Genomic DNA, 249,514 nt, shown 5'->3' with positions numbered 1-249,514 from the left:
CATCTGCTCCATAACCTTGCCCAGCATCCAGGTTAGACTAATAGGTCTGGAGTTCCCTGGATCATCCTTCCAGCCCTTCTTGTAGATGGGCATCACATTAGCCAACTTCCAGTCAACTGGGACCTCCCCAGTTAGCCAAGATTGCTGGTAGATAATGGACAGTGGCTCAGTGATCACCTCTGCCAGCTCCCTCAGCACCCTTGGGTGTATCCCATCTGGCCCCATAGACTTGTGGGTGTCCAAGTGGTGTATCAGGTCACTAACCATTTCCCCTTGGATCATTGGGGCTTCATACTGCTCCTCATCCCTGCCTTCTGGTTCAGGGGGCTGGGTACCTGGAGCACAACTGGTCTGACTATTAAAGACTGAGGTGAAGAAGGTATTTAGTACCTCAGCCTTTCCCTCATCTTCTGTTGCTATATTTCCCCCTGTGTCCATCAGGGGATGGAGACGCTCCTTAGCCCTCCTCTTGTTGCTAATATATTTATAGAAACATTTCTTGTTGCCTTTCACAGCGGTGGCGAGGCGAGGCTCTAGTTGGGCTTTGACCCTTCTGATTTTCTCCCTGCATAACCTCACAGAGTTCTTGTATTCCTCTTGAGTGGCCTGCCCCTCCTTCCAAAGCTTATAAATTCTCCTTTTATTCCTAAGTTCCAGGCGCAGCTCTCTATTCAGCCAGGCCGGCCTACTTCCCCGCTGGCTCGCCTTTCGTCACACGGGGACAGCCTGCTCCTGTGCCTCTAAGATTACCTTCATGAAGAGAGACCAGCCTTCCTGGACTCCTTTGTCCTTCAGGACTGCTTCCCAAAGGACCCTGCCAACCAGCCTTCTGAACAGGTCAAAGTCTGCCCTTCCAAAGTCCAAAGTACCAGTTCTGCTGACCACCCTTCTAACTTCTCCAAGGATAGTAAACTCAATAATTTCATGATCACTGTACCCAAGGTGACCTCCAACTGCCATGTCACCCATGAGCCCTTCTCTATTTACAAACAACAGATCCAGTGGGGCTCCTTCCCTGGTAGGCTCATTAACCAGCTGTGTTAGGAAGTTGTTTTCCATGCACTGCAGAAGCCTCCTGGGCTGCTTCCTCTCTGCTGTGTTGTTCTTCCAGCAGACATCTGGTAAGCTGAAGTCCCGCGTAAGAACAAGGGCTAGCGATCGGGAGACTTCTCCCAGCTGCCTGCAAAATATGTCATCTGCCTCTTCATCCTGATTGGGTGGTCTGTAACAGACCCCCACCAGGCTGTCCACCTTGTTGCCCTTCCCCTTGATTCTCACCCATAGACACTCAAGCCTATCATCACCCTCCTCAAGTTCCAGACAATCAAAACCCTTCCTGACATACCTGGCTACCCCACCTCCTCTCCTTCCTTGTCTATCCCTTCTGAAGAGTTGATAGCCATTCATTGCAGCACTCCAGTTATGATAGTCATCCCACCATGTTTCTGTGATGGAAACGTAGGTTAAGGAAGCATGGTTTGGTTGATACTTCTATGTGACTATTGACATTATGTTCGGAGAATGCAGCTGGTTTTGCTATTCACGATTCACTGTCAAAGCAGAAGGCTGGTGCAGGATTCTACCTCAGGTCTAACTCTAGTCAAGCCTTCTATTAATATTTTGGATAATGCAGTAGAGAGGATTATTAAATACCATTCAGCCACCAGCTGCAGAGGATCCCTTAACTGCCTGTGAAAGGGCAGGATGCAAACTGAGAATCATCATGACAAGTTAAGAAATCAGGGTGAAAACTACACGCAAATCAACAAAGAAAAATGAGAAGCACTACGTTTAGGTAGGTATAATTAAATATACAATATTAAGAGTGGGAAAAATCAGACTCACATACTGAATGTGAGTCAAGAGTATCAGTCTGGAATGAAAACAAAAAACATTATACTGGGACATATAAGCAAAAATGGAGCACTGAGAATGTGAAGTAATTAAATTTTGGGACATTGCACTCGCAAAAACTATGTACACTGGTTGGGCATAATTCAGGAGATATTAGAGATGTAAAACACACAGCCTCTGAGATAAAGCAGAAAGAATTTATCTAATTTCACCTAAAGAAAACTCTGAAGACCTGCAAGAAAACAGGCTTCAAATATATAAAGCAGTAGCGAGTGTAGAAATAGAATACAATATTCTTTGCCCACTACAGACAGAATAACACGTGATGGTCTTAAATTACAAAAAGTTATTTATATTATAAATTAGAAAGACTTTTCTATTGGTAAAGACAATAAAGTAATGGAACAGATTTGCCCACAGAGACCAATTCCATGAACTGGAGTATTTTAAGAACAGTTTACACTGACCCATGTCAAGAAAAATTTGATCTGGCTTTTTGCCAGGTAGTTAACTAAAATGCATGTGCCTTCCTACCCTATTATCTATGATTTAAAAATATTTTAAATCAGAGAGACAGTGCTCTGTTTTGTTTTAATTAAGTTAAATGAGCAAGGGAAAAACCTATTGGCTTATTCTAGAGAGGTGGTCAATGTCCCAAACCTGTCAGTGTTTAAGACGCATTTGGACAATGCCCTTAACAACATGCCTTAACTTTTGGTCAGCCCTGAAGTGGCTAGATGATCTTTCCAAGTGAACTTCTCTTCCACACAAACTCCACTGCAACAATCTCCAACAAAAGAAGCCACAGTACCATTAACCAATGAAATATGCAGCAACCACATTACAGTAGGAATCATTCCCAGACTGAACAGCAGCCAGGAGACTTCTGTGAAGCAATTTTCAAAAAGCTATTTTCAAAATGGCTTTATGGATGGTTAGAAGTATTTTTCACTTCTCAGTGAATACAGATTTCTCATACTCAGACAGGAGAACATTTTTTTTCCCCAGATTAAAGAAGTAACTTTTAAAAGAGATGGACCTACGAACATAATATTAGAAGAGATTCAGACTATTGTGTAGGTTTCAAACCAGAATTGCTTAGAAAAATCAAAACTCTTTGTCTGCATCTGCAAAATAAAAGCAGGAATAGGAGAACACATTCTAACGTTTCTGTTTAAGAACCCTGCAGCCACCAAAATTACATCAGTATTATCTCTTTAATGCCCAGTTGTGACAGCAAATGCAACAAAGATAGATATTCAGGGTCTATATGTGATATAGTCTATTTAACCCAGTAAGCTCCAAGTAATGCAATTACTTTGTCCTATTCCCTCCATTCGCTTTTGATTTGAAAAATAACAGTTTACACAGAAGATACATCCCTACAGACTTTGATGCATAATTCTTCTAAGGTCCAAGACGGGATGGTTAACTAGACTTTGGTCACAAATTATAAGTCAGAGGCTCATTACTCTGCCTAACACATGTTGTAAGTCACAGAATCACAGAATGCTTTGGGTTGTGAGGGACCTTTAAAGATCACGAAGTGCAACTCTCCTGCCATGGGCCGGGACATCTTTCACTATGTCAGGCTGCTCAAAGCTCCATCCAACCTGACCTTGAGAACTTCCAATGATGGGGCATCCACAACTTTTCTGGACAACCTGTTCCAGTGTGTCACCATCCTCAACATTAAAAAATTTCTTCCATATGTCAAATCTAAATGTACACTCTTTCAGTTCAAAGCCATTTCCCCTTGTTCTGTCACTACAGGTCTTGGTAAAAAGTCTTTCTTCATCTTTCTCGTATTTTGAAAGGCCACAATAAGGTTTCCCTGGAGCCTTCTCTTCTCAAGGCTGAACAAACCCAATTGTCTCAGCTTTTCTCATAGGAGAGGTATTTCGTCTCTCTGATGACTTGATCATTTTCGTGGTCAAATGATCTCTTACGTTTTATTCAAGCCTTTTCAAAAGGCTTACTGAGATTTAGGGAAGCACAGTATCTGCAATCTATTTTAAAAATGTCTACCTACTTCCTCAAAAAAAAAAAAAACTGGGTTTTTTTAAGCCCAAATATTTAGACTGCTTCTTCTGGTATTATATCTGATGGACTGGGTAGCTAAATTTCAGAGGGAATGCTAAACCCCACTACCAGCCAGGTGAGTTTGTGTGGAGGATCATACTTTATTGGCACAAGCAGAAGGAGAAATGCTATTTTCTCTGCAATTGGTAAATACTGTGCAGGAGCAGAGAAAGGCAGTGGAGTAAACAAACAGCAGGGGAAAGGACAGCCTTAGAATTTAACATTATAGCAGGCAGCTGAACTGCACAAGCACATTTAGACATAATTGAGCTGCTCTATTTGGTACTTCAGAGCTCACAAGCCATGTTGGTTCTTCAGTTACTGAGAATATCAGCTCAATTGAGTGACTTCTCTTATCTTTAGGTTTAATTCTAGATATAGGAGACTTTCATGGCAAAGAATAATTGAGAATGGATTGGATAGAACTGTAAATCTTTGAGGACTTACTCAATGTATGTGATATCTGAAACAAAAGCCTGGATACGGCCATCTTGTTCAGAGCAGTCTGGCTCCAACTTTGCTCTGTTTACAGTAATTTTTTAGTCTGTTATTGTATGACTTCTAGGTATTATAGTACAAATGGACTAGAGAGGGGGAAGTGGGAGAGATGTGGGAATGACAGAAGAAGATGAAATATGACTGGGACAGGAGAAGATTAGGACAGGGATTGACCCTCCAGCACTGTAAGTAGTGCAAGGTACTGACCTGTCTGGCGAAGAAGTGCCTAAGGAAATCCTGAGATTACTTGTCCATGTCTGCTTGAAGTTTTGACACATCTACACCCACGAACCACCAGTTTTTCTACCAGAGGAAAACCCCAGCAAAGAATGACCTGATTGTGAAAATTAAGCTTCGTGGCGATGTAGCACAAGTGACTTAGCCCCTAGAAGGCAGGCTGCAATGGAAATGTGGGGAAGAAAAAAATGCCTCAAATTATTAAAAAAGTAAAGGTCCAGTTGTCTTATGAGTCGTTTTGTGTCAAGTTCTGGGCTCCTCAGTACAAGAGAGACATGGGCATACTGGAGAGAGTCCAGCAAAGGGCCACAAAGATGATGAAGAGACTGGAGCATCTCTGTATGAGGAAAGCCTGAGAGAGCTGGAACTATTGAGCCTAGAGAAGAGCAGGCTTAGGGCCATAATATCAATATATATAAATACCTGAAGGGAGGGTGCAAATAAGATGGAACCAAGCTCTTTTCTGAGGTGTCTGAACACAGGACAAGAGGTGATGGGCACAAACTGAAACAGAGGGGGTTCAGAAAACACCTTTTTACTGTGAGGGTGAAGAGCGCTGGCACAGGTTGTCCAAGGAGGATGTGGAGTTTCCATCCTTGGAGATATTCAAGGACATGGTCCTGGGCAACCTGCTTGAGATGACCCAGCTTGAGCAGAGGTTTGGACCGGATGACCTCCAAATGCCCCATCCAACCTCAACCATTCCTCGACTGTGATTCTGTCATCCATCACTACTCAGCATGAGTAGCAGTCAGTTTGTTTTGCAGGTTTATTACCTTTATTTAGGAGTCATGCTGCAGAAAATAACAAAGTAGATCACAGGTGAGAAAGGCTTCAGTTTCTTGAACTTCAAGCTGACAGGGTTGAAGGTCCCAGGCTAAGAGGCAGAAGAAACACAGCAACCCTCCAGCTGATTAAGGAACAACACAGATCTGTATCAAGAGTCTCACATGGTTCTTGCCAGGTGACTGTAAAATATGGTTATGAAACCATTATTTTAGCCTGCAATTGCAAGTAGGACAAATGAAGTTGAAAGTTCCAGGCTGTAAACTTTCTCTAAATAAATCAATGGGAATGGAGAGTCTATTTACACTAGATATTTATGCAATCCCCATTACAGTAATGTCAGTACTCTTCCCAATATTTAATGTATTTCTCTTCACAATATTGCTGTAAGGTCAGTGAATCTGTGAAACTGCACAGTCAAAAATACAAGATTCATGAACCCCAAGAGAAAATGCTGTGATAAGACTCAGTAAACCTATCATGAAGAGTAACCCAGTGATGGGATATCTCCTCAAAGAAAAGCATATGTGAACTTTAGGTCCTGTTTTTAACATTTCAGATCTGCCAGTGTCATTGAATCCAAATATGTTGGATTGACTGTACATGCACAGACCAGCTGAGCATGTGCCATCAGTTCAACACAGAGCATGACAGGTGTTGTTAGTTACTGAGTGTTCATATGCACATGTGCAGCTGCTGTCATCCAAGTTTTGGTCATCTGACAACAAGACGTTATTTTCCTGCTGTCTGAAACAATAGCAATTACCTGTAAGGATATGCTGTTCTGGAAAGCTTAGCAGGTATGTTGTTTACCCGTTTTATCCAATGAGTGATTACATTTAAAGTAAATAAATAAGCCTGGAAGCACTACTTAGGTGTACATCTAAGCAGCGGAATTTACAATTCATATAACTAAATGATGTCATGAATCTGACCTGAAAATGAGCTAACAAAAGCCACACAATGAGCACTCATGTCTCAGTCCTTGGCTCTCATATTAGTCGCATGACTGCCTTTTCTGCCTCATTATCTCTCCCTCTGGCCTGATTTTTCAAAGAAAGTGACTGTAAATTTATAAGAACACAAATCCAAGACTGGGCATGCAGGGCAGAAAAAAAATCATGTGGTGAACATCTCAGCAAAGTTTGAATGTGTTTTTTCATCTTCCCGATCCCTGGCTGTACCACTACTAGTAGTTCTCAATAAATAGATTTCTCAAAGTGTCTGCCAAACTGCCACGTTACTTGTCTTTATGTGTTATCAAATGAGGATCCAATCCTGAAACACTTCCAAAATACAAATAATACATATGCATTATATATACAAATAACAGATTTTACTTTTCTGAGCATACCCACAGATGTTCCGTGAGTGTGAAACACTCATATGAAGAAAGCTTTCAAATCAGATCCATACCTCACACATTTAAACCAATAGTCAAAGAACCATGAGAGAATATATTTTACATTACTTTTTTATTTTTCAGAGGATTATTTAATTAAAAAGTAAGTTGTTAGAAAGCTGAGTTCCAGCTTCTGCAAAACAGAGGCAGATTATTCTTATTATTCTAGGCTCGAAAACATTTTGCATGGCCATTTAGAGGTTAAATTCTTTAGAAAGTCCAACACCAATTTCAGCATGATGTCTTTTCACAATGCTAATACCAGCACACTTTGGAACTGAAAGGCAAAGCCTTCAACTAATCCAGTTCTGCCAAGACAAATACCTTTCCGAATTTAGCATTAGAGAGGGCATCATCCTGGGCATCAGCTCTGGAGCCTACAGCACCAAGTAGGGACAGAAGCAGGATGACAACTGGCAGGAGAAACGTCTGCTCCTGGCCCAGATTTCTATATTTGTGGAAATCCGACCCTCATTTTCACCATTGTAGCTCCTGAGAAGCAAAGAGGTATCTTAAAAAAATCAGTGCTGGAAAGAAATTCTAGGTGTTAAAGCGAGAGTATGCATAATTTAAATTTTACCAGCACGGTCTAGAAGCTGCCATTCTAACAGAATTATGCAGATTTGGTGCCCCCTGCTGTCTTTGCTTTTACCGCCAGAGTGACCGATGAAAAATGTGTGAAAAAAAGTGGTAAATGCACCGAACTGCACAAAACATCCCCAAAGGGCAAAATAAAGACTCTGCTCAAAAAGATATATTTCAATTAGAGTGTGAGGCCACGGCCTGTTTCGGTGAAGCACCCAGGAGCTGAGAATAGCAGAGATGTGTGTTGGTAGAATAATGATTACAAACAAGGGAAAAACATCGAGTGCAGCATCACCGAAGGGAGCTGCACAGAGACCTGAGCTGCAGCCTTGGCTCACCTCTCTTGCTTGAGAGCAGGAGCACAGAAAGGATTCAGTCTTTTGTGGGGATAAAACCATGTGAAATCTTTGTGGTCCCTCTTTTCTCTCTCACAGCTGGGTCTGCTACATTCCTGCCTCTCAACTCGAAACAGAGTGTTTAAATAGTCTCAAACCTTTTGTATTATGGTAGCACCTAGAGGTGTCAATAAATATTAGTACCAGTGGTACCCTCAGGTATATACTAGGTGCATCTATATAAGCTTTTGTATCAACTAAACTGGAAGACGTGCTCCAGGAGCATACCCAATACACCGAGCTCCTGCAAAGGGACAAGCCTAGAGCTAAGCCAAAGCAAAACCCCTCCGACGCCCACAGCATGGCTGTTGGGATGGCAGCACAACCTGTTTCTCTTTACAGAGCAAATCTTCCCATGCCACACTGCATGCCAAAGCAGATGTACCCACTTAAAATGAGACTCACCCACTGAATCTCACTGCCACCAAGGACAGCTGTCTAACCTCTCCTGCCTTGTAGCTGCTTCTTCCCAGTGCATCCATTTTGTTAGCATCAGCAACCATTCAGCACCCCTCTGGCAGCACACAGGGCTTGCTTAACTTCCAGACTCAACTTAAAACTAATCCCTCTTTTTTGTTTGTTTGTTGGTTTGGTTTTTTTTTTTTTCCCCCAGGGTCAGTTTTCGGTTGGATCAATTTACTGTATGGTCATGTGCGTGACTGGTCTGATGTAAGAAGGGGCGAGGAATGTCCCTTTTGGCATCAGCACAGTTGTAGATCAGCTTAAGCTAATCATGAAAATTCTGGCCTAAAACAAATAAGGGTGTGAGGTGCCATCAGGTGCAACAGCTTGTCCAAAATAATGCAGCACATTTCTAGCACAGCTGGGTTGAAATTCTGCTACAAGAAATGGCTGAGGTTTTATATCCCTGAAGTTCTTAATTTCTCCACTGGTTTCTTGCACCTTCCTGCACTTCTCCTGGAATACTACACAATATAAGTGATGATGAAGCAAAGCTACAGTGCCCACTCTGAGCCTCTACAGAGACAGGACTTTCCAAGGAAGAATGTCTATTTAAGTGATTTTCTACTGTCAATCAACAGTAGGCTAACCACTGGTAATTTTGTCTGTTTATTCTCAAAGACACTTCTTTAAATGGGCCTTTGTTCAGTAGTCACAGCAACGAATCAGTCAGTCAATTACTTCCTCCCTTCAGTATCCGTGCTAGAAGATGAAGAAAAAAAAGAAAAAAAAAAACCATAAAAACTTCACAGAGAAAGAACAGTCTTGTCTTGCTGCAACAGGGGTGTTTAGTGACTGAGATCGCTGCCTGTATTCCTGCAGACACTGGTGCTAAGACAGCGTTGTGCTGTACTTCAAACAGATGGGAGGCAGAGGATGCTTCATCATTTCATATTCTCCTAATGTTGGAAGGGGTTTTAGGACTGATATTGAAATTACAAGCCACCAACTGTTCTGGAAAGGCTTTCTGGTGAACAAGATGAAATTTCTGTCATTTCTATGGTCTGAGAAGGTTTTTCAACTTCAAGAGAAAACAATTTATCCAGCTTCTCTGACACTTATTTGTACACACAAGTCCTGAACAGCCATTTTCAACTCTTGAACTCCTGTGACACGGCGAGATGGCATGACGGGTACTACATCTCCTGCAGCAGTATTTAAACAAACGTCCTTTAAAATGTCTTGCTCATTCCCACCATCCAGAAATCCTATTTCGTATTTCGCACATTTTATTTTTATACTCAGCATTCAAAACACCGGAAGGCAGGAGTTTGGCCTGGTAATTATTGCACCCTCATACAAAATCAACTTGCTTGCTACATACTTTATACTTATTATTTTACTCCATAAATCAGCTGCAGGGGCTGAGTATAAAAATTCACTTTATCTCCTCTGACCATTGTGTAAGTCAGCGGTCTGTCCTCTTTTTACCTCTTTTCAGGCTAAAACACATCCACACACAGCCATGTCGGGGGTCATGCAAGAAGAAGATTACGAGGGTGGATCCACTTGTTTTGATCTCCCGAGAGAGCACTGCAGCTCACCCTGCTGCCAGGCTCCTGCAGTTGCCTTCTTGCTCTTTTTTCCAGTCCTAAGCTCTCTTCTTTCACCTATTTTTTTTCTTTGCCCCTGAAGTAAATTAACAAATTAACGTGCATATCTAGCCACAATCAGTTGCAAAAAACCATCCCTTGATGCTCTTGAGAGTGAGGAGGTAACTTTTAGCTATTGAAATGCACTTGAGTGGTGGAAGAGCTGGTTTGTCACAGACGAGTTGTGAATAGGGATGAGCGTGGAGGTTTAAGTCAGAAGGTCTTGTTATCGCTAGACCTCAGGGCACCAGCTAATCAGTTGGGGTGTAGCGTTATTGCAAAAAGTGCATTTGATCATATTTATGTCTGTATCTTAAACACTTGGTTTTGGTGAGACATCAGAGAGGCTTCAGGAGCCTCTGGCATGCTGCACCATAGCAATTAAAAACAATTACCAGGAGATTCCCTTCCAGTGCATGCCAGGCCCCAATGTGCAGGAAGGGATGAAATACAGTGCTCGTCACACTCTTCCAAACACATAAATTGAGGTAAACATCAACACACATGTCAGATTTTTTTCTTCTATCAGCATATTTTTTTCCCCATAATTCAAGTATTGGAATACATTTCTTCCAGGTAGTACATATCTGGATCTTCTTTCATCTAAAAATGGAGATTTGCCCATTGTGAGTTGTAGTTTTCTCCTCACAAGACAAGAAAACAGTGTTAGAATAAAGAACACAGAACTGGGCAGCAAAAACTCCAAACTCAGTTCACAATGTAAACAAAAGATCTTGCACTTAGTAGTACACTTGTTAGACATCCTGTCTTGAATAGGATGGCAAATTGCCCGAGGTTTTGTTTAGACTGGCTAGCAAAAAACCCCTATAAACAAAGTAGAAGACAAACTGGTTTCTAACATGATTTGTCCAGTAAATGAGGACTAAAAGAAAACTTTTTAAGGCCAAAAAGCAACAATGACAATAACAAAAACCAAGTGGGAGGATTGAAATGAGCTGCATGATATATATATATAAAGCAAAAACAAAAACAAAGACAAAACCAAAACCAAACCAAACAAAACAAATGCCCCAAACAAACAAATAAACCCACAACAACCAAGAGCATGCATCTATGATCCAGAGCCAGAATTCAAGTCATTCAAATATAGAATAAACAGTGGAGGGACACTAAGAAAAAAAAAAAAAAAAAAACTGTAGCAAATATCCATATTTCAGGGTTAGTTTAGAGAGTGAAAGATTCGTTCATGGTCTCCTTCAAGAGAATAAACTAGAATTTTCTTTGGGTGCCCTCTTCTATCTGTTTCCATCTATCATTACTTGTGGCATTTTTAGACTGTAAGCTTTTGAGAGTAGGAGCTAACTTTTTCTTTGTGTCCTTGTAAAGATCAGGACAGCAAGGTCTGAATCCAGAACTATTAAATGTTACAGGAATCCAAGTAATGACATGTACAAACCCTGTATTTTTCATTATAAACCAATATATCTCCAATATGTGGAGTCATTGTAGGGTATTTTTATCTTGAGTTCAGTATTTAAGCATTTTGGTTATGACAATTAAAGATTTCCTTTCACGTGACCCTATGAAATGTGAAACACTGCTGGTCTTAAAATAAAGTGTGAAAAATGTAACATTGATGTTCTTGGAAAGCAATGCTATAGCACATTCTTACAGTGTGTATGTGTGTGTGCACACACGCGCACATGTGTTGAAAGTCTCATTGATCCCTTTCTGGCCACAGTTTCCTTGCATGGAAACTGAGTAGGGTAGAGATGAATAAATAGTGGGAAAGCCGATGTCATCCCAATTCTGATGTAGACAGGGCAGTCCAGAGGCACACAGCGTAGCCATAGCTAACGCAGTCAAGAAGAGGGCCTTAGGCAATAACTGACTTTGCAGCTCTGTCTAATCTCCAGGTTTATAAGTGGATGCTTCTGATGTTGCTCCTTTTGCTGTATAACTCTTCCTACTTGTAAGAAAAAGCTTCAGTAGTTCCATGAGACATTCCCAAACAACAGATATAACGATATATATAACAAGCATGTGCTACTTGGTCCACTGCAATTAGATATTATGAATTTTGATGGTATTCCTTTATTTAAAACATGCCACCAAGAGTAAATATTTTATGGTCAGTGATCCATAAAGAACAGAATTGAATTTCTCATTTACAAGGCATATGGGACTAAATCTGTATCCGGTGCTCTGTAATAAAACACAGCTCATAAAGTAATCTTATTCTTTGGAATATAAATATGACACATTATACACAACACATAATTTAATCCATCTTGACTATGGCATAAATGGTTGGAGGTGAATGCTGCCTAGACTAATATTAATTACACCTTGCACCTTTATGAACGTACTGACTTAAGTACTTATCAGCCGGGCACACAGGCAATTTGCTCTAAGCCACACAATGAGTCAGCAGCAAACAAAGGAGGGGAAACAAGGTCCCTTTGTCTCCCAGACTTCTTGTGAGCCAGCTTCTCGCCAACAAGAATTAAAAACTATTTCATACTTCATAGCGATAAAGTCACTTTCAGCCAGACATTCAGTGTGTTTTATCAGAGTTGTAACCTCAGCTTCATAAGATATTAAAAAGCTTTGTACGAGTAAATACAAATATATATATATTTGTTAAATATGGTAAAACAGAAACTAAATGGATGAAAGTCTTACAGCTCCTAAAATAGCTTCTTCTTACTGTCTGTACACATTACCGAGGAAAACAGTGCTACTCTTAAAAGCACACATGTATCGTGTAAACCCCAGGATTTTGTGTAGCCTTTAGGTTCACTGCAGTCATTCTGCACCACATTTTTATGGTTCTTTAAGTGACCACTGGGTGTCACAGTTACCAACAGTAAACTCTGTGCTTGGAGGACTTTACCAGCTTATTTCAAACCAGATTCATATAATCAGAGATAATGGGTATATTCTTATACCCATAATATTAATAAGTAGCCCCATTCCAAGACAAGGAAATAGTTTCCTGAATAAAAATAAAAATCAGTCAGAGTTAATACATATTGTGTTCTTCTAGAAACTATAGCAAAATGGATATTTGTCTTTCAAATTTAGTCTACAGGTAAGATTCTGTCATACTGCACATCTGTGAAGTATTTTCACTGCTGTGGTGTAATGAGGCAATTCTAGACTTCATGGACTTGAGGAATAACTTCCACAGGCTTTCTCTTTCAAAAATTAAGTGGCAAGAGCATAAATTCTTTCCTCTCGATTTTTAATAAATGCATTCAGTCAAAGAAAGTCTAAACGTTTTGGCAGTACACATAACACTACAGCCTTACACTTCAGGTCCCAGCTCTTGGAATCATGCAACCAGCAAAAGAATGTGACTTTTTATGCTTTTTAATTTACAAGAAAGTTTGTGGTCTTCATCACAGAAAAGAAAATGTGACCCCAGTACAATTGGTGCCTATTCAAGTTTACAGACAACAGCTTTAAATCATGTGAACTGCTTTGTGTCTTTGCTCAGTCGTCAGCTCCAAAAGGACAGAATCACAGAATTACAGAATAGTTGGGGTTGGAAGGGACCTCTGGAGATCATCCAGTCCAACCCACCTGCTAAAGCAGGTTCACCCAGAGCAGATCACACAGGAATGTGTCCAGGAGGGTTTTGAATGTCTCCAGAGAAGGAGACTCCACAGCCTCTCTGGGCAGCCTGTTCCAGGGCTCTGGCACCCTCAAGGTAAAGAAGTTTCTCCTCATTCAGATGGAACCTCCTGTGCCTCAGTGTGTGCCTGTTGCCCTTCTTCCTGTTGCTGTGCACCACTGAAGAGTCTGGTCCCGTCCTCTTGACATCCATGAGTGTGAAGCCAGTGTTAACCCTACAGAGGACCTCACAAGATGAGCAGTGTATCTGGTCAGCTGGTTTCACTCACCCACCTGTGTACCTTACACCTGGAGAACTCGAGAGCTGTTCCATGCATCCAAAGTGTAGGCAGCACCAAGCAAATTATTTGCAATTATACAGGCTAACATGCTACATAATTTAAACCACGTAACCATTAAGCTTCTGGTTAGAGTCCACACACTGTGAGCAAATATTGTCAGGAAGAGCTGACACGGCTGTGGACATTTGGGAGAGGACGCAGTGGACAGCCAACGTGTGTCAGGACGAGCAGGCTGGTGCTCCTAAGTGCCTGGGGCCACCACGCTGTCTGCAGGATGCTCAGGAAGCCTCTGTGGTTTATGTGAGTTAGGATACCGGTCTGGAACAGATGCTGAGATCAGTCAAGGACTCACGTTTGTGACCATCCTGGACAACAGAGTTTTTGGGATCTTTGCCAGGACCTGTACGATGTGAAGAAGGAAGGAGGATGGTATTTCCTGGTGTATACTGGAGTTTGACATTTGAGGGCTGAATGAAGGAGTGTGGGTCTAATTCTAACTCTGTCCCCACCAGCCGGGCAACTTTTAGCTGCTGCCACATTTCAAGTTTTCTCATTCCCTACTTTCTCTTACCCCTCTCTGACTTTAGAAATAGAGAGAACTAAAAATGGAAGCACAGAACTAACCTAATCCCGGAAAATCAGGCTCGACAGAAGCACCTATGGTTCCTGGCCAGAGTTCAGGTGACGGGTGAGCGATACAGGCTGAGACATGGGCAGGTGAGACAGAAATGCCAAACAGGCACTGTCATAAGAGATGTGTAACACATGGCAGGCACCAGCATCTCTCTTCTGCGTTATGTTAAGGCCCCAGATCGCCTTAAGCAAATCTCTCTGCCCTGCCCAGAGTTTTCCAACTCCTCCATCTCAGACACTTGCTGCCTGATTGGCTAAAATTACTTTCTCAGCCACAATTCTATTATTTTTTCCTTTAACCTATGTTCATCCAAGTCGAGATACACACAAAAAGGCACACTCAGAAGAATGTAAGCATTACCTAATACATAAAAGATTGATGCAGAGACGAAGAGAATTAAGCTGTTCTTCATGCCCAGCATGGCACGATAAGAAGTAATGGGTGTAAACTGCAGGTGGGAGGTTTAGATTAGACATTAGAAAAGGCTTTTTAACAGGAGGGATAGTTAAGGACTTGAATAGATTGCTTGAGGAGGCTGTGAAGGATTTCAAAACCAGGTTAGACAAACATTTATCAGGAATCATATTAGTATATATGTTTGCAGACCGGAGCAAAGAATGGATTGTTCAAAGTCCCTTCCAGTCCTATATTCCTGTGATTTTTATGATTCAAGGGTATCTATTGCCCTATCTTCTGCCAGGGATCATCTTAAATCTCACAATCTTAAAACACTGCTGGCAAAAAAAAAATAGGAAGGATTTTTTGTTTAAATTAACATTATTCTGATTCTCTCTCTCCTTGCTCAAAAAGCCCTCCCACTCTTCAACACATTCAACTGCAAAGCTGAATACAGCCGGTAAAATACTAAAAGCTTTGTACCAGTAGGACTGATAACACTGCAGCAATAATACAGCAAGTGGTTTGAAATCTATATTTCTTTTGGCCAATTTCTCACCCCTTATGCCCCTCTCTCCTCCTCCACACCCCAACACAATACCTAATTTTCTAAATTACTGGCGCTATTATGCACACTTTCATTAACATAGCAGGTGCAGTTATTTAGACCATTAATGCCCTAGCAGTAGCATAAGTTGGGAGTGACCCTACTACAAATTAACAGTTCAGACACAAGAGGTGAATGGTGCTTTAAAATACAGCTGGAAATCTTCCACTGTACCCAAACAGGACTTGGTCCAGGGTCCTTGTCTGAAAGCTGCTCCCTTAACACAAGTCACTTGAGTTGGAGGACAAAAGCATTACAGATTAATTCTGGTTTGTGAAGAAAAGAGGCTCTTTTCTTCCAGCTGAAGTTAAAAGCTGCCAGCAAGCATCAGCAACCTATTTGAAAATTTTGGACTGACTCCTCATGTGATTTGACCATGGACTTTTTCTCCCCTTGCTATTGTATTATTTCTATGAAGTCAGTTACCAAAAGGTTCTCTGATTCAAATTTATCCTTTCTGCCCTTTCCCTTCACACTACTGAGTCACTATTTGTCTCCCCTTTCCCCTTCTCATTGCTTCTCAATAATAACTGCCTTTCCAATAGTTTGAAAGACTGATGACAACATTAAGGAAAAAACCTACAGTGGAAGCCTCCATATTCAAACTGTTCTGTTCATGTTACCTTCTCATTTTGTCTCCTCTTTCTAAACTGTAAGCTTACTGGGACATGGACGGATATTCATTTTATGCTTGTACCAAATACCTACAAAAATAGGGTTCGCTGTGCCTGGGCCTATAGGAATTCCTGGTACACGGACGTTCAAAATACTGTGCTTATGTACTGTATGTAATGCAATGTTGGGTTGTGGTTACTACCACATACCTTACTAAGAAAACAAAAAAATAAACTCCAGGAATTCTTCCTGGAATATTACAAAAAAATTATGAAAAAGAGGAGATGCAAAAAGAACAGTATGATACATCATATCGAGAATGCTCCTGTGCTGCTCACAATCCCACCAATACACAGTACTGACCATGGAGCGGGGACCCACACTCTTTGTTTGGTATTTGCATCACCTGTGCTACATATTCTGAATAACTTTGGTTTAGCTACCTGGCTTATTACTCATATAAACCTATAGTTAAATGTAGGATGTGCTGCACAGCTCAGCGCAGCACTCCTACCAAACTAACTCCAAAACAAGATGCTGTATAGATGTGTCATCAAGGTGTTCCACCCCGGCTAATTAGTGCAGCAAGCCATTAGGAAGGCAAGCAAGGGCAGGAGACCTGGGGCTTCCACAGCCCAGCGTCCCTGCAAGAACTGGAATGAGGAGTAGGCCAAATGTTAGGCCCATCTCACTTCAAAGACTTCAAGAAGTAGCCTTTTGATGACATACGGATGTAAAGATAAGATCTGCTCCTCTTTTAACTGAGGGACCTCTTCAAGTGAGATTCCAGTCCAGCTAGACACAGCGGTCCTTCTTGTTCACAAGTGCCTAAATTGCTCTTCTTCTGCAGAGCTACAAAGGAGGGCAATGTGATTAGAATTTACAAGTTGGGTCTTATGTTGTTGTTGATTAATTACCTCATTCAATAAATGATAATTTGCTTCAATGGACCCTACTGTGAGCTCACACCAATAAGAATTACAAAAAAACTCCAAAAAGCATTACAAAAAACAATGAAGCCAGTAGAATTACGCAAGTGTAAGCCAGTTTTACACAAGAACTCAGAGTTAAACCTATGTAAATCTCATTTAAGTAAATAAATAGCAGGCCAAATATACCATCTATCCGAACTTACTAAACCAGAAATCTATACCAAATATTATTGGGGGTAATCACCACAGGTCATACCCAGTGAACCTCATTCTGATTTTATTTATTCTTCCTCACAGAAAACTTCTGTAGTGTAAAGAAAGCAGGATTAAGCCAAACAATTCCATGAAATCATTAGCTTCCCGCCACAAACACAAATCAGACACACGTAAGAATAAAAAGCCAGTTTGGCAAGATACCATAATGCCAAGTCAGGTCAGTCAGGTTATAATAATATCTAATTAACACTCTTCCAAGCTTCAGTGTTATTTATTTGCATGTCAGTGTCACTCAGAACAATACAATATTATTTCCTGCCTGTGAATACCTCTAAAAAAAAAAAGAAAAAAGAAAAAAAAGAAAAACTTGCAGCCTGATCTGTACAAACCGAAATCCAATGTAATGACAAATAAAAAGGATGGTTGAACTTGAAAATCCTTGATGAAAACAACTTTAGAAATGAGAAGATTGATATTTGTCCACTGATCAAGAAAAGAAAAGCATAAATCAGCAGAGGCTGAATACCACTGAAGACATGATTTCTACATCTTATTTTGATTATGTTTATCCAAGCAGCAGAACTTCCTCCATCTCGGAGGATTCACATTGGCCTGCCTGTGAAACTGGTCCCTTTTGAAACATGGAGTAGCACTGTTCCCTAAGGATTACAAAGGCCCAATGTAAAATTTGGCAGATTGAGCCTGCTAGAAGGCTTCATTAAAAAATTAAGTATTTTAATTATGTTTGGAAATTGCCTGATAGTGCAATAAATATGCAATATTATTCAGTAAGTCTTGTTTCAAAAGAAACATCATGGAAACAGTTCTGTTGATAATCTGAATCTGCCTCAACTTACTGTATTTACAATATCTGTAGCTGAAAACATTCAGAACAAATATCCATAGGGTTTGTTACAGACATTAAATTATTTACAATTTAAATTCATGTTTATAGGTATACATGTTATGTAGGTAAAATGATAAAACCCATTAAAAATTCTCATTCATATGACAAACTTTAGAACATAGCATAGTCTTATTTTTCACATAATAGTGGTCATTTCTTTTGTTAACATTATTAATTAATATTTTAAAACAATACTGAGAAAAAATAATAAATTGTAAAAGTAAGTAGTAAAGTAATATATTGGTTCTGTGTAGAAGACAGATTAAAGATGTTTTCACATCAAATATCTCATCAGACTTCAGTGAAGTCATAATGTGTTGATACAAGACATTTGAAGCTACCTGCATGGTCAAGCTTTTTTAAAAATGAAGTAGATGATCCTAAGTCTCTTCTGAATTTTGAAGTAATGTCATCAAAATATCAGTGAAGAAGGCATTGCAAGTATCCATCATGGGGCAACCTGAAAAAAATTTAAAATTAATATGAAAAATGAATGGGTTTAGAGAACAAAGGGGCACATTTTAGAGTTTTGTTGGAAAAGTTTTATTTCCAAGATGGGATAGCTGATACTTGTAATTTTTCTTGTTTCTACCAAGGAAAAGAGAGTGTGGGAATAATGAGAAACTGCTGGCTGTTTTGTATATTCAGAATGCTTACTGCATTTAATCAGTAGAGGTTATTCAGCTGTCATCTTGAGTTTTGCTCCTGTGCAGGTATCACAATATTTCTGTAAGAAGTTTAATAATTTGCATATTTTTAAAGCAATAAAACCAATCGAGCAGCCGTGACCACCCTTTACTATCCAATGAACTGCATAAATGAGATCCCAGCTAGGCTCAAGAGCCACAAGACACATACCCTGATGAACTAAGAGGATGGCAAGCTCTGGGAGCAGCTTCCAGGTAGAAGGTACTAGGTCTAGATTGTCAGAGATCCCTGAAAGTCATCCTAGGATCTTCCCTGAGGACTTCCTTAGAGATCTGCTGCTTCTTCAGGTGATCTGTCGATATTGGCCTCAGCATCCCTTCCTGGCTAGTATTCTCCCACAGCTGAGTATTAGGAACCATTACAACCTTGAAGACAGATGACATCACGAAGAAGTGATGTGACAGTATAGCTCCCACTTGGCTTCTGAGCTTCACGCAGTTCATGGGGTTGGTCTTCCAGTAACATGGGAGTAGGTGTGCAACTGTCATAACAAACTGTGACGATGGCATATTGGCATATTTCACCCACAATGACACTCTTCACATTTTCCAATCTATCACTACAGTGGTAGAATTTAGGCCAGAATTTACCTCTTTTAACTATACTCATCTAGAAGTTAGTGAGGTAGTCTAATGGAGTTGGGCTAGGCTCACCCTAATGACAATGGAGAAAGACACCAGAAAGTGATTCATTCCATTCTAAAATAAGTATCTGGAATGAATCACCTTTGTAGGTGCCTCCATCTCTCCAGAAGAAGCCTAGAAAAAATAGCTTGGGTTAGGTGCTTAACTTATAGAGGTATAAAGTCAGCCTAGTTGACTATCATGAGCAATCTTCTTAAAAACAGAGTTCTGTCAAGGTTTTCCTGCTAATGCCATTGTTAGAACAATAACAGCAAAGCAGATTTATCAAGCTACCTACTTTGCATTTGTGTCAGCACTCCTGGCAAAATGGAATTTGTTCTGCTCTGCTGTGTTTTTGGCAGTACGAATCTTTGGCAGTGGAATTCTAACAACACACGGAGATCCTTTTACCTTCAGGGACAGGAGCCTTTGTGTTTAGGAGAGAAATCCTGAGCTCATTTCAGAATGCACTGTGAGGTTTTGAGTGGCCACGGTGTGTGATAGAGTTAGCTACTTCAAGGTGACAGATTTTGTTATAATTCATAATATCACGTTGCAACTGCGAAAATGTGGCAAATAGTACTACCCATGGAAGTATGTCTACATGTGCACTGAAATATTTAAAAGACCTAGCCTTTGATTCTAATTTTTAAAAACTTGCCTCTCCTTATTCCAGCTGGAACTGCTTCCCACCGTGCCTCCCAGCTCTATGTGTATCCAGCAGGACACGCTCTTCTCTCAAATGTGGTGTTCTGAAGAAGGGCTACTATATAGGAGATGCTTACAAAGAAGATGTTACTATTTATAGAAATCTATGAATTAATTCAAAAATTCTACAGATGTAGTTGAGTATATTGTTTCATCTTGTGCTGATGGATAAAAATAAGAATGACGATATCTAGGGTGTCCCTCCCATTAGTGAAACTCATAATGAGTAATACTGCCAAATGAATGGCAGTAAAGCCTACCTACCATGCCATGCTTCAGAAACCCTCTCAGCACGCTTTTTTAAGAGAGAAGCCACAAAAGCACAAAGTTTTAATCTGCACGTATTTGAAATTACTATATTATTTGTGAGGCAAAGATTGAAATAAGGTATATTAGCTACCTCAAACAAGTGTCGGTAAAAACTATCTCCATCTATATTCCACAGATTGTACCCCCTTCAAAAAATAAGTATTTTAGAAAATTTGGGGAACATTAAGTTTTCTACTTGAGAAATCACATTGGTTTAGCACCAAAGACCCAAATATATTGGTTAAAAATTTAAAAAATAACCTGTAAGATACTAAGAGCCTTTAGAAAAGGATCTGAATAAACTCCTCTAGAAATAATAATGTAACATTTAAAGCCCATCAGATCACATGGGTTTAACACCTTACTGCTTGCTGTTAGCTATAGAAGGAACTTCTGTCTTGCGTGAGTGTCTCTCTGAGCGCTCGAGTGCACAGAGTTCGATGCTGTGCAACACCGTTGTTTTCCCCCTCCTGCATCTCAGGCCAGTATGGTTCCGGAACAACACTCTTTTTCAAGCATGCAGAAGAAGTATTTTTGCGCAGAGTTATTGGTGGTGTTTGGTTGTGTCTTGTATTCTTCATTACAGTAGCTATTTGAAACTTTACGAGGTCTTAACTATGAGTAATGACAGAGCTGAAGTACTGGAAACCAGTTGCAAATTAGATGAAGCGGTGAAGATTTTTTACTATGTAAATGTAAAGAGCCATATGAAGGAATATTTTCTCTAATTTTGTGGCTCTTTATTTCTGATGTAAATACTACGCACCAACAAGGATGGAGGAGATTGTGCAAAGTTGTATTTTAAGCAAAGATACAGTTGCAACAAAAACTAGTGACTTCCCTTAAAATAAGGGGCACTTAAATAGTAGTGCAGTGACATTCTTGTGACACTAACCTTTCACCTCTTCTCCAAAGCAAGTAAGGAGGATCTGGTGGTTTGCTTGCTTTTTTAAACATGGATTCAGGAAAAGCATATATTCCTGATTAAGAAGGAAAAAACCTACTAGGCAATGCCAGGGGTCCAAGGAGCTACTCACAAGTTTAACGTGAAGATATAATCCACTGGTGATTACATAGTAATTTCCCCTTTCTCTCCCTTCCAGAGTGGATACGAGATACTACAGTTTACATGTCTGCTCTTGAACTTCTAGTTCCAGGTGTAAGAGTTCATCACAATATAACCCTCTAGAGAAAACAGAAAAAGCAGAGAGAAAGGACCAGTGTACATGTAATTCTGGGAGAAGCAGGGCCTAATTCAATGGCTAGGCAATAGAAAGTGGGGTGTTACCCCCTCGGGGTTAGGCTCTGGGAGCAGTGTGGGAGCTGGCAGACACAATTAACAAGCCCAAAACAACAATCGCCTTGAAGACAGCAAGAAGTAAAAGGGAGGGGAGCAGCCTTCCAGTAGGAAAAATAAAGTAACTGCAACAATAGAGGGATAAATCTAATCTCGCACAAAACCACCGATAACCCATCTGAGCCCTGGATGTGAACTCGACACGCTAATATTAAGGAACACAGACCAAAGGAGACACTCTAAGCAACAGGCTTGGAAAGCCCCATGGGACAAAATCAGTGCTAGGCTTTTCCATGGAATACCTGCCAGGTCCTGCTGCACACTATGGTCAGAAAGGGATTTAGTAAGTGTTAGAGTGAATATTTATGCCTATCAAGATGTGGAGGGGAAAAAAACCCCACAAACTCCAAGCATGCTGTTATTCTGTCAGTTCAAGTGTGAAAACAGCTCTTTGAAGCACCAACATGATGGCCGACCATCTTTCTGAATCCTGGCTACACGTAACTTCCTAATATATCTCAAAATGACTGATATACCATGGCATACACAGGCAGATTTTGCAGGCTGATGTCTAGGATAGTCCCAGACAGCTAAATTATGCATGCAAAGCAAGTCCGACATATCAGATTCATAGCATATACAATATTGTCTTGCTGCACACGCTCAGAGAAGTTGCACAGTACAAGTCTGACATCAGACTTCTTGCACATGTATGTTTTTTCTGCCCATACAGAGAAGCCTGACTTCTCCCCACACACGGCATCCTGCATATCCAGAAAGACACCTATGGCAACAGAAACACAGGGAATGCCATGCCATGTATGCTCTTCCTATGACTACATGGGACCCTCAGCACTTTTTGACACTTATTTTTGTTACCATGCCATGCTGTGATTACCCACGAGAGTGCAGAGGTCAGCATCAGTGTATGTATATGACTTTGGTGGAAAAAAGACACAGTGTGATTTCCTAATATTTAATTAGGTTACAACAATAGTGCTAATGCCCTTAACCTTGCCATATGAGCTCATCTACAAGGTAACATGATGTCCCTGCTGAAGCTTTGGACCTGAAAATTATTGAGTCACCAATATTGTTACCCCCATATCAAAGGGATTCTTCTAGGAAGTGTGCTTATAATCACAGTAAAATTAAAGTCAGGCGAGATCCTTTACAGGATCAAAAGAAGCATGGCCAGCAGGTCAATGGAGGTGATTCTGTCCTTCTACTCTGCTCTGGTGAGAAACCTACCCGGAGTCCTGTGTCCAGCTCTGGAGCCCTCAGTACAGGAAAGACATGGACCTGTTGGAAAGGGGCCAGAGGAGGCCACGGAAATGATCAGAGGGCTGGAACAGCTCTGCTGTGAGGACAGGCTGAGAGAGTTGGGTTGTTCAGTCTGGAGAAGAGAAGGCTCCGGAGAGACCTTACTGCAGCCTTTCAGCACTTAAAAGGAGCCTATAAGAAAGATGGGGACAGACTTTTTAGAAGGGCGTGTTACGACAGGGCAAGGGGTGATGGTTTTAAACTAAAGGAGGGGAGATTCAGGCTAGACATGAGGAAGAATTTTTTACAATGAGGATGGTGAAATACTGGCCCAGGTTGCCCAAAGAGGTGATAGATGCCCCATCCTTGGAGACATTCCAGGCCAGGCTGGACAGGGCTCTGAGCAACCTGATCTCATTGTAGGGGGGTTGGACTAGATGACTTTTAAAGGACCCTGCCAACCCAAACTATTCTACGATTCTATAATGCATCCCTGGAGGTGTTGAACTCTCATGATGAACTTCTGTCTGTCAGGATGGCCAGGTCCTTTTCTGCTGGGCTACTCCTAAGCCAGTTGGCTCTCAACCAGTAACAATGTATGAGGATGGCCTGTCCCACATGCAGGACTTTGCACTTATCTCTGTTGACCACCACAAGGTTCTCACTGACTCATTCCTGCAACTTACCAAGGCTACTCTGAATGTTAGCTGTGGCCTCCAGTATGTCAGCTGATCTTCCCAGTCTGGCATGGAGATCAGCTGAAAACTTGCTGAAGGTGCATTTTGTCCCACTCCCTGAGTCACTGACGAACATATCAAACAGGACTTGCTCCGGTATCCATCCCTGATCCCACCTAACTGGGCATCAGTCAGACTTCCAACCAATGAGGCTCTACCCTTCAAGCCTAGTGGTACAGCTGGTTTTTCACACAAATAGTCTGCTCACCCCATCCACATCTCCCCAGTTATAAGGTTACTGAGGGAAATCCTATCAAACCCTAATAAAGTCAAGCTTAAGAAGTCAGTGAGGTTGGGTCAGACATAACTGAACTTAAAGGCATAACATTTACCTTTTTTTCAGTCATCGGCAGTCTTCTCCTAAACACCACAGCCTTTCAAATGTCACAGGGAGTGAGCACGCAGCAACACTGGCCAGCTCCCTCCATGTTCAAATGCACACCAGCTGGTCCAGTGGACTTGAATATGCCCAGTCTGATTCAGTGGACTAACTTGATCTGCTGTGGGTAGTCTTCCTCTCCTCCCAAAGTCTGCTACTAGCCATGGAAGCTTGGGAGGTGTGGGTTTTTTCCCAGGAAAGGCCAAGGTGAAGGAGGCCTTGAGTATTTCAGACTTTTTCTTGACCTTTATCACAAGGTCAATTACCCAATTCTTCAGCAGGCCCACATTTTCCCTTGTCTTCCTTTTGCTGCTGATGTGCCCATAGAAGCCCTTTTTGTTGCCCTTCACATTCTCTTTTCAGTTGCAACTCCAGCCAAACTTTGGCTTTCCGGATTCCACTCCTTTACTAAAATATCAACCATCCTCTGCAAGAAGTGATGGAACTGCAGCCCAGTGTAGTTTGCTTACAAATTCTTTCTCTCTTGAATGCTTTCTAGAAATGCTATTTAAGGAAAGTGGTTGTTTTTCATCCATATCTCATCTTTTGAAAGTTGCAAACATATGCAGGTGCCTGTTCAAGCATTTATTTAGCTGGTACTGCAGAAAATGCCATTGTTCTAAATTATTCTTTCTTCCTTTGTTGTTAGTTCGTTTGTTTCCAGTAACCTCAAATTCAGTGCAGAAGAAAAGGAAAAATATGCACATATATATCTGATAGGAGGGAATCAAATTATTCATTACCTTCATCATGCAAATTTGACTGCTAATCCATCTCTCTAGGATTTTCTCTAATATTTTGTAATATTTCAGTTCTGCCTAAGCAACTTCACATGATTATGACAGAAAAAAACCAGCCCCTTAATGAGCTACTTCCTATTATTCAGACCTGGACTTCCTGCCCCACCCTCCTCTAAAGCAAAATTAATTGGAAAAAAAAAAAAAGAGACAAATTAGCCAAAGTTTTATTAGTTGTAGTCAGCCCATAAATGATAAATTCAAGGGTGTTTACTTTTTTCTTTTTCAACATTCCAAATCTAGAAAAGAGAGGTGGTTCTTGATTTTCAAACATTTGTATTTAGTCTAGAGTGTCTCAAGACAGTTTTCTTACATGTCAAGATACCACTTCTTCAACATATTCTACACTTGGTCATTTCATTGGTTGTTTTCAATATGGAGAGATTGGTCTCTTCAGTCTTCCAAACTTTCACAATAACTAATGAGTGTTTCTGAACCATTTTCTATTAAAGATATGGGTCTATACAATAGGAAGTTGTTTGAATAACACTATAGTCAGAATTGTACAAATTCTGCAAAGTCATGTATTACCTCTGTACTTCAGTAACATGGTTGATATGACAGCTGTACTTAAAGTTGCCAAAATTTGTCTTTAAAATTCCTCATCTGGGTGTTTATAAGTTTGCCATTTTTTATTGCTGAACTGTTGCACTTATTCTTTACTTTTGGGAAACTTTGAAGATGTCCAAATATGATTAATACATACTTCTGTAATTATAATAAAGTCCTCTGTTAAAAGTGAGACATGTTGTGTGTTTAACAGTTGATTCGTCCAGTTGCTCAAAAAGCTGCACACTTATTTGGATAATTAAATCTGCTCTCTCTCATGAGGGTGTGGAACAGAATTAGGATCCAAATCAGGGCTGAGGTGATGAAAGACTGCCTAAGCACAGTGCCCCTGCACCTTTCCTGATTCTCTTTTTCCTTGCTGCAGCATAGGGAGGAAGGTCTGCTGGCCACAGGCCTGGCTCTCAAGACCCCCTCCTAATGACTAAGAAAAGCCCAGGTGAAGGAAAAGGCTTTCCTATGACTGAGAAAACCATAGGTGACAAAGGGGGAAAGGAGCAGGAACTGCTCCAGGAACTTTCCATGTCTGGGCTAGGATGTGGCTGAAGCATGCTCTTCACACCTGGGACTCTGAATCATTCCCCCTCTACACCTTCATGTCAGCTGGGATCCTGAGAAGTTTTCAGGTGTCGTGTCCCAGCTCTCCCTGGCACAGCAGCTGGCGTGTGTACCATCCCAGCAATATCGACCTTCTTCCTCCAGCTCTTCATGTTTCTGCCGGGATATTTCTTCCCCCAAGTAGGGAAATGAGGTAGGGGTGGGAAGGACTTTCACTGTGATTAATGCAGCAAGATGTACCTCTTAGAGGTGATCTTTTAGGTTCTTTTCAGCTCCAAACGCTACTCTTACTCCAAAAATAGTTAATTGAAATGAAGGGGGCATGCCGTGACTCTGTGAGACCGTTTTCTGTCACAGATGGATATATAGAGCCACTTACCCACATGATATTGTCCAGATACGGGAAATTCTGCATTTGTTTCATTACAGATATACTCTCCACAGAGCTACCAAGACAGGAGCTGGTGTGTGGGAGCAGCAGGCCACATGCAGGTGCTTAAAGCAGTGGCTGACCAGGGAATGCCAGGCTCTCCAGGCAGCGGGAAGGCAGTACGGGAGGGCAAGCAGCTGGAGGGACAGTGGCACAAATGGGTATGGCGGGAAGGGGTTTTTACCCCCACTCCCAGACAGTGAGGCACAGGGCAGGAAAGAATGATGGACAACTTTGCCTTCTTGAAAACCCAGCGTTGCTCTTTAGAGCTTGCTTTTGTAAAGTGCCTCCACAGGCTTTGTGCCGCTCTCTGTACTGTTCCTGCCATCTTTACCCAAATCTTTGAATTATAGATTCATGATGGCACCTTGGGAGGGGGAGGACTGAGGAAGAACTCAAGAATGATGAAAAGACAGAGTGATGGAAACGGCAGAAGATACAGCAGCGGTGAAGTGGCTAAAACACAAGCAATGCATTCTCCAGCAATGGCTGGTGAGCTAAGGAACACAAACTCAGCATGTTCCTCTCTCCAGAAGACCCACGATGAATTTAACCCTACAGTCCCACCTGGGCAATGCTCAGTGACAACGTTCTTTCCAACTTCTCCCTTTGTTCTACGAGTACTTCAGCTGGTACCAGTCAAATACCTTCTGAGGCCTCTAAAGAGGGCCAAGGTACGGTATCTCCTTCAATTGGCCAGGCCTCCATGCGGTCTCATCTACTTCTCTGGTTTCATTCCTTTCATGGATTTTGTCTCTTCATAGACTTCCCCACTGCTCTTGGGCCCATGGTTTCCCTCAGTCAGTCTTTTTAAAGCTGCACTTGAAAGAATGCAAACTTATAATTTTCATGTAAATCGGTAACATTCAGTGCTCCTAAAACCTCAGCTTCTGAAGGTGAAGATGATGAGATGTTAATCTCAGCTTTCATTAAGAACAAAAAAGTTTTGTTATTTCCCTTAGGGTTTTGGAGAAAACCTTGAGAATATTTTAAAAAACGAAAACTCCAGGCTCTAAACCAAGCAACACACAACATATTATTTCAAGACGCTATTTTTAAAGACTAAGATTTCACTTGTCTCATGACTTTTGACCAGAGACTTGGCTGAGGATTTGAGTTTCCCCTCCATCGCACAGGAGGAAACAAGAGGGTGACAGCTCAGAGCAGACACCGGGACCCCAAAACGCCCAGTGTCTCCTGACAGCCTGTCATGACAAATGTCCCCCAACATTCCCAGAAGACCTATGGCAAAAACGCCACTTTCCCCCCAACTTCCGTGCCAACGCATGCAGCGACTACAAAAGCCGAGCCCAGCAGCAAGGTGTGAACCCTTCCAGTAACCAACCTGGGCAACAACGGGTGTGACTTCATTGAGCATTTATGCTTTTTTTAAACAAACAAACAAACAAACAGCTCCAGGAAATGACCATAACCCTCCAGTGCCCAGTAACCTCTGCCATCTCATGGGGATGGCCAGTCCCACCGAGACACGTCTGAGCGGTGGGCGCTCGCCACACGCGCCATCGCACGTGTCCGACACCAAGCTCTGGCCCCGGGACCGACAGGTGCGGTACGCGCCCCGCATCCCCGGGACCCCCCGGGCGGGACGCCTATGGCCCCCATAGGCGTCGGCCGACCCCTGCCCCGAGGGCGAGAGGGCGCGGTGCGGGACGACCGCCGGCAGCTGGGCAGGCCCCGGCGGGGTGTCAGCGGCGACCCCAGCGCCGGCCCCGCCGCGCCCCTCCCCGGCACCTATAGGGCCCATACCCCACCCCCAGCCCCGGGCGGCGGAAGTGTGTGTAGGGGGCAGTATAGGAATTTCCTGTGACGTCCCGGCCCGGACTCCATTAGGCTGCAGCTGGGCTGAGAGGAGACAAACCCAGCGGGCAGCGAGCGGAGCGGGCCGGGCGCCTGGGGCTGCCGGGCGGGGGCTCAGGGCAGCGGCGGCCGCCATCGCCAGAGGGAGCCCCGAGCGGGCGGCGGCGCTGCCTCCGGGACCCCCGGGGGGCACAGGGCCCCGCTCCGCCTCCCTTCACCCCCGCCGCCCCCCGCCTCCCCCTTCCTCGCCCCTCCGGCTTCCCACCACGGCCGCTCTCGGCGAGGAAACTCTGGCCTCCGCTTCCTCCTCCTCCGACTCGGACACCGGCGGAGCCTCCCCGCCCCCGCGGAAGAAAGCCCGGGCCTCCCCGGCGGCGGCGGTGGAGGGAGCAGGAGAGCCCGGGGCTTCCGCGGGCAGAGCAGGCCTCACCTCGTCCCAGTCCCCCTCGCTCCCCGCCGGGCTCGGCCCCGCCGCCGCCCCGCTCAGAGGCAGTAGCAGCAGCGGCGTCGGCAGCGCCATGCAGGCCAACGGGGCAGGAGGGGGCCAGCAGCAGCAGCAGCCGTCGCAGGGGCCGACGGGCCCGGAGCTGGGCTGCCTGAGCGCCCAGAACGGCGAGGCCTCGGCGAGCACGGCCGCCGGCGACCAGCTGGCCCACGCCAACGGGCTGCTGCCCTCGGCCAACAGCGGCGGCGGCAGCCCCGGCGGCCTCAGCGTCAACAACGGGGTGCCCGCCGCCGGGGGTCCCGGCCCGGCCGCGGCGGAGCTGGGGGGCGGCGGCGGTGGCAGCGCCCTGAAGAAGAAGAAGCGGCTCTCGCAGTCCGACGAGGACGTGATCCGGCTGATCGGGCAGCACCTCCACGGCCTGGGCCTCAAGTAAGTGGCCGCGGCCGTGGAGGCGGGGGAGGCCGCGGTGGGCGAGGGGGAGAGCGGCCGGGGGGGGCTCCCTCCCGGTGCCGTCCGGGGCGCCCTGGCCCTCGGCCCTCGGTGGGGGCACCGCACCTCGGTTGGCGGGGAGGGGGCGGCAGGGTCCAGCGCGGGGTGGCAGGAGGCCGGTGGTCGACGGGGAGGATGAGGAGCTGGGGTGGGGGGAGAGGAAGGGACCTGCGGAGCGGAGAGGGGGGTTGGTGGCAAAACCTGCCCTGTCGCGGCCTGGTAGTCCCCAGCGAGGAGGGGCCGGTGCCTGGGTGCAAACAGAGCAGTGAGGCAGGCCCGCTCCCAAAAAAAAATGGAGCCGGGGATGTGTTTTCTAAGCCTGTGCTCAGTGTCTCCGGACGGACAGGCCGGGAGCTTGCTCTGCCAGGGGTGGCAATATGGAAGTCGAGTTGCACACCGATAAGGGCAGATCAATACAAATGTGTTAGTGGGGGAGAAGTTATCTGGTAAACATAATGGAGCCCGCAGCTGGGCGTGGGGGGGCGGCTCTTTGCAGATGAGCTCCAAGATTTGGCTTGTCAGCTCGGAGGAAGCGAGCACGAACTAAACTGCCACTTAAATGAGGCTGTTTGGTTTCACTCGGAAAAACCTTCATCTCTGTAAATGGTGAGGGTCTCTGCAGATTTGTGCTGGACACGTTTTTGGTAATAACCTTATCTGTCGACTAGAATCAAATATGTTGGTGCTTTCTTAGAACTGGAACAGGAAAAATAATTTCCCAGTGGAGTAGGGGAAGTCTAAGAATTTAATCACAACACTCAGTTTGTGAGTAAAGCTAAAGCCAACATGTCATGATTTTGGAAGGAGGTTAGAGAAATCCTGCAAAGTCTTCATGTAGCTACCACAAAAGAAGTCTTCAAAACACCATGGAATGGGTCAGTTAGGAATAACTTAGTACATAAAATGCCTCTGACAAGAGGCAAGTTTACAGCAGCAGACAACTCGTGACTGTTCATAGATGACACCACAGTAAATAAGCTATTTTTAGTGTAAAGGGGGGAGGGCCACAGGTTCATGAGTTTGTTTATTTTATTTTAAGGAGCCAGTCTTTTAATATGTGATGAAGAAGAAAAAGTTAGGCCTGTTCAAGATGTAGTAGCTCTCCATGTTGTTTTGCGGGGGAAGGGAGGGGACAGAGGATTGTAGCCAGTACCTAACAGCTTTCTAGTCTGTATCTTACTTCATGAAGTCTATCTTCTGTGCAGGGATGGCTGTTTGTGGTGGCTGGTAAGTCACATACTTTATGGTACTTCAGCGAAGCTTTCAGGCTCATTCACAACTTGCTTTAGCTGCAGGTAGCTGTTTATATATCTCAGGCAACTGAGACAGTATTTTTGGACAGGCATCTGAATATCGTCATAGTATTCTTACTTTATTAAAGTTACTTTTAAATATGGTTAACTGTTATCATAGCAGGCGGTATATTTATGAGGGTAAAACTGGTCGGGTTTTTTTACACTGTATCTCTCCTGCAGCCAGACTGTTGATCTTCTCATGCAAGAGTCAGGATGTCGTTTAGAACATCCTTCTGCTACCAAATTCCGCAATCATGTCATGGAAGGAGAATGGGATAAGGTAACGTAGGGCTTATAGGACTGTATTAACCACTGTTTAAATTTATAGTATCTGTGAGAGAATTCAAAATCCACTCTCCTTATATACTTTTTTGTTTGTTTGTTTTTTTCTTATGCTGATTTCTGCAGGCTGAGAACGACCTGAATGAACTTAAGGCCTTAGTGCATTCTCCGCATGCAATTGTGGTAAGAGGCACACTTGAACTCTTTCAGAGCTGTATAGTTGGACTAATTGTAGTGGTGTAATCTTTCTCTATGGAGTTGGTTGTTCATAGTTCTTGTTTTCTTTTTTGTTTACTTTGAGCTGCTTGCATGTTATCTCAAACGTCATACTAATCTGAACTTTTTTATTCTTTTTTAGAATGTGAGATAGGAGGTCCCAAAGTATGGAGATTAGTATTTGGTGTACTGAATGTTTAAACTTTGTTAAATATACTTAACTGATAAAATATAAATCCTGTAACGGTCCTAAAATAGGTCAGTTTCTGTAGAAACTGCATATATTTAATACTAATTTCAAACTTGAAATACTTCTCACAATCCCTGTGTTTGTGGGAGTTAGGTCTTCTTGAGGGAAGAGTTTAGAAACAAAATGCAGTAATACCGATGCGGAGTTGGCGTTGTAATAGCGCATTACAAGAATATAGAGGCTGCTGTAGACCATGAACAATACTGTTGCTTTTCCAGATGGCTTCTAAAGAGCAAATGTATTTGTATTGCTGTTTGGGATTTTATTTAGAGCTTTTTCTGTTTGGCTGGCGCTTTTTTAAAGATGAACCTAGAAATAGAGGTTTGTAGGTCCTGTGACTTGGCAATTACAATATGTATTGTTATAATTTCAGTAACTTTGAGGAAAGTGTTTCTTGGTTTGATTTTTCTATCTGGAGATAGAAAAACATTAATTAGCTCTTCAGATGGCTTCTTCTGTTTTGTTTAAATGTTGATTTTAATGAAATGAAGTTAGTGCAACTGTGGTCACTTAAGAAGAAAACAGTAGCAAGGCTTTTTGAAGTCTGTGACTGTAAACAATGAAGAATCAGCTGATGGCTGCTTAGCTCCACTTCTAGCTGATTCATTTGTTGTCAAGACAATTTCCTGTCTGGTGGGGGAGGGAGAGAAAGAGAGAACAGGAAGTGAAGTAGGAAAAACAGATGTTTAACAAAACGTCAGAGGGTACTTGAGGGAAGTTTATGTTCTGTTCTATTAATTTGGTCGAAGCTCAGCACCTCTTAATTAGACTAGTAGTTCACTTTCTCTTTTCTCAAAGACTTGATGTACATAAGATTTACTGTTCAAATAGTTTAGAATATTGCATGCAGCTTCCAGTAGTTTATGGAGACTGAAAATATGAAACCACTGTATGTGAATATGAATGGTTGTTTGAATCAGATTTTCTCATGTTTTGAACTTCTGGAGTTGTCATGTTTCTCTGTAGTATTAATGTTTTACATGTCTGAGAGTCAAGAGGTTTAACTGAGTATCAGCAGTGTACTTTGTGGAGAACTTAATTTGAGGAAAAAGAGGACATTTTCCTTCTGTTGTTTTGGAGGGCTCTGAAAGCATGCTTTTCTTTAATGTTGATCTCTAACCCCTTTAATAAAACCTGGTGTGATAAAAATACTTGATTAAGACTAAACTTTACCTGAACCAAATATTAACGATTTTCTTTTTAAAGTTGTTCTCCTTTATGTAAACTTCATGTAATTGAAAACAGAAAGCAGTATTAAATGTCTTGCATGTGTGCGTTAGTAAGAAAATACTGATTTGCAAGGATAAGTTGAACTTGTGCGTGCTCCATCGCGTGCACGCGGTCTTCACCTCCCTCCCCACCGGGCTTTTTTGTACACAGTTGAGATTATGGGTGGTTATTAGTGTAGTCGGCACCCGGAAAACTAGTGATAGATCATTACAGATAATGAGGGATGCTTTGTGCTCTGTAGGTGATCCTGACTGCAACAAAGCCAGAGCTAATGAAAATTATAAATGTCTTGATTAGGGAAAGTCCAAACAAGATGCTGCTACAGGTAACTCTTTAAAAACAGAAAATTAGATTTTGGGTTTCCTGGCTTGTGACTCATACCATATGACTAGATGTTTCAAAATGTATGCGTACAAGAAGAATGGGTACCTAAAAGTTTGGATGACACAGAGTATTTAACAAAATAGGGTGTGTGTGTGTTTGGTTTGGTTTTGGTTTGTGTGTTGTTGTGTTGTTTTGTGTTTTTTTTCTTATAGTTAATATGACCTGGACAAAATAACCAGGAGATATAGCTGCTTTTGAAATGTGTGGTCAGTGAACAGGATAGGTATTTTGAAAATTGTACTCCTGTTTTATTTCCCTTATTTCTGCAAAGTGCTGCAAGTTCTACAGGTGGAAATACTAAGCATGAAATGGCTGATCTCAATTTGTAAACCTTTGATATGTTGGTGGGGGGACATGACAGTCTGCTATTTCTATTTGTGTCAACACAACTGAGTGCTGTATAGTGTGTGATTAGTCATGTTTACTTTTCCAGCATATAAGATACAGCTGTCTTGAGACAAACTGTAGGAAACTTTATGGTTGATTCAAGCATGTTATTTTTCTTTGAGTAACACTTGGAAAAATATCAGCTTCAAGCCAGCCCAAGGTTTTGCTTACTTTAGGGCTACTCAAGCACATTATGGCATCTATCTTGGGTAACTAATTGAACCTAGGAAGAAATCTGAAGATTATTTCTCTATAGTCCTCTAGAATATACTTTCAAATTGTCTTTACTTTTTATTTCCATTTGCTTAAATAGGGCTTTCCACCAGTTCTTGAGGTATGCAGCCGGCAGCAGTACAACAAAGAAGAGATTTGTCTTGTACTTTGAGCAAAGTGCTCCACCTGCCTGTGTGGTGTCCCTCTTGCTACCAGCATTAAGAGCAGTTCCCTGTTGGAATAAATTACTATTTTAAGTGACAGGATTTGGTGTGGTTGAAGCCTTATTAAATTCTGTAGGCCAGAATATTTTCTGCCTCTTACGTACCAAATCTTGCATTTAAGTTTTGGATGGTTTTTAAGTGCTTTTGTCAGTGTTTTACAAGATTATGGAAGTAATAAAGACTACAGAGAATGAAAATTGGAGTCTTAGTTCTGCAGGCTATAAGCAGGTAGCTACTGTGTTGAGTTTGTCCTGAAACATCAGCTGATAATTTCAGCATGTCTTTTAGTTACCTGCTTCATTTCAAAGAGTTGTTTCAGTAGTGTTTACTTATTTATTTTGTACTCTTAGCACAGTAATAAAACTGTTGTGGAGCTTTTTAAGACATGCGGGTCGAAAGTAGCACCAAAATCTAATCCTAAAATTAGGTGGTTATGCATTTTAGTCTTTAAACTTCTGAAGATTTGCTACTGTAACCGGTTAGCGATCAAAATGGCCCAATTTCTTGACTCTTGTCTTATTATTTTCACAGTTGTGTTGCTGAGGCTTTCACTTTGGGTTACTTAGTGCTGGTGGAGTATGGTGCATGCAAAAATTCCTACAATTTAGGATTCTACATGGAGCTTTCCTACTAACAATTAGGACAATGGAGTGAAGTACTAAACATTAATGCTAGTAATCAAAGGCTGTAGTTTGAGGAAAGCAAAATGCTAATAGTACATTAAAACAAAAAACCCCTTTAAATGTAGTAACTCTTAGTTTTGCCCCAGGGTGATCAGAGGTTCAACTTACACTTCGATAATAGCTTCTAGAAACAACAAAGTAATGCACTTTATCCTCATCCTCTCTACAGAGTTGAAAGACAGGCTGAGGTAGTAATAACTGAACAAAACCAGCCAGACTGCAGTGCTGAAGCTGTTGTGTGGGGCTCTTCCATGTGTCCTACAGGGTGAAGAATCTTTGCTGTAAGCTGAGTGATGGTGGTGTCTGGATTTAAATTGTTCAACGGTAAAGAGCGTAATGATGTTTAATTTCCATTGCAAACACTGAGATGATAACAACAAATCCCAGGCACTTGTTTTATGTTGTACATGTTATAATTTGGATTATGATAATTTTTATTTCCCTTCTTTGGAAGGCAGCTAAAGAATATGGAGAATGAGTAAGCAGTTCTTGTGCATTGCATCAGATTAGTTCTATACTCGTTCTATTCTACTTAAATGGTGGGGTTTGTGCTTTTACTTTACAGTTGCCAGTATTATAAACAGTTCTCTTTCCTTCTAGAAGAGGTCGCTTAGGCTGTAGAGGAGATGATGTACTCAAAATGGTCTTGTCTACCGTAAGAAGGTTGTATTGAAGGTAGTTAGCAGTACTATTAGTAGGGCATATAAGCAGTTGAGAGAAAAGGAAGACAAAATTCAGTTGTTCAGTGAAATCTGTTTGTCAGCAAAGTCAATAGTTGCACAAAAATAAGTGACAGAAGGCTGTGAGTGTCCTTTTTATAAAAAATGTCTTGAAATATGTCACTGGAGTGTGACTTTTGCCTCAAGGAGGCTGTATTCATGCCATTGTGTGAGTATGCTGTAGGGCAAGTTTTCTTAGCTATTTTGATAACTGCTCAAAAATCAATTTAATTTCCCTATCAACACTTTGCTGTAGTTCCTGCCTTCTGCTATAGATAAGTTACAATTTAAAACTATTTATTTTATTCTAGTTCTCCATTATGTTAACAGTAGACTCCTGCATGAAGTGTGCAGTGCTGTGTTGTTCTGGAGGCTTTTATATTCCTGATATGCCAAAGTCGCACATGGCACGGATGCCTTTTTTAGGAAATTATGCTTTCTAGCCCAAAACTGAAATTATACGTCTTTGGATGAATTGGCAAGTTATCCACTTGGTAGTTTTCCTTTAATGCTTCTATGGAATTGTTAGAACTGGTGTTAGAAAAACTGCTTTTTAGGGTTTTCTGCTCTCTTTACTTCTTCCCCTAAAGAAATGGAATGAACATGCCAAGTCCTAAAAGCAGGGAGAGAGAGAGGCTGACTAGATAGAGATATGGTTATCACGTTTAAGGGAAATATGATATAAATGGAATAAATATTATAGGCAGTGATTGGAGAAGGAAGAGTTGGAGGGATTAGAGTTTTTATTACAGACTGGAAATATCAACTATTTTTTCATCTGATGGTGATCATCAGTGTGAGGTTACCAAGAGGCGTGAAATACGGTATGTGACTGCTACCTGAGCACCTCCGTGCATCCTTGCGAGCACGGGCTGGGAGAGGGAGCTGTTATCCCTCCTGCTGCTGGCGAATAAGCAAACAGTATGAGGTCTGCTGGCCTGCTGTGCAGAAACAACCGTGGAGGCTGTAAATCCTTGGCATGTCTTTCTTTTGGTTGTCTGCGTGTCAGAACACCAACAAATGTTGTCTCACCTGGAAGAACTGTACAATGATACTCTAACAATTCCAAATCCAAATAAACTAAACAACTGGATAGGGCATGTGCTATGGGTTTGCCTGTCACCTGCAGAACAATAGAGCACTACAGACATGTTTGAACGTAAACCACTTTTACTATGTAATGTTTTGCGTTTCGTAAAGCTGTGCGGTAAGTTAATAGCATTGTATGCGGAAACTTGATTCTTTTGAAGAACTGAACATCTTTGGAATATAAAATTGCTTTATGGTGTAACTTCGGATTTTACATACAGTAAGCCTTAAACTTTCATGTAAACTTTAATAGGACAGGAGCATCTTAAAACTTTCCAATTATCCCTCTACTTATGGAGGCTAGCAGTGTGTTTGAAACTAAGTAAACATTGACCAAATATGAGCATGAAAATAGTGAGGTGCCTGAGGTCTGACAAAGCAAAGGAAGCCAGTGATTAAACTGGTGGTGTGTGTGTTAGAAAAGCAAATGTAATTTGCTGCACTTAATCTTCATTCTGTTTCTCAGTGATATGTCTAAGAATGTACATTTTCCTCTTTAACCTGGTGAGTCTTGTGGACCAGAAACGTCTTTTCTGCCTGGTAACTGCTAGCAGTCAAGATGATGTGCAAACACACAATAGCTGTTTTTATCCAGAAACAACAAAACTGTGTTTCTGATAAATTGGTATTAGAAATTTCTAGGGCTTCAGATTTTTGAGAATAGTAAACGAATACCTGATCTTTTTCTTTTTTTTTAATCCACAGACATTTGTTGTTAGAATAGTAGGCTTGATTTTCTTTTTTTTAAAGAAAACAGCCAAAACCTGTACAAGATGAAAGGAACACTATGAAATAGTAGTGATTACTTCTGAGAAGTAAAGTGATTCCTAAATATAGGAAACTATTTTTTCCTGTAATCCTGAAAAATGATGCAACACCCAAGGAAAACAACTTAACATGGAACTACAAAACAAAACCTCAGTTTCAATTTGTTATTGCTATATGTTACGCAGCTATGCAAACAATCCATGTCGGCTCCTATGTAAGCAGTATGAGAACTTGTTGAATTGGCCTGTTGTGTTCTGTGCTGTCTTGCAGTCCTAAATCTGTGATTAGCTGCTTTGGGGTGCTTTTCTTGATTGAATGTAAGATTGGGAAGAGAGGTGAGACAAGCTGAAGTGGGGGTCTGAGAAATGAGGTAGGAAGGTACCCAGAGCCCCATAAGGTGGAAAAGAAATTCATGGATAACTTAATTGCTGCAATGTTGTTGAAAACCCAGCAAAAAGAAATTGAGTAATGAAACATTACATATAGCTGTATTTCTGAAGGGCATAGTAGAATGGTTTCTACTGTTCTGTTTAGGCTCAAACGTTTTCTGAAACTTCAGTCAACCTTTTTCCCCTGACTGCTGCTTTCTGTCATGTCAGAGGATGAAGTTTTTGCTGCTGCAGCAGAAGTACCTGGAATACCTGGAGGATGGCAAGGTCCTGGAGGCGCTTCAAGTTCTACGCTGTGAACTGACACCTCTGAAATATAATACAGAACGCATTCATATCCTCAGTGGGTAAGTGTTTGGACTTTGAAAGTTCTTTCGGTGGAATTTTGGAAGGAATTCCATAGCTTTTGATTGCTGACATTGTGAAAACTCAAACTGTGTTAAAGCCATTATCCTGTTGATTAATAAACTGCAGTAAGATATGCTAAAATGGTGACTAAAGAAGACCGTTCCGTAGAAAATGCCCAGTTTCAGATGCTTGAAGATAACTTCATTATGATTTATAGTGCTAGAATCCAAATTAATACATACACTTCTATGGTCGTCTGATCTTGAGAATTATTAGCCTGTTATCTTATAGTTGAATAAGTAGATGAATATAGTCTTGTTTGTGCTTGGATGAAAATAAGACATTTCTACTTTCTCAAAATCTGTGTTTTGTTTACTTTTTCTGTTGCAAATTCATAGACATTTTTTCTGAAGGAGATGTGTTTGTGTGGAATAGTTCACTGCCTTTTTTCCTATCAGTCTCAAGCTTAAGTTGCCTATTTCCGGTTCATTGAGAATGTTGTTATATATATCATGTTTAAAAGTGGAAAGAATGATTCCAGAAAGACTTGGTCTGTTGGTGTGTGTGCACTTTTTTAAACAGGTATCTGATGTGTAGCCATGCAGAAGACTTGCGTGCAAAAGCAGAGTGGGAAGGGAAAGGAACAGCTTCCAGATCTAAACTTTTGGACAAACTCCAGAGTAAGATGTTCTAGTGTTCAGAATTTATTCCCACCTCTGTAAATCCTGTGTATCTTATATAATGACATGTCCCAGGGAAATGGCTTTAACTGCATTTGCTGGTTGATATTTTTGTATTTCTTGGTTAATGGGGGTGCCTTTACCCTTTGGTCTCCTGTATCTAACCTTTTGCTGTCTCTGATAAACTAATGGTAGCTCTTATTTCTTAGCTCTGCTGCATGCAGTAATAGCATAACTTGGTGATTAAATGTGTGGTTTGGAGGGAGGGGGAGTGTTTTGTAACTCAGCGTGGCTGCCATTTACACCTGAAGTGTGGCCTATAACCACTAGTGATACCAGTACGGGTTGGTAGTGGTCTCAGACTCTGCTGTGAATTATGATTTCTTCTCTCTTTTTCTTGTGGCTGGTATGATACGATGTATCAGAGTTGGAAAACCCATGGTATATCTTTATTTTGATAAAGTTAATAGAGAATTCCTTAAGTGAACGCAGCTGATACTGTTGTTTGTGAGTTAGCTTGTATAAATGGTGCTTGTTGGCCAGGACAACATATGCTATAACTACAATATATATTACTACTACATATATAATATGTATACTATAACTACAAATACCTTGCATACAGCTCTGCTTTCCGGAAGTTCATGCTTCAAATTCCAGATGTATAGCTGTAGATTTGACAAACTGTGTGCACTATTTTCCTGTAGCTTTTGAGCTTTATTTATTAATATCTCTTCCAAGAATACTCTCAAAATACGCTCTTACTTGTGACTAGGTTTTGATATATCTCATTGTTGTGTGTGTGGTTTTTTTTTTCCTTAACTCTTTTAAAGCGTACCTACCCCCATCAGTGATGCTTCCTCCAAGGCGTTTACAGAACCTGCTACGTCAGGCCGTGGAACTTCAACGGGACCGGTGCCTATATCATAATACCAAACTAGATAGTAATCTAGATTCTGTCTCGCTGCTAATAGATCATGTTTGTAGTAGGTAAGAAACCTTTGCTACTTTTAATATGGGAAGCAATATATTTTGTCTTTTAAAAATAATCTAATTGTACCTACTGTGAAAAGGAACATGAAGACTATTTTGAGTTGATTTAACAGGAGTTGACTGGGAAAAGACAGTTCTCATTAAATGAGTAGTGGCAAGGAGTAGAAGGTCTGTATAAGAGACTTTGGTAGCTGGATAGTCAGGTAATTGGGGTCAGATTGAAGCTTTACAATTTTAATCAGATAGGTATGAATAGAATATATTACTATGCTAATCCTTACCCACTTGTTCCTTGTAATTTTGGACAGCCACTTTGTTTATTCATCAACACATGATTGCTGTGTCTTTTCTCTGGAGAATCACTAGTATGTTTCTTATCCAGACTCTTGTCTTCAAGGTTACTGGAATGCAGAAAGCCTACTGATGCATACTTCATGAAGTCAGCTTTCAGCTTTTAATAGTGGACAGTGAGGTGCTTTTAGACACAAATGTTAAAATAAAGCAGAAATGTACAGTAGGCATTTGTTTTACATAATATATAATATGAATGATATAAAGAACTATTTTCTCAGATTCGTAAGGTAGTAAGAATTGAATGTCTCCTATACCTGCATTTTAACTCTTAAAACTATCTGCCATACTCTACCAGACAAGAAGCAGGAAGATGTTTGTAACAAATGGCTGACTTGAGTGGTTTATTTCTTCATCCAGTGCAACTCTGCCAAGGACCCAAAAACTCAGTGTAACTTTTTGGGAAAACTGCTGTGCATGGTGTAACGAGGGCTAGGACACACAGAAAACAAAGGCTGTATGTGATATTCTTATATGTTTGCTCGTGTAACAGGCCAACAACACTTAGGCTTACAAGGGAATTTTTTTTTCCCGTTAAAGTTAGCCCATCTGAGGAAGTTAAATACTGCTGACTTGCTTATAGAAACTTTCTGAACTTGGCTGCTTTGACTTAGATTCTTGGGTTACTTGGAGTCTGTTTTGAAAGATGCAGATTTCCATAGTACTTCACTCTACCCATCTTAAAGTTTTAAATTAATATCCTTGGAACTTCATGTATTCAAGTAATATTTTTAGACAATTGTCTAGCTTGCAATTTTGCTACATCACATTGTTGCCACAGTTTTGTGTGTGTATGTGCATGGACATCTGCCCATTTTAAGAGCTATTTGGAATGGTCAGATACTGGAATTGTGGCTTCCCTACTTCAGAAGTGAGTCTTAAAATCAGACTAACAGATTTAATTTTAGTCTTTCTACATGTCATAAATAACATTGGGTGTTTTGTAGGGGTTTGTGCTTAATAAAACCCCGAAGAGCGTTCAAGCCAACTGTAAAGAGCATGGTTAACTGAAGTTGGACTAGCTAGAGCCAGATATAAGATACTATATGCAATAAATCTGGATTTGAATTTCACCCGTCTGAATCTATTTGCTGACATAAGTTTGGCTATAGGTTTTGGGGTTGTTTTCACCTAATGTATTTCTTAAGCTTGTGTATTTGGTATGTATGCATACATGCAAGCATACATACTCATGACTACTTTAATTCCAAAAAAAACCACTTCAAAATAAAGGCTTCCATTCTGTCCTCAACTCAACTTATTGTACCTACCTGTTGCAGGGGTCTGAGATCAGTTTGTGGTGCGATGTACATGCTGCCATGCTTGGGCATAATGAGGTGAGTTAAAGACAGTGGAAGCCAAATTTTGATTAAACTGACAGAAGTAACAGTAGTCTAATAGCTTAGACAATTTAAGTTCTGTACTGCTTAAATGATAGAATACTGACAACTTCCCATTTTTTAGTTGGAACTAATCTGTTTTGGACTTCTGGCAATATTTTGATGAAGCATGCTTGAATTGTACTAATAGGTACAATGTTTAACTAAAACTTATTCACTTCACGAGAGTGGGAGAAAGAGGAAGAAACTGCTGGGAGTAAAGCTATGGGGATTTCATCTTAATGTGCCTGAGATTCTGGTAATAGAGAATTGATGCACTTGGGAGTGCTCACTTTTGGTGTTGAGAGCCTTCAGCCTAGTAGGGTGTTTGTTTGATGGTGTTTGTGGGTTTTCTTTTTTTTTTTTTCCCCTTGGAATTCTTTTGTCTTGCTTTTATGTAAATAAACTTTAGTCTGAGTTTACAAACAAACAGTGGAGCCCAAATGAGAGGTGAATGCTGCTGCTTTCTAGGTACTAGTTTAATATAGCATTTTTGAAAAAGAACCGTTGTGGAAGTTGAGAAATATCTTCTGTTGTATGTACAGGGAATAAAAAAATCGCTGTTTGGTGTTTTATTTAGAATTTTGAACTTCTGTAAATACAAAACCAGATAACTTTATTTTAGATACTTTATTTCAGTATGTGAACAACATGATTAAAGTCTGTTGTGCTGAACAGAACAATTTGTAAGGAAAGAGAGGAACCTTGGAGCTACAATAATATCTGGTTAACAAAACCAGAAACTGTTACGCAACTGGCTTTAGTTTCTTGTTTGGAGACTGCTGCTATTTCCTTCTGCGGAAGAGTTGTTTAATGTGTGCTTTGCTATCTGTGAAGTCCAAATTGCTGGGCTGTGTGTTTCATTAATGAAGTGAACTTTTTGTGAGAGCGCACTGATCTGGATTGTGAATAGCATAACTCGTTATTGGGATGCGTCTGCAGCAGCTACATCAGCTGTGCCTGTTACCCTTTTTAGGAACCTAAAGGCCACCTTACTATGAAAACTGTGTACTCCAGCATTATACTGCTTGCTTTTCGTGTCTACAAAACTTTGGCTGCTTTTCTCAAGCTTTAAAATGCCAGTGCTGTTGTTCTATGGAGTATTTTTAAAAAATGAAATATGCTGAAAAGGCTTTCCTGCCTTCCCGTGCGCCTCTTGTACTTTGTATGAGTTACAGATAAAGACTCTCTCACCTTCTGGAGCAAACTGCTGCTCTGAGGAAAAACATTAACTTATTACAAATGGCTAAATAATAAGGAAATGCTCTTCCTGTAGGTGCACATATCTGTGTACGGGCTTGTCTGCCTTCTTCTTGACTTTAGGGAAAGCAAAGTCGTCTTTCATGGGTGGGGCTTTTTACCTTGGGCTCGGTGGTGTTCCAGTGGCAACCACACAAACTAGACAGCTCCTGGTCAGCTCAAAGCAGGAGCAGAACAGACTTGTGGTTTTCAGTAAGAGTAAGTAGACATACACAAGGAAGCCAACTACAGATACGTATATGTACATTTTGTGTATCCTCCTCTACCATAAGTCAGGAAATGAGGGCTGTATGGTTGTTCAGTGCTGCTCAGTAGCCTTTAAGCATGGACTAGGAGGCATCTTCTGGTAAAAGAAAATGGATTGAGAGGATATAGACACTGTGTTAAGCAGAACTTTTTCTAGATTCTGGTAAGAAGCAATTTTTCAGGTGTCTTGTCAGCCTGGCTACCAGCAAACTGTATTTTAAAATACAAATTTAAAGGAAGTACGTGGTGGTTGGGTGTGTCTTGTGTATGGGTGAGTGTTTTTTGTTTTGTTTTTTGTGGTGGGTGTTTTTTGGTTCTGTTGTGTTGTTGTTTGTTTTTTTTTTAGGCCAGTTTATCTCCAATGATAAGTACAACTGTATGTTCATGGAGACTGTCATTGTTACATTAGTACCACTGTGTCTCATGAGAGCTGTGTTGCCCTGTTGCACTGAGCGCTGTGAAAACTCAACATAAAACTAAACCACTTCAGGATTCCTGCAGTTCAAGAAAAAGTGTCCATGGTTAGAGACTGCCTTTTAGTGCATTTGAACAATGAGCTTGTAATTACTGCGGTATTACTTGTTGAAGCTGTCATCTGATGTAAAAGCCTACATTTATTTTAGCGTAGCCATCAAATTCTTATACAGTGGGCAAGCTGTAAATGAAATAAAACTTATGTCCAGTTCTACCAACTTAATATTTTGACGGTTAGCTTTTCCTCAGTGTATAACTGGAAGATTAAATAGTGGTTCTACAGAAATGTTTGACTCTTCTCCTTTGGTAGTTTATCATATAATTTTTTTTTATAAACACTTAATGTTTTACAAAATAATGTTTTTGTGAGGAGAAAACCGTTCAAGTTGAAAGCTTATAATGGTATTGTGTTATGCTTAGCTATTGTATGTGGTACTCTGCAAAGAAAGTGAAAAATGGCACAAAATGAAGGCAAAGAAACACCTTATTGCAAGATCACATTCAAGAAAAAGAAACAAGACAATTCTTTTACTCAACTTTTATGTAAGAATCACTTCGAAAGATTTTTGGCAAGATATAACTGAGTTAAGTACTTACAAAATCTTCACATGTACGTGAAACATTGCATGTAGGATTCAAACAGGTTTGGACTGCAGTATTTTCTATACATCGTAGAAGCGTATGCTAATAAACTGTTATGCTCCTAAAGAGATCAGTTTTATTCCAAGTTATATGAATGTATAACAAATTATGTGAATGGAATGATAACAGTTCTAAGTTCTTACAATTAGTTACAATCAGTTGGTGGTGCGAGCTTTTTACCAGAAAAGACACTTCATTCTGTACTTATTTGAAGCAGTCATTAATGGATGAATTTTCAAAGTTGTCTGGTCTTGCATTTTAAAAAGTTTGTTTTAGTTTTTATGATCTTGCTTTAAAAAAATCGTACTGCTTTCATAGTAATCTACAAATACATTCCATTCTCTTCCCAGGAAACAGTTCCCATGCTATACACAGCAGATACTAACGGAGCACTGTAATGAAGTGTGGTTCTGTAAATTCTCCAATGATGGCACTAAACTGGCAACGGGATCTAAGGACACAACTGTTATTATATGGCAGGTTGATCCAGTAAGTGTGCAACATGTGTTAAAAAGTGTATGACTTGTCTTTCCTTTCCCTCTCTACTTTGTCTTGCTAGGACGATTTGATTTTTTGTAGGACAGGCTAACGTACTGTAGCCCGCCAACAAGGGTATTTCTCTGGGATACAGAAGACTGAAGGTCATGGTCAGTCTAAGTTAGTGAAGGAGGATGCTTGAAAACCTGATGCCTGAGCGTAAGGCTTGAACTGTTGACTGCTTTGGGACAGGAACTTTGGGTGTGCCTAACCAGTACCATGGGGTCGAGCCTGCTGGTGCCCTCTAAGGGAGCTTCTTGGCTTGAAGGCCTTGAGAAGCACCGAGTGAGAGTGGAAGGAGTGTGACAATGAGGAACCTTTCTTCTAAATCACTCCTACTAAGAGCACTTCTGATCTGATGCATGTGACTAACCCCTTTCTGTTAGTTGGTTACTACTAGTACACTTGGATTTAAATATCCATTTCACCATTTATTACTTTATTTCTGAGCAATAAAATGGTACGTGCTAAACTGAAGTTATATCAGTACACCACTTCCTGCTGGTTGCTGTTGTAAGATTTGTCTTGTCTTGAGATGAAGATTTAAACACTTGTCACAATCCACTGACAAATGGAAGTGCACCCATCCATTTTCTTACAGTCCGCGGTTTTAGGTTTTGATACCGATCTGTGGCACTGTTTCTCTTACATTAAGTATCCTACAGCTACAAGATTTATCTTTCCTACCCATAGCTATACTTATGTAAATAAAAAGATTGAGTGCTGAATCCAAGACTGTTTTAATTGACTTGTAGAAGTGATCTGGAAGTATATCCATACATTTTATAACAATTGAAAATTTTGAATAAAGTTGAATGTATGCACAAATATTCGAAGGTTTCAATGCTTGTAAAACACTATCAAAAATAAGATTCTTAGATTTATTTTTTTTAACCACATAACTGCAGACTGGTACGCTAAGTGGAAGATAAAACGTTTTTGCAGTTTTGTACTGGCTTTTAGTGGGATTTGGGAGCCGAACTTAAACTGTAGTTGAAGAAAAGGTTTAGGAAGCTGTATAATTCTGAGCAACCTGACCTAGTTGAAGATGTCTCTGCTCGTCGTATGGGGGTGGGACTAGATGACCTTTGAAAGTCCCTTGCAACCCAAACTATTCTATGATAATTTGAGTTGTTTTTTATATTAAGAAGATGGGAGAACTTAACAACTATGCACATAGAACAGGGTTTTCTGTAGCCCCTGAACTAACAGCAAGTGCTATGGATTTTTCAGGCATAGAACTGGTGTGGTTTGTTTGCAGCCGGAGCTGGTGTGCTCTGGGCCAAGAAATGCATAGCAGCATAGGATGACTTATTTATTTAGGAAATGATCTGTTGACTTTGCTTTGTTTGTTTTGTTTTAACAAATGAGAGTAATTCGAAGTAAATTAAGGATCAAATGTTTTTGCCGTTGACTTGTCACTTGATTGTAGAGGCACATCTTCCTCTTATGTTGATGGGTTTTAATACCCAACATCTTGATTAGCACATTTTGTAGTGAATTGTTAGCTAATATCTGGTTAATCAAACCATGTGAATGTTTTTGGCTGGTTTAGACTACCAACCGTTTTGGCCAAGGGGTTTCTAAGGGAACAAAATCTCTAATAAACAGTTAGTGGGAAAGCAGTTTTGAAGAGTTTTATCTTCAGTATTTAAGTACCAAAAAAACCCACCCCAAACTAACAACCTCCCCACCACCAAAAAAAACCCCAAAGCCCCCAGCTGGAAAAAAAAACCAACCCAACTTAGAAACCCTTTCGAGGAGGTGGATGCCTAAATAACATTAGGCCACACAACTCAAATGGTTCATTTTCATATTTGCCAAAGCATGCTTCTCACATTTCCTGTAGCAGTTGATAAAATCTTTTGAATCAGGTTTTTTTATATCAGGTTTTCAAGGCTTTAGGTATTTAGAGTTATTCTACCCATGTATATGAACTACAGGGAAACATCTGTGCAACTATGCCTGGGCAAGTGATGGGAGATCACTGTTTTAAATAAACAGTATTCTTTTTCCATATGCGCTTCATGTGTCTGAGAACCCTTCATTTCTCCTTTTCTTCATCACCCTTCTTGGTGTGTAATGACACTGCTTCCATTGGTTTTCTTTGTTTCATACCATGAGTTTCTTATTTCTCTTCTAAGACCCAGCTACATCTCTAAGCTGTCTTAACCCATGCTTCTGTTTTCGTTTGTTCACTTCAAAATTCTTACGTAGACTCAGCAGCATTAAATAATGTCTTGAGTGAACTAGATTTGTGTGTGGAATGTATTATTTGACTGTTACTAAGCATGGCAGAATCTCTAGAGCACAAACGTAAGCACAGTATGTGCATCACCTTGTCTGGCATGCATCTTCTTTACTAGAGCTTTCCTTTCACTTGTTCCTTACAGGAACTTTTTTTTTTTCTTTTCCCTGTACTTTCTGAAAACTATTGACAGGTTTTTGGCTTTTCAGCCAAGAAGCTCAACCACATCAGACTTTAGTTGATACCGAAATAGTTCGTTCTTCTACATAACAAAAATCTGTGAAGCTGTATGTAAGGGATAGAAGTGCTGAGATTACTTCTAGTAGTAGGTGGGAAGGAGATTGACTAAATTTGGGGATGCTTTTCTGAAGTACCATTGACTGCTGTTTTAGAGCAAAACATGGTATAGCTCTTTTGCTGTATTTGGAGGGAGGTATGAGAGCAGCGTGAGAGATAGTAACAGCCACAAAGTCCTGTCATTAGAAGAGGAAGATCCTATCCATCTTGCTCCTCAGGAGTCTTATATGTGATGCAGAAGTGACAAACTGCTTTAACGCTGATGTAAAAAAAATACAACAGTTCCAGGCGAGCTCCAGGATGTGAGATGATATCAAACATGAGTCTGTTTCCTTGCAGATCAGTGTAGCTACAGACACAGCAGTGTCTAATGCAGACCAGGATTAATTGTTAGAATGGAAAAGGGGCCTAGAGGAGGTCCATTTGTTTGCCTGTCTTTCTCTGTGCTTTGAAGATTATTCTTTGCCCGCTTTCTTTTGAGGAATTTAGTTTTTCTAGCCAGCAGAACCTTCAAAGCTGCAGGTTGGCTGAGAGTCACCAAATCCCTTGCAGCTGATCCCAGGAAACAGTCCTTTGTGTCACTCTGTTCTTCTGTTGACCATGTTCTTTCTCTTTAGAATCAAGAGGTGCTCTGCTGATTAATACTAAAACAAAAGAAAGAGAAGGGACAATTTGAGAAGTCAAGCTAGATTTTCAAATGAGTCACTCATTTTGAAGAGAAGTAGGAGCTATAAACATCCCCTGTGCAGAAAAAGAAAAAGGGGGGGGCAGGGAGGGAGGAAAATCCACTTGCCCTTTTCAAAGAGGCTTCACAAAAATTATTGTCAACAGTTTAAAAAACTCAGTTCTATGTTCTATATATGCATGTTGTTAAGAGTTGGTGCTGATACTGAATTGAAGCTTGTTTCTGTATTTAGGAAGCCAGTGTATGGTTTTACCAGTATCTATCTGTCTTATTTATTCTGATAAGAGGCTTGGAAGTAGAGTTCCTCTGACAAGGCAGCAGTAGAACAATTGTAGCATAAAATTGATACAAAATACTCTTTGTGAGCAAAGTATGTGTCATTCAGCGAATCTGGCAGAAAAGATGCAACAGCTTGCTGTAGGCAACACTTTGGAAATTAGAACACCTCTCAAGCTTTTAAAAATATCTTTCTTAAAACTTCTTTCTTGAGCAGCACACAGAAGATACACTCAAGTTTATAAAAACATTGGCACTTGAAGGTTTTGGTTCTCTGTTTAACCGTGATAGGCTTCCAGCATGTCTTTACTCTTAAGAAAGTAACTTAATTGTGTAAAACATGGATAACAGAACTTTTGTATTCCAGTAGATGTAGAGAGACTTGACACTACAGAAGTCTTATATACTAAAGCAAGTGTAATGTAATATACAACTCTGTATGCAATGGTATCTTGAGAGTTCCGCATTCAGAATCACAGAAGATTAAAACAAAAATACCTACAAGTGTTCTTGTTTTGCACATTGAAATTTGGACACTTTCTTTTTATGGTCCTACTCTGCAAACTAGCAACTGCTTTTCCAGCTATTCATGCATCTTGTAAAATGCAGGTGCCAAGTTGCATAAAGCAAACTTGACATGCTGTACTTGGATACACTGTGTGTGTGAAATCTAGTAGGAGTTCATTTGTGTTGCCTCAACAGAATCTCTCGTTTCAGGATACTCACCAGCTAAAACTACTTAAGACGTTAGAAGGTCATGCGTATGGTGTCTCTTATATTGCTTGGAGTCCAGATGACAACTATCTTGTTGCCTGTGGCCCAGATGATTGTTCTGAGCTTTGGCTCTGGAATGTACAAGTAAGTGGTGACTAAGAGTTAAAAAAAAAAAAAAAAAAAAATCTTTGCGGTCAGCTGCCTGCCTTTGTTTCAATACCTAAATATGTTAAGCATGAAAGAAATAATTTCTACGGACTTGTTGTGCAAAGATGGCAGTGTAAAGAAGAGACGCTCATCTCTACACCCCCCTTCAATTTGAAAAAATGACTATGGCAGCCTACAAATTCTGTACTCGCTTTGTACAGAACTGAAATGAGAGTTCAAGTCTAAGTGTCTGGGACAGTGCAGCAATTCTGGTGTTATCTGGTTACTGATAATTTCTGAGAAGGGATGGCATAAATCCGTAGGACCTTAGAGAGCTACTGAAGAGAAGAAGAGTAAATTAATCAAGAGGAACAGAGGGCAGAATTATCATCTAAGGGGAACAATTGCTTATTCAAGATTTTAACAAGTAGCAAAAGTAAAAGATAAGTTATTTTGACTTTGTATAACCCTCTTAGTGATTGCAGAACTTCATCTTTCAGTCAGACACTAGGGCGTTCTGCTATTTCCTTTGCTAATTTGAAAATCCTTTTCTGCTGTTGATTTTTATGGGCACTTGAGTTGATACAAAAGCTTCCCCTGCTTCAGTTGCAGGCCGTATAGTCTGTCTTGTGCTGCCTTGGACTCTTAAGTAATTTAGTTTCCTAAAACAAAAAGTTTCCTTTTTTCACCCATGGAATACTTTTCTTCTCTTTAATTGACTAAATTGGCTCAGTGAAGAGCACTAGAGCTGGTGCAAGGGAATAGAGAGAAGCCCTTACTATTTTGACAATGGTAAGCCACTCATTGGCACTCTGTCCTGTGAAACAGAAGCGGTATAAGCCAGGGATGAAAGCTAAATTTTTGGCATGGAGAGCTCCCAGCTCAGGGAGGAAAATGTTCTAAATACTCTGATACTCTTAACTTTTTAGTAAAACGTATTTTGTCCCCTCTCTTTTTTTTTTTTTTTTTTTTTTTTCCTTTTTAAGTCTCCTCCTGTCTCCTTGCATTTCCATGTTTGGGTTTTTTTCATTTCGTATTGCTTCTCTCTCAAGTGCTCTTCCAACTTCTTTTAATTCCTCTCTTTACTCATAATCTTCCAGTTGTCTGACACACTGAGTTGTCCATCTGTCCTGATTTGAGGGACAAAAGAAATTGTCCCAAGTCAAGTCCAGGGTCACTGGAGATGCTGAAGTAGTTCTGCCTTTTTATTGCATTATTTATAGGTTTATGTTGCTTATTAGTGTTGAAATATATGCACTTCCAAGTATTATGTGTGTCATTAAAGTTATGAATACCTTTTTGGGAAAGGGTTCTGCTATAAGGCCTTGTTGCCTTTGTTTATTTTCAAGACTGGGGAGCTGAGGACAAAGATGAGCCAGTCTCATGAAGACAGTTTAACAAGCGTGGCCTGGAATCCTGATGGGAAGCGTTTTGTAACGGGAGGTCAGCGTGGACAGTTCTATCAGTGTGTAAGTTCTCTGCATCTGTCCCATTGAAAACCAAGAAATGAAAGTTTTGTCATAGTCAAACCTGAGGTTTTTGTTTTCATGTGTGTGTACACTAAAACTTCAGATCCTTTGTAATTCAAAGAAGCAACACGTTAATGCTAATATTTTAGCAGCACTTCTGTATGTAGCAGTTTGAAGGGTTCAAGCATCTTTTATTTGCTTAAAGGAAGATTTCTGGGCTGGGAGGTGTGTTTTTTCTTAGCTGCTCTAGAAAATACACTGTTCAAAAATAGTGCCTTTGTACACACATGTTTATTCCACAGAATTTGGACTCAACTATGTCTGTCTTAGTTTTTGCACGCTGTCTTTGCTTTGTGTAAACAGAAACTTGAAACCCTCATTATTTGACTAGTGTTTATTTTGGGTGGTGGTCCACAGTCTCACCGTACCCTTGATTATTTGTCATCTGAATTGGTGCCCAGAATAATAGTGCAGTATGCAAACCTCACTCACTGCAAAGGTGACAGCTCTGTGATGTGACATAGATTGCATGTGTCATGCACAAGGGAATAAGTAATGAAAAGGATTCTCAGCTTTACAGGACAGATACCTACAAAAGCCTCAGTTAAGACAACCCAGTCCTAATTCATTAAGTCTTCTCTTTTACAGGGTAAGATTGCTTTTTGTAGCTGTTGTCTGAACAGAAGGTAAAAAAGATACTTGTCACAACTCCTCAGAAGTCTGAGACTAATGGTTCATTTTTTTTTTTTCTTTTTCCTGATCAGGATTTAGATGGTAATCTTCTTGACTCCTGGGAAGGGGTGAGAGTACAATGCCTTTGGTGCTTGAGCGACGGGAAGACTGTTCTAGCATCGGACACACACCAGCGAATTCGGGGTTATAACTTTGAGGATCTTACAGACAGGAACATGTAACTACCTCTTTCTTTGGTTTTGAATTCCTGATTCTTAGTGTCAGAAGAAGATTGAGGAAGGGTTTGTGGGGCAGGGTGGAAAACAAGTTATTAAAATGCTCTCAGTATTAAAGGAAGAGGAGAACAACACGGGAAAAGAATGAGTGAGTTCCAGTTGCAGCAAGAATTATTAGGTCAAGTATTAGAAATAACTTCTTAAGCACTGGACTAGGTTTCTTGTGGATGTTTTGGCACTTCTGTCTTCAAGAGGTGTTGTCTTCTCAATTCCTGGCATATTTTAGTAGATTTTTAGGAGCTGCATTTTGAGATCTGAAGTCCTTTTTGGCCTTGGGATTTGTCATAAGTATAAGCAAACTATTGCAGACCTGGCCTGTACTGACATAGAGACATACCTAATTTCAAATTCAGAATTGTCTTTCCATGATAATTACCGAGACAGGACATGCCTTTTGTTTTGGTGTTGCATCATTGTTTGGTTAAGTGTAGTCTTAACACTGATGTGTCTTAACTTTTCAGAGTACAAGAAGATCACCCTATTATGTCGTTTACTATTTCAAAAAATGGCCGTTTAGCTTTGTTAAATGTAGCAACTCAGGTGAGTTGGTGATGATAAATGGAAATGCAAATAGATCTGCCTGCAACTGCTACCTGTTTTTAATATTTTGATTTGGAATGTTTATTAACCAGTTGTATTTCATGTAATATTAATGTCTTAATATTCATAAATTATAGCATGGCATTCTCTGACAAGAAGGCAGTCTTATTATTGAGATTTTTCTTTTGACTGATTTATTGTCAAGAGTTTCATACTATGAAATATGTACTATTAAATATTAATATCTGGCTATTGCATTGAGAAGCCAGGTATACCAAGAATTGTGGAAGGTCGACATGTTTGGGGGTGTGAGAATTAGATTTTATTTTAGTTAGTTCTACTTCTAGAACCTTGAGTAAGAGCTTTCAGAATGGAAGGGATCACAGACTGGAAATTTAATCTAATAATTTAGTATATCTTTACTCTCTTGATCTAGTAACAGTACTGAAGTTGGCAGAAGTTATATACTTTCATAATACTTAACTTTTTTTAGTGTGTCAAAAGAATGTAATGAATAATGTTTAATGATAAAATAACATTCTTTATACTTATTCCCAGGGAGTTCACTTATGGGATTTACAAGACAGAGTTTTAGTGAGAAAGTATCAAGGTGTTACACAAGGATTTTACACAATTCACTCGTGTTTTGGAGGTCATAATGAAGATTTCATCGCGAGTGGCAGCGAAGGTAACATCATTCCCTTTTGTGCAGAAAACTGGAACACTGTATCCTTCCTTTACCTTACTTTTATAATGTTGTTGGCAGCTATCATCTATAAAAGCAAGCAACTGGTTCATTAAGTAAGTTTGAGGAGCACCAAGATTGTGGCATACTTGAAGAAATAATTATGTGCTAGCTGAAAGAATCTTTGGAGAGGATGGTAGTAGTAGAAAGCATTAATAAATCTTTTGGTTTGCTACTCTAAGGCAAAAGCATCTTTACATGTATAGTTAGAAGTGGATGGGGTGTTTGCGGCTTTTTCTTTTTGAGGTATGATACTTAGGCTTATGGTTTGAATTAAAAATACTTCTGGGGAGTAACAGCTTCATTTGCGTGTTGAAGAGATGGGTGTGGTGAGGTTATTTTAATTTCAATAGAGTCATCAGCTTCATTATGGAAGGAGTAGTCTCAAATTAAGCGTAGTCTCAAATTAAGCAGTTGTTGACATAGTCTGGTAGGGTTTCTTGGTGATTAAAGGCTTTGTGGTATGTCTTTACCAACTGTTTGTGGCAAGAATAGAAATTAGTTAATGGTTTACATGTTGAATTGGTTCAGTTCTGTCACTGACATAGTGCCATCACCTCCCAGGGAGGTCATTTAAGATTCAAGCCTTTGCAGGGCTAAGAATTACATTTGAAATATGTAAGCAATCGCTGTTAGCACTACGTAACTTACAGCTGTTAGAAAATAAGGTTGGCCAGGACATTACTACTATCCTTTTCTGGCAAACACCAAATATGTGTAAAAAGAAGCCAAATTTCACCCTCTGACAATACTCAGTGAAATATAATGACTGAAGGACAGCACCTCCAGTGCGGTGTGATCCTCTTCGTGGTTGAGCGAGGTTCTTGGTTTGGGACCTGAGTACCAGAAAGTTCTGGATTTGTGTTGAGCCATACTGACATGCACATGTAGGTGTAGATACTACACTGAACTGGTTCTGTTTTCCCCCTATTTATTTAATCTTTATTATCCCCATTGTCTAAAAACTACGGAGTAGTATGTGAAACTGAGGTCGCCCTGTTTAGATTTGAACTGTCTGAAGCTGTTGCCTCTTTGCACTGAATTGTTGCAGATGTAGCTACTGTGGAAGTCTATGTATCTTAAAAAACAAGCAAAAAACCCCAAAATAGCAGATCACATTGTCATAGCCCTTATTAAAAAAAAAAGGTTGATTACATTGTCATAACGTCTTAGACTTAAGGTATGTTGAATCAAGAGGAAGAAAACGGTGGTCTCTTTTCTGAGAAGGAAATTGAATGTTGCCTTAATCTAGCTAACTTCTTTTTTTCCAAAATAAAATCCAGGAATTCTGACAAGCACCAAAACACAGGTTTGTGTTTAGGCTTTGATTCTCCTGGGCAGCACAGGCTTGCATGTCCAGTGTTTAAGCAGAGAGTGAATCATGTTGTTTGATGAATAGTGTGGATATGTAGTCTCTTGAAATTGTAAGTGGAATGTAAACACAACCAGAACATTTGCAGCAATACAAGCATGTGTAAAGGTGTTGTACTCAATTGAGCTGATTCAGCAGAAGACAATTGAGTTATCATGTGGTTCCGTGAAGCTATTCTAGCAGGTAGGTCAGAGAGCAAGTTTGTTTTGTAAGGGGTTGGGAGGAGGAATAGAGGAAGATTGGTTTGTTTGCCAAGCCTTCAGAATGACATCTGAGTTAAAACCTTTCAAATAGATGAAAATACTTTCATTTGATATGCTAGACCTAAATACTAGGCTTCTCTGTAATACTAGTAATACATACTTGTTTGGTTTGTATGGCTCTGTTTGGAATATTCCAAAGACGCTCCTATTGAGGTCAACCCACAGACGTGTTAAAGGCTGCTAGTATGCAGTTGGGAGAAAAACCTAAACCTTTAGTCATTTATTCTTAAATATAGTTGGTTATAAAGCAATAACACATCTTTAAAAATTGCACTGGGGCGTCTGACCAGTTCACTAGTCTATTTCTAGCACATTGCTAGAAGTAATTATAAGTTTCCTATCACAAAATAAGATCTATAGGGTTGTTCATTGCATTTACTTTAATATCTACAAATCCGTGTCTTTACCACACAAGAATTAATTGTTGTCAAAGACAGGAATAGCTCACAATTTGAGACATTAAGCTTTGTTGCTCTCCCTCATTTGTTCTGTTTGCACTTCCACTGGAATGTTTTAGGTCTTTAGTATCAGCATGTATTTCATGAACTATAGAACTATGATCTTACCTAGTACTCATCAGCAGGTGGTGGTTGTAAATATTCTGCCTTAGTACTTCTGACTTTATAATGCATGTACTAATCTGTAAATACGATTGTTTAAAGAAAAACATAATCTGCAAGACTTTCTTTTGAGTAAGATTACAATTCCATATCTTTAATTTGGCTTTTCTCTTTAGCCATTTATATTTGCATTGTAGTAAAATGTTTTTCTTCAAATACTAAGGGCAATAGGCTTGCAAGTCTTAAAGGGGAATGTGCTTCTTAGTGGAAGAACTTTACCTGTATTCTTTCGGTCACTTTTAGAATAAAAAATTTTGTTAGTGCTGTTGCACATTGAGCAGGCGTGGATTTTAGATATGAGTTTTACAACATTAATGGGATTTTAGTTGCTGAGAACTTGTATGGAAATGCTGTTTGATGTGACAAATTGGCCTGTGCAGAACAATGTTTCTGATTATGTTTTTTTCAAATGCATATTTCATTTAGATCACAAAGTATATATTTGGCACAAGCGTAGTGAGCTGCCAATTGCGGAGCTGACAGGGCACACACGTACTGTTAACTGTGTGAGCTGGAACCCGCAGATTCCATCCATGATGGCCAGCGCCTCTGATGATGGCACTGTTAGAATATGGGGACCAGCGCCTTTTGTAGACAACCAGGATATTGAAGGTAAAAAGCTCTTGTGTGTATGTGTGTTCTCTAATCACTAAGACCTGACATCAAAAGCAGCTGGTTCAGTTGAGTTTCTTTACCATAAATAGGATAGAATAATGCTTTTAACTCTTGGGTTAGAATCATTACTTTTACTAAAAAAAGGTATTATTTTGTTTTTTTAATGTATGGCTGTTGATTTTTATCGACGTTATTTATAATTGTGGAATAAAAAGGAAACAACTGGTATTTCCAGAACGATATTCAAGTTTCTGACGTGGCCCTGTGGAAAACTATGGTGTCAGTAAGACCTCAGGATTATTTTAATTTATTTATGTAGGCTTCTTAAAAATCCTGCATCCAGTGCTTGAGGTTTAATAACGTACAATGTTATTAAAATTTAAATTATGCATTCTGACGACACTGCAAGTTGAATAACGGTATTACAATGCTTACAAAAGGAATCTCCGGCATCTGGAGAGAGTGAAGTTTCCAACCGTAAAATCTGTACACAACCTTTTTTTTCCTAACCATCAGCAATCATCTGTGTCCAGGAGAGAGCCACTTGTTTAATGATGCATAATGATGCAACTTTTTTCACTGCCAAAAAGCCCAGTTATTACCAGCCCTTCTTACCTCCCCCCCCAAATTGGTAACGAGATGACCACTGGGGGGTTGTTCTGCAGTTTATAGACTTCTGTCATTAATTTACAGTAGACATTAAAACGAATTGCAGTATATCACGTTGTCACAGGACCTTGTGCATACCAGGCATGGACACGAGCTCAAAGGGAACCTGGACAAAATAATCAGAGAAATCCATTGGGTGCTACTAGATAAGTAAATGCCTCTAGTTCAGAATGCCCCTTAGGTGAAAATGGCTGAAAGCTGGAAGGATATTAAGAGGAAGAATGAGCTCCTCTCCCTGCTCCTGAGCTTTCTAACACATCTGCTGCTGGTATTGGACTAGGCGGACCAGCCTGGCCAGTCTCCTGTTTTCCTAACACCTTGAATGCACCCATAAGGACTCAGAGCCTGTCCTCCAGTTGGTTTTACTTGCCATTTTGTTTGTTTTCTCCCATTAGCTGCTTGCTCACTCTTTCTTGGTTCCTCCAGAAAATGAGCTAGTAAATGCCATCATCAAAACAATAGGAAATTGATTTCTGACAGCAGTACTTCCACATGAGCTGTAGGTGCACAGGATAATATCTAACAGTTTAAGAATCTTCAATGGATGACAGACAGCTTTGTAATTAGCACGCTCCCTTGAAACTTGAATGGAAATGTGTGTTACTTCTTTTTGGAAGTTCGTGTATCAGCACCCAACATGCTAAATCAATCCTAAATTAATAGGAATAATGACATCTAAAGTAAGTAATTCTTAGCATGGGATGTAGTTACAGAATAAAAATAAGATCCATTAACTAATGCATGTTCAGTAAAACGTATGTAAATACACTGTATTCATGACCTTATAATAGAAATATGAACTATTGATAATATCTTCAAGGTGTGATTTCTTTCTCTTATGTTTTTGTTTTTGCTCAGAGGAATGCAGTAGCATGGATAGTTGATGGCGAATTTGGAGCAGACGACTTCAGTTTAACTTAATTAGTCGTATTTTAAATGGCTTGGGATTTGGTGCAAACAAACATGATTGATAGCTGGACAGACATGCTCGTCATGAAAAAGAACCATTTCTGAAGCCCGGTTGGGGCCAAACATTTACCACCTTGCTTCATAGTAACCAGTCGAGATGAAGCACGTCGTTAGAACGTTGTTGGACACCGTGTTGAAATTACCCCCCCCCCCGCATCGGTTGTGAAGAACTGTGCTACATTCAGGCTAACCATTGAACTCAGTATATATATTTTTCCCCCCTGCCTTTTTGTCTGGCAGGCTACTGTTCTTGTTGCTCTTCTGTGTAATGAAGTTTAAATGCTTGTTTGGAACACTTTATTTAACAGTTTAGAAGGCTTGATAGAAAGAGTGCTTTAGTCTGAAGAGTATACATTGGATAGGAAAGTATTTCCTTCTCTTGTTTCTCAAGTCTCTCTCCGCCTTACTTAGCTTGAGATCTTTGCAGCTTGGTTCATGGATTCTAGCCTTGCCCGTTGCGCAGTATATATAAATTGAGATGATAAACCAATGAACTATGTCAAAAGCACTCTCAGTATCACATTTGACAAAAAGTTTTGTACTTTTCACATAGCTCGTTGCCCTGCAAAGGGGTTAACAGCACAATTTTTTAAAAATAAATTATTTATAGGATTAAAATGACTTCATTTGTATACATTTGGAATTAAAACGAATCAAGAAGTGGTGTGAAACACGGTATCACTGATGCTTTTTGGAGTGTCTTGAGACTCAATCAAAAGCAGTGGCTGGAAGGAGCTTTACGTAGGCAGTGAAGCTTGTTTTAGAAGGAGAAACTCACTGTCCATCTTTACAGGTATTTAGAAAAAAAGCAGAGTGCACCACCAGACTAAGAGTTTCAACAAGACAAGGTCTTTTTAGTTTTTCTTTTTAATTGCATAAATATATGCAATGATGCTGGTAAAAGGTAGACTACCCCTCGAGGAAAGAACGTGTTGAATCCTTTCTTCACAAAGTCAACATTTTGTAAAAGTAATTAACGTACGGATCATAATTAAACACTTGCATTACAATGAAAATTCTTCTTTGTTTGTTAAACAAAGGCGTATAGATTTTCTTCTTGAGAATATACTTTTATCTTTGCAGATTTAAATGCCTCTCCCAGACTTTGTTGCAAGCTGGTGCCATGAACATCTTGACACATCTAGGAGTAGTTCCACTAATATCCCATGTTAAGAAAAGGGAAAGACTGAAAATATTTATTCTTTTTGACATTAACAGATGGCCTGGTATCTCTGCGCTTCTGTACCACACACAAATTCATTATGGGATGGCACTGGATTCCCTTTTGCCACCTTGGATAGAAAGGTAGTGTTGGTACTGCTGTGAAGAGGGAGCAGGGAAAGGCATGCTGCTAAGAATGAGGTGAACAGAAGAGTGGACTTCATCCTTTAATGTGATAATAATCTAGTGTCCTTATTAGTCATGTGTGGAAGAAGGATGGGGGATGGTTTGCTGGAGTTCCTGGGAAAAGATGGAGTTCCTGGGAAGAGATGTGGAGCCACTTTGATGAATGGGAATGTGGTGCTTAACACCAACAGTACCTTTTTTATTCCCCAGAAAAACAAAGTGAAGCTTAGTGGGTTAGGTGGGGGTGGGATTGTTTTGTGGGTTTTGGTTGTGGTTTTTTTTTTTTTTTTTAAGGTTCCAGCCATCAGGTGGTAGGCGTGCTTGCTTTTGTTTTTTTCCTTGTGTGTAAATTTAAAAATGATTCAAGAATCTGATTCTTTGAGACCAGCCCTGAATCTGACATACTCCTCTCTTAGTACCTCCAAAATGAAGTAGGAACTTAATGTTCTTATCTTCAGTCAAGTACATTTGTCTTAAATTAAGGTGAATTTACTTGAGAGCAATTTGTGTTCCGCAGTACTGGGAATATGCGTGTAAACTTCAGACTACGAATTGGTTCCTTCTTCCATTAGCGAATTCTAGAGGAAGCTGTTTGTTTCTCTTCCTAGTTCAGACAGCATAAGATTAGTCAGTCTTGTTCCTGCGGCATCAGTGTTGCAGGGAAATGGACACCTTCCTGAGGGCAAATTTAAGTAAGCGAAACCTTTGAGTTTTAAATAAAGTTGAATACCTAAATTGTAAACAGTGTTTTATATATCCAAAACACGGTATAATTCATAACCAATGAATGTGAATCTTTACAACTTACCCTAGTTAGTATCATCTTACTCTGGAACTTATATTTTCAAACAAAACGGTGTTTAGGAAGAGTAAAAAGAATAATCCTGGGTTTGTCTCTTAACAAGGTATTGTACAATGATCTGGCACTACTTGCTTACCTCATATTCCCAGGACTACAGTGGGATTTTTAGGCAGGTGGTGAAGTCTGAATCAAATCTCAAGTTTAGATTTCAAGTCTCCTATACACTTCAACAGACTCCTTGCCTGATACAAGCTGTGTGGGGGCAAGTATGGGCTGATGCCTACTGTCCACTGCAATCCATTAGCATTAGAAAGTTAAACTTGGTACCTTTGCCAAAATACTGCCCCTCCATTCAGGGGTTTCTCCTCTGGACTTGGTTTGTACCTCTAAAACACACTTTGGGTGTTTAGAAGCGGAGTGAGGGAGAACCAGAGGTTCTGATACCTGCACGTTAGTTTCCTGGTATAACTATGCAATGTACAGGAAGGCTCAATGTAGACGGCTCAGGAGCAGCGCGTTGCGTAGCTGGCTGCTTCTAACGGGAGATGAAAGGTCAGAGTAATCTTTATTTCGCCACACTACTTGGTCCCACAGTAAACCAACATTCTAGATCTAGCGGTAATGACTGCCATTCCAACCTGTAGATTAAAGAGGAACCTTAAACTATTTCTAACATGTCGCATATTCATGATATGTGAACTGAAAAGTACCAATACTTTTTGTACACAGACTATAAAATGAGACCACGGGGGGGAAAAACCAAATAAGTTTCTTTGCAACACGTTGATTTCCATGTGCTTAAAAATGTTCATAGGCTGGAGTCTAAGGCTGGAACAAGTACACACCTGCAATAAATTACTGTATTTCTAATCAACAGACCTATGGGTTTAGAAAGGAAAATATTGTCAGTGTGTACTCCTTTTGTAACTTCCTCTGGTCAGCTGTTGGCTTAAAATACTCACAGTAGCCCCAGTTTATTGTCAAGGCAGATATTTTAAAAAATTATGCTGAAGCATTTTATTATCTGAATGTTTTTTTAGCTGTTCAGGTAAGTAATTTTCAAGGCACAATGGAGCACAAAAGGGAAAATGCCAGATCTGTCCTTGTTTTGGAGGGGAGGGGAGCGGGGGGAAACAACACCTTTGTTTTAAATTCCCTCTGTCTTTTCTAAAGTTCTCCACCTTTGAAGTTAACTTCTTTTGAGGATTAGAGCAAAGATCCAAGCTAGAAATCTATCCCGATCTTGCCAGTTACTCCTCAACTTGGCTTCAAACAGGTAATGTGTAATAAAACTCAATACATTGTTGGGAGTTTGTGTGTAGGTGTATGCGTACACACTGCTCAGTGGTACTCCCACCCCAAATCAGTTCCGAAGGCTTCTGTAGCAGGAAACAAGAACTCCAGTGAGCCACAGTTTGAGGGGAGATGCTGTAGACTCAAATGGGCAGGGAGGTAGAGAAAGAGGAATGAACATAAAAAGCAGGATTTACTGACCAACAGACAAACTACTGTAACCCAAGGGGGAGGAGGAAAAAATGCACTTTCAATAGTTTGTCCATATTTTTAGCTACAAAATACATTGTATCTATTTTTTTCGAGATGACTATTAAGAGGAACACCCAATCCCATAAATGGCTAATCTTCCTTTTGACCTCCTCCTGTCTTTTCCACATGGGCTTGAGTCCGTTTTCAGCTGCCATACTTAATTTTTTGAAAACTGCTACTTTTAACTATGTTTAGAAAGAAAAAAAAAAATCATTAACTCTGACACTTTTTTTAAACAGGGTGGACTTAATTGAAGTGTGCAGTGTTGAACTACTGCTGCAGTAGCTGCCTCTAGTTGTTGAAATAAACTGTAGACAAGTTTTCTGTGTATTAATCCAGATAATCTGGATTCAATAAAACATCTGTGAGAGTGTTTCCTTCCACCTGGTGTGAATGTGTGTGTGCGTGTGGCCATGAACAGACAGAGAACCAAATGTTCTAGGTACTTGTCATGTTTTATTGCATACTTAAGTCGTGTGTATGTGAAGTGTCCTTTGACCAGAAGGTTTTGGTTAATACCAGTATATTTTTATAAATTTGAAATTCATTGTGCCCCATCTTTTTTCTTAAAACATTTTTCATTGTTAGGGTATATGTGCTAGATTTGAATCTTTAACATTTTTAGGCACAGATGGAAAAAGTTATTGGCTCCTTGAAAACTTACGGGACAAAATGGATCCTCAAAGCATGTATGTACTTACAAACCAAGCTGTAGAGATCAAGAAAAAGAACTTTATTGTTGATCTCAAGATTTCTAAATTGTCAAGATTTATATGGAGTTGTGGTGGAACTAGTTAACACTTAGAGCTTTTGGTATGTAATGACTATTTGCTATGGACTGATATTAAATGTTTCAAAGGATTGCGTTCTTAAACTTTCTGGATTTTTGTTACTCTCCTCGGATTATATTAAGTAGTTAAAAATTTCTTTGCTATGTTACATTAAAAACATAAGAACTTTGGGTCTCGTATTTATTTTCACTTGTTTTACTAATTATTTACAGAACACCGTTTTAACTTTTTTATTTTATAAATGTGTAGTATTTTAAACATATCTTTAAAAACTGTTCAATTGGAACTACATTAACTTCTGATTTGTTTTTATTAGGATTTTTAAAAACAAAAATACACTTTTTCCATGTTGGTGCACAGCACTTAACAGAAATGTTTGTATTCCCTTTCAATTCAATAAACAGAATAAATAACTGGAATGAATAGTTCTTAGTTTCCCTAACTTCACTTACATGACTGACTTGGATATTAATTTCTTAATTGTTAGTTATAGATTTCTTCCATCTTTGTAGGATTTGATTTCCTTGGCTAGGAAAACTGATCTGTGGCAGTTCAGCTAAAGATGAATTCACTCTGTGATCTTGCTGGCTGGCTCTAATCTACCCCATGCTTGTGTTTTCACTGCACCTTCAGCCGTTCTTCTTGCCTCTGTCCCGTTCTGCGCTTATCTAACTTGTCAAAGGTCTGGCTCCTTTGAGGGTCCACGAAAGCCTTGATTCTTCAATGCTGGAGTGAGCTTAAATACAAGATGCTGGGTTGCTTTAGGTGATGGGTGGGTTTTGTGGGATTTGGTTTTGGTATTTCATATTAAGAAGGTACTCCTAAAGTACTTGCATCTCTTCCTTAGACTCCACTTAAACTGGAGATCAGGAACGTCTGTGTGAAACTGACCTAAGCAGTTTCCATGGCTGACAGCTCTCAAAGACGCTTCTCAACTGTTGCCTGTGTTCCCTCCAATTAACTGTGTGTTCTTGTCCCTCTTCCCCGTGCCTTAAAACAGAACCTCATCTTTGTCCTGCATTTTAGGCATTTTTATTCAGCTCTAGCTAATGTTCTGTTAAATCAAAAGCTGTGCCTAAATTTGCCCTCCCCTTCCTGTAGCTTCTCCAAACTCAAACCTTCTGCTGAAGTGCATTCAATTTTTAAAATTCTTTGAACTTCTGTATTGGTTAGAAAAGGTCTTTACTCCCTCTAGTAGCACCTTTGTATTAACCCTCCCTTACAGTTTAAGCAGAGTATAGATAACCATGGCTTAAATGTAGTTGCTAACAGAATGGGCAAGCCTTAGCTCTTCCCATGTGCTGCTTTGTGCTGCTTCCTTGGGTACTGGTATTTGCAGGAGGGTTGTTAGCAGACCAGCTTCAGCCTCAAACCATCCACACAACAGATGAAGGAAGTTTTTTGGCTGTTTTGTTACTGTGCTTCAACTGCTGTCCTGTGTCTGCCTTTAAGTGGTGAGAAGAACGCAAGACAAAAAGGTATATGATTTCTACAGAGTGGTGAAATGTCAGCATATGGAAGATTTAAAACTAATTGTAACTTTTTTTTTTTAAAAAAAACCCCTTTGGATCATTTAAAAGAAATGACATAAGGAACCTGATAGTAGATGAACATTTCATAATTAGCTGAAATCCAAACTCTGCCCTGAGGTAGGTTACTTCTCCAGAGGAGCAGTTTTTCTTTTACTCTCTTGCTTTACACCTTGCCCTATGCTTTCTATGCTGCCTGATGTATCCTGTGTGTTGCACATGTGTAGGCTGCCTACTCACTGCGGAAAGATGGCACTCCCAGTTGTCTCCTCACTTTAAAAGACGTATAACGCTCTGAAGAGTAACCACTGAAGTTTGTGTGCCTCCACGGTTTCTGCCAAAGGTCGTTAATATACTGAGAACTACCTGGTAGTCTATATAACCCAAATCTTCGTATTGCTACCTCTAGTCTCATTACCATATGCCTAGAGGCAAAAATGGTATTTTCTTAGCATTTGTACAAAATCCTAGAGAGCTTCTTGTGAGAAAAAAAAAATTGAATAAAGCTATGCTGCTGCTGAACAGAAAGATTTGCTTTTATGGGTTTCTCCAGGGTTTCAGGTTGATTGTTAACTTGCATGTCTAACTCTTCTTAGGACTACTGGTCATACTATTAATCTCACGGATTTACTATGTTCCATAATACATAACTATTTTAGAAAAAAACAGTAATTTACTAGGATGAGGAGATAAGTATATTCTTTAATAAAACAGGATTAATAACCATCAGTCTGTAACTGTAATGATTAATAAGGGAAAAACATGCTATCATACTGATTTTAACTAATCCCCCCTCCCAGGTGTAGTACGATAACAGCTGTCTAACCACTCTGCAAACTTTTGAATGACTAAAGCTGACCAGGCTCCAGACTGTGGGTGAGGAGAAGAGCTTAGTAACCTTGGTTAAAAGTTAGAGTCCCTGAGACTTATTTTTGTGGATTAAGAGCTTTCTATAAATCACCACTAATCATTTGAAGGCTGAGATGTTCCCATCATGAACTTATACTTGGATACCTGAGTTCCAAAGGGAAATACAGTCTGGTGCGTGAAGAAGGAATCGGGGTTTTGGTCTCACAATGATTCATAATGATAAAGTGAACTTTTATTTAAAAAAATCAATCTAAGGTTTGTAATTTTCTTGAATTCTGTATAGTAAGATTGGATTTAAACTACCCTGTTCTCCCTCAATGGAGATCCAGAATGTAAGCTTTTTGTTTTCACTGCTGTAGAACTGCATATCTCCCATGAGACAGATGACTGTAGGATCCCTATTTCCAGCTAATGAACTACATTTTTAGCAATTATAGATACGTTATTCCTGTTGCAGACACTGAGCTCTGTGAAGAACTCTCTTAAGGCAGGAGATAACCCTGTATAGTAAGGAAGGCTTCAAAATTACTGGTATAATTACTCAGAAGAATTGTGGCCTCCCGAGCCTGCTGCTGAGGTTTTTACAACTATAATAACAAGTTGTTAGATATGAATGAACAGATAATATATATAAAAAAGTGAAGCAGGAAGTTTACATTCCTATGAAAGTATAGCTTGTTTACTATTTGACAACCACCACTTAGAAAATGTTTGTATTTTTTGTTGGTCTGTCACGGTTATTAATTCATTCTTGAGGAAGGGAAGTGAGGAGGAATCCACAAGAACATCCCTCTAGGTCAGGGATATAAATTAAGACATATGTCACCACTGTAATTCTGAGGTGCTAGTAGGTAGAAACCAGTGAAGACAATCTATCTTACAAACATTTTCATGAATAATAAAGCTCTTTATCAAAATTGTGTCTTTAGAGTAAGATATAAAACTGCTAGTTTAAGTGGTGGATTTACAGACTAATGATCATGTTTCTCAGTGTGAAACATTATTAATGAAATTTATCTATTGTTATCACTACAGCAAAGATTTAAGCAGCTTACTAACACTGCCGTTTCTTCACATGGATAAACCCCAAAATACATGTAATATGTTTTTTTTTAACTTACAAATAAGATTAAGTTAATTGCCTACCACATAAGCTGCTACAAAAGTTACTGACTTTCCACTCTCTTAAAGTTTTATTTGCTTTTCTATTTTCCAGACCGATATCCTGTCTGGATTTCAGTTTTATAAGGCAGCACTTTCTGTAGTTTGATTTTTGTGGTGTCAAGTAGTCAGTGGCATGCAGCTGTGGTAGCTGTTTCCTTAGTTATTTTTAATGAGCGTAGTTTTCAGCAGTTTGCCATCCTTGCAACAGCTGAACTTGGACTCCATCCATCATAAATTTAAAGCCAAACTTTTCCTAGAACAAATATTGAACACAAGGTATCTAGAGAAATCAAGCTTCAGTGTTGTCTTTTCACTGCTGGCCATGAAAACAATCTGCTAACTACAGCTATACACCAGAGAACAAGTACTTACGAAGGAAAGGCTCATATATTTTAGGACTTAATTACAGAGCTGTATTTTTGACATGTTTCACTTGACATGTTGGTTTCAAAAAACATGTTTCTATGCACATATAAAAAAATTTCAAGACAGTTATTGGACAGTGAGGGTACAAAATCGGGTTTATATACTTATGTAAATGCAAGAGCTGCACAAAAAGAATTCAGTTTGCTGGTGTCTTTGAAGCAGAGTCACATCAGAATTGGGACAACTGGCTTTGGGGTTACCAGACCACCCCCCTCCCCAAGCTATAGGGACTCTTGATTCAGCTCACTGAATACAGACACAGCAGGTTTGTGGAACGGTGACCGCAATAGTCTTTTGCTCTGTAACCAACTCCAACCCTGGTGCAATGTTATGTTTACTTTGTATGGAGGTCTATGATATATTTCAACAACAAAATGGGAAGTGAAGGGTAAAACTATTAATCATGTTTCTTATTTATCTGGTTTTCACTCTTACACACAAGTGTCACTTTCACTAAAGGGACCTTAATCCATTCAAACACAAGACTTCATAGAGATTGTTGGAGGGAGGGATAGAAATGGAGAAAAGCATAACTTTTATTACATTGCTTTTTAGCTGGAAAAAAAACACTAACAGAAAGATGCAAGCTGTGCTACTCTTGGACTTTGAAATCTGTTCCAAGTGCTGCTTCAAACCAGGCTGTAGTAGGCCAGCTTGACAGCCAGAGGCATATCCTCACACCTTTCAGTAGGAAGGACACATCAGAGCTGCACTTCAATTTGTTTTGGAACTACCACTATTACCAGCCCATGCTGCTGAAATGAGTTTGCCTTCTCACCATTTAATTCCTGTGAGATCAGTTCTGTAAGCAAGGATTTCATCTTACAGAAGCAGCAGCCTAGGTTGTGAAGGAACAAAAACAACTGCTACACAAATCCAATGTCTTTTGAAAATATTTTATGTTAAAAATACAGAAAAATACTTCTTGTTCAAAGAGGAAAAATATACTGCATGACGACACTGATCTAGGTATGTTCGCAAGGTGTCTGCTGCTCCACAACCAGTCACAGGAGTGATGACCCAATTTGGCTGCTAATAGTTCTTTTTCAACTTCTCAATCATTTATCAAAGCCAGAATCATACTGTGACAAAACAGAAAAACATGAGACCAGAGGATTACTGAGGCACGTGCAAGCAGGAACAGCTTTCACTTTCATGAGAGAACTGCACTCGATTCTGAAATAGAAAGTCAAGACAACTGCTGTGTGCTTTGCTTCTGAAGACAAGGACTGCAGATGTAATCCTGCAGCACAAGTACAGCAGTTCTTCCATCTCACAGCAAGTGGCCCCAGCACAGAACTCATCCATTTGTAATTTAGCCAGATCAACTTTATTTTCTAAAACAGAACTTTGTAAAATAAACTTGCTCCCTAAGAGGATTTCCATTCTAAATAGGCCACTTATTCTAGGTGCTGAAATAATGTAACTCTCTATATTGTACTTAGTGTGGTTTTGAGATTAAGGAGTAGTCTGCGTTTCCGAATGATGTTTGATCAGAAAGAATAAAGGCATATAATGAGCCTGGAGATAGCTGTCAAAATATATTAGAGGCTTAGTAGGATGCAAAAAGATAAGACACTTATGAATACCAGCAATTACATTAGCACAATAGAAGAGATTAAAATAGCTGGCAGACAATTCCTTTGTTCATTGAGAGCAATTTTTGAAACTAACCTGTAAAGGTACATGAAGAAACAGAGCAGATGAAAGCCGAGTTTGATCATGGCCTCCTTCATGTGCGATTTCAGTTGTCCTCGGTTATGGATCTCTGTGGGATCAAATACCCCCATGTTTCCACTTGGCACCATAATGTACCTGGAAGTTTAAGAGAAAAAAAAAAAAAAACAAACAAAAACCAAAACAAACCACAGAAGTATAGTCATCAAAACATTATGGAGTGGAACTGGAGGGCGACAGTTTGCACAGTTTTGTTTGTTTGGGGTTTTTTGGTTTGTGTCTTTTGTGGTGTTTGTTTGTTTTGCGACTCTTCCCTCTAAAGAGTTGCATCACAGTTCAGCATAAGAGAGCTCCTTTTTAACTCTATTTCAGTTTCAGGATATTGCGTGTATCTGCCACTCCAACCCATAGACAAAGAGGACAAGAAGTACTAAAAGCATCAGCCCGGCTTCTCATGTATAAATGGAGGAGTTTCCAGGTAACAGCTGATTCCAGTTCGTTTTAGTTGCTGTTTGTGGTCACTTGGTGTTATGAAGGAGACATCCACCCACAGTGGAAAGATGCATTAGATGAAAGGGACTGGAAAATAATTAATTTAGCTAAGAATTAGTGGTTAAAAAACCCCAACACATACCACAAACCCAGTGGTCAAAAGGAGATAGCGTAAGACAAGACGAAGGATCTGTGTGTTATTCCATTTGTCACAACCATCCTGTGTTACCTCAGCAGAGACACTGAGGTGACGGGATAAGAGACTGGGCAGAACTGAAGAAGTTAAGTACTATTGTCGAAACCCACATAAGAACAAAAATTGAGTGAAACAAAGTGAAATGTAGGAAAAGAAGAATAAAACCAGGAAAACAAATGTTTATGTCCTGTGAAAATTCAACAAGCAGCATGTTCTTTTGTCATAAGCATTTCTCAAGAAAGCAAACGCAAGCACATGAAGTTCTCACTCCAGATGAGCTCAGCCAAGAACACTATTATAATTTCACTTAAATGTCATACAGGTTCTACCTTCCTGGCATAATACTCTTTCTACACAGGAATTTAACTTCTGGTCTTGCATCTGGAGCAAAAGCAAAGTCTCAGAACACAACACTTTTTGATTTTCTTTATCCACTCAAAAGAATGGCACCACTTGTACTCCAAAAGGCACTCCCCCACCTCTTAGAACATTCATTTCCACAACTGGGATGGAAGGGAACAAGAAACAAGGATGTTTGCTAGCAGGAGACCAAAAAAAAAAGTTAACTATTTTTATTTCTTTCACAGAGGCATTAAAAAGCACTGCAACATATCTGATTAATAACAAAGACAATTATGTCCCATTAAATATAGTTTATGTGACATAATTACAGTTTGAAAGTCTCTCAAATTGAAGTTAAGCTATTGTATTTTTAGTATTATAATACAAATTATTGTCCAATTACTGGAAACGTAATGCATTTTATTGGAATAAAAGAAAGAACAAGTTTCCTGAACCAATTTATACTAGAAATAGAGTGCATAGTTTTCTTATATCTCTAGGACACAAGTGCTATATAGATAATATGTATTAATTTTGCTTTTTAAGAAGAATGATAACATTTACATGATGCAACTTAATTAAAGCTTGTGGAAGTTGAAAGGTAGTTTTTCCAAGAGATCCACAAGCTAGTACAGTTTGTATTATACCTCTAAGGAACTGTAGTCATGGACACAGTGACTCTAGATGCTGACAAACACAATCTAAGCCAGTTGTCGTACTCTAAACAGTAAAAAACTTCGGCAGCAAACCCACACAGAATAAGAAAACCATCGGCTTTAGTGAATATACACATTAGAGCCTCCAGTATCTCCATTTAGTGGAAGGAGCTGCCACAGCAACAGGACATTTCCCTCTAGATTATGCAATTTTGTAAGGGATATGTTAGTCCTGGTCAGAATTTCCACTGTATTTCAAAGATTTTTTTTTTAACTCCTTCAGTTTTAAGAGCGGTATAATCTATTTGAAGGCACAACAAGAATCACATTATTTTGACCTATTGTCTCAAGCATGTCTATATAACAAAGAAGAAAGGGAAGTGTTTAACAAGTTTTTAAAGAGTTGCTTTCTTTTGTCTAATCACATTCAACATTTTCTTTGAAATTCTTGCTTCTTTTACATAGCAGCAGGTCTAAGAAATACTTAAAAAAAAAAATCTATTTTGAAATATGGTTAGATTCCAAATAAGCTGCTTTGATATCTCATTGTAAAACAAGGAGAATGTAAGACAAAACTACGTCTCACTGGAGACTCTATGAGCCACTACAAAATTCAGCAAAAAATAAACCAAATTAAATGAGCATCTGACTATGCTGAACAAGGCCAGTAGGATGTTACAATAAACATGCTGTGACTTTAAAAGTCTCCCCTGATGCTGTTTTTGACTGATTTATCTTCCCTAGGATTTGTTTCTGATGCCCCCTTCACACAAAACATCTCTACTCCCACTGAAATCATTGAGACAATTAGTAAATTAAGCCAGTACTGCCTGAAACTGCGCCATTAACTCATCAAGATTAAGCACGTTTTGAAGGAAAGAGAATAAAGGGAAGGAATTATTATTCCACCTTTCTCTCTATTATCACTTAGATATACTACAAAGCACAGACTTCTTCAATCTCGACACTATTATTTTGATTTCTGTACTCATCTTGGAGTGGAACGATAACCTTAAACCTTTCTGAAGTAACGTACAGCAACACTCCAGAAATTGCTTCTTGAAATACTACAGGGTGTTTCAAAAAGATGGACCCAATTTGGAATCACTATATCTCTGCAACCACAAACTGCCCACAAATGAAACTCTTCCCACTTGAAAGGGTGGGGCATAGAGTTTCAAATTATTACGGCTTGATAACTCATTAAACCACTTGTAAATTTTTGTGTAATTGTAACATGTTGCCATCGTGAAATATACTGCTTTGAAATTGGATCCATCTTTTTGAAACACCCTGTATAACATACGAAGAAGATTCAAACACATTCAGCTGATGCTGTAAGTTTGCAGCTCGTGATAATGGGTTCACACTTCATCTGTTCCTACTTAATCCCAGTTTAGTAATTGACACCTCCTCCTTTCTTCAGTGTATCCAAATTACTTTACAGTCCACCAGTTTTCTGCCTATCATACGTTTTGTCCATTGAGCACAGGGTCAAATGTAAATTCTATCCTAAATAATCAGATTTCCTTTATAATGCTAAACAATACACTTGCTTTTGCAGACCTTTAACTCCTTCCCTGTAGATGGGATAGTCCAGGCTATTAACGTGGGTGAAACTCCTCAGTCCTCAGAAAGAAGGTAGGATTAGCAACACAGGCTTAACGTTTTGACTTTTTGCTGCAAGACAGGCAAAGTGTCATATTGTTATACTCATTTATTGCCTACACTGCACATCTAAAATTGAGGAAACAATACTGGATTTTAGGATATTCAAATGCCTACCTCATGTACAACAAGTATAAAATGAGAGCTGTCGACTCAAAACAGCAGTCAAAGCTTACTGCCTGAAGTGTGGAAAGAGAAATAATTGTATCTTTTAAAATTCTCTCTGATCCGGTTTAGAAGGGAAAGCAAGTGGCTACTTCAAACATTAACAGAAGTAAGCAAAAGGAAGCAGCAAAGGGCTGACCAGTACAATAAATCTTCAAAACTTCAAAGAAAATTATCTCTCTAGTGTATCTGTAGAAACAAGCCAGCCTAAATGAAATATCAAACTCCATACTTGCCAGCGGATATCAAGGAGAACACTGGTCATTTTGTCTAACAGTGTGTAATCCAGTTGCACATATGAATGGCCAAACAAAACTATCCCTATGTGTGTGCATTTAGGCAACAATTTGTTTATTATGCATACGAGTTAGACTATCTCATGTTACTCTACCTTAGAAATAGGTTAAGGCTTTGCTAGCAGCTTTGTAGGAAACGAGGGTGATCAATGCATCGTTATTTTGCCCAAGAACAACGAGGTTATCAGTAAAGGGCTCCTCAACTTCTTTATAATGAGTGATATGAAACCTCTTTAATTTTATCAAAAACTTGAGCAAACCCTGCAAATAGTTAGCCTTAGCAGGCTCAGGCAAACAAGAATTACAGCCAACTTTTCATACCTCTATCTTAAACTTGTGGTCTTTTGGACTTCCTGTAGTACAGTGATTAGAGATAACTTGTGACATATCCACACCCAGTTTTCATTAGCATAACACCTGTAAAGGTTCAATTCTCTGCATATCAAATGATACAAAAGAAAAAGAACATTTTTGAACCGACAGTAGCAACGTTGCCACATGGAAACCCCTTAAGTAAACCATTCCAAAGTGGTGGATGGCCCAGCATACAAAGACCAGTAACACTGACAGTTGTCGTAAAACGAAAAATCTGTAAACCTTCCCAAATACTAAGAGGCAAGATGCGGGACCAAAACCAATGCATATGAGGGAGAGAGACAAGACAGTAATGAAAGAGGGTGCAGGGATAAAACCACAGCCCAATGACTTTAGAGCCACCAGCCATGCTGACCTAACTACTTTTATGCTGATAGCTCTGTCAGGCATGTAGGCGCAAACGTTAAAAACTACGTTTGCAGCACTATGTCATGATCCCAATTAACATGATATTATTTCCTATGAACTTGGGAATGACTCAAAAAATCACGATTCCTGAGCGCTAGTGACAACGCATGGCAAGGCCAAAAGCTTCACCTCCTTTACTCTGTTGGGTTTCTCGTAGTTTTAATTGCAAGGAGAGGAGAGTTTTATGTTAGTCAGATCCATGACGACTGTTAGCAGCTCAAGAACACAACTGAACCATCTCATAATGATATATCACTTAACCTTCATACTACACTTAAAGCTAAAGTAGTAACAGTAGGGGGGGAAAAAAAAAAGGCAAGCAAACTCCTTTGCACTTACCTATATATATTCCACGTTGCTACTGGCAAATTAAGGAGAAAGATGAACCAGTGCAATGAAATAAGCATTAATACAGTTACAACAGCATGGCCGATCACCTCAGGGACCACCCACTGTAAAAAGGGAAGAAAAAAAAAAGTTAAAATGCACAAATGTAAATTCATTTCTGAAAAAAAAAAATCTACATAGAACTTTCATCGGATTCTATTCAAACTCAGACAGAAAATTCATGGAAGAAGAAAGTTCATGTGATTTCAGCACCATGTGGGGAAACTAAAGCTTTGAGACAGATTCCATGTGAGTAAGCGAGAAACCTGGCCCTAAGATATTATAAAACAGGTACTTCAACTAAGCACTACAAAAAATTCTAGAGAGAAGTTGCATTTGAACACAACTGTATTACACAAGCATTTAAGAAAACTAGTTAAATAGACAGTGTTCATTTGAAATCACTGCAGAGAACATCGGATTTAGGAATCAGAGAAGCAGATAATTAAAATCTGCACAGACACAGGACATGCAAACCTCCTCAGGCATGGAACCGATCAATGTGAAAACTGACATAGTTAAACTGGGTCAGCCCCTGGCAATAACACATTTTTGACTTGATATCCTGTAGCATTCTCTCTTACATTAAGAAAGAAAATATCTTTAAATCAAAGTGAAAACCCATGCTGGAAGGCCACATTGATTTAATGAAATAATTTTTAAGCAGATTTGGTTAAAATGGTACTTCTCCTTATCACTTTAAAACTCTCTGTGTTCAAGAGAGGCTAGAAACTATACAAAAGCATTGGAGAAAGTTGCTATAAAGATCCCAGAGTTCAGTCACGAGTAGACAGCCTTAGTGTGGCACAACAAGAAGAATGAAAGCACAGGGAGCACTGAGGGTCAGAAGAACAGCCTTTCGTGACTGAATTTGCTGAAAGACAGGCATCCGAAAAAGACGAGCAGATGGAAATGAACAATACATGCAAAATCTTGACAATCAAGTCTCTTTAGATATACATTATACCCCTGTTATTTGTAATGCTAAGATGGACTCTTTTCTTAAAACACATTAAATGCAAAGAAGAACAATTTACTTTATTGAGCTTTGAGCAGCATGATCTAGCATTAATGTAGTCACATTCCAAATCTGACAGTGTAATTATCTGAAGTCCAAGATAAGGAAAAATCGTATGGTAACTCAGAATACACAAAGCTTTATCTTTATCCAATAAATTGGGGAGAGCACTCTGCTCTCAGCATAGACTATCTTGTTCTATAGCTGACCTGTCAAAGGCACTCAATTAGTTACAACTCTCTCCTACTTTAGGTAGAATGTTAGACCGTATTTTATCATCAGGCCAAGTGATTTTATTATGTTTTTCCAATGGCAACTGTTGCACAAGTGCTAAAGTTCAGTTCAACCCTTAAAAAAGACCAGGAAGGCAAACTCAATATTTTTAGCACCTGAATTATTACTGCAACACTCGAAACCAGAACTTAAAAGGAAGAAGAACTTAATGCACCTTTTAAACTCACAATAAAGTCAAACAGTGTAGTTTTAAGAAGTGAATCTACTTTTTTACATTTACAGAAACACTGGATTAATTCATAGTTTGCTGGGAAATAAACAGGCAACATCATTGTCAGATGAACTTTCAGCAATGGAAATAGGAAGATTTCAGACAGAAAAGTCCTCTCAAAAAAGGCTTAGCATGCACGTGTGCACATCATCATGCTATGTCCTGTAAAGCCCATGCTCCTTTTCTCAAAAAATTTTTAAAAAAAGAAAAAGCACGAGATTCTTTCTATTTCCCCCAAAATAGGTAAAGTATTACTATTTTCATTTTTCAACCAATAACCTCTCCTTCTAAGATTAATTTCTTTCAAGTGCTTCTACACATTTTTCTGTTGGAAGCGGGTAGATTCTGAAATATCACCATGATTTAAAAGAGTAGGAGAGCAAATTCTCTTTTATTCAGGGAAAAAATTAGAAGCCAAATCAGTGCCTTGACATTCTAACAATACCAGACAGCAAAAACCGCAGGCAAGTTTGTAACAAACATGGAAACACTGTCGAGGAACTCAGAGTTTCCCACCTATAAGCTCACATCTAAAATAGAGTCGGGTAACCTCACAATTAAGGGACTGTCGTCTGGCTGTATTTTTTCAGGCCTGTGTAGTTTCTGGGGGTGTGAAGCCCGCTTCGACTCCCCTTCCTCCCCACCAACGCCGAGCACGCAGCACTTGAGGCGCGGCAAGGTGTCTCTGCCGGGGCAGCCTGCGGCCGCCCGAGCCCCAGCCCGGGAGGGAGGGAACATATTTGAGGCACTGAATCACCCGCCGTTCCCCCCCATCACCTCCCCGCCGGATCCCGGGGGTTGCCGCCCCCCGCTAACGGCCACTACCCAGCACAGGCCCTCAGGCCCCACCACCCCCAACCCACCGCCCGCCCGGCGGCTCCGGCCCCGCTCGCCCGCCCTCAGCGGCGCCTCAACGGGCCCGGCCCTCCTCGGTCCCCCCAACCCTGCCCACCCCGGGCGCCCCGCGGCCCCGGAGGAGAAGGATACGAAGTAGACGGAGAGGAAGATGAGGGCGCAGTTGTCAATGAGCGAGAAGATGAAGACCACCGACTCCATCCCGCCGCGGCCGCCGCCGTCCCGGCCGCCGTACGCCGCTCCCCTCGCCGGGCAGCGCCGCGCCGAGCCCCGCCCCGCCGCACTGCATGCTGGGAAATGGAGTCCTTGCGCCAGCCCCCGTCTCCCCGGTGTGGCGGCCCAGTGGTGACAATGCGGGCGTGTCACAGAGTCACAGGATGTCAGGGACTGGAAGGGACCTCAAGGATCATCCAGTCCAATCCCCCCACCGGAGCAGGAACACCCAGATGAGGTTACACAGGAAGGCGTCCAGGCGGGTTTGAATGTCTCCAGAGAAGGAGACTCCACAACCTCCCTGGGCAGCCTGTTCCAGTGCTCTGGCACCCTCACTGAGAAGAAGTTTCTTCTCATATTTAAGTGGAACCTCCTGTGTTCCAGTTTATACCCACTGCCCCTTGTCCTATCATTGGTTGTCACCGAGAAGAGCCTGGCTCCATCCTCCTGACACTCACTCTTTATATATTTATAAACATTAACGAGGTCACCCCTCAGTCTCCTCTTCTCCAAGCTAAAGAGCCCCAGCTCCCTCAGCCTTTCCTCACACGGGAGATGCTCCACTCCATCATCTTCGTTGCCCTGCGCTGGACTCTCTCCAGCAGTTCCCTGTCCTTCCTGAACTGAAGGGCCCAGAACTGCACACGATATTCCAGATGCGGTCTCACCAGGGCAGAGTCCCTGCTCTTCGTGAGGGTGCTGCGGTAGCGGTGCCTGGGATCTCACGCAGCCTTTTGAAACCGAATTAGCGGTTCGGAGGGTCAGAGGCAGGAGCGCCCAGAGCAGCACACACCCCCGCCGGGGCGGTTTGCCGGTACTGACGTGCAGTTGGAAGGGGGCCTACGGCGGCGTGGCTGAGGCGCCTGGGCCCTGCCTGCGCACAATTCCCACCCGGCCGCCGCCTGCGCACGGTTCCCGCCCGGCCGCCCCGCGCAGGCGAAGCGCTCGGCCAGCCCCTGGTCCCGCGGGGAGGCCCTCGGTCCGGGTGGCGGCGGGCGGCGATGCGGAGCCGGCCGGGGCACTTCGTGGACCTGCGGCTGAAGCAGCGTGTGAAGCAGGTACCGGCGGGCACGCGGCGGCGGTTCCCGCGTGGCGGCACCGGCACGAGGCGGGTCGGGGGCCGCTCCCCGCGGTTCCCCCGTCTCGCTGAGAGGGGCCTTGAGCGTCCGGCCCGCGCAGGTGCGGGAGGGAACGGCAGCGGCGGCCCGGACCCGGCCTTGTCTCTCAGGGCTCTAAACAGACTCCGGGAAGACCTTTAAAAAGGTCTTATTTTTCTTTTCTGTTTGTTTGTTTTGTTGCTTTCCTCCGTCCTTTCCAGCACTTCTGATCCCGAAGCTGACCGCACTTTCCAGTGTGAAATGAATAATCCAAAAAAACCACACCCTTGGTAGATATAGGCAAATTTGAAGTGTTTACGTTTGGAAACATTTACATTTGGAAATCTATTATATTAAAGGAGTGAAGAAAGGGAAAAAGTGTGATTACTTCCGTGATACAAATCCGAAGGGTGGGGAGAACAGTGATTCCCTCAGGTGGCACAGTGCTGTGTTACATTTTGTGAATATTTGTGGTGGCTTTACAAATTAAACGCCTTTTCTTTTGTGTGTAAGTGACGTCCACTTCTAATTCCTTAAAATGTGAGTGGCTGCTTGAGGGAACTTTGTCTGTTTTCCTTTACAAGATCACAGTGACTGTGGCTTGGCTATTCTGAAATGGAAGAGCCAGCTGGATTTATGGTAGGCTGGGTATTTTCTGCAGGTCAGTGGCTGCCCATTGATGATGTGAGGTGTAACATCATTTTAAAAAATCATTCTGTGTTTAATTTTAAGCAATTTTAATGTTTTAAATAGAGGTATTAATTTCAATGAGATTTTGAAATTCTCCTTGCTGTGACATTTGTGATACCTTATCTTTTAGGGACATTCTCTGTCTCCGTTTTATTTTTTTTAAGAAGGAGTCCACCATTACAGTGTTGGAACTCGTTCTCACTCCTAATTTGGAGAGTGGGGGAAGAAAGCAAATGGAGCACAGTTGTACCTGAAATTTAGTACATTTCCTCACACTTCATAATAGTGATTTGCAAATGGGTTGGATCAGCTGCTGTCAGAAAAAAAAAGGCATGGTAGAATTAACTTTCATGCATATACTTTACAAGATATTTCAAAGAATACTCTAGAAGAGGTTATTATGACAGTGTCCATACTAATTGATGTAAATTGTTTCATTGTTAGAGTAGGAGATCTAAACCAAAAGGAGATTAATGGAGAGAAACCAAGAACTATAGAAGGAATGACAATAAGATGATGTGTGGGTTGCAAAGTCATCTTTCTTACTAAATAAAAACCATGGAGTTGCACCAGCAGAAGTCACTGAAGCACCAAAATACACTATACTCCTTTTCCCTGGGAAACGTATCTGGCTAGTTATTTGTGTCTTAATAAGCATTTTCCATTTCATTGGGCAATACTCTCTAGTGTGTTCCAAGGCAGTTCGAAGCTGTTTCTGATTTTCATTTTGACTTCTAAGAAGAGTGGAGTTTAAATAGGTGTATTTGATCTAGCTGTTCTGGTGAAGTGATTGACAAAGATCTTATTCACCGCTTAAAATTCTTCATTTCAGTATCTTGCAAGTAGTAAATGTGGCCAGTATGTTGACATTGGAATTCTAGCATCTGATTTGCAGAAAACCTACAGGTGAGCAAAGATTTGTATTCTTACATTCTACATTCAAAATATAGAATATATTTTGTCATTTTCCATTTGTGTCTTTTTAATAAAAAATTTAGTTGTCTTTATGTTAACTTCAGTACTAGTTGTTGAGGGTGATTGAAACAATAACATCATTTCCACTCCAGTATTTTCCTCTGCCAATATATCTGGTAACTAATACTTTATTAATGCATTGGCATGTTAAGATCTAGTTTTGGTTTGTGGGGTTTTTTGTTTGTTTTTAAATTAAACAGCTACAGATCCATTACAGCATCTTGGTCCTTACCCCAGTGGACTTAAAATATGAGGGAAAATAACACTTCAGTGCAGGCAGATAGGGGAGATGTGGGATTCAGTAAGACACTTAATCTTGCTCAGTTGCTCAGCAGGACAGTCAGTTGAATTATTTTTAGGCTGCTGTGCTTTTTTGGGTGAGGAGCAAGATTATATTTCAGTAGGTCATTGGCGGGTGTGTGCGTTAATGAAGGTGGAGAAGTGTCTTAATTTATGTTTGCAGAGTCTATTTATTTGTGCCTTGTTAGAGAAAGGGAGCCAAAGCCCTTGCTTAGGATGGTTACAGGTCTTGGGGTTTTGTTTTGTTTTGTTTGTTCTCTGTCAGCTATTGTATAAAAGCAAATAAATATAACCACAGGAAGTGAAGGCAGAAGGTCGATGACTTCTGTTTGCATTGAAGGATGTTCATTGAATCAGATTTTCTCATACTGACTTATTAATCATCACAGTTATTCTTTGCTGAACTGTCCTTTCTAGACTGTAGTCCTGTGTCCGTATGTTCTTGTCGGAACTGAAATTAAAGAATTGGTAGTGTTGTGAAATAGAATCCAGTGTGCTCATGTGCACGTTGCTGCTTCTCTATATCTACAGTTAGAGGACCTTGATAATTTTTACAAAACATACCTTTGGAGACCAGTATAGTTTAGTGGGTTTGTTTCATCACAGTGATTGAACTATTCCAGGCTTAAGAAAACAACAATCATGTTTTCACCTAGTTGGTTTTTGATAAGAACTTATGTAGAAGCATGAGTATCAATTTACAATGTATTTATTTTGAGGGGGGAGAGCAATTGATATAACCTGTTTATTTTGCTTTTTTCAGTGCAGATTATGGACGAAGAAAAAGAAATGCTTTTAGAATACAAGTTGAAAAAGGTAGTTCTGTTAGTATTGTGTCCAAGACGTCAAATTCTTTGATTATGCTTTGGCTATTTTTTTAACATGTTTTAAACTTTTTCTTTCAGTGTTTGGAATAATCAGTAATGAAAAAGAACGTGAAGATTTAGCAGTTTTAGAAGCTGAACATGTGGCAAAAAGAGCAAGACAACAAGAGAAAAATGAGTAAGAACAATTTTTACCATTAGATTACTTTACTAATGCCATTAGTATTTAGCATTTCTTTGAAGCTTTCTGTGTTCATATTACTGCATTTTGATAGTTTCAAGGTTACAGATAAATCCTTGATTTCCCATTGGCTTGTCTTCATCAGAAACTGCCTGTAGTTAATGGAAGCACTTTTTTCACTGAAGATGAGCAGATACTGGAGCTAATTGTGGTTTCTCTGTTATGGGGAACATACAGCCCTGAATTAGTGGATATCCTTGGGGACTTCCTTGATAGTTTTCACATAAGGCCCCCATCCTCATGTGATTCACTTCCTTTGTTTTGTTTTGTTCTTAATCTTTCTTGAATGTGAGACATATTAGCTAAATCTGAGAGACAAGACTACAAGACAGGCTATGCAGAGTAAATCACCACGGAGTACGAGACTAGAGTTAAGATTTCCTGACTCCTAACCTTGTGCATGGTCTCATGGACCATTCTGGTTTCTCTAACCTGTGATAGATATTAAGGGTCTCATGGGAGATTAGGACATTGTAGTCAGAAGGACTAGTCTAGTTCAGCAGTGATTTGCTTTAATGCTGCTTTCCTTGTGCCAGCATTGGTGACTGTGTGATCTCTAGGTGAACTGAATCAGATTGGTCCTCCCTCAGTTTTTTTTAGGACTGTCTTTCAGCAAGATTGCCAAGTTGATCCAACTCATCATGGACTTAGAAAGGATGGGGTTTTTTTAACTCTTCATAGTAGTAAATTTAGAGCATGCTAGTCAGGAGTTTGTCCCCATTTGGCTACATATCATGGTTGTGGGGAACAACGTTGTGGAAATTGCATTTGTTTTGTTTTGTGGGTGTCTCATCTGCAGTTCTGCTCTGAAACATTAATAGTTTTTGTCTTCCTTCCATGTAAAGGACTGCAGGAAGTGCCACAGATGACTCTGATTATGATGATTACCCAGAAGATCTAGTAAGTTGTATTTTATTATGTTTGTTTATATTTGCATAATACACAATTCTGTGTTGTGAGATTGCAATGCATTTGGAGAGTTTGAAAGTGGAGATGAAGATGAGATATAGTCGGAGTTGGCAATTCCAGCTGGGAATCTATAGAGCTAAAACGAGGCTGTTTTCTGAAGAAAAAGGAAGAACTTGTGTCGAGGAATCACTTTGCAAGAAAGCAAAGTGAGGGCCCGAAAGACTTGGCTATGAAATTATTGAAGGAACTGATATATCTGGCTATTACTAAAAGAAGTGACTCTCAATTAACAGAGCTCTTTTCAGGGTAAATTGCAAACGCTTTTGCCTCTTCAACCAGCAGATGTAGCTTTGTGTGCAGTCATTTGATTTTCAGAGGAGCGTGTTGGAAGGTGCATGACTACTTTTTCCAGCAGGGATAATGCTAAATGGTGTTTATGAAGTTTTTGCTGGCCTCTTAATATATATAATCCAAGTTATAACATGTTTATTTTCTTTTAAAATATACGAACCTGCAGTTTGCAAATCATATGAACAGTTCCCTGCTGAGCTTATACAAGAAAGGAAATCCTGATTCTGTTCCAACCACTCCAAAAAATGAGCTGGTGGAAACTCCCCCTCCTGTGCGAACAGCACCTCAAACAAGCACCGTCGCACCAGGAACGCGAGTTGAAACACGCGTCTCTGAAGGTGGCTGGTTCATTGATAAAACTCCGTGTGGAAAAGACTTTTTCATTGACCTTTCTGAGGATGGAGAAGGAGATGGAAAGAAACTGATTTCTGAGGTATCGTGTTTTACAAACCCAGTGTGATTTAAGTAGCAATTCTAAATGTAATTTCCTGTGTAATTTGACGGGCCTTTGAAGGGTGATACTGAGACCAAAAGGACTGTCTGTCTTTCTGGATTTGTAGAATGTATTATTTGTATTACAAACGTGCATGCTGTGTTTAAAGACAGTGAACATGTTAAACAGGAAGGAAAGACGGGCTTAAGCCCCGTAGAGTACTTGTTTTTTAGCTTGGTTTCTGAAGAAGAAAGGGCTTAGCCCATTGCTCTGCTGTGCCAGAAGCAATTTTTGAACCTTCTGGCCCATTTCAAGCATGTTTATATGAGAGGTACGAAGTCACAAAATTATGTATTTCCTCCATATTTTTTGAGGAAAATGCTGTGCTTGGTATTAGGGAGACCCAGATTAGTACCCATACTGAGAGAAAGATAAATGGAACTTAGCTGTTATTTATTCTGTTTGCCAGTGAGCAGCCTAACTAGTCAGGAAGCACATGGCTTGCTGTAGCCATACTGTATTCTAAAAAAAATGAACCAAAACAAAAAACGTGAACAAAACCAGCTTTAATCATTGAACCTCTTTATTTCTTTTCTCCTGTATTAGTCCTTTTCTTACATGCAGTTAACTTGTGTCAGCACTAAATATCTTCTTACAGCCACTCATGACTTCATAAAAATTGTTTCTGTTGAGTAAATACATTCATACGGTTTCATTCATGCTCGAAGTAGATTGCTTTTTGGTATGCAAATAACTGGCGTCTGGTTTTTAGTTAGTGGGTTTGGTTTTTTTGGGGGGGGCGGAGGGGTGTTTGGGTTTTTTTTGTTTATAAGTATGTACCCTTAGCAAAAAAGTGACTAATGTAATCAACCCTTTAAAAAAAAAGGCAAATCCTATGTAAAAAAAGGATTTTCTACAAAAAGGAGAAGTTGAATTCCTGCCTTGCTGGTCTTTATTCATATAACGTGTATAAGTTAACCATCATAGACACCTACACATTTTGTTAACTATTTGTAGAAATTCACTGACTTGGAAGATTTTGTATATATAATTGTGGTTTTATGCCCTAGAAATCAACAGATTTTTCTGTCTTGGAGAGTGAAAGAAAGAAGACAAAGGGTAAGAGAACAAAAAGAAAAAAAGAAGAATTTCCAGACGTAGATGGAGAAATTGAGGCTGTCTTACTTAAAGAGAAAGGTGAGAAGTTATTTTTGGCCTGCTGCTCCAAACAAACGTGTGGTTTTTGACTGTGGAATCCCATTACCAGGAAAGTGTTTTACACTGAGGTGCGGAAAAGTGGCCTTGAGCATTTCGTTAAGAAATTTAGTCTTAATGTTGTACTAATCAATATTCCAGTCCTGTGTCTACTACCAAAAAATAATACTGCCCCATGTACTTAGATAATTGCTTAGGCTGAGTTCTTTCTTGTTTGGTGTTAGCAACTTACTATCATGCCATGTCTAAATTTGCGTGTTTTTTCCTCTTTTACAGTTAGAAGTAAGGGACCAGAGCTTTACCAGCCTTCAGTGACATTTGAGGACGTAGGAGGCAATGATGAAACTTTACAGGTTAGTGAAATTTTTTATTGTGAGACACAGAATGCTCTGAATAAAATGTCACATGAAACATGACAAACAAAATCTGGCAGAATTAGTCTGCATGGCACTGAGAATAGCTGCTTATAGCAACAGCAACAATGTTTTGGGTTTTTTTTTTTCTTTGGCAAATCTATTTGAAAGCAGTCACTGAGATTATATTAATAAACAGAACTTACCTTTATTTTGGCCTGTTTATCATAGTAGCAATCTATAATACTAATTTCTTCAATTTAAATGGAGGTCTCTTTTGTCCTTAATAGGAAATATGCAAGATGCTCATTCATGTCCGTCATCCCGAAGTTTATAACCACTTAGGTGTGGTTCCACCTCGCGGTTTTCTTTTACATGGACCTCCAGGATGTGGCAAGACGCTGCTTGCACAGGCAATTGCTGGGGTGAGTTAGCTTTACATTTACACTTCTGTTTCTCAATTCTACTTAGAGAGAAACGAAATAATCTCTCTTCATGATAGACTAGATATTTTTCTCTCTCTTTTTTTTTTTTTTAATCTCTTTCCTTCCTATCTTAGTCTAAAATATATTAATTTTCACTTCCTTTGTTTAAATGCCATCTGAATCTGTATTTGATAGAACCTCATATGAAGAGGGGACACAGTGACAGGGTTTTATGTTTGACTGAATTGTTTGGGGCATTCCCAGGACAGCAGTATAGGCACAGGTATTGAGAAGGCTATAAATGGGAGATACTTTTGTTTAAATTTACAGTAGTGTTTTAAGTCTGGACTCAACCATAGCATCTTTTATGAGACATTATGTTGATTCTATTGAGTGGCATCCATTAAGCAGTGATTTCTAAATTCCAAAATCAGATGTTGCCTTGCCTATGTCAAACATTATTGACAGCAAGGCAGCTTGTGCTGCTCTGTGTCTGTTTTGGATATAAATCTGGGGACTACTTAGGGCTGTTTGGTGGTAACCATGGACACTTGTTTGTCTTTAATACAGTTGTTCCTTAAGTGTCACACTATAACCTTAAATTTAGTTATATGTAAATGATGAATTTTTGTAGTACAGCTTTTATAATTTAAAGAAAATACTGATGTTGATTACTTAAATGTTGGTTAGACCCTTCTGACACTATATGTCAAATGTTTTAATTCAAAATACATATTTTTTTCTTTTTAATGCCTTACTGTAAAAAGGTACCTGTTGAATGAATCTGTGTTTATTAAATACTTTAGTGGGTGTTCATATCCTGGAAGGTTACTAAATGTAGGGGAAGAAATATGACACAAGTGAAAAATGTTCAGAGATGAGATAAATTTAATGACTACTTCTTAAGCAATTTTCTTAAATAAGATATTTTCAATAGTTATTCAAGGTTATTCTCCTCCAAGCCCCAGGTAGAGCCTGTGGTGGCTGTAATTTGTGTAAATTAGGATTTTTTAATATGTCATTAAAAGAATTTTAAATAGGCTGCAGCTACCCGTAGCACTACTGTGCTACAGTATATCATAGTTAAAATTTTATTTATTTTTTAATAACAGAAGACCTTGAGTATGAGTTTTACAAGTATCTTATTGTACAATCCGGCTCAGACATTTCTAGAGCAAGACTAAGGGAACCAAACCTGGTGGGGATCTCTTCCGCACTACTAAGTAATGGTCTGTTTCAGATGGAAATAGACAATTTTCTCAAGAAGGGAGCCCAGGCATGACCTGAAATGTATGTGTTTTGAAGGATTGAGTTGGGGACCAAGGTGCAAAGAGACCTATTTTAAATTAGAGGATGCTACTCTTTATTTTTTTTAAGAGCTCTTTAAGATTTAGTCTTGGTTACATAATCTTTGGGCGTAAAAGATGTCATACTGGAAAATATTTGTCCTCTAGGAGAGGAACGTTTCTAACTTCTGGATGTATCATAAAACATTCTTTGTCTCTTTCAGGAGCTTGAGCTCCCGATGCTGAAAGTGGCAGCAACAGAGATCGTGTCTGGAGTGTCAGGGGAATCTGAGCAGAAACTGAGAGAATTGTTTGAGCAGGCTGTGGTGAGATGCCCATTGGAAATAACACTCTGCATTGTTTGTCCTTTTCTTTGTAAAGATTCATACTTCATTGCTGTGGTTTGAATTTGAGTGAATATTAGTGAGTGAATCTTTATACTGCTGCACACAAGTCATAGTGTCTCCTCCTCTGTGACCAGAATTCCATTGTACTGTATCATGCTGTCATAGAGCACAAAGATTACTATTCTGAAATCTAGACAAAAGAGAGCTCATCATATCAATGTAAAGGGAGCAACATAAATTATTTACCTACTTGGAGTTGCTTGGCTTGATATACACAATGAAAAAAAATATGTAAGAGCAGGTTTTGTTGTGGTGGTTTTTTTATGGCATGAAATTTGAGTCGATGTGAGAAACTTAAGACTTTGGGGTCTTAGGTATAAAGTAAGAAATTTGGGACAAATATCATAAGAGCAGGAGTCGAGTTACAGTTGAAGTCTTCCTTTGGTGCGACTTCCAGGTTTAGTAAGAAGCAAAGAGAACCAGACAAGTTAAGATAATTTTTATTTAAACAGCTGTAGATTTTTTTTTTTTTTTTTTGGTAGGTGGCCAGTGTTTTATTTCATGAGGACAGTTTTCTGTTCCTGACCTCTGAGAATGTTCTGGTTTTCCAACTTTATTCCATTTTTCTACTCTCCCCCACAACAGTATGTGGATGTTTAGAGTATGTGCCTGTAAAAAAGAATGCTAAACAGGGCAAAGAGATTGATTGTGGAGCTGTTAGATTATTAGTATGTTTCCAGTTCACACTACATTTTAATTTTCAGAAATCCTTGTTAAGCTGTTGTTTAGAATAAAATTAACTAAGTGGTTGCACAGAGTTTTTAGAAGTTACATATCTTTTGTACGTCTTATGATTGAGGTGAGGTTGCTATAAAAGTTATTTTTGAAGAAATTAAATGTATGCATAAAATATATTTAAATATAAAATCTGTTGCCTTATAGTCCCGTACATTTACTTACGTAGCTTTTCCACTTAGTTTGTGTACTAATTTTTGTGCATGGAAAAAAGACATGGTTCCACTGTAATTATGCGTGTACTATGGAATCTTTATAACTTGGTTGCATTTTTTTCCTCTCTGACATAACGGAAAAATGAATGACAACTAGATGGCGCAGTTGCTACCTGAAAAGACAGACTGCATGGGGTTTAAAAGACTTTGTTTAAATGTGCTTCTAGTATTTGTTTGAAGATGGTTCTAGTGTTTTCCTTGAGTATTCCTTTGCACTACTAGTGCTTTTTGAGACTTTTAATAATCATATGTCAGTTAAACACTATTCTGTTAGTTATAGTAGTTATTTTTCTTTATTAATGTTGGCTTTTTATGAAGTACATGGAATTTTAGAACACTTGTAGGACTTGCATGTTGCTCTTTTTCACTCTTTGAACACGGTCAGGCTCTGGAGTCATGGTGAAGTTGGCAGATCATTTTTCATGACCACCCGTCGCTCCTTTTGTTTCATTATTTTTGTCATTAGCAGTAGCTCTTGACATTCCACATCTCTGATGTCACTGACAAAACAAACAAAAAAACCCAAATCAGACTGACCTTGTCTGATTTTCTTTTCTGGACTTAAGCAAGTAAGCAGTCAGAACGGAATATTATGCAAAACATCAACGTAGAAGTACATTTAAATTTTAAACAATATATTGAGAAATTTTGATCTCATACCTTAATTATTTCATAGGCTTAGCCCAGCACAGTTTCATAGTCTGGTGGCTCTCCAGGTAGTCAGTAAGATCAACAGAATTGTTCCAGGACAGGTAGATTGTGCAGCAGACTTTGAATTTTTTCAGATTTTCTGGTCTATAATTATTACTCTTTCTCTACTGTAATACACAATGTCAGTGTAGTTTTGTAATTATTAATATTTCTTGTTCCCAGTCCAGTGCACCATGTGTCCTTTTCATCGATGAGATCGATGCAATCACCCCAAAAAGAGAAATTGCGTCGAAGGACATGGAGCGGAGAATTGTTGCTCAGTTCCTGACTTGTATGGACGGTCAGTTTCAGGAATATATGTACTAAGCTAAACTTTCTGATTATCAGGCTTACTGTCTGCTTTCCTTCGGTAGTGACTTGTGGTTACTTTAGTAGAGATACTGGTAATAATTTTTCATATTTTGGCACATTTTGCCTGGAGGTGGTGGGAAAATTCTAATAAACTTGAGAGGATGTTACTACGTTATTTTCACTGTGGTCCGTACAGCATTATATAAGCCTGTCTGTTCTATAAACAGAAATAATGGGAAAATGTGTCAAATGTTATTTGAAATGCTTCTTTTTGCTTGATTGTGCAAAAAATACATTCTAGGTAGTAGAAATAAGGATGAAGAGCAGTTTAGTATGAATGTTGGTAAGTTTATCTCTATCAGTGTCGCATAGATACTGGAACAAAGTTGAGAGGAGGAGTATGAATACTAATTTCCTTCCTTCCTTCCCTCTTTTAGACTTGAATAATGTGGTTGCCACTACTCAGGTCCTTGTTATCGGAGCAACCAACAGACCTGACTCACTGGACCCTGCACTGAGGCGAGCTGGAAGGTTTGATCGGGAAATTTGTTTGGGAATCCCAGATGAAGCAGCAAGAGAAAAGTACGTGTTATAAAGTTTAAGTTTCTTTTTGATCAATTAATAAAGAAATGTGTAAGTTAACATGTAAATTAAGGAAAAGTATTTTGTTTAGTCCTGTTTGTGCCTGTACACACCTATGGGTCAGCACACACTGAAAAGTTCAGAAGACATGAAGTGCACATCTACTCTTTGTCTTGGTTGCTGTGTCTACATTTGGGGTGGTTTCCTTTCTTGTGTGCACATCTGCTTTTAGCATTATGTTAATGGATTTTCAAGTGCCTCAACAGTATAGACGGCAGAATAAAATATGTCTTTTCTGTTGTTCAGGAAGTTAATATTCTGTCTTTGGTGCTCCCTATGTAACTATTAAATTAGGAACATAAATTAAGCATAGCCGGTTTGTTAGTCCTCTCAAGCACATACCTTAAGCAGCAGGCCTAGATTCTTCCATTCCATTCCTCATGGAAATACACCAGTCCAGGCATTAAGCTGAGCTGCAGTCATCCTGTTTTGTATAACTGGCCCTTTTTACTCCAAAGATCTGTGACTGTCAGACTAGATTTAAAAAAAAAAAAAAAATAGTGCTTTTTTTAATTAAAAAGGAACTGCTACTCATTTCCACAACAGCAGAAAACACAGGAAGGGAGGTGTGAAAACAGCTGTGGCTTATCTTGTTACAGGAAGGAAAGAAAGGTTAAAGGTTAAGTTCCTTCTAGCTGAACTAATCTAATTTCTAGGTTGAAAAAAGCAAATTATTCTGCCTGTGGCATTGCTCACTTCGTGTCGCTAGCACTACTGGGCATCATTCCAACCTGGGTTTTTTTTTTTTATTTTATGTTTTTCTTCCTCCCGATCTGCAGACCTGTAGTAGTTATGTTCCTCTTGGTTGCAGGAAAACATGCGAGTGGTTAGAGGTAGAACTAAAGACTTGAGTGATGATAGTTCTGATTCTATGATATTTCATAGGTTCGTGTTAAAAATATTATATTCCCGGAAGTAGCACTGTTTTAAAGGATAGGAGTTGTGAATGGGAAAGCCATCATTGGGTGTAGAGATGGTTCATAAGTTAGAGCAGGGGTGTCAAACTCATTTTCACCAGGGCCACATGAGCCTCGTGGTTGCCTTCAAAGGGCTGAATGTAATTTTAGGACTGTATAAATGTAGGAGTAGTTACCCCTGAGTTAGAGTGTAGCCACGTTTGTCCATGTTATTGTTTTGTACAGTTGTTTGTACTTGTGTTCCTGTGGGTGCAGGTTTACAGCAATTGTTGATTTTATTTTCTTTTTTAAATTGTCCTTTCCCCCTGGCTTTTTGTTTTGGTTTTTGAGTGGTTTTTGTTGGGGGGGTATGTTCCTCTTTTTTTTTTTTTAATAAAAGGGTCATATAGAGACAGAAGTCCTTATAGTGTGTTGATTTAACACATCATAATTCAGTCTTGTGGAAGGCATGATTTGAACTACTTAGCTGTGGTTCTACAGCCTTAGGGGCGTGGAATAGGATGAGGAGGTACCTGGAGATCTTGCTTTATTTGCAGTGTTTTCTTGTGCATGCATGAAGCAATTGAAGGAAAATAATATATGTAAGAGACAAATTTGGAATGAACCATTTACAGTTCTTATCTTTTTTACATTTGAGTCACTTGATTAGCAACAGCTGTTGTCAGGTTGAAAAACTATTAAGAACCAAGCTAATATCACTAATAAAGATTTAAATGAGAGACGATGGAACTTGTTAGTGGGGGAGGCAAACAGGTGAAATGTATTATAATTTCAGAGATTTGAATAGTTTAATAACTCGTTTTTTTCATAACTTTTCTGTAGTTACATTAGTTGGTCTGGAAATAATTTAAACTACTTTTCATTGGAACTAGAAAGTATTTTAATGATTTTCACTTCTTTGGCTTGTGCTGCATTTTTACAATATTTTCCCAGTGAAGTGATGTTTTGCTGTTTTTAAATAAGTTGATTTGATCCCTCTGCTTCAGTGCCAGTATTTGTGCGGTGACATTGGCTTTTGCTTTTTTTTTTTGACTATTCATGTAGTTTTCAGTTGTCCTTGGCTTAGAATAGCTGAAAGTCTTGGCGGACCTTGAAGGAGGTTTTTAAAGCTTCGGCCTTGATACAGAGTGAAAAAAATCCCATTAAAAAAAAAGTGTGATGCATAGCACTTCACTGTCAGTTACATAGAGCTGATTTGTATTAGTGATGGAACTGAATAGGTAGGTGCAACTTTAGGTTTTGAATGAAGCTGAGGTAGCACACCAGGTGTACACATATGTTGTGTGTTGCCTATTGGAAATTCTGCTGGGGACACAGGAAATATCTGCAGTTATATTCTGCTGAAGATGGCAGAGGAAAAATACTGGAAGGTTAAAAGACAGAGCTCCTCACACAGTCTGATTCTGAAACTATTCTTAGTTTGTTGTGGATGTTCTTCAATAAATAAAGTGTGACAGAAAAGACAATGCAGTCGAAGGTTATTAGGAATACAACACTAAATATCTCAACAGATAACTTGTGTGTGTGTCTGCAGTACACTCTGAGATATACTTTGTCAATTTTTAATCATAAACTAAGTTTTAAAGTATAATATTTACGTGCACCAAAACTAAATTTTACCCTCTGATTGACATTGCTTCGTTGATGCTGTTGATTTTCGTTTAAGAACTGAAAGGAAATATTTAGTATCATTTTGTGGTTTTCAGTATTGGTTATTTCCTAGTTGAGTGAAAACTGTTGCCACTGTACTACTTCAGTTCATGTGGACTGGAAGAGACTATAGATCAATGCTGCTTATTTTTATATGAAACTAAAAAAAGCCAGAGCTTCATCATTATTTTGTTGTTCTTTTTCTCCCTGCTTGATTAGGATTCTTCAAACTTTGTGTCGAAAACTTAAGCTCCCGGAGTCTTTTGACTTTCATCATTTAGCACGTCTGACTCCAGGTTATGTAGGTGCTGATCTGATGGCGCTTTGTCGTGAGGCAGCCATGTGCACGGTGAACAGAGTGCTGATAAAATCTGAGGAGAAAGGGAAACACAGACATGCTGGAGGAAACACAGCTGAAGAAAGCATGGGAACAGGAACAGACATCCTGGTGGAAGATGATAACAAACAACTAGAACTTCCCCCTAAGGTATTTTCCCTTGAAGTGTATGCTTCTGATGTCTTAAGAATTGAGCCGTTTAATAGTTGTGAAAGTCTTTGCTCATAAATCCTTAAAACATTTAACGTAATATTAGATTTAGATTTAGAAATATCAGCTCATAAGCCAGAAGCTTAACTCCTAATGACCCCTATAACGGATCTGAACAAGTGGCTCCCAAAACCCACACCTTCTAAAAATCATGTTTATATTTTATACAACTTTGTTTTTTCCCTTGGGATTTTTGTTGTTGTGTTGTTTTTTTCTAGCAGACCAGAGGTTAGAATAGTGGTTACATCTCTCTTCAAAAGTGTATCGACTGTAAGAGAACTGTGAGAATATCAGACTTTCACTTGAGTTTTTACCAAGCCGTTTCCTGTGCCCTCAGTGAAATATCCATTATGGTGCGTGAAACTCTTCCCTGACCTGATACAGTTACAGTTAGCTGAAGTCTAGAGGTATTTATGCAGCCTGCAGTTTCCCTCCAGCTGTGTGATTGCTTGGGGCAAATTACATGTGGTGTCTGGTACCTATAGCAAGTCTGAGGAAGAGGTATCTATCTGGTGCAAAAGCTGGGTCAGCAACATCACTTGAACTGCAGAGAAAGTACCTGTTCATGTGCAGTACAGCTGGAACTCTGTTGCAGGAAATAGCATTTCCAGTGCCAGAATTATTCTGTGGCCCAAATAACAAGCTGTGGCCAGCGAACGAGAACATCTTTATATATAAATTCTTGGCTCTACTCAGAATTTGGAGTGTGTATGTGCCTTCATTATGTGTAGGCTTACTAAAGATTTGTCTGGAGAAGTAAAACCAAGTGGTGTTAAATCCACATTCATGGGATCATAGAACCATTTTGGCTGGAAGAGACCCTCAAGATGATAAAGTCCAACTGTTAGCCTTACTCCAGCACTAAACCATGTCCCTAAGAACCTAATCTGCACGTCTTTTAAAACCTCCAGGGATGGCGACTCCACCACTTTCCTGGGCAGCCTGTTCCAGTGCTTCACAGCCCAATCAGATTCTGGTTTTAGAAGGACCGTCAAAGAAAACTGTTATTGTAATTAACAAAAAAACAGTATAAAAAGCTGTAGTAAGCCTTTGTATTAGAGTCACATAACCATACTGCATACGTCCCAGTGTTTCCCGGGGCTTGATGTGGCCAAAAGAAAGCAGGGAGGGGCAGGTAGTTGCAGCTCTTATCAACATCACCATGATCAAAAGAGTTATTGAGGGTGAGGAAGTCTAATCCTAACAGAGCCGTATTTTGATAGCCGGCAGCAGGCTGACATAGTCTAATACAGGCTATAGTCATTAAAGCCGTTATATTATGTCTATAATGGAAAAATAAACATACGAAACCTTTAAAAATCATTCACACAATTCAAGTAAATAAACCTAGTTGTCTCTGCTATTTCAGAGTTTCTCTTAATGGTTGTATTAATAAGAGGAGGGAGGCCTTAAAAGGAATATCAGGCAGTATAAACACTTTTATTCCTTTGTAGTCAGTTGTAGAGCTATCTTAGTTGCAACAAATAGGAAGTGATACTTTTCCCATATACTGCTGTAGGAAAAATGTGGAAACTGAACAGAGTTTTTACTTTTTTTTTTCCTCACTCTATCTTTAAATAAAAATTCTGGCGTAGTTTTATGGGTGGTACAGTATCACTTTGCTTTGATACTGCCTTTCCGTATTAGAACTGGGATGTATTTCTGCTGTGAAGGTATAAAGTTATTTGATCAAGTATTTTCTCAGATAGTTTCCCCAATAAAGAACCAATTGGGGAAATTGGAACATACCTGCCTGGGGCACTGTGGCCTGCAAGATGGGACAGTGTTGAAAAGTGTCACCCTGTGGCTATATTCTGCTTGCCCAAACTTGATCAGGGCCTGGTTACAAAACCAGGTCTAATCAGCCTGAGGAAATGAGTTGATTACTTGAAATCAGATTATGTTAAATAAAAGTGTATAATCTAAAAATGTATGTTAAGAGTTTTAAAGGTTTATATGTAGCTGAATATTCTGCAAATTGTTGAAATTGTGCTGTTCAGCAGAGTCGTTCATTTTCTCTTGAGAGCAGTTTCTTATTAAAAACAGAACTAATACACATAATTAATACATATTTTGGAAATTTCAGCATGGAAAGAACCATTTCTTAATCAGTGTGGGAGAAGCAGTAGGAAGAATTTGAAGACAGAATACATGTGCTAGCTCTGTTTCAGTAGTATTTAAGTCAAAATTGTCTGTCAGCTCAGTGCTTTCACAAGTGTTAAATGTACATAGAGCTGTCCTGGAACATTTTTATCATTAATGTTAAGTTTTAATGTTATTTTACGTATTTTGTGTGTACTGTACATCGTATGTACAATTATAGTATTATTATTAGAGTTTATGAAAATATTGCTTCGAAAAAGCCCTTTAAAAAATGGTTCTAAAAATTTAATCCAGAGCATAATCTTTTTCTCTCCCTTTCCGTGTACCCTAAGGATGAATTGCAGAGACTTTTGGATTTGCTGAAGAAGCAAGAGCCCTTGCCCGAGGAGCAGCTGCAGAAGCTGTGCATTGAGATGAATGATTTTATTGTTGCTCTGTCATCAGTGCAACCCTCTGCCAAGAGAGAAGGCTTTGTCACAATTCCTGATGTGACATGGGCAGATATCGGAGCCCTGGAGGATGTTCGCGAGGAGCTGACTATGGCAATATTGGTATATCTTAACCTTGCTTTCAAAGACTTCTTCGCACTTCCCCCATACAGCAAATAAAACTATGCTTGTTTGCTTTTTAATATTTATTTAAGGTGTAATGTGCTGCCCATGAGTTTTAACATGCTACAAACTAGAAGTTTTGCAACACCTTAATTTAAAATAGACTTCTATAACTTGCTTTCAGATTTGTTACAAGTCTGGTGCATATTGTATTCATGCTTTCAGTTTTCAGTATGTTCATTTTTGCTGAATCTAAAAGTTTTGTACCAATAACCTTAGTCACACAACTGCCAGACAAAGAGTTGGAGACTACTTAGCTGTGACAATAGCAGTCTCCCTGCCAGTCAGAGGGATGCCTAACTCTAACACTTTAAGATGAGAAATTAAGTAAATAAAATCTTTGAAAAATCTCTGAATGATACTTCTCCCATTTTTGGGTACTTATCAGTGCAAGATAATAAGATGCTGATGGACTGTTTGTTCTTTTAACCTATAAAAATTGGAATAAAGAACACGTGTATGAATGTTTTTTCTTCCAGCTGAAACTGAAATGAGAAGTTTCATGTCACAGATAATTATCCTAATTTCTTTTATAGGCACCTGTGCGTAACCCGGAGCAGTTTAAAGCTCTGGGCCTGACTACTCCAGCTGGTGTCCTGCTTGCAGGGCCTCCTGGGTGCGGTAAAACACTGTTAGCTAAGGTAATAAATTTGCTAAACATGTTTAAACATACTGGAGGATCTTCTTGAAGCGGAGGTTTCTGTAGGAATGACTGAGTCTGGCTGATACTGCCAGAAGCTTGGCTTTTGCACCGTTTCTCGTCATAAAAAGAAATTTGGACCTCTGTGCCAAAGTAATTTGATTTTCTTGTCATCAAGTTACTATTTTGCTTGGGAGGGATTTACTGTAAAATGTGAAGGAATTAAGTTGGTTAAGAAGAAAGTAGCAAAGATGAGAAGAAACTCTATTAGATAACCACTTCTGTGGAATATTTCACAGTAACTAAATTATATATTTGGAAGTAGGCTACACTCTATTTATGTATTTTTATTTGTTACATTTACCTTACTGAAAATACTTTGGTTTTTCTTCTCAAACATTTCAGTTCTTATGGCCTCCCCATGTAAACACAAATAATCATGCAGCTTTCCAGATTGTCACTCGTCTTTGTCTTCAAATACTTCTGTGTAGTTCAATATCTCTTTACCTCCCACTAATTATTGAGAATTCTTCACCTTCAGCTAATATGGGGGAGAAGGGTGGGGTGTGAATTTGGAACACTGCCTCACTGAAGGGAGAGAACACCTGGCTAAATTCCCCACATCCCTCCCACTCTTAATTGCATATAATTATACTTTATGCTGTTTTCTATATTTTTTGAACAGTTGATAACTGTGTTCCTTCCCTTAAGTTTATTACTCCATGGGCAGAAGCAAAGAAAACATGAAAAAATGTGTGTATTATACATACATGTGTCTTTCCCTTTTTGATAGGCTGTGGCAAATGAGTCTGGACTGAACTTCATATCTGTGAAAGGTCCTGAGCTGCTAAATATGGTATGTATTAATCACGGTGCTTTTCTTACTTGTGGAATTCTTGTCCAAAGTGTGGGGCAAGCAAAATTCCTGATAATTACACAACTGATAGTGGTGCAACCGAAGTTGCCTCATTTAATCTGTGCTTACAGTTTTTAGCAGTGAAGTTGTTCATGTGAAAAGGAAAAGTCTGTCTGGGTAGTTTAAGTACGTATCTTGGTTTAAATTACCTGGCAGACAAAGCCTTCTTAACCGAAGTAAGATTTCTAAATGACCAACTACATTTATCATTGTTTTTATGAAAAATGAGAAAAAAAAAAATCAAATCTACAGTGAGGATAACTGCTGATCACTAACTGCAAATCGGCAGCTTCCACTAAGCAAAATAAAATTTTCAGCTTTCAAATTTGGAAATGTATTTTGCCAGTCATTTTATCTTAATGGAAGCTTGAAACCTTGGAAAACAATGTTGTTTTCTACTTGATCAGAATTATCTTTAAAGATTTTAAATGTTAACAGATAAAAGTGTTGTGGTCTGAGTTTTTGAAGCACTAGACTTAGAAATCCTGCAATATAACTTCAGTTCCTTTTACAGTTAAGAGAATGTGTTGAACTGAACAAGACAGCTGCAGCCCACATCTCAGAGCACCATGGCAGTTACCTGTTTATCAATAATGTGGAAAAATAAAACCAAAATACTGGGCTTGATTATTCCTTTCCCAAATATTCTTTTAATGTGTACTTCAAGTCCTGATACAAGCAGGAAATACAACTCTTAAGTTAATGAGGAGCCCTGCTTCCTTCTGGAGTAAAGAAATGATGGCTGGCTCTGATTCAGAGACTCTGTTAAGACATAAATTGTATCAAAACATGTTTGTTTGGAAAAAATGAAGTGTTTGCATTTACAACTTGGCAACTCTGCCCCTGCAGTTCTCCATTCAAAGAGAAATTCTGGCTTACTTTTCAGTTCCCTACCGCCAGCGCCCCTTGTCTTCAGGCAACTACTGTATGAACTTTAGATGTTCATTGTGTTCAAATTGCTCACAGGGTTTGTTTATGAGCAGTTGAACAACAGGATCCTTAATGAAGATTCTATTTGTTAATTCTCATCAGCAGAATGATTACAAGTTAGATTTATTCCCCAGAAAGTCAGAATTCTATTAAACTCTGAATGTACTGCAAACTGTCAGAAGTGAGCTACTGACAAGTAGTTCCAATGTAAATCTTGATCAGTAAGGAAACAGAGATAACAGACTGTTATCAGAAGTAAACTGGTTAGCAGGTTGCATTTTTGCTCTGCAAAGCACCTTAAATAGTGTTTAAAACTGTGGGTTTTGTTGTGTGTGTTTGTTTTCCCAAGCAAAATCTTCTTCATGTCTTACATTGTTTTGCTGTGATTTGTCATTTGTTTTAGTATGTTGGTGAAAGTGAACGTGCTGTACGTCAGGTATTCCAGCGTGCCAGGAATTCAGCCCCTTGTGTTATATTTTTTGATGAAGTTGATGCATTGTGTCCTCGGAGATCTGACCGTGAAGTGAGTTCTTCTTAAAATCTCTCCTTAAATAAATTATCTCAGCTGCAGCTTTTGTGGTATTGTGCTAGCAACAGAAGTACCTGTAAGGGTACGACATTCAGTAGATCCCAAGAAAAACAGTCCCATGAGCTTTCTCATATTTAAGGAAACATATGTTGGTCAATTTTTGTAAAGCTTAGTACTTTTTTTAGTATCTGTGTACATACAGAAAATAATATCCAGAGAATGTGTGTTTAATCCACCAACTTGGCTGTGTAGAACCATAGGAAAAGATGAAGGAGTGCAGTTCAATATCATGTTTAATTTGTGGCCAAATCCTGATAGCTCTGTGCAGTTGTAATGCTCACGTGAAGTATGTCTTCATTTGAACAAGGTGAACTGGGCCATGAGGCAGGAGCATCAGTGGGATGCATTAGACTTCAGAGCTACTCCACCTGTGAAGTTTTCTCTGTCTTGATTTTTTTCTTTTGGAATAGGAACTACCTACACCTAGGATTAACTTCTGCTTTTGGGGGTGTTCTTTTCTTAGTGCAAACTGTTAGTGTGTTGAAAGGAAAGCTGCTCTGGTTTTTATGCAGAGGAAGTGCATCTGTTTTATGATACTGTACTGGTGCATCTATGTTGATGGCTGAAAGAAAAGCTGCTGTTTCCAACAGACAGGTCGAGTACAGCACTGTTCAGATATTGTCATCAGTTACTTTAACAGAAAGACTGTAGTTCCAGTCTGTAGGCAAAAGTTTCATCAGCTGTTTCTGAATCGTACCTTGTCTTCTGAATTTGCTTACTTCAGTTCTTACAAAAGATAGCCAAGCTGAAAAGTTCAGACTTGACTTCTTGAATGTCCTGAGGTGGTGGTTCCCACAGAGCCATAAAAGAAGGTGTCCAGTATTAGGTACCACGGTGGATGTAGATGGTAGCCAAGGAAGGGGAACAAGTGTGCTTTGGCCTTGCTATATTTCGCTTCTGTGGTGGCAGCAGCAGGCAGCAACTTGGTGCCTAGAAGACTACTCCTGCTCTTCACAGCCTCCTTTAACCATGTAGAGGTCTGGGCAGGAGATCAGTAACTATTACTCAGGCTCTGATAATGGTGACAATCCTTGGAATTCATAATTGAAATTCAGGGGTGTTTGCAGTTTCCATTGGCTTCTTGACACCTATGCGCCACCGCATATTCTAATTATCCATAGGTCGATTTATATTTTTGTATGTTTAAAATAAAACAGTAACATGTAGAACAACATTCTTCAAAATCATCAAGCAGTTTTACTGCATAATTGAACTCTTGTTCTCCAGCTCCTGTGCTTTCTCTGTCTCCCCAACTCTAGAATGAAATTCAGATTAAGCTGTTGAGTTTGCTTATAAAATGTCAGTACTATGGAGTTAACATTTAACTCGGAGTACTTCAGCTGCTGAAAGTATCATTTCAGAAGTTTAAATATTTGGAGAACTCTTTATTTTTTTTCCAAAACCTCGATATTGAGAAATTTGGGGTGTTCTTGTTGAAATAAATGGGGGAATGATGAGTATAAATATTTATGCGTACCTCAAGTGAGTCCATCATTTTTAATGGGAAAGAAAGGGTTTACTACATGTTAAAATGTGTGGTGGGTATATAGGTAGCATGAATTTGGGGTGGAAACAAGCTGAGGCTATGATAGTAGAAATCCAGAATGCAGCTACATTAAAAGCATGAAAAAGAAACTCTTTCTTTGATCATTGTTTCAGTCTAGGGAGCTAGTGGATCTTTTTTTTCGTGTACTTTGAAATATTCACATTCCCACTGTTTCCTCAATTTTGTTGACAAATTTCTCCTTTTAAAGTCAGGAGCCAGTGTCCGAGTAGTCAACCAGTTACTCACAGAGATGGATGGTCTGGAGAATCGTCAGCAGGTTTTCATTATGGCTGCCACAAACAGGCCAGGTAAGGACCCAAAATTTATAAACAAGAGAAATCAGACATCCTTGGTTCTCTTCTAATGAAATCATGTGTTCTTGCATATTTGAATTCTATAACTAACCTTACTCTCTACTTGAAATTACAGTGTCTCCTCAAATCCAAACGTTTTCTGATCAATTAATCTGTTCCACATTTTTGAGACACTGCAAGATGAAGCGACCTCTTTTAAATGTCTTAATTAGCATCTGATACCATTGCTGTAAAATACTTTGAAAGACCTTTGATTTAACTGGATTTTGGATTATCTTCTTGGAACATAAAAGAACAAGAGAGAAGTAAAATATAAATTATGTATTTTTTGCTGCTTGCATTGATTTTCTATCCAAAGAAACCTTGTATTTTCTGTGTTTTCTGCCCTGTTTTTTTTTTTTTTTTTGCCTTGAGGCATCTGTCTCATGTTAAATCATTTTTTCACTTGCTTATCTTTTGCTTCCTGGGCTTCATGTTATGAACTCTGTTCCTTCAGCCCAAGGTTATTCTGCTGTTCCCTCATGTTCTGTCAAGCTTTGATATTGACAGCTGTCTGTGCTGCCTTGCTGGCTCTTCAATTTCTGGTAGTTTTTGCAGTTCTATAAGATAAACACTGATATCTACTTTACAAACATCACATGTTTTACGAACAACTTTCTGCCTCCTTTTTTTTGATATTATGGAGAAGTCCTGTGGTTTTTTTATACATAGCGAGAAACTTCTTTCTTCCTGAATTTAAATTCAATCTAGATGGTGAGAGTTAGAAGTAAAGGAATTTGTTGTCAGTATAGAAAGAAATATATTCATGAAGATGTTGCACTTCCTTGGTTATGAGCATTTTTCCGAATATTGCAACTGAAATTAAATACAGGGTTACTAGCCTATCGTGGTAAAATCTTACTGGTGTAGGTACCAGAATTTTGGAGAGAACCTTTGCGCCTAGAGCATGTGTTTGGCAAATTACTGGTAATGGCAAGACACAGTTAGTTGTTTCATACCTGCATGTATTAAGTAAGGACAAGATGTAGAATTCTGATGAGAAATGGCTTAACAGGGAAAAATAGTGGCATAGCTACTTTGGATATAAATTTGAAGATGAAGAAGTTAAAATACTTGACAGATTGCTTGGGTCCTATAGACTAAGGAAAATTCTGTCTGAAATGACCAAAACCAGGCAACTATGAGGTGTTATTGTTTTTTTCCAATGGGCAAAAAATTCAAAGATTTTGAGGAAATTTTCCTGTCTCTTCAATTCTTTGCACCACGGCAGACTATCAGGCCATCTACATGGTGAAGTACGAACCAGTAGATGTTTAAATCTATATCCACTTGTAGAAATTCTTTGATTTAAAATGGTAAGTTTTCCTGGCATGAGTTTTGTGATTCTGACCTATCTAAGGCAATGTAGAAAAGAGAATAAGGTTATACAATGTAGCACATCTATATATAGGTACAGGTGGGTGTACCAAGGGTGTTGGTACCAGTGTCCTCTGGTTGCGTTAGGAAAGAGATCTCTCACTAAATGAGTTACACTGATGAAAGTATTTCTATCAAGCAGCCTTATTTACTAGTGTTTCTCAAGGGCTTCATATCTGATTGCTGACGACAGTAAACTCATTATTATCTCTCCTCCTGGTAGCTTCAGTGTGAATTCCAATACTTGAAGTTGAGGAAACATCCAGCTCGTCATCCTGCGGTGCCACCTCAGGTGTGCTACCTGAAGACTTTTCGGGGCCAGTGTGTGTATGTGACACTGTTCTGAGTTAATGACTCATAGAGGCAGCCAAGTGCAAGTAGTTTAGTAGCTTTACAAGGGCCAGTTTAGAGTAAATGTTGCTCAGATGTTGATTTCAAGATACAAATATTTGTGTGTGGCAGGTTTGTCCTAATTCCCAGCTTTGCTGGGTTTAGATTTACACTGATTCAGTACTTGCTTATGGGTCTTACTTTCATGCATATATGAAATAGACATCTATGCAATTGTTAATCCGTCCCTTTGTAAGCCTTATACTGGATGCAGTTTTACCATTATGTTGGTATAAAATACCTCTGTAATGGCTTGGGGATTTTTTTTTTTTTTTCAGTTTGGCAAAGTCAGTGTTGCCTTGTTCAGCTGCAGTGGTAGATGTACTGTTTTACCATACCAGAATAATTAAAATTACAAAACTTTCCTGAGTAATGAGGGTTGAAATAATGTTTGAAGGAAGCTGGGAAATTTCTAAGGCATGAATTCAGCGGTGTATTGCTAGCCAGTGACATTGATGAAAAAAGTGAATTTGAGGTAAAAACGCCAAACATAAGAAAATGCAAAGCTATGGATAACAATAAAATTGTCAAATGGAAGGGTATAAATGTATCTGCAAATTCTGTAAATGGAAATGAATTGTATCTTGATAAAGGACTTGTTTTGCCAACACAATAAAATATTTTTTATGCTGAATGGCAAAGCTTGGCACATCCAGCTTTTGCTGTTTTTGATAGGATGGATCTCTTGCTTCGGAAGGATGTCAGCTGTGCGTATGCGTAACACTTGGGATGGGTTTAGACTACAAACTTTTCTGTGATACCTGCATTTATCAGTGTGAAGAAATACAGTTTCCAATTGATGCAGCTTTTATCAGAACAACTTTTACTGAAGTTGTGGTTAAATTGGGGAAACTGATTTTTCTCTTGTGTAGTTTACTCACCGTTTGTGGGGGTTAGGAAGAGAGGCAGTGTTCACCAAATTAAATTCTGCTAGTATGGGCTGGGTTCTTAACAGGAGCGCAGAGAACTGTAGCTTATACTGGCTGGTATATCTAAATTATTCCTGGAAACAATGAAAGGTGTGGTGCCTCAAAAGCTCTTTTGCTTGGAAGTCTGACATTTGTATGAAAGATTTTTCTGTCATAGTTATATTGAATAGAGGTGCTGGAGCAGAGTTGTGTAATATAAATCTAAACATGTGTCCCAGCAGAAATCTTCCACTGGGCCAATGTTCCGAAGTGTCATCTTTTTTTTTAATCCATGCTAGTATAGTTTAATAGGAGAGAAAATGGCTTTGCAAGATGCTTTTTCAGAATGGTTGTTATGCGTGGTAGCTTTTATAGTTGTTTGTTGTTACTGCTCATAACTATTAGTGTATGTTGTCAGCATTATAGTCTCAGAGACTGTGGTGCCAAGAGAAGTCTTCTCTCACAAAAATATTATTATTATTATAAAGAATAACAGTACCAGCTGTAGGGTAGTGGTGGCTCAAGCCATTTTGGCATCAAGGTATGTTCCTGGCACAGTTGTTCTAGTGAGGTGCTAGCAGCTGTGACAAGGTATTCTTGTGACACCATGGTGGTTTGTGTACCCTATGGCTGAAGACTGCCAATTTTTTTTTTAATGTTTATGATGGCATTTAAGGACTTGGAACACTCTAATTCCCATTTTGCCAAAAGGGCAGGCACAATAGATTGGTTCCTTTGTTTATTGTATACAATCCGCAAGTGGTAATTTGTATTTTGTTAGTGCTGAAATAAGCCTTTTATCTGTCCTTAAAAGCGGGACATTTTAGTGTTTTTTGCGTTTACTCAGTGACTTTGAAAGTCCCTGTAGATCTTTCTTGACTGGTGCTAAATTAGCAAGGTGCAGTATTCCAAACTCAATCTCTTTCCGCCTAAATGCAGAATCAATGTAAAACTTTGTCTGAAGAGGATTAAACTTTTAAAGCACTCAATGTCACTAAAGAGAGAGGAGAAGATAAAAAAAAAAAAAAAGGAGGCAGAAATGTTAGAAACTTTATGGGTCAGGATAATTATATTATTTTTCAGTCCTACTTCCTTCCCTGAATCTGAGACTAAATTTGCCAGCGTTTACCGTGGGGATCTAAACAACTGTATATAACCTGAGGAAGAAGACAAGAAATCAGTGAAACACTATAAACTGATAGTGATTTAAGCTTGATGTCAATTTTGATAACGTGTTTGCTTTTATTCATGACCTTTAGCTTTTTAAAATCAATTACAGCAAAATTCCACTTTTACCATCATCTTCGAGCATGGTTCCAGTTTCAGTGAGTTCTATTTTTCTTTAGCAAGTTTGTTAGTTTTCTAGAGCTGTTCACCTGAACCACATGTTTTGAAACACAGTAAAAGAAAAATAATCTTTCCTTCAGTCTCTGACAATAGTTACAGTTTTGGTTTGGATTTTTCGTTTGTTATGATTATACCTGTTTATACATGTTGCTGAATTAAAGGCACGATAAAATCTAAGAAAAACATCTATTATGTGAGGCACGGAACAATTTATTTCATGGTAATTCTAATTCACAGAAATTATATTTCTGCATTTCGCCAGCCCTTAAATGATATGTATCTTTCACAGTAATTTTAGCGGAGTTTGTTTGTTGTGTGGGAGGAAAGTTGTTTGCTGCAATGTTCATCTGGAGTCTCAGAAAACCTTTCAGGTCTTCTGAGCCTGCGTTCCAGAACATCACAAATATGAGGACCTAGATCTTGTATACTTCAAATATAATTTTTAAAGCTGTAGGGATTATAGGAGAAGTTTGATGGACTAGGCACAGTCGTTGCTGGTATGCACTGAACTTTTGTAAACATTGACTCTTGTACTGTTGAGATAAGACATGAATAATCAGCTGGAAACAAGTATGAAACTAATAGATATTATTATAGGACAGTAGTGTGTCACATTATAGGGACGCACACGGAGATATTTTCAATAGAATTTAATCAGGTGGATAAAATTTTGCAGTAGTTTAGAGAGCAGCTTAGCCAGCTGAAACATTACGTGATTCTCTGGAGGCTGGTGCCTGTTTTAGCCTTTAAAAACAAAGCAAGAAATGGATGTACTCTAAATGTCATCCCATGCAGTTTTGCCATTTTTTTTTAAATACTATTGTCTTCTAAGGACATGGTCAACACCATTGACTACATGAGAAAACAAAGACAGAAAATTATTAACTAGACATTTTTCCTAATAGAAGTATATTCTCTCTGTGAGACAACTACTTGGAAAAGAAGTGTTGTATGTGATCACATTTCCGTGTTTCACTTTCAACTTGAAAGATGATAATAGGTTTTGAAAGAGGTACCTACGATAACTACCTTAATTTCATAAAAATGTTAAATATGTCTAAAATCAGTTGACTCTCTTCTGTTAAGTTTCAAGATAATAGATATGGAAGGAACATTATGACTTATAGGGATGGGATGCTTTGAAATTCCTAAATGCGGAGCATTATTCAAATCTTTAAACAGATATGAAGTGCATCTAGTGAATGAGTTTGACGAATGAGGAAATACTAGTTTCTGTGTTACGTGACTTGAATTTTCAAGAACTTCAAGCTTGAGTCTGAACCAGCAGAATGAAGTGAATTGACTCATAAGGAGATGGGGAATGTAGATCTGTGTTTTAAACTTGGGTATGGTCCTCTCGTTGTAAACCACCAGTACTGCAGGTGATTGCGTTAGTGTGACTTGAGGTAGCTCTTTGAATGTGGGCAATGTAATCCCGTACATACCGATGGATAAATGTATCTTCAGACCAGATCACTAACTTTGTAGTGTCAGACAAATAGCACGGCAAGTGGCACGTTCTCAGCATGCAAAACGGAAACAGTAATTTCTATATAAAGCTTAATATTTTGAAAGAGCTTTTGAAACTTTAGAATGGGGAAGTTATCAAGTGCGTGGTGTTGTCATACAGGCCCTATTGCAAGTATTTGGTTTGATGTTCGTAACTGATCTGTTGAGCAAACTTTGTCTTCTCAATACTGTGGCAAGACTTCCGTCTGCAGAGACACAAAACCAGGAAAGTGCATTTGTGCCAAAAGCAAGATAAAGTATCGTGTAGCACTATGCACAGACATATAAGAAAGATATTTTCATCTGGGTCTGCTGTGGTAGGGATCCTGTTTAACCCTTGTTTCATCTGGTCTGGATTAAATTAGTGCATCAAGTTCTTCCTTTTTTCTACTCACAATTCCTGTCACATTTGCAATAGCTGATTTTTGCCTACATAGGTGCCTGTGGCAATGACTGCTGTATCTTGGAAAAAAAATCACTTTTGCCCAAGAAAGAGATGGTGGAACAATTTTTAATGTATGTATCTCTCATTCTAGTTTTTGTCCTTTAAGCGTAAGTACGAGAGTAACTTGAACAAAGCTGTGCACCTCTTTAAGAAGTGAATCAAGACTACGTTGGGGTAGGATCAGGTAGCTGAAGTCTTGACAGAGTTAAGCAAACTTTTTTCATTTGCAAAAAAGCGGTCGCTGTGGTTCCATGCTATTGTTCTGGTGGTTGGGGGGTTGATTTTTTTTTTCTTTCTTTTGAACATCTGTACAGTAAGGATTAACAGCCTAACTTTTCCCAGTTCTTCACCTGTAATTTACATGAATGCACGTAGTTTGTTAGCTGCGTTTTGTCAAGAGGATGTAATGATTGTAAGGATGTTGACAACTTTGTTTGGAGTCCTTCAGTCTTAGCTGGAACTTTCAACTGTTGCTTTTGAATAAGGTTCTTGCAATAGCTACCTAAAACATCTGCAGAACTTGGAGTTCAAAACAATCTGTTGTATTAAAAGTACAGTTTTCTTCATTTCCTCTGTGGGTGCTTTTGTGACTTTGCTGTTCACATTAGTGCAGTATGTAGGAGATGGATTATCGGAATCCCTTAGTGAAATAGAGCAAGTAAAACCATCGTCGCGTTTGGTAGATGGAGAAATGGGGCATCAAGAAGCATTTAGAACATCATCCAGGCAGCTTGTGCTGAAACGGGGACAGGCATCGAGGTCTTTCCCAGGTTATGTGCCCTGTCTCTATCTGTCCTTAACCCTGGCTTACTGTTTGTGGAAGTTTTGTATTGAACCCTGTGGTGCTAGAAGGCTGCTAGACTTTTCTATTATGTTTAAGCTTTGAATTGTTTTCTAGAAACATCTGTGATGATTTTGGTTTCTTATTTCTCCACACATAAGGAAATTTGGAGTCTGTAGTTCTTCCTGGGAAACAAATTCTGTACTTTGCAGCTCTGTTTTGTGTTTTCATGGGTTTCCTATTTTACCATTCAGAAAATTAATATGTAGTAGAAATGCAAATTACTAGTTAAATTAAGTTTACATATAGATGCTTATGATTGACCCTGTGTACTTGTTATTCTTAATTTGTCACTGCTTTTCAAGCAGATTCGCAGCAGTTAATACAAGTGGTGATCCTTCCAATAGAACTGGAAGCATCTTTCTATTGTTATGAATTAATGCGAATACCTCACTTGACCATGCTGCCTATGACAGTAAAAATGTTCCAGTATTGTATTTCCAAAGACAGAGTTGTTTTCATTTGTGAAGAGATTAAACTGTTATTTATGAGCCATCTTTGAGCATATGCGGCTTAAGTGCTAGGTAATAGTACTTGACAGAGGTGAAACTCTTTCAGTTGGCTGTTTTAACAGTCTGAGCTTCCCATCACAGCACAAATGCTTCTTTGAATCTAGGTACAAGTATGCACATATTCCTTCTCATGTGAACACTTTCCGAAGGGTGTATCTTATTTCTGGATAATTTAGTCTTTTTTCTTTTTCTTTTCCCCTCCCTAAGATATAATTGACCCAGCTATCCTCCGTCCTGGTAGACTGGATAAAACACTTTATGTGGGTTTGCCACCACCTGAAGATCGACTTGCTATTTTAAAGACCATCACCAAAGTGAGTATTTGGAAATAAATCCTTATCTTGCAGCTTGGTGGAATGATTTAATGCAAATTAAATTTGACAGAATTGCAGGATCCTGTCTCATGAAACACATGAGGTCATCAAAATAAACTGTCAGCCACATCTGCTGTTAAATTTGCTTGAAGACTACAAGGGGCTGATAAATCTTGTAAAGCAAACCTGCTCAATGTATAAACTGCTGCCTTTATAGTCACAGTTTGGACAGATTTAATTAAAAGATTCCTATCTGTGTGAGTAATGGGCCTGGAAGTGTTTTGTAAGCTTTTTTGGGGGGGATTCCAGACGTTCACCAAAAGGATTCACTAGCTTCAGCTGTATTTGCTCAACAGTAATTATGACATTTATTTGCCTTTAGGATTAAAGGAAACTTGTGATAGAGGTTGTATGTCAAAGTAAATGTGACAACATAAAATACCGGCCTTCATGGGTCCTCCCTGGGGTTATTGGCACATTCTGCCTCTTCAGAGATTTGGTTTATAGAATTCTATTGGAGTATTTCTCTAACTACAGTAGAGAAGTAGTCAAGGCTTTAATATACAAAGCATTATTAATCACTCAGATATTTCCTGCTTTTTCCACTAGTTCAGGACTGATCATTAAGAGCAGATATCCTATCAGTTTGGATTTTTTTTTTTGAGCTGCAAAGGAGACGAAGTCTTCCCTATAGAGAAAAGATATTGCTGTATTACGAAAAGTGTGGCAAAAATTATTTAGCAAGTTCGTAAAAAAGATAATTCAGACTTGCGTAACCATAAAGTTGTGGTGTGACCAATAGTTAATCCCATTCAAGCATGTCCTTGCATGCCAAAATAGGTGTTGAAAAGTCAGGCTCTCGTTACAAATTCAGGATGTTAGACTTCCCTTCATTTGTTCTATGTGTTATTTCATGGAGGAAAAAAAATGTAAGTGTGCCCCCATTTGATGTTAGCAGTAGGTTATTTTATTTTTTATAAGTTTCATTAAAATATTAAAACTGTTTAGAATCTTATTCCTGAAGATGGCTGCCTCTCGTAAGACCTAGAGAGAATTTGAGTGTAACTTTTGTGAATCATTTTGCAAACATACTGTAAGGAATTATATCTTTTATTTTACCAGTTTATTTTAAAAGATAACTCAAAATGTTCTTTAAAAATTGGGCTTATGTGTTCTAACTTAATACAAACAACCTCGTTCTTCTGGAAGAAGTGGGCAGTAAGTGTCCATCCCTAGACTGTCTAAACGGAGCATGATTCACGTGCAGAGTTTGCAGCCGATCTGTTTTTTAACAGAGCCTTTGCTTGCCCTAATTTTTAGTCGGAGAATCTTTGGAGATTTGTAACTGTCTCAGGTGCCCTCACTGCAATTAGTGGTGTAGGAAAATAGTGCAGCAAAGCCTTCCTGGGAGAGGAAAGTGGTATTAAACAAAACTGACTTATTTCACTCTCAATTTCACCTGCTCACGCTTTCACAGCCACATGTCGTCACCAAGACACATGCATCCAAGTGGTGGGGCCAGGACACTTGTGTGATAAGGAGCTCTCTGAGTCCTCACTTCATCTCTTGGCTTCCTCTTGACTGGCAATGGCAAACTGGGGGTTAGAGATTTTCTAGATGCTCTTTAAGAATCAAACCGTTCAGAATGGTGCTTACTTCAGCTGCCATAAATCTTGGGTGAGGTTGCTGAACAGTGTCTTTGCTCCTTCCTTCTGGGAATCTTTGTGGCTCCAGCCCATCCTCCTGTTGCGATAACACCACGAGGAGTGGCACATATGGTGAGCTCACCTCGTCATTATCCTGTTATCAGACCGGATTTATCTTCCGCTGACAAACCGTCTTTGCTGTGGCTGTATCTGATTATGGGCCTTGTGATATAAGCAATGCATTGCGTAGTGTTTACCAGCTTTGTTCCTGTGGATCCTGTCCTTATCAGGGCATGTTATTTTTGGAATGCTAGACACTTCCATGCATACCTTATGCATGCTAGTCTTAATATTTTGGTTACAAGACTTTGTAGTGAATGAGGTGTTGAGTCTTTAATGGATTCTTCTTCTCAGCACTTAATTAAGAGGCCAGCAGAAATGAGATACAAACACTCTCTGAATTAATCTTTCCCTTGCGTGTTTCCGTGTTCATTCCATGAGGAGACTAGTGCTGTTCTCACTTTACTACTTCTGCAGTCACCAGAGTTCTTATAAAGCTAGGCAAAGATTTGTATTTCTAGTATTAAGAGCAAGAAATAGGTTGTTACTTTCTTTAAAAATGTATAGGAGTTATCTGCAAGAAGAACGTGGGAAATATGTTAAATTAATTGAAATATTTTATTTTTTGTCAGACTTCATCCATGCATTCTAGGTAAGGAAATTTAAAAAAAAAAACCTGTGTACAGAAACACTTGCTTGAATATGTGCTCAAACAAAATGTTTGGTGCAGATGTGAGTGGTTTCTGGGTGCTGGTGTGCATTCCCAGCAATCCCTGAGGAATACACGCACAGGATGTGGAAACTGAGACTCGTTGCTGAGGGAAAATACAGATGCTTTGCGAAGGCAGCATGAGGACTAGAAAAGGGAGTTGGCAGGAGGAACAGGATGTAAGGAAGGCGGACAGCCCAGACGAAGGCTGAAGCTTTGTTGTGGAAGAGTTTTATTTCGGCAAACTTGTACAAATCGGTCAATTTCAAATTGCATATTAATTATGCAAGACAAGCATGTCTTCCCATGTTTAAGTGACAAGTGTACTTACATTCCTGCAGGCTGTGTCACCTCCTTTCTCTGCTGTGTGTACTGCTCAGCTCCTCTCCAGAGCAGGCAGAACGTCCCACCCAAAAAAATGCCCAACACGTGTCGCTACTCAAAGCAATAGGTAAAACATTTCTTGTTAGCAGGGTCTCTGGCTTGCAATCTTCTACAACAATTACTAAAATATCCCATATGAAATTGTACAAGCTTCCTTGTTTAAAGTCTCTCCTTTCAAGATGTTTCAAAAGCAGTCTGTTCCTTTGTCTTTTTTTTTTTTTCCCCCTCTCTCCTCACCTCTCTAACTGCTATTCTACTAAATATTCGTTCAGGATTGCTCCCTTACTCTGCCTAGCCCTTGATTATTCTCCTGTCTCTTAAGTACTCAAGGGTTTTAACTGGCCAGTTCCTATACATTTTATTTTTCCCTCGTGAAGATATCGTAGGTATGTGGTATATTAGTTCACCTGAAGAAGTCGGAAAATAATTACATAAATTTGTGCATTTCTGTCAAATGAGTTTCTGTCAGAAATATATCAGTTGTATCAAAAAGCGTCCTTTCATGTCTGAACTCAGGTATTGTTTGATACCTTAGACATCTAGAATTACTGTACTATTGATACTACTTCACTGTTGTCTACAGTCAATAGGGAGATCTCCATGCTTACAATGTTTGAAATATTTTGTTGGCTAGTTTCAAATATAATTTATAGTGTTGTTCAGTATTTTGTGCAATGGGAGATGCAAAAATAGTAACAAAAGAAGCCGTTTCTGGCATCTTTGTGGGGAAATATGGAAGAGTAGTGTCAAAAAGCCTATAGGAATGTCTACAGTGTAAACTTTTATGAAATCCAGAATGGAAAACTGCTAAGTTTGAAAATATGTGTCTAGAACATAAAAGATATACAATTAATTCAATCTTAAAGGTGATGAGACTAAATCTACATGCTTATTGCTTAGCTATTTGATTTCAACACATAGTACAACTCGAGGAAATTCAGCTGACCAATGCCGTTCGTGTCACCAGCTGGTGAGGGCACATCTGCATATGGAACAGTGGCAGCACTATTGCCCTGTGACAGGCTGGCCATCATTTTGTTAGGGAAAATCTAATCTGTTGGTAGGAAGCTAAAATTTAACATTATTATTTCATAATTAAATGGGTTTAAGGCTGGTTGACCTTTTCGTCGGTTTGAGATTAAAACCGGCATTTGTGGATATTTCAGGGAATTAGTTAGACCCTGATATGATTCCTGATTGATGAAACTGCATTACTTTGGGGAGGACATGTGTAAAAAATAACATATTCTTCCTCTTTTTGTTGTCTCAACTCCTTTAGGATGGCACCCGCCCTCCACTAGATACTGATGTAAGCCTTGAAGAAATTGCGTTCAGTCAGCATTGTGATTGTTATACGTGAGTAGCTTCTAGTTTTGACTTTATTATTTAATGTGCAGTGCAAACAGTCCTCTGATGCATGATAATGTGGATTCTGTTATTATTAAGAGGATCTCTTAACTTTCAGGGTTTTTCAGCCTTTCCTGTTATACTGTTCCTGTTGCTTGCGCTTTTTTCCAAGGAGCTGGTAGGAATATATAGAAGCCAAAGTCTTTTTTTCATCTGGAATAGTCCTCTTCATGTTGTAATTACAGATCAGTAAAGGCCTCTTGGTCTTGCTTGGATTTATTTTACAATTCTTGCATAATCTGAGGATAAAAGAGCCCTCTTAAATTGTAGACCCATATACAACGATGATGATGAAAGCAAATTGGTGAAACAACCATAACCAACTTGTTCTGCCACACAGCTGAAAGCCACGTGTTTCACAAAGTCATGAGGGCCCGCGGCAACTTGTGCTTTGGATGCATTTGTTGGGAAAGCTTGACAACCGCATCTGTCAGCGTAATTTGAAATTGCATTCTACAAAATTTCAAAAAGCTTTAATCTACTAAAAGATTTATTAATGAATTTTCTGGCATTCACAAAAGATAAAGTTTATGACATGCTGCTTGTCACAATATTGCTTGTGAATCTTAGAAATGGAGGCTATCACCTTTTAGTTTGTCATTTTTTTGTACTTGGGAAAAATGAGTATTTTTCTTTCTCTGCCCCTTTCGTCACTTTTGACGCGGGGAGGAGGAGTGGTTTTGGGGTTTCTTTGTTATGTAATGTTTGAGTCTGGGGTTTCATTTGTTTGGGTTTTTTTGTTTGTTTGTGGTGTGGGGTTTTGGTTGGTTTTTGGTTTTGTTTTTTAAATACAGCGGTATTCGTAGCATCCCCATATGAAGCATGGGGAGTTAATTGTGTAATTTTTCTTAGATTCAGTGACTTGCACCAGTTTGAAGGCTTGTGAAAAGTTCAACAGCTGGTAACTGGAAACACGTATTTAGAAAGACTGGTCTGACCATGTTTTGTGGATACTGTTATTTTAAAAGCATGTTAACTGTTGATCTGTTTGAGCTGTTGAACTGTTAACTGTTTGAGCAAGGCAATAATGGGTGATTCCATTTGAATCTTTCATAAAACTGATACCAAAAAATATATCATGTTCCCACCAATTGGCACAATATTAATCCTTTGACATTTTCAAGGACGCTGGGTGGGTTTTTGCCTCTTCCCTTACTGCTCATTATTTGATCCTAATCTGTGGCTAAAATCTGGAGAATGTCACTCCGTAATAAATGTTGCAGCACTGGGTAGTCCTTGGACTTCTTCCAGTGTTCTTGTTAAGATGAACCTTTATGACAGCACAACCAGTCTCTTACCATCATTTGTAGTGTCTTACCTTTGTATGTGCCATCAGCAAAAGACAAGAGAAATTTATCCTAAAATACCCTATTCTGTTTGTTCCTGTAGAGGGGCAGACCTTTCCGCTCTAGTGCGTGAGGCTTCAATTTGCGCCTTGAGACAGGACATGGCCCTGCAGAATACTAAAAGTAAGAAAGGTAAGAAAGCTTTACACAATTCTTAACAGTGAGAAGATTAATGGAATGTAAAGTATTGATGGTAGTTCAAGACAAGCATAAAGGTGCACATGTTCAAAAAAATGATGGATGACTTCTGAGCCAAACAAAAAGGAAGTCAGATTTGTTTCAAGAACACGTAAGCATCTTTGAAGTAGATATAGGGAAAAGTACAGAAAGAAATGGTTATGCTTGGAGGTTCGGCATAAATTGTTTTTCTAAAATAATTGAACCTTGTAACCTTAAAGTTTATGTGAAATGGTAGTATAAACTGACAATTTATATACTAGACTGAACACATCTTTGCCAAATTTTCACCTAACTATTGAAGACTAATTATACTGACTTATTTGCAGATTTGAGCAAAGTTGTAACTGCACACATACTGATCCCATACCTTTGGCACACAATTATATTGTGTAACTGGACACACGCAGCAAGCAGTAATGGTGCTACTAAAACCCAAGTGCCATTTTTGATCTTAGGTGTTTAGGTCACCAGTGGCTCTTGCCAGGACTTGAACAGGGACCTATACATTGTTTCAAGTACAATGTCTGCTGTTATGGAGGCACCCCAAAATAAGTTTAGGCGGACAACAAGGTCCAAACCAAACTTTATTCTGGCTGGAAAAGTACCGCCAATAAACCGATTAGAAACGGGGTTTATACAATTAGTTAGCACTCCGATAAAATAAGATACAGGTTCAGATATTAGGTTAAGAGATTATTTGGGGTGCAGCAAAATAAGAATAATGAGGATCCACAGCGTGCATACATGCACTCAAAAGAAAACAAAACCAGAGCCCTCTCTGCCCCGTTTTGCCCATAAGAAATAAACACTTGCCTGTTCCAGGCAAGGAATTTACACTCGTGTGTCCCAGGCAAGGAAGTTACACTCGCCTACCAGGCAAGGACTTATTAAAGCATATATTCAGTAATTTATCACTCACCCACACGCGGAGGTGAGGCGCTCCCCATCCCGGGAGGTTACCTTAGACGGCTTCTCCGTCTAAGGAGAGGGACTCCGGCAGCACGGCAGACCCGCAGCTCCGAGAAGACCACACAAAGCGGGTCTCCGGCGGGAACCCCATTTATAGTCTGATCAGATCTGGCTGTGGGCATTCCAGAAGCTTCTCGGCTTCTCCCCGCCCCCCGAGTGTGGGCATTCAAGAAACTTCTCAGTTTCTCTGGGCTGTGGGCGCTCTTGGCCCCTCCTCTGCTGACGACCCTGCCCACCGACTCTGGGTCTCCACAAAGAGAGCCATTAGCTGCCCCATTGAAGGCCCCAGTTCTGAGAGGGGGATGTGCAACTGCCAACACATCTGACCTCTCCATATATCTGCACTTTTGTTTTAAGCCATATTTTCCTGGTTTTCAAATTATTTTTTCTGTGCAGATAGGAAAAATGTAACTGGAAATGTAATCTCTTTTATATGAAACATGTGTTTATCTAGATTTTTTCCAAGTAACTTTTTTATTTTACCCTTAAGTCAAAATGCAAAGCTAAGAAGGAATTGTGATTTTTTGAGACTGTGTCCTTGGAAAATATATTAGGTTTTAATTACGCCTCTGATTTCTAAGAACCACACTGAAATTTTAATGGCGTTGAATCATTCTTTTTGATCTAGTACATATCCAGTCTCATCTGGTTTTTAACAACAGTAGGTTAACAGAGCAGGGTGCTTGTATTTCTTGTTTCAAGGTAACTAGGACATTAATTTAGAGGGGGGAAAAATAAACAAATTATAAAAACCTTCACTGTCTCACAACTTGGTTACCCATTTTGCCTGCTGTAGGTGCAGAAAGCTCTTGAATTGAGATGGAAATTTCAGAAATTATCCTGTTTGCTTTTGTAATGATCCATAATACAGCAGGCTTTATTCAAAGATGTTCATCACTTGAATTCAGCCTTAGCATTTTTTTAGGATTGCAGCCGGAGCGCTTATTGTACGCATGTGTTGGCAGCCAGCAGCTCCCATAATATATACCTAGTGTGATCTGCACATTTATAGCAACAGCTTGTTGGGGATGTCCTTGGGTTTGGATTTCCATGGTGTCAGCCCTGGCTGGTATCCAAGCGCGTACGGTGGTTTCTGAGTTGAGACCTTGTTCATTTACACCTTCGTAAGGGCAGTGTGTGTACAGACCAAGGAATTTCTCCCTTCAGTGTTAGCACAGGACATGCACAACACAACCGACTCCTCTCCCACGTGCTGTACGTGCCTGTCGGTGGGTGCCGTGTGTCCTCATCAGTCAGTACTTCGAAATCACCTGGCTGAGATCAGGGCTGCTCCTTTCTGTTCTGTAATAACTCTGTCGCAAGTTTCTTGTTATACCTCATATTTTCCCTCTGGGATAAATTCAAGGGGTGTGAGTTTTTTTAACACTCAGGAGTGGTTTGTTTGAAGGGACTTTTTAATAGTGAAATGGAAAGGTATCCTTTTTGTGATATTTCTTATAAGAATCCGTAAATTCTACTTCCATCTTGAACAGTCCTAGGAGAGCTGATCAGGTTGGTCACTGTGCTCTGGGAGCTGCCAGATATTGCAGTTTGTCTGGGGGAAGAAAAGGGGAATCCTGATGAAGATTGGGCAGAAGTGCAGTTCTGGGGTCCCTCTGGAGTTCCTCATCATTGGCCCAGCATTTCACTGCCCAGAAGTGTTCAATATCATTTGCAAACTTGGAGTTTCCACTTCTTGCCCCCTTTTCCAAACCCCTGATAAAGATGCTGCATAAAACTGATTTCAGCACCAATGCCCGAGTGGGACCCTACTGCTGTCTGTTTCCTATCCTCAAAAGTGGCCAATAAGCCTTACGCTGTATTTCATATCATTTCTTCAGCTTTCAGTCCACCAAAGGATCTTTCCTGCAAGTCTTCGGAGTTCACCAGCCCTCGGGTGGCTGTAACAAGTCACACGATTTAGCCAGCAGTTCTGCAGTTTCATAGACAAGTTCCTCAGAACTGCTGGGTGAATATCCAGTCCTGGTGACTTACTGTTAACATCCTAACTGACCTGTTTATTTTAATACTTCCTTTATTTCGAATAGATCTAGTTACAAAGAATATATAGGGTATGAGAATCTTTTGACACTTTCAGCTGCAAAGACAAATGACGAGAACTTATTGACCTTCTAAACTGTGACCTTATCCCCAAGTGTCTTTTTTGGTATATTATTTTTTTTAAAAAAGATAGCCAGTGGCCCTGCATCACCTGCATGGTCTCTAAAGCTGATCTTCTTAAGCAAAGAGTCTATGAGACTGCTTGTTACAGCAGTTGAGTGTGATTTAACAAGTAAGATTAATTAAAGCTTTTTGTCTTTGCAGTTGAATTTGAAAAGCTAGATCTGATCCTCATTGATATTTTCAAATTAAGAGGAAAGGGAACCAGCTATCCTTCACTCATCTATGTAAATATAATAGGGGGAAAACAAAATTGGTGTTTTAAGTACTTAGTCCTACTTTTAAAAGGTTATACCTGTTGATATACTTAATTATTTTATCATTAACTTACCAATATAAGTTGTTTTAAATAATAAAGCATTCATACCTACTTATTCAGACTAAATGGTTTTGTCATTTGAAATGAAGGCAAACTGTTAATGCAAGTAGCCAAGGTATAGATTATTGGCAGCTAAATTCTCCACAGTATCAAGCATCGCGCCTGCTTTTATCACACAGTAAGCATGAAGCAGCCTAATGTACTTTCAGTGAGAGGTAAACTACTTTATCTAGCAGTAGGTAAGAGTATGCTTACATCTAGCCATAGCTAATACTGTTAACATTAGTGTCATTGACTGTTTCACCTTGACTTTTTCTGATAACCACGTCCTTAACGATACTGATCTTCCTAGCTGATTAATGCTGTTTTCTCATTTCCCTTTCCTCCCTCCCTATAGTTGAGGCTATATGTTGTTTTACAATTTGATTAAAAATTTACAGGCTTAATAACAAAAGTGAAAGCAAAATTCCCATAGTTTAATTTTATTGTTTAACGGAGTTTTGATGACTCAGTCTTAAAAGTAATCTGGCTTCCATGAAAGAACAATGTTAAATTTCTTTTTCTTACTAGAAATAGTGTTTCCTTGGGGAAATAAGTTAAAAGGCTGCTATTTTAAATGTACATCTTCATTTATACTGGTGTAATCTTATATGGTAATGGGAATCTTGAATTCAGAGAACTGAGATGAGAAAGAGCAGCAAGGTTGTATATTTAGTTCTGTGAACTTGAACCTTCATCTGTACTTTTAAAGCAAGTAATAATAGTTGTTGACTATTCGCTGTTCTGTTTTATATGTTAAATAAGTTCTTATCTTTAGTCCCATCCATCTGCTATGTAGTCTGTTGCTCTACCAGCAAAAGATTTTTGTTAAACTCGAACATTTTTGTTAAACTCCAAATATATTCATGAGGAATCTTAACAGTTTTTTCATGTTGGCACATCCCATTTCACGTTAAAAAGATGTATGCAAAGGTAGTGGCAGCACCTCTCTGTGGAAGCAAGAATTGTCTTAATTAAAAACATTAAAAAATGCACCAATTTGACTTTAAAGACGTACTTTTTGTACCTCTGTCATATGCGATACCTATGCATAATGTTAGCATTGTAGTGAATCTGGGTAGCAGTAGTAGCTTGGGATTCTTAAATCTAGATTAAACAAGGCAGTTGCTTGGGAGAACAGAGGAATCCATTATTTATTTGAGGTATGCTTATGTTTTAGCATACTAAAAAACCTGTTCAAAAGATTATGATTAGGAATAATTACTGTGGATAGCTGTATTAAGGTCAAAAAGGCAATTTGCATGAACTTAAACACAGGGAGTTGTAAAAGTGAAAGCTTTCGTCACTTCTGGGTAATGCCAAACAAGGCAATTACATGAAATTAGTTATTTAGGGATTGAAGCATCCTGTAGTAGAACTGGAATGCTAATAATATGTTTTCTAGGTACTTACTAAATAGGACTCTGTAGGGGAGCTTCATATTAAATGTGTACAGAAAATAAAGCCCAGAACTGGAAGCAGCAGGATTTGAGGCATTCACTTCCAGGACAGTTAAGGGACTTGAATTCCAACTGGAGTTGTTAACTCGGCATCTTTGAGAATGAAATTCTCAATCTGCAGGTGGAAACACTAATACCTAAAATAACTTTCTGAAACATGTAAGTATTCTTTGGTGCAAAGGATGGAAGGATTAAGAACTTGCCTAAGATCATAGGAGGCTACATAAAATATGAGAGTTCAGGTGTTCCTAACGCTGCTGAATTAGATCTTATCCAAGTGACTAGCACATGCAGTCGGATTTCATGAATGCTGCCGTGAAATAACATGCAACAATCACTTGATTGTCACTTGCCTGCAATATTAGTAATTTATTGTGCTTTGTTCTTTAAGGAGAAATCAAGATTTCCCGTCAACACTTTGAAGAAGCTTTTAGGAAAGTGAAATCTTCAGTATCAAAAAAGGTAAGATAAGCTTCAAGTATGTAAGATGCATTAGTCCCCTGGCGAGGATACTATTGTGTGTGCTGGAGACTGGTGGGAATACCTGCATGTATTTCAGACTGGCACTACCTGTTTCTGCATTAAACAAACCTGATTTTTATGGGGTCAGAAATTGAAGCCTCCCTTTCCAGCTGCAGATGTTGCCTTGCATGGAGATGGATCACCGTGCTGTCAAGGTGATCTTTTAGTACAGCACCCTGGGCTTATCATTGACATTCCCAGATGAGGTATTGGACCTGGTCCTAACCTCTTATTTCTGTGCAATTTTCAGTTAAATGTAAAGGCCTTTAAAGTGCACCACACCTTGCCACCACCTTTCTTCCTCCCTAGATGGATGTGGCACCCAAAGGTGCTCAACCATTTCTGCTAATGTGCAAAATACGTAATTTTGAGAAAGGATGTAAAACACACTGTATCATCTTAGTTATTTCTTATCAATCTTTTCACTATTTTGCATTTGTCAATGAAGTTTGTTTAAAAGGTTTCCTCATGGTCTGTTCTTTTTAATGACTGAAAGGAAAGCTATTCTGGCATTTTAATTAATTAAATTGAGAAGATATATTGGAATTGTTATTGCTGCAGAGATTTTGTGTATACCTCTGTATATGTTGCCAAGAGTGTACCGCAGCCAAAATACATTAATATACTACCTTTGAACACTACCCGGAGAGAAGTTAACTAGTTAACTATTTCCTGTCATTATTAGTGTATGTTGATGGTCAGTGACCTTTTCTAAAATGTAAAGGTGACCTTTGAGTCCAAGACCCTTTAAAGATGGTGTTGGTTGTTGTTTTCTTCCCCTTTGCTAATCACTAAGCAAACAGTTCAGAAGCATCAGCCACAAAAACTTTTAAAAGTCTACAACGTAGCAATCACTGTTAAGTGTTAGGACACAGTCCTGGTTCTTAGAGTTAACCAGAAATATCATTCTGCATCTCAAAGGCAGCCAAAATATCATGTCTCTGAGCCCTATGTTTCAGTTAGGTATTTTGAAATATTTTTGGATTGCAAGATACTACTCTCCCATTTCCAGATGCTACTTCCTATCTGCTGGACAAATCCGATCTGAAAAAGCTCTCCACAGACCTTGCTGTGAATACTGGAAAATACAAAAAGCTCCATCTCGCCAATTTAGTGCTTCTAACTCTTCCCTCCTATATACATCTCTGAGCTCAGTTTATTTGCTTTTGGTTTAATTGGTTGACTCAAGACAAACCAAAATAAGTTGTTCTTAAAGCTACAGACAGACACCACCTTCTGAAGCCCATTATTTCAGTGGGAGTTAACATCTCTAACATTCTGTTCCTCAAAGTTGTCATTTTGAGTGACTAGTGAAAGGGATTAAGAAACAGTCCCAGTTAAATAAGTTAGACGATCAAAAGATCTTGTGTGTTCATTTTGGCAGGATTAGATGTGTCAGTTGAGCAGCTCCCCTGGTAAAGAGTGTAGTTATCCTCTCGGTAAGGCTGCGATCTGTACCTGGCACGGCAATATGAAGTGTAAGACCTCTGCCGAAGGGTTCCGTTAATTACATATAATTGGTGACTATCACTGGAGAAACCTCCTTTATGAGCCAGTATAGTGGGAGTTTTGCCTTGTTTAGGCTTTTGTTTGTAAATGTTTTAAAGTATAACTAGTGGTTCATATAGCTGGTTTGTTTCACTTCATTAATAACATGCAAAGTCAGTTCTAAACATTGCATGATTTTTTGCCATTGTCTGAATTATTTTTTCCTCTTATTTTGGCACTGTTAGGATCAAATAATATATGAAGAACTGCATCAGTCACTATGCAGGTGATACACTTGGACAATTCCCAGAAGTGACTTATTCTGCATTGGTGGAGAGTTTTGTAATACCTGTGCCTGATTTCAAGAGACAAGTTGGAAAGAAGCTGTGCTAAATCTCTCTCAACTTTTTAAACTGTACCTGAAGAAAAGTCATCGTAACTTGCTGCTCTAAACCATCCTGAATTTAACTATTTGCAAAATAAAAGATATAATACACACTTCCTGCTTATCACTATTTAAGTTTTAAAAATTAATGCTTTTAGTGCTAAAGAGCTAATAACATTGATGTATTTAGTGCCTTTAATCAGAAGTCACTCAGAGAGACTAACCCTTCAAAGTGTTTACACAGCTGTTACCAACCATAAATGAAAATAAAACAGCTGTGTTTTCAAGAAGGACTCTGGAAGAATCCCAGGGAGAACAGAGCCATGAAAGTGAACTTGAGAAGTGCTGCACTGTATGTTATCACACCAGCACTCACACCTTTCCCAAACACAGTGACACATTATGATTCTGGCAGCTCAGGTTCTTGGAGCTTCTAACAGCTTCCCCTCACCTTATCAAGAGAAACCATCCACAGATGGTAAGCTGTCTTGAAGCTACCTAGGAGAGAGTCAAGTCTGGAAATCTGAGAAGCACTTGGTATTATGATTTAACAGCTAAGAAACATTTGAAACACTAAGAGATATCTAATGAGCTAGTTCTTAATTTTTTCTATTTTACAAAGCCAAATCTGCAACCACAAAAAATTTCAGTTTCTTAAATCAAGAAAATGTTACTGGTTTAAGAAACAAGCCAAGAGCCTCCAGTTGTTTGTTGTTGTTTTGGTTTTGTGTGTGTGTGTGGTTTGGGTTATTTTTTTGGTTGGTTGGGTTTGGTTTTGTTTGTTTTTCTTCCCTGCCAGTACAAGAAATTCCAGCTTTGAAAGAGGGTCATAACTTTCAGCATGAGCAAACTGGGAAGTATCTGAGTTAAAACACTGAAATGTGGCAGATACCAAGCAAGTAATTTCTGAAACCTACAAACATGCATAGATTTTTTTTACCACTGTTGTTATTCTAAGAAGTTCTTTAATCTCAGTTCCTACCTTTCATCAGTCCTATTCTTCCTAAAAGCACTGTAACCATCAGTCAAGGATCAGAAAAGGAAATACATTTTTTTTCTGCTGGCAAATTTCACAGCAGGTCTTTTAAGTTGGATAACATCAAACTTTAAATTATTTTTGAAGTAATGAAGTTTCCATGTAAAAAACAGTTTTTGTAAGCAACATTTATTCTTTAAGCATCCCTCCCCTACTTACTTTAACATTTAAGGAGATGATCATTTAATCTCCTACTCAAATCATAATTCATTTAAATAAATTGCCATACTTTGCTAGATGTGACCCTGAACAACCTGATCTAACTTTAAGACTGACCTTGCCTTGAGAGAGAACAGTGCCTTAGATCTTACATTCTTCTGAATTGCCATCTGACAAAAGATCTCACACATTTTTCACAAAAGTAAATGTGGAAGGCTATCACAAATAACTCATCACCACAGTTAAAAATACTGACACCACTGTGATTTTTGCACAAGACAGTAGGATATTCCCTCCCTCTTCTAGCAAAGCCTGAGACTCAGTCACTCAAATTATGGCCCACATGACTAACAAATGAAGTCCCTGTGTATAAAGCAGATGATGATTTATCTGCTTGTAATTGTAAATCAGGGTGGGAGCTTCAGGAATTACTGTGATTCCCAGAAACCCAGGATGAAGTATCATCATTTTTTTCAGAGTAGTTTCATTGTGCGTGTTCATTACTGTGAGGAAATGCAATTAGTACATATCAGTTAAAAACAGGCCCTTAACTAGATATCATGTACAGAGCTGTAAGAGAACCACCTACATTACAAACTTTTTCCTATTTTAGCTCTACAACTTCACAGTTTTGAGGGCTTTTTTTACCACCTTTATTAAATAAAAGGTTTTTGCTTTATAGGAAGCTACAACTATGTCACAGTAAGCTGTGAACCCTTTTAGTGCAATAACACACTCAAGTTGCTTTAGTATTTAGAGTTGACCAATGAAAAAAAAACCAAGCCCCATGAGAGCAGCAAATGCTGCCTCAAATACCCATTTCGAAACTCTCAGCCATTTTGCCTTTAGCTATCATCATTCTAAAGGCCGGCACTGTTTTCACTTGCCTGTCGCATGCACTAGTTTCAAAACAAATTATACAGAAAAATTTGATCAGGAATAAAAAGAAACATCTGTGATAGAACTTCAGTGACACAATCTAGAAATATTTGTCATGTTTTCTCAGGAGAAGAAAAAAAAAAACAAAACACACAACCTGGCAAACAAGCCGCTCTTTACAGTAGAAAATAACCACATGAATGATTTCTCCTTTGATATATAGAGGAAAATCCTGCTGACATACTTAAGGATAGCTGTAGTTCATGAGCTTATGAACAAGTAAAGTCCTGCAAGCCCCAACATATTCACCTAAGAATTTTCTTTTCCTCTTACAATGGTATTGTTCCTGTGTATATATGAAGAAAGCAAGCAAGGCAGGACTTGCAAGACAAGAGTAAGGAGAAAATACTATTTGAGTAGTTGTAATAACAGTACTAATCAAAGTACTAATAAAGTACTATCAAAGTACTAATAACAAAATAGTCTTATCAAGAGTTCTAACACAAAAAAAACATCTAACATACAAAGCATCTGATGATCATTCTCCTTAAAATGTGATAGTGGAAGAAGTGGGTTGCAAGAGGGTTTGGTTTTACAAGAAAAATCTGAAGTTGGAAGGCAGAAAAAGCCCCATCAGTCAAGTGTCTGTATTCCGTTTGCTGACCTTGTCTAGGCTACATGTGCAATGAGGAGCAGACAAGGGTGGGCAACTGAACTCTATTCAACTGGTCGCGTAAGAAAGTGCTGCACCCACACTGCTGCTTTTTTTCTGTTTAGGCTATAGTACCACCGGAAAAAAACAAAAAAACACACAACCAAAACCACCACCCACATACACAACCAACAACTTGATAAGAAATAAAATGTAAGATCCCTGGTACTTGTACACAGCAAATAGGAATTGCTTGAAGGAACAAGCCTTTTCATGGAAAAGAGACCACTACTTTGTTCTGCATACACCCCTCCTAGCAGATATGCCTGCAGGAGGTTTTCCCTCTAGTCATCTCGTTGCTGTTGTGACAAGTTCAGGAGATTGTTCATCAGGCCATTCTTCTCTCCCTCTTCCTGAGGCTAGCCACATTATCTCAATCACAATCATGATTCTATCCCAGAGCACATTAGATGCTAACTTAAGCATAGGTAGGGGGCAGAGATAATGCAGGGAAACATCAGCAGGAAAAAAGAAAAAAAAAAAAAGAAATCTGTCTTCATTTTTGTCTCAATAGGAAAGTTTTTCAAGATTTTTGTCCTCGCTAAAGTCTTGTATACCACTGCAGGCTTGATTGTGAAATAGGGTATTTGATTGATAGAGAATTGTGTACATGAAGTTGCAGGTTGCTATACTGAAGGCATATCTACATGATCTAGACACACCTATTTATCAAGACTGTTTTCCTAGGACTTTGCAGAAACCGTCTTGGCAGACCCAGCAGTGGCTGCTGTGCTTTGAAATGTGCAAGTCAGAACAACAGAACTTGCTTTGCCTTGAGTCTTTTGAGGATCTTTCAAATGACAGAGGAGCACACTTTCCAAAAGCTGTGTCTTAGACCACTGATCATGCAAGATCACTACCTGGAAGTGACCTTTCTGCTCTTTGTCCAACAGGATTAGCACAGCAGTCTGCAGTCTATAGTATTGACATAACTGGTTGTTGAACCTCATCATTAAATAAGGAGTAAACAGCTTTAAATGAAGTAGCATGCCACAGGAGAAGTTAATACAAGAATGCATGCCAAGGAGGCAGAGCTCATTATTTAAGTGTCCACTTCCCTAGAACAGATGCATTTCTCACCATCCGTGGACTGCAAGGATGTTATATGCTTGCTGGCTACATTTAAAGGCTTGACCAGATGAATGTTGAGACACAGAACAAAGTCTGAACTACTTTTCAACTGACCACTGGTTCCAGGCAGGAAGTCTCACCCCAGATCAGAAAAAATGGAGCTCTGTTGCCAGAAAGAGGCACACATTGAACAATGTTAATTGGCCACTGCTGTGGAACAGACAGGTTCAACAGCAAAACAAGAATGCCAGGGGCATTTTGAAAGAGGAATATACCCACACCTGTCTTGTGGGAAAACTCATGCCTGGTGTGATCAGATTGCAGGGTGCATTATTTATTCCATTTAAACAGCTTAAAGTAATTAGGGCAGGGGGTGCTGAAAGCCATGCAAGGCAGTTTATTGTGAAAACTATAAATCATTCTGAAAGCCCCAAAGGGGATTCAGGGCACTGCACAATTTAACTGCAGCTAAAATACTCTGGTGACATGTTTAACACAGCTGTCCAAGTCAGCTGTGGTTTGACAGTTAAACTCTGGGCTGATTTCACATAAAGGAGAAGTTTGCCAAAGTGACAAACAATATGCTTTAGCTGCACAGAAAGGAACAAACCCTAACAAGCAGGTAGAAAGGACCAAGTTAACTCATTCCATCTGAATAGACTTTAAAAGCTGACTGTCAGGGCTCTTAATGCTCTTCAGGTTTAATTTGTTCTTCAGTGGTTAGTCAAAGCTCCCTCCAACCTTCAGATAGAAATATTTCTAAAATTATACTGACATGTTTCTGCCAGATATATTTTAATAGTATTAATGCAGATTGTTTAATTCCTTAAAGCCAATAACTAGATGGTTCATCTATTTTCTCAAATTGTTTTTATTTCTGTGCCATGCCTTTGGACTAAACACCACATTATAAATATGACCAGAGAAAACTAGTTATTCATTTAGAATACATCAAACACAAGTAAGTAGTCCATCTGGTCTTAATTCCTTTTACCAGTAGTTCAGAAATGCTTCTAACTCTTCTTTGGGGATGAAGCTATCCTGCAATGTAGGTTAGCTTTTAGATTATTTGCTTCTGGCAAAATCCCTACTACTGAAGTCAAGATGCCAAGGCCTCTTGTGTATCACAGGAGAATTATATGCCTAAGAATGGTAGTTACCAATGCTTACAAGTACCAGACCATGGTTCAGACCCAAACTGAAGTCTGACTCAGATTAAGCTCATCCATTAAGTGTTCTCCAGTACGCAGGGCAGCAGCAGATTATGGCAAGCCACATCTCCCTCAGAATCCCCTCACTATTCTGCAGCTCTTAACATGAAAAGAGTGTATTTATAATCACAGCTGGAAGGAAAGATCATAGAACACCTTAAAGCAACACTTAGAATTTTAACAAGAGAGACAGCAACTTCAGTCCTGTTCAAAAGGAATTTACACTTGTACTACCCATTGGGAGGACAGTAAGGGACATTAGTGATTCAATGAAGTAGGTAACTAAGCCCAACTATAAAATTTTTACTCTAAACTCTGGTTAAGTGTTCATCTAAGGTAACTGAATTTCTTAGCTTCGGCTTTTAGCCATAAAACTTTTTCAAGACACTTTCCATCCTTCATCCAGCTATAGTAAGCAATCAAAGATGTTTAACTCCACATGTCACCTCTTTAAGAGTCATGCAGAAGTACCTTAAAGAGAAATTGTTTGGCAACTTGAAAAGCCTATTCAAGTCTTTCAAAGTCGGTTTTCTTCTGAGTAGAAAGGTAGCGACTCTTTACAGTCCACCTATACCACCACTCAGTAGAACAGGTCTTGCATCTGCTTTAAAAATACCAGATTTCTCTAAAGCTTAAGTCCTTCAGCATAAGAAGACCAGTCAGAAATTCACCCAATATTACTTTAATCTTTGCTTTTTAATTACATGTAAAAATACTAGATAAAGTATCTTTTGATATTACACTCTACCCTGAGCAATAAGCTGGCCAGCTAGCATGTTATCAGCATCATCATAAAGTCACTTTGTAAGTTGTTTGCATACTTTCATACCATTTCTATTGCTTAACCACACCTGAGGGCCCACACTTAAAGCACATTAAAACTAGGACCACAATCAAGCGAGGGTTAAGTACAAATGCATTGTCAAGCACTCAGCTTCTTAAAAAACAAAAAAAAAATAGTTGAAGGCATCTAAAAATTAAGTTACTTACAGCAGAGCAGTGTGGACAGCAGCTAAGACTCCCACCTTCATCAGATCAGAACATACCACGGGATCACCATTTGAGATTTAAGGGTGATTCATATCCATCTTTGACAGCTTAAAGCCATCATGCATTAGATGAGAGAAGGCAAATATACTTACAGTCCTGAGGTATGTAGAGACTCTTCAGTGTTCAGCAAGTCCATCCATTCTGTTACCAATTTAAAAGCCTTCTTAGGCAGGAAATTTGATATCACTGGCAGTGCTCTCACCACATTTTAATATGTAAGACAGACAAGTGCTTATGTAGGGTACTGGTGGTTCAGAGAAAAAAAATATATCATTTAGCAACACTTCTGTGTACACAAATGACAAATACACTTGGTAAAGTTGTCAGTGGTTGCAGCCTTGTTTGCCAGAACAGTACCTGCTTCAATTGATTTAGTTTTCCATACAAGCCAAATTTCCAAATGAGTGTAAATGTTTATAGACCAAGCATTTAAAACCATAGTAACAGCAGAACCAATTAGGACAAGCCTAATCATTTTTCTTTGCAGATCAGAAAAAACACCAAACTGTAAAGAGATTTTTCCAGTAAAAAAACCCACAAAACACCCTAATCTGTTAATATATTGAGTTACCTAATGGCTTACACAATTACGATTCTAAATGTGAGCTGCTCAGGCTATATGCTAACACAAGAAGCAGTAGGTGGGGACCCACAAAGTTGGCAATACCCTTGAATTCCCCACCTTTTACAAGGAAGTCACACCAGCCATCTCAAAGACACCAGTTTCATTCTGACAGATTGCTCCTTTAAGGTACTTTCAGTAGAAAAGATACAACTTCAAAGCAATGCTTCAAATGACATGTTACATATTTAAACAAAAGCAGACTTAACATTTCTGTGCAAATTTCATTCTTCCACCCGTACATTAGGAAACGGGTTCAACAGAAGGTTTAAGTTAACAGATCAGGTTATTTAGAAGTAACAGGTAAGTATACCATTTTAACACTACAATCATCTAAACAGCATGTTGTGGGCAGCGTACTACACATTGAGAACTTTTAAAACATTAAAAGCCAGATATTTTATATAGATTTAACACTTGCCAAGGTAAATTCTGTAACAAAGTGATTTAGCATTATGCATATAACACTGATCCTTAGGCAAACATATACACATTAAACCAATGAATTTGAGGACTGTGAGGAATGTTACAGCTGGTAGGAGTCTGCTACAAAATCTTTAGGGATGCATTGCTATGTTGCAGTAGATCTTAATACAGGACACTGGTGAACACATTTAGCAAGAGGCCTTATACCAGTCACTTTAAAGCAAGCAGACATTTCAAAGTTTTTTGGTTGCCAGAAGTTTAATCTTGCTGCACTTCACCCTTTAAGTGCCTTTTCATGCGTGAATATGGGCTGATTGTGTCATCCATCACAAAGTCATACAGTACTTTTATCCAAGAGTTGTATTGTGGCAGGTTGTCATAGTATTCAGCTGCTATTTTCTTCACCTAAAGAGGAGATAAGGTTTATTTACTATTTATATTACCACCAAGCCTTACAACTTTACAATCCTCAACCCGTAACTTAATGCAGAGCACTAAAAGTTCCATTTTTGGATGTTAGATTCTACATGAAAGGCTACTTGTGACAGTGTGAAAATTTCTTGAAGGAAAAAGCAACTCCCTGGTTAAGTAAACTTCATGTGAAACTTTTACACTGAAGCTCAGCAGAACAAAGTCTGCTAACACGCTGTCCACTGTGATGTGGCTCACCAAACCAAGCGGTCTGGTTGCTTGTGGAAGAGGGTGACTCAGTTCAGTGCTGACTCATAGGTATAAGAATATCACTAAGAAGAATGTTGTAAGTACTAGGATGCGATGTTTAACACAGCTATTTTTACATTTAGTTTCAAACTTCAGCACTCAGAAAAAACATCTTATTTCTGAGAAACACCTTGTTTCTGAAGACAGACATTAAAGAATTAATATAAACTGCTTCCAAGAACTCCATTTTCAGATGTACTGACTAGGCCACCGTTTTAAACGAAGAGCTAGAGTTTCAGTTAGATCTCCTTACCAATATTTAAGGCAAACCACCTAAAGGCTTAAAAAACCTGAAGAGAATAAAACTGATTTTTCACTAAATTCCATAGCTTGACAGAATATTGATCTGTATAAGCAACAAACCAACCCAAGATATTTGCATGCTTGGTTTGGAGCTAAAAGTCATGTTAATCTGCCATCACACCTATAGAATAGTGCATCTAGCCAGGATACTTTTAGTCAACAGTAATTATTCCCAGCTCACCAGTACCCCAGCTGGAATCAAGTGTTCAGTACTTCAGTGATGTTTTAGCACACAGCATAGCAGAGTCCAGCCCAATCGCATTAGCTACACTGTTCTAAAATAAAGCTTTGTTTTCTTAGCAGAGCTGTGCGTTAACAGCCCTACAGCAGAGCTGGGTATTTACCTCTGCAATTAAATAATTGAAAAAAATTGTTCCCTATTTACAACTTAAGTACTGCTGCAAGAAGTGAAATGCTGGTTTCACAGCACAGACCTAGGTATTGAAGTTGGGTTAAAACATCAGCTGTATTTGAAAGGTGAAACCTCTGAGTAAGATAAATCATCTGTCTTCTAAAACAAAACTCCAAACACAAAACCACAAAACACACAAAAACAAAGTCTCAACAAACCAATTACAGAATTTAACTGCCCTGCTGAAGAAGTGCTGGAGTAGTTCTTTTATTTACAGTTCCACCACTGACAACAGAAATAACAATCAAGTTTAGACTCCACCAGAGGCACACGCTTACAAGGTCTTGCTATCAGCAAGTGCAGTAAAGCTACAAGACCAACACCAGAGCTGCTGTCAAATTGCAAATTTAGTGCCTAATGAAAGCCACCTTTCACTGAAGGCAAATTGTAGGTGTAACCCTGGAAGGCTGCGTTCCCATGTTCCAACTGGGAAACATATATAATGAGAATTAAGCGCGTGCTTAAAATAAACCAGCAAAGGTTGAACTGGGCAGAAGCTAGTTTGAAAATTCACCTCTGCTACTCACACAGAGGTGACAGGTCGAAGTCTTCGCTTTGAAGCTTTAATTCTGTCAGTGTACAGCTGATTCTTATTTAGGGTTCAAAGGTTCTCTTACTAGAGGAAACTGAGCTGCTCCAAACTTATAAAGCTGTTAAATATTTGTCAACAGTACAACAAACATTAGCAGTACCTCAAACTCTCTTTTCCCCACCAGAGAACATCAATGATAGAACAGACTAAGGGATAAGCATGCATTACAATACTGTCCTTAAGATTTCAGAGAGCAAACAAATCTCTGAAGGTATTTTCAACTTCTTAACTAGTTTTCTGCATACTTACAAACTGAAGAAACGAAAAGGCTGGTTCTAATTACAGAAAACTAAAGTTACTGCAAAGCACAAGACATGTTTCCTCCCCTCTCCTTTCACAGAAGGGGCTTGAGCAGCCAGCACATTGGAAGCTTTTTCAAGGTACCACTAAAATAGTAAGTAATTACCTTTCATTACTCAACTCAGAAATTGTTCTAGAGGTTTTTTTTTTTTTAAATCTCCCAACCTCTATTCCTCTATCTATCAGTGTTCTACCTGACTTCAGTTAAAGTAGCACTTATTTTAAGAAAATAAGTAATAACCTTGGAAGTAAACTTACCAGTGGAAGGCTCTTGCCAGGAATATTGGGGAAGTCATGATGTTCATTGTGATAACCAACATTAAAAGTGAGCAAATTAAGTGGCCCATAGTAGGAATAAGTTTCATGTCCTTTTAAAAACATGTAATGTTCAGCTATGAAGTGTCCTGAAATTGGGTGCAACCCAAGTCCAAGTATTGAACCAGCAAGCATGTAAAAGATGGATTTGACTCCCCATAAATAATATATCACCACATCAAAGGAAAGCTGAGCCAATAAATTGATTATTTCAAGTCGAGTAATGGGCTTGGGATTGATGCAGAGAGGTCTAATCGCATAGAAAAGGGGCTGAAGAACAATCCATATGAACTTCCTAAAACGGGTGCAGAAAAACCAGCCTTCAAAGTTGGTCGGAATGTCCACATCAATTCCATCACCTCCTAAGTAACGATGATGATCCATGTGGTATCTCTTGAAGGATATGGAGTATGGGAGACCAAGAGGGAGGTTGGCAAATATTCCAAACCACCGATTCCACATGGCTTTGCTGTTGCCAAAGGCACTATTGTGAGAGATCTCGTGAATAGCCAGAGTCATGGAGTGGCTAATACAGCTCCCAAAAACATATGCCCAGAAGATGACCCATTTCCAGTCCAAGTCTTTAACCAGATAAAAGGCAGTCAATTGTGCAAGAACCATCAGCACAACCACCCAGATCAAGTTGTAGTCTGGCTTCATCAAGGCTTTTATCTCTGGATGTTTAGCTAGATAGAAAAAATTAGACCAAAAAGGAATTATTTAGCAGCTCTCCTCACAGCCGACTATCCCAATTACATTACAAAAGCAGATGTCATCATTTCTTCCTTTCCTCCCAATTAGGATCTGTCTACAAAGGCAATGAAAATGCACCACCTTTCCACTTGTGACGTTTATGGCTATAATTAATCCTTCAGGATTAAATCATTTTAGCATTTTTTTGCGTTGCTCAGCAATTAGGCACGTACGTGGCAAGCACCAGAACCACCTCCAGCCTGCCCAGGAAGGAAACGGCTTTGAACTGACAACCCACCAGCAATTCAGAAGCGCTTGAGTAAGCTCCGCTGCCATTCAGCTGTCTTACTTAAAACCGCGCTTACTTACCACCAATGCTGGGTGCCGCCATCACCTCTCCGTACGACACACCATCAATTGATAAGGGCCGGCTGACACCTTATCAGTTATCCGGCTCCCTTCTGCCCGCAGGAAGGGCGCAGCGGCGGCGGGCGGGGAGCGGGAACCGAACCTCCGACACGGCCGCCCGCCCCGCGGCTGCTCAGCGCTCGCTTCGTACCTCAAAATGGCAGCGCGGGCGGCCCGCTCCGCGCCTGGAGCAGCTCGGGCTGCGCCCCCGCAGAGGACGAGTCACCCCCTCCCCGCCACGCTCCTTCCCGTCCCCCCCCGCGCCAGCGCCGCCAAGGCGGCGGCTCCCACCCCCACGGCCGCGGCCAGCGCCGCTCCCCTCACGCGGGCCCAGCCCGGCTTGGCCGCGGTCGCCGTTAACGGCTGGTGCTAAGAGACGGGCCCCCCGGCGCGGGCGGCCATTTTGTGGGGTCTGTGTCCCCAGCACCGCGCAGCTAGCGGCACCGCCGCCCCCTCCTCACCCAAGATCTCCTTGCGGCGGTCGGCGTGAGGCTGGTCCGTGTACACCCACTCGAAATCCTCTCTGGCGACGGTGTTACCCATCCCGGCAGCGCGACGACCCCCCCAAACCGCCCGCCCCACCCTTCACTTCGCTCCGCACGGGCCGACGCACGGCACCCCCCAGCACCGAACTTTATATCGACGCGGAGGCGGCGCGGCAAGCGTTCCGCCCACCCCCGTCCTCTCTGCCCATTGGCTGCTGTCGGCTGTCAGGACTGACAGGTCCCGCCCCCGTCAGCCAGAGCCTGGTGGGGCGGGGCGGGGTGAGGTGCCCGGCGAAGCCGCCGCCTGAGGGGGTAGTGCTGCCGCGCAGGGGTGCGGCGGTGGCGGCCGGGCCGGGGAGGCGCGGGGGAGCCCATGTGTCCCCCGCTTCAGGGGAGCGGTCCCGCTGCCCTGCCCGGGCGGGCTGCGGCTCCCCGACCTTCCCTCTGGAGGCGGAGGCACTGACTCATCCCACCGCGGCCTGCGGCCGGCGCTCAGCCGCCCCGCGCCGCCTTGGCGGCCGCAGGGGTTCCCCAGGGGCCACGAGGCGCTGCCGCCTCAGCGGAGCGGAGCGCGGGGGGGAAGGAGCCGCGCTGGGGGTGCCTTTGATAACGCCGCATGTGTAACTAAGGAGGGAGAGAAAACTCGCGGCTGGTAACGCGGGCCCTGCCCGAGGGAGCATCCCCGCGCCGGGGGAAGCCGAAACCCCTTCACCGTTCACCGTGGACAAACTGGCCCCCAAGAAGCTGGGCGGGTGAAGCCTCACCGGCTTGGAGTTCACCCGCCCCGCCTCCCCTGCTGCCCTGAGTGATGTTTATACCGGTTTAGCTGCCTGTGAGGATTCTGCTCCTCTCAGTTGCCGGGACAGCCGCCCAGAAGCCGCCGCGATGGCCGGGCAGTCCCGGCCGACCTGCTTTCTTCAGGCTGGAAACAGAAACAGCACCTTACAGCAGCTCTCTAAAAAGCACTTTTTTCTTTTCCAAAGGTAAGAGATGAATGATTGTGAGGACTAGCTCTCATTTGTCCAAAACCTAAATTTCTCTAAGCCGCCTAAAGATATTTAACTACAACTCGAAATGCCTGTGCAAAGGTCTCAATTTTCTTCGGTTTTGTGGGAAGATATTTTTGACAAACTCCTCTATAAGAACTAAACTCCATTTAATCTGTCCCTGCATCCGTTTCTCTCATAGTATTGACTGTGGGCAGTTCAGTTACAAAGCTTACTTTATGTGGAAGTTGAATGACTGCTTGCTTGGAATTTTAGTTGTCCATAAATCCACTCAAATTAGAATAATCTAAAGCAATAATAGTGCTAAAAGCAACACAGGAAGTCATCACAATGTAAAACATACCTTATTAATGTAATATGAATATCTCAAGGTTTATGATGCATCCCTTAAAGTGTATTAGTAACAATGAATAAAAAAGGGTAACACATACCAGCTGCTAAAAGCCCCCACATGCAGCTGTGCATATGTAGGTGAAATATAATGCCTACTTGAAAATGTCTTTAAAGTAATGGATGAAGCACAGGATCTATAACATAACAGCTTTATGAATATTTTTGTTTACATGCATTTTTAACCTGTGCATACTGGGATACAAATTAGAAATGAAAAGGGGAGCAAGTAGAGGAGAGATGGAAAAGTTTATTCACAGCTTTTCCCCCCTTAGTCATGCGCTGAATTCTGTAGGCTTTGTACGAGCTGGTACAGCATAAGAGGTAAAACAGATGCTTAGATTTCATCAAGGTACTTTGTCCTTGCAAAAGATGTTCAGTTTTACTTCTTGCTCAGTGACCACTTCACAATAAACCAGGAAGTGCTTTTGAGTTACCAGTGCAGAAGCTCACTGCAAAACTGCCAGGATCACAAGTGTTTCGCTCAGCTGCACTCTAAACACTGTATATAATGTTCCCATCTTGTTGTAGTTCAAATATTAGCACTGCTATCCAACATTGTGTTAGAGACCTTCTCATTCATGGGAAGGATCCTGCCAAAAGAACAAATGTGTCTGCTGATAAGGAAGGTTGCAGCTGTCGCGAGGAGCATTGGAGGAGAGACAGAGTATCAAGAGTTGGGTACACAGAGGCAGGTTTATGGCACCGCAAATGTATATATGTTTGTAAACGGTCACAGGTTTCAGTAGGGTAATTAACGAGAAGAGCCCAGATTTATAAACTAAACATTCCATAGCAGCCAAAAAACTAAAAAAAATATTAAAGTTTTGGAAAAATTAATTGGAGTGCAAAGTATTTTTCCTATTTAATCACTGTGCCTTTCTGGCTTAAGCAGTCCATATAACAAATCCAGATCTATTAGGTCTTCGGCAAGCTAACAGGTTTTGTATCTGACATTTTCCCTTCTGAAGATAAAGAGATCCGGTACGTAGTGTATCTTCAGCTGGCACAAAGCTAGAACAAAAATCCTCGATGTAAACCAAGGCTGGCAGCACATTCCCGTCCAGCCAGGCAGGTGAGATCCAGAAAACACAACTGCAAGAGCGGAGAGCGTGCAGCGAAGTGAGCTCGTCCAGGTATGGTGCAAAGTCACATAGAAATGGAGCTGCAGAGCATCAGAATAGTTCACAACTAGCAGACATATTGCTATAAAATATTTCAAACTGAATTTACTTATGAATAACAATCCATACTGTAATTTGCCAGTTCTTAAAACCATCAGGAACACCAAGAAATCAGGTAGTTCTCACCTATCTGAAAACAACCTACGTCACCCTATTTTCAAGAGGCTCTTGATGTTGAAATTCCTTAGGCGGTCATAGTGCTTCCCACAATTAACTGTTAAAGATCTCAGTAATAGCAACGAAGTTTCTATTCAATACAGTGTTATCTTTTAAGAAATTGCATGAAGGCATCTTCATAACATTAATGAACTATTGTGATTAACTTGCTATGGCGAGTGTCAGGATTGGAGATAACATTTGTTTCTCTCTGTTCTTTAATCTGAGAATTTTATCTTAAGTAGTCTTTCTTCCTTCAGGGCTTTCAACTATTACATCTATTAGCCCTTCTTTACAAGGCGATTGCATACTGCATTTTTATACAAGTTGTTCAATTTGGGGAGCAAGACGTGGTTGCAAACAGCTTCTCCCTCAAAAAAGTACCACTGTGGTATCTTAGGGTACCATTTTCACCATGTTCACTAGATACACAAATTTGTAAATGAAAACAAAAAAAAATGAAACAAAATGCAGTTGACAGAGCAACCTGCTTATCTTTTAGAAGGAAAATTTTAAAAAGCAAGCTTGAAAAGAAGGAAATCTAGCCTCAGTAGTTTTAAGCTATTTTAAGAAACTATTAAAGACATTTCTTATTGCTTTCTTGTTCAACCCTGAGACGTCCAGTTTCAGCCCTTGCTACAAGTACTAAAACTGAACACTAGCTGCAAATAAAATGATTTTTCCATGTAACTTTGTAAACTACATCTTAGTGTCACTAGTTTGAGCTTTTTCCTTGAACAGATTATACAGCCACTGATCACTACTAATACTGGAGTTTTTGAGGCTGATTTACCAACTCATGTAAGCTTGCATAGAAATCTATAGTCAAAAGTGATTTAGTTTTACTTCAGACTATATATCAGGTTGTTTATATATTGCAAAATGCATCCTTTTTATTTAATAAGAGATAATATGGTGTCAGAAATTAAAGTTCCAGGTATTTTCTCTAAGGGATTAGCTCATTCTGTTTTCTACATTCCATGTATACCACTGGTGTATATCCCAGTCTGAGAGACATCCGATTCTGGTGTCTCTCTCCCTCCCCAGGAAGTGAAAAGGAAACAGTGGTGAATGTTTGTTGTGGCATTTCTCAGAGCTTTTTCATAACCACCCCCTCTACCCGTTAAGTTTTGTGGTACAGAGGATCAGGATGCACCTGGAAATTTCCAGTACGTGATACTTCCTTGAACTGAAGGTTCCAAGTTGGCACCATCACAGAGAATGTTTCATGTTAACAATAGGCCACTGTTGCTCTTTACAGCTCAGTTTACACACCATTAGAGATTCACTGACATATAAACAAATAGTAATTTCAAATAACCTAAAACTATTTGTATACTGTGAAGGTGTGGGAAATTGTCTGCATCTTCTAAGAATGAATAAAGAAATTAAAGTGAAAGATATTAAGGGATGTATGAATAAACTTTTAAAGTAAATGCAATTCACAGGTTTCTACTTGTGTAAAAGTATTTAACCACAACTGTCTGGTAATTAGACCATTACATGTATTTGTCATCTTGAATGACTATTAAATGAATTTGTATCAAATGATACACAGTAATTATAGTTATCATGCTGACCCTTTGATTCAAAATTATTATTTTTTTAAGAGATAAAGTACATGCCAGTAAATTTAAACTGACAGCAGACATCTGCCTAAAGAGATCTTTAACAGTAAAAAAATTCTGAGCCATAAAAGACGAGTAGTAGCAAATGCTCCTTTAACAGTTTGACCTTTCTTCCACATAACCTTTTACCACTTCCTCGATGCTTTTCCTAAGAAACATGCCTTTTTTTAGAAGACTCAAACTATCCAACAAGTTTACTTAAAAATTAAATGTCTTCCAAAAATTAGGCATTTGCAGTGTTACTTCTGATGGGAGCTGGTATGTTTTAGAAGTAAAAATGGCAGCTGAAGTTTCAGGAAAAACATCACTTCCCACAACTACATAACATTTGACCAGACAATTTCTGATTTGTTTGGTGATTTGAATACAACCACTATGCTAAATTGACAGCCATACAAAATGTAAGAATAACTCGTACCCATGGTAATAGTATCAAGATTTTGAACAGCTACAAATGCAGCATTTGCATTTTTAGTGCCATACAAAGTTGAATTCAGTACCATCCAAAGCCAAAGTAGCAGCTGATTTTAAAAAAAAGTCAAACAGTAAAGCTATATAGTTTAGTACATTAAAACAAAACCAAGGACAATGGTATTTGTATAAGGTTCCAAAAATATACAGATGGAGAAAAAAACCCACAACAACACTGTATACAACTCTGAGGTTGTTAAAGTGACCAGAGAGACTGAACAGTGCAAGACATGCTTTTCCAGTTACAAGCTCAAAACAGAAGTGCAAAAGAAATTAAAGCTTTGTCTGAAGTGATTTATCTTTCAGGAAAGGAAAGCTTTGAATATTGTCAGTGTTACAGAGAAATCTCCATCCCACCTACCCCACCCCCACACATACACACAAAATAGTTTTAAGTTTTTTCCATAATACAGCATTTAATTCCAGTGGCGTCCCCCTGAGCTTGGTTATCGTAGGGACAATTTGTTTGATACTTAATTAGATGTTGGCCTGTGAATCAAGGCAGCTTCTCAATTCTCCAGCTTTGGCTAACGGTACCTGCAGTTTACAGGCAGTGACAGTGGCAGAGAGCCTGGATCCCAGCTCACCTGCAACTGGCTTCATAAGATCACCTCATTGTATGCAAGCAGGTGTGCGGAAAGCAGATGCAAAGTCATGGCTGAGGAACAAAGCAATTGCTTTGTAAGTCTCTGTGCTCTCTCCCAGAGTTAAGAACAATTTCAGGCAAGTGCTTCTAGCAGGCTAAGCTGTACATGCATCTATCCATGCAAATGTGGAATATGGCTCCCAAGACCTAGAACCAGGGTGTGTGCATGTGAAGACTGGATAGAAGGCCCTTCCTTGTAAGTTTACAAAAATATATAGCCAATACTGTAGCTTAAGAAGTCAGTTTTACTCATTACAGAGAACCCCAAAAAGTATTAACTACTTTTCAGACATTCCGGACAAGGTCACTTGTAACAAAAAAGGTCAAGTTCTCTAAAACAAGATTTTAAAAGTGGATCTTTCCTTCAAGTGAACAGGACATCTGTTTTTAAGCTTAACTTTTTAGTCAGTTAAGACTGAATTTATTTAAGATTTTATGTGAACATATGCATAAACACAAATAAGTTTACTTTAAACACATCTGCACAGAAAAAAAAAAAGATTAACCCATCAAAACATAACAGAGCAGGTCTGGTTAGTATGTAACTATTGCAAATCATAAAGATTCTGTGCATTAGGCCCACCCATACAGAAAGCAGGGGAAAAGTCTCAATGAAATAAAATTACTCTTCAAGTCTAAGTGGTGTTTTGAAGAGCCAGCAGCCTAAGGGACACCATGAAGCTAGTCACAGTATCCACACAAGCAAACCTGCTTGGGCTACTAAAGCAGTGTATCCTCCTGAAGGCGACATTTACTCCCGAGTTATTTTCTGTTTCGAAGGCGTTTAGATTTCCTAGGACAGTCTGTGGATTCAACCGCCTTCCTCCGTTTTCTAGGAGATTGTTCATTTGAGCCAGAACCTGACGAATTTCCTACTGTACTCTCCATCACCTCTCGCAGCTTGCGTTCAAGCTCAGCCAACCGGGCGTTCTGTTCACCTATGATTTGGGTTTGCTCTAGCAGTTTCTGGTCTTGATCTTGGAGTTGTTTCTGTTGCTCTTGCACTTTGATGCGAAGCTCTGAGATTTCCCGCTTTAGTGCCGTCAAGCCCGTGCCATTCGCTTTTACTTGCTGCTGGAGTTTGGTGACTTCCTGTCGCGAAGGGTTCTGCTTGGAGAACAGCTGCATTGTTGTCAGTGCTGCAGAAGGCCCTGGAACTTCAGAGGAAACTCTGATTAATCCTCTACAACTTTAAGACAAAGGTAGAAATTGCATCCCAGTTTTCATATTTTGCTTATCCCCACTCTCTAAACATGAATATGAATACCGCTTGAAAGTTATGTGAACATGTAAACAGATTTACAGTCATTTAAGTGTCTAACAAGAGCATATGGTATCTCATAGCACAATTAGTTTAATTAAAATACCTCAATTTTCAGTAGTCTGGAAAACAGCTCATCATTCATTATCTGTATATAAGCCTCCCTCCTTTTGCTGTATCAAAAATTATGTAGAGATATGATGTTGTCATCTAGACTTATTGTCACAGATGTTAAGTCAAAAACCCACAACATGTCTATGAATTACTTATTACAGAATAGCTATATTAAATAAATATATTTTAATAGAGCAGTACTATTCTGCTGTCTTAGTTGTAGACAGCTGAAGTTCTAAAATTTTGCAGTTTGGAGCTTAACTTTTTAGAAGAAACTAAATTCTTTTCCATGCTTCTTTAGAATCACTCTTCCTAAGTACTAAAACCATACTAGAATTAGAGCTTGGGAATGTTGATTTTAACTAAGGTCCTGCAAATCAAGGAGACTAGCAGCTGCTATGTAATGTGTCTTGCACTTTTTCTGTCATAAAATATATCACTTTTTCTACCATTTTACTCTTCTAGCAATGCTGTGCAAGTAAGGTGAAACTTCTAAGGACTACAAAGACAGAACAGTCTGGAACAGCCTAGAACAGTCGTCCTCCTCTTTTTTTGCCTTTATGATGCCAGCACAGCTTTACTTTGGTGACACTAAAGGGTGGCCATTACAGGGGTTATGCTCCTCCCTCCATACAGGAGAGGCATTTTTATGCCACATAAAGCCTTGAAAAGCCAATTGACATCAACTATGGTTTGGGCAATGCTTTCTCAACTGAGAGACTCAATGGAATTGATGTGTAATTAACGGGATATAATTAAGAGGTGGTATACATATTTATGGCTAAGAGGATGGACAGGACATACCAGTAACAACAAGCAGCTCCTACAGCTATGCCTATAATTTTTGCTTAAGATGTAATTACGTTTAATTTCTATTAAGTTATCCCTTCAGAGAGTTAATTTCACAGTTCCTAAGAAGTGTGAAGATGTTCAGCACAGGGATAACACCATAGTTCTAACCACCTTTTGCTTTTGGCCATTATATGAGGCAACCACCTGAGACTTTGGTTCACAAAAGTTCTGGGAAGTCTGACAGATTATATGAAGGACCAGTTTAATTGTTTATTTGTAGACTGTTGTTTCAATTGCCTTTTCACTATTACTCGTAAGTATTTTGCTTGTTAGTGATACACTAGCGCCCCAGGAAAATAAAAAAAAAAAAAAGCACATTAAGTATGTTCTAGCTCTCTATGCACTATGACAGCTTAGGCTAATTCATTTGCCAATTCTCCTAAAAATAAAAGGCAGCAAGTTGTCATCTCATGTGCCAAATTTCAACCAAGTGCAATGATAAAGTCTCATTCATTGGTGGCACAAAAGCATTTGTTTAATGAATACACACTATGCATAATTCTAACATATATTCAAGTGACTGTTCTTTTGGTAGTACAAAGGCTCCTTAAATTTCAAAACAAATGATTTTCAGTTGTCATTCTTAAAGCTCGCATTTAAGGGAGGGAGCTTTAAAAATATAACAGTGCTGTGAATTTTTACAGAAAAACTAAATAAAACTTAACTATACATTGGAATTAATACCTGGGGCAGTTCCTATCAGACGTCCCGATACATCTGACCCAGGCATCTTTCTTTTCAGTATTGGAACAATCTTCTCATCAAAATATTCCATAGCCATGGAGGAAATGTCCCTTAGTTCTTGAAGAACTTCATGAGCTCTCTGAGGAGCTCTTGTAGAGTTTACATACCTTAGCACACGATAAATTTCATCTATTACCTAAAACATTTAAGAAGAATTAGGATTTTCTGATAAAGGCAAGATTATTTCAGATCATTCTAGAAGTGCTGGCTGAATATATTCAGGGGCTTTTACTACACTACATTGCATACCACTGTGTGCTTCAGTCCTAGATCAGCTTTTTGAAGTGAAGTACTCTTTGTGAGGTATCAGAGAAGCTACTCACTTGATCAATCATAATAGCTCTCTTCAAACTCATGAAACAATGCTCATTGTGTGAAATTTTGTTTTACTACGTGCATACTTGAGTTCTAAGTTATATAACCTATACTCAGCAGAGCATAATTACTTCTTTTTGGAGAACCTGAAGCAAGATACTCTAAGCTGTAATGCAGAACAGTCACTCCCCCAGCCAGTAACGAGGCATAAAAAACACGTGAATGGAATAGCACAAATTATCATTATGTCAGTCCGAAGAGCTGTAAATAAATACTCGCATACACCCAAAATACAGAAAATTCAGGTGAAGTCCAAAATACATTAATTTAAAAAACATCAATCCACTACTGAGAGAGAACATAAGCACTCTCTTAACAGGTTTGACAAACAAGCCCTTTGGTTAGGAGAGATACAGAGATGGAAGGTGTCCCGCTAATTATGCATTATCGGAGGCAGGTCAAGATAGGAGTGCTGGGCTCTCATTACCCAAACTACAGACACAAGTATTTTGCACAGGATTAAGAATGGTTGAAGAGTCTCCTGAGGAAGACATACCTTAAGGACTCAGAATCATAGATAAGACAATACAGTTGCACCTTGTGTTTTAATAAAGGAAGCTTAGCTAAAATGTTGCAAAAGACAAACAAGATCAGTGTCTCATCACACAATAAGCTTACAAAAGACTTCTCTAATTTTACCCACACTACATCATGTTAGCAACAATAACTTCAAAGCATTCTCCCGCCATCCTCAATATAAAATCTTGCAGCAGCGCTCTGCTATCACCAGGAACCCTCACACAGTATGCCGAAACTCAAATCAAGACTCACGTATGTTAACACAAATCCACTTCCTGACAATTCTGTGGCAGTTTAATTCAAACAAAATTTCCTGTGTGGAGCAAGGCAGGTGCGGGGGGAACCACTGACTCTAAGTGAACACTAAGCCTTGAATCTGCTTGATCAAAATAGGATTTTCTGGTGACTTGGTAACTGTGCTGAGAGCGCAGTGCTGCCAGCAAGCCCATACACTACATAAGTAATTTAAAAAAACATTTTAGCTGTTGTATCAGAATACAAACAAGGTCTTTATGACTCAGTGCCCACAAGGAAAATGGCTGGCAAGCTCACTTCCCCAGCTCCTGCACGCTCCAGGTCTAGACTGAGTATTGCCTTTCTGTCTGCTCCTCAAAAAAGTAAGGCAACATTTAAGTATTCCATTTACTATGCAAGTATCAAGGACTGAAGTTTGACTTTATGTTGTATTACATTTAAAAAAATATACTATATATAAAATATAAAGTCAAATAAGCATAAAAATAATCAACTATAATGATTTAATTTTAAATGAGTTAAAGTCAACAAGAGTGTACAGAAATCAAGTTACCTCCAAGATAAAAATACACTTCATGCCAACAGCCTGTCCTACCATACTGAATGCAGAAATGCCTGCTGTGCTGCACCTGAACCCAACAGCTATCTTTTCCATTCATCCCGGTGCAATTCAGTTATCTGCCCATGAAAGAATAATACCAACGTATCCAAACCTTACACGGACAGACCAATTAATAGAGCATTAGGCTCGTGTTCACGGATCTTGTTTCAACCCTGAGCTGTACCAATCTCCCTCAGATTATGATTTTGTCAATTCACCTGTGCACTTCTGTTTTCACAGCTTGTAAAACAGTGGTACCTCCAATGTATATCTTGCTTGCATAATTTATATTTTATGTTGGGAGTAGTATTCTGAAACACCAGAATTGTCTAGTAGCATTAATATTTTTAACACACTTTGTCTACATACAAAACTAATTCCACCTACTGTACAAAAATATCCCATCTGCTGTAATACTGAATAGTGTTTCCACATACTAAATATCTTAATTCAATTAATCTGAAGTACTCAAACCCTTACGAAAAGTGCCAAAAATCTTCCTGATTGACTAAGTGCTTAGTGTTGAATTAGTCTAAATTGCTACATCTTCTGATGACCTGGAATCTAGCTGTTGTGTACAATTAAAATTCAGAATTAAACCCTACATATCATGTGCTTCTTGTAAAAGGTGTTACAGGATGTATATACCACAAGCCAAATGCCAGAATTAGGAGAGAATCTAAGGAAAAATGGAAATCAAGTTTAAAATAATTAATATTTAGATAGGGTCTGGTTCATTCATTTCAGACTGCCTGCTACAGCAGAGTATTGACTTGTGTTTTTGTTTGCAAGTATCTGAAACAGTTTCAGTATACATATAAATAAATAAATAAAAATTTGCCCCAGCTGTCCCAGGTTAAGTTACACAACTGTATTTTTCAAGCACAGATACACATTCACATAATATAGTCTACATTTTACCTTTCCAGGTATGAAGCAACAGAGATTGGAATCCACATACTTCATGAAAGTCATATTTAACAGAGAGAGCCTCGTTTCCACAGCAGCAAGGATGTCTGCATGACGAGCTAACGAATGGTTTCTTCTTTCTGACTCCCGTCTAGAAGATAGACCATTAGCAACACTGATTTAACAATGAGTCAACAAAATGAAACTGTAACAATCGCTCAGGTTCATTTCACCCTGAAAATCCTCTGAGGTTTGAAAATGTAACCACTAACATTAGTTCTGTCTTCAAGGAAAAACACCTGATAGATTGAGAACCAGCTAGTAATGGCATACTATGCTTTCTTAGACAAAACTAGTTCTCTAAATAATTACTACATCTTATGTGATCCATAAATTCTACATTTAATGTAGGACTATTTAAAAGCAAAATTTCAGTACTAATTAGCAGTAGACCTTGAGTTGGTGCGAACATTTTTATCAACCCCCATTCCTACAGTTAATATTTCAATGCAGTTGACAAATTTAATATATTATTAGTGCTTGCTACAAAGTTTAGGTTGAGATACAAGCTCTTTTGACAAAAGATCTCTACAGTAAGTAGCATTTATTTTCTTCACTCTGATTGGGAAATCTGCTAGGACACAGTGGCAGCTGCACTTACTCACCGGAAAGAGGATAAAAGACATTGCTTCAGTGGTAAACTGGCTCCCAGTAAAGCTCACACATCAAACCCACCTCCCTTTCCCCTGTTTAATCCTTAGCACTGAAAAACTTTTTTTTTTTTTTTTCAGTAGTCATAGATAAATCATCAGTGAAGGCAGTTGGTCTTGAAAAGGAATGGCATTTATTCATTCCTAGGAGTCCTTGCTTGATTTGCCAGAACAGTTGAGTAATACAGGACTTCTTTCCTCTGTTTAAAATACCAGAGACACTTTCCAATAGTCCAGTTTCTAGTATATGACAGCTTACATTCATCTACATTATTATTCTGTAATTAGATCTTAGATTCAAGGTACATATGGAAAAGAGTGAAATAAAAACAAATGCGACTCAAACTTCCGAGATATGTAAGCGGAATTAACAAGCAATAAATTCCTTTTCAATATTCTGCTTAAAATAATGTAGCACATTTAAGTTTAACTGGTACATACCTTGGGAGCTGAGCTTTAACTTGCTTTTGACACAAGTTGTGGTATCTTTCCACTTTCAGAAATCCCTGATTTAACATTCGCTGGCAAACCAAGTCCATTCGCTTACAAACCTATATTAATGTAAAAAGAAAAACTTAAGGCTCAGTTAAGGCCACAAGTCACTTCTACTATTATCTTATGCATACTGCTGGGTAGTAAAAGATTCTCTTACCAGTTTTTGCTCCATTTCAAGAAGCAGAAACTGCAGTTGAGCTTAAGGCATCACCAACTCTAACAACGATGACACTCCAAAAAGGACTCGCTATGTTCCACGCAGTTCACAAATTCATCTCCTGATATTGCCTAACAAGACAGTAGGCTGAATGCCACCCATATATATGGAGATACAATTTCCTCTGATTTTAATGGAAGCTGCAAATGCCCGTGTCTAGGTTTTAACTTGGGTCTCCAGAGTGATTCTGGTAGATCAAGTTAATATCCTGTAGTCTCAAAAAAGAAGTCTTTAAAAACAAGAAATCATGATGGTTTTCTCTCAGTATTTAAGGCTCATGCTTTTGAAGACAGCCACGATTAAATTTAAAAAAACGTATGCAATGCATGTGAAACAAGATTCCTTTTCATATAAAAAAGGTCTTTTCTTCTTTGTTTAACAGATTCCTTTATTTGCTATGTTGGATGCAAACAGCCTCGTTTTTTCCCCACAGATGCAGGGAGAAAGGACAATAATAGCTGCAGAAATATAATAAACTGCTAAATTTAAACCTTCACAGAGTAACCAGTTACAAGACAAAGCCAAATCTTACAAGATTTTAAAGCAATTGCAATTTAGTTCTGAAGATGCAATGGCTTAGTGAACCAACTGTACTTTGAAATTGTTTGAGGTTTTTTTTATACTAAACTGCACAACTCCCACTGTGACCCCACTTTCCAATGGATTAGCTTTGCCTTTTTTTAAAAAAAAAATTTAAAATACACACTTCTTCCCTCCATACACTACTCATTTCATAATTTTAAGGTCTATGTAAGTTTATACCTTGCGGAAGAAGATTCTCACTTCTCACAGAAAAGCCTGCAACTATTTTCTCTTTATATGGAGGTGCTACTTAAAGAAATTCTACTTTCTGTGAGTCTTCCTCTAGCCACAGCTAGCTCAAGTTCTGTGAGTAAGAACATACCATTTTCAAACATATCTGTATTAACAGCAATTGCTGTCAATCTGTCTGTGCTCCTTTGTATTAGATCTTCCTTGTTATCAGTCAAGGGAGCAGGCTGAGCCAGGCTGACTACAGAGGTACAGCCTCAGCACTCTCCTCACTCACCGAATCAGCTAAACCATCTCCAGCATATAAAAAAAAAAAATTATAACGCTAGCCCTTCAACTACAGGAAGGAGGAAATTGTCACGTTTCTTTGAAAATATTAGCTGCATTAGGGCTGCCTAGATCTGAGGCCGTGTTTGAGTACAAGACTTTGCAACGTGATGCTAATGCTACCAATCCCCGGAACTCAGAACTGGTACCTGCACAAGGCCTGTGTTAGCAAGGCAATTATTCAACACAAAACAATCCTATAGATACTATTGGCTACCAATTCAGAGGAAGCACAGAAAGAGGGATTTTCACCTTGTGTGCACTGACACCTGGTGGCAGCAGGGACTTTTCAGGGTGCTGAAGCCCTCCCACATCCCAGAGAGTAGATCACAATGGCTAACACTAGATTTCTTGAACACCGGGTTTTTTAGTCTTGCTCATTCACTTACGCTTCGCAGCATGAAGAATTACCTGCTCCGATGTCTGGACACGACCCATATTTGTGCAAATAATCAGTCTAGAACACAGACACTGAACAGATAACAGGTACCAGCAGAAACCAAAAATGTTTGTCTGCAACTTATTTTACCAATCACCTCAATTCTCAGCTGGTTCCTGAAGTCACCATTTAAACCATGCAGCACCTCTGTTTATAGGAACAATATACCTCTTTTAGACTGCATAGTCAGAAGTCATATGCAAAGTAGAATTACTACACTTTTAAGTGTTCATATTAGTCCAAATAGTTTAATACTTGCTATTCAACGGACCATAAGAAAGTAAAAAGTTAAACTTGCTCATATTTTTATTTGCAAATTTTTGGAATATTTACTTATTCTAGCCATAAAGCTGAAAAAGCCCAAGTTTCCTCAAATGTCAAGTCCAACCAGCACTGTGTTCAAATTTCAGCATTAGAAAGTTATTCTGAGTCCATGCAAAAAGCAAAATGAAAAGGTGGTTGCTTCTTAGCGTGCTTACTTATATGCAATAACAGCTTCTATGAAAGAACTAATTTTCTACTTCATTTGTAAAAAACCAAACTGACACAATCTACTAGACAACTACTACCAGCTTCCCTTTCCTCAAGCATGTCTTATTTCTTACAAGCTTCACCAACAGATAACCAATATCAAAACAGAGATAAAAATATCCTAAAGTATTTAACATTCAATATATATTATTTTTCTTAAAGGCTACACAGACATCATGTTTCATAATGTCTTTCTAGGGTAAAGTATAAGTAAGTGACAAAATGCTGATGACTTCGGCAAGAAGCTTTAAAATAGAAATGCCTGTAAATACAGAATTACGGAAACTGTGGAAAGATTAAAGCCATGCTGTCCAAAGGCTATCGGTCCTTATTTGAGCTGTGCAGAAAATAAACACAAGTTTGCTGCAGAATCTAAGACACTTCTGATGTGTCAGAAACCAAGATAACCCTTTCCTCAGAGTGTTCACAGAAGGAGGTTGTGGATTGTTTGTTTTTAATCATGCTCACTGTAGTAATAGCCTGAATGGAAGTGCATTTCCAAGCTCAGACATGTGAGTGAAAAGAAACTGGAATATAAGAATTTCATTATTATCCCACTCAGGTAAAAATTCCAGAGCTTCCGTAAGTCATAAAAAAAAAAAAAAAAAGAAAAAAAAGAAAAAAAATCACAGTACAAGAAGTCTTCATATCAGCATGCATGCTAGGCTGCAACTTGCCCGGAACATTATAGCTTCAGATATAATGATCTTTCAGGTTTTCTGTGTTTCTCTTATAATGACATATCAGAGGAAGGAGATGAAGTAAATACTCAAAAGGGCTGAAAGCAAAATGCTCCTGCTTTTCCCCTCATTCACTTTATCCGAACAAAAGCTTAAGAACTTAAGATTTGCACTAAGGCATAATTTCAGACAAGACTGCATTCTGAATACCTATTGTTTAGTCTCCATTACTTTAAAACTACTTCTCTGCTTACCCAGTAAGTGCTTCACTTATGCTTTAAAAAGCAGTAACACCAGGAATAGCAGAAAGCATTACACTCAGGAAAGCAAGCGCTACTTTGCACAATGAGGGGCCCATGGTCTTGCCTTTCCTGATGGCAATCATCATAAGCAGGAAACATTCTTTACCTCATCCTTTGGTGACAGAAAGAGACTTACGGATCTTAAGCTTTAGATTATGCTCCTCATTATGCTCTATATAAACAATACAGGTTCCTGTCTCTATTTTAATCTGAAAACTTGCTGACATTCTATATTTTCCAACCCAGCCAACTCTTTACTCTGCCTTCTTGTATAAAATATAGCTCCAACACCAGTTCAACTGAAAGATTTTGGGTGAGTTCTTTTTTTCTTTTGTTTGCTGGGGGTTTTGTTTGGTCGAGTTTGTTTGTTTGTTTGTTTTCTTTTTTTTTTTTTTTGGGTAGGGGGGGAGAGGTGGGGCGGAGAGAGGATCAGTGAGATAAGGTGATCCAGAAGAGATTAGGACATCCATTTCCAATGCAGGGATCCAGAGAATGCATCAAAGCGATTGGTCAAGGGAATCCACATTTTGTGACTACACATTTATGATCAAACTTCATTTAGGTTGATTGATGTCATAGAATAATTTGGGTTGGAGAGACCTTTAAAAGGTCATCTAGTCCAATCCCCCTGCAATGAGCAGGGACATCTTCAAGGTCAGGCTGGACGGGGCTCTGAGCAACCTGATCTAGTTGAATGTTTCCAAGGATGGGTCATGTCCCAGATCATATCCTCCTACCTTCTCAAGAGGCTTTATTCCATGGAATGCCACATTCTAAGGGGCTGATGAGGCTTCTTTTGGGCACATTTTTAATATGCATGAGACATACGCCATTTAATCCCTTTCATTCAATTAATGTGGTCCTGCAATGTATCTTTAGCAGAATACTACTCATATACCCATTCATCTTTGATAAGCAGCTTGCGTCAGTTCTTCTAGAGAAGAAGGATTCACTGTTTGTGTAAGACAGATCTTAGAGTGGGAATAAACAAGTGTTTCCCAAGGCTACTTGTAGCCTTTCAAATCTGGAAGTAATTAAATTTCATTACGAATTTATGCCTAGGCACTGTTATTTCTAAAGACTACCTTAATTCCCTGTCAACAGCACCTAGAGTTATGCAAAATATCCAGTCTCTTTCTCTCAGTGAGCTGCCAAAAGAACACCTTTAGTTCTGAATGGCCATCTGAAAGGCCCCGCTGATCAAGCTGATGTGGTTACGAGCTACACTCAAAATTGATTACGTCAAACCAGAAAGGCTTCAATTCTTTACACTGCTGCTGGTTAACAGAGACCAGCGTAATTCTCAGAAGAATGCTCGTTATACCTTCTGATGTGCTTTCAGGGAACAGTAAGGAATTTGATGGAGACTAAGTTTCTTAGCTGTCACTGACTCAAAAAAATTAAAAATAGAGAAAGACCAGCTCTATAGTTTCCTTCATTTTACGACTAGTATTGTTCCATGTGTGTGACAAAGTTGGTATTTATCCAGTCTGGTTCTGCATATTTCTGAAACTTCTGAAAGGGACAGTCTTCTTCTGGAAAAATAAACTTGCAGGTGCTACATAAGAGAGTGTAAAAGTGTTACATTTCACTTCTTAAGTAGCACAGAGAATTAAACAGTTGTTTTAGTCCTTACACCACCATCCTTCCTATTCTTAACTTCACTGCTGACAAACATTAACTTCACCCTACAGAAAGAAAAAAACCCTTCTATTGACAGCTCCCATGGGTACTACTGTTTATAAAATGCAACTGGACAGTTGCAGCAAAGGGCTGTGAATAGTGTTGCAATACAGACCATGCGACACTAAGCATTCCCAAACAGTGCACGTACTTCTCTTCCCTCTATTCAAACTCTAAGGACTCCAAAGCAGAGACTGCAATCCAAAAAGGCAGCACTACATCTTTTTCACAGATGCACTACTTACTCTCACAGAAGAAGCAAAAGTCTTTAGTGGACTCACAGCATGCTAGAAATATTTAGGTACTGGTATTCTTGGTGCAGTATGAATAAGAACAGATTTTTTTGCTTGAAGAGCTTTTGGTTTATGGTTACAGTCAGGATGCAGCACTTCAGGTTGCCGATCCAGGACACAAGCCATCTCATTTTCTACAGAAATATGCTTCTAGTATTATCCAGTTTAGGCTAACAGAGTTCTTAAAAAAGAAACAGTACAGTACATGCAAGTTTGCTGAGGGTTACACAAGCTATGCATTAAATCCCTCACTATTATTCAATTTACAACCTCATAAGAAATTCAGTAAGAGACAGCAGCTTATCATATTATGTCATAGTTTACATCAGGCTCCTTACGCAGGCAGTTAAAGACTGATATACGCTGATCTCCTCACTGACAGCTGCTCTTTTTTTGGCATTATAAAGTTCAGAAGTAGAGGTAATACCTTTTATTAGATCTACTACTATAACTGGAAGAAGCAGGCAGGCTTTCAGGAAGATAATGGCTTTTTTACATATTTCCCTCCTCCCTCCATTTATTTCTAGATAGGGTAGGGCCGTTGGAGTAGCAGGGTCATCATCTCCTACACTTGAAGGCTTAAGCTTTATAAGTAAAAATAAATACACACACGAGGCACAATAGACTAGTCCCCTAAGAACAGCCGTCACAGGGGAAAACAAGCCTCCAGCAGCCCGGCAATTTCTCACAGAGGACGAGCGAAACGAAATAAGCAGGAGATGGTAAAAGACCTTTAGGAAAGCACGTAGGGCGGCACACACCTCCTTGCCCGTGCCCGAGGCCGAGGGCCGGCAGGGGAGAAGGGAGAAAGCCCCATCCCACCCCGACCCTTTCCCGGCGGGGGGCAGCCGCCCGGCGGGGGCCGCAGACACCGCCCTCTGCCCCCAGCGCTGCTCCAGCCCCGGGACCGGCGAGGCGAGCTTCCCCCGGCGGGCCCGGGCCCCGGCCGCAGCGGGACCCCTCGCCCGCCCGCCCCGCCGCCTGCCCTCCCCGGGCCCTACCAGGCGGAGCTGGCTTGTCTCATCGTAGGACAGGAAGCTGAGGATGCTCTCAATCGCCACGATGGGCAGCCCCATGAGCGTGTTGCTCTGAGGCGGCGGCTCCAAGGGCGCCAGAGCCTCGGGAGGCTCCGAGACCGGGGGCGGGGAGAGCCGCGCCGAGCCCAGGGCGCCGCCTTCCCCGTCCGACAGGAGCCGCTCCTCCGGCGCCGCCATCTTGCCGCCCGTCCTTCCTCTGCTGAGGGAGGAGAATGAGCCTTCCCATGACGACACTTCCGCCCCCGTGTGTACCGGACGGGACGCCCCGCCCCGCGCACCCTTGGCCACGTGGGGGCGTCGGAGCGCGTGGGAGGGGGCGGCCGTTTGTGGGCGGTGCCGCCTGCAGGCCCGCCGCGGGCTGCCCTCGCGGGGCGCGGCCCCGGGAAGGCTGAGCCCCGGGACACCCTCCTGCCGAACGAGGGAGGGCCCCGGGTGGAGCCGTGGCGGAGGCTGCCGGAAATTCCCACCCAGGTGCTGGGAACCCCACCAAGGGCAGGTTTAAAACAAGCGGCTGGAAAGAAATCTGTGGTACCGTGTGTAGCGAAAGCTTGAAGCTTTGCTGTCGGCAAGCGTAGCAGGGGGTGAAAGCACAAGCGGGGCTTGGGGAGGGTGTCAGGGCGCTCAGGGACACACCACCGTGGGCCTGGGGGGTTCCTCAGGTGAGGGACACGAGCAGCGGCTGCTGGCTGTGGTGCCAGTGGCGCCCTGGGCTCCTCACACCACCAGCCTCATCCCACACAGCCGGGGTTTTGCACCTTAGTCTTATAGAATCATAGAATAGTTTGGGTTGGGAGAGACCTTTAAAGGTCACAGAATCACAGAATGTGAGGGATTGGAAGGGACCTCAAAAGATCATCCAGTCCAATCCCCCCCACCGGAGCAGGAACACCCAGATGAGGTTACACAGGAAGGTGTCCAGGCGGGTTTTGAATGTCTCCAGAGAAGGAGACTCCACAACCTCCCTGGGCAGCCTGTTCCAGTGTCTGTCACCCTCACTGAGAAGAAGTTTCTTCTCATATTTAAGTGGAACCTCTTGTGTTCCAGCTTGAACCCATTGCCCCTTGTCTCACTGTTAGTTGTCACCGAGAAGAGCCTGGCTCTATCCTCATGACACCCACCCTTTATATATTTATAAACATTAATGAGGTCACCCCTCAGTCTCCTCTTCTCCAAGCTAAAGAGCCCCAGCTCCCTCAGCCTTTCCTCATAAGGGAGATGCTCCACTCCCTTAATCATCTTTGTTGCCCTGCGCTGGACTCTCTCCAGCAGTTCCCTATTCTTCTTGAACTGAGGGGCCCAGCACTGGACACAATATTCCAGATGAGGTCTCACCAGGGCAGAGTAGAGGGGGAGGAGAACCTCTCTCGACCTGCTAACCACCCCCCTTCTAATACACCCCAGGATGCCATTGGCCTTCTTGGCCACAAGGGCACAGTGCTGGCTCATGGTCATCCTGCTGTCCACCAGGACCCCCAGGTCCCTTTCCCCTACACTGCTCTCTAATAGGAGGTCATCTAGTCTTAACATGGGTCCTTGCAAAACTACAGGGCTTTTTTCTTCCCACTCTGTGGAAGAAGAGGCAGGAGAGTAGGGGGGTGGAGGAGGCTGCAGAAGCTCAGAGACATGGGCTGTCCTGGGCTGTAGGGGATTGGCCGGGCCTGCTCCTCACCTCACACAGGGCAACCTAAAAGTTAAACCATATATATCTATATATCTCCAAAGGCTTCCTGATCACCGACTAGCTTGAAGCTGTGACCTCTTCCCTGGGGAGCCCGTTCCTGTGCCTGACCGCCCTCTGTGAGGAGCTTTTCCCTAATATCCAACCTGAGCTTCCCCTGAGGCAGCTTCATGGCATCCCCTCCGGCCCTGCGGCAGAGGAGAGATCAGCGCCTCCCTCTCCATGCCTGGTTCTGAGGAAACCATGTAAGAAGAACATCCAAAAGCTTCACAGCTGCAGCTTCCCGGGTGCGCAGAGGTGCTCCCCCTGCACTGCAGGAGCAGCGCTGGCTGCACCGGCACAGCCACTCCCCAGGAAAATAGGACTGAATTACAGTGAGACAGCTACAGGATGGAAAAACACCTTTGTAGCTCGTGAGGCACAACTACATAGTTCTTATACATTTAATCCTGGTCTTTTTATTCTACGTATAGATGGATGAGCCACCCCCACTTTGTGTCCAACCTGGGCCCACCAGCCTTGGCTGGGATGAGCAGTGGGAGCCAGGGTGAGCAGTGGGTGTGCAGACATTATTGAGGTGGTCAAACAAACCAACTCTGCTTTTTTATTTGCCTTTAATCCAGTTATATTAGGGTGGTTTCCTGGAGGTAATATCTGGAGCAACAAACGGATGGGACCAAGGGCTGTTTCTAGAACATTCTCTCATGCTTCTTAGCATGGTCATGGACACTTACACCACAGTTTCACAACATTTTAGCCTGACGGAACCTGACACAGCCGTTGAAAAGTATGGTGCCAGTCCCCTCTCTGCCTTCAGCTGCTGCTTTTTCACGTCAGTAGCGTTGAGCATGCATGTTTGACTGGGGAACTGGTGCTGCCGAAGACCAACTTGCCAAAGAAAATAGGTACGTGCCAGAAGTGATGGTAGCAAAGTATATGGGAAAAAGCCATATGATGTTTGGAGACAATGACACCACTCACTGCAGTACCTGCACTGAGGTACTACAGCTTAAAATATGACAGGACTAAAGCATTAGCTGCCTGCAGCAACGCTGGACATTTTTTTCAGCCATGCTTCTTCTCTTTGAAAGTTTATCTTGGTGCATTTCTTTCATGTGCAACTTCCCCCTTTCCTTGGAAACCCACCTGGAACCTCTTTCTTAAAAGAAAAAAATTCAGCTAGAAAAGAATTAACTTGGGAGCAGAGCAAACACAAGGGTAAGCCTTTATGTGTGTCATCCTAATGGCACTCCAAAAATGTGCGCTGAAATTAATATTTCCTTTTTGGGAGCAGAACACTGTGTGCCTTGTACGGATTTGGAAGTGTTTTGCCTCCCCCCACCCCTCAACTCATCAGTGTTGCTGTAAAATGATCTGGCTGTATTGCAAGAAGGGCTTTATTCTTGTACATTGTTTTAGGACCTGATCTCCTTTCACATGCATGCTCAGCAGTTTCAAACACACTCAGGAGAATTCTTTGTAAACTTGTGACTTGGCATGTGAAGTTTGGGCTGGCAGTCCATTAATGTTTTAAATGAAGTGATTTTTTTCATCCTACCTAAGCATCTATAATTCAAGATAGTTCCAAGAACACTTTTTTGTTTTGTCTTATAATTAGAACAATTTTAAAGATACAGCTTTATGATTAATAAATATAAACTGAATGTTCTGCATGTATATTATATTACTAAGTACAATATATTAATAACGTGCACAATATATATTTTACATTATTAACTACAACTATATAAATAGCTTTATAGTTAATAAGTCTGCTTCAGTAAGTAGGCTAATTCTGCTGCCTTCCAGGTTCTGATCCACGTGCTTCCCCAGAGTATCTTGTGTCATTTTTCTGAGTATGCATTAATTCACAAAAATGTAGACCATACACACTTACTCAAAATCCCCATCGCAGACTATTTAGTGGCTTAACTTTTCAGTTACTGTGGGATAGTGTGAAGCCAGACAACTTGATAATACTTCCTGGAAGGGATGAAACAAAGTTATGTAGAGTCTGTTGAATGTCAACTAACATGCAAACATTTTGTCAATATTTTACAGCTCCTGCAAGAGACATACCTCATTTGCCTCATTTGGGTTCCACTCCTTTAGATTTCTGCAATGCTTGTAAGATTTTAAAAACTTTGAAATAGCCTTAGTTTTGATTATACCATGTTAGAATGATAAGTATAGTTGGACTGAATTTTTTTGGAAACATTGCAATGACTCACAAGAAGGATGTTAGGGGAAATATATTGGTTTGCCCCTTTTAAGTAAAAAATCTCAAAATACATTTGTTTTTTGAGGGATGAAATTTCTATGTCTCTGTACTTTGACCTAGGAATATGAGGTTTAAAAGGAAGGCCGCTTGGGCCAAGGATATCTGGTTTGCTTTCTTTGTTATAATCTGCAAATAATTTTTATGCCACAAGTCTTTGTAAAATCTCACTACTTATCTTAAAATTTGTCAGTGAAATTACTGGTTGTATCTATACTGAACAGATTCAACCTCTCAGCTTACTAGAAGCTCATAGACAGTACATATATCGTGCTTCCAACTGATTCAAGTGTGGTCTATTAAGGACAGCAGGGACTGTGAAATTTTACCAAAAGTACATGGAATATTTTGTTTGGGTTTTGTGTGGAAGCATGCAATGGCAAGAGCCGTGGTGAAGAGGAGGAGCCTGACTCAAATACAAGGAAAGTTGTAACTATCAAATGTAAGAAAGAAGAAGAAATTCAAGGAAGGGGAGAGAGTGAGAAGCAGGAGCTAAAAAGTGGGTGTCTGGGAAGACAGGGATAGGGGAAGAAATCTAGGAACAGGGGTGGGAGATAAACGAATGTGTGTAACTAGGTCAAGAACTGCCGTGTTAATGAGGAATATAGGAGGAAAGAGGAGTAATGTGCTCAAAAAAATTAGGATAAGAGCAGAAGTTGGGTGGGAGGAGAACAGATTTGTTTTATTAAGTTAGTGTAATCAACAGAAAAATAGAAAATGCCTTCCCACGTGGCACATTTGCTTCTCTGGGGCAGTTTGCTCACTTTATGAATATTAGGGGATTTTTCAGGTGGTGCTAAATCTGTAAGAAGTCTGGCGTATTTGAACAGCCATATTTTCATTTGGGTCGCTGGACACTGAGGCAGAGTGAAGTCTAGTGCTAGAACTAACACAGAGGCTTGGTGCAAGGCCAGATCTGGCCAAAACACAGGGCCTGGTTTTGCTTATACAGGAGAGCAGCTACATATGGGCACATCCAGGGACCATGACTTCTGAGCCAGAAGAGAAGCAGAGACCTATAAGCAAACTGGGGGAGATCCACAGAGAATCATCTCCAGCTTGCTTAAAGGTCTTGTTTAGAAAGGCATTACAAAAGAACTGGGGAAAAAAAGAAAAAAAAAAAGCCATGTTAAAATTTCCTTTTAAAATGTTCTTAACAAATGTAGACCAGAGTGCGAATTCACAGAGATTTGTGTTTTGCGACTGAGACTTTTGATCCAATAGTAGGTAACTTGATATTTATTGTCCCCTGGAGTTATAGCTTCAGATATTAATGTTAATCCCAGTTTAATTAAATTAATATAAATATTTAAATGGATCCTTTGTAATTTAATTGGTTTGGGGCCCAGTAGTGCTACATGTTGCATAAAAAGCTTGTTGAGAAACCGCCTCTAAAATCAACATCTACCTTGTAATTTATTTGTAATGCTGTACATTAGATACCTAATAGCAGTCATAAGCTGAAGTTGAGAGGCAGAAGGATGTGATACTCCCTGGGAAATGAGAGGTAGAAGCAAAAGGAAAACAGGTGGAAGACAGGGTGAAAGAAAATACTATCTCTGTAGATTTTTCTCAGCTGAAAGTAGGGGGACCAGACTAATCTTGAGTAGTTTTTGTAGGCTAAGCATGTTGTCCAGTCAAGTTTTCATTCAATATGGTTTTCTGTTTTAAATTTCAATAAAAGATTTAACTGAAAGTATTCTTAAATCCACAAGAAAGTTGGAGTTTGTAGACATGTAATATATTAATTGAGTAAACTGATGTACTTGGAGGATAAAAATGACAAGGATTCAGACAAATAACCTTTCTGTTTTCTTGGAGTCAAAATACCGTCCCTGAAAGCAGACTGCAGAATCAGGTACTGGATAGCATGTTATCGTGATCGGGTTACATATGCTCACACAGCTGTACTTGGAGGTAAGCTCTGTGAAAAAGCTTAAATAAACAAAAGGGTTTTAATTAGATTACGTGACTATCGCTAATTCTCTGTGTTATTTTCTTGTACGATGTTCACAAGCCCTAGGATGGAGAATCAGTTCCCATATTAGGAGTGGCTCAGTTTTGATGTAAGTTCCAAGAAATTCCTTTGATTTTAGTATATCACCACAGATTTACACTATGATAAAATTAATTCAGTGAAGACATCAGTAATATCTCTCTGTGTCTCATCAGTTCAGTTCAGTGAAACATCACTGACATGACAAACTGCACCAATAATGTTGATGAATAAGAAGACGACAGCTCCCAAAGTGTCTATTGTTGCTTATAGACCATGTACCTGTGTCTGCCAGGGTTACCTAAAGCAGAATTCGATTTTCTGAGGCATGGGACTATAGCTCTGTGTGAGAATGTGCAAAGAAAATACCTAACTTGACCAGGAAAATACATCATCAAAGATGTAGTCTTCTCAGTTCTGCAGTCACTTTACGAAAAATAAACTGTGCAGAGCCTGATCTAGAAATAAGTTTGTATTTTCTGAAATCCTTCTGGTTTCATTCTCTCTTGACTCCAGAGGGACTGCTAGCATGAGCTAAGGCTGGCTGCTTGGCAGCTGAGAAATAGGGATGAGGCAGCAGTAAAATGGCAGTGATTAACTCTCCACGTTCTCTAATGTGGGAGATCCAGCTGGGATGAAGGTTCAGCATCACTGCATGGCTGATCAATGTCTTAAGATTTCTGGTAAGGAACGGGATTTTGGTCACAGGATTCCTATTTGCAAGAGCTAAATATATATGTGCTTAATAAGCAAATTTTTTAGTTCCTTCCCTGTTCTTCCTCACTGACCAGCTCCCTTATGGGGCTGGCTGGGTGGCTGCAGGCAGATGCAGCTTTCTTGCATTGCTGTAATTGCCTTAAACAGACATTTTGTGACAGAGGGTTTTCTGTCAGGATCTGTGCTGAGATAAATGGACAGGGATCCACGGTGAGCCTAGTGAATATAATTTAGTTATTGAGAAGAATGGCAGCTGTGTATGATGCATACAAAACACTAATTTGTGCCAGCCTACGTCTTTTTCACAGATCCTGGGGACTAACAGAAAAGGAAGTTTATTTCTCTTTGAGACACAGTGCAGACTTACTAGTTGTATTTCTGCTGAATTACCTGTGGAAAAAAACCCTGAATTTAAATTACAGGGAAAATAATTTTGAGTGAGGAAATTAGAATTTTATAGCAAATAACTTGAGAAGTTGAAGAAGTTTAGTTTACTGAAGTTAAAGCATTTTTGATTGATCTGGAAGAAATGGAAGACTTTTGTTTACTGTGAGTGATGCTTGCGCACAGCGGTATTAATGTCACTTTCTACTTTTATAGAATCACCGTTTGAAACTAGTGCTGAATTATCAGCTTAAGAGCTGAACAGGTTGCAGAAAAATTGATGCGCATTTCTAAAGTAGTTTCTGAGCGCTGCTGGCTCTGTATAATTATTAGCTTACTGAGTAACATTATTATGTACTTCATGCAGTGGGTGCATCTGTGGCTCTCACAACTCAGATAACAGGATTAGTTTCCAGAGAGGATCCAAGTTAAGCAAGGAATATTTTTAATTAACTTTTTTTTCTTAAGGTTACAGAGCCTAGACCTGAACCTCTGTTGTGTCATTATCTGCTTACATGCGTTACCAGTTCGTATATACAGTGACTAATGAAGTTTGTGTTCACTTAGTGCAGAAGTCAGTGCTTTTACAAGGCAAGAGGCTGCCTCTCATGCCTCTGAGTGAGGTAAATGTAACTCAGCTGTTCCTCGTGCAGGGCAAACTGAGGTTTTTGTTTGAGCTGTTGCACAGGAATGTCACAGGATACTTTTTCGTGTTCAGATTTTAAATCAGCATCACCTTTGTGTGAATAAGGATGTGTATGTCACAACCAAAATGGACTTCATCTGACAACAAAACACAAACCATTCAAGCAGGGGCCTGATGATGTTGTTCATTAAGCATGCAGTGATGTGATAAAACTCCCTGAAGGGGATTACAGCTGAGGAGAGTTATTTCAGTTGCCAGACTCAGGCACTTCTGAGAGAAGTAGCTTATCACCAGGAGAAAGGTATGTCTATTATATCACTCCTCAATGCCTAAGAAAACATTTACACTTAAAAAATTGGACTTGACAGAAGCTGTAGCAAGCCACCATGTCTTAATTTAAAATTTACACCTGCTATATGCTTCTTGATGTAGTCTTTTGAATGTGGCATAGAGAAAAGGCTGTTGCTTTGGAAGCAGCCCCTGCGATAGTACAGGATGTCCCAGCTGGTGTGGTTAGCAGATTCCTTTAAGGATTTCATGAATGTCAGTTGCAGACTTGGGTACTAATAAACTTTTTTTCTTTTCATTTGGGCAGTAGACTCAGTTGTTGTTGTATATTTTCCTCAAAACCGCTTCCACTGCAAGGTCTGTAATCTGATATTTTTAAAACAAACTAAATAGTAAAAATGCAACGTTGGATTCTTTGATAACGGCTGGTTTTATAAGACACCAGTCCGGTCAGTGATACGTGGGTAAGGTTTATCCCACGGGGGTAAAAGGATGCTGGGACAGGAATTAGCAGGGCTCATTTGGAGGGCTTTAAACTAGATTCGAAGGGGGATGGGGTTGTAGCTGGGCTTGCATCAGTGGGGCAGCATGCTGGAATACATAAAGACCGGGAGGCCCCCCAGGCCCCTAGGGTGAAATCGGTGTACTCGGCTCGCTCCCTGAAGTGCCTGTACACCAATGCGCGCAGCATGGGGAATAAGCAGGAGGAGTTAGAAACCTGCGTTCGGTCAGGAGATTATGATCTGGTGGCATTAACAGAGACACGGTGGGACAGCTCACATGACTGGAATGTGGTCATGGACGGCTATGTCCTTTTCAGGAAAGACAGGCCAGCCAAGCCTGGTGGTGGAGTTGCTCTTTATGTGAGAGAGCAACTACAATGCATAGAGCACTGTCCAGGTGCGGCTGAGGAGCAAGTTGAGAGTCTGTGGGTGAGAATTAAGGGGCAGGCTGGCAGGGGTGATACTATCCTAGGAGTCTATTACAGGCCACCAGATCAGAGTGAGGAAGTTGATGAGGCCTTCTACGGGCAGCTGAGCGCGGCCTCACAGTCACAGGCCCTGGTTGTCGTGGGGGATTTTAACTACCCTGATGTTTGCTGGAAGGACTACTCAGCCAGCCAGCCACAGTACAGCAGGTTCCTCCAGTGCATTGACGATAACTTTCTGATGCAAATGGTGGAGGAGCCGACTAGGAGAGGTGCACTGCTGGATCTCGTCCTCACTAACAAGGAGGGTCTGGTCGAAGCAGTAAAGGTGGGGGGCTGCCTTGGTTGCAGTGACCATGGGATGGTGGAGTTCAGAATCTCATGTGGCAGGAGCAGAATAGCAAGCAGAATTGCAGCCCTGGACTTCAGCAGGACCACCTTTGGCCTTTTCAAACAATTGCTGGGGGAAATCCCGTGGGCAAGGCTGCTTGAAGGTAAAGGGGCCCAAGATAGTTGGTTAACGTTCAGGAACTGCTTCTACCAAGCTCACGATCAGAGCATCCCAACGCGCAGAAAGTCAAGGAAGGGAGCCAGGAGACCTGCGTGGTTAAACAGGCCCACTGATGAATGGGGTGGGTGCCCTGGTGACAGAAGATACAGAGAAGGCAGAATTACTGAATGCCTTCTTTGTCTCTGTCTACTCTGTCGGATGCTGTCCTGAGGAGCCTCGTACCCCTGAGGCCCCAGAGGAAGGCAGGACAATGGAGAAGTTTGCCTTAGTTGATGAGAACTGGGTTAGGGAGCAATTAAGCAATCTGGACATCCATAAATCCATGGGTCCAGATGGGATGCACCCACGGGTGCTGAGGGAGCTGGCTGAAGTCATTGCTAGGCCACTCTCCATCATCTTTGCCAAGTCTTGGGAAATGGGAGAGGTACCTGAGGACTGGAGGAAAGCAAATGTCACTCCGGTCTTCAAAAAGGGCAAGAAGGAGGACCCAGGCAACTATAGACTGGTCAGCCTCACCTCCATCCCTGGGAAAGTGATGGAACACCTTATCCTTGGTGCCATCTTAAGACATATCAAGGATAAGAGGGTCATCAGAGGCAGTCAACATGGCTTCACCAAGGGGAAGTAGTGCTTGACCAACCTCATAGCCTTTTATGAAGACATAACAAGGTGGATTGATGATGGCAGAGCGGTGGATGTGGTCTATCTTGATTTCAGTAAAGCATTTGACACCGTCTCCCACAGCATCCTCACGGCTAAACTGAAGAAGTGTGGACTGGACGATCGGGTAGTGAGGTGGACTGCAAACTGGCTGAAGGAGAGAAGCCAGAGAGTCGTGGTCAATGGGGCAGAGTCTAGTTGGAGGCCTGTATCTAGTGGAGTCCCTCAAGGGTCGGTACTGGGACCAGTATTATTCAATATATTCATCAACGACTTGGATGAGGGAATTGAGTGTACTATCAGCAAGTTTGCTGATGACACCAAGCTGGGAGGAGTGGCTGACACGCCAGAAGGCTGTGCTGCCATCCAGCGAGATCTGGACAGGCTGGAGAGTTGGGCAGGGAAAAATTTAATGAAATATAATAAGGGAAAATGTAGAGTCTTACATCTGGGCAGGAACAACCCCAGGTTCCAGTACAGGTTGGGGAATGACCTATTAGAGAGCAGTGTAGGGGAAAGGGACCTGGGGGTCCTGGTGGACAGCAGGATGACCATGAGCCAGCACTGTGCCCTTGTGGCCAAGAAGGCCAATGGCATCCTGGGGTGTATTAGAAGCGGGGTGGTTAGCAGGTCGAGAGAGGTTCTCCTCCCCCTCTACTCTGCCCTGGTGAGACCACATCTGGAATATTGTGTCCAGTGCTGGGCCCCTCAGTTCAAGAAGGACAGGGAACTGCTGGAGAGGGCCCAGCGCAGGGCAACAAAGATGATGAAGGGAGTGGAGCATCTCCCTTATGAGGAAAGGCTGAGGGAGCTGGGTCTCTTTAGCTTGGAGAAGAGGAGACTGAGGGGTGACCTCATTAATGTTTATAAATATATAAAGGGTGGGTGTCATGAGGATAGAGCCAGGCTCTTCTCGGTGACAACTAACAATGAGACAAGGGGCAATGGGTTCAAGCTGGAACACAAGAGGTTCCACTTAAATATGAGAAGAAACTACTTCTCAGTGAGGGTGACGGAACACTGGAACAGGCTGCCCAGGGAGGTTGTGGAGTCTCCTTCTCTGGAGACATTCAAAACCCACCTGGACGCCTTCCTGTGTAACCTCATCTGGGTGTTCCTGCTCTGGCGGCAGGGTTGGACTAGACGATGTTTTGAGGTCCCTTCTAATCCCTAACATTCTGTGATTCTGTGAATAGTGCCAATTAATTTAACAACTGTCAGAAGACAGCTGGTGGATTAGCAGAACTGTATGAAGGTGCTGAAGGTATAAAACCATCAGTTTTCTATAGCTATTTTTTTTTCTATAGCTACTTTTTTTCTTTTTGAGGTAATTTGACACCCCTGACTAGTTGAAGCCTTTGCTTTGAATCACTGTCAAGAAAAGCCTTGAGCTGGAGACTAGCTGTATGAATTAGCTACCAGAAGTTCAACATCAACATTGAAAGAATCCAAACTTGTGGAGCTGCTGTGCTGTGCCCCAGCCTGTTTAGGTGAACAATTTTCTTGGCACGTTCCTTTTTTTTTTTTTTTTTTTTAATTACTGTCCAGCAATCTCAATTCCAAAACTTTCCCTTCTTTCTGTGCTCTTAAGCCATATCCCCTCAGAAACTAGAGCTCAGAAGTTTGACTTGGTGGAGTTTTACAGTAGGTGGCAGTGGACAGCAAATGTAAACCGGCTGGCCTGCTCGTCCTAAACTGATGCTGTTGTGTTGATTTCTGGCAAACTTTCTCTGAAATTACTGTCTTAGAAACAGTCTAAGAATCAGGTTCATAATATTTTTGCTGAAGTATTAAAGGGATTATTAAAATATAAACAACTGGCAGGTACAGCTTTTTTAAAAATTATTACAAGGTATTGCGAAAGAGATGTTGCCTGATATCTGTTGCCTGATAATCCAGTGTCAGGACTGTAAAAAGAAGACTTGACTGGTCTGGAGGCAGTTTTAGGCAGGCTGGTAGAGAAGAGGATGAGAATTTACTGTTAAAATTGTTTAGATATGGCACTGAAGGAATTAACTGAAGTTTTGGAGTCCTAAGTAGTGTGCCGAAGGCATGAAATAACAGCGGTGTCTTCCCAGCTCCCCTTCCCCCTATCCCATCATATGACAAGACTAATGGCGAGAAATGATACTATTGATTTCTACTGATTATCATTTCCACTACTGTCTGTAATGCATTCCTGCTGCTGCCAGTTTCTGCGGTTCAGATCAGGCAGACCTCTCATGGGGAGAAGAGTTGCTCTGTTACATTTGTTTGGTGTGGGGTTTTTTTTCTTTCCCCTTTTCTTGGATACTTTTCAAGCAATTCCATGAGTATTAACTTCCCCTGGACCCTTGCTGTGACTGCTTCTATGGAACTGCATGTGGTCTTGGTCAACCACAGTGTGCTCTGGCCAGGCTGCCAAGAGTAGTGGGAACCAGGGAAGAGGTGCAGAGCTTCAGCTGCCCGTGCCGTTGGCTCCAGATCCTGCAGATCTCATCTTGCCTTCCTTTCTGAGATAGCTCTGTACATGCAGGACTGAGAACTGTTGTGTCTTGCTAATTCTGTGCGTAACCTCCCGTTACCTCCAACCTCCTCTCTGGAGATCGGACTTGTGGTCAGAAACCCCTCACGTGTTTCTTCCCACTGTGGAGGGGAACCATCTACTCCCTGCTCATCAAACCAAAAACCTTTCCTATAATTTATAATCTGTTGTGGGAAACTCCTGTCATGCTTATCTAGTGAAATCGTGTCTGAATTGCAGTAAGAGGCAGAAATGTGGCATGTCGTGGGGAAGGTAAGAAATGCTGCTGAGATATGCACAGGTGTGAGCGGATTTGACCCTGCTTCACCTGCCAACCTGGCAAGTGTTGTCCCCTCTGCTGTCATCTAAAGTGTGTGGCCAGATGGCACTGAAAGCCTCCACCACAGAGCATGAGTCACAGAGCCCGGACAAAAACTGGAAAAAAATAGATGCCCCCCTTGAACCTTCATTTCCTTAGCAGGGATGGGGTTGTAGTTTTGTGCAGAAGATGTAAAAATTAGAAATTGTGCCAACAGAGGCTTCTGTGGGTTGACCCATGAGCGGCATTCGCTAGCAATATATAGGTACCACACACATCCAAAACCACTTTTCTAGTTGTTTTGGGTTTTTTTTCCTAAACTTTTATTTTACAGGCTTAGATTTTGTTTTATTTTACAGGCTTAGAAATAATTTGTGTCTGTATTTGGGGCATACATTAAATGATCATACCCCTTATTTTATCCCTTACTAGCTAGATGCTCCTAAAAATTCAGTTTTACAGAGGAACTTCGGTTCTTCATTGCCATGTGCTTTGGCCTGTAACATTTTTATTTTTTGTAAAATAAATTGAAAGTTTGAGTTAAAAAAAATACCAAATGAAAACTGGGGTTATAAACCTTCTGTGGGGAGGTTGAGCAATATGATTGAGCAGTGGAGAAGAGAGCCACATGTGAATCGGTGCCCTGAGAAGGAACTGTTATTTAGTGCATATTCCACTGGTAACGTATAGGCGGTGTTTAGGAGCGCGCCGGCGGGAGCAGCGACGCTGGGCTTTGCTCGCGGGTGGGTGTTTCCAGTCCTCAAGCCACACAACCGCGCAGAGACAAACTGGTGGCGGCCGCCGCTGCTCGGAGGTGCGGGTTTGGCCCAGGACAGCCGCTGTCCCCCCGGGCTGCAGGGCCGAGAGGCGGCCGGGGGCAGGGGCGGTGCGGCCGGCGCGGAGGGTCACGGGGCGGGGCCATGACGCCACGGAGTTGCCAGGAGACGGCGCGCTGTTTTCGTGAGGTACCCAATAGGTGTCGAGGAAGGTGATGTCATGCCGCCGCCGGCGCCTCCTCATTGGGTGGCCCTGGCGGCAGGGCGGGTACCGACGGGCGGGGCGAGGTCCGCGGGAGCGGCCCCCGGCGGCACGGGGCCCCGCACCGCGGGAGGGCGGCTGCGGGCTGCGCCGGGGCTCACGCCGCCGGAGACGCCCCCGTGCTTGGAAGAAAAACGTACCGAGCAGAGTTAAAGCTGGTCACCGGCGCGGGGACGTGGCTGGGCTGGCCCCCCGGCCCGGTCTCCGTCGCCTCTGCAGGTGGTTCTTCTGAAAGAGAAGCGCTCTCAGAGCTGTGAGCAGTGTAGGAGAAAGGGACCTGGGGGTCCTGGTGGACAGCAGGATGACCATGAGCCAGCACTGGGCCCTTGTGGCCAGGAAGGCCAATGGCATCTTGGGGCGTATTAGAAGTGAGGTGGTTAGCAGGTCGAGAGAGGTTCTCCTTCCCCTCTACTCTGCCCTGGTGAGACCTCATCTGGAATATTGTGTCCAGTGCTGGGCCCCTCAGTTCCAGAAGGACAGGGAACTGCTGGAGAGAGTCCAGCGCAGGGCAACGAAGATGATGAAGGGAGTGGAGCATCTCCCTTATGAGGAAAGGCTGAGGGAGCTGGGGCTCTTTGGCTTGGAGAACAGGAGACTGAGGGGTGACCTCATTCATGTTTATAAATATATAAAGGGTGAGTGTCACGAGGATGGAGCCAGGCTCTTCTCGGTGACAACCAATGATAGGACAAGGGGCAATGGGTGCAAACTGGAACACAGGAGGTTCCACTTAAATTTGAGAAGAAACTTCTTCACGGTGAGGGTGCCAGAGCACTGGAACAGGCTGCCCAGGGAGGTTGTGGAGTCTCCTTCTCTGGAGACATTCAAAACCCCCCTGGACGCCTTCCTGTGTAACCTCATCTGGGTGTTCCTGCTCCGGTGAGGGATGGAATTAGATGATCTTTTGAGGTCCCTTCCAATCCCTAACATTCTGTGATTCTGTGACTTTGTACAGCAGCTTTAAGACAGATGCGAGGCACTTCTGGGACACATTTTAAATATTGTTGTATTTCAAAGCACTGTAGGAAAAAAAAAGTGCATTTTGTTCTTCATTGTTGTAATTAGACAACTACAAAAATATCTTTTGGATCTTTTCTTAGCTTCCCCCCCAGCTGCAAGACTGTTGTATTAAACAATACGTGATTATGGCATAGGAGTTCCTGGGGTTTTTATCAATGCTGTTAAGGTGTTTTGTTTTGGTTTGGTTTTTTTTACTGCTATTGGGAGATGTATATATACGAATTAGATCTGTGTCTTGTTTCTTCCTTCATCTGGGAACTTCTAATCCTCTTCCCCTTTATGCTTTTTAATTGCTGGGAAGATTTTAAGACGAGTAGAGAAAACAGATGGAGCTGGTTTTCCTGCAGGGAGAGTCCTGTAACGGTGCTGATTTAGCATACTTCCCTTCCAAACCTTTCTTGAGCTTTTCAAGTGCTGCTAGCAAAGTACCTGGGTTTGAAACATGTATCCCGCACTCTAGTTCAGGGAAGGGAAAACTTTTTTTTCCCCTCCTCTTAAGTGGGTCTAAAAGACTTGTGGGGTTGTTTTTCGGAGAGCCTAACTTTAATATGGGTCTCTAAGGCTTTGTTCTGGTACCTCAGCATTGTTCTGCGAGGTTTGACTTGGCTACTGTAGCTCGACTGCCAGGTCCAACTAAAAATAGCAAAAAAACCGCCCAAAAACTAAAAAAAGTGAAACGTATCTTGAGCAGGGATGCAAAATCGGTCGCATACACGGCGAGCTAAAAGGAGGTTATCGTTAGTACCATCGGGTTGAGGCGGCGGGGAAGGCAAGGGGCAGATCGGGCCGGGGGCGGCTCCGGTGTTGAAGCCTGACCTTGGCCGGTCGCTTCCCGCCCGCGAATCCCCGCTGCCGATCCAGGGAAGCTCCCGAGGGGAGGCAGCGGGGCTGCGTGTGCCCCTGCCCTCCCTGGGCCCGATGTGTTTCGGAGGGATGTGCGTGGGGAGCTGCCCTGTGGGGACTCACGCGTATCTCGTATTGCCACAGCCCCCCGCCGAGTCCCGGACCTGGCCCGGGCCCCGCGGCGGGACGGCTGACTGCCGCCACCCCGCCCGTGGAAATGGAACCCCCGGTCAGCCGGGGCCAGGCGCGGAGCAGCGACTCCCCCGGCCGAGGGTAGGAGGCGGGCCGGCCCCTCCCGGGGGTGGGCGGCAGGCGGGGCCCGACGGCTCCTCCTCGCCGGGCCGGGGTTAGTTTCGGAGCGGAGCCGGGGGCGACGGCAGCGGCGGGAGAGCCGTGCCCGGTGGGAACAAAGCGGAGAGCGGGCGGTGAGGCCGGGCTGAGCCGGGCGCTTCCCGCAACAGGTCTGCCCGCGCGTCCCAGCGACAGCACAGGGCCTCTGCCTCCCGGGTCGCCGGTTCTCCCGCTCCGGGCGGCGGGGCCGGTACCGGCCGCCCCCATGCGGTTCGGCTCCAAGATGATGCCGGTGAGTCTCGGGGCGGGCAGGACCGCGGGTTTCGGCTCGGAGCGGAGCAGCGCGGGGGGTGGCGCTCGGGGGCCGCCCCCGGGGCGCGGAAAGTTGGAGCGGGGCAGCGGGAGGAAAAATGGATCCTGCGGACGTGGAGGGGGCCGGGAGGGCGACCCTCCTCCCCTCCCTCCTTCCCTCTATCCGCCCTGTGCGGGCTCTGCGGCCGCGCCGGGGCTTCCCCTCCACCCTCCCCCCCCCCCCCCCTTTTTTTTTTTTTTTCCTCAGCTTTTCCTTTTCTTCCTTTTCTACGCCGAGATCAACTTGTTAGACGGGCCCGCTGGAGCAGAGCCAGCGCAGGGGAAAGGAGACCCGCGGGGCACCGCGGTGGGGCCGGGGGGAGGCGGTGGAGAGGGGCCCACAGCGCCTGGGACCTGCCCGCTTCGCCCCGCTCCGTGGGGGGATCTAAGGCTGCCCCGCTGGGGTCGCTCGGTCCCCTGCCCGCGGGGTAAACAGGCACCTCCTCTGAATCCTGCCTTTTTTTGTTTGTTTGTTTAAATGGTAGGAAGTTCTTAAAGTTGCCTTGAAACGAGCCCGCCCCCGCTGCTTCTGGGGGGTGGTGATGGTTGTGTTTTCGAGTGCCTGGACTCCAAGAGCAAGATGGTGTCCATGTTGTTTGCGGTTCAAAGTGATTAGGAGCTCTCGGGGGTAGGTGTTCCCGTCCTGGCCTGGGAGAATTTCAGTTGTTCGGGGCTCTCTGCGTGTTAAACCTGCCCTGCTCTGAGAGGTGTTTCTGTTTTAACGCTTCAGAAGGAACAGGGAAGTGGTTTCAAAAGGGACAGGGAGGACCACCTTCTACTGGAGTTTTACCATTAATTTTAAAACTACACTTTTTTGTTAGCTGAAGTTGAATGAAAGCATGGCACAACAGCTTTGCTTGGTTCTCAGCACAAAATACATAAAGGTGATGACGTAAAATAACTCTGGTTTCCTTAAAAAGTACGACTGACTGAATACCTGGTTTTACCAGCAGAGATGCCTCAGGAAATGCATAATCTGTTGTTCGGAGAGACTTGAATATGTGCAGAAAATCCCAGCAAGCTTAATACCTGCTTACGCCGAGTTGAGGGTGCTTTAAAATGTTCTCTCCCTCATCCTCCCCCGGGCTATACGGCCTGCCTTGCCGCGCTTCGTACTGAGGAGCTTTACACGCATAGGTAGTCCTTTCGATAGCGCTTTTCTATTAAAGATTATTTCCAGTTTAACTCTTCCAGGAGCTGACTGGAGCAAGTGAGGAAGGAACTGTACTGGGAGGTGAAACTGAATCCGTTCTGGAAGTGTATGGGTGTTTCAGGGATGCTTGTTTTGCTTTCTGTGCGAGGTTCTTCCTCTGCAATTAAGAGGGAACAATGAGTGATAATTTGGTCTTGCAGAGCACTGGAGAGGGCTGGGTGACTATTGCTGTAACTAATGAGGGAGGAACAGGGACAGAATATGAATCGAACTACAGATTAAATAGCCAATGTGTTGTGCAACTGTGGTTTTGTCTACCTATGAAAACTTAGAAAAAACAGCAGTAAATAAGGTGTTAATTCAACCCATGTCAAAGCCGAGATAGCTCATATAACAGCAAAATCTCCAGTGGATGTTATTACTGGCCAGTTCCTTGTCACTGAGTTCAAATAAAGGAGAAAACAAGCAAGAGCAGTCTTATCCCATCAGCGTTTGCAGGTGACAAGTTCCGGAGTATGCATTGCCCTGGTGGCTCAGACTTTTCTTTGGCTCATGACTCAACTCATTAGTGATTCTGGTTTTTAACCCATAAATAAAGGGATGGACACAGCCTTTTCACGTTGTGTTTACTGTGAATAATGAATTATTCGTGAGGGTTGAATGTGGCTAAAGGAATTAAAAATACTATGAGTATTAGAATTTTAATTCACCTTAAAAAAAAAAAACCAACAAAACCAGAATCCTGAGTTTTAATATAATCTTCAGAGGGAGAAGATGTCCAACAGTTATATTAAACAGTGGAAAAGGGTGTTAAAGTGCTGCGGTCCATTTGCTGTAGGGCAAATAAACAGCCACTTTGAAAACATTTTATAGTAAATACGCTTATGTGAATGTGAATATGAAAGCATGGAAAATGCAGTGCCAGAAGTAATTCTTACTATTTCTCTAAGTATTTCTACAGATTTCCTCTTTTATTTCTTCCTTTCCCCCTTGTACCCACCCGAACTAATTCTCATTTCTCTTTATAAAAAGAGGTTGAAAGAGTTTGGGGTGGGGAAGAGAATGAAGGTTTGAAGAAAGTCAGAAGGGAGCAGGTCATCCGAGTGATCTTTTATTTATTACGCACTAATGAGGTGTTCATGGACTTGAGTATCTTCATCTGCATTGTTTGAATGAGAAGTAGTAGGCTGGCCATAAACTACCTGCAAAATTTTTTGTTTCTTGCTTAATGTTTCTTACAGTGTCTCTTTCCCACCCTCCAAATAAAATGGACTGTATAAGGCTTTTAAGTCTCTGCTCCAGGTCCATCTCTGCTCCAGAAGGTAGCATGGACATGAGATTAAACAACACCGGAGGATGTCTTGGGACCCCGAGTGGGGAGCACAGAAAGTGTGAGCCCAGCCAGGAATTCACCTCTGAGGAGCTGCCAGTGAAAAGCCTGGAAACTGCTGTAGCAGCAAAACTACTCCTGCTCTTGAGAGACTACCCTGAAATGGGAATGTTTTCCTTGTGGTGATGACAGATAGGAGCTAAACTGCTGCTGTAGCCATATGTCAGGACAGTGTGATTAAAAGTCTACGTAAGGGTGTAATAGGAAGTAATTTGTGTGTAGCTGTGCTGATGAAGGTAATAACAGGGTTAATGCTGGCGAGCTGTGTGAAGTTGTCTCACCTTTCATCTGTGGAGGCTTGTGCGAGTGTGACTGGTACTGTTAAGTAGGGAAAAGGAGCTGGAAACACTTTCAAAAATAGCATATCTTTCTGCAGCATAACTGGGCTCTCTCCCTTATTTTACATCATTACCCTAAAGATCAGCATGTATTGAGAAATAATTTGCATCATTATGCATGCTGGATAAATGGCTTTTCGAAGATAGTAGGTGGTGACACAGATTCAGCTACCCTTTGATGCCCAGTGAAGTTTTTGGATCAAAATACCTTGGTGGTCTAGGGCCCATTTTGTCTAATGTACAGTAGTTGTTGGGGGCCTCCTTGAAATCAGTGTTGATCCAGATAGGCAGGTGTATTGTTAGGGTTAGGGACTAACTTGGCAAGCTAGTGAGTGCTTAAATTTCTAATTTAGTTTTGCCTTCTATCATCAGAAAAGACTTAAATTTCTGGAACTGAAGTTTCCTGATAACCATGTGTTCTTTTCTAACTCTATTTAAGTGTAGCGCTGCAACTTTGATACTATATGGAGCAGTGCTTTCCTTCTAAAGTCTGAGTGCCTTCATCCAAGTGGTCTTCTCTGAGCTGTTAAGTCTAGTGAGCACTGGATTTGAAGTACATATTTTCATTGCAGAATACTCGCTACTTTGTGGATGCGTGGTTTTTTTTTTTAAGATGTGTTTTTTCACCTTTAAAAAAACCTCTACAATTAAAGTTGTTTTGCTTGCTCCATTAGGCAGTTAACTGGAATTGCCACGTGGATTCTGAATTAATTAAATAATGTAGTAGTAGCCCATCTTGGGCAGTTTTCTTGGGAAACACTTTTCTTGCTGCTTAACTAAAGAAAATGTGACAGAAATGAATAACTTGCACTTTGTAAGAGCAGCTATAAGTTTATAAACAGACCCCTCCCTCCCCTCACATATAGTTTAACAACTTATGATACCAATAAGTGATCTGTAGGATCTCAGCCCCTGTTCCCTATAGATTTTTAATTATTTAAGCTCTGATCTGGTTTATCTGTCATGAACACTGTTGTCTGCCTGCATGGATTTCAGTGCACGAATGGGACTTCAGACTGTGAGCTCTTCCGAGCATATATGCCTCATGTCTTCATCTGTTTGAAATATGTAGTATCTGCTGTGTGTTCTTTTAACTACATTTCCATTTAATGTTATTTATCTAAAAGTTTTAATATTGTGATTGTATTCAAACATTTTCATGTGGAATTCAGTGTTTAAAGGATTTTGTCTAGAGTGTTGAATACAGCTTAGGTGATTATTTTGCTGAGCTTTCTTACCTCTAAGTTTCTACCTCTTGCATTTCTCTTCTAGACTGTGACCAGTCATTAAGCACAATAGGAAATACTGCCTCGAGGTTCCCAGAGTACCTTTATTTCCCCCTCTTTCAATTTGTTACAACAAGGTCTTTTTTTCTTTTTGCTGTGCCATGAATAATTGTTCCGGGGATAGTTTTAGATGCATTTAGTTTCTCAGGTGACATTTTTTAATACCTTAGCCCCCATCTGCAATTTGTGTTATATTATGCTGCAGTATGTTAAATAACTTTGTTTCTTTGTGTGGCTTTTATCAGACATGGGGGAAGGGCAATATTACGAATTCATACCAGATCAAGCTGCAGAGGCCATGGGAATAGCTAATTATGCTGCTTCAGATCTATTCAACAGTTCAGTGTTTGCCTTGTGGGGCCCTTGCATTTACTGTTTCAAGGGCTAGTATGCAGTGATGAAATTTAGGATGAGTGGATAATTCACAGGATTTCTTTAGTTTTTCTTCCTAGTGTTGCCAGATGGGATCTCCACTTTATTAGTGAGTGGGTCTGCTTTGTGAGATTAATTTACATGCAAGTCAGTTGGACTTGAAAAGAGGCAGGTATAAAGGTTATTTCAGCAGAATCAACTAGCAGGGTGGCAGTGTGCCTAGTGTTCCTTTCAAATTATTGATTAAGAAGCCGTCTTAAAAACGCTCTGTTTGTCTAGCCCCTGTCCTTGTTAGCAGTCTGCCTCGGGGACTCTCCTTTCTCTCCCACTGTGCGTGTTATTGAGCTTGTTTAATTCCGGGCAGAGTTGTGCCTTGCTGCCAAACAGTTTCTCTGAAGAGTGAGCTGGATAACCCCAAGGAGACTGACTCCAGCTGCCTCCCATGGCTTGGTGGCACAGCTGGAGGAGGACTTCTCCATTCCTTCCGTGCGGGCCCACCGATAACAAAGGAACCCCCAGATCCTGTTAGTCACTGGGCTTTTGACTTCCCATGAAGTGTAAAAACTTGTTTAATGCTCTGGAAACTGGAAGGTGCTCCTATTCAAAAGGTAACAAACATATAAAACTCTTCTCTTTGCTCTCAGTTTTACTATCTTTAGGCCTGGTTTCTCTCCGCTTAGTCACTTGTGAGTCAAACAAAGTCTTTTTGATGTTCAGTTCTCAAACAGTTGGATGGTAATTGTGTATAAAGGTCACTAGAAATCCTGGACATCATGTGAAGTATACTTAATTATCTTAGTCACTGTTGCTTAACTGTTGTAGAGGTTTCAGGCTTTTCTGTGGAACATGGAAGACTTGAAACATTGTTTAATATAGTGTTAGACAACTATTGCTGCTGTTAGGGAAAAATGTTCATGGAGAGGGAACTGCAAGTGAATTGGGAAAAGAACCACAATCGTGATACTCGTGATGCTGGACATGTTAAAAGGCAGAAACCAGTTTTATACTTGCTTTTGCTATTTGCATTTTGTTAATCATTAGTATTCTGGATCTTTCTGTTGATGTTTCGAGTTAGTCATGCGTGTGTCCTTGCCAGTTGTTTTGCCATAGCGATGGCATTACATGGATGTTGAACCTGGTTGTGTATAAAGGATGAGCCCTTTAGGTTTTGTTGCTGTGGCGTTAATACCAATAATTTTATTACTTAAACAGTAACATTGTTTCTGTAGCAATTTCTTCTATGCTTCAGTGATGATTCCAGGTCTTAATTGATATGATCCTTTGATAGATGGCTGTGTGTAGTGCCCTAGTGTTTATTGGCACCTATTTTATTAGGGGAACACTTCTTGCCTTTTTCTTGAGTTCTTAAAAATCCTACTCTTGCATACTTATTTCATCCTTTTGCAAAGTAAAGCATATATGTTTTAAACCCAGATATATACTGTAGTTATCCATTGTTCTGCATGGTTCTCTTGATTGTGAAATTGATTCAGGAAAACCTTTATCTGCAATGTACCTGGCTTATAGTTATGGTACCCAAACTGGAGTAAAAACATGGACACTTTCACATTGCTGACTTGATAGCTTCTGATGTTATTATTTTGAGTTGTTTGATGTCAAACATCTGTTCTATAAAATACTAACTGCTATGGATCAGAGCATTTAATGAAGGGAGTGGAAGCTGCGTGGAGGTTAAGCCACTTGTTAAAGGTCATGCAGTGAGTTCAGCCTGGGGTTTGGGAGACCTGTAGAGTCAAACTAACTGGTACATTGTGGTGCAGCTGGAACAAGCTTGTCATATCCAACGTAAGTATCAAATGATCTTGCTTAAAGCACTTAGATTGCCTGCACCCCTACTTCCGTACGGTTAATCGTGAATGGGGAGAGAACCTTGGTGTTCCTGTTTCACTGTTTAAGGCATATCTTGGATATTAGAAGCAGCACGTAGTGGGTTTTTCTGTGGTTTTTGTTGTTTTCGGGTTTTTTAAATATTTTTTTTTTCCTCTCAAGTTCAGAGATTTTCCTTGTCTTTTGATACCTTTATTTTGTGGGGCTTAACTGCTTAAGGAGCAATTTAGAGCTAAGCTTAGATTACTAGTTTTCTCTGTTGCGATAGTGTTAAATCCCTTTGTTTCTTTAAATTGAAAGCTAAAGAAGAGTCTCTGGAATTGTGTACTTTTCTTACTGACAGTTTCCTTCTGTCCTTTAAAAGAGGAAAATCCATGTTTTTTTAGATCTTCTTCAGTGGCTTCTTTTTTAATACTGATATTGTTACCCTGTTTGAGCTCTATGCTGCACCAAACCACCCGTGTGCTCTGGTTTCCAGTGGAGCAGAAGCCTGCGGGTCTGTGAACACGCTGCAGCCTTGCAGTGTGCCAGTAAGGAGCTGGAAGACCACATGTAAGCGCTGCTGTGGAGTATCCCTCTTGCAGTCTCAGGGTGTGCAGGCTCGGCCTTCTGCAGGATGACTGTCCCCGTCTTGGGTTTCGGTAGCCACAAGCCTCTTCAGCAAGCCACACAGGGGTCTCACCTCCCTATCCCTTAGTTTTGCCAGGCAAAGTTGAAGTCGTGCAAACTGGCTGGGCTAGCAAATCACACAGAAATGTGCAGGAAGGCTCTTACTCCCTGTAGCTGGGGTTCTTATTCAGGTATTTCTGTCATACCTGTGCACAGTTATAACTTCGTGGCAATTTCCTTGCTGCTTGAGAGCGGTGGATTGTCTGATGTACTTTTTTTTTTTTAAAGTGTGTGCAAGCACCTTTTTTCATCCTACATAAGTGATATGCTGCCCTGAATGCAGAACCTCACCCAGATCAATATCTCGGCCATGCAGAGCAGTGATTGATGGCTCTTGCCCTGGTTTCTCCAGGAAAGCGAAACCCATTCCTGCTGTCTTTGGGAATCCCAGGGCCAGCAAGACCCTCTAAAGGATGAGATTCCCAGAATTTCTTTGAGGTTCTTTGATCATAACTGCATTAAGACTGTGTGTGTTTCAACATAATGAAGTGCTCAGGAAAAGATGACATGGCAGGGAATGTGACTGATTTCTGGCTGTGAAAGAGGGAGGGAGGTGTCACGGCGTCGTGAAAGGCAGGGTGTGTGGGGGCCATGCAAAATACTCCAGACCTCCTTGGAGAATGCCATGAAGCTCTCTTGTGAAATACCAAAAATGACAAAGTGACTCTGCCATGGGTCGTGTATGAGCCATGTTTCTGAAGAGCATTGCATACTTATCGTGATGCCCCAAAGCCATGCTGTGCCTTCCAGCCTTTTGAGAACAAGTTTTACTACAAGGAAGGGTTTGTGTGGGAAAGCTATGGAAACAACACTGGATGTTTCTTTTCTCTGCATCATTATTCCTGTGCTGTTGTACACAGGTCTTGCCCAGGAGGCCTTTCTGCAGTGTGGTTTCTCAGTGTTGCACAAAAACATTGTTATTTAGGGTGCTTCTCTTGCAAATAGCAGTTAGTGGGGTTGGGTTAGAGAAAAAGTTTTCTACCTCCAGGGTAGCAGAATGAGTGACCAAATAGTAATAGGCTGAGAGGAACAATTTCTGGAGTTCTTGGGGCAGAAGAAATCTGTTGAGGAGCCCAGCATAATATAAATGTTCATTTGATTTAACTCTGTTTAATTCATTTAAAATAGCTGTGACATTGCCTTGGTGACCACCGTTTCACATGAGGCCATCTGTGAAGATCACTGTTGTGACTTTGCTGGTGACCGTGTGGAGAGCCACTGAGCACACCTGCTGCCTTGCTCTCCTGAACAGCTCTCCCTTCCTTGCCTTCTCGACTGGAGTGTCTGCACAGAACCTGGTATTGTCTAGAGAGAGCTCTGGGGAGTGAGCGGTGCTTAAATAAAACCTGTCAGACAGCGATAACTGTACAATCTGCCGCCCTTCTGCAGCTTCTGTTCTAGTAGCTGAATGTTTGCTGATGAAAGTTAAAGCACGTAGAGCTCCACGTTACAGGAGCAAAGGTTCGATCAAGCGGGGTGCTTGGTGGGCTAATGGGCTGACTGGCAGGGCAAGGTTTCTTTTTCTCTTCTGCTGTACTGGGTAAGTTGTACCTATCCCATTATAATGTGATTGACTTGTACCATCTGACCATCCATTGCTTCCAGTGTTGGAATAGCATTGCTGGTCCCTTTTAACTTGCAAAATAACAAAAAAATCCATCTGTTTTGGTGCAAAAGCTTAATGTGTCTTCTGTGCCAACTAGAGGTAGTATAATATTCTTGGGTATCTGCACAGTTACTAAAGACTTACTGTGTGTTTGCAGCCCAGAGTGGTAGGACAAAAGCCCTTCATGCGTTTGCGTAATAACTTCAGCTGTTGTCAAATAGATGTGATCACCAAGCGTAGGCATTTTGTGCCGATTGTCTTTGGCATTGCTGGTGGATGTGTTGGTTGCCTGTGCTGCCGTGCACAGTCTGCTTGTTCTTGGTGTACTGGCAGTCACCTGGATCTGGATCTGACAAGCACTTGGTGGCAGTCATTTGGGTCCACTGACAGCCCAGAAGGCTGATCGTATCTTGGGCTGCATCAAAAGCAGTGTGGCTGGCAGGTCGAGGGAGGTGATTCTGTCTCTCTGCTCAGGTGAGACCCCACGTGGAGTTCTGTATCCAGCTCTGGAGCCCTTGATACACAAAAGACATGGACCTGTTGGAGAGGGGCCAGAGGAGGCCACAAAAGTGATCAGAGGGCTGGAACAGCTCTGCTGTGAGGACTGGCTGAGAGAGCTGGGGTTGTTCAGCCTGGAGAAGAGAAGGCTCCGGGGAGACCTTATTGTGGCCTTTCAGTGCTTGAAAGGAGCCTGTAAGAAAGATGGGGACAGACTTTTTAGCAGGGCCTGTTATGATAGGACAAGGGGTAATGGTTTTGAACTGAAAGATGGGAGATTCAGGCTAGATACAAGACAGAAATTCTTTACAATGAGGGTGGTGAAACCCTGGCCCTGGTTGCCCAGGGAGCTGGTAGATGCCTCATCCCTGGAGACATTGCAGGCCAGGCTGGACGGGGCTCTGAGCAACCTGATCTGGTTGAAGATGTCCCTGCTCATTGCAGGGGGGTTGGACCAGATGACCCTTCCAACCCACACTATTCCATGAATCTATAATGAGGGTTGTTCTTCAGGGTACACTTCTATCGCAACAGGAGTGCGTTCCCACCCAGAAACAGTGGTGAATTGGGAAGGGCTACCCTACCGTAAAGGTATGGTGTGACATTATATCTAATTAATTTAATAGTAGGATGCTGCTGAAATGGATGGTCTTGTTCCTTTGGTTTCCATCCCCACCCAAAGCCATGTGTGTTTTATAGCTTCCCTGTGCATATAGTAAGGAGTTGGGTGATGGTTGGGAGGAAATGCTACCTACACTAAAGACAAAAAGGCTTATGTGGTTGAAGGGATATGCCATGTGGCTGCATAATCAGACATAAGGTGGGGGTGGGATTTGAGAAGAGCATGGCTTGGCTTTGTCAGCTCACCATTTAGGTCAGCTGAGCTGTAGCAGTCAGATCTTACCTTATGCTCTCCCTAACCTCCATGTTGTCTTGAGAGATGGTAATGAGAGGGGAATTTCTCCACTCTATTTGGGTATTCTCGTTCACTGCGAGGATTAAGTTGAACTAACACAAATGTATATTTACCCTGGTGAGACTGAGCAGCTCATATAGCAGGAAGCCTCTGCTTCTTGGGGGCAAGTACATAGGAGGCGGGAGCTGACCTTGAAAGCAGTAAAATACACAGACTTGTGCTGTGTGGTCTGAAATTCCTGTTTTGGGTTTCTTTCTTTTTTGTTTGTCCTGAAGGTACGTGGCTGAACAGCATGTTCTGGGGGTGCAGTGTAAAGGAGATGTCAGCCTGTGGTGTGCTAAATTGCCCCTGAATTTTACATTGTTGTAACGTGCTTTAGGATACCAGACTGGTCATGCTGTATCACAAAACAGCCCAAACAGTGTAACCTGTGACTTTGCCCACACTGGAATTACCCGTGTGGTTAAACACGTGTCATTGTTTCAGATGCCAGAAATGGTGTGTCCTCTGACCTACCTGTGCATCTCATGAGCATTTTGATTTGTCATAGATCTGCTTCATGGAGGTAGAACATGGATTTTGGCAGCTATTTTCCTGCAGGAGTGACTAATGTGATGGAAGGAGTAGTGTTTTTGAAAGTGTTTGGCACTGAGCTCTATGAATTTGCTGGGGTTGGAGTAAACCAGTGTTCTACTCTTCTTTATTTGTGACTTGCTACATGATTGTTTTGTGTTGCTATTAAATCACAAAGCTGCTGCTCTCTTATTCTTGAGTAGACATTGACTCAGGAAAAAAAAAAAAATCCTCTTTTCTACTTCAATACTCTGCCTCCTGCATGGGAGCTTCCAGGAGCACAGACTCCTGTTGCCAGTAAGTAGAAGGTAACACATTTGCTTGGTGCACGAGTCAGGTACTTGTTGCATGATAAATGTGGATTTAACTTTCATGTTCTGGTGGGCTGAGGTCAAGTGTTTCCTGCTATGAATGTCGATGGTCTTTTTATTGGCGAGATTATTATATGCTGGCTGGAAAAGCAGAAAATGAGTATTTTTAAACCCAGTAGAGAGTTGGTGTCTTAGGCAGTGGGTGGTGTGATGTGGGTGGTGTAGGTGCCAATTTACCGTGATAGCCTGTTTTGTTGAGGCGTGGGTTGTGTTAAATACACTTTCATCCATGGTGCAGGTGTAATGTTGCTTTTCTCTATGAAGGGACCTGGCTTGTACAAAATCTTTTTTGATTGCCAGGAAAAATACTGGGCTTTCTTTTCATTGTAAGAGTATACATGCATCTTAAGGCACTATTTTGAGAGGTGTAATTCTTAAGTGTCCTGACAGGCAGCACTTGGTGTGGCTTTTTATTGGCCTCTAGCTGTCTAGGAAGCTGAGAGAACAGTAACACTTATTCCCAGTGGGGGGATGTAAAGCTCTAGAGCAGCAAGAGCAGTTTAGTTTCTTTTTTATTTTCCTTTAGTAGTTTTTGTTTTTGTTTTTGTTTTTTTGTTTTTTTTTTTTTTTTTTTTTTTTAGTACAGAGACTACCTCTGGGTTTGATGCAAGTACAGAAAATGGAGATGATTCAGATTTAAGGTTGAGTTCATAACATTGCTCATTCTGCTTGGATGTAGCCTTGACTTTAGGCTCTTGTTAGGTGCAATGTGTGTTGCGATACTGAAGAACGGGAGGAGGAGCAACTGTTGTAAACCCCTGTGGATATGTTGTGTTGAGCATAGTACCTATTGTAAGAATTTTTTTATCTGCCTGAAAGTAATACGAAATGCTTTCTCCTTGTGTACCAAGTATTTATAACTCTGCGCTGAAGGCAGAAGATGAGGCAGAGTCTGCCTAAAGGGGCAAGCCTCCCAAGACCCAATTCTCCTTTGCTGACTCCAGGAGGAGGAGGAGCAAGCTCCAAGTAGGACACCAACAGTACAAGTCTGAACACCGTGTGTAGGCTTGCTTTTCTGCCAGTCAGCTTGCAGCAGGTTTTGGTGGAAGTGTCCAACAGTGAAGAAGCAGTGGCTCTAAGGATCCACAAGGAAGGATTTGGGGAGAAAGAGAACGATTACTTGAGAAGGGAGGCAGAAATGTGTGAAGGAGAGGAACTTCTCAGATGGCAATGGGAGGCAATCTATGAACACGCTGCTGTGTGGTAGTCAGGGTTTGTTTACCCTTAATTCTTGCAGTTGTTTAACCACAGTGGTGCAAGTCCAAGTGTGGATTCAGGTCTGAGCAGAATGAGCTGTACACGATGTGTTGGCAAATGTGGGTGCTCGGTAAAAGGCTGTGGTTTTCTGCATACGTTACTGAAAACGATTTAGTTTGTATATCTTAAAAAACAAACAAACTGGCCTGTATCTTTTAGAACATTGGGGGATGGACTAGGTGACCTTTGAAGGCCTCTTCCAACCCAAATTATTCTGTGATTCTACTTAATGCTGATGTTACAATAGGTACCCACAGTGCAAAAGTACAAGTGGCTTCAAAAGCCACACTTGATTTGAGACATTCTTGCTTTCAGTGGTATGTGGGAGCTCAACCAAGGAGTGTGGAGTGTTTTGCTCCTGTGCTTAGTGTTCATCCAAAATAGTGAGCTTCATTTGCATGGACCTGTCTGATGTCTGGCTTATGGGAGGACTTTTCCTCTCTTCTTGTGTTTGAGAATGACTGAAGAAAAACATCAAGTCAGAAAATGTAACTTGGGTTCAAAATAAAAGTCCTTTGTTTGGAAAGCTCTCTTCTTAATGCCTTTGTGTAATACTCTACTGAAAGGGGTGGGGGGAGAATGTAGGTTAGGAATCCTGTATTTGCCAGTTCTGAGCTATGCCTGACAGATTTCACAAAATCAAGCTGGCTAAACGAAGGCGATGATTTTCTATAGGGTTTGGCAGGAGGACTGTAATCGCATCTTCCACATTTGTAAGTCTGAACTGAAGCACTGAGTTCTGTCTTTGAGGCTGCACTCTGTGAAGCAGGAGGGTTGCAAACATGCATCCATGAATTTCAGGTGGTAACAATGCTTTGGCCAGAACTCGGCCTGTTTTCCTTGCAGCTTTTCGGATTCCGCTAGTGATGATTCAGATGTGTGCCTGATAGTGAGACATAATGTGGCGTTTGGGCTGTAGCGTTTGCCCAGTTTAACTAGTATATACCAAAAGCAGATGGCTTTCATTCTGTTCTCTCTACATAAACGATTAGAGAGAGAAAAAAAGGAAGGGGAAAGTTTCCTCATTGCTGTTTCCAGCTCTTTTTCCGCATCTCTGCAGAAACGCACATAGATGTACATTGTATTTTAAGTCCTAGAAAAAACTGACATTTTTACCAAAGATAAAACACAAATGCATAATAAATTTATCTTTAAAATAATCTATACAAGCAGAAACTAACATGCCTTTGAGAGTAAAGGCTCAGTCTTGTTTTCTCCTGTGATACAATTGAAAGGGAAAAGGGCTGTGCTTTATATAGACTGGGAATAATCTGAACAATCCCACAGTGCTTCCTACTGCACTCCACCTACCTTGCATCATAACTTCCTTTCTCATATTTATGGCCAAAAGCCAGTACAATAGAAACGGAGCAGTGTGTGTGGCGGGTGAGACAGCCAGAACCGAACTTCGTGCATTTGGGTGTGGCTATAGGCAAATATTAAACTTTACTCTGCGTTTCTGTTGAACCTGGCTTCATTGAGCAGCTGAATATAAAAAGGATCAGGGATAGCAATCATCCTGTGGGCATATCTTCTAGTAAGTCTGTTATAATCTTTTGCTTACCTTAATCTTTTCTTACCTTAATCCTCAGTCAGCTACAATAAGTGAGGATGTTGCCTACTGAAGGACTGTTTTCAGGTTCTGAGGAACCTGATGTGAAAGAATCCCTGAATTACTTTATTATTGTGGTATACTTTGGATTAAATTAAGAGCTGTAACTGGGCACCAGTTCAGAATGCTGCTTAACAGAACAGGAAAATGTGCTGTTGTGCAGGCTGTCTTCTGTTATTTAGAAAGTTGCATCAAGTCAGCAAAAATATCTGTTTTAGCAGCTGATTTCTTCATGACTATCTGGGAAGGTGCAGCGTCAATGTTCCCACTAGGTAAGATGCAAAATGTCCATTTAAAACTCTTTCTTTGGAGGGGTTTTAGATTTATCAGGGAAGACTCTGCAGCGTCAATGTTCCCACTAGGTAAGATGCAAAATGTCCATTTAAAACTCTTTCTTTGGAGGGGTTTTAGATTTATCAGGGAAGACTCACTTGTGGTTAAAACTGTGGGTGTTGGGTCTGTGGGTGGAAGCAGTTATTTCTCATTTCTGTCACCTCTACTTGAAATCTGATAGTTAATCTGTTCTAAAAATTCTAGTTGCTAGTTTTTCAGCTAACTAAAATTAACTTCTAAAAAGATATTTTATTTCAGGATGTAAATTATATTGTTGTAGTTCTTTTCCATCCCACATGGTGTTTAAAAAAGCTATTTGGCATATTTGTGAAATCTGTATTGATGTATATTGCTGTGTAACCACACTGTGTAGAAAAGTCATTGTAGGGCATGTTACGAGCTCCTTTTTGGAGCACATCAGGTGTAGGTGCTCTCCATGTTGTAGGAAGATATATTGCCTATATTGAACAATTTGCTGGGTAATATTATAGCTGTAACTCGGATAACACTAGACAACATTACTGCACAGCATTGCATTGTCCACCTTAAGAGCGACTTTTAATGCCTCCTTAAAAATGAGGGCTAAGAAAATTTGTGATGCAAGCTAAGACCATTACTTAGCTGTCTTATGGAAATATAAAAACCCCCAACACTTTTATTGTGTGGTTCAATGGTATTAGGTTTCGGTCTAAAATGCAGAGTATATGGAATGTGGTACAGAATTATATTATTAGCTCTAATGCAAGGTAATGGAATGAATCACAATTTCCAGAGGCAGTGTTCTTGTTTGGCTACCAAATAATATTCTTGTCTATATCATTGCTTTCTTGTGTGCCTCAGTTTCCCTGCTTGTAAAGTATGAAACTGCTTGCTTGTGTCATGACTTCCTGGTCATACAATACTTTGAAGATGAAAAATACTCATTGAATCAGCGCCACAGTTTGTGTTGTATGTTACATGCTGTGCAGGAAGACTACATAAAGTTAGGAATTCAGCAACTGGTGCAAGCCAGGGTTAAGGTGTGTGTATTTTTTCTGTGGTTTGGTTTATTTATTTATTTTAAAAATATGTACTTGATTATAATCATCTTATAAGGGGCTGAGTTTTGCCCTGGAAGATTGTTGTCTGTTGTGGAAAATTTATTATCTAGATTAGTTTTTTCACTAGAAACTGTAGGGAGGGGAAAAAAGTATATTCATCTGTTACACTCGGGTAGTTTCAGTAATTAACGAAGTCGTTGTATTTTAATTTGCATCATGCACCATAATAGTTTTTCCTTGAATATTTGCATCCTGAATAATTGAATATTATTATATTTTAATTTGAAAATGTCAAATTTAACAGCCTCTTAATACCTGAGATGTGTGATACCAGTTCTGTAATAAGTAAGGAGTAAGAGAAGTCTGATCCTTACAGAAACATCATCAAAACCAAAAAGTCAATTGCAATTCCATGTTTTCCTCCTTTTAATCAATAATTGACATCATCTGGTCTAAGGAGAAGATTGATATGAGGTCTTTGATATGAAACTATACCTCACTGGAAGTATGTGAATTGTGAGGTATGTGTTTACTCAAGTTTGTATTCCGAACAGATTTGAGAGGTGTTTGTGTGTGTTGTGTGGTTTTGGAGGTTGGTTTGTTTGTTTTTGTTGTTGGTTTTTTTCTTTTTTTTTTTTTTAAAAACCAGCAAAGCAGGACCCAAAATGTAGTGCGGTCATAGCCTAGCGCTTTCGTAGAGCTGGCGATTCCTAAATGTTTCACTTTCAGTCGAAAACATCTCTGCAGCTGTTGAGACGTGTTATTATGAGACCATTATTATAATATGTTGTATTTAATATTGGTGCAATTATATGAAGTGACCCTGATGAGCTTAGCAACAAGTGGGTCAGATTTGCAGGAAGATGTAAGGCTATTTGGGATTGACGTGCAGAAGAGAGATGGAGGATTATAAAGTGGTGTGTGACTTGTTTTAATTGATGCCTTATTCTGTCCTGTTTGGTTGCTTTTCTTTCTACATTTTCTTCCTAGGCGTGTTACAATCCAGACTTAGTGGCTGGAGTTGGAGGTGATGCATAAGTAATATGGGTTGGAACAAAATGATATATTTCATGCTGAGAGTACTCGAAGCTGGAATTCCTACCAAGTTGGATTTTCTTAGATTTGTGTCTTAAGTGGCAGGCTTTTTTGAGACATGAAGTCCTTTATGTTCTGTACTCTGCCATTGAGTAGTTTGAGTCATAGGTCGCAGTCATTCTTTGCAAAAACTCTCTCTTGCTTTAGCTCATGTGTCCTTGGTCATCCCTTCTGTGTCCTTGGTGCATCCGATCGAACTGCCTCATTTGTGGTGGCTCCGTAACTGCAAACTTTTCTTTTTGAAGGTGTAGCAGAGTCAGCTGAAATCTGTGAGGTGATTTTTTTAAAAGCAGCTGTTTCAGAAGGTACGTAGTGCATCCCTGGTTTCTTGCAAGTGTGCCACAGTACTGGAACGCTTTTACATTTTAAAGCCTTTGGTACTTATAAACAGTGAGTACATCTTGGGGGTGAGGTGGGGAATGAGGGGAAAATCTTCAGAGCTTAGGGACTGAACTCCTGATTAAAAGTGCTCAGCCTGTATGCTGGGCATTCCTAAATCTCAATCTTTAAATCTCTAGGAGAGGAAAAAAAGACCGGTCCAAGGCTATGTGGGATTGTGGGATATTTCAGTATTTGCCTGGATGCTGTATTTAAAAGAAGTGTTACATCTGACTGAGATTTGTCTTCCTCTTTTTTTATCAAGTCTTTCATTATGCTTGAAGCTGAATTTTTTTGCATGTTGTTTTTTCTTTTTTCCTTCTGTCTCAATTCATGCATGCCTATATACAGAGTGTTTCAAGAAGATGGACTCAATTTGAAATCACTGTATCTCTGCAACCACCGACGAAACTCTCACCACTTGAAAGGATGGGGCATTAGGATTACTAAAAGATTACTAAAACTTGACAACTCATTAAACCGTTTGTAAATTTTTGTGTATTTGTAACATGTTGCCATTGTGAAATATACTGCTTTGAAACTGGGCCCATCTTTTTGAAACACCTTGTATACCTCTCTTAACTTCAGGGAGGAGCAAAAGACAGCTTTGTGCTCCAGCTTGATACAATCTACAGGATTCAAACTTCTGAACAAGATGCCACAAGAGTATTCTGGTTTCCTTTGTCTCTTGCTGCTGCATAGTGATCAAACAGCAATATAAACTAGCTGGTAAGGTGGTTAATAAATGTTGCATTTGAAACGCTCCCAGGGGAAGGATGATTTCTTGGCATCCCAGTGCGAGGTGGTTGAAGCCACAGCAGCCACCAAGCGTTATGAGCAGCGCCAAGAAGCCATAGCAGGCTTTTGGTTCACACACCAGCTTTACCTTTTGCAGCCCTTTCCTGGGAGAGAGACATCTCTGTGATGGATGCCCTCTGGCCAGTGCTTGCCCTGGGCTACCCCAGGAGACCTCACAGATGTGCAGGCAGCTGTGCAGGCAGGGCTGGCTCCTTGCCTCTGCCCTTCAAGGTGATAAAAGTGACTGCAGTTTGGTTGGGAGAAGAGGGACACAACTGCTTAGAAGACTTCTGAATCATCTCAGCATTGTCCCTGGAGCTAAAGGGAAGTGGGATGAGGTATCTGTGAAGGTCATGTCAACTTTATAGCCTTTTAGTCACTTTAGACTTTTTGAGGTGTGTCTTGGGGGAATTTGCAGAGTTTAGTTGCCTTTTTTTTTTTTTTTTTTTAATTCCTCTCCAGTCCCTAGAATACATGGGATAGAGGTAATGCAGACACTACAAAGTCTCAGGAATGACCCCCACACACCAGGTTTGCGTGCTCTTGGCTTAGTGTATTAGTAATTATCCTGAGCATTGTGGATGGAAATGGCAACTCATGATCCTGCCTGTGTAGTTGTCTGTATTGGTAAATCCTAAGGATTAACAACTGGATATAAACAGGCACACTGAAGGGTGAAAAGCCCTGCCAGGGTCAGATTAGGTCTGCTTTGTTTATAATGCGATGTTTTTTATAATTTTCTCTTAATTCCCATCTGTGAGCTCGTTTTAAAACTAACAAATGTTACTGCAGATACACAGCCTGTGTGATTTGGTGGTGTTCTGAATACGAGGTTGTACAGCATTAACTGTGAAGTGTTGATATGTTTTATGTACCTGTATAACCCTGCTGTAAAGCTATTTGGGATCATCTCATTTTATACTTTTCTGTCCCAATTCTTGTGATTAAGAGGTATCCTCACCTGTTCGCACATGGCATCCCTTATTGTTGACCTCCTCTAGAAAACACCACATCTGAAGGACAGCACATTCAAGGGCAAAAGATTAAAGCTGAGTATCAGAGTTCCTGCTTGGAAAGCTTTGTCTCTTAATTTAGGTCAGTACTTCAGTGCGCTGTGCTGTGAACTGTGACAAGAAATGGTTGGGGGATCTGAACGTTTTCCTAAGGATTAAAGGCAGTCTCTTTCAGCACTTTTTTCCACACTGGCAATATTTGTAGAAGGTCTTTAGGAATACATCAGAAACTGTCATCTTGAGGAGCTGGGCAAAACCAGAGATCAGAAACTCTGCATGCTCTTGGTGCTGAATCTAGTGCAGTTCCAGGGCCCAAAATACTATTTGCAAGTATTTATACTGTCGCAAGTGGGATGAATACTTATACTCTGTATAATAAGACATGCTGAGTGTGGAGTGTTTTAATAGAAGTTTTTGAAAGAATAAAGTTAACCTCTCTTATAGTGGGTAGAGGGGACCTTGGCACTCAAAAAAAACCCTGCAAAGGGATGTGCCTGTGTGTGGTTGTATTCCGGGAGGATCCCCAAGTAGCAGTTCCTAAAACTGTGAAGAAGATGGGGCTGAATTTTACTGCAGTGGCATCAAAAATACTCATTCCAGAGTATTCACACAAACCTACAGAAGTAATGTTTGCGGTAATGTGTTGGTGTGTGGTTTGGGGTTTTTTGTTGTTGTGTTGTTTTTTTTCTTCGTCTGGTTGGTTGGGTTTTTCTCCTCCTTTCTTTAAATTTAGAAAGATATTTATACCTCTCTTGCCTTGTTTGTTTTGGACTTTTTTTGGACCTTTGAAGTGTTGTTCATAAGGATGTATACCCCTTTTACCCTCTAAAAATGAGGACAGGCAAGGCTTTGTGTCTTCCTGCAGAACAGCTTTTCCAGTTGTATGAAAAAGACTGAATTGTGTAGCCTGTTGATAAGATTTCTATTGCTTGAAATGCTTAGTAGAGTAATTACTTTCTGGAGACATTTGACTGATTTTTGTGTTGCTGGAAGTCATGCGACTAGCAGCCAGTTGATACTGAAGTTGAGAATAGGTGTTAGGAGAGAACTGACATTAATTTTTGGCTAGCAGCAGTTAAACTTCAATAGAAGTTTAATAACATACAGAAAGGTGGTGTTCAGAGGCAGTAGTCATCAATATTTTTTATCACATGTCAAATAAGGCAACTAATTTTTAAAATGCTTGTTTTCTAGTTGTGGCAGGAAAGGCATGACCAAGAATAACATCTAGCTGTGTAGTGTGTTCGTACAGAGTAATAGCCAAAGATGAAGGATCCCTCTAGAGCTGTGAAGAGGAAGCCAAGTAAAATATCCTTACTTTCCTGTGAATGGCGTTTGGGGGGGACCTTGTATTCGAACTGAGATTAAGGATGTTGCAAGTCGACTTGCTTTTCTAAGAAACCTTCTGATGAAATGCGTTGTGGGAATGCAATTAGGTTTCCACTTCACTGCCTAGCTAGTAAGCTCTGAGTAAGCTCTGGTGGTGGTGTGTTTTGTTTGGGTGGGGTTTTTTTTGTGTGTGGTGTGGGGTTTTTTTTGTTTGTTTGTTTTTTGTTTCAGATGTAACTGCCATTGTTTTTCACTATTAAAAGTATTTGTGAACTCTAGATGACTGTTTCTCCTGCTGCATCAAATGGGTGCAGCAGTTATGTGTAGTATGGTGGGAGGAGACCAGACATATCACCTTGAGAGAAAGAAGGAGCAGTAGGTCCAGATTTTAAACGAAACAATCCTCCAGCAATGAAATGTAGTCAGGCAGATAATTACTTCTGTAGTGTCTCTAGAAGTGTCACTTGTATTGTAGAACAATTTGGTTTTGTTTTGAAATTTGGTGTGCACAGTAGTTAATGAATGATACTATTATGTTGAAAATAATGCATTTAATGAGATTATTGTGACTCCTATGTGCAGTCTGGCTTTGTGTTAAGAAAGTAACCATGCGCTGTTGCCTTTGTCTTTTCCAGATGTTTCTGACAGTGTACCTGAGTAACAATGAGCAGCACTTCACGGAGGTGCCAGTGACCCCCGAAACAACCTGCAGAGATGTGGTGGAGCTGTGCAAGGAGCCTGGCGAGACAGAGTGCCACCTGGCCGAAGTGTGGTGTGGCTCAGGTGGGTTAGGTAGCTCTGCACTTGGTGAATTACTTCGGCATTCGCTGCTTCTAATAAGGTGGCACACCGAGACCTGACAACTACGGTCCTGTCCCAGAGGGTTTCTGCCTTACAGTTCTGTTAATCTCTTCATCAGACCTGCTGTATGATAATGCATCTACAGAAAGGCTCACGCTGGCAAAAAAAGAGTTAAAAGCAAAAGAAGGGGAATCGAGCACATTGATGTTCTTGTTTTATGTGCAGCCCTTCTCTGACTCAAATGAGTCTCTCAAGGGTGGGGGAAGTTTTTCTCTTCCTCCTTCTCCCCACGGTGGGATCCCAGTGGCCTCTGGGGGGTTTTAGAAGTAGTAAATCTCAGTAGTTCTGTGGCCCAGTCAGAATATTTTTTTTTTCTTTTCTTTTTTAACCCCCAGCGCTGTTTTCACTTGCAGTGGCAAAGGAAAACTTCCTTTTTTCTGATGACACCTTCATTGTTCTCAATTGTATTAACTGAGTTTGGAAGGGAAGGAGTGTTACTAGAAGTAGTAGGAATTACCCAATGTGATGTGCTCTAAAGGTGTGTGGTGGGTGTAAAGGAGGATAGAGAAACTTTTGACTGTCCCCATCCTTTTAAACCCATGGAAGGGGGTTTTGTATATGTGGTTGGTTGTGGCTTTTTTTCTTCTTCTATTTTCTCACCGATAGTCTCCCTGGCTTGCAATGTTCCACTAGAACTGGAGAACAAGTCAACAAACAAATCAAAAGCTAAAGTGTGAGTAACTTTTCATGGCTTAAATGGAAAAGGACTCTTTGACTATCTCCTGCCTCCATGGTACTCGTTAGATACTGGTAGCCATCCAGGGGTGTAAAATAGATAAATCATGGATAGGATTTTAAGTAATGAAAAAGAATGATATTTGATCCAACTTTTTTTGGGATGCTTCAACAAAATTATAAAATAATTGGATAACAAAGGCTGATGTTCCTGTCATCCTCTGCTGTTGGTTCAGGCTCAGACCTGTTCCAAGAAGTCTTTGGTTGGCTGAATATTTGTTTAATAGCAAGCAATGCCTGAGTTGTCTCCTGATTTTTAGCCCCTTCTGACAGAGATGTAGTGTTTCTGATATTTTTAAGTTTAAAAAAATGAAAAATGAGCTTCTGGGTGAGTGGGACTGCATAATACATGGAGGTTTATATGTAAAATCAACTTGTCATCCTCTCTCATACTCAAGGAGATGTGAGAAAATAATCTGGATACAGAAGCAAAGTGAGGCAGATAATTTTTTGTGAGATTAGTCTTTGCAAACATGTCATGTGATACCATGAGAAGAGATATCTAAATTTTTCTTGTGCAACTATTGTCATAAAGCCGAAAAAAGTATCATCATTTATACAGTGAAAACCTTGACAATTGTTTTAGAAACAAAACTATACTCGTTCCCTTCAGTGATCCAGTTATATTTACTAATTATTTATTTCTGTATACAAACACTGGTGTGTGTGTGTGAAACTGTACAGTTTTAAATTGTACTTGGTAACAAAAAAATGCAGTAGTCTCAAATCATGTAGCATTAAAAGACTTGAGTACTGGATGAAGTACATGTTGTTTCAGGTAAAACATATCCTTTCTCAAGCATCTGTATAACATCTAGTAGCAAACATTTGCAAGATATGTTTTCATGGGTATCTTGGATATTTTTCATGCAGGGCAGGCAGCAGCAGGAGAGGGAAATACTTCTAGCTTTTACATAATCTTATTTTAGATGTCAGTAAAGTTTGCTATCTTGTTTTGCCAAGATGTGCTGTGACTTCTATTTTGTTTGCATTTCACACTGAACAAATTAAACTTAATTTTAAAACAAACATGGTGCAGGGCAGCTAACCTTCTGGGGTAGAAACAAAAGATTTATGTTGGAGAATGACTTCTCAGACTTCAATTACTGAGATCCTTTTTAGATCCCTTGTCTCTTTCTGACGCTTGCTCAGGAATTTTAGCTTCTATTGTCAGACCTTTTTAAGTGTACTTTGAAGGATTGCTGCAAATGTGCTTGAGGCACTCTGCTCCCTGAAGGGAGCAAGTTTACTGTTCTCCCTGTCTTCCCAGTTTTGCTTGAAATGTGATGAATATCAGGGCAAACTTTCTTGATCTTCCTATTACCAGAATTCTGTGAGGTGCCTACCTTGGCCACAGTGGAAAGCAGACAAAAGGTGTGTGCATGTATATATATTTTTTTCTTCTGTATGAGGCCAGGAATTTAAAAAAAAAAAAAAAGTCTGTTCTTCTTGAGCTTTCCAAATGTAGTTTTGTTTGGTATTTGAAAATCTTTTTGACCTTCCTTTGAAGTCACTGAGTGATATTGACAGAATCCTTGTGTAAAGGGCATCTCCCTTGATTATAGAGTTTCAGTTGAAGTATTGCCGAGCTGCTAGAAATCTCTCATAAGCCTGCTGTATATTCTTTAAGATAGAAATCTGACAGGGGCACTGTTGGTTTGTTTTGTTTTTGCCTTTTTTTTTTTTTTCTTAAATTAAGGTTTAGCAGATGAAGAGCTTTTTTAGCTGTCTAGACAAGTAACCGCCAAGAGACTGCTTTTTCTGTAACAGTGACCTACTTGCTTATTCTGTAAAGCTAATCTCTTTTGACAGTGACTCCAGAAATTTTCCTTCCTAGATTGCTTGAGCACAGCTGCAGCTTTTTCATTTAAAGAAACACTTATGTAGAAAAGAGCTTTTCACATGCTGTAAACATATGTTAGAAGCTCCTCTACTTATGAAACTGAAAACATTTATACTAAGCACCAACTTTGACTTTGAAAGACTCTGCATTGAATATGAATGAACTGCTTTATGATTTCTTCCCCCCCCCCCCCCCCCCATCCCTCTCCCCTTGCTTAGGTAATGAAAGGAAACATTCAACAAAAGTAAGGAAAAACAACAGTGGTGCAAAAGTGGAGGTATTTAATTTCAGTCTTTGTCTGCTTGTCTTGTTTCTCAGGCCAGGAACAATATATTCTGTTTGTCTGGTACCCAGCACAGATGGATCTAACCTGATCATGGGTCCTGCATGTTGTCGTAAGATACTATGACAATATCCTGACTACATAAAGTTGACTGCTATAATATGTTGACCACATGTTTGCCATTCCTTTTAAAATAGGCATAAAAATGCATGGTAAAATGTCTAGAATAACAAAAGCAATTGCTTTTATGTAAGATTTAGAGGCCAATGAGTAATTCTAACTATATCTTCTCTGTGAATGCTCAGCTATGAAGTGTGTAAAACTTGGAAGAACAGTAATACAGAAAGGGAGGAGTACTGGTAAATGAAGGCAGAAAATATAGACTCCCACTGGATTTTTGCAATATCAAAATGCAATGAGTGAGGCTTAAAAATTAGAGATGTGACTGAATTCTGAACTTAGGAACAAGAGCAGGAAAAGAACCTAAGTGGACCTTGTGCATGTGACTTTTTAAGAAACTTTGTCCTAAGTGTCTGAAAAGAATAGCGAGTTCTAATTTAAGTCACCTTTCACTGTCTCATCTTTCTTTCCTTTGAGCCATGAATCCAAAATAGTTGGCTTTTCCAGGTTTATCAGAAGTGTGGCTTTTGGAGCGCTTGTCATCTGAGCTTTGTCAAATGAGCTGTCTGAGAGAGTGAGCTGGATGTATGGCTGACAGGAGCTGTAGGAGAACACTTGAAGTGCCAGGAGCTATGGTGGCTTGCTGAGGATCAGACCTGTTGGGTGCTGCCTGAGGAGCCTCTTCGGGGTATTGAGAGCTTCTGCCTGACCTTGAACACAGGGCCTGCAATCCCAGTCCTAGGGAAGCAGTATGAGAAGAATTCCCCTTTGAGAGCTTATCTTTGCATCTTAATTCTCATTAGAATAGGAAGTAAATGAGTCCCTGTAGGAATCGGGGCAGAGGAACCCTTGAGGAAGGGGTGGGAATGACTGAGAGAGAAGTTCCAGGTACCACGGAAGCGGAGCAGAAGGTATGGCAGCATGTTTCCTGCGGTGGTGAGTTGGGTGAGATCATTTGCAAACGCAAAGCAAAGGCACTAGAGCCAAAAGCTCTAAATTGGCTGTTTGCTTCCCCTTGGGCTGTGACGGTGCATCAGCTTCTGCCTTCAGGGGCAGACTTTGAAAGGGCTGTATCTGGTTTTCAGAGGTGTTGGTTTATTTTCGGAAGCAAGGAGTGGTGCAGTGCTTTCCAAAGGGAAAAGCAGAAATGCCTTGAGTGAAGGCAAGGGTTAGGTGCACATGCTGCACCTGAGTAAGAACACGTGTTCAAAGATGATGGACAGATTTTTGTTTTGGTATGTGCCCAAGCTACATAGAGATGTAATGGTCAACTGGCTTTTTATCTTTTCAGAACGTCCCATAGCCGATAATGAACGGATGCTGGATATTTTGCAGCGCTTTGGGATGCAGAGAAGTGAGGTTCGTTTCTTTCTTCGGCATGAACGCTCTCCCTGCCGGGAAGCAGGTAGGTGTTGATCTCAGCTTGTTCATTTGTCTAAGTTTCATTTCCTTCCTCAAGGTTAACACCTTGTGTATGTTATTTTTTTAATGTTCGTAGTCGGTATGGTGTTGCAGCCCTTTTTGGTCTGACTGTTCTTCTCTTATGGATAGAGAATGCTTGTAACAGAAAACTTGTTCATTTTAGTAAGTACTTCATCTTCCCTTTCCAGATCTGGGGATGTTAAAACCAAATAAAAACTTTTGCAGGTTTTCTAGAGCTGATCATCACCAAAGTATCCAAGTGCATCCTGGGTTAAATATATTAGACACAGCTAAATATCTAAAGATCTATGATAATATCTTCTTTTAAATCTAGTAACCAAACTGTTTTCCAGTACTGTAACATATTATTTGGGATTAGGATGTTTCACCTGGATAATACTTTACCAGGGTGGTAAACTTGGCATACGTGGTAAAAAATAGAGTTCTTTGATTCTCCACAGTCTACACATTTGTATTAGTTTCAGTAATAGCATTAAATGAACTACCTAGTCAAGTTCTTTGCGAATGTGGTATCAGTGCATTCTACATCTAAATGTGAAACCTATAAAGAAAATTACTTTTTTGCTTTTCAGGGTTTTTTTGTACATCCCATATTAATCTCTTTAGAATCCTCTAGACTTCTACTTTTAAATCATTTACTGGATTCTTCTTCCTCCCTCTTTTCTGTTTTCATGTTTGGTAATCTTCCTTAATATTGGATTTGCTGCATTTGTTTTAAGTGGCATTGTATCCAGTATATTTTAAAATGGCTAAGCGCATCTTGATGTTTGAAATGTGTAACGATGATGGAACGAGTACACGAACAGTTAAAGCTGTGCCAACTGTATCTACTAAGGATCTTACAGAGTAGTTTAATTGTCAGGATGTAATTTTTCAAATCCAGGGTGCTTGTAGTATAAGGATTATTGTTATAGGGGCCACAGCATTGCTAATCAATATGTTTAAGGAGGAGCAAATGAATGGTTAGGAGCTGTGCAGTTAGTCTTGCAGGAACATGCTCTTGAAATAGGTATCAAATGGGCGAGAAGATAACAGACATAGCTTCATCCTGTAGTACATTTATGTCCTACAGGGAAATGAGTGAGCTTGGTATTTGGCATCTGAACACCGTTTGTACGTAATTTGATGGAAACCTCAAAGTAGGATTCTACTTAAGTAGCATGTTTATTGTCACAATGACTACCAGGAAGAAAAAAAATTCTGTTTTTAAACTGTTATGTGCAAATAATCAGCTGTAGATTAAATAGTGCTTCTTTCATGCTCGGCAACTAACCTAACTTAACTATTGTTCTCTGAGAGGCAGTTGACAAAGGCACACCAGAACATCTAAATGCTGGTTTAAAGACTCCGGTCCAAATGCCTCTTTGTGAATTAACCAGTTATTTGTGTCATTTGCAGAGGGCAACACATTTTTGTGACTCTGCATCTGTAATGCAGACTTACTAGGGGCCAACTGCTTGTGGACCATGGGAGAAATATTGGAATAGCATACTATTGGTTAAGCTTTTTTGGTTAGTCTGTTTTTAAAACAGTCCTATTTTTTAGAAAATAAATGTTGGCATTCAAGAGCAACCTCTTCGTAAAATGTCTTGTCTCATCAGTTAAGTTTATCTTAGCAGTAAGCACATGGGAAGAGCAGGTGTGCAGATTCTAAACCCAAATGATTGTACTCTTTCTCCTTTTGTATTGAATGCTGCATCTGAAGGGAGAAGAAAAATCCTAAAATACCTTACCATCTTTGATTATTCCTGTATTTCTATCTAGGGACTGGACAGAGGTCTCAAGATCCAGCCTTAAAAAGAAATGGTGTGAAAGTGCCTGGTGATCGAAGAATAGAGAACGGAGTAAGTGCTTGATGTGATGGCCAGTATAGTGAAAATGGAGGCTGCCCTTCCTTTGAGACATTGGTGTAAATCCAATCCCGGAAACAAAGAGACTGTTTTGGAGAGATTGCTAATGACCGCTCTAAAATAGACATGAGGCCTCTAACAGTTATCACTCTTGCTTTCAGTTTTTAAGATCTCTCTGAGATCCATTGGCTGCCATATCTGTGTTTGTACGGGTGATCTCAGAGCAGTAAATTCAGCATGCTTTCCCTTCTCTACTCCCACTGGAAAGTTTTGCTCATTTTTCTTCCTTCAGTTCATTGATTATTTTCACATTCAGTTTTGTGTCAGAGGTCCCTTAGTTCCAGATTTCAAGTTGAGACCGGTTAGCATTTTGGCATTGAATCCATTGTCTGTCAGTTATTCATGCTCCAGAAGATATAATTACAGATACAAGATTGAATCTAGATTCAGGAAAAATGTGAATAGATAACTAATGTAATAATAGTCCTATCTTTGAAGGTGGGGGGGATTTTTTTTTCCAGCACTATATTTAAACTTTCCATTTTCTTCAACTTAAGCTGAAGTGCTTTGAATTGCAGTGATACACCTACAACCACAGATCCATCCTGCCATGTGCTGAACATTCTGGGCTCAGTCAGTCAAAGCTGATTCATGCTGAGCTTAATTATAAAGGGCTCAGGAACGCCTCTTTTAAAATGCTTCTGGGATTTTGCTAGAAATATTAATGTTTCAAGAGATGTCAGCTTATGTGTGTTGCTGGATTGAGCTATGCATGTGTATGAGCTTACAACTATTTATACTTTTACCATTGAAATATGCCATTTCTTTCTAATTTATTGGGTACTCAGTTGTGGTGGTGTTTTTCTTTTAAGTAAATTTATCATACTTTCTGCAGCAGCTCTATTGAGTTGTGTGCTAGCCAAATTAAAAATTCTGGACTTAGCATGCTCTGGATTTTCTTGAACAGGTCACTGCTCCGAGGATGGATATGACACTGGCTGAACTTCAGGAGATGGCATCACGCCAGCAGCAACAAATTGAGGCTCAACAGCAAATGCTGGCTAATAAGGTGAGTTTGGAATGAGGTTGTTTACAACCAGGATCAAAGGTAGTAAGAGTCACATAAGGTGGAGGAAGGGCTGGGGATTTGGAGGTTTTTCATCTCTTATAAACAGATAAGCCCTTTCTTTGGCTTCCTCTTTTTTAACAGTGAAAGTCAACCTATACAAATATCCAGTAGTAAAACATTAAAATAATGCCAGTGATGGAAGTGAATGTATAGCTAATTAAAAGGATAGAGCATATAAAATGAATATGTTATCATTTATTCTGGTGGCTCTGCCAGTCCTATTTGTGTTCCGTGTGGTGACCAGCCATTCACAGGTTTGATCACTGAAAAACACTTTTGTCTCTGGATATAATGCTGTCCTGTAATGATATCTTGCTTTCTCCTGATAGAGTTCAATGTGCCTGGTTAGCTGGGGCAGCTGTCTGGAGAAGATAACATGTATGTGGTAGAAGTAACTAGGAGAGTGATTTATAAAATGCTTGCTGAATGATAATTGAAAAGCTAATGAAAGTACAAAAGGTGCTCCTGAGTAGTTTAGGGGAAAAAATACTCTGAATGCATCTGCAGAATGGTGGTGTGGATTTCATATTTGACTTAGGTGGTGTTGGTACACACTACATCTGAAAATATAACAGAAAATGCTGCTTTTGACACAGAATTGTTAAATGCGGTCCCATCCTGAAGAACGCTCGGATGTCTGGGTGGATGAGTTTCCGTGCGTTTCAGATGCACGTTACAAGGGAAGAAGGCTGCTCTGGGGCTCTTGTCCTGCTCCTCTTCCTCTATCAGAAGCCCTGTTTCGCTCTCCTTTCAAAATAGCTGAGCTCTGTCCCCCTCATGTTTAGCATCTTGTTTGGTTCCCTTGGCTTTCAGTAAGCGTATCTTTGGACTGTTTCAAACTAGGGCTTTCTAATGGTTCTGAAGCACCTGCAAAAGTGGCCTGTCAAAATAGCCAATAAAACTTCATTTCTGTTTTATAGTAAGAAGTGGTGTGAAGAATATGCAAATATAAATGTAAGAAATCAGGCAAGTGAGCAGAGTTTTCACTTGAACTTGAGCAGCACAGTCAATACCTATTCTGCCCAGATTAACTTGCTATGGTAGAATGTTGCCCCCTTCTTGGTTCCAACAGAGATCAGTGTTTCATACAGAAGAGAAGCCTAAACTTTCATAACCTCTGGCTGTTTCACTCAGAGGTCATGGTAATAATCTTGGTCTCCTAAACAGAAATAATGCTATGGTCACTATATATATGAAAACAGAAACGTTATATATATATATATAATCTCTATAAAAGGAATCATACAAGATTTGGAAAAAAAAAAAAAAAAAAAGAGTTTAAGTCTGGATAGCTACCCATCAGGTAGGTGTTGTCTGCCTCTGGTTTGCAGAAGAATAGTCCTGTGGGTGTCACCTGGGAGAATTTTTCATTTAATATTGCCTGACTGAAAGGGCATCCAGGAAAGCAGGTTTGTTCCAAAGAGAGGCTTTCCATTGCCTCTTTCCTGCCTTCTGAAATCAGATGCAATATTAAAAGTAGACTCTGAGGGGGAAATACACACTTTCTTTTTAGACATGAGCTGTAATATCTATTTTTTGACATTTTCCTATGTGGGATTGACTCTAAACTGGTGCATACACTGCAGGTGCTGCCTGGCTTTCTCCAGGAGGCAAGCTCAGTCTTTTGCTCTTCTTTTTTTTGATTCAAAGTGCATGAGAGTCCCTGTTTCTAAAAACGACTTGTGGTTTGGGTTTTTTTGTTTTCTTTTGTTTTTTAAGAAGTGTTGAGTTCTAATGTTAGTAAGCAGTGGTAGTCTTGGCTGTTAGTGGGTGCTTGGGAAAGTCTTAGTAGTTCTCCTGCCACTCGAATAACCTATAGTCTCCAGAACTGGAAGCCATGTGTAATGGCCAGTGACTTAAAGGAAGTCTCTATGGATGATCTAGTGGTTTCTTTTAGCTCTAACCTACAGAAATCTGTATACAGAAACTGATAGCACATTATTTTACCCTTATACTCTTGGAGAGGCAAAAGGATCCTCTCCACTGAGATGTTGTCTGTTGCATAAATGGGGGCCAGGTCACTGGGAACATTTTCTCATGTCTTGAATTCTCCTGTCTTGTGATAAGGGTGATTTTTACCAGGAAATAGTGAATTTTCAGAGGTTTGGTGTACAGCGATTCCCCATCTCGAGGCTCTAGCAGAGCTAGTGAAAGTACAAAGAGTGAAAATGATCAATAGATTATGGAATACCTTCTATATAAAGAGTGTTTAATATTGTCCAGCATGACTTACAGCTGTTTAAAGTGTGATGCATGACAGAGATCTGTACAGTAAAAGCAGCATGGAGAAGGTAGAAAGGAAAATATAATTAGCCAAATAGTGATTGAATGACATTGACAAATGTCATGGAACATGAATACTAAAATTTTTCGTAGGCTTCAAAGGGATTTGAGCAATTTCATGGATGAAGAATTTACCAAGGGCTTTAAGACATGGGTACCACCTCTGTTTCAGTCGCTTCTTGTACTACAGAATGGTTATACCGGGAGGATTATATTGGGACGGTATCATTATGTGCTTGCTCTGTTCTCTCAGACTTCTCTTCACACTCTGGGATGTCAGGTACCGGGCTAAAGCTGATCGGAGCTGCTGTGCTGATTGGTTTTCAGTTTTGAGACCATTTCTGTCAGTAGCTTATAAGTTGATTAAAAAAAAAAAAAATCTACCCTTGTCTTGACTGCAGGAGCAGCGTCTGAAATTCCTGAAACAGCAAGACCAGCGACAGCAACAGCAAGCTGCTGAACAGGAAAAACTTAAGCGATTAAAAGAAATTGCTGAGAATCAGGAAGCCAAACTCAAGAAAGTGAGAGCACTGAAAGGCCACGTGGAGCAAAAAAGACTCAGTAATGGGAAATTAGGTGAGTTGGTGATTTGAGGAAAGCAGACTGTGGTGATTTTTTTTCACACCCCCCCTCCCCGCCCCCCCAATTCATGAAAGGTGGTTCTTGGAACTCTAAAATTTCTAGTGATTTCAGTGATTCAGAGGAGGTAGTTACAGTGTTCCAAGAAATGTTAATCTTGACAATTTCACATCTTGTGTTTACCAAGAAAATTCCCAAATGACCTAGAACAAAATGTATTTTTCTTACTATATTTTAAAATACCCTGTAAGGGCAACTTGTGTTTTGAGCCTGGTATATCTGCTCTTTAATTACAGTGTAGATTTGTTTCTTACTTGGATACCTTTGTGTACCATAGTAACTTCTTTCATCGTTGATGTTAATGCCTCACACATTTAGAGTGTTATTTTCTTCTTGACCTGTAACAAAGCTTGGTGTGATACCCACATTGCCTCTTATGCCAGAGATAACTTAATGGCCAAACTGGCCAAGTATTTTCTTTTTAATTACAGAAATCTGACTACTGCCTGCTTGCTGCAGTACTAGTTGGGTGTTTGCAGTTCAGCATGTTGATGTAACATAATTTATTTCAGATTTCATATCAACACACATTCTTCTGCCTGCCTTTTCTTCCTCTATACATATTGCACAGAACTTGTCGCTTCCAGCTGGACTCAAATGAAAACGTATTGGTTTATTAAAGCAAAATGTATTGTTTTATTAGGAAGCATGGTGCTTTACAGATAAAGCAAAAGTGTTTTTCTGTAGGGAGAGTGCGTTTTCTGTTTGGGTTCTGTTGCTCAAAATAAACATCAGTTTGAAGGAATACAAGGATGGTAGAATAATAGATGATCTTGAAGTGTGTGTGCCTGCTTCCCTCCACCCTCCCCAGCAGGTCTGGTCTTGGTACTTGCTTGAACTCTTACTGATTCCTTAAAATTTGTTCTATAATGCAACAGTTTTGGCAGCGGGAGCAGCTGATGACAGCTGTTTGTAAGACCCTAAAAAGCCCTCTGAGTCTTTGTTTAATATAACAGCTCAAGTGTTTTGTCATTGAGTTCCTGTGACCTAAATCCAGAGTTTTAAGTATCTTAAATGTGCCTTGTGGTTGAGTGAGTGTCTTCCTGCAGAATTCAGCATGAAGTGAGTTTAGGTTCCTACAGGTGAAATTCAGCCCTGTAACATGGTTTGCTTTCCTTCCATGCTTCAGAGAGCAAAGTATGTTCTTTTTTCGCTCCCCATTAGCTCTCTAAGTAGACCCCATTTACATAATTTCGCCTGCGCGTTCGCTTTTACAAACGCTTCAAGGAAGAGCTGGTTTGACAGGGAGGGTGAGTTTGCGGCCGCCTCCGTGCAGCCGGCGCTGCTCCCCGGCCCCTGGGCCGCAGCCCACGCCGGGCTGTTTCTCAGGGCAGCTATTGTGCTCTCCCGTCCTCTGCAGTGGAGGAGATTGAACAGATGAACAGCCTGTTCCAGCAGAAGCAGCGCGAGCTGGTGCTGGCGGTGTCAAAGGTAGAGGAGCTCACCAGGCAACTGGAGATGCTGAAGAACGGCCGGATTGACGGTTACCACGACAACCAGTCGGCCGTAGCTGAGCTCGACCGCCTGTACAAGGAGCTGCAGGTAACGATGCAAAGCCGGCTCGTGAACCAGGGCTAAAAGTTAGTTGGGTCATTTCTTGCCTTGTCGGAATGAAATCCCGTTGCTCCTGTTCCCGACGGAGCTGTGTGGCTGCCCGCGTGCTGAGGGTAGGGGGTTAGCTGTACGGGGTTCTAGGTAAACAGGCGAAGGAGCACGCAGTGCTTATACCTTTCCTTTCTGCAAAATTTGGAGACTAACCAACATTTTCTCCTGAGAAAATAATCTGAGTTTGCCAGGATGACTTGACTTTTTAGAAGGCTTTTCTCTTTCTAACTGTTTCCTGCCTCCATCCTGAAAGTTAATTTGTTTTGATTTTTGTTGTTTTCTATTCCTTCCCACCCCCCCCGCTTTGTGAATTTATTCAGTTGAGGAACAAACTGAACCAGGAGCAGAATGCCAAGCTGCAGCAACAGAGGGAGTGTTTGAACAAGCGCAACTCGGAGGTGGCAGTCATGGACAAGCGTGTTAATGAGCTGCGAGAACGCCTGTGGAAGAAAAAGGCAGCTCTGCAACAGAAAGAGAACCTACCAGTAAGTGCAGGGTATTTAATAACAAAATAATTTCATTTGTGGCTCATACAGTCTGAAGTAAAAACTTGCTTGTAGGGCGGGCCGCTGAGATGCTAGACTTGTATTTATCCATACATGGTGACAGTCTTGTATTATTAAAGTATTTTTCATGGTACACTGGTGATAACCTACTTACTCTTTATGGACAAGAACTCTTCTTGCTGTCTTTTATGCTGTCATGGATTTTTTTTAAGATTTTTTTTTTTTTTTTTTTGCTATTATTACCTCTTGTTAATAGCTCTTAAAGTGTTTTTTTTTTTAAAGCATTTTTAATACCAGCGTATCTTTTTCTGCTTGTTTTATCCTTCTTGATTTCTATTTCAAACTCTGATAGATGGATACTGTACCATAACATTATTTAAATTTTCTTTCTTTTTTTTTTAAAATTTTTTTCCACTCCAAAGGTTTCTTCGGATGGGAATTTATCCCAGCCAGTGGCTTCTGCTCCAAGTCGAGTGGCAGCAGTAGGTCCTTATATCCAGTCCTCTACTATGCCACGTATTGCTTCCAGACCTGAACTTTTGGTGAAACCAGCATTTTCAGATGGGACACAAGCTTTGCAGGTACCTGATGGTCCACTAAAAACACAAACTCTGCCCAACATGAGAGGTGGGAGCAGTTCACAAGCTAAGGTTCCTGCAGGTAATAGCTTGCAATTAATATTTCTTATGCAGAAATGTTATGTTTTCTTATCTACTAGCTCTGTCCTCCTTTTTTTTTTAAAAAAAAAAAAAAGTATTCTTTGAGGTGTCAGTCTTACTGCTTGCAATTTTCGTGGCCCAGTGAATATATATTATAAGCACTGAGGTTATATGATTCCATGTGTTATAAATTTAGGCCCCTTAGTGAGCAATTTGAGTTGTTTTACAGCCTAGAACGTAGGAGGATTTTTCTGTGAACTAGCAATATATTTAATTTAAATACTTCTATACAACATTGTGTGTTTGAATTTCTAGAGGCATTTTTAGCACATACATGGTAACAACCTGGTGCCTGGATTTAAAAACTAGCAAAGGCAAATTTTCTTATTGTGCATTTTGGAAATGACACATGTAAAGGGTTAACCAACATTACAAGAAATACTATAAAAGAGGCAGTTTACGGTAGCACAGAAACAGCAATAAAATTGCTGGCCTCTGATAGTGTCAGACTATGGAAAGTCCAACACTTGACACAAAGCTTGGGCTCTCCTGCTTGGACTGTTAATGAAGATTTGCCTGGCTTCTCTCTGGCTTTCTCCTATGAGATCCAGTTCAGCTCCACGAGAGGAGAAGTCTAGAGAAACCGGAGAGTTGCAAATATTTCTTTTATGCTATCTTGGGAGAAGACTCACTTTTCAGCTGGAAGAGAAACCCTGATCTTCCCAAAAGGAAAAAAAAATGGAGGCTGAGCTTGTAGAAATTCTGTGGTGGCGGTGGTTTTGTTTTGTTTTCTTTTCTTCTCTGTGTGGGTTGTGTTGTAGTGTGTGGTTTGTGGTGGGTTTTTTTTTCCTTTTAATCTCCCTTTCTCCATCTCCAGTTCTGGCAGATAGTAATAAAGTAGCTGTGGCACAAAACCAGTCCAAGTGTCTCTTGCTTTACTGGAGAATGGGGAGCTGTTTCATTTTATCAGATTTGCAGATCCTAAAACTACTGGAGTGGAATTTTAGCTCTGATCCATACAAAATTTTAATGTATGCTACAGAGATGTGTGGTGGTGTGCCATTTGAATTAAAACTTCACTCCTTATTTTTTAGCATTTGGGCAAAACAACTGCTTTCCTAGAGAGGTAGTATCTTATACTTTACCAGACTGAAACTTTTCACCTGCTGCTTATTACTACTATTTGAACTGAATATTACTTATTTTAATAGATGACTTAAAATTTAATAGAGAGAATTTAGTGAAGTATTGAAACTAACAGCAAGTTGCAAGTATTGCTGTAGCTATTTTTGAGTCAGGCTGGATGTCTACTCCAGAAAACGTAAAGATCTGCTTTAATGCACTGCCTGTATGCACACTGAACATACAAATGATTTTTCTAATATTTTGGATATCATGGCAGGATCTATTTCTGCTTTAATGCCTCCCTTCTTACCACCTTGTCACTTTTAATTTACTGTAAATATCCAAGGGACGTTTCTCACGAACTGGAAAGAAGCCAATCTGGAAGTTTTTTTTCTGAATGGTGGTAAGTGCAAACGTGCAAGGACAAATAGTTTTGCTGCTCCTTTGATAGTTGTTTCTGAGCTTGGTTTTGCATTCTCTTTATAAAACTGTATGAACAAATAAAACAAATGAAGAAAAACCTAAAGTGATAAAATTTGTAGCAGTTAACCTGGATATGATACTTGTGCACTGTTTAGACCTGACTCTTACCAAAAAAACTACCTGTAATAAGACCGTAAAAACATTATTTTAGCTTAATCTGTTCCACTTGTTCTTTCCTAGGTTCCGTGGTTCCCAGTGCAAAACCTTCCCCATCTGCCGCTGACTGGAGTAGTTCAAATGCTGACAATCATATTGGTCAGGGATCAGCCTTGACTTCAGGAAAAGGAATTGTGACTAGTGAAGGACAAGGTATGTTCTTATGTGCTTGGCTAATCTTAAAATATGGAGAATCTAGTTAATGGTATCCGTCATCTCTAAATGCTTCAGTAAATATGTAGAATTCATTCGAGAGCGCATACACACACACACAAAATCGAAGAGTATTGCCATATAAGCTTTAGTATGGTGTTGCAGAGATTTTTTTTTTTTTTTTTTTTAACAAACTCATTTCAGGTGGTGAAGTAGATACTAATGCCTTCACACATGCTCCCGTTCAATTTGCAAGAGACAACATTTGGCAGGCCCTTGGGTCCCTAGCACAGGGGAAGAATGGATACAAAAAACATCCCTTGCATCCACACTCTTGAGTATTGCACAGAACAGGACTCTTATTCCTACAGTTGTGTTGTCCCTTTAAAAGTCTTCCCGTCTCTCTCTCTAACAGCAGCTGAAGGAGAAAATCTTTTGCGAGACAAAGAGAAGAAAGTGCGTCCATTCTCAATGTTTGATTCTGTGGACCAGTCTGCTGGGCTCGGCACACTGAGAAAGAACCAGAGCAGCGAAGATCTCCTGCGAGAAGCACAGGTATGCAGGGAACTCGAGTTACTGCGTTCCGTCTGACAAGGATTACTACACAGCTCTTCAAATGTTGCTGTCAGGAAACTCTTTGAGAAGTACCTAGGTGGTCTTTTAAAAAAGACTATAAGGGAAAGAAGTATTTTAGGCTTTTAATGGCAGTTAGTAACTCAGTCATTCCCTACAGTCACTGGTAAAAATCTACGTTTTGACTGAATACATAGAAATAGCTGTGTTATTTGTACTAGTGTGTATGCATACGTTTCCCCCTGATCCCCCAACAATTATATGCACAGAGGCATTTGCATGGGTTTTTAAAAATAATTTACACACTCATTTCACTGTTTAATGCAGCAACATCCTTCAGATGTTCAGCTGTAGCAAGCTGCCCTCCTAAACCTTGGCACAAGGGCACAGTTGAGCAGGTAGGGGTGAAATAACATAGAAGAACTGGGGATAAGTGCTGTGTTGGAAAAGAAGCTTCCTGCTTCCAGATGTTGCTAAGTGCCTCTGCCATCTCTAGAGAAATTACTGTGCGCTGCCATTGCTTGATGTTTTAAACAGAACTGCTACAGAAAGAATTGAAGAGAATGGGTTCAAAGTGTAAACAACTGCGGTGATAAAATGTTTCAAGAAGTCTCTTCATGTTTCCAATGATGATGTAAACAGTATTGCAGCAACAGTAGAAATGCGAGATACTGTACCTTTCTTTAAGGATCTTGGGTCCTTCACAGCAGAACTCCTAGAACATATTTTGCTCTTTAATATTAATTAACTCTTTTTTTGTGTCTTTCAGGCAGCCAATAAAAATGTAACAAAGGTACCACCACCTGTCCCCACTAAACCAAAACAGATAAACTTGCCTTACTTTGGTCAAGCTAGTCATCTGCAACCTTCTGATACTAAGCTGGATGGAAACCTGCAAAAGCTGCCTTTGGCTATTGTAACTATGGGGAACAAACAAAAACCAGTGGCACAGCAGCCTTCCCATCCTCCTCAGCAGATACAGCAAAGAATTTCTGTACCTCCTGCAGGTCCTTCCTCTGGCCAGGATCAAATTCTTCCCTCCTCCAAACAGGAGAGTCCCCCAGCAGCTGCCGTGAGACCTTTTACCCCTCAGCCGTCCAAAGAGGCCTCGCTCCCACCATTTCGAAAGCCTCAAACTGTGGCTGCAAGTTCAATTTACAGCATGTACACGCAACAGCAGACTCCTGGGAAGAACTTCCAGCAGGCAGTGCAGAGTGCTTTGACAAGGGCACAGACCAGAGCACCGCACTTCCCAAGCGGTAAGCGTGTGGCTCTCTACCTCTCTTCTGTCTTTATAAACCTCAGATAGATCATAGATCTACTTTCCACCTGATCTGTGGGTATAAAGCTGTTCCTCAAGGGAATTAAGCAGGTTAGTGCAGCGGTAAGAATCTTAGGTGGATTTTGCATGCTGTATATCAGTGTTAACAAAAAGTGCAAATAGTTATCTTGCAAAAGCAAGACAAATAACAGTAAACTTGGTTACCAGGTTAGTTCTGTGCAGTTGTCATATTATTCTGCTCCTTTGCCCCATGTAAGTGAATCGGGTTGTGTGTTCTTTTTAGGTTTTTTGATCAAATATTCACACTTGTTTTTTCCCCACCCTTCTCTGCAGTGTATGGCAAGCCTGTGATGGCAGGAGCCGGTGTACAGAATCAGCTGCCACAGACGGAGAACGTCTACTCAAACCTTCAAGGCAAGCCAGGCAGTCCGGAGCCTGAGGTGGAAACAACAGCCTCTGCTCATGAGAATCACGAAACAGAGCGAATACCCCGTCCTCTTAGCCCGACCAAATTGCTGCCATTCTTGTCCAACCCATACCGCAACCAGAGCGATGCTGATCTGGAAGCACTACGGAAAAAGCTGTCCAATGCGCCCAGACCACTGAAGAAACGTAGCTCCATTACTGAGCCAGAAGGACCTAATGGCCCTAATATTCAGAAGCTGTTGTATCAGAGGACCACTCTGGCTGCAATGGAGACTATCTCAGCTCCATCACATCCCTCCAAACAGACGGCATCAGCTGCCAGTCCTGAAAGCCCAGTGGAGATCCCAAATCCTTATCTAAGTGCAGAATCGGAAAAAGAAACAGCTGCTTCTATGCCAGAACCGGCCATCGCTGAGGAACCAGAGAACACACCAGCAGATCAGAGCGAAGCTGTTCTTCCCTCTGTAGCTTTGGACACGGTACCTGAGGGAGTATCAGATGGTGATGAACTCACACAGCTGAAAATGGAAGAACCAAGCCTAGAAGCTTCACTGCCACTGGAGGTATACATGGAAGAATATCCTCCATACCCACCACCTCCCTATCCATCAGGGGAACCAGAGAGTTTGGGAGAGGACTCATTCAATATGAGGCCTCCCGAAGTTACTGGACAGTTTTCCTTGCCTCCTGTAAGTATGAGTCTACAACTTGGGTGCCCTGTTAATAAGACATCTGAAGCTCTGCCATAAATCCTGTGTATTGTATGGTAGAGCTTTAGCAGATGCACGAGAACAGTCACACAAATAGGCTGGAAGTCTGTCTGTCGGTATCTGTTCTATTTGTGTGATGCTCTTATCTCCAGAGTGAATGACAGTAATGAAAAGTCTCTGTCTCTAGAATGAATGACATGATAAGTTTTAAGTGGAATTTGATACGTAAATAGTAAAACTCTTTGGGGCTGTAAAGAACATTACTTATAGAAGTCTGCCTACTACACCCAAACTATACTTCCTTCTTAAAAGAAATAAAAAGTTTTTTTGAGGCACAGATTCAGATTTCACAAGCATTTTCCACTGTTGCTGATATGAGATGGAAACTAATCATCTTAATCCTGGATTGCGTTTGTTTATCCGAAAGTGCCTTGCTTGAAAAATATGGAGAAACAGACTTTTTTATTTTCTGCTTTAAAAACTCATTTGTAGACATCAACAGCTTGTACTTCTTCTACTGAAATGTTTTCTGAATTTCTCTTTGGAACCTGATTTGACATCAGGCAGTTCTCAAGTTGCATCAAAATGGAGTCTCTTTGGGCTAAGGGTAGGCAGTGTTTTACCATCTTGTTTTGGAACTTTGTCTGTGTGTGGGGTACGGTGATATCTCTCTGTTGTAGAACAGAAATGCTGACTGCTTTCAGTTCCTCACAGAGCTTCTTTTAAAACCTATCATGAATAGAATTTTAGTAACTTGATACACGAAAGTGTGTGTTTTCTTCTGTCACTTCAGTGCATAGGAATTAAAAGCTTTAAATGTGCTTTTTAACCTTGTAATTTCTACATGAAATAGTCATTGCATGTTTTCATGCTTTGTCCTTGCTCCCTTTTACAAGGAAACTTGAGCAGTAGGATTTCCTAAATTTTAAGAACTCATTCCTTGTTGGTTTTGTAATAATTCTGTGATTGAAAAGAAGAAACTGGCCCAATTTCTTTATTTCATATTTAAATACTTGTGTTGTGCCGACAGGCTCTTTAAAAAGCCTCTATTTTTGATGTTATATATAAATTGACAGGCAAAAGAGTACTTTTTGGGAATCTCCTCTTATATCTTCACATTTGCTCTTTCAAAACATGAGTCATTTCTATTCATCTTTGCTTGGACATCTGTCAGAAATCTCCATCCCCTTGTGAATAGTGTTTATTGGTGCTGTGCAGCCAGCTGGGGAGAGCGCTGAACTAATACACGCGTGTTCTCTACAGGAAAGAGTACAAACTCAGCTATAGAAATATTTGGTTTCCAGTATCTCTGGGAGCATCTAAAGCGTTTCTGCACTTGGTTCTACATTCTTTCCAAAACTATTTTCCATAACTGTTTATGTTCCTGCTAACCTCTGCTAAACTTTGTATTTCATGGAGTGTACCACTTGGTTTGTGTAACAGCTTTGAGAGTTAATGCTGAAGTGATCTGAATAAAAAAAGGCATTTTTTTGCCTGATCTTGAGGGATTAGGGAGTTCGTTTTGCTGATGTGTTTGATCAAGGTGACTTTTGTATTTGAGTTGATTAGTGACCTTGTTTAGACATAAAGGCAGAGATCTTTCTTAATGTGTGTAACCTACTATATTTGTAATGTGACAGGGAATTGGTAGAAAATAGTCTAAATTTCATATTAAACACTGCCTTAATTGGTAATTTCTGCTGTCATTCCCAAATATGCAATTTTATATTCTTGTTCTTCCTTGTGAAAAAATGCCTGTAACTTGTGATACCTTTTCACAGGGGAAGAGGACGAACTTGCGTAAAACTGGCTCTGAGAGAATTGGGCATGGAATGAGAGTGAAATTCAATCCCCTCGCGTTGCTTCTGGATTCATCTTTGGAAGGGGAGTTTGACCTCGTGCAGAGAATAATTTATGAGGTACAAACGCAAACTTGTTAAGAGAAGGAATAGCTATCCTGGTTCAAACTAGGAAGTTGAAGCTTTTCTGGGCTGAGGAAGCTAAAAATAATAGAGCACAACTAAATCTGCACTTGAGGAGAAGTCCTAACTGGACATGGCCACTTGGAAGCTGATTTTAAGTGTGTTAAATCCATGCCAGGTATTTAGCATCAAGGCTACAAATTTGCAGGACTTTTTCCTAATTTCTTATGTAGTGTTTCATCCCTTATCTGGCATATTATCAGATAATTTGATAAGTAAAATCCAGTTTTGCTTAGTTTAAATAGGCTTTGTTATACATGTTTCTAATAAGTTATCAAGATACTATTTCTCTGAACCATTTTAGGTTCTCACTATTAAAAGGAGGCTGCAAGCTTATTGTGAGTTTTCTTGCAAGAGTTGTTACTGCTGTAGTTTTCTGCCTGTCGCTCATGTCCTTAGAAATATGGCTGAAAAATCATATTTCAGAATAAGAAAACTAATTTTTATATGTGAAGAGATGTTTATTGTCGGGAGTTTCACCAGAATGCGCGTGGCTTCTTTTCCGGCTGAACAGGTTGAAGACCCTAGCATGCCCAACGATGAAGGGATTACTGCGCTGCACAACGCTGTGTGTGCTGGGCACACGGAAATCGTGAAGTTCCTGGTGCAATTTGGCGTGAATGTGAATGCTGCAGATAGTGATGGATGGTAAGGCTTTCATTAAATGCTACCTTACAGGTGTTCTTCACAAGAGACCTATGATTGATGGCTGCTACAGGTCCCTCAGAAGGTCCCTCACTTTGCTCCTATAGAGCTGGCAGTGACTTTTCCACAGCAGAGCAACAGCTCTCTGTGGGGGATCATACAGGAACATGCAGAGGAGAAAATAAGCAAATTATACTAATGTTCCGTGTATGAAAAAAGTGTGTGTGAGTGCGGGTGCAGTTGTCAGGAAATTGCTCTGTTTCTTTGAGATATTGAAGACAGTTTATACATAATGAGCCATTTGCTGAAATTCCTCTCTGTGAGACAGCCAATAGCTTACATGTGCTCTGGGCAGTATCTAGCCCTACAAAATTCTTCTTTGTCCAATGGTCAGAGAACTTAAAAAAACCCCACAAACAACAAACAAAAACAAAAAAGCAAAAACAAACAAACAAAAAAAGCAAAAAACAACCCCCCCCCAAAGAAAACCAACAAACCCCCCCCCACCAAAACAAAACAAACCCACCAAAAACAATAAAGCAGAAAACCACAACCTACAAACTAGTCTTGCAACTGATAATGGTTTACAAATCCTTCTTACAGGTAGCTATGGAACTTACTCGGAAAAGGCTGGCATAGGGGTCAGTGATTTTACTATTATTTCTGCCTGTAACAGAGGTGTCTAAGGCCCCAGACTGAATAAAGATGCTTGTGGTCCCTAAGCTCAGTAGTTATCCCAATTACCTGCACTTGTCACCAAGTCAAGTCGTGAAGTGATTGTCTGGATTGTAAGAGGCATGATGTCAGGAGGATTTCTGAGTGTGTTTTTAATATTGATTTATTTTTTAATTCTTATTGTCTTAATGTTCTTAAAATGTTAATGGATTATAAAGAGGTAGCATAACTAAAGATCCATATGGAAACCTAGACTTAGGGTTCAAGCAGCTCTTGGTAATGCCCATTATCTGAGAAAAGCAATTGTTATTGACATCCTGGGTGAAGTGCTTCTGATGGGAACCCTTCATGATGCAGTGCGGGTTGCTGGAGGTCACACACAAAAGCGGTTTGCTCCCAGGAGTCAGTAAGCACTGCTACAAGCAGCATAAGTAACGCGTCATCTTTTTCTTCTTGGCTTGCAGGACCCCGTTACACTGTGCAGCATCGTGCAATAACGTGCAGGTGTGCAAGTTCCTGGTGGAGTCAGGTGCAGCTGTGTTTGCCATGACCTACAGTGACATGCAGACGGCTGCAGACAAGTGTGAGGAAATGGAGGAAGGCTACACCCAGTGCTCCCAGTTCTTATACGGTAGGTGATGACAACTGAGTTCTGGAGCGTGCTAGGGACTCACCCGGCACTTTTGGTATGTTTTTGGATGAGGAGTAGTGAGTTGCACACTTAAGTTGTGTGCCCGTGCCTCGGGTGCCTCTTGGAAAGAGAGAGGTTTTAGGCAGCTGCTTGTCACAGAATGAGGTCCAGCAAGACTAACTTCATAATATTCAACCTATAGAGAAGATCTGAGTAACAAAAGGTTTCCCTACATTAAAAACCTTTAAATGAGTTAAGTTTGTGCACTGACAAATACATTAGTGTGAGGTGATGATTAGATGAATCTTACCACAAGTTTTTACAAGAAACGAAAAGTCGTATGGGTATCTCAGTAGACAGTTCGTATCTGCTAGCTAGTGTCTTTAAGTGAGGAATATTTTCTAATGTGCACTTCAGAACCAAGAAAGGTATTGCCAAGTTTCTGTCTTAATGGAGGTTAGTAAGCACTGAATTTGACTTTATCTTTCTGGCCTTTTTCTCCTCTTGCATTTAAAAAGAAACCTCATATTACTATTTGAATCAAATCTAAATTTAAGACTACGGGGAGAATATCTTTTAACGGAAAGAATTAATTCCCCCTGGGGTGCAATGACTATTAGCCAATGAGGTTTTAAAACACTTGACTGCACATTTTGTATGTAGTTCTTGTCCCTTAGGCACCTACTAGCTGGAGTGTCATCTATCTGTAGGAGGCTAGAGTAATAGCAGTGTAAAAAGTTGTAATACCACTTTTCTGGTTTTGTGGAATATGCAAGATCTGAGTTTCTATCAGCTGCTCAGCCAGCATATTTCAAAACAGTCTGTCCTCACTGAACTTGAAAACTACATCTCTTGGTGCCAAGTGTATAGTTTTCTTTATGAAGGGAAGAAGCCTATTTAACTAGCGTCAAAATCTGTGGACTAAGCAAAATTGCATTTAGTTTTCTATCCAGTAGGATTCAGTATTTTAAAATGGAATAATTCACTAAGAGAAAGTTTGTGTTACAGTTGATTAAAGTACCTTTTCCAGTTTGCTGCTTAGAAACTGAGGAATGTGTATAGAAAGAATAGTATTTCACCTTTTGGCTACAGCTGTGAAATGAGCAAGTTCTAAACATCTGCAAGGTGTAGGTATGTACTCCAAAACACCTTGATCCAGATGCAGTTTAACAGAACTGTGTTTCTGAAGTCAGTGTTTAAAAATTAGAGTACAGCAGTCTTTCCAACTTTTCACCCCGTTTTCCCTGCTGGCCGTTCCTTGCCCCGCCTTCTTTCCGCCTTCTTTCCGCCTTCTTTCCGCCTTCTTTCCGCCTTCTTTCCGCCTTCTTTCCGCCTTCTTTCCGCCTTCTTTCCGCCTTCTTTCCGCCTATTTATTGAGCTGCTCTGTGCTTTTAACATTGCAGGAGTCCAGGAGAAAATGGGGATAATGAACAAAGGAGTGATTTATGGACTCTGGGATTATGAGGCTCAGAATGACGATGAGCTCTCGATGAAAGAGGGAGACTGCATGACAATCCTGCGCCGGGAAGATGAAGATGAAATTGAGTGGTGGTGGGCACGGCTGAATGACAAGGAAGGCTACGTTCCCCGCAATCTCCTAGGGGTGAGTCCTTAATATTTCCAGAGTCAAAAAAACCCACCCTGACATGTGGAGTATATGCAGCATTATTCTCATGCATCTTGGCTGGGTGCAATTTCAAAAGTCAAGAGGAAGGAGTTGATGTTCTCCATTTATTCATTTGGGGAGTTGAATACCTTGGCAGAGTGGGTTAATGCCCTCTGTCTAGATACCTAACACAGATTATATTAATGGGTGCATAAAAGAGCAACATGTATCACCACCCTGCTATACATTGCAGGTTCTAATACAACCTTATTTCACCATCTTAGGAAAAAAACAAAACAAAACCAAACCCACCCAAAACTTTTATCTGAATGTGATGTGTGCATAAGGTTTTGTTGAGCATGTAAACAGAACAAGGTTTCCCCCCTTTAAGAATATGATACACTGGCACAAAGGGCCTTAAACTAAACCTGTATGAAGAATGAGTCATGAGTCCTTCCCTGTCTGGCTGTACGCAGTGCACCTTGTGATCTGAGATGGTTTCACAGAGTTTTAAGACAAACACTGCAAAATTCTATGCTTATCTTTTCTTCTAGTGTTGAAAAAGAGATCATGTTGCTAAATAAAGGCAGATCTTTTTCTCCTATGCTCTTTAAGTAATATTTAACAATATGTCAAAGGCCTTTAATTGATGAGCGCTCCTTTCCTCATCATGTTCTGTACTACCTCTTATATTATTTGTACACATTTTCTTTTAATAAATATTTTCAATTATGTCCCCACATTTCTTCTCATGGCTGAGTTGCTAGAAAACTATAGCAGATGGACACGTATAAAAAATTCCGTTAAGCTTTTTCGTCCATATCCAGTTGCCCTGTTGCTGGAGATAAGAGGTTCTGCCAATGCTAAAGATTAACCGCTGTGAATTTTAGCTGATTGACGTATGATGCTTGAAAGAGGCTGAACCTCCTTCCTCATGCAGATAATCCTTACTCTTAAACTGGTTAGATTTTGCAGAGCGACTCTATCTAATGCAAAATCAGTTTTCATTTCTGTATGACTTTCAGGTCAGGCCTGCCCACAATGCACTGTCAAATTCTCCCTGACATTGTACTTCTGCTCAGTTTTTTCCTTTCCAATCGTAAACATTTCTAAATTGAGAGCAGCCATCAGCCCTGCACAACAAGGTCAGAAATGGCAGCTTGTGGGCTGTTTGGGTTTTGGTTTTTTTCCTGCCCCAGGGTGAATTGTGCACACACTACTGCTTCATTTGCTTGTGCACTCAGCCTGGGCACAGGTGTGTAAGAACACAAGGAGCATCTGTGCTTCTGGAATAAAAAAGCACAAGGCAACACAGCTTAGGCTGGGGGTCCCATCCTTCTAAGCACAGCACAATTCAGACAGGCTTTGGGGAAAACTACCCAAGCCCAATATTAACTGTTACTCTCTTGTATCTGTTCTGTTGTGCTACTTAACAACTACCAAAGTATTTTGTGGTTATTCTCAGAAGCAATTACTGGACTCCTAATATAGCAGCTCAAATCTAGGCTGAGATGTTCAGCACAGAGGAAGATATTTGGTAGTTTGGTATATTCTTAAGTCATATTTCTATCACAGCAGCTTTATCTTTTTGCAGTTAGGTGTGCTGAATAAAAACAAGGATGACATTATCTGCCTCTGTACTCTGCCCTTCTTAGTGACTCACTAGCTCCCTAAGCTGTGTGAGCACTCTAAAACTGAATGCAAATAAGATGATACTGTCAAAATACTGACTTTTAATACCAAATGAAATAATTTGAACACTATCAGGTAGTGTGCTACTTTAACTGACTGACTTCATCTCTGCTAGTGGTGAAGTCATAGTAGGCTGAGACAGACCTTGTGAGCGAAGTTGTTGGTCTTCCCTTAATCATTAGCCGACTGTGAAAAAAGAAGAAAGCTAGAGTCTGGCTGAAGAGAGAAGAGGGCATCTTTAAAGAGAACTTTAGCTGAAACCACCCACAATGTAATGTAGACACCACTTAGAGCATGGAGGATTCATCTTTCCTAATTGTACAAAGTGGATCCTTCTATTGTTATATGCCAGTAGCTGTGTTTTGCAGGACAGTGGTTGTTCCCAAAACCCTTTGCAAGTGGGAGCCAAGGACTTCCCAAGCATCCCAGCACGGCTGTGGTGAGCTGTGTCCCATCCATCGTCACCCTGCAGCTGAGGCCGTCTCTGGACCTCTCTGTGTGCAGACAGAATGTGTGAGCAGCACAGAGCTTGGGGGCCAGAAAGTGGCAGCTACTGATTTACTGCTGGGCAGTTAAATGAATTTATCTGGCTGCCCACTATCCACAGCTCCTACAGTTCCAGGGTCCTTACACACCCAGATGCTTCCAGCTTATCCAATGCTCTAGATCTATCAAGGCTGATAGGCATTGAGAGAAAGCAAGCCAGACTTTATTACCTATTTCCTTTATAAATCAGGATAAAAAATCCCCCTAGTTCACTGAACACAAAAGTCTCTTGACTTACAAAGCCCTATGCTTTCCCTAGCCCACCCAGCTGGGTAGAGCTGAAGGTACTGAATTACATGCTTTTCAATGCCGGCCTTTTGTACTGACATGGTTAGTATTTTTTAAACTTGCCTAAGGATGCTAAATTTATATTTGTTAGTGCTCTGGGTGTTTTTTATAACCATACTTTGGTACTAGAGATTACATTAGAATTGTATCGCCAAAGAGTGGGCTTGCTTTTTTTTTTTTTTTTTAAAAAGTAACCTTTTAAAGCACTGAAATGTAAAATCTCATTTCTGTTTTACCCTCAGCTGTATCCAAGGATTAAACCTAGACAAAGAAGCTTGGCATGAAATAGTACAGAAGCCAGATTCTTGAAGTACTAATCATGGATGACTTAAAAAAAAAAAAAATTCATTTTGCATTGGTTCCAGTATCATGAGACTTATTTCAATGACAATGTAATTTGAAAGCTATGAAGAATGTGCTTTGAAAACAAATGAAGGATTGATGCATTAGCAAATGGATGAGGGCATTCTACAAGATGAAATAATGCTTACAAGCAAATGAAATTCTGCTGCCGTTGGTCTAAGCAAGCCATTATGTTCAAGTACCCACTCTGATTTCTTCCAATGTAGCAGGAAAGAATTTCACATTTTTCTGCATTAAATACAAGGACCTTTTCAATTTACCATGGAAGGAATCATCGTGAAACAGACAACTTGGCTTTGTCCAAACTTATCCTGAAGTTTTTTTCCAGATGGGAGAAATTAAAGTATGTGCACAGCACCCAAATGATTATTGCTGGAAGCAGAATGTTGTTTGAAAAAGCATCTGAACAGTGACAGCCACGTGAACAATCCATTAAGCAATAATTTTAAAAAATGCTGTAGCATCTTAGGAATTCCATATATTCAAAATATTATGTGCTGTAACAGACAATGTAGTTTTAGATTCCTCTTTTTACAAAGGGTCTCATGTATTTATTGTATTTTGTACTTTGAAAACTAAATGTAGAAACTTTCCGTAGGCCTTGACAACTTACTTGTTTCTATTCAACTGTGATGCCATTAAACTTTTGTCTCCTCTTAAGCTTTAACTCTGAGTATTTTAGTGTAAATTTTTTATTAAACCATCTGAATATCTTAACAGTAAGACACGCTGCTTTTCTACATCGTGCTGACATTCACCTGCTTTCTGTATTAAATTGAACCCTTCCTCCCCTGTTTGTTCAAGACCATCTGCATTTAAAATTAAGCCTTATAACCTTTGTGAACCTGAAAAGCTAAGGAACATACTTAAGAAAAAAACTTGGTACAAGTATATTCCTAATAAAGCCTTTCCCATGGAACTATCTTTTATATCTGTCTGTTTGGGAATAATCATTTGATAATGTACAATATTTAATGGAGAGGATCAAATGTTTCCTTAAATATCTCTATTTATTGAAGTGTCTCGCTGCCTCACCCTTCAGCCTCATGTTTTCCTGCTTTTTGAAAAGGTGCCTATAAATACACAAGAAATTGTTGGTAGGAAGGAGGACACGATTCCTTAGGTAAGTAAACTTACGTAGTGAAAACTCTTGGGAGCAGCAATCTGCTCGTGTTCATAGCCTCATGATTTTAATAGGTTGGGTCTGGGGTATATAGTATCAACTACCTGTCTTGGAAACCTACTTTTTTTTAAGCATTAATCTTCTAAAGTATCAGATACTAAGTATCAGAGTATTTAGCATTTCATCAACTGACATACAGCCAGAGCATCTGTCTGTGCCCAGTCAGCTCCAGAATGCCGGTTTTCCCCTTTAAAGACAACATATTCTGTTCCTGACAAGAAAAACTCTGCATGTGCTCAGTGGGAATCTAAGAAAAATGTGCTCATTTGTAAAAGGAATAACAGTCTTGAAAACTTAAGTTCCACTATTGTCTTTTTATTTAAATACCTTCTTGTCTTTCAAAGGGAAGATAAATAAGATACAAGAAAACAAGATTCCACCTGAGAACAGGGGCTTTCTCTTGGAAGAGTCTGCTGCCAACTGCCTCCTGCTCCAGGCTCTTCAATGGTCAGAAGGCAAAGAATTGTCATTGGTTTGGTCAAACATACTTGCTACTCAAATTTTTCACTCAATTTTTAACCAGAATAATTCTGTGGCTTGACAGAAGTATACAAGGGGCGTGTATCTTACCTAAACACCATCCCTTTGCTAGTTTCAGATACAGAGGATGGAGCGGAGCTCTTACTCAAAAAGCACTTACTAAACCAGACTGTCAGGCTATAATGTACTTTCTTCCAGAGGTCATGGAAAACACCTTAAATACAAAGATATTAGCAAAGCAGTATTTTCAAAATTTGACCTGAGGATTTATACTAAATAAAAGCTTTTGTAGAGAGGATATATAGTAGCATATAAAAGACTGTCGGACCCATAACAGATTCTTCTGTTGTTGAAGTAGAACACTTTGTATAACCGTGTGCAAAATTTGCCATGTGTAAGTTAAGGCACATTAATGTTGCGATATTACTTGTATGTTTGCTTCGTTATTGTCACCTGATCTTGCTCTTTCTGTGGTCTCTTGAGCTGATGGCAGTGGCTCAAATAACAGTAAAGCACAGCCACTGTAACGAGAGAGTAAAATGGCCCAAGGTTAACTTTAGTAGCAATACCTGTAGGAAGTTATTTCTAGCATAAGGAAAAAAGTCTGTTGTTACGGAAGTAATTTTAAGGTCTTTCCTGAATGATTTAAATTTATAACTCATTCAAGTCAGAAGAGTTTTGGGATGATTTGCACATTGCTCATTTAGGTCCGGAAATGTTATGTTCAGGTAGTAAGTTGAATGCGTGTAGGAGGGTAGTTTTCTCCTAACTTAGTCCTTTCTACAGGGCACACATGGTGCAGAAGGAAGCAGACATGGTCAACACCATGAGTCACTACTGCACCTATGTTTCACCCTGTTGGTGACAAAAAAGGCAGGAAACAAGCCTGCACATGTATCAGCCGCAGTTACTGCCAGTAAGTGAAAGTCACATCAGGTTAAAGTAACCTTGTCTGTCTGCTAAGAGAATACACTGTGATGTAGGTAGATCTTAAAAAGGGTAACCTGTCTTAAGACTATTTATAAATACACAAGCTCTATGAATTCAGCATATATGTGAATACATATGATCAGACAGAATGGAGCAGGATAGTCTCTACTGTTAAACCCTTTCTCTCCTCAAAAAAACCCAAACAACCAACCACCACAAAAACAAAACAACAACAAGCATTATAGAGCTAAAGGAACTTACATTAACGAGGTTCAATTCTATTGTTCCAGTTTTTTCAGTATCCAGTTTTCTAAACATTTCTGTGGTAGGAGAGAGATGACAGACAAAGATGAATATAGAAACTAATAGGAAAGCCTTCCCCTTCCTTATGCTTCAGGATCAAAAAGGAGTTTAGCCCCAGAGTCTAAAATTTGGCAACAGTCTACATGCCAAAACAGATAGCGCCACTCTGAAGTTACTGCATGCTTGTGTGCAAGAAAAAGACTGGACATTTGTAATTGTTCAGTCTGTAACATTAACCATATTTGTCAATCTAGAGATGTGTGGGGTGGTGTGTTTTTTTTTTTTAAATGAACATTTAGTTATTTGCATGGAAGACTGGTCCTGGTTCAGCAGTCTGGCCTAAAAGGCTGGTTCCTAGATCAAGGAGGAGTGTGCAGACTGGGTTGCCAGATTTATTCTGTAGCTCAGCTTTGAAGTCGCCTCGGTTCTAGTACAAAGTTTTCTGAATAATGTGTTCTGGACTTGAAAATACAAAGCAAGAGAGTCTGTCTAGTTATTAAGCGTGTACTCACTGAACAGGGTTTCCAGCCGAATCAAACACCGGACAAAGTTATCAAAGTCAATTATGAGGTCTTCATCAGCAAAGCGAGCCACAATGACTTGATGTAACTTGCAATTCAACTTGAACCCTAAAAATACAATGTCAAGCCTTTAAAAAAGAAGAGGAAGGAAAAAAAAAAAAGCAAAAATCTCCAACCAACAAAAAGCCCCAACCTTCTACACTGCCAGAAATCCGATTAGCTACTTCAATTCTCAAATTTCAAGAGTATTTACTCCATTTTGGAAACTCCCAACAACCCTTTCTGTACTTGGAGAGATGAAGAGCTGTGACTAGGTCACATGTGGGCTCCCACACCTTTGCTTCTGTTTCCCAGGGGACATGGCCACCTGCTCCAGTTTGTGGTCCTTCCCTGGGTGGCCGAGGTGGCTGCCAGACTGCGCCCACTGAGACCCGAGAGGAAGCAGTGGTGACGGGAGGGGGAAGCTCTAGAGAGCCCAAATGTGGACATTAAGTTGGCTCCAGAAGGTCATTAAGTTAATTTGGGATCATACGGCTTTGAGATACCTCCCTCACTAACATCAAAACTCAGATTCGCTTTTCAGTGGTTGCAGGAGCAACTGACTCTACTTTTAATGCTCTTGTGAGCATCACCCCTTGCTCAAGCCACTTCCATTCCCCGGATCACAGCATCCCAGTTTCACCAGCTTATGCCAAACCCACATACACCCAGAGAGACTCACTGAAAGACAATAATATGCTGGTACGCTACCAAGTTGTTGCAGTTATTTGTGCTTCTCCAGAAGCTGGTCACTAAAGAAAATAACTGCAAACCTGCTATTCATTTGAGCTGCTTCTAGTGCCTTTGTGGCAAGGCACTGCTACACAAAGACAAGAGCCCAGGCTGAGCATCTAAATTAAACCAAGGCCTTCAGGTCTGGGAATACAGGAATTTTCAGCTTGTAAGCGATATACAGGCAACTAGTAAGCATCTGTCAACCTAACCTGAAACTGATACAATCCTAAAGAGAGATGGATATAAATACCTGCTGCTTCCAGCGCTCTCCTCATCTCATACGAATTCATGGTACCAGATCGATCCACATCAATTTCCCTGTAAACTTTCTGCAGGACACAAAGCTCAAAGTCAAAACTTGCCAATAATTCAGAAAATGTTTTGGCTTTCATTGGAAGTTTTGCATTTTGCAATGCAGCCTGCACATTGCTTAAGAGCATTTGCAAACATTAGTCTGAAGGACCAGGTACTTATCTCCAAGTTTGTCTAAAAGCAGCTTTGGAAAGTCTTTCTAATGCAGTATCCAGAGCAGATACAGACTCCAGAGAATTCCCTGAACGCCTGTGCAAAATGGCACTATCGCTCTCAAAGCAAGCAGCAAGACTGACATTAAACTTGCACTGTTAACTGGGAAGGCTAAACATATTTGGACACAAGTTAAAACAAAGCAAAAACCCCTCCAAGAGAAAGGCAGGAAGGGTGGCAACCTCTTCTTCATCCCTTCATCTGAGCGCCTGAAGGACCAGCAGTCACACCCCTGGACTCCAAGGGACAAAATCTGGGCGACTAAGCCACAAAAGCATCATGAGCTGAAGCGGGAGGCCCTGCTTTGGGAAGTGTGATTGTATACGTTGGCTGAGGCAAATGTGTCTACCATCACTTCATCACCTCTACATTCGATTGCATGTTCTGACAAAAGGTTGAGTGTTACCTGGTATTTCTGAATCTTTGTCCAGAGGGTGTGGAATTCCTTCAGTCCCAGCTTACCGCTCCCGTCATTCTTCTTTAGTTAAGGCAAGCTCTTGGGAAGGAAGGAAGGAAGGAAAAGCGTTTCCCCTCCCTATGCTGCGTTTACTTACACGGACACTTGTGACTTAATACTTAAAAAAATATTAACTCCTCTCTGAAGGACTCAACCTGTTGAATACACAGCTGTCGGCCAAGAGTTATTGTCTTTCTAAATCAATATGGTGATTTATTTGTCTAAACCATGATCAGTTCACGAGCTCTTTCTGCTCCTTCTGGCTTTTCAACAGGTGTATAAAATGGCCAAGATGATGTCATTTTGTGCTGCATCATTTGTTCAACACCTACAGTTATAGGAGCATGAGTCCTAAGTCTGGATTATAAACAGGAAAAGCCCCAACCAAGCCTGTTATTTGGAGAACTTAAGTATTTGCATATACAGTTAACTAAAGAACCTGGTCATTGCATCGCTCCCAAAAAACCACTAAGGAGTCCCTACAGAATGCCATATTTTACACCAAATTATAGCAGAGCTTCACTCGTTTTTGGTAATTTTCCCTTTTTCTGCCTATGCAATTCAACTCCCACAGCAGAGAAACTGAGCACTACTATTCTTAGCCTTGAATCCTTCATCCTACACCTTTGCCCTTATTCTTAGGAGGGCAAAAGTGTAGGATGAAGGATTCAAGGCTAAGGAGAATCCCTGCTGAGAGCCAGGTGCCTTTTCCCAGCACAAACTCCACTTTGTCCCCAGCTACACCAAACCATGCAAGAGCTGTGGAGACTTCAAAGCAGGTCTCCCTGTCTGAAAATGGATTTTCCCTGCTGCCTGGGAGAATGCATAAGCCACAGTCAACAGCAACAGCAAAGGGCTACCATTTCTATTCAGGGTACCCATGGTAAAACCAGCTTCTCCCCCTCAGGAGTCACCAGTACCTCAGTATGGACCTGCCACTGCAAAGGCAGCAGATCACCTACACCAGCACGGGCAGAAGAATATAGTCGAGGGAATAGCCTTAAAGGATACATCTAACAGGTCAACCATTATTTTGCATGTCTCAATACTAAAGCCATCAGATTTAATATCTTGGCCTGTAAAGAAAGAGCAAAAGACAGGATTATCATTGCATGCTGTACCACACCACTTTCCTAAATTGCTCGGGAGCTCTGTAACCAGTGTGCACACCTCAGCCCTTATTTGCTTCTGTGTCATTGGAGACTTCTTTTGCAACTGGCAAGATGGTTTTTTCATTTTAGTGTGGGTTTTTTTTTTTTCTTCTACGAGATGTGTACTTAGTGTTGTACCTTGTTCATGATCTACATCTGCTAGTTACTCAATGGCAATCTGCTGCCTGCTTAAATCCTGCCCTGGGAAGGGGAGTCCAGCTGCATCGCTGCCTCAGCCTGGGCCAGGTGAGTGCAGCGAGTGGCAGGGGATGCTGCCTCCTGCTCTGGGGTTTATTCATGTCATCCAAAGCCTTTGGGGTCCGGCAAGTACCTAGTGCAAGGCAGACTGCGGAGGATGTGGTGCCTGTAGAGCTGTGGTCAAGATAACTGCGTGAAGATATTCCTACAATTCCCTCAAATGCTGGATGGGAAACAGTTGCCTGATGTTGCTAAGGTACCCTCCACCCTGCGGTAAGCTATGGCTTCGGCCATCTCTTTTGCATCTAGCAGAGTGGGAGGCAATGCTCACTTAGTGTGGGCAGTGGGGAAGAGCTTCAGGTGGGAGGACACACAGGCAAGAATGACAAAGCTCTTGGGAAATGTTCAGAGGATGGTCCTTGTTTTGCATGAGAGGGACGCAGCGGTGAAGCAGGCAAATGGATGCTAATAAACATCCCTCTTTGATTTCCTGACAAAGAGACTTGGGGTGAAAGTTAGCTGTGATGTTTCCCCAACCAAACAGCCCAGCTGGTCTAGTTTGTAGGTGTGCTACAGAAGCGAGAAACAGAGGTAAAGCTTTCCTGTCCTTGTCTGCCTGCAAAGACAAGGGTGGACTTTTGTGGACAACATGGGCTTCAGTGGTAGGTATCTTCATGCAAGGGAAGAACATCGAATCAAGCTTGGTAACCAGCAATACACCACTACTAACTGGACACTCCAGACCATTAGCTGGGCTGCTGTTTGAATCCTGAGTGGTTCAATATTGAAGTAAGAGCAATACCTCCTCTTGATTATTATCAAGCATTAATCAAATCCATCCCTCCTCCTGGCAGCCAATTCCCAGTAGCAGCCGCTGGGATAAAAGGCACCCACGTGCACCCTGCCAAAGCACACATCCTGTGAAACACACCTTCAGTGCAGGCACAGCCTCCTGAAAGAGCAGAGACAGCACGTGGCCTTGGCAGTGTGGAGAGCCAAGCTGAGGTCTGAGGCAGAGACCAGAGGTTTGACTCTGCCCAGGTCAGCACTGCAGTCTGTGCTCTCATGCCTGTGCTGGAAACCTGCTGGTGGCCACTCGAAGGCACAGCTGGAGGAAGGTACTTACGTTTAGCCATGACTTTATTCAAGATGTTGCGCAGTTCGAAGGCAGAGATCTCTGCATCCTGTGGAAAAGAGGAAAACAACTGAAATATTCTATTCTTCTATTCCCATTCCATTCTATTCTATTCTGTTCTGTTCCATTCCGTTCCGTTCCACTCCACTCCATTCCACTCTACTCCATTCCACCTCTAGTTTAGTCTATTCCTATTCTATTCTGTTCCATTCCATTCTGTTCCATTTCTATTCCAATTCTATTCCATTCCGTTCCTATTCTATCCTATCCCATCACTATTCTATTCCTTTCCATCCCTCTCTCTGGGAGCTTCAGGTGCCATCTCAAAAGCAACCTCCGACTCCTTTGGGTCAGTTGGCCCAGCTCAAGCATCCCTTGGAGCTCTAGTTTCCCTTGGGCAGAAACGCAAGCGGTAAGCTCTCCCCACACCCATTCCCAGTAGCACCAGCAGTTCCCGGTACTGCAGCCCTGCTGTGCATTAGCAGGCTGGGCTGTGGGTCTGTCTGAGCCCTGGGGCAGGCGAGAGCAGCCTGGGGAGAAGGCACGGCCCAGCCCTCGCTGTCTCCCAGAGAGACCCATGTGCACAGACACCAAATCCTCTGCCTGCAGGACAGAATTAGGGACTTGCAGAGATAAAAGTTGAGCCTGCAGATCAAAGAGAACAGGAGCACTCAGAAATCCTTTGCGTAAGCAGATGGGTAACTACACAGATTTTTGCACATGCAACTAGGCGCATGCTCAAGATTTGACTCAGCACAGGAATTAAACTCCTTGCTGGGGGAAGCATCTCTCTTACTCACTCACACACGCTACCAGTAAGTCCTTAAAGAAACCAAACCAAACAAACAAAAGCCCAAAAACTTACACTTCCTGCTAGCTGTGCAAAAAGCTTTTTAAAGTTGGGTTCAATGTCATCTTCACTGATCTCAGTCTAGAAGAGAGAAACAGAGAACATAGAAAGGAGGAACTTTTCTGCCCAAGAAGGACTTAATACATTTCCTTGCCCCCAGTTAAACACAATTTAAGTGGCAAAGTTGAAGGCACAGAGTGCTTTTACTTTGATTGTAATCAGTTTTATTTTCAGGGGTCCCTCAAAATGCTGGTGTTGCAAATACTGCAGGAATTGAAAACTTCTGCAATGGCTTAAAAAAAAATTTTTTTTTTAATTATTGTATTTAAAAAAAAAAACAGAACGAAATTCAGAACTTCTTTCTACTTTCTCTCTACTGTTAGACTAGCTGTCTTCATTAAAATAAATCAAAAAGTTCTCATATTGGCAAAAAAAAAGAAAAAAAACATAGGGTGATAGATGCATTAGTAGGCAAAACATCTGCAGCAAGACTAAACATATGTTGAGCCACTACTTATAGAAACAATACCACGTGCAAAAACACCCCTGTAGCTAAAGGGCTGCACTCCCAGATTCCTGGAAAACAAAGGGAATTTCCCATTGTCAGCTCTGCAGAGAGCACATGATCTCCTCTACCTGGGAAGTCCAAGCTCACCACTCTGGATATAAAATAACACGTTTCCATGATTGCTTATGATGTTTGCATTTGCTGGACATTCAACTATGGACATTGAAAGATCTGTTTCCAAAGTGGGGCAACAGTTCTTGCTAATGCCTATAGAAAAACGCTGCCCTGCACAGGGAACCAGCACTCCAACCCCACTTATTTATGACAAGATTATCTCAATTTAAAATATTTAAGATATACCTCTTCAAAATTGGCCTCAATTTCATCATCTATAACCCTAGAAAGATAAAGAAATTGATATTAAAACCAAAACAAGTCACTTTTCTGATCCCCTTGCTTCAAGTCTCAGTTGAAGGGAGATTCTTTAAATGATGGGAATAACGATGTGTTCAACAGTTATGGGATTAATCAGCCACACACTGTGTACCCACCAGCGAGAACGGTATTTTGCCAGCTACGACAACAAGAGTTTCAAAACACATTATAAACTGTGCAACGTTCTGCAGAGCCACAGATAGGATTCTGGGTCAGACATGACCCTTTGGGTCACTAAGTGCCACTGCCTACAGACCCCAGCCCAGGACCAGGCTCTCAGGTGCAAATCAAACTTTATCTAGTAACTTTAATTTTTTTCTTCCTTTAAAATAGCAAAAAGTGGGAGCCTTGAAGTCATTTGGATGTGCCAGAGTGCGAGAAGTGTTTCACACTGTTCCCCAGCTGCTGTGGGAGCATCCCACGTACGGAGGGTGCATAAGCACCAAGGGCCCATCAAAAGCTGAATGTGCTGTCACACAACTGACATCCCAGTCTTCTCACTGCTACAGAAACGTGCAACAAACAATTACAGAACAGTAGAAAGGTTTTTGTTTGCTTTGAATTACAGAACTCAATACAGAAGACCCCGCACCCCTTCCCAAGGCCTTAGCCCAGCTGCCCTTTAAGATGCGGCATGTCTAAATTTTTTCGCAGTTTGAGCCAGTTCCATTAAAACCCACTTTAATTTCATCAAAGGTATTGTCTGGTTGAGCAAGTATCTCTAATTTTTTTCCAGCCTAATCTAAAAGGTGTGAGGATCAATCCTTGCGATCAGTGTGTTCCCAGCCAGCCAAAAGCACATGCAGCAGTTCTGTCTCCCAAGCGGGGAGCCCAGCCTGCTGCTCGTGAGGGCTTTCTTCTCTCCACAGACCAACCCAGCTGCCTACAGCCCAATAACTAAAAATGCCTGCCCAGGCAGGGCTGGCAATAAGAACAATAACAGTTCACTACATTAATATTATAGTAATGTATATTAATATAGTATATTATATCAACTATACAAATCATTTCATTATGTTAACATCAAATTATTATATCAATATACATAGCATTAATACATGATGCTATTATTATTATTATTGTTATTGTCATTGTTATTGTTACTGTTATTCCACCATTCCTTCCTGCTAAGTTTACTCAAACTTTCCTCCATTGCACATGGGGAACCCAGGGACAAACAAGACCCGCCGGTACCCCATCCACGAGAATGGTTGCTCATCCCCCCTTCCCACAGGAGTCCTGTGCTGCTCCATCCTTCCGCACCCACGAGAAGGACCAGAGGGCACCAGCATGCCCATAACGCTCTTACAGAATTACGAAAAAACTACATACGTGGAGTTCGCGCTTTTTTCAGAGAAGACTCTCAGACAGAAATCCCCATTCTTGTTGGGTTCGAAGGTCGAGGGTACAATGATATATTCTCCTGCAGGGAGCTTGAATCGGTTCAGCACTTCTCGGAGGTTGATGAAGGTGTTTGATCTTTCTCTCGCTTTGTTGGTCAGGAAAAAGTTTTTGCTCAGATGAATATTCGTCTGGCCAGAAAACTTACGAAAAACAAAGAAAGAAGGAAAAAACCCCACAGTTTGCATGCATTTGCATTCACAAATTAAAAATATAATAGAGATGACAATTAGCTCTGTATGGAAAAAATGTCCTTTCAACAGAACCAGAAGAGAAAAGAGAAGGGAGGTGAATGCATCCACCACAGTACTCCTGAGCTGTGGGTGCAAACATATTTTACAGATTACTTCAATACATCATTTGGGTCATGCTTATATTTTGCAGGTGATGGACAGTTTGTGAAGACATCTGGCAAATTCTTCCACCAACTATTTTTCTTTTAAGCAAGATGGCTAAGGACAGATGTCCCTCTGGTGCCCAGAGCTGGTGCCACCAGGGGACCGCAGCCCAGCTCTGCCTCTGAAGCCAGGCTGCTGTAAGGCAGAGAGGTCTCTCATGGAGGGCTCCAAGAACGAAATAAATGTGACAACTTCTAAAAGCATATTTGGAGTGTAACATATTCCACAATGAACTCTTCTGTGCAGGTTTTGCAGGTGGGCTAGCTCAGGTCTAGAAGCAAACATCAGGAACATGCACAGTTCAAAAATCTCTCCCTTCCCGTCCTCCCGGATTTTTAAGAATGCAAAACCTGTCAGACCCGCTGCCATGGCGGGGAGATAAAATTCCATCTTTTGGGGAAAAGAGAAGCCACAGGACTGTAGCCAGAGTCTCTTTTTTATGAAAATCAGGTTTTTGGACTGCTAGGGTGAGAGCTAAGTGGCCGACAGAGTACTGGTAAGGCATTCAAAAGGTACACGAAAAATGCAATTAACAGGTAGCGCCATTGTCTCTCCTGATGAAACCCCATTTTATGTGGCGGCAGCTGGTTTGAGCGTGGCCTGGGGAGCTGTGAGGGGCCCCAGCTGCTCTGCAGGCACCCCCACAGGTACTGTACACCCTGTAATGGGGTTACCCCGGCATTTTGCTCAACCTCACTCGTTCCTCTGAGGAATCATAGAATCATTTTGGTTGCAAGAGACCCTCAGGATCATTGAGTCCAACCATAATGAGGAGCAACAGCTCAGAAGCATCTGCAGCCCTGCCTCATATTGCATGACTATTGCTGCACTGCACACCCCTCTCTGGTCCCCGGGGCATGCTGTTAGCCACCTGCAGGCAGAAATGGAGAGAAACCGATAAAGACTGTGCTTCGGGAAAAGAAAATCAACACCTCCTTGGAATGTCAGTTGTGTGTCAAACATGAACTCTGTGCAAACCTCAGAAAAGCAGCCGTGCTCTGGGGAAGCAGGTGTGGGGCTGGGCTGGGAGAAGACCCGTGTAAGAGCAGCTTTGATGGGTTTCTGCAGTACAAAAGCTCTCATCCCAATGCAAGACGCCCTGAAAACGCAACATGGGCTCAAGGCCCCTTCCAGAACAAATGGCCTCTAACTTTGGACTCTGCACAGTCGATAGCGTCCTGCAGCAAAGAAGGATCCTCTGAACCATTTCTTCCCACAAGCCATTCAGGCCAACTCTGCACCTTGAGCACCAATGCATGCTACATACCTCTGGGGGCACCTGCAAGGAGAAAAGGAGAGAGTTATTTGCTTGTTGAATGGCAGGTCCAGGGCTACTTTTCACTGTTGGTTAGCAGGTACATCCATACTCCTGAAAAATAAACACCCAGCTCGAGGGGGAAGGTGAACGCTGAGCCCCTGTCACCCAGCCGCTGGCTCTGCTCCCAGCTCCATCCCAGAGGCTGGTGGGGCTCACCTGGGGCAGCACAGACACAGCCAGGTTGGTTGTGGTTTCCTGCTGACTCTACTCTGTGCCCTATCATGTTTTTTCTAGACTCAGTTTCTCCACTATTTCTTCCCATCTTCTCTTTCACCATCCTGACCCTCTGACCTCTCCACCATCAGGAGAGGAGGCATGGGCTGAGCAAGACAATGCTGCAATTCTCTGTTTCCTTATGGGTTCTGGACACCTAACTTTGCTTTAAATCTTACTTGCCTACAGGGGACAGGTTCTGGGATGAGCTTTTCCAAAGCTGGGATATTGAGAAGGCAAGCAGTTGCACATCTTGCTTATGGATACAGAGCAATCTGCAGCCAAGACCATTATTCCTATTTTCACTGCTGGTTAAGCATCACTGCTTTGCATCTCAGAACAAAATGTCCTGCTTAAGGAGTTACCATAGACACATCTCTGACCCTTTATTCAGCAGAACAAGTTTTACAGGTGTGTTGGATGGTTCTGCTGCTGAGTCCACACTCCCCAAGCCAGCTCCCTACCATGGCTGCTCTCATTCTGCTTTTCACCTCAGTCTGACAAGCAAAGGTCAGACTGGAATTCTGCACTTTTATTTTTAAATACCTTTTCTGCTCATCAACTAGAAGCACAGAATATTATAGGTGGGAAGGGACCTCTGTAGGTCATTTGGTCCAACGCCCTACTCGGAACAAGGACAATATCAAAATTAATGACATTGCTCAAGACCTTGTCCAGCCTAGGTTTGGATATCTTCAGGAATGCAGATTCCACACATCTCTCCAAGCATCTGCCTCTGTGCTTGACCACTGTTTTTGTGAAGGATAATTTTCTAAATATCTAGGTGGAATTTCCCTGCTGCAGCTGGTGTCTGACTCAACCTGGTTGAGTTTTGATAGAAAGCCCAGTCTGAGAACTGCACTATCCCATTTACAGGGTGAGTTCTCCTCCCATGCACCTGTACTGCCTTACTTGCCTCATAAATTGCAAAGCCAATGGTGTGCATGTCCTCTCCCATCTTCCTCTGCTTCCGCCGGTGCTTCTGAATCAGGCCGATGATGAAAGTGCAGCCCCTCTCAGGATCATCAGGATCCTCATCTTCTTCCTCCAGCTTGATTAAATACTGTGGATTTGTCCAGAAAGTGTCTGGGAAGCAGATTTGTGCAAACTGCTCAGAAGCTGAAAGCAGCTGTGTTGGTATATACATGTCAGCTAGGACAGATGCTGCTCTGGTTTCCAAAATCAGCTGCGAGAAGGAAACCTAATACTCCCCTCCCAGCCTTTACAACCACAACTAGACCCTCATCGGGAAGCCACATTTCCCAAAAACCTGCAGTTTTTGGATGTCAGTCCCAGATATCCCAGCTACATCCTCCTCCATAGGCCACCCCAAACCAGTTCCCAGAGAAAGTCCAAGCAGACATGTATAAAGGGTTTCTCCATAGCAGTGGTGACCATGCGCTCTTACTTGGGTAATTCCTGCACCCCCCTGCAGTGGCTCCACGCCTCCAGTTCCCATCCAGCTTCAGCAGGCTCCACTTCTTGTACCTGTCGCTTGTCAGAGTGTCTGGCGTCAGGTTGCAGATCTCCAGGCGGGAGTAATGTCTCAAGAAGTCATTGAACGCCATCCTGTGGGAGGCAATGCCACAGGCAATGTCTCCTGAGAATGGGCAGGCTTTCGATACAATCACCTCATCTAGCCTCCCTCTCTCCCACTGCCATTTAGCACTAGGATTTAGGGTGAACTTGCTCACTCATCATGGAGTGTGTACTGGGAGAGGTTACTTTGTATGAAAAAAAGCAGAGAAGACATTCCCTTCAGGCTGAATGGAAGGCCAGCGCTACTCACCAAAATTCTCCATCTTCATGTCTCCTAGTCAGCTGCTCCCGCACCTCAGGGTCAACGCCACTCCAGTTTGGGCAGCTGAAAAACAATCCCACATCAACTACAGGGTACAGTAAAGGTTAAACCCTAATGTAGCTGTTCTGGCACAATGATTTCACTTTCTTACAGTTCCATGCAACTGCAATACTCCACAATATCTAGCTGATACTCAGGGGAATGGCAGGAAGATGTGCCAGGGGAGGTTTAGGTTGGACATTAGGAAAAGGCTCTTCCCCCAGAGGGTGCTGGAGCACTGGAACAGGCTCCCCAGGGAGGTGTCACGGCCCCAAGCCTGACAGTGTTCAAGAAGAGACTGGACAACACACTCAGACACATGGTGTGAACTGTGAGGTTGTCATCTGCAGGGACAGGAGTTGAACTCGATGATCCTTGTGTGTCCCTTCCAACTCAGGACATTCTATGATTCTATGATAGCAGCTGCAGGGCTCTCAAACCACAGCAGAATTAAAATTCAGGGACCTGGGATATCCAATACCTCACTTCTTAAATATCCAAGGTAAGGATCAGAAACAGAGGTTTCATTTGCAGAAAGTGCTAATGACTTGACTGAAATGGAGCTTTATTTTAGAAAAAGCAAGACTCAGGATAAATACTGCCCAGCCACAGAAGTGAGTTAACTCCAGTTTTCATTGCTAACAAGAGAAATGGATTTTTAAAGCCTTATTAGAAAGTAAGTTTTCAGAAGCTCACCACTGAATCCAGGCTGTTAAATAAGCAGCAACTACAGAGGGGCTTCTAGGAATCACCAGCCAAATCACTGCATCTTACACAAAGGCATGTGTTTGCATGAAGCAATGCCCACGTGGGAGATGACAGTGATGGGGTGCTGCTTTGAAAGAAAGCAAACATCACATCCAGATGTGACTTACAGAGGAATTTGAGGTAAGCAGAAGACAGATGACAGTGGAAATACAACTGAACGCCTCCAGTAAAAGCCTATATGCAACACACAAGCCATCAACTCACTTGTCATTCCATTTCCCAGTCCACTCCACTTCCCCCCAGGGATTTCGGATTCTGATCAGCTTCTGCATTGTTCCTCGGAAGTTCACCTGATGGGATCAGAAGTGTATGAAGAGTTACCCAGCAACTCAGCACTGCTCTCCCTTCCACCTTTCCTATGGGAATTAAAGAATATGACAGAGCAAGCATCTTGGTGCTATGCATGATAATGTATATACACAAAAATGCACTCATCTGGTCCAAAATATTTTGAATAAGTTCCATGTACCCAAGCTTGTCCAGAGAAGGTTTAAAGCACGCACGAATCAAAGCTCATGATAAGCAAAATGTCTGTTTTGTGCTGCTAAGAAAAATACCTGACAGGATTTCAAGCAAATGGAATGTAAAGCTGCTACAGGCCTGCCAAAAAGCAGGTATTACACAAAGGGATATTTCTCTAAAGTTGTCATCTATGTATAAACTGCCTTTTCACATTGAAATGACTTTTTTCACTTTCCCTGCGTATAAGATGAGCCTATTACAAGAGATGGAACACTCAGTCTGGCCACAAGCCCTTTGACCACACAAATGCCCCGCAGTGCAGCAGCTTCAGCCCCTCCTTGTGCTGTGCTGAGGCTCTGGCTTGTTATCTGCTGATCTCTGTGCACACAGAGGCCAAGCAAAGTTGTACAAGTTTCAGTGGGAACACCCAGTATTTATGGGGAACACATGGCACTAATTTGAGGAAGGAGCCGGTGCACCTCTAGAGCCCAACGGCAAGAAAGCTGCAGAGAGCAGCAGCAGTGCAGAGTCCAGAGGGGATGCTCCAGTGCCTGAGATAAACTATGCTTACAAAGCCTGCACAGATCTCCAAAGGAAAAGCTTGGCTAAGTCATGCCTGTTTGTGAATTATGGTCAAACTCCCCCTTTGCAGCTTTTTGCTGCAAGAGGACGACCAAATACACGCACATAAACCTGCCTGATAGCAGCCTCTACCTCAGCGCAGCATGTCAGCAGCTCTCTACACCTCACTCTAAAGTTTCAGAAATTATTTCAGAAACAATTATTGGTGAAGCAACTGAAAGTCCATTACACACCTGGAAGGACACCATGATCTGCTTCTTTGGTTTTCGCTTGCCTTACCTTCGCCAGTCACCTGCTCTTGGACAGGCACCTTGCGTTCCAGCACCATGCCCTGCTAAAAGGTGCTGTTCTGCACTTAAGGAACAATAAGTTTTGGGTTTTTTTTTTTTTGGCTTGGCACACGTGTCTCACACATCTTGCTGTGCGTTTTAAGGTACAGTGCTGCCTGCTACACAGAAATGTTTTGAGGCACCCGTTCACCAGGAGCGGGTAGTGTGCCATCTGCACAGAGCTTCCCACCGCCCTCCCTGCTCAGTGGGAAATAGTAGTGCTTATGGAAAAAATAGGGGGTTTTTTTGGTCAGACCCCCAAGAAGTCAAGTTTGTGTTTATCCGAAACACACCAACCAATTCAGTATTTCTTCAGAATGAAGGGACTCAAAACCTGATTTGACAAAATGGATGAGACCGAAGAATTTGCCAATTTGAAGCTGACTTTGTGGCTGCCGCAGCCTGGGAAGGGCTACATGCAAACCTCACTGCATTTCACCCCTTTGGGGAAGCTCACCTACCTCCTCTGCCCCGGTGACCGAATACGCGTGTCCCTTCACCAGCTTTTGGGAAGTGACTGCCTCCGTCTCCGCCGCACTGGTGATCTGGAGGAGCAGAGAAAGTCAGTGAGCATGGCCACCGCCATGGGAGGGGATCCAACCGAGCAAAGCTTCCCCCTCCAATGGAGCTTTAATCTCGCTGGGAGGCTGCAGGGGTGGCTTAGCTGCTGCACAGAGAAAACGAGAGTGATCTGTGTGACAGAGCGGGGAGAGGGGATGCAGCATGTGTAGCAGTGCTGGAGCCCCCCAGGGCCCACGTTTGTGGCATGGGATGCACACCAGAAACCCTGCACTGAAGCAAAGTCTCCTCCTGGCTCCAAAACACTCCCTGTGGGGCATCCCCTCTTGTGCATCTCCAAACACTATACAAAGGGAACAGACAACGAGTTCCTTGTTCTCAAGGTACCAGCAGGAACACAAGGGATGACTGGCCTGAGGCTGCCCAAGTATCACTGGGGATCATACGTAGATCCAGCAAGCCCCAGTGCTTTGCTTTTGGGTCAAAACACCCACTTTGGCTCCGCAGTGGGGTGGGAGAGGTTACCTTTCCCCAGCACCACCACCCTCGGACCTGCCATGCAGGGGAGCAAGGGAAAAGGCTGCACTTCGGATGCCATTCGTATCTGCTCCCACCTGGAGTCCTGCACCCAGCTCTGGAGCCCTCAGTACAGGAAAGACATGGACCTGTTGGAGAGGGGCCAGAGGAGGCCACAGAAATGATCGGAGGGCTGGAACAGCTCTGCTGTGAGGACAGGCTGAGAGAGTTGGGGTTGTTCAGCCTGGAGAAGAGAAGGAAGGCTCTGGGGAGACCTTATTACAGCCTTTCAGTACCCAAAATGGGCCTATACAAAAGACGGGGACAGACTTTTTAGCAGGGCCTGTTGCAACAGGTAATGGTTTTAAAGTAAAGGAGGGGAGACTCAGGTTAGACGTAAGCAAGAAATGTTTTACACTGAGGGTGGTGAAACACTGGCTCAGGTTGCCCAGAAAGGTGGTGGATGCCCCATCCCTGGAGACATTCCAGGCCAGGCTGGACGGGGCTCTGAGCAACCTGATCTGGTTGAAGATGTCCCTGCTCATTGCAGGGGGTTGGACTGGATAATCTTTGAAGGTCCCTTCCAACCCAAACTGTTCTATGATTCTATGGTCTGAAGGCCTATCACCCTCTCACTGTTTCAGGGCCACTACAACATTCGAGTAGTCTGGCCTATCAACACTGCAGAGTAAAAACAGCTCTTGATAGAAACTAACTGCTCCACATCTTGCCCTAAAGACACTTAAACCTTTATGAAACATATGTTTACTCTTGCCTTCCTACCATTTCAGAAAGTGAGTGATCTTTAAACGAGCATATCTGAAACTTAAAAGATAGACAGGGCGGGATCAAGCAGGATTCCTGCTGTCAGTTCATGCCCTGTTACTGCCCACAGTGCCCTCTCCATGTAACGCGTAACTTCTGGGTCACTGTTTCTATGATGGAAGAGAAGAAAAGATTTTACAGGATTTTTTCAAAGGTTAAACTCACTAATAATTAGCTTATAATATAGAAAGTGTCAGCACTTACCAACAAAAGAATATATTTACTTTTCCCCACTCCTCAATGAGATTTGTATCATTCTGGGGCAAAAATCCTGATGTCAGATTCTTATCTAAATGCAAACTAGTAAAATAGTCCTTGAAAGAGCTGCAAAGTTGCACAGTGATGTTAACCAAGCACTTTTCCTGCTGTGAAGCTTTCCTCTCCTGTGACTCTGATTTAACTTAAAAAATGGGAGGAAACATTTCAGTTTATATCATGAACACAGTCCTTGTAAACAGTTTACCCCCCCTTTAGACATAACTAAGATGTAATCTCCTTTGGGAGTAGGGTGATTATCATAATAACAGCACTTAGACTCATTTCAGTGAAACTAAAGCAATGCTGAATCCTTGCAGGAAAGAGGGCCAAAGCTCCTCTTTTCCTTCTGGTGCAGGTTCAGCTTTTGGGAACATGTTTTCCCATAAAACCTTTTAAAGGTCTGGCAACAGTCCGAGCCTCCCTGCTTTAAGAATAAAGCCCAGATTTTTGGGGCACATTTTGGCTCAATTTGTGTGACAAACAGGCTATGGCAAGGATGGAGGTTGCCACCTCTGAGCATCAGACAGCGGAAGCCATTAGCAGCAACTTTCTGTCCAAACCCGCTCAGCCTCTACCAACCTGCTGCTAAACTACAGTCTTTCTTAAGAACAAAGGTATACACCAGGACCCTTAATGAGTTCCCTGTATGGTTTGCTGCCATGAACCTATGGAACAGCAAAATCTTTAAGTCTCAAGGAAGAAAAACACGAGAGACATCAAGCTTTTATGCAGGAAGTTAACCTATTTTGATTTCAACCTATTTTGAGACATAATGCCCCAGAAGAGAACGTGCCTATGTTGCATGCTGGAGTCAAAAGGAGAGCAGAGAAGTGGAGACAGAGGGGACCAGCATCCTTTGTGCACCTCCTGTGCATGGAGCGCAGGTCCATCCCCCAGCTGTCTGCACACACAGCAAGAGCCGAGTGTCCAGCAACAGGCCTGCTAACTCACGTCAATGGAGCAGCCAAGGAGAGAGCCTTTCTGAAGTGCCTTCTGAATGATTCTGAAGAGGTTGGGTGGTGCCTTCTGCAGCTCATACCATTCTGCAATTCCACCAGTGAAGTCCTCAAAGCCTTCAGTGGTGGTACCACCGGAGAGAGACTCATACGAGCCATTCAGCCTGCATGACAGGGGACAAACACACACAACCATCGGTCTCCCTGTTTTCCTCTTCTCACACACAAAACCGTCAGGTTCCCTGTTGTTCCCTTCTCTTGGAGAGAGGGATTCAGTTGCCCAACTGCCACAGCATTTCTACTTTCAACAGCACCACAGCAGCTATGAATGCACCATCTCCCATTCAGCTTTGCTTCTTAGACCTCTGTACTGGGAAAGCCCCAGCATAAAATATTATACGATCAAGTACACAGATTGCAGGTTCTGTCATATCAATGACAAAAATCATAGACACTATTTGAAGAAAAAATAATATTAAAAAAATCAAGACCCAACAGTTTGCCTCTCTAGTTCCACCCAGTCTTTTAATTCCTTTAACAATTATGGGTCTAATTTTCAGCTGATCCAAATCAGCTCAATTTCTTAAGACAATCAAAACCGGTAATGTTAGATGGCAGAATTCCTCCCTGACCATCCCAAAACTGGAAATTCAGATTTGAGCATCTTCACCTTGAACAGAGACCTGGGCACGTGGACTGGCATGCTTTGCACGCTGAAGCACCGCTGCTGCAAGCCCTCATAGGTGCGTAGGGCACATGAAATGGAGCTTCCCAAGCCCAGGTGACAGAAGACAGCACTCCAGAAACAGTCTTGCCATGAGATGCAAGAACTATTTTTCCTGGCTAGCAGCAAAGCCAGTACTTTTGGCTACAAGTCTTAAGCATCTGACAGCAAAGCTTTACTAAAGCAGCCATAGAAGCAGTCAAGCAGCAGCAATACCCTAGAAGTTTTGAAGGGTAATAATTAGGGTGACATTTTATAGATGTAGTATTAGCACAGCTGGGGATGCTACAGGGAGGCAGAGGCATTAGGAGATTTGAGGGGGGTGAAAGCAGTCTCCCTTGTCCTAGCAGAGCCACTCTGGCCTCAACTCACTTGGCATAGGCCTTCTCCAGCAGCGCGCTCCAAAACTCGCTGCCCTCCGCCGAGTGCACGAAGAGCAGCTCCCCATTCTTGGTGGGCAGCCTGTCATCCACCACGACGTCCACCCACTCCCCATACTGCCAGAACTGGAAAGAGAGCACAAACTCCCCGTCACCATCCCATGATGTGCACTCACGCCACTAGGACACTGATCTGTTAACACCTATTTCCTGGAGGAAAAGCAATCCCCCTCGCAGTCGGCTTCATCCATCCGGTTGAGGGATGCATGTCCTCAGATGGATCTGCAGATGGAGGAAGGACCACAAAGACAGTCCCTGCTCCCAGCTCTTCAGTTAGCGGTTCTCTTCCTTCACCACCATCACCCTTCTTGGATTTCTCCGTTTTTCTGCCTGGCTCTTTGATGTCGCCCTGAGTGTTCCAAGAAACACCACACACATAGACATGGCCAGCCACACCAGCTCCTGGCCAACAGCACTGGGGGGAAGACAAGGGCCAGTTTTTCACCTACCTGGAAGTGGAAAATTCCTGCATATTTATCCTGGAAGCTCTGGTCTTTGGGAACGACACGGGCCAGAATTTCTTCATTCAGGGTTAGAGAGGCAATAGCAGCCAAGAGCCAACAGTCCCCTATAAAGAAAAGATACGAGTTCCTTATTCAAACTTTATTTTCTAGGGTTTGTACTGCATAGGGATTCTGCATTACAACTAATAAAGATAACTAAAAGAGCTGCGATGAGATGGTCCCTCCCATCACTTTACCTCCAAGGGAAGTCAAACGCATGCACACAAAGACATGCCATTTCCAGGCAAGTTTTGTGTTTCCTCAAGACCAAAGTAAGTAAAAAAGTAAAATCAGGCTTTCTATGATCTACCAGCACAGTTATCACCCATGCTGGGACTATGTGAAAGAAAACTTAATATTCAATTGAGCTTTTACAGGTTAGGAAGCAGCATGGGGAAAAGGCAAACAGCCAGGCCTATGTGCATATGTAGGTACTCAGGGGTACAGGTTTTTCTCAGAAGACTAGTGTTTTCTCAAGCCTAGCCTGTTTTCCTTTCTCTCCTGCATGTTTAATAAAGACCTGTTGACTTGCCATTCAGAGATCTACCCAATGGACAAACTTCCTTTAAGGTCGCTTGCCAGACTCCTACCAAATAGGAGCTCCTTTCACCTTATATACTTCTGGAGGCTCCTGCTAGAGGCCTCTCTGTTTAGTCCCACATCCCATCTCTGGTGCTGGTCATCAGAGAGCCAGGAGCGGTCTGAAGGCAGGCACTGTTCCCCAGCCCCACACACCTCTTCACCCTTCCTGGGATGGAGCCAACATACACCGAGCCTGCATGCCAGAGCCCCAGGGCCCAGGCTGTCTGGACAGTATTTTTCCACACCATCTCCTACCAAGCAGAAGGAGGAGGAGACCACAACTACATAAACATTACTTCTATTTTCTGTAATTATTTTCAGAAACCAGTGTTACTTTAAGAGAGTGGTTACCTTTCTGCTCAGCCATGGGTCTTCTGCAGCCTTTTACAAGTTGATTATGGATTTAAAGACCCAGGTGATCCCCTGACTCCCACTACTCAACATGTTACTCCTTGTTACCATTACCAGATCTGCTGTTGCCTTGCTTTGTGAACACAGGAAAACTGGTATTACACATTGGATCCCACAGAGTCATCCTACAGCGTACGTAGGGTTGTAGGTTCAAGAAGCATGAGCCATCCACAGCAAGTCAGAAGCCAGCAAAGCAGCTGTCTCTATACAGCCAGCTCTCTCCTATAGCAAGAGGGCCAAAAGCTCACAGGTGAGAATCTGGGGTTCAAATGGGCAACTGGGAGAAAATCTCAGGGAGAAGCAGCACTTGATCACTCTCAGGCTCAAACCCAGCACTGCTCAGATAGCACTAGGAGGAACACAGGGAACCTGCATCTCCCTCCAGCCTGCTCATCACTTTTCAGAGCTGAGCCCCAGCAGCAGCTCTATGAATGACATTTGTCCCATGGCCCTTTTCGCATCTCATGAAAGGTGGAAGACGTGAAATGGCAGAATAATTTCAAAACCTGAGATGCTTTTACTATTTCGTGACCTAGAGGGGAATAACCGAACATAAAACTTTCCCTTCAGCCCTGCCTCTGGCTGCTTGTACTGCAATGGAGAAATCGCCAGATCAGAGAAGTTTTTCAAACAGGAAAATCATCTTGCCATTCCCCTGTGACAGATTATGAAGCAATGACGATGTTCCCCTCCCTCCTCTGTGACAGCACATCCATCTCACCCTGCGAAACATTCTTCTTACAGCCTCGTTCGTGGCATTGAGACCGTCCTCCCTGGGAGATGCACACCCACTGAGGCCCTGGTGCACTCAGAGGCACCGCCAAGCACAGCAATTGTGCTTGCTGGGAAAGAGATTGGGGTCAGAAGATACTAAAAGACATTCTTAGATGGGCTAATCTACAATCAACAGCGTGATCCTCTGCCCCCAGCGGAGTGAGGGCTTTACCAGTTACCCTTCATAGCAGTTCTCTTTACAGAGGAGGACATTAAAGAGCTCTGCAAATAAATCCTTCTGTCAAAAGGCAACAACAGGGCTTCAGCTTCGATCTGTGCTCTCCAATACACAGCCTGCCTGCACAAAGTGTTTTTTGTTTTGGGTTTTTTTGTTGCTTGTTTGGTGACCAAAGGAGTCTTCAAACAAACCCAACAGCACGGTAATCACCTGGGAGAGACTGCCCAGAGATTCCTTCTGTACTGAGGATCCTGTTTTTATTAAGTCTCAAAAACAGGTAGTTTCTGGACAAGAGTTTGGTTTCTTAAAGTCCAAGACATAACTACCTGCTAGAAAACAGCCCTGGCACTTTGACTGGGGCTTTTGTGGGTCAGGCTGAATTAATACCATGCTGGTATTATATATATACCTCTGAATTAATATTATATTGCATCCACTCCTTCCTCTTTAACTTGTTTTTCTCCCATTGGCACTCATCGCACAGCAAGTCAATTCATTAACCCAGACAAAACAGTCTTTCTGCCGCCTTACTGAGTTAAAGGAGGTCACAGCTTCTGACAGGCCTCTTCTAGGTCCAGAAAGCGGTGGGTTGTTCTGTATTTGGCAGTAGAAGTATCATATGTCAGAGGAAGTGTGGGAGAAGGAGATGGATGTAAACGTACATGCGCACTGGACCAGCACACACCGCAGGAGACCTGAGCACCCTCCATCCACACCCCAGCACTGCACATGGCTGGACAATACCCTTGGCTTTCCCTCCAGATATTCCTCTTCTAGCATCCAGGAGACACAGGCTCTTTGGTGTTTATAAGACCAACAAAATGCTAAAAGAAGGAAAAGACAGGGGATCTTTGTTCTCCCTACTGTGCTGCTGTCCCTCCAGCAGAACAATAATTCACACCTGGGAAAAATTAGCAAGCCTTGGTGAGACTTGTAACAAACAGCAACCTCAAAGCATCTTGAACGCCGGAAACAGGCATGAGACAACCCACGGATATATAAATTATCAGGTTAACTGGTCTCAGCACAGAGGTCACATAATTGATAACCTGCAGATGGGTGCCTGTCAGAGTAGCAGAACAAGCTCAGCGCACACCCCAGGCTCTGCCAGGCTTTTACAGACTGACATGCACAACTCAGAGGTGAAGTGAGTCTCTGGCATCTCAGACCTACACTAGCTAGGCTAAAGCCAGTACAGGTACGCTTACCTAGACTTCTAGGATGCCTTCACATGGCTAGGCAGATCCATGCCCTCATTCAGACTACATTAGATAAACCCAGAAAGAGAGCAACCCAGCCTGGTCAGCACAGCTCTGCTGGTCCTAAGGCACAGCTGGGTAAAGCCATACAGCTCCTGGCCTCTACAACAAAGCTGCAGGCAGAGCTGAAGGCACTTTGTGCATGCTCTGTCAGGTGGGTGGAAACAGCTGGAGGCATGTCCTATGCCCCTTGTTTGCAGTCAGCTGTGGAGGTGTTTTTCCTCTCAATTGCTCAATCTGCAGAATTAAGCAGAGTTCACATTGCACAGCCTTACACAACCAGGCAAACTTGATGGCTCCAAGAGACTCCCAGAGTATTTGACATTGGTATTACTACCCTCAGAAAAACTGTGCTGATTTCAATCAGTAGCAAGTCTGACTCAGACAGCAGCTGTCCCACCACTCTTCCAAAGAAATATTAGTATTTCTATTCCATAAACCAGGCAGGGGCTGGGCAGGCAGAGAGTAGCACTGAAAGAGTAAGTGAACAACTCCACACAACCACAATAACTCAGGAAGCCTTGGTCAAGAAGCTGCTCAGGGATCTGGATTAAGAGCGTATACCCTTTAATGCCATAATACATCTTTGAGTGAGACTTCCCTTGTAGATAAGAAGCACTGAAGTTCAAGGAAGAGAAACTCCCCCCAGAGGATCTCTAAGCCCACAAGCCAAGTTTATAAATAATTTCCTTTACTTTCTAGCTGCCCCATCAAGGCAGACATGAAGAGAAAGAAACAGCGACTTTGTTGTAGAAATCTTTCTGTTGAACTTTATGCTGGTTTCTAAGGAGAATTTGGAGTCAGACTGTCATGGTTTAACCCCAGCTGGCAAATAGGACCACGCAGCCACTCACTCATCTCCTCCCCCCAAGTGGGATGGGGTAGAGAATCAGAAAGCGAAAAAAACCCTTGTGGTTTGAGATAAGAACAGTTTAATAGGATAGCAGAGGAAGAGAAATTAATCATAATGATAGTAGAATGTACAAAACAAGTGATGCACAATGCAATTGCTCACCACCCGTGGCACCGATAACCTGTTCATTCCCAGCAGTGGTAGTCATCCCCTAGGACCAACTCCAGTTTATACACTGAGCAGAAGGAAGAAGTGTGGTAAGGAACACCCCTTTGGCCAGCTTGGGTCAGCGGTCCAGGCTTTGCTCCCTCCCAGCTTCTTGTGCACCTGGTAGAGCATGGGAAGCCGAAAAATTTCTTGACTACCCAGCAACAACCAAAACACCAGTGTATTATAAATATTCTTCTCAAACTAAATCCAAAACACAGCCACTAGAAAGAAAATTAACTCTACTCCAGCCAAAACCAGGACACAGACACACAAAGATCTTAACGTGGGCAACTCTGGGCAAGATCTTCTTGAGGTTAAAATGCAGATGCAGCATGTATCGGAGACACACCACCCTTTGGTTTCCACATTTTAAAGCACTCCACAGTCAAGATATCATCTGGCCCTTTCTGAACAGTCATCACTAAAAGTAGACCTGATAATTCAAAGCCTGGATGAGAACAGATATTGTAATAATACCTGGAGTTTTAGCCTACACTAAGTAAGTCTGAGCAGGGTCTTTAACAAACAGCCTTAATTATAAGAACTGGTACTTTTGTAAGGCTCTTGGCAGTGACTTCCCTTTGATAGAGAAGGCAAGTCTAAGAGGAGGCTAACAAACAGGTTACTTATACGAAGAATTTGAAAGGAGTTAGCCAGGCTGGGTTAATCATGGAGAATTTTTGTAAATGCACAATACAGTAGGCAGAATAAGGTTATCAGAAAGGGAATATTATACAGCTGTGAGTTTATTTATATCTACAAGAAGTACTATTTTTCCTGTCATGCTTCCTTCATGCTGCTATCAATGTTTTACTTCTTATTTCGATGCATCCATTTCTGCCTTTAACTAATCTCCAGCTATAAATAAAAATGTTGCAAAAAATATAATTGGAAGGCAAGCATAAACAGCCATAAGGGCTTAAAACTGGCCATTCTGGAGAGCAGAGACAAGCAAACCACTCCCATGGAGCGCCTGGAGGGCTGTAAGTGGAAGGCAGCTCCTCTGGTCACTGCGCAGCTCGTGTAAGAGTATGGAGTCAAAGGAAAAACGTACATTCGGCCAATCTCAGACACGTCATTATTTTAAAACACTCATAGGCATAGATTAACAACTACTATATGTATTTATTTTAACACCATGGGCCTCCAGGAGGTTTTCTGGTTAGAAACATGAGGCTGTGGCAACTCACGTACAGTAGAGTGGATGCCGGCACAGGAAAACCATGCATCTGATTTTCTAAATTAATCCTATTCGATTCGTTATTTTTCCATACATTTTCATGCAAGGAGGAGACACCTGATTCCAAACAGCAGATGAGAGATACTGTGCTGTGTATGCCCCGGTGTTGTGATACCATGGTGACATCCCCTCCAGAGAAGGTGGTTACGGGTGAATAAACTTCCTCTCCGCAGTGGCTTTGGTTCCTCCCCTCTGCTGTAATGAGTCACCACATCCCATGTGTTGCTATTCTTTGCCAAATACCATCACTGACTTCAGCTCTGATACTCCAAAACTAACTCCAAATACTTGCTGAAAAAGTTTCTCCTAAAAAGTAATAAAACCAGAATAATCTAAAGCCCAAGGGACAGAACTTTGGTGTCTGGAGAACCTAACAAACTGCCGCCTTGTAGCAGGGACAACCTTTTCTGTGCTCACAACCAGCTATGCCTTTTATGCATTGCAGAGTCATATACTCCAGGCCAAAAATAATTAAACACATTTATAGACTGCATCTGGCCCACAGACCGAAGAGTCCTGGGGTAAAAGGAACATCTGTACCACTGCTCATCAGCCAAGCTGCTCAGTTACCCATCCCCTGCCAAGCAGCCTGTTGCAGCAGTGATGGGCACGTGTGCTTCGGATGCCTCATCTGTCCCTGCAGTACTCCAAGATGTTCTGAAAGGCTCAGCAATAGTGATGAAACTCCATGTGGGCACAGGTCTGTTGCTTTGTGAATAAGCCTTTTGGGTGATAAATAGACTATAAAAGCTTCCTATGGAAAAAAAAGCAACATGAAAAGCACAAGTTTCCAAGACCACCTGACATTTTCCAGTGCAATCTTTGTGATACCCTAAAATCGTAAAATCATAGAATAGAATCATTTTGATTGGAAGAGACCCTCAGGATCATCGAGCTCAACTATTAACCTAGCACTGGCACTAAACCATGTCCCTAAGAACATCTACATGTGAGAGGACATCAGTGTCAGCATACAAAGTTCAAGTAAATGGAAGCTTAAACAAATGTATCGATACAAATGCTGGTGTCAGATCACGCAGCGGCAAAAAAAAAAAAAAGTATTTGTACAGCACATCTGCTAGCCTCATTGTGTGAAAAAGCAGAGATTCAATACAGGCTCTTAGTAACTCAATGGCTATATAGAAAAAAGATCAACAGCATGTAATTTTTTATAAACTACTAAACTGTCAAGCAATAGCAAAATCCTGGCCATATTCATAAGAAGATAGTGGGTTGAGTCATAGTAGTACTTAGTCATGGTGAAAACAGTAATATAAACAAGAACATTAACAACCTCCTATTAGAATATTGTTTCAGGAGATAAAATAATACAAACTATGAGTCAGTTCACATCCTTTGGTAGTACCGTATAACCTCATGAGAACATGTGGCTGGTCCAAAGACCATTAAGACAAATGCTTTCATCAATTTAAAGTAAGGTTTGTCATTACACCAACAGCAACTCCACAACCTGAAAACTAAGTTACAAATCTTTCTTTACAGTGCTCTTGCTGCCACAACATCTGGATAGAAAAGCTGGAAGCCCGCAGAAGGCAGAAAGTAACTAAGTGCCTCCAGAAATGAGCATCTAAACAAAATGCCAGTTGTTGAAATGGCATTACAATAAACTGTCATTTCACACTGAGCTGCTCCTTAGCTGTGAAATTTCACAATTTAAAAAAAAAAAAAAAAAGAGGACAGATGTCTAGCACATGTGTTAAGCACTGGGACATCCTTTACGGCAAAGAAGTCGTGGTGGGAGACATGATATTGGGCAGAGAACACACGAAGGAAGCTGGCAACAGGCAACTTCACCAATGACACAACAGAGCCTAATCCATGCCACAGGTGATATTTGGGTATGAGGAGAACTAAATTCACAATCTAAGTATTTTTTTCTGTCAGGGCTTTTTACACAAATTGTGCCTAGTTGTTAAAGCACCAACCTGAATAACTTCTGAAAGAAAACATAAGCACAAAACATGTGAAATAAGCTTCGCTATCTGTTATATTTTTGGACATGAAAACACAACAGCAGCAGGATTAGAAAATAAGAAGCCACAATGTGGCTAATATTATGCTGATGAAAAGCAAACAGAACTTCATTCCTTTGCCAACCCAAAAGCACAACACACAGCACATATTAGTCATGTCTCCCTACACCAAGAGCTTGCCCGCAACCACTCTATCAGTCTAACCTAAAAACCTCTCCCTACAGCTGTGGAATAAATAGGAGTCTTACTGCTTCAACTTCAGCTTATTTCCTCTCACATCCCCGCAGCTTCCCATCTCACCAGCCTCCACGCTGCCTTCTGGGAGGACAGGCACAGAGGCACTCACCTAAAATCCCACCTGGCAGGCAAGAGGCTTTGAGATGGGGATGGCCATGCACATATAGCCCAGTTAAGCCAACCCCTTCCCACTGTCCCCTGGAGCTTCCCCCAGGCTGGCCCATCCCTCCTGAAATACCCCAGTTTTGTTTTCCTCGAGAGCTGGCAAGCAGCTGGGAATCCCCCCATATAACTTATTTTCTCTCTACTGCATCTTTCCAGGTTTCAGGGGGTGCCTCCTTCTCGGAGGCACTCTCTCCCACTGGGGAAAGAAACACCCCACTACACATGCAACTGCTCTTCTAAGCGGACTGCTAAAGGCAGAAATAAGTCAGGCTGCTGTCAGACATACAGATGCAGACATGAAAGGAGCTGGTGTCAACCAGAAAAGCCATCAGGAAACCAGTCTGTGTCATCCCTTCTCAGTGCACGCAGCAAGGCTGTGCTCGGTGGACAAACACACATGGTCCCTTGTGGGAACGGCAGGACGTGCGGTTCCAGCTGAATAGCCTTGGACAGGTTATACAGAAGTATGGTTTTTATGAGTGTAAAGAGTGATAGCCCAGGCCAGTGAGAGTGATATCTCAGGTTGGAAAACCACCCCCGTATGTATGATGTATGAATGTTGGGCCTGGGTGTGTGAATGAGTGGGTCAGAATGCAGCCCACAATATAGGCATGAGAATGTGACCGAAAACAGACACGAGTGTGGTGTGTTTGGAATAACAATTATTGAAAAAATATCTTGTTTAACCTCTTAGTCCAGGCCCATATATGTAAAACCTATAAATTGTCAATGGCTAATAAAAAAGGCCTCAGCCTGGCTTAGCTCTCTGCTCTGCCTGGCTCTATGCTCCTTCCTGAACACAATCTCTGCCTCCGTGTGCATCTTTGTCTGCGTCCCGGTGTGTGTCGTTCCTCATCGCCGCAGTCCCTACCTGCAGCTGCTGAGGAAAGGCAAGAAAGATCTGATTTGATATGAAGAGAGGTGATAGGATGCAAAAGGATGTATTTACAGAGTGAGTTGCAGCCTAGTATAAACTGTGGTGTCCTGGGGCAGCACCTGCATGGAAAACTCAGCTTTCTGCCTCCCCCTTACCTAAGGCCCCTTGGCAGATGTCTGTGCGAGTGGCTCCACCGGCTATGAACTGTGGGCTGGAACACAGCTCCTGGGAAGGAAACAAGCCTTGCATTACATATATCCACAGGGATGGGAGGGAACAAGGCCCCACCTGCAGCAAACTTAAGCAATTGACAACAGCAGGACAACCCCACAGAGATGGAGCAGGTCAGGGATGAGCACAGGACACCAGACATGCTAAGCGTGGTGAGAACGGGAGCTGGTGACCAAAGTTTGTGGGCAGCCGTATCACTTCACAGTATGTGCCAGGAGGTCCACTGCGTTTCTAAACACGTGCACACACCATTCCACTATTACCTCCCCACCACTGACTACACCAGGGTCTTTCAGAGATGCCCAGGCACTCCGGAGTCCATCTGACCCGATGGCTCCTGTGGCCAGATGGAGCTGCTTCGGTAGCCACGGGTGCAGGCTGAGCCAGGGCTCATGAAGGAAACCTCCACATCGTGGTCAGCTCATCTCTCTGCTAAGGGAAAGAGTTATCTGAAGCGACAGCCCCGAGTGCTAGTCAAAGTAAGCACTTTGACCCCACGGAGAATTCAGGCCGGAGATGTGGACGGCTTTTATGCTGTTCGTTGTCCAGACGCCGCACATTATCCCCCCCAGCCCGGACACCGGGCGACGGGACATCCCCAGAGCTCTGAGCGGCCGCGGTCTCACTAAACGGGCGAACCGGGATTTTGCAGCCGCCTGGGTGCTGCCCGGGGAGGCTGCGCCCGCGGGTCTGAGCCCGGGGGCATCCGCGCCCCGACCCGGTGCCGGAGAAACGCCCCTCCGGGTGGGCCGAGAAGGGAGAGCGCAAACATCACACGCACACCCCCGCAAAATTAAATCAACCCCAATTTAGGGGGCGGGGGGGAAGGGAAAAGCCGAGTGAAAAAGCGCGGTGGTGCCGCGGAACGATGCGACCGGGACCCGGACCCCCCCGCCGCTGCCGCCCTACCGTGGGTCTGCGCCAGACGACGCCCTGCGTTTTGTAGGAGCTGGGCCCCAGCTCTCGGTAGCCGAGGGCGGTGGGGCCGGCGGGGAACGAGGGGTCCTGGAAGAGCCGCCCCTCCTGCAGGCACTCCTGCCGCAGCGCCCCGAAGTCCTGGCCCAGGTAGGGGACGGCGTATTCGTGCCGCCCGGCGCCCAGCGCCGCCGCCCGCTCCTTCGCCACCGCCGCCGCCATCCCCGCCATCGCCCCGCTGCCGCCGCCGCCCCGCCCCGGCCCCGCCCGACATCCTCCCCCCCGGTGCCACGGGTGCCGCCAGTGCTCAGCCCGGCGACATCCCCCGGTTTGCTCGAGTCCCGCTGCAGCGGGAGTCACCCGCACCCCCTCCGCGTCACGGATGAAGATTTCCCCTTCCCCCGAAGTGTCCACCTCTGTTCCCCGTGGACCCACAGGGAAGCACGTCTCCCTCGCAGCTGGGCACCTCATGGGCTCTGCATCTGTGCCACTCCTAGCTCCCATATTGCCACATGTATTCATCAATTTAAAAAAAAAAAACACCAATATTTCCTGCCTAAACACTAGAATTCATATAATAGAACCACAGAATCATTTTGGTTAGAAGAGACCCTCAAGATCATCGAGTCCAACTGTAACCTAACACTAGCACTAAACCCTGTGCCTAAGAACCTCCATGTCCAAATCTGTAAGCACAGAAAAAGTCCAAGGGAAAAAACTATTATGGCTCGAAGATGAATATGTACCCTGTATTGTCATCCCATTACAATTTTGAATGTTGCATGCAACAGAAATAATTTACAGCTTGATTCGCTGGTGGTAACCAAAGCACACGCTGCTGTCACCGCTGGCATGAACCCATCCACAACCCCCTTGTGCAGCCCAAATCGCACACAGCGAGTTTCCTCCCAAAAGCGCACCCCCACCACACGGTGCAGGAAAAGGAGTGTCTCCGTTTTGGTGGTGTGCTGCTGCTGGGGATGGCTGAAATGCTGCTGCTGGCACCCGCCTAGTACGGCATCTCTCCAAGGGAGAATTCAAACCATTTGTTTCATATTTTAGGTCTGACTCAGGACGTGCTGGGCGCCAGGCAGCATTCCCGGGGCGGTGGTGCAGAGACCGATAGCCCATAGTGCTGCACCCACTGCCTGCACTGGCTGTCCCGCTGGCTCGGGAGGAGAGGCACCTCCTTTTGTGGGTCATAAATCAAGCCCTGGATGCACTAAACAGTTGTTTGGAGCCATCCTGTCCAACTAGAATGAACATTACTGTTTGAAAAACATCTAAAGTACCAGAAAATACACGACTGTGCCGTTTGCTGAGATGTTGTGGGAAGTTTTCCTTGAAAATTACAAATCAGAGGTTTTTCTTCATTGCTGCTATATGGTGCCTCAGTGTGCCAGGAAACACTGTTCGTTTGCTTAGTGACTTTGGACTTAAATCACTTATGATTCTTCTGCTTATACTCAACACAGGTCCTATGTACACACATATGTGGGAAACGAGGTCAGCACTGGCCATTCAATTCACAGTATAGAAGAGGAGGCCCCCCAAATCTTTTTGAAGTTAGATATGAGGTTGTTATGAGCCACATCAGCCAGCCACATCTGCATAGATCATGGCCATGCAAGGGGGCAGTCCTGATGCTGCCTGTGAGGTTGTCCAAACCTGACCAGGTGCAGACCAACCTCACTCTGCTTTGAAGGTGTTGGTTCTTCAGAGGGGCTCTCTTAGTAAAGAGAATAATGGTATTTTTAGCTGAATATTCAGGCACGTGGGAAGTCAGTCACACATGGAGAACTGGAAGCAGATCAAGTAATGTTCCGTGCTGTAAGTGCTCTCTGAACAGAACCGGTACATGCTGTGTGCACTCAATTACTGGTACGTCATTGGCAAAGGTCTCCAGCAAGGCTGTCCTGAAACCCCAGCAGGACACCGTGTCACACCAGAGAATGATTTTTCTTGGCTGTTTCAATTCATTAAGCACTGCTGAATTATTTCACAGGCAAGAAGGCCATCCGCTGAAACACGAGACTAAGAGACAACAGCACCTCACCACCTGGGAGTTTAACTCTCAATGAACCATGTTGCATCCTAACATGACAGATCCAGGAACTCTAGAGCTGCTCAAAAGGCGTTTGTTTGGCTCCACACAGTGGTTCAAATCTGTACAGCTGCCACAGATCAGACTTCTCTGATTTTTCAATAGTCCTGGTAAAAGGAAAGCAGTGTTAGTTTAAAGCAGTGGTTTTCACTGGCCCACAAAGCCAGTTTTGGTTTGTGAACTCCTCTAGCCACTTTCCAGTAGGTGCAGAAATTTTAAGCTGGGTTGAAGTTTGTCATATAATCACTTAGCTTTTCTTCGTCATCTCCCCTGCGTCCCATAGATGATATTCACAGACCACTCCAGGGTCTGCTGGCAGCGTGCTGACAGCCTCCGCTTGGACAACGATCAAGAAGATCAAGTGGGTACAAGCACGTTATATGGCTGCGCTGTGCAGTCAGTCTCACCAGAGTTTTCTCAGAGTCTTTGCGGTGGGATGGGGATTGAGACAGAGCCAAAGCGGAAGAGCAAGAAGGGAGCAAAGCCAGAAGGAAATTGAGCCAGCAAGGATTCAGGTAGGTGGTGTAAGAGGTACCTTGGGCAATGCAGAGAACAGGTATATTTTCCACCATGGCTTGTTAGACTGCTCTCAAACATATAGGGGCCATACTGTCCCAGGTGGTTTGATGATAGACAAGGACATGTTGGTGTAATACAGAATTTCTCCTAATATATGGGAAGTTGGTTGTACCAGCAGCCATCTGAACAGCCTACCCACAAAGTCCTCTGTGGCCAGGTAAACTGACAAGTCAGCCACTTCCAGCGCAGCAGCAGATGTGGATACGAGTCAAGAGTTAGAGGGAAGGAATTTATTTAGAGCACTACATGAGCCCGTCCCTTGATCTTCTACATACTCCCACAATATGCCCATTTTCTTTAGAGAAAGGGGTGATGTCCACTTGACAGTGAGACCAGTGTAATGCTCCTAGGTAAAATAGCAGCCCCAAGAACATTTAGCCACTAGTGTCCCCCTAAAACCAGGCAACTTCAGAAATAAATTCGACTTTTTCATAAGCTCTCTGTGCACTTGCAGGTCTTCAAAAAAGTCATTAACTCTCACGTTTTGCGAGTAAAGTGGTTTCAGCTGTTGCTGCAGCAGCTCATGCTGGTTGCTGATAAGGAGCATCAAGCTGCCAGTCACAGCCTGGAGTCCCAGGCAGGATGGGCTTCTTTCCTACGCCCACACTCAGCAGCTGTGAGTGGCTCAGTGATGCTCTATTTCACCACATCCCTCCTCCCACTTGCTCATCTGCCCTCCACTATACACAGATGTTGGGGGAACTAGGGGGAGCAACTGGCCAACCACTCAGGAAGGGAGAGATGGGGCAACATACCTGCTGGGCTCCTGCTCTCGTCCCCAGGAGCTGCCCTGTCCCCACCAGTATGAAGATGGCTTCCCAGAGGAGGAGGCTTGCAGCAGCAGCGAAGTTTCACAGGGAAGGGAATTGCTTTCCCCTCTGGAGCTGAGATCTGGAGAGGGACTGAGCTTTCCCCATCAGCGCAAGACTGGCTGCAGCCCCAGCCAACACGGTGAGAGGTGGCAGCAAGACCTGGGTCATCCTGCAAAATGCACCCATTCCAGCTCCTCCCGGTGCTGAAACGTCACCCCTGGATCAGCCTGGATGTGTCGTGGGGCTTCACACCTGGGGTGCAGGCATTACCGCTGCAGCACGTCATCTTCCTCCTCCTCAGGCACCAACAATTTTCTGGCTTTTACAGAAAAATGAACAGGATCATGGCTAATTTCAGATGCATTTCCATATAGGGAACCCACTAGGCTGCAGCTTGTAGAAAATACTTGTGTGATAAAATATCGCAACCTCTAAAAGAATGATCTTGTAGACAGACACTTAGGACCTTTCATAGCTTGCACTTGTCTGCCTATTAATAGTTGCTCCATTTTCACAGTAACAGGGTGGGTAGAAGCCCATACATCTTGAACAGGAGAAGGCAAGCTCTTTAAATCAAGCTAATCCCTTTTCACGCTGTAGGGTCTACAATACAACTAAGCAGCTTTAATTCTCATTAGCAAAGCACTGCAGTGCAGGAGAGCCATTTCATTTCCCTCTAATGCACTACAGCAAAAATGTGTCTAGCACTGTTAGATAATTGGTGGTTATTTCTTCTTAAGATTTCCACAGATACAGAACAATTTTGATTTCATGGACTTTGCAGATTCTTCTTTGAAACCAAGATGATGCATTTTCCTGGTTTATTCTGGCTTCTCTCACCCTCTTGCTATCAATAAGAAAGGGGAGGAGGTGAAGGGTGAAGTAAAGCAGGGAGAGCCAGGCAAAAACATGCAAATCCCAGAAGGAAGAGAAATCAGAATAGTTGTGTTGTGTTTTGGTTTGTTTGTTTGTTTGTTTTCTGGTGGCTGTTTCCCTAAGGGTTAGTGCCACTTCAGCAGCAGTTTTTGAGAGTCATGGAGAACCTGAAAACTTTTCCCCCCATAATATAACTGTCAGTTGTTGCTGTAGACAGCTGTACAGTTATCATATTTTCCTTTTTTATATATCCTCTAGATGGTGCTTGTGTAGCGTTTTCTACACAAAATAAATAATTCTGCCTTAATCAAGCTTGGAAATGGGTTTGAAGTGCTGTTCCACAGGTCACTAGGAGCAGAGGTTTGTGGTGGACACACTGGTAGTTACCTGGTCTAAGCCTCCATCAGAGAAAATGGTTGTCCTCAGCCTCTTCCCAAATGTGAGATACAGGACAGAAAAAATTGTACAGCATATTTTACTGGAATAATAATATAATAATCACACGCTGGTGCCGGACAAGGGTTCACTCCTGCTCACACTCATGGCCAGCGGTAAATGGAGTTACAGAGCACAGAGCGTATCAAGTATATGTTCAAAAAAGTACATGTGAAACAAAAGACTCCTGATGAAAATGGCATTTCCAAAATGTTGGAGCACCATGACTTTCCATAAACAAGTTTGCCAAAGCTTATAGCAAGCAAGCAAAACGGGTGTGCCTCTGAGCCATAGGGACAGAGGAAATTTCAGTGTAAGAGGTTGGTGCAGGGAGAAAAAGAAACCAGTATTCTGTCTCATGAGCAGGGAAAGTGGGTACCTCTGAATGAGTCTATTTGTCAGGAAAAAAAAATCCATCCCGGAAAGAAAAAACTCTCCCCTCAACCCTTCATTTTTACACTCTCTGTTCTGCTTAAGTACACAGATGCACCTAGAAGTACTGAAATGTAAGAGAGACAAAATTCTGGCCATCCTTGTCCTTTACTCAATTTTAACAGTAGTAATTTAATTTTTAGATAACCAGTATAGCATTTTCCACAGCCCAGCCTTCTCTACCTGTGCTCATCTGGAACCAAACAAGTCAATTTGTTTCCTCTTTTGCATTCACGCTCTTCAAATATTTGCAGACAAGCAACCTGGCTAGCCTCTGTTTGGACTCCTTATCTCAACAGGTTTCAGTCCTTAAATTTCTCTCTTCCCTTCTCCACACCTTCTGTCTAAACTTACCAAGGGGTAGTCACCAAACACACTCTCTGGCAAACAAAGTTATTATTTACCCAGCTCTTAGCTGGACACGCAGTGGGTTTTCCTGGGAAAACCTGGCCATTAAATTGGAAGTCAGCAGAGAGCAGCTGTGCTCCATGGAAAATTACTCCTGCTTCAGTTCTTGAACCTGCAGAAGTTTGCAGCCACCTTGCCAGGGAGTTGTATACTCCTGTGTCGATACAAAAGGGGGTTGCCAGCGTAGAAACTTGGAACTTTTCTACTACAAGAACAGGAGCCACTATTTTTAAGGTCTAAAAAACCTTCTGTGCCCAAGGCTTGCTTTGGTTTTTTTGCTTGTAAACATTTTATACGCAGGAAGCACCACCAAAAGATGGTAAATATGATGGCTAGCTTCTCACTAGCTAAGACCCTGTTTTTATAGATGGGGAAGGTACAGTGACTTTTGCCCAAGGTCACACTGGAGATGGGAAGCAGGGGTTACCAGCTTGCCTCCTATCTGGTGTCATAATCCATTTTTGGCCGAGGTCATGCTCTTCAGTTGTGGCCTTGCCCTCTGCAGGTCATGTAGCCGTCTGTCAGATTCATGCCTCTTATTGCTAATAAATTAACTCATAAAATCATACTGCTTTGAGAGCACCAAAGAGGGGGTTTTTTTGTGTTTGTTTGGTTGGGT

The 249,514-nt window shown here is 41.3% G+C and overlaps 7 protein-coding genes across 8 annotated transcripts; 3 read left to right on the top strand and 4 right to left on the bottom strand.

The window, feature by feature from the left end:
* The first annotated feature begins 28,293 nt into the window (after positions 1-28,293).
* WDR26 (WD repeat domain 26) lies at positions 28,294-61,518 on the top strand. The gene is made up of 14 exons (XM_065630640.1): positions 28,294-29,149; positions 30,685-30,784; positions 30,913-30,969; positions 37,549-37,685; positions 38,269-38,366; positions 39,200-39,356; positions 44,062-44,200; positions 48,472-48,612; positions 49,965-50,084; positions 50,849-50,994; positions 51,514-51,592; positions 52,151-52,280; positions 55,019-55,204; positions 56,735-61,518. Exons 1-14 carry the CDS (start codon positions 28,794-28,796, stop codon positions 56,758-56,760), a joined length of 1,872 nt encoding a protein of 623 aa, XP_065486712.1. The 5' UTR covers positions 28,294-28,793; the 3' UTR covers positions 56,761-61,518.
* A 4,681-nt stretch (positions 61,519-66,199) lies between these two features.
* CNIH4 (cornichon family member 4) lies at positions 66,200-74,743 on the bottom strand. The gene is made up of 5 exons (XM_065631915.1): positions 74,492-74,743; positions 73,019-73,087; positions 71,934-72,046; positions 66,994-67,134; positions 66,200-66,401 (listed from the first exon to the last, which is right to left on the bottom strand). The coding sequence occupies exons 1-5, from the start codon at positions 74,558-74,560 to the stop codon at positions 66,374-66,376; spliced, it is 420 nt and encodes a 139-aa protein (XP_065487987.1). The 5' UTR covers positions 74,561-74,743; the 3' UTR covers positions 66,200-66,373.
* A 798-nt stretch (positions 74,744-75,541) lies between these two features.
* NVL (nuclear VCP like) lies at positions 75,542-118,318 on the top strand. Its single transcript, XM_065631234.1, has 23 exons — positions 75,542-75,630; positions 77,192-77,265; positions 78,398-78,450; positions 78,540-78,636; positions 79,545-79,599; positions 80,126-80,392; positions 81,463-81,589; positions 81,884-81,960; positions 82,251-82,385; positions 83,896-83,997; positions 85,902-86,019; positions 86,468-86,612; positions 89,459-89,726; positions 92,222-92,440; positions 93,037-93,141; positions 93,934-93,996; positions 95,390-95,509; positions 97,330-97,429; positions 105,011-105,117; positions 109,196-109,272; positions 110,713-110,801; positions 116,209-116,279; positions 118,073-118,318. The coding sequence occupies exons 1-23, from the start codon at positions 75,574-75,576 to the stop codon at positions 118,115-118,117; spliced, it is 2,571 nt and encodes an 856-aa protein (XP_065487306.1). The 5' UTR covers positions 75,542-75,573; the 3' UTR covers positions 118,118-118,318.
* Positions 118,319-123,906: 5,588 nt separating this feature from the next.
* Positions 123,907-129,718, bottom strand: DEGS1 (delta 4-desaturase, sphingolipid 1). The gene is made up of 3 exons (XM_065631786.1): positions 129,583-129,718; positions 127,964-128,706; positions 123,907-125,783 (listed from the first exon to the last, which is right to left on the bottom strand). Exons 1-3 carry the CDS (start codon positions 129,662-129,664, stop codon positions 125,637-125,639), a joined length of 972 nt encoding a protein of 323 aa, XP_065487858.1. The 5' UTR covers positions 129,665-129,718; the 3' UTR covers positions 123,907-125,636.
* A 1,573-nt stretch (positions 129,719-131,291) lies between these two features.
* FBXO28 (F-box protein 28) lies at positions 131,292-148,396 on the bottom strand. Its single transcript, XM_065632544.1, has 5 exons — positions 148,168-148,396; positions 141,870-141,979; positions 140,731-140,869; positions 138,000-138,195; positions 131,292-136,245 (listed from the first exon to the last, which is right to left on the bottom strand). The coding sequence occupies exons 1-5, from the start codon at positions 148,378-148,380 to the stop codon at positions 135,851-135,853; spliced, it is 1,053 nt and encodes a 350-aa protein (XP_065488616.1). The 5' UTR covers positions 148,381-148,396; the 3' UTR covers positions 131,292-135,850.
* Positions 148,397-164,380: 15,984 nt separating this feature from the next.
* On the top strand, positions 164,381-212,730 carry TP53BP2 (tumor protein p53 binding protein 2). 2 transcript variants are annotated; one of them, XM_065632365.1, is made up of 18 exons: positions 164,381-164,595; positions 185,165-185,312; positions 189,663-189,776; positions 191,579-191,658; positions 192,632-192,733; positions 195,478-195,652; positions 197,076-197,257; positions 197,641-197,805; positions 198,249-198,486; positions 200,274-200,402; positions 200,821-200,957; positions 201,745-202,234; positions 202,591-203,372; positions 205,175-205,312; positions 205,890-206,023; positions 207,160-207,326; positions 208,730-208,929; positions 211,701-212,730. In XM_065632365.1, the coding sequence occupies exons 1-18, from the start codon at positions 164,569-164,571 to the stop codon at positions 211,740-211,742; spliced, it is 3,450 nt and encodes a 1,149-aa protein (XP_065488437.1). In that variant the 5' UTR covers positions 164,381-164,568; the 3' UTR covers positions 211,743-212,730. The 2 variants fall into 2 exon arrangements, with proteins under 2 accessions (XP_065488437.1, XP_065488436.1); XM_065632364.1 differs by having other exon boundaries at positions 200,818-200,957.
* A 568-nt stretch (positions 212,731-213,298) lies between these two features.
* On the bottom strand, positions 213,299-243,480 carry LOC135987766 (calpain-2 catalytic subunit). Its single transcript, XM_065632907.1, has 21 exons — positions 243,244-243,480; positions 242,259-242,328; positions 233,270-233,388; positions 232,753-232,886; positions 231,652-231,820; positions 229,044-229,127; positions 227,414-227,499; positions 226,391-226,465; positions 226,010-226,170; positions 225,518-225,687; positions 224,338-224,349; positions 222,604-222,815; positions 221,197-221,233; positions 220,344-220,409; positions 219,470-219,527; positions 218,006-218,070; positions 216,944-217,012; positions 216,263-216,341; positions 215,230-215,346; positions 214,676-214,734; positions 213,299-214,005 (listed from the first exon to the last, which is right to left on the bottom strand). The coding sequence occupies exons 1-21, from the start codon at positions 243,478-243,480 to the stop codon at positions 213,982-213,984; spliced, it is 2,103 nt and encodes a 700-aa protein (XP_065488979.1). The 3' UTR covers positions 213,299-213,981.
* Positions 243,481-249,514: the final 6,034 nt, after the last annotated feature.

Source organism: Caloenas nicobarica, chromosome 3 (assembly GCF_036013445.1).
Source record: "Caloenas nicobarica isolate bCalNic1 chromosome 3, bCalNic1.hap1, whole genome shotgun sequence".
In the NCBI taxonomy this organism is placed as follows: Eukaryota; Metazoa; Chordata; class Aves; order Columbiformes; family Columbidae; genus Caloenas; species Caloenas nicobarica.
This window is presented reverse-complemented; position numbering and strand designations above follow the sequence as displayed.

What these genes read in the sequence shown, in the direction of transcription:
- WDR26 (XM_065630640.1), top strand. Translation starts at nt 28,794, where the DNA reads ATGCAGGCCAACGGGGCAGGAGGGGGCCAGCAGCAGCAGCAGCCGTCG. An exon ending in CGCATTCATATCCTCAGTGG is followed by an intron (nt 37,686 to 38,268) that starts GTAAGTGTTTGG and finishes TTTTTTAAACAG; the next exon opens with GTATCTGATGTGTAGCCATG. An exon ending in AGACAACCAGGATATTGAAG is followed by an intron (nt 55,205 to 56,734) that starts GTAAAAAGCTCT and finishes GTTTTTGCTCAG; the next exon opens with AGGAATGCAGTAGCATGGAT.
- CNIH4 (XM_065631915.1), bottom strand. Translation starts at nt 74,560, where the DNA reads ATGGAGTCGGTGGTCTTCATCTTCTCGCTCATTGACAACTGCGCCCTC. An exon ending in GCTGCTCAAAGCTCAATAAA is followed by an intron (nt 72,047 to 73,018) that starts GTAAATTGTTCT and finishes CCCTTTTTACAG; the next exon opens with TGGGTGGTCCCTGAGGTGAT. An exon ending in GCAACGTGGAATATATATAG is followed by an intron (nt 67,135 to 71,933) that starts GTAAGTGCAAAG and finishes TTAAACTTCCAG; the next exon opens with GTACATTATGGTGCCAAGTG.
- NVL (XM_065631234.1), top strand. Translation starts at nt 75,574, where the DNA reads ATGCGGAGCCGGCCGGGGCACTTCGTGGACCTGCGGCTGAAGCAGCGT. An exon ending in GCAATGATGAAACTTTACAG is followed by an intron (nt 81,961 to 82,250) that starts GTTAGTGAAATT and finishes TGTCCTTAATAG; the next exon opens with GAAATATGCAAGATGCTCAT. An exon ending in CTCGGAGATCTGACCGTGAA is followed by an intron (nt 95,510 to 97,329) that starts GTGAGTTCTTCT and finishes CTCCTTTTAAAG; the next exon opens with TCAGGAGCCAGTGTCCGAGT.
- DEGS1 (XM_065631786.1), bottom strand. Translation starts at nt 129,664, where the DNA reads ATGGGTAACACCGTCGCCAGAGAGGATTTCGAGTGGGTGTACACGGAC. An exon ending in CCGCCGCAAGGAGATCTTGG is followed by an intron (nt 128,707 to 129,582) that starts GTGAGGAGGGGG and finishes TTTTCTATCTAG; the next exon opens with CTAAACATCCAGAGATAAAA. An exon ending in CTGGCAAGAGCCTTCCACTG is followed by an intron (nt 125,784 to 127,963) that starts GTAAGTTTACTT and finishes TCTCCTCTTTAG; the next exon opens with GTGAAGAAAATAGCAGCTGA.
- FBXO28 (XM_065632544.1), bottom strand. Translation starts at nt 148,380, where the DNA reads ATGGCGGCGCCGGAGGAGCGGCTCCTGTCGGACGGGGAAGGCGGCGCC. An exon ending in AGACAAGCCAGCTCCGCCTG is followed by an intron (nt 141,980 to 148,167) that starts GTAGGGCCCGGG and finishes ACATTAATATAG; the next exon opens with GTTTGTAAGCGAATGGACTT. An exon ending in GTTAAAGCTCAGCTCCCAAG is followed by an intron (nt 140,870 to 141,869) that starts GTATGTACCAGT and finishes TCTATCTTCTAG; the next exon opens with ACGGGAGTCAGAAAGAAGAA.
- TP53BP2 (XM_065632364.1), top strand. Translation starts at nt 164,569, where the DNA reads ATGCGGTTCGGCTCCAAGATGATGCCG. An exon ending in CGAAGTGTGGTGTGGCTCAG is followed by an intron (nt 185,313 to 189,662) that starts GTGGGTTAGGTA and finishes TTATCTTTTCAG; the next exon opens with AACGTCCCATAGCCGATAAT. An exon ending in ACAAGCTAAGGTTCCTGCAG is followed by an intron (nt 198,487 to 200,273) that starts GTAATAGCTTGC and finishes GTTCTTTCCTAG; the next exon opens with GTTCCGTGGTTCCCAGTGCA.
- LOC135987766 (XM_065632907.1), bottom strand. Translation starts at nt 243,480, where the DNA reads ATGGCGGGGATGGCGGCGGCGGTGGCGAAGGAGCGGGCGGCGGCGCTG. An exon ending in CAGGAATTTTCCACTTCCAG is followed by an intron (nt 232,887 to 233,269) that starts GTAGGTGAAAAA and finishes CTCTCTTTCCAG; the next exon opens with TTCTGGCAGTATGGGGAGTG. An exon ending in TTGCACAGCTAGCAGGAAGT is followed by an intron (nt 219,528 to 220,343) that starts GTAAGTTTTTGG and finishes TCTTTTCCACAG; the next exon opens with GATGCAGAGATCTCTGCCTT.